Source organism: Labrus bergylta, chromosome 1 (genome assembly GCF_963930695.1).
Source record: "Labrus bergylta chromosome 1, fLabBer1.1, whole genome shotgun sequence".
NCBI lineage: Eukaryota > Metazoa > Chordata > Actinopteri > Labriformes > Labridae > Labrus > Labrus bergylta.
This window is the reverse complement of record NC_089195.1, coordinates 22,261,346-22,549,703: the sequence shown is the minus strand read 5'-3', so window position 1 is coordinate 22,549,703 and position 288,358 is coordinate 22,261,346. Positions and strand designations below refer to the sequence as shown.

Here is a 288,358-nt window from a genome sequence, read left to right as displayed (position 1 = left end):
CAGCTCTCTCCGGTGTGCAAACACTTTTAATTTACATATTTATTTTTGTTTTGACCATAAGAGTTGTTTTTTAATGATATAGCCTCACCAGGGGATGGAGATGTTGGGATTAGAGAGAGATACGGCTATATCATTTTATTATGTATGCCTCATATCTCATATTTCTGTCAGTTTACAACCTGAGCACTCAGACACATAGAGAGATTGGTCTGTTTTATTGTTGATACAAACTGTGACCTTGTGCCTTTGTGTATTTTTTTTAATCAATCATTTATTTTATTTTCTGCCCACTTTTGGCTCGTTCACAAGTCATCCTTGCTCACTAGTGAGAAGGTGATAGGTGGTGAAGGTACGTAACATTCCCACTTTAAAATGTCTGAAACCATCTGGACGGATGTTACACAATTTAGTTTTAGTTATCTGCTTATATTTCCAATTGTTTCCAACAATGTCAACACCCAGAGAATTCATTATACTATTCAAAGCAAATTTGCATTTGGTTGACTGTCTTTTGGGAAAACAGGTGACAACTGTTGATACTTCAAAGCGTGAGGAAGGAAGTCAGTGAAAACACTTACGGCAGCTTGTGCCACTTGTGGCTCATTCATTAGAAGGAAATCCCATATTGTGAAAAAATAATCATGGCTACAAGTAACCCCTAACCTCAACATATTACCTTCTCTGTGAACATGATTTCTAACTGGTCACAACAGATGAATCAATTGTTAGACAATGAAGACAGCAAATCCCATGATCCCTAGTGGCATCAACTATGACTTATCTTTTGATTTGTTATCATATAGTTATTTAACCTCTACAACTGTGTGCAGGCTGTTTACTAATGCTAATCTGTTTGAAAAAATCCCAAGATGACATCAGGGTTTTGTGTCTCTAGTTTAAGAAACTGATTTGAAATATAAAATATATCAAGATTAATTCACTATGAAAACCTTTTTTCTTTAAAATAGTATCTCACATATCAGGCTTGTGATTAGCACACATGTTAAACACACCTTCACACACTGTGCGCTGCCTCTGTCAGGATAGAGGAATATACATAGTGACATGCAGGGGACCCTTTAGAAATTAGACTTAGTTCATTTTTCACACTCTTCAACTATATCACGGTACACCTTACACCTTAGAAACTACAGTTAACTGACAAAATATGGAAAAGTACAAAGTACAAAGTGTACAAAGTTTTAATATAAAATGAGATAATTGCAGCAAAAAAATCAATAGTGATGTCAACAATTATTATAGATTATTTTCTCTTTTGGCCTTTGAAGGACAGCTGAAGAGACAGTCCACTGATGTGGTGAGCTACTGTAACCATCCATTCTTACTCTATGATTTACGATCAAAGATGCCCATCTCTCAATGAAACCAGTGTTTAATTTAAGACCTAACACATCTTGCTAATTAGTCTTTAATGTTAACCCCTTTAGCTTCTTAACTTTTGCCTGCTCTTGCCATGAAGGGTATGAACAGCTGCTTTAATAATAATAATACATTAGACTTATAAAGCGCTTTTCTGAATGCTCAAAGACGCTTTTTAGTGCTTTACTACTCATACCACTATTAATGCCATTTTACACAATATATATCAAACACACATTAATACAATTATTGAAGATACTGGGAGCTAATTTATCACATCCACACATCAATGGCTATGCCTCACAGGACGGAGCCATGTCCAGATATTTGTGACTGGGCTGGTCCAAAAGCGACAGTGGCTAATGCTGCGGGCTTGAATGTGTTTAAACATTACCGTGTCTTATTTCAAATTTGTATGAAGTTGTTTGATAGAAAAAATGACAGCCCTAGCACTCGCAAATGTCCAAACAGCATTTATTTACATTTTATGTATTCACAAACCATATCTTCCTTAACTACTACCATTAAGGTATAACACCAATGTTACCTTCTTGTATGTTTTCTTTATATTTAAAAAAATAAATGCACCATACAAAACTTCCTACAACTACATAAAAGATGTGTCTTCAAAAGACACAGTATAAGGCACTATATGCTGTAAAATGTCCTACACTGAAATGTCACAAAAGCTACAAGCAGCCAGTTTCAACACAGCCCAGGAATATATTTGAAACATAAGACCCTCTGTTTGGGCAATTTGCTTATATATTAGGATTATGGGTTGTCACCTGGGGTGGCTACTCAGATTTCATGGGGGCCCATGCCCCCTCAGGCCGCCTCCTGAAAACGTCAATGCTCATGAAGCAATTTGCCAAAGGACACTTTGACTCCAGAAGCCGGGGATAAAAACAAATCTGCTTTTTATATCAAGCGACAGTAGCTGTGTTAGAGAGGCTCCGGTTTAGACATTTTAATGAAATGATCTGCTGCACTTGACATCCGACACAGTCTGTAACCAGTCTGTGGGTCTCTTTCTACAACACTTTCAGAAAACAATCTAAAACTTAGAGATGAACTGTTAGTCATCAAATTGCAGCACAGGATCACAGAAGGTTTATTAAACTTCCATCTTTATTCTTAAACTCACTATGCGCTCCATTCACTGTTGAAGCCATCCATTTTTCTTTCGGTGCATCACAACAAATCCTCTAGTGTTGCTGAAAGCAGCATTGACTCTTGACACACGCATCTTTAAAGTCAATTGATAACAGAAAATGTACCTTCTGCTATAATGACTGACAACACCTCACATCAAACACAGCTCCCACTTTCACAGCAGATTATCGGATCACAATGTCATGTCAAGTTCATTTCTTTCAGTCAGAAAGTCAGATATTGAATTTGATGAGTGTATTTTATTTGTACTGTATTAACAGAATGAAATCCCCTCAAGAGCTCTCTTCAATGTTGAAAGAGAGAAAAGTTGGTATTCAGTATGTATCAGTGGGACTTTAGGTGGGTCAAATAACAACTCTGAAAGAGAAAAAATAGTAAGCTTTAAAAAAGTTTTTAAAAAGCTGGAATGAGCGGACTGCTACAGTCTACAGCTAAAGCTTTCACTGTAAAATCTATGAAAGTTATAATTTAATAGTCATTTTTTTGGCAGAAAAGGGTCATTTAACAACATCAATATGCAGGGAGCTCTTCTAGTGAGGCTCCTGAAAATGTTTTTAATTTTGTTTAAAAAGGCAAACTATGTCCAGGATACACTGAAGTTAAATTCAGTGTTTTATTTTATTCATCTTCAATAGTTACCCAAATAATGTATACATTCCTTTCATGTCCTATAGGACTGTTATGGTTACAGTTCTATACTTGTAATAGAGAATCATTCTAAATCAACAGAGTGAGTAGAAAGAGTTAATTCTGACTTCTGGAACAAAGATTGAAGTCAACAAGTCTGTATTACTGTGGGTATTTCGGTAAAATACAACATTAAAGCACTTAAAGTGTTTTACAGTCATATTAAAATGGATAGAGCTAATGGTTGGTGTGAACTCCACATTAGAACAGTTTATAGATGAGTTAACTCAGTAAATCAGTGTGATTAAAGTCAGCCTAACAATTCAGGGCAGGCTATCCAAACACAAGAGCTCTTTATTAATGACTCTTTTATTACAGGTTCTTCCTATAAAGTGAGAGGGGTTGGACTTTTCTGTCTTTATAAAAACTGACAGAAATGTTCTTGTAGTAAATCTTCAATTACACATTGTTGTTTAGACTGTTGTAGCTGAGGTTTGCCTTCCCTGATTCTCTCACTTTATAGTGTGTTATCTTTTCTGGGATTTTTCAATGGCACATTTAATAGCATACATTTATGGCATTTTGGGAAAGTATAAAATGTATAATTCTGGAGGTACTGGCACAAAGATAATCACACTATGGATTCAAATGCATACTCAGAGGGAGCGTTCAAAAAGGCAAGTCATTTAATGCAAACAAGGTTCCTTACACATTAAAGCAAACAATTGGCAAACAAATCCAGATGAGTTGGCAAAAAGGCTGGGTCAAAAAACAGGCAGGAGGTACATGAGGGAAACACTAAATGAACAAGCAACATGAGGGAACACACACTGGGGCTGTGTCCGAAATCACTCACTATTTACTTTATATATTGAACAAATCATTATGCAGTGGTGTGTTACTTCTCAGTGAGCATTTTCCTACCCTATCTTGTCCACTCATTGTATCCCACAATGCACACTAATGCACTATAGTTCACTACATATAACTCACTATATAGTGAGTAGAGATATGAGAATGAGTGTGTGATTTCGGGATCAAATACACAGACAATCAGTGGATAACGAGACACAGGTAATAATAAAGTTTTTGTAAGAGACATGTTCAGGAGGACTAACCTGAAATCATACCTTATTATTCTGAAGAATATTAATTATTTAATTGGACTGGTAAGTTGCTGACTGGTTGGTTCTTGTATCTACATTACAGCTTCATGTATCAACCAGTGTAAATGTAAAATGTTAATAATAATAATATAATGTATATTGAGTGGCTTTCTTGATTTTAATCAATTTTAGTACTCATGAGTTATCTTGAAATAAACAAACAAGTTCAGTTTTGCCTTCGGGAATTCATTAAATGCCTCTTTCGCTCTCTCTCTCTCTCTCTCTCTCTTCATGGACAAACATGATCCTGTTTGTTGAAAGTGTATTTATGAATGATTATCAAACTAATTTGAGTTTGGTGTGTGACCTGCAGTGCTCTGATGAGTGTTTTCTTCCGCATCAGCTCCTGACTGTGACCAAGCTGTTTGTCTTTGCTTTTCCCAGAAGTTTCACTTTATTCCTGACATTTCAATGTGTCACTCTGATTAATTTCAGGACTAATACATCACACAGTGTGATTGATCAATCAATCCCCAGCTGCGCTGAATCAAACAGCGTCTCACATCTCATATTGTTATCAAAGTTACAAGATGACAGTTTTAACTATCAACTTCCTTGTTTTATGTGTGGCATGTTATTGTGTTATTTGTGACTACTTATATTGTATTGTTACCAAAACATATTGACAGCTGTGGAGAGCAGAAGCCTATAGGATATGTCAGAACTTTCCCTGAGTATTTCCCTTTTTCTATCACTAGATTTCATAACCAATAACAAATGTCACTCACTTGTCACTCAGGCAGACAGCAGATGACAATTTTATATAGGTGGAAGATATGGAGAGAAATGGGTCAGAAATGTACTGTACTGGTTTGATGCTAAATGTCTTTGATTTGCTCCTACAGTGTTTTTTGTTTTGCAAAATGATACTTTCCTCCAAGATTTGGTAGCTTGCAAGTTCTTTGGCATTTGGAAATGGAAAGGGAAGCTTTTCCAAGCTAGTAAATATCTAAATCTTTCATTACTGTTGTGGTTGGAGCAGAATATCAGAACAACTCTTCTTTCACTATGGATAGGTAATGCAGGCTTGTTTCACCATTTCTTATTCATACCTTTAGATATGAATACAAAGGGCCTGTTTTTCATGTTATTGGATCAAAACTTTAAATCTACTTTTTTAAGCCCTTCCTCACGCCTAATTGTATTTCCATGATGTGTGTATTCTGCATGCATTTCTCAATATTTCATTTTGAATGTCAGAGGATGAAGTTTGATTAGAAGTAAACATTGCAAAGAGGCAAAAACTTAGACTACTAAATAAAGGCAGAGGTTTTCCACTTAGAAGTGTGATTGGAAACTCTGATATGTTGACCGCAGTGAGCTGCTCTCCAGTAGTGATGATTTAATATCTCAAGTTTTAATACTGTGTTACTTTAAATAGAACCAATGCCGAGAAATGAGCCAAAGTATGATAGAGAGTTTGTTAGAGGCAACTACTCCGTCATCTTAAAGGTGCACTATGTAGTTTTGGTAGAGAAATGTGAAAGTTGGAGATGTGTACAGATTCTGTGGTATTTGTTCATAACTCTATACACAAACTGTCCTCAGAGGAACATTTGGTCACTGTATCACTGTTTGAAGATAAAATGCTAGACAAGAAGTTATGGTGGGGCGCCTGCACATTAAAATGTAACTCTCCTGGTAGCTTTTTAGCTCCAAACAGTGTTCCATGGACCCATTTTCATCTTTGAATAAAGTTTATGGAGTACATTCAGAAAATATAGCATGGAATTTTTTTAATTCTCCAACTTTCAAATTTCACTACCAAATCTACATAGTGCACCTTTAACTGTAGATGCTTCACCAATATTCAGGCAAGCATTTATGTAGTAATCTCCTGATATAGGCTCTGATGTACCATTTAGGAATTAACAATGCATACTGTTAAAACATCATTATAATTACTCTCAGGTGGTCATCTGAAATCTCGTGTAAACATTTTCAACACTTTTTTTCCAATCATTTATTGCTGGATGAATCTCTTTGTTCTTTCTGACTCTTATTTGAGATGTTAAAGATTCACAAATAAATTATGAAGGTATTTCAAAGCTCTTAAAGTCAAATCTATAAATGTAAATGATTATTTCTGGAAAAGCTCAGTGATCTGCTCACAGGTCCTGAAGCTTTAGTTGAGTTTAGTAAACTAACACAGTACGGGAACTTTACGTTGTGATTTTGGTAACAGGATAAACCACAGCACTTTAATTTCTTGATATACTGCATTGTTCTGTTAAGGTAAGAAAGATGCTTTCAGTCCTGTTCTATGTTTGCATTGACCTTCAGTGTCCTTTACTATTCACAGCCACATACAATCACAAGCACACTCACTATTTCTGTACATGAGGGTGGAGAGAAATGCTGATCTTCTGCATGAGCAGAGCTGCTTATGCGCTGGCCTCCTCACAGCAGGTGCGACACGATGACAGCAGTGTGTTGTGAGAGGTGAGCAGGGGAGAGGCGGACAGCCAGGTTCTATTTTTAAAGTCACTATCAGAGCCATCAAGAAGGTCGGCTCGATGCAGCTTTACTCTGCTCGCCTGCTGACTTCTAGGAGGGCTCTTTGAGCTCTCTTTGCACTGCTATAGTTCCAGTGAACGATGAAAAAAAAGCTTATATATGGAGAAATATTTTAAAAGAAGTGTAGTATATAAAAAAGGGACGTACAGGGCCATCTATAAGGGACACAACACTTAAGTTTTGAAGTGGTGCTCTCAAGGGGAAGGACAGGTTTGTCCCGACTATAATGCTGCGCTGCAGATATTATCGTTTCAAGATGGCACCTCTCGAACACTCTCGACTATTTTTCCATGTGTAGAGTCTTTCCTGCAGGGTCATTTGGTGTATTAAGACTATCAAGCATCTGTGTGCGCAGAATTTAACCATATTTTCTCAATATAGCCAAAAGCTATCACGCATCTCCTGAGTTATGAGAACACAACTTTCCATTTGTACAACAGAGCAGCTGATTAGTAACCACTCTTAGTATCCAGCATGGAGTATGATGATGATCAGTAACTCTATGGGTAAATCTCTGCTCCATTGACTCTTCCATCTGAACCCAGCTTTAGTTAATCTAACCTCGGTTGCCTCTTGCTCTGCGATCAGGCAACTGTGGCTAAGCACCCGCTACTTTACACCCAGCACCCAATTCAATTAACTGCCCAACTGGAAAATGAGTATTTGGGGAAATGAAAAACAAAGAACAAGCAGGCAAATCAACATTACTGTAGATGATGTGGTCATGCACATTTCTTATAATTTGATGGAGCAACGCAGCCGGTAGAGTAAATGTTTTGCAGCAGGAGGCGTTCAAGGCGTTCTAGTATAATGGGGGAAAAAACAGACGACAAAATGATGGAAAATGCCTATGTTATCTGTTTGTGAACTGAAACAAAGCGATTAAATAAAAGGGAAACATGTAAAAGTGTGTCGTGAGTCCGTGCCTCTAGGCAACAATATGTTCAGTTTAATAAGATTGTTGTATCTCATTAGGATGTTTTGTATCCAGGAACACTGCCAAACAAAATGAGAACAATTGAGGAACACAAATGAATCACCAGATGGGTTTCACAAAAATACTTCCCACATAAAAATTGCTGATATCTTGGCAGGAGAATAAAAATACTTACATCTGCATTTCTTTATTGAAGAAAAAGATCTGTATTTTTATCAATGCTCAGATTTATACATAATGGGCCTGATTGACTAAGAATGGATTTTGGCCCTAATAGCTCCAAAAATGTGTGCATCATTTGCTTCCTTGATCTGCTCTGTCTCAAGGTCTAACTCAAAGAGGGAAGGGGGAACTCTTTTTTTGTTTCTTTTGATGCCAGACTTGAAAAATGTGAAATGGGCTACACTGTTCAGAACAAAGCTTCCTCTCTGACTGGAGAAGTGGATGAAGTGTCAAGCTGCTGACAGCCCTAGGATGATTTAAACCCTGATTATGTTATCAATCGTAATGTCAATGTCACATTTACTGACTTTAACATGATTTATTTTAAAGACGTCAAAGAGACGGAATTGTAATCCTGATCAAAGGAAAGGTTGCGCGTGACGTCTATTATAAATACTGCAACAGTTACCGCCAGCTGAGTGCAATGTTAGCATATAAATGAATGAGCTGAGAGAGAGACATTGTACCTATTTTATTTCATTTCATTTCAAACCTTTATGTAAGCCTTGAAAATCATTGAGTTTTCCCTTATTTACAATGATGTCGAGATACAAAACAAAACAAAAAGGACACAAATAAAACAACAACGATAGGCCAGGATGATTCTCAGGAAAAACAATCACACACTGTGGTGAAGTGGTTTTAGATCCTTGTCTTAATTTGTCCAAGAGAAACAAGAGTGTCAATCTTGACAGAGTGTTGTAAATCAGTCCACATTTCTGGAGCAAAAAAGCTAAATGTAGATTTTCAAAATTCCGAGAAAACCCAGGGGACATGAAGCAATAGACAATAAGTAGAGAGAGTGTTATGTTATATATTTAATACATGGGTCTGGCATGGTGTTAAAAAGTACAACTGTAACTACCTGTGGCAATTAGTGCTGGTCTTTGTGTATTAAATGGTAATTGCAACGAGTTTTTTTCATAGGTAAGGAAGAATTTTGCACTGACTTTTAGAATTTTCCATAATTTACATATGTGTAAATGGACAGGGGTACTTTGTGGATTGCATACTGTCTTCTTCTCTCATCTGCACAGGTTTGGCGGCTGCAAAAGCAGCACAATCCTTTTGTGAATCAGGCACAATTGTGTGCAATGTCAAAATAATCCATTTTGTTAACTTTTTACTGACAAAGTCATTAAGACGACCGAGTGACTGAGTGGTGTTGGTGGAAATTCAGTAGAAGGTTCAGTAGCTAATATGCCTGAAAGAAGCTGGAAGAGAAGAAACAAATTGCTCTTCTTCCATGTTTTTGTGACCTGAGCTTGTCAGTTTCTTGCATGTCATGAAAGTTGCTGCTTCATCATCAGTCGGATCATGAGATAAAAATAACACCTCATACTCTACCTTGCCCTTCACAACAAAAGTATTTTAAGGGATTAAATGTTTTTCAAGATAAGAACAAAATGACGTAACAACTGTCAATGGAAACCAAAATCATCAACCCATTGAGGAGTCAAAAAAACAAATTGTTAAATTGAAAACTGCTGGTCTCCTGGTATCTCCTCTGCGTACTTCCACATAGATAGATTCACATCTCTGAAGTTCAACAAACTTGGTGTTATACTGTGACGATTCAGTGTTCCTTTAATTTTTATTTGAGCAGTGGTTGCCGATTACTTTCCAGCGATCAGCTTATCGATTAATGGACTCATACTTACAGCTGTAATCATCATCCCTCCTGGAGGATACAGACTCTCCTCTATACTGATCCACTTTCTACAAACTCCTTCCCACTTAAGAGCTTAACACAGAGCACAACCCTGCAGCTATTAATTACAGCACAACCTCAGAGACAATAAACAAGCTGTGTCCTGACAGTGCAGCTGATGTACACTAACACTGCAGCATCACAGCTGCAGATGCCTCTCTCTGTGTATCGTTCAGCAGGTTTGATCTTATAGAGGAGGGGTAATGAAAGAGGAGTGAAGTCGTTAAGAGGAAAGCTGTTGATAGTAACACTGAAAAGATTCCTCTGAGGGTTGTTCAACGGACGCTCAAGCTGGGGACAAACAGCTGTAAAGGATGCTCATGAGAAGAAATGCACTCAGAAATCGAAACTCGTCGCTTTCTCATTTTTTCCCCCCTCCCTGTCTTAAATGTGTTTTTCTCTCCTAAACCTTTGAGTTTTGGGAGTGCAACCAACTGTGGGCTTTTCATTGTAACCTCATGGGACGATAATGCCTCTATTTCCTCTGAACACTTCAGGAAATCTGAAAATCTCCCTCTCCTCTCCTCTCTCACTTCGCCTCTCTCCGCTCTTCCTTATCTGTCTTATTGCCCTCGTGGCTGACCAAAGAAAATCTCCTCCTGCGTAAGAAGCCATCCTAGCTTGTCCCAAAGCAATTACAAGCCTGGCTATTTCCTACTTTCAGCTAAACATATTGCGGACCGATATTGCATGACTTCCTTCTCCTTCCTCTTCTAGCCAGAGAGTACACTCATACTGCAGTGAAAGTGTCATGGGAACTTCTCAGAGTCTTTGCTCTGAAGTCAAGTCTTTTGGAGAACCTCCCTTTGATTGCAGTTTGAAATGAAGAGCTCTTAATGGCAGCCTGTGTGGACAATAAGACAAAATGTGTTCATCACAGGGAAGTTAATGAGATTGAAGCAGAAACTATTTTGAATCTTCACTTTCTTACATATGTTTTCTGCTAACTTCAACTTAACATGTTGTTCTGCTATTATAAGCAACTTTATAAGTCACTTTACCATTAAATTGACATCTGACTAAGTCAGACACTGGACTGAATGCTCTCACATTAGCTTGAAGCCAACAGCAGTGCATGTATGAAGAACTGTTTTAAGGCCATTATAACACATATGTTAAAATCAACATTTCTTATCCAAAACAAAAAAGTCTATTGGAAATAAATGACAACATACTGCAAATAGAAATTTCCAGACATGGAGGACTTTGTTCCCATATCTTTAACAACAGTGATGTTTTTGTCACAGGGTTCCACTCAGAACTGTCCAATAACTGAACCATATCTGGTTGTTTTGGTTGTCGGGGCTCTGTAACGCCTACCGTAAGGGAGGAGTTTAAACAGTTTGTTTTCCTGGGTGTGAGGGGTCTGCAGTTACCTGCCTGTCTGGTGTAAGTCCTGGATCTACATGGAGGGTCCTGACTGTTCTATGTACTCAGTGTCTGACAGACAATGACAGAACCTCGGCTTATAATCACTTTAACTGCAAACATATCAGATGGGGTTCACTTTATAGCAAACTGACGATGCTTTTCTCATTTTCTCAGCGGCTAAAAAAACACACTGTTTCTCTTTCTTTTCCACCGGGTGCTGACTTATTGTTCAGGAAGACAGTACTCCCACGAGACGGAAGGAACATGGGTCAGCCTGTGTGCCGAGCCTGAGACTATGAAAATGGAGGTGACAGGATGTTGATGAGGAGGCCCGGAGCATTACCTCCACCCACCGTGCCCTGGAGTGCTCCACACTGCCAGCCGGTAATGAACCTGTGAGGCTGTGCTCGGCTCGGCTGTCACCCAGTCAGCCAGTCATTCTTTACCCACCACATTTACACCCCGAGCGGGAGACCAAAACAGGCGAAGACATACAGTCTGTTCCATATTAACTTCCGGATGAGCTGTTTGTTTTTCAGACAGACATCAACACATTCTGTATGCTACCTGAGTCACTCTAACAGATTATGTATGAAGCGCATGAATTTAAAATCACAGCAGGAAAATATGAAGTCAGTAAACAGTTGAGTGAGTGAGAAGTGAAGTGTAGAAGTGAGAAAGCAGAAGTGTGTGTGTGTGTGTGTGTGTGTGTGTGTGTGTGTGTGTGTGTGTGTGTGTGTGTGTGTGTGTGTGTGTGTGTGTGTGTGTGTGTGTGTGTGTGTGTGCGTGTGCATGTGTCACCCTCTTAGCCCCCGTGCCCAGCAGACTGCATCTTTCGTTCTCTCTCTCCTTCCTCAATCCCTCAAACCCACCGATGGAGAACATCACCTGAGATATGTGAGCTGACAGGGGATTTTCACTCCCCTTCCATCACTCCTCCTAAACATTGTCTCTCATTGTCATTCTACTTTGTGATGAGCCATAACACCTTGAATAATTCCCATAGGGTATCAAAGAAGAAGAATTTTCCAATGCCTGTGATGTAAAACTTACTCATTTCTGTGTGTTGATGCTGATAGGCTATAGTACCAGGAGATCCTAGAGGCCTTGGATGGACATCAAATCCTCATGGTTGATACATCAGTAGATTATGAGAAAATGTGTTTAAAAAGTAAAAGCTTGAATATACAAACCTAAGAGAGCAGACAAGATTAGTCCAAAACAAATTTCCCCTTGTGGACCAAGTGGTCTGGTATATTGTTGTAATGTATCTTATAATATTGCATCCCGTAGTGTCGTGTGGTGTCCAGTTGTATCGTATAGTATTGTATCATACATTAAGTATGCCTTTGAGCTGGAGGGTTTTCTTTTATAGTGCATCTCCTTAAAACATAGACTCATCTTGAAAGTGACAGATTTACAAACTCTAAAGTATCCAACGTATTGGGACTTTGGGGGTCTAACTTACCCCTGCCATCATATCAACCATCCATTAGCTTGTAGCTCCTAGTAGTTAGCAAGAAAAAAAACTGTAGCAAAAGCTTTATTTTTGAACCTCTACTTCTGAATTGATATTCAACAACACCCCTGCTCGAACAACAGGATGGATGGAGGTGTTGATGGAGGCTGTTGCTCCCCTACAGCTCATGCTTAGCTTTGAGCAGTTCAGCCAGACTAAGGGATTAGCCTCTTGTAATTATGTCCATCCCACATGTTCCGTTTCACTGAAAATACATCAACACTTCAGAAAAAGAAGGAAACACTCACTGTCATTTAAATCAGTTTAAAAAACAACCTACTGAACCAAAAACAATACTATTTTTTTTAAACAAACTGAAATCGTCCAAACTGATTTTGCCACACAATAAACTTGTAGCATTGTAAAATAAAACAAAATATATTGTGTCCCATTTTGACTAAATAATGAAAATCAGCTTTACATTGTAAATTGATGTGGTTAATAATCCTCTGCCTTCCATTTGGCAGCTCCATTCTTCTTCTTTTTGAACGATTAACCTCATTCTGTATGCGAGCTCTCATTTAATTGAATAGAGTCAGCAGTAGGGGGAAAATTAACCCAAGGGCCACACATTGTCATTTTTTTTTTGTGCCACATTTCCCTCTTTCATTCTCTTCTGTTTTATCTCCATTCTCTCATATTTGCTGTATTAGCATGGAGGCCTGCTTGAAGTCACATTATTTTATCAGCATGGATGCTCCTGTGAGCACTTTCACCCACCATGAAGCTATTGATGGAGGCGTGTGCAGAGGAAGAAACTTCTGGCTCGGGTGGAGATATTTTCCTCTCCATAAAACATTTTGTCCCGACAAAGTGAAATGGAAAATAAATTAACAAACGCTCCGAGATGCAAACTATGACCAGGAGGTGATTTAACTCAGTCTCAAGAACAGTTGAGTTCACCGTCTGTGTGATTTACCACGAAGCAATGTCTGTACTCCATCAACCAGCATAATGAAACACATTTTAATTAAAGCATTAGAGATCAATCAAAGGACACCCAACCAAGATTTTTTATTTTATTCGATTGGTGGGACATACGATATTAACACAAAGGCATGTGATAGCCCTGAGAGGTTTTTACACATGTACAACAGATATGTGTATATAAATGCAATAGACATTTTCTTGGGGAAACAGACTGAAGCTAAATCATTGGCAGATGATTGCTGATGGGATCCAGGATTGCATTACTGCTGATATGTCAGCCTCTTTTGCTCTGAACACAGACTATTTTTTACCGCATTCATACCCCATTAGCTGAAGCACCAGTGGCTACAAAGATAAAAACGGAAACAAGAACACTAATGACACATAAAGTGTGTCCCTTGCCTACAAAACTCAGACCTACAGAATCTGTCAAAACCTAATAACAATTCCATACATACATATTTTTTTACCAAAAAATTACTTCAACAAACAACCTGTACATGAAAAGATGTAATATGATGTGTTGCATTGTGACCACTTTATTAAGCTCAGTCAAATCCAGAGCAATGACAACTCTGCAGCTCATGGCTGCACTGTGTCCTCACGACACATGTGGCACTAAAACAGAAAACAATACATACATTGGGAGCTGAGCCAGGCCGAGACAGACTCAGTGGAACCAAAGGTCGTTGTGTCTCAATAAATCAAGGGAGGCAATAGCGGGGATGATCGTATAGGCTGGTGGCCATAGTGGAGCTATTACTTATCCCTCATGTCAGTGTGCTGGGTCCAGTTATTGTGCTCAGGCCAGCAGAGGGTCACACAGGAGGAGCTCAGAAGCGTACATTAAAACACACCAATGCACATGTTGAGGATACAAGCTGAAATAAGATAAAACGGTCCATTAAAACTCTGGATAATAGCAGTCTGAGTGTGTGTGAGTCACTTCAGTTTGCTGCAGTTCCTCCTGACCCTGCTAATCTGCAGTCAGCCTGTCATTAATCCTGTCGTTTAATCACTCTGCTAGCAGCTCAGTCTTTCACAGATTCATCAATGACTAACAATAGCAAGGTGATTTGCTGTCATAATGCAATTACCAGGCTGTATTGATGTGATTAAAATTTCATATTCCACTGCTTAAGGAGGCTGCAAGAACTTCTTTTAAAAGCAGGAAAGCCTAGAGAGGATGTTGTTGCATCTCTGACTGGATGGGAGAAAAGATGTCTAAGGGACATGAAGTTAATGAAGGGGCAGATGTAGAGGTGTTGGGGTATATTAACCTACAAGTTAGGACGTTTTCGTCTAATATTCCGGTTCCCCTTGGTCCCGCCCACTCGCTGCTCTCTGCCCTTCCTGAGGATCTGCGCCAGGAGTCTGCTGGAGTCAAGGTCACTCCTGCCACATTAGAGTGATTCAGGACCCATAAAACCCCACTGCCCCAGAGCTGAACTGAGAGGCACGACATGATTTTTTTCAAGACCATTTAAAACCCACCGGACACTATAAACAATATATAAACTGTAGCATCAAATAGCAATCTGCTGGCATCTGCGCCTACAGTTCTCTTAACTTTGTTTCTACTGAATGATCAGAGTGCAGTTCAATAAAACATTGAAATGAATTTACAGATAATCTTTTTTTTTTGCAGAATGATGCTGAGTTATTACAATATATTTGAACTAGAGCTGCATTGTAGTAACAGGCAATTAACTAAATAGTACATTAATGTCAATACTTGCAGAGAGAAATGACAAAAAGCTTCCAGCTTTACAAATGTGAAGAAGCTGTGAGATTTAAAGCCGACCCAGAGAGCTGAGCCGGAGATCTGTCTTCAAATCCCACAGCCACTAAAACTTTTACATTACTCTGCGGTTGTAAAACTAAGTTACTCTCCCATCTAAACATTAAATACACTTCCTTCTTCATCAGTTTCCCTCCAATAGTTATTGAGGATTAGAAAATCTAACTAGCTTATAGCTACATAATCTGTTACACTGAGCCCAACTTCATGTTAACGATCATGGTTTAATGAGTCTGGTTTTGTGGGTGTGTTTGTGTTGAAAGTGACAAATCATAAATGGACCAGTTTCATCCTAGGTGTCCGTCCCCAGTGTGTCAAAAGTCAGGTTCTTTGCGTGAGGAAATTTCAACTTTGAGAGCAGAGCTGTCTGTGCAAATTTTCCTTTTCCTTACATGTGTGCAGGGGCTGCTTAGTGCATTCGAAATTGTCTGAAAAACCTCTCGGGTAACTGCGCCCATGAGAACTTGTACTACAAGCGGTTATTAATATATGCTCTTGTGAAAGAATATAACATAACTAATATAAGGTTCTTTCAGTGGAGCATGCAGGTGAAGTGGGAGGAGGACTCTTACTGTAATCTCTATTTACAGATTCTATATAGAAATATAGAATCTTAACACACATTGTGATTTTCAGCAGGTGAAGTGTTCTTGTTTCCGTTCAGTACATTGTAAACCAAGCTGTAATGACCAATAGTATTAGTATACGGTTAAAAATTGTCAATGTGGACAACTATAAACAGGCAAAAGTTTTATGTTCTAATGACATACCAGCTCCAAAAGACGGTTTTCTTATTTTTCTCTGTGAACAGATATCTACATAAAAGAAAAGCTTACATGCATTATAGATCAAACATTTAAACTTGAGCAACATATTTACTTGATGCTGTGTTGTTAAAGCCGATCAGCGTTTGGATTCACCTACTACCTGAAACACATCAGAAATGATTGAACCGACCTCCATTCAACAAACAAACACTTTGAAAGTTGTTTTCTTCTCCTCTTGACATCTGACCAAGCTTGACTTTTTACTTTATACAAGACTGCATCATGATGTTATTTCAGCAAACGTTATTCCCCTTAAATGCAAATAAATCACATTTAAACTTTCTTTTTGGGGCTCTTACTGCTGAACTGAGCTTAAGTAAAGCGACTGTATTGCTCACATTCTTATCCTTATTCCCTCAATAATTATAAGATCAGATGTATTATTACTGGACAATAAGCACTTTTATTTTCCTTAAAATATAAGAACACTATGTTCATTTTTGACATAAGTCAGATTTAATTTGGCTGCTGACTATATGGTAGTCTTTTACCATGTGCTCGTTCAGTCAGTGGTTGGAATCTCACCTTTGAATATTTTCTCCAAAAGCGCAACCGTGAAGTTAGATTTCTGTTTGAGAAAGGGCTGACTTTTTTTTTTGACAGTGACAAATTAACCCAGGCAATTTCTTTTTTTTTGGTAATTTGTATAAATTTAAGGAATAAAATAATTACATTTTTTAATTACATGACGTTTAATTACACTTCGAGGTTAGCCTCTTTCATGTGCGTAGGCCACCAACAGTGACATTGAAAAAGATCAATCAATGTAATCATGCAGCCTTGGCAGGTATTATGACTTTAAATTAATATTCTGATGAAAGCAAATATATGTGCAGGGCTACCTAATTACATTTTCTTAGTAATCAGGAAGGTTCATGTCGAAGGATCATTTTAGAGATATTGTGGAAAGTTATACTGAAAAACAATCACAATCTACAGGTTGAGAAAGTGTAACTTGTTTTAAAAACCAAGTTGCAGCAAGTATTGAATATAATTTCACTAGGACAGAGTGACTTCTACTGAGCTCAATGACAAACTATCTTCTGCTTTTCTTCTCCAACTGTTGCGTGAATCTTCCTCCTTAAGCTGTCTCAGGGGAGGTGGGATTGAAGTAAAAGCCACGCGTGCTTTACCTCAGCTGTCTGTGCTGTAGGAAGCAGGCATCCTGATGTGCTCACTGATGCTTCACCTTGACTTTTAAAGCGGACACATCACAGACAGCAGTGACAGCAGACTATCCTGAGGCTGCAGAGAGGAGGGAGATCAATGATGAGACTAATGATGCCGTGCATCAACTCACTCCTAAACTAGAAAGAAGGGGGAGGCAGTTATGGTGATAATAAAAGTATCACAGAACATCTGCTGCCAGAGAGTCAATTATTAAAATAAAGTGATGCACCATAATTAAATGGAACAGCAATGTGTTCAACAATTAAGAATACATATACATGGACATCATAAACGCTGTCTGTCATAGCTCATGTGCCTAACAGGTTTTCAAACAGTTGCTTTTTCTTTTTCTTTTTTTTGATCTAGCAGAGCAACTAGCATATGTTTGGAAGATAGCATCCATTCTTCATTTAGCCCTGTGTTGCTCTCCAGAAACTCCTGTGGGAATCATGGAGCTCTTTAGCTGCTAAATGCGCGGCTGCTCCCGTGTGTAGGTTAGGAAAAAAATTATTAGGCAGCCTTGTGAATAAATTGAATATGTCTGAGAATTAAGTCGACATTTCTTTGAAAGTCCTTTAATTCCAAATCTACAAAGGTAAATAACAACAAGACGTGAGAAACGAGTCTAGTCATATTAAGCTCTACAAGCTTCTTACGCTACAAGCTGAACTTTCCAGATTTCAAATAATAAAGCTAAAAACACACAAAACCATTAGGCAGCTTATACGCTCATGTGTCCTTTTAAAGTAAAAACCTGACTAACTTCACCAACCATTCTTCATGTCCAACACATAGAGAGAAACCATACAATAATCCCAACAGTGCACCTTCACTGATTGGCCAGCTAACATTAAAGGAGCAATACATCACAATATGCACGGGAAATTAACTATATTGCCATCCAATGACATAAGTAACAACACAATTTGAATGTTTTTGCAGGGAACAGTTTTTCCACAGAAAATGTTTGGGATTTAACCTTTAGATGGGATTTTTATTCTGGCAAATATCTCTATGCCAACTTTTAAGAAGTTTAATAAACAACAACTATTATTTCATTAGGTCTGCATGTTACCAATAAGGCATGTGTTGGTTTTGCGCTATTAGTAACACCTCTTACATTACACATGTGTCATTTGAATCAGGCATTTTATCACATACTGTCTCCAGCAGCTAATAGAAAAATAATACAATTCCATGAAAAATTAATGCAAATTTAAATAGGCTGTCACTACGTTTTATTAGCTCAGCTCTGTCACAAAAATGAGTCCTATAAGCTGAACAACTGATGATATGTTTTCATACAAGTAACTCTGATGGGACAACAAGATGAATGGCATGGTTCTGAACCAAAATGCAGACATGCTGAAATTCTCCACACTCTCACACCTACACACAGACACACACACATTCATAGACAGACAGACAGACAAGTGAGTTCAAAGCCTGAGCAGCTGGTGGTCTCCCTCCTCTAGAGACAGACAGATGGCACACCATTAATTAAGTAGAAACCACAGTGGACTCTGCCCACCTGAGATTTCTGTGAGAAAACTCTCAGGATGTCTCTCACACTCACACACACACGAAAATGTAGAACCCAGGGCATAACAGTAAAGAGACCCAAAAGACACTTGTGTTTTATCCAGTTGTAAAGCAATAGCAACTCGCAGTTCAGACGACATAACTGGAACTAATGTTGTATATTCTACCAGCTTGGCCAAGTACGAATGAAGTGATAAAACCAAGAAATTAAATTATTTTTTTAATGTCCTGTCTCAGTGAAAAGCGTAAAATATTAAATAGGCTTGAATGCAATCCAAGCCCCAAAGTAATGATCATTTAGTATTCCAAAGAAACTTTTTAATATCCATCTTTTAAATTAAATGCACTTTACATTTTATAGGTAACCCCCCCCCCCCCCACACACACACTTGGATTGTGTGTTTCAGCCAATGAGGGATGAGTGATAGTTTGGTTTTGGTAATGCAGGTTTTGGGAGTATTATATAATATATAATGGTACAATTAACAGCATGCAGAAAATGTTACCTTTGAGTTGAATAATGCATGAAGGCTGTTATTATTTTCTTCATGCTTTGATAACATGAATTGATAGTGGCTCATGGGTCAGTTAATGGCTCCATCCTCTATGTGTAGTTTTCGTTCTGTATTCACCTCCAAATTTTTACTTAAAACAGACATAAAGGTGTTTGACCAATAACAGGGGAAATTACTGGCAATTAAATAAGCATAAGAAATGTTTTTTACTGTTGCTGCAACAGTTTGATAATGAAGGAATTGGATTTAAGTTGATATAAGTTTGTAACAATTTTATGGTAATTAGGTTATAATGAGCAGAGCCTGCCAGCTATTTCAAGAAAACTCAAGTTTTACTTCTGCACTTACAGTACAAATAACAAACAGTAACAAATTATATCCATTAAACACTTATCTGTTGATCACGCTTGACAAATTTCCATGACAATTGCCCGCATCAAACCCATGATGGGAAACCAAATGATAACGGCAAACATTAAGGCTGTGAAAATGAAACGTGTGCTGGGCCTACAATTCCTCTTGAACTGTGACGTCTGTGCGCTGCCCAACGCATTGATCTCTGGTGAGCTTGTCGAAAATGTTAATTTAACAAGAACTCATTATTTGATTCTTCCTTTTCTCTCTTAACAAAGTATCTTGCCAAGGTTACACTGATGTATTAACAGTACGATTGCATCATTTTTCTATCAAGGACTGCATGTCACTCACTTTGCCCCAGAAGTTTGGCATTGTGCTGATCAAGGCCGTTATATTGTTTCCAACAGACAAAAGTTGCTACTTTGACAAAAGTTCACTTAAACTAAAATCTGACCTGAATGTCAGGATCTATAGTGTTGTGTCCCATATGATTGAAGCTTTAGTCTGAGGCAAATCTTTTGTCACTCCAGACAAGAACAAAAGTACAGGAAAAGTTCTGTCCAATACACTTCTCAATAGACCCCGTAGAAAGTTGGGTATCCACTTGAAGGGAACAGGTATTCTGCATTTATCTGACTCCATGGACTTGGAGCATCTACTAAATGTTTCAGCAATTTTATCAGGGAAAAGTCACATCTTATTTTTATAATTATATATATTATTACTGTTACCAAGTAATCGTTTACTACTGCTTTTTTTATATAAATAAGTAGAAAATATTTGTGAAGGTCTTCCAGCCACAATCCTATCAACACTATAGCCTACGCAATATGAACAATCTCGTTTCAAAATTGCACCCACAATTCTTTAAGTCTAATATATAAATGATCAGAGGAGTTCGGAAACCAGACAACAGAATAATATTATGCTGGTTAACATCCACATGTTGTCATTACCATTCTTGCTAGCTGTTTTTTTTGCTGCTCTTTGTACACCATTTTGCTAAAAAATAGTCACAAATCTTATGTGGTATATGACTATTATCAGACACTCATTTTCCAAAAAGGCTCATAGTCTTTTGTAACAACCTCCATTGTTAACTGTGCTGCTGATGCTTACGTATATTGCATGTCATTAACCAGCATCCACCTGCAGGCTCGGATTTTGCTGTAGTTGTTTATCTCTCCTCATTCGTACAGTATATATTCTATGTGCTGTTAAAACCTGAGATAAGTCTGATCATCATGAATGATCCTCCACCACTTATTGGCTGACTATCATAACAAAGTGGTCTTTAAAGGATATACTAAACGTACTCAACAAACTTCTGAGGTTATGTAACAGTACTTTGAAAAGGACATTTTTCTGGTAACTCCTCTTAGAGCTGGGTCATTTTAGTAGAGTTGCTGCTATATTTAGCATCCTGTGTCTACCACTTACTGCTGGCTCCTGTCTTGTCTGTGCTTTCTGCAATCTATCAGCCACTCTGCTGGAGGAGACGACTCAGTGAGCCCCCCTTCTGCTCCCGAGCTCCTGTCGAGGTTTCCCCACAGACAGAGCTGGTCGACTCTCTCAGTTACCTATACAAGCCTGTCTTCTTGCATCAGCCTCCAAGCTGTGCAGCCCAGCTTGAAGACTTCAACCCTGGATTGCCAATAAGAGGAAGGTGAGGGGTGTGTATGTGCACATCTATCAGGTTGTTGTGCAGGCTCCTGTCAGGCAGTAAACAACAAGTCAGGTGAGTCTGGACACTGTCAGTGTGGAGTTGATGTGAAAGTAAAGGCCATGACATGACTGCGCTGTTGTTGTGTTACCCCAGAAAAAAAAGTTTATGAGCACATTTGTATGCTCTGGATCTGTGGCAGCAATCACTTGAGGATATGGGATCAGAATACTATTTTGGTTGCTCAGATGTGAGTGTGGAATAAAAAGATGCAGAGTCAAGGGCAGAGGTGTGAACTGTTTATCTTAAATATCAGGGCAAGCTCATAAAACAACCAAGCACATACAGCAAATGCAAAGCTAAATAGTATATCCTCAGGTTAGATAGCTAGTGAAGGCTCTGTAAAAGGTTAGCATGTAGTTATTACAAGCACCAATTAAGCATGTAAAAAAACACACCATGCAACACAGATAAAAATTGAGTCACAGATATATATATTTTTTTAAATCTGAAATAAGAGTTTTATGCTCTGTTGTAAGACATTCAGTGATAGAAAAATCCTTTTCTGTCTTTGGCTCGTATTTAACGTCACCGTTCGGCTGCACTTCATGTTTGAGCCACTGGAACCAAATGCCAGGTCCATCATGAATGCTATGAAGTAGGCCTTTGTAAAAGGACATTGGGTTTGGCCTTCTCCTCCAGTAGGCTCATGTCCTCCTGGCATCTTCACTGTACTGAAGATCTCTGCAAACCTTGAACTCTAGGAGCTAAGAGACAGTAACAGTTTTTGCCCCCTGAGTTAGATTGGTTGCCTCTAAAAATTGAACTTTGTTGCGTTCTTTGAGCTGAGCATACTCGTGCAGTGATAGGATAAGGCTTTTATAACACCTTAATTCCTTCACAGTGGATAGCTTTTGCATTTCTACAAGAAGATCATGCTTCTGAGCTGAATTCCATGATACTGTGTGACATTCTCTGTTGGTATTGCGACATCACCAAACCAAGCTTCAAAGCGGTCTTTAAATGAGGTGCCACTGTGGAGGAGATTGGCTGTGTTTGTCATCCTGCTGGTGTCTTTCAGACCATCCTGCTGCAGTAATTGGATGAAGCATGACAGACTCTGAATCTTAAAGTAAACATCCAAGCTGGCATTGACTACCTGCTCATTTTCTGGAATCAGGTCTAGCCATATTTGATGCTCCTCAAAGCTTCATCATCACGAGGACCCAGATTTTTGTGAGCAGTCACTGCAAGGAATGGCCACATCTTTGGATCAGTCCTGTCTGAGGTAACAACGACACTCTGACCTTTAGCCAACTAGCTCTTTATGCATCCTTTCCTGACTTCCACCAGTCCTTCCTCACAGAGGAAATCGTGGATCTATGGACCTATACTGAGGGTCCAGGTCATAAAGAAAGAGCCTCAAGTCCTCCTTGTCAAGGATGGAAAGAGACAAGCAGCACTTGATGATAAGATCTTGTAAAAGGGCATCACGTATAGCTTTCTGTTGTAGATGTTTGAGGTTGTACATCTTTTGCCGTCTCTCATTGAAAGATAATGTGATGGTGCAGCTGCTCTCTCATCTCAGGCAGTGGAGGTAAAATAACATTTAAGAGGATAGCTCTGAAGGAGAGGACCACTGTTTCACCCCAAACTATTTCACTGTATGAACCTGGACTTAATGTGTGAGACCTTTTTGGATGTGAAAAAAATACATTTCATTTATTAACATTTGGTTCTGACTGATCCTGTCTGCATTTAAATCTTTAAATTATTAATTAAGTTACAACGCTGTGCGTCTTGCATAAACGTACACCTCGCTCTCTTAATGAGGAGATGCACTGATTGTTTTTGCTGCAGTGGCATCACTTCAAGTTTTTTAATGAGCTAAAAAATACCTGCAACCTACCTGTTATTAACCAGAATTTAGATTTTTATGTCCAGGGTGATATGACTGCAACCTACTGCATGCATCATCATGACATGTATCCACAGGTTTACACTGTAACAGCAGAGTAGCTGTGCATCAAACTTTGTTTTATATCACGCATCATCAGAGTAAGCTGATATTCTTTTTGTGCGCTTAAACTCAAAAGTATCCATGTAGCTTTCTAACAGTAATGTTACTTACTTTATCTAAAAAAGCACTTGGGTGAAGTTATAAGTAACACCCTATGACAGGAATGAATATCATGGACACTTTGGAAGTTAATGTTTCCTACAAAGCCCTGTGACATATACACTCATGCACCAACAAACCTTTAAGGATGCAATCCACTCAACATTTTGGAAAAAAAAAACACCTCTTACACAAAATCATATGTAGGGAAACAACGTAACTTCTTTAAAAATAACCTTTAAGCTGATTGGACATTTCTCAAACAGACAGACAGACAGATAGATTAACGGGTAAAAAGATACCCCTCATCCTCCACCACTTATCTTTATTCCTCAATTATCTATTCTAACATCCCTGTTGACATTTCACTAATAGAACAATTTTCGTAACCATTAAAACATCTTGCACGTTCCGACTTGTTGAAAAACAGATTCAGATGTCAGAAAACACAAGTCCAACTCTTACCATAATCCCTTCATCCCTCTTTTCCTCTGGCCCTCGACTCTTTCACCACATCACTCCAAATAATGTGATGTCTCTGCTATGACACAGGAAATATCTGTAACTCAAACCCAAACATTCAAACCATTTCAAACTGTACATGTTTGCTTAAAGTCCCCCTCTGAATATATTCTATATGTCAATATTGAAATGTTGTGATCACAGTCTAAGTCATAGTATAAGCTACAGTAAGTCATGTGTGACATTCTCCAGTCCATGAACGACGAATTAACACTGTGTGCTTGACCTTCATGTTGTCTCCAAAACATGACAGTTCAGAGATGTGTTTAACTTTTCTTTTACTGATAAAGATAATTCAGTGGCAGCACTCTCCACGGTTGTGCCACACCCAGAGGTGCCCGTTCAGTGCTGCTTGTAGCCTGAGTTTCATATCCTGAAATGTTTTTATGAATCAAGCAACCATATAACCACTAAATGTTATCTGTCTATTACCCTGAAATAAGTCTTATCATATCAAGTCAGTGATTTGAGTTTTCTGAAGCTCTCTGTTTGCCAACACTTAATAAAGCACTTCAAAATAATAGAAAGTCCTTCAATGGAGAGATGCAGTGAAGAAGAACGGACAGAAAAAAAAAAAACATAGGAATGAACCAACAGCAAATGAACTTTTTAAACTAACAGTAATTAGTTCTGCTCAACTTGGCTCCCTGTGGCCTTGACGGGGTGAGCAGCAGACATCGATTCTGTCAGAAGATGTGGTACTAGCTCCCACAGGCTGCACGCTTCTGAACGCTGCTCTTCTTGTCATTTCCATCACATCACAAGTGTCCCCTCAATCCCTGTCCAATTAGAAGACACTGTGGTGCCCAAACCTCAAACAGTGATGCTGCAGAACCTGAAGATATGGAGTAGGTGGAGGAGAAATTATTGTAGAATATGCCGTTTAGATTTCAGAACAGTCAAAGACACTTAAATTGAGGAATTGAGCACAGAGTAAAATATTGCAAAGTTGTATGGCGTCTTGGTTAGCAGCTGAACATGTTAAAATATGACATTGTGCCACTCTATCACATGCTTATTGTTTTCATCAGGCATTGATGTCAGATGAGGTAGTATGAAAAGCTCCATACAGAGGATACAGGTAAGAACTAAGCACTTTGTTTTTGAGCACTTAAACACTTACATAGCCCAACTGGAAACATTTTTCAACCTCAATCACATGCTCAGCAAACTTACTTTTGAGAAATCTAACTGGATGGGACTTGTTTATTTTTCCCTTTCCTGTCACTTAAAATGGCTCTTTCTTGACCATGGGGTTTTGCTGTAGCAAGAGTGATGCAAGAGTTGTGCCTAATTTTAAAGTTTAGGGGCACCGACCAAGCTGTTATATTTGCCAAATTGGGAATGAGAACATGTTGGAAATGGTTATAGGCTACTGCTAGATATGATGGGAAACTGTCTGCTCTTTGATTGAGGCCTTAGGAGTCAAAACAGCTTGGAGGATTTTGCTGGAAGAACTTTTACTTGATATTGATTATAATATTTGACTGGCTATTTTTGTTCATTAAAGGAAATGTATTTTGTATTACCTAAAATCATAAAATTACTGACAGTAAAATGACAATACATCGAATATAAGTGATTATTAACTTATCCTATAAAAATGTGGTCCTTTATATTTGTTGAATTTTATTTTTGAATGTAAAAGACAACCTCCCATCCCCCTAAAGAATCTACATGATGCCCTAAAGTATACTTGATTAAGTGATGTCATGCTACAAATATCTAGTTGAAATTGTGTTCTGTCATTTGCACCAGATTAAAACATCCTTTCCAAGAGCCTTCCTAACAGATAACTGTTGTTAATCAATTTCTTTCTTATGTAATTATGTAATTATGTAAATCTGTGTCAGCTTTAAAAAACAATCCGACTGCAAGTTGTCTCAAAGGATAAAAGTAAATCACACATATCAGCAGGGATCCAAATGTGTTTGTACATTCTGTGCAAAGAATAGATAAAGTCAGATCTAGTGGGGACACTCTCAAAAGGCATGACCTTTCTGGTTAAGACTCTGTCATTCACATTCAAGTGTTAAATGTCATCAAATGTCAAATCAAGGCCTCTGTATTTCCTCTGGTCCAGCCACAAAATGTGAGAAAACATTAAATACTAATCGGGTTTGATACTGTGTCATTGCACTGTTTTTCTGCAGTCTGCGTCTCTGCTTTAAAATGTTTAGGCGTGAAACTGTCAAGATGTTTGACACTAAATCTGTGCTTTTTGCCAATTAGGGCCCTGCAATTCTGGGAACTGTGAGGAGATGCTTAAGAAATCAATAGAAAGCTGATTTTAATGCAGGACACAGAGCATGGAGCCTTGCCTGGTGATTATGTTTGAGAACGCTGAGGTAAATAAGAGTGTTTAACCGTGTATTTATACTTCTCAAAAAAACAAATTCCTGCCTAGGAACACAGTGGCGTTATACACTCTGACTGAAAGACTTGACAAATAGGCTGTCGGCATTCACAAGCTCAGCCTTGATTCACATGGAACAGGAATGGGAGTGAAGCTTTAATTCAAAACAGCGTTTTATAGAGCCCGCTCTTGAGAAAGAAGTCTGAAGTTCAGAATAAGAATCTTGCCTCCCATTCACAGTCAGGTCAGGTTTTGCCGTTCAGACCTCGACTTCAGAGCCTTGAATGTTTTCACACTCCGAGACCAGCCAAGAATCTCAAGTGGTCATGAAACACATTTTGATTGACAGTGTTTTGTCACTCCATCACTTTGCATTTAAGCCTCAAAACAAGAAGGAGAAACCTGTCAGGGCGGCTGAAAAGAACCTGGGTGCTGAAATGTAGGACATGAGCATTTAGAGACTACAAATGGTAACGAGGGCTGACGGCAGGGAAAAAAGATAGAAGGCTTTTCCTTCTTTGGCCACACATATTTTCCCGAGCTTTTCAATGTCACAATAGATCCCGAAGAAATCCTGAATATTAATACCTATACTCAAATTATAAGATGTTCTTGTATTGGATCAATGGAAAGTAACAGCCTCTTTTCATGTCAAAGGAGTGAAAAAAATGAGGGCCAAAATAACTGAAACAATAGGATACCTTAATCCTTACTCTAAATCCAACTATCGAAGGACATTATTGTTCCTTAAAGCACTAAAAGAGGTTTGAAGTTCAACTTTAATGTAAGAGTTTTTAAAGAAAAACTAACACAGCTCCACAGAGACTGACTATGTGGGATCTGAAATGCAGAAACATCGATTCTCACATCCTTCATCCTACAAGGGAAAAAAAAATAATTCTAGAGAAATGTCTCCCAGCTCAAAATCTGCTCTGCAGATTCACAAGGCGAAGTTTATTGCCCCAGTTTTATTCTATATGATTAGATGTTGTCTAATTTTGCAAGAGTGTTGGCTATTTGGTCCTTCCTGTTCACACACAACTGTTGTCAACTATTGCTAAACTAGTCAGTATGTCTTAGAGGTCGCTCTGCAGAGTTGTACACAATTCTGCATGACAAACAGATGTAAAAATGCAACTACACGGAAGATGGAGTACTATAGCCTCCATACATGGGCTGCGCGCACCCACTGCGCCACCAGCACCCCAATTGTCAACTTTTAAATACATTATAGAAATGGATTAATCCATTTGAGAAATGTTTAAATATATATTTTTTTAACATTGCATGCATTTTTTTATTAAGAAAATAATTTGTATACTTTACTTTGGTAGGCTTCTAATGAAGCTTGTCGTAAAGTGTAGGAAAAACCAGGAACTGACATTGGAGGATGATTTTTTTTCTTTAAGAACGCTGTTGATCAATCCATCCATCCTTTAATGTTCTTATCCTCTCTCCCCAAAAGATTTCAAGCTCCTGCGTGTGTGTGTTTTTGGAAATGTCAACCGGGAGGCAGTATGAAAATCACATCCAGATGTAATTATGAAAAATGGCAGCGTGTTCATCCTGAAGTGACGTGTCATTACAGGCTTGAGTCTGTGAGATGGAGGGCAGAGATGGGAGAGAGAGGGAGGGGAGAGAGAGAGATGGAGCTAAATGTGCATCATTATATGAAGAGTGCGATGTTATTACCTGCTGAGGCTTAGGTGCAGACCATTATGTCTCCATCCACTTGGAAAATGTTCAACTAAATACTGGACCCCTTAAGTGAAACTGCATTAGATGCTGCTGTGCCCAACAGCAGAGAGCTGAGGCAGAAAACAAACAAAGAGACAGAGAGAAGATGTTATATTCCCTTATCGGGCGGTGTCAGGTCACCTCAAAGTGATGAGAGACTTGCAGGTTAGGTGATGAAAAGAGAAGTTTCTGTTTCAACACTGTCGCCTGTCCTGTTGAGCAAAGTCAGACTGCAGCTCCCTGAATTCAGAGAGAAAGCCTCTGGATTATTTATTTTTGATGTTTTTCTTTGATCTGGTTTCTTAAGCCAGTATGGCCCAGTAGCAAGACGCATGAATTCTCGGTATGATTGGCCATTCACAGGCTCATGCCCACAGTTGCAGTTGCCACCAGTGCTCGTCAAGCGTTAGGTTATAGATTTATAGTAATTTATAAATAGAAAGAGTTTAATGTCTGACAGAAATAGGTTGTATTTGTGAACTCAATCTGATGTTCTGAGTGTTTGGCTGTGGAGAGGAGTAGATAGTCTTTATTTATAGACATAACAGGGAATTGCTTGGTTATCTTTCAAAGGTTAGCATGACACACATTAGCTAGAAACCGTATTAAGCAAGAAGGTTGAATATTTATCATTTATAAAGTAGGCTGTTAACCTAATACTTAGCTAAAACAGCTATTGTAAGTATTAGCTAAATATGTGTGTCTGACTGATGTTACTTTTTCTAATCAACATTGACAAATGCCCTTAAGCTAACTTAAGAAATGCTGTATTACCCATCTCAATCTTTTCAGGCATGTATTGCTGATTCTTTCTGTTTGCTCACACACGAGTAGTCTTTTCTACATTTAAGTCACATCTGAAGGTAAAAAATGCTAATGTACACAGCTTATGTAAGAGCAGAAAACCATGCTCTTTAATTCATTGCTTACAATTTTGCTCTGGTATATTTTGGTTTAGAAGGACTTAAAAAGGCCCTACTCTGAAGATCTCCGGTATATGTGGCATTAATACTCATAAGATGGTCAGATAGAGAGATGGATGAAAAGACAGATAGATCAAAGCAGTAATACATCTCTACCCATCTGAGATATCATTACCTCAAGGTCATTTGCCACCTGTCAAAGGAAATTGCTTTCATATTATTAGAACACCATCACTTTCTCTATTTGGAAAAATCTTCATAACATATTAATGCTCATTTTTCAAAAAGTTCATTATTTTCTTAATACCGAATTAGATTTGATAACTTGCCATTAACTGAAGTGAATGAGTAATACTTTGGAGAGCTGATGCTTCCAAGAAATTTGTCAGGTAAGGAAAACTGCAGGGACAGAAAGAGATTCCTCCCAATGTTGAAATCAAATATGTACAGAAAGCTTATGAGTGCCTCAGGGGAACGATTTGAATCACAAATAACATCATAAATTTGCAGAGCACCAGGAAGTCAGGGATACACAATGAACCATTGCCTGTGAGCTAAAATCCCTGAGACAAGTTTTGCATCTCAATAAAAGCCCTTACACAGCAGGTTAGGGCCTCTGTCTATCTGAGCATGCAAAACATCAAATGGCTACAAACTGTAGACAAATGAATGCATGCTCATGAATAATTATAAGAATCCTGTAAAAGTAGCTTATGTCATTATAGTTTGTATTTCTTTCCTACTGAGTTTTCTGAAGCCTCAGTTTGGACGGACAAGATCGACTTGCCTTTTTACATTTGGATAAATAAGAAACGAGAAAAAAGGATTAAAGGTAACATATTATATAAAATGCACTTTACTATTGTTTCCTAACATTAATATGTGTCCCTAGCTTGTCTACAACCCCCCCCTAATTATGAGAAAAGTCCAGCCTCTGATGTAAGAGAAAAGATCATTTCAAAACATATATTGATATTTGTTTTTGGAAACATTTACTCTTAAGTGTCCTTGGTAACATTGTGATTAACTTTTTAGGCCATCTGTCAATCTGGAGATAAAATGTAGTCTTTTTACAAATGTTTTCCTAAGCTGCCATGATGAATATTTCACATCTTATCTTATTCCTTTTGTCACTTTAAATGTCTATATCTAAAGGTTTTTCCCATGTGAAGACTTTTCAACAAGCTGTTTCGGATCAAAAACAGATGAAATTGCTATTTTTAAGCCATCAAACATAATATTAAGTTTGCATTTGATCCAATCAACAAAAAAGTAATTCACAGCCTCTCAAACCAGGTGCAGGAGATCAGTCAAACAGAACTGATCATGAGGAACCTGTGCTGGATTTGATCACAGTTTAGCCCTTAGCCTCAGTATTTTCTCACAAGAATGAGTGAATGAATGAAATAAAATATTAATATATGTGGAGAGGTGCAGTGTCCAACCCTCTCACAGGAAACTCTGAGCACATGCTGCAGGGGCTTCATTTCAACACCTGCCTCCGCCATTGATTTAAGGCCCAACATCAGCAGAAGCTTCATTTAGGAAAGTCATCTGTCTCGCCTGCCTGGGCCTGCTAAAAGGTTATCTAGCTGCCCGGTGCTTAGTAGAAACAGAGAGAGGCTACAAATGAACACAGTCAGTATATGTTTGTGTTGCCTATTGATTGCTGTGACTTGTTTGTGCAGGACTGTTTTGCTGGCACATCCACCTCTGGAGTCAGGAAGAGGGGGACGGCGACAAGAGCAGCAGCGGTGATTGGATGATCATCATTAATCGGTAAACACCGAGATGATGGCGAACATTTGCAGGGGTTGACTCCTGATGAGGAGGGAAGTGAAAACAACACAGCGTTGTCGTACAAGCTCATTACCACAGTAATCTACAGCCGAGCTTCACGGTTATTTAAAATGCAAGAGAGGCCTGGTTGGCTACTGTGAGGATCGTGTTACATTATGCACAAAGTAATACAGAAAATCCAGAGTCAGGGCAGGAAGGCATTAGTGTCATATATGAGGAAGGAATCCATCCCCCTCTTCATTAGTAAAGGAAGGTTGGCTGTCATAAAACATTGACTGCAAATATATTTAAGTTTTAAAGTCTGTAGAAAGTATCTCCAACAGCAGAGAAGGATCACAAAGTACAATTCAGAACTCATAGTGTGGTAATGTGTCTATTTGCAGTTTAAAAGGAATACTGACAAACTGTCTGTCAAACATTCAGCAGGGAAGAAAAACATCTGTTTATGGAAGTATCTGCACAAATAAACCTGTGCTACTGTTTTTTATTCTACCCTATGAGATGTTGACTGACTTTGTCAAACTTTGCATAAAAACAAGGGTGAAAAAGACAACATGTAGCTTTAATGAGAGTTACTTGCTGGAGCCAGTACTCGTTGCAACCACACACTGTGTGATGCTGTGTATAGTTTGTGAGCACAGGTTTTGGTGAAGGATTCGGTGTATGCAAATTGCAGCCAAACCTGGCAACCTCACTGTCACGGGAAGGCTTTGTTGATCTTTTGAGCTGTTGATCACTGTGCAAATCCCCATGAAAACAAAAAGGGGTTGTTTTAACATTTCTGTTGGTGTAGGGATTAAACGGTAATGTGTCATGTTAAGTAGTGAGGTTTTTAGGTGTCGGGAGGTGTATTTGTTCTCCTAAATCCAGATTTTGTGCAGAGATAAACTCAACTGAGTTTCTGAGTACACAAATATGAGGATGCAATGAACCTTTTCATCTAACTCCAGGACACAAAAAAAATAAGCCAATCTTTAACAGAACTCTGCTTTTAATTTAAGGTTGTTGTTTTTTGGCAGGTACGACAAACATGACTCCAAATTCAAACAGATTCTGCTGTTAGTGAAACCTGAAATGATTGTGGTTTGTGTCACAAAAAAGAAAGTGGTTATTCATTTCCACAGACATTTGACAGCCAAAAGGTTGAAACCACAAATTTCTGAAAGAATCACTTTGCTAAATACCCAGACACTTTAACAAAAGGACCTGTAATAGCTTATCGTAGAAGTGGATAGATTGGCAATTTAGAAGTCTTGTGATTTAGAAAAATGTAAACAGTGCACTGTCTAAAAACTGACTTATATAAACAATCTTCACAACTACAGACATATAAAACTAAGTACTTCATAAATCGTTTTTTGCTGTTGTGTGTTGCATTGTAGGGCTGACATATCCAGTGACACTACACTTTAATGATTCAACTTAATGATTACATTATTAATGTTAAATTAGCTGTTTTCATGATATCAGATTAACATACTGTGAAGAAAAATAAAATAGTGGTAAAAGATCATCACCATTTTAAGATAAAGCCTTCAGCCTTCTAGTTACCAATGATTAAAAACTCCCAAAATAAACAACAGAACCACAGGCTTCATCTCAATCATTACCACAGTTAAAGTTTTGACTTCTGATTAACTATAATACAACAAAATTCTAATAATAATAAAAAAAAATTCTTTTTAATAATGTCTTCACTAGTTTTGTTGAAACTTTTTGAATAAGATGAATTCAAAGAAGCATCTGCCTCCGTTTCTCATGTGAATATATGGGACTCATGCCTTCATAAGACAACAGACCCAGAAAATAAAGTTACACTCCCAAGTTTTATAGATCCATCTCTCATCCCTTCAGTGACAGGAACAAGTGAAAGCTGTTTCAACAGAGAATGACTTCTGTTCCAACAACACAAGACGCATGGCGAGTGCAGCTGTCTTATATATCTTTAATTCCCCAGAGAAAGAGATTTTATATAACGCATCAGTGTGAGGAGGAAAATGATATAAGCTTCTCACTGTGAGACAAAAAAAGGATGTTTCTTCAATTGTTTGGTACCACTTGGGTCAAACCGAGCTGCATATGGAGAAGAATCAATCAAACAACTTGTTTTTAAATCCTTCTAGGGGCATTTGGTTTGGAGCAGGTTGCAAGTTTAAATCACAGTGGCATAGAGAAAACAAATATATGTCTATGATGAGCCAATGGATGAAACAAGATCTAAAATTGATACTGATAAACAAGTAGACTGATAGATAAACTAGCAAACAAAATAAAGGAATCAGTCTTGATAAAAGGATTACTAACTGAAGATAAAAAAAAACATACAAACAAAACTAAAGAATCTGATCTTACAGGCTCATGGTTATGATGAAGACTGCTTTGGTTACCATAAAAACTATCATTATGGTAATACAACTGATAACTGATAATAACCTGAAATATAAACTCCCACGATAACAAGCCCTTCAACTAATCAAAACAGACTGTATTTCTAACACTTGTTGAACAGAATGAGCTGCTCTGCAATTGCTTATCAAAGCTGCAACTGTTATTTTAACAACCACAGATTATTAAGACGTACAATGTGAAGCCCCTGTGGAGATGATGGGGTTTGTAGTTCAAGCAGCTTGTTGTAATGACCCTCTTCTTTTTGCCCGACCAGCTATATAATCTAATCAAGGGCTAATCCCTCCATCCTCAAACATCCTCAAGGAGCAGGTGTGCATTCATCTGTTAGTGAAATGAAGCCTCTTTTTAAACTCCTGCTGCATTTATCTTTTAATTCAATCCTGATAGATATTCTCTCCATTAATATATTACACATACAGAACATGTGTGTTTTAATTACCAAACCTGCATGTCCTTGTTTAGCAGGAATAAGAGGTGTCTTATTATGCTACAATAGCTGCAAAGCTTGGATTTAACAGGCTTTCTGATTTGACAGGCTCTGAGGCTGCATGGACGCTGAATGTGTCTGCACATGCTCACTGTTCAGACAAAGACCATGTCTTTCTCTCGTTTTGGCAAACAAGTCCATCAGTGTTGCACATACAATGATGCCAATACTGTATTTCTCTGCAGATGGGAAACATGGCTGCATCCTTTGATTAGCTAATCACATACTCTGCTAAATATAAAAGGCTTATATGATACAATACCAGATTGCATAACATTGTGATAAAGCTAGTCAATTTTTTAGAGAAAAATGAGGATAAAGGGACATGCAGACCAAATCATCAAGTGGTATAGAAGTGTATGCAGCTTCAATTTGATTCCCAAAGGAAACATTGAGCTTTGATCCATGATGGATGCTGTAAATGATTCATCCGCATACAGTTGTTTAGTAATGAACCCCTCAGAATACCTGATTCATTTTTCACAAAGATTCCAGATCTGGCATCACTGGATATTCAGTCAACAGCATAAAGATGCAAATAAATGCGATCGTAGCATTTTAATTTACCTGCGATACTGCCTCAGCAGGCTTCTCTTTGAAAAGGTCTGCGAAATGAAACAGATGCAAAAAGAAAGCATGTTTCCTGATTAGTCATGTAATGCTAACATAACATACTTGACTAACAATGCCTTGTTTGTCACATGTTGTTCACCATTCTTTCTTTCCAGTGTCCTGCTTTGTCTACTACCCTATCCTCTACAAATAATGCCAAACATAGCAATTAAAAAAAAACACCTACTCACTCTTTGTAGAAGATGAGTGAGCTCATCAGCACTAAAAAAAAACATTTTTGGACACTCCATGCTGTTTCACCAAATGCTAATTATGATGTCACAAACTGGTTGCACTCCTCTCGTCCACCAGCAGTTTTCCTTTGCATTGCAATGGATGATATTGGTTTGTTTGCCATCAGTTGTACACTACTTTTCATAATGCATTGTGGGATATAATGATTCTACTATTAAAGAGTACTTAAAAGTGAGTTGTGGGTGATTTTTGACACAGCCTTTAAGTTTAAGCAATCCTCCCTGTTCATTGGTTACATTGAGAGTATCTCCTGTCATGCTATTGTGACAGCAAACACAACCCTGGGATTTTAACCTCGTCTAGGGGCTTCCAGGCGTCTGCTGCCCGTGGCATAATTGTTTGCAGCTGCTAACTACGTTGGGGGGACAGCCCATACCTGTTGCAGTCTTCGGCACGGCGATGCATCATTCTCTAGACCAGCTCACTCTGCTCGGTCCCAACGCATTCTTCTCTGTGTCGGATTAAAGTTTAATATTATAACTCGTCCAAAAACTCTCAAAGCATCTCACAATCCCAAACATTTTGCCTTCCTTGCACACCTGCCCGGCTCAGCTAATCACGGTGGTGGCTCACCAGTCATTGGCCATACGACCAGGCAGGAAGGCCCGCCCCCTTACTAGCTTGACAGCCATGCAATACAACCTATCAGGGACAGTGTTGCCGTAACACTATAAATATTACAGGGAGAACTACCTCTGTGTGAATGGTCAACTTAAAACAATTACAAAGCTCATCTATTTATATCTTCATACAAAATAGTCTAAATCTTCATCAATTCATATAAGTTTTAAAAATACACAAGAGTTTGATGTTATCTGTTTCTATATTAACATGTATACATAAATCAAATGGAAAACTGAGTTCCAAGGGGGCGTTATATCCTGTGCTGTATGAAATGAACCTCATTCCTTTCCTTCACGAACCAAATTATAGGCCAAACATGTTGTTTTATTCCATGCATGTCAGAGTGGCTTCTTTTGAATGTGACTATCTTTATGTGTCGTTCTGCCTTCTATAGTTGGAGTTGGGTCTTCATAGGCTCATGTAAGGTGATGTTTAGGCATCACAAGTGTTTGGAGTTAAACCTTAAGTCGGGATGGAGTAAAGGATAGACAGTTATGCCTGAACGGAACTATTTTGTATGACAAGTGAAATATGTACAATTTATAGTTCCAGACCACCACACTCGAAGACTGAGTGAAGAGAAAGCTGTCATAGAGCGGGTAGATTCATGATATCGAGTAAATATGGGGATGACAGCACACATTTTCAGGAAACGGTTTCTGCTGGAAGACATTCCTGGTTTTACACTTGGTTGTTCACATGAAAAGTGACAGAAAGGTTGTCTAACAAATTGCATAAAAGAAAGCCTAAGGGAAGTGTCAAAACCCTGACCTCATTCTCACCCTTGCACATCTGCCTTATCACTGCACTAAAGTAGTTGTGAATGCGGGGTAGTGGGTTTTAGTTACAGAATTTGTTAGCCCCCCTCTACTCTGACATTGGAAAGGTGCGGTGTGAGGGACTGTTCTTTAAGACATCCAACAATAAATCTGAAGCGTATACAAACAGTTTGAGCATCACAAAGTCAACATGTAGGGACATAAAACAAAGAAAGTGCTGCTCTGCCTCTGCAAGTATTTGTAATTTCTTAACCAAATTGAAGATGATGCTGCAGAAATGTGCAGTCATGCGTGGTTCTGTACTCGGTCAAGTACAGTTCAGGCTCCTTGCAACCCATAAATAGTTTGAGGATGACAGACGATGGAGGCTATAACTGTTTTACTGCTTTTTTTGTTTTTTTTTGTTAACAGAACAGTCTCTATCTGTCTTTGTGTTGGTCCAACACTTTGGTCCAGACTGAAATATCTCAACAACTGTTAGATTGATAAAGATTGGAGGTTCACATCTGTTTTATGAGTGAATTGTCATCCCAAATATTGATAAATATTGGATGGGTTTTCATGAAATGACATATGCTCATTAATTTCCCGTCAGGATACATCACACAGGCAATTATATCATACTCAACCTTCTCTTCAGAATTTTTAAGAACTGAGGACTTTTCCTCTTTATCAGCTCTGCATTTTAAAAAATGGCATGGTAGCAATATTTTAAGTGTAGCTTTGCTCATGAGTATATGGGGTACCAATGTTTTCCAAATCCATGAATCTTTTATATTTTTAGCACAGTAAGAAAAAGTGTAAGTTGATGATTAAGTTGATTAAGACTGTGTTCTAAAGTATACAGAGCATAGTTTATCTAACTGCAAACGCTACACTTTGAAAAGAGTTGGAAGAACCACTCTAAAGATATTAGATGGAAATAGTTCACAATTAAAGTACCCAGGGAATAAATGAATTGGGCATGAAATTGTTCTGCAGTATATCAAAATAATCGCTTCCAGCTTGGACGGGTGCCTCAGGAGATTTACTCCAAGATATGAAGTAGTGCTATTTTTTGTGAGGCTTCTACAGTCAGGAAGGGGGGGCGGGGGGTGGGGGGGGACAAGCAAGGAGGCAAATAAGGGAATCAGGGACATTGAGAATAAAATCTATCTACTGTGTATGAGAAAAAGATATGGAGGAGGTTCTTTACTTATTAAAACCACTTAAGAAATATTAGTCTGCATTAGACATTACAGTCCTCTAGGATTTGAGGGACAGATTTTTCTGTTGCTGTTACTCTCTCTTTCTCATTCTGATGATAAGCTCAAGTTTTTGGCTCCAATCTATTCCAATACAATTAAGTTGCAATTCGGAGTATCAAAAGATTGAATTTGAACTTGAATGTGATGACAGGACATGAAAGGCCAAAACTAGGGCAGAACTTTGACCATCTGCAAACAAACAAATATGCAGATGTGGAGTTTGTATGCAGACACTTGAGGCCCTTTACACACTTGATGAAATTAGCGATGCTGGACATGAGGGCCTCATATCTTTGCTGCAGCTGTCGCCGCTGCAGTGGTTGTGGACTCCTGTCAACAGATGGCTCCAGGAGCAGTTCAGACACATTCATTTGTCCTCCTAAACAAAAGTGTCGCCATTAATGCCAGACCGCTGACACTAGGAAGCCATTAGTGCAGTTTAGTGGTCTGGGCGGGAGACTGAACGTGAAGCGATGCAGCAAAACGAGCAAAAGGATCATCCATCTGTTCTTTCCCTTTTGCGCTACGGTGAACAGATCCATCCATCCTTTCATCCCTCTACCATGCTTTCCATTATTTATGAGACATTAGCTCTGCGTGTAATTAATTAGTGGTGTTAATAGCGAATGCATCAAGTTAATGATTTTTAATTAAGGAGATGTTTTGCTGTTGTTGATTATGCCTACAGGGCACATATCTGCTGTGGTTTATGTAAACTGTCAGGAACTCTTTTGTCTCTGTCTAACGAGCTAAGTCATGGCTCAGACTGCCTGTATACTTTCGGTAATGCAGCACGAGGACTGGTTAAATCAGGCAGAAACTTTTTATGTTTGTGTAACCATAAAAACATTTGACAAGCCTTGTGAAGCCTACTCACTGGGGCATATGTCCTGATTTCTTTTGCCTTGCTCAGCAGAAAAGCACTGACCTTTAGCACAGGACAACAACATAAAACCCTTCACACAAACACAATGATGACTTTATTTTTCTGTTCCTTGCATTGACAGGGATGAATTCTCAGCTTTATGCCTCAGATCAAAGACCCCTGTCAAATACAATCACACAAAGAGCCAACCCTTTTAACCTCTTGTTTGCACAAGGAGAAAAGACATTCACTCTGAGCTGCAGTGAAGTATCAATTAGTCTAGAAAAATTAATGACTTTTCCTCCACAGGTTTGTTTGACTGTCGGCACTGTCCTGTTTTTCTCAGGACTCAACAGAGCTGCTGGATCATAGAGTAAGCTGTGGGCTTTCCATCTGTAAAATCTCTGATCTTTTCCTAGCTGCCTTTTTTTCTCTTTCAGTGCACTAGCAGTACTATCAGGCTGCCTATACAAGAACAGTTGTTGCATATCAATCAGTACTCGGGGTGCACTCTGATGATGGCCACGTCCTTGCATCTCTCTGTCGCCTGTTGCATGCAGATACAACAATGACAGAGACTTTGGAGGCCTGTGTTGCAAGTTGCTTTTACAAATCAAGTGTAAAATAAGCAGGACAGCTGTAATTTTAAGGGAATAATAGTGCTGTCAGCATATGTGGAGGAGTAAGTATTAGGCTTACTATGGTGCAGAAAGGCACCGTCTTGATGGTAAATGATGGTTGTGCATGGAGGCGTGGTTGCGGGTAGGAACAGTCAGTCAGCAGTTTCCAGGATGTTCTGTGGTGTTTGTCTGAGGAAGTGTATGCCTCGACTCCATCCACACCCTCATGTCTGATCTTTTTAGAATTTCACAATCATAAAAGTTTAACTAAAAACAGGGGGGTGTTTTTTCAACCAAGTGGAAGTGCATTTCCCCACGCTTCCCTTGAATGCATCAATCACTGATCCTTGAATTACACTAGATTATCCGAAAAAGACAGTTTACTTCCATGTACCATGTACTCTCGGGGAAGAGCCTCCGGCCACAGACCTCAAGTAGAGGTGCAGACGTCATACACACTGTCCTGTCTGTGACTCAGCCTTGTTGCCAGTACGGCGGTGGTGACTGTATATGCCCAGAATGGTGGCTGCAGTGGGAAACCTCTCCGTCGCTTTTGTGTCTACATGCGTCATTGAGAGCCCTGCATCATTTATGCTGCACCTCAAATGAAAGCCCTCTCTGGCTAAATAAAGGCTATCGAGTCTTATGCAACCAAGGTCCATGTGTGCATTAACAGTATGCTGTGTAGAAAGAAGAAACACAACTTGTTCATAGTGTTCTGAATATATCACAGCAGCGCACACTCGGACAGGAGCGATGACTTCACTTAGACTGGATTTGATTTAAATGTATCTCTGCAACTTCATAGGAACAGAACAGTTAAGTCTTTTTCTGCTTGTACATCCAAACCAAAAATAGAAATAGGGTTCAAAAGGTAACAAATACATGAATAGCTAACAACTGTTTCTGAAAGTTCCCATTGACTGGCTAACAGAGTGGGATTTGATTTCACAAATATACATTATTTTTCTTGTGCTGGTGTTTGTTACAGTGCCTCTCTTTTTAGACAAGACTGTTGAATATGTGGAAGAAGTACATGGTGTAAATAAAGTCGCCATCATTAACAGGTTAAAACAATGCCTAAGGCAGATTGTAATCTTTGTCCATGTTGGGGTAAGATCTCCAGTAAAATAGCAAGAGGACTGACCAAAAAGTCAAATGGGTTAGCAAGTATTGGATGCTAACCTGCTAGCTAGCTTGTTAGTTCTTCACGGCCAAAGTTTTTGGTCAAAATGGATGAAGTTAAGGTCCAGTAGCTGAACAAACAAACTGAACAAAAGCTCAAGTAGAACTTGAGTCAATAAACATGTTCCCCATGCAAATGAAAAACTCAAACACTATTATGAATACTTTCAGAATTACTTATTTTGCTGAGTCAGATACAGGTTAATGCTAACAAAAAAACAACACAGAAGAAATAAACTATTTTGATTTCATGGCACAAATCCTGACCAGCTTGACTCATCATTACCAACAGAGCACATCATAAGGCTAAATGCTACTTTACCTTGTTCTCTTTGTTATATAGCATTTGTGTCACAGTGCTGAGAAGCTAATGCTACGTGATCACCTAATGGGCCATTAAACGACAAATTTAGCCGCAGGTTGCTATTTTAATGCGTTAATTGAGTGAATGAGATAAATGAGGGATATCAGCAAGCAGAAACCTGACCACATCACAACAATTACACCACTTAGCAAGAGCAAGAGCAGAAGAGATGCAGGCGCCCTCTTATAGGATGTACATGACATTTTGGATGTGAGGGCACATGGAGGCATTAGGCCCCAGTACAGAAAAGTTATTAAAGATTTGTTTTGAAGGATGGTGTGAGACAAATGGCAGGTGTTAAATTGAAAGAGAATGAAAATGTGTCAGCTGGTTTGAAACATGTTTCCCATCAAATTTTGGTGTAAAACTACCTTTTATTTTCGTCTCTAGGCATATTTTGATTTTATTATTATTCACTTGTTCCTTGTTCCGTGTTACATTAAAGATCAAAAGTAGTATACACTATATCAAAGGACAGAATGTTATCACTCAACTTTACAGTTTCCTTCAGCTTTTCCAGGATGTTTTTGGGTCTTTACTATTTGGATTCAGTCTAATAACTCTCAATCTTGTTTCTTCAAGTAGCATTACACCGAAAAATCGAAAATTGCTTTCACATGTGTCGATGGCCAGACACAAGAAATCAAATGAATGCTATCTTTGTTTTTAATGTCTTTTATATGTCATTGTTCAAATTTTAATAATATATGCTAAATTGTATTTGTTTGTCTGACTGCAAATAGGGAAACAGTTGATTAATGAAACTTTAAAGGCTTGCATTGAAACTTCCAGACAAAATCACCAGTGGTCTCTTCAGACTTCCCTTGTTTTCTGCCTTGTATAAAACCTATTCATCCATTTAAAAGTGACATTTTCTGTATCATCTTCTCCAGTCAGAATTGCTGGAGGGAACAAAAGTCTACTACAACAAAAAGAAAACTTACAGGCGCTTCTTTCACAGTCTGCTTATTTCTTCTTTATTTGTCTTATCAGTCATATTTTGACCCTATTTGCCTTTATTTGGTAGGGCAGCTAAAGAGAGACAGGAAATGGTGGGAGAAGAGTGGGGGGCGACATGCAGCAAAGTGCAGAGGACTTACTTTAACCCACATCTGCTAGGAGAAAGACTATAGCCTATAACTATATATATACTCTGTACATGGGGTGCGCGATATAACCGCTAGGCTATCCAGCGCTCCCTAACACGCTCATTTTAGAGCTGTCCCTCATTTTAATGGAAAAGAAAACGCCTTTAAAATACCATCACTGTGAGTTTAAACATTCACTGTGATCCGCTATTTCATTGTTGACACGTTTTGTCCCCATGCCTTGTTTTATTTGCCCCTCTCACAATGCCATCCATATTTTCGCTTTTTCTTAATTTACAGTTTTTGTACTTCATAACCCTAAACACGCTTAAATCTGCACATAACTTTCCTATTTTGCTGTAGTAACAGCAGAATCTTTGACAGAGAATACACTTCTCGCCTTTCAGTCACAGGATCAAAGACGACTCGAGAGGATAGTGATGGGAACAGTGCTGATATTTAGACAAACATACAGACTGAAGTTAAAGCTATCTTCTGTCAATGCATGTTGCTGTCACACAAGGATAATTTAGACCTGAGAATTAGAGGAGTTCTTAGAAAAGTCTGTGGACCGAAAAGAAAGAAAAAAATCTCACCTTGATGACCTTTCAACTCTTGGAACAGGCTGCTGTCACCTGGCCGGTAATTACCTGCCAATCAGGACAAAAGATGGACCTGTGTAGAAGATGTGGGTGGCAGTCAAAGATCAGGCCCAGTCACACAGAAAGACATAGAGAGGGAGAAGATGAAATATGAGGAAGAGATCGAGGTTGAGGTTCGGGAAAGAGCAGAGACAGGGAGGCTCATAATGAGGCCTGTGAAAGAGACACAGCTGTCAGAGCAGCAGAGGGAGACTGAGAAACACACACACCCTCGTCCCTCTTATGTGGTTGCCAATTTTTGGGCTTTCATCTGGGGACACCATTGTGCTCCATTTTAGGCTTCTGATACTGTACGTCTGCTATTGTACAAGACGAACGGATACAGCCGTGCTTGCTACCGTCGATCATTTCATTAGAAAGGATAAAGGGAATACAAAAACAAGGACTGAAATCTGGGCTGCATCTTCAGACAGCTTTGCCATCAGATAAAGATTATTTTGGGAATATGAGAGGGTTTAATGAACGGTTGTTGATGGTTAATTGATTTCATTTTCTTTTTTAGAGACATTTCTGAATAGACAGTTTCTCTTCTTCGACAGCTTGTTGATGTGAAGCAGCAACACATTCTCTTCTTCTGTTGGATTCATTGTTAATGCCAGATCATCTGTATTGTGTCATGTGTAGTTCCTGGAGTGTTGAAACCCAAATGCACTTCAACTTTGACTTCCAGGCACCGTCGCAAAGTTTGTGTTGGCTTGTGTGGGAAATGCTCTCTCAAACTTTTCCAAGGTGCCAAGGTTTTCCAACTGCATGTGATCACTGTCAATGTCAATGTTTTGTCTAATACACAAATATGTAAACTTTAGCAAAATGAGGAAACTCAAACAGAGCTTTCTTGCCTGAATATTGATTGTATGTTTGGGGATGCACTATTCGAAACGGGTGGAGCCACATGACTCATTCAACATAAAAGGGTTAGGGTTAGGGTTACAAGCGGTTTTCCTTTAGTTCACCAACTTTGCCGGACAATCCTCTGAGTCATGCACCACAGCAATGCCAAAGCAATGGTGTTCTAGAAATAATTGTGTAGGGTTGTTTTTTTTCATGCAGTCTACAATGGCTATGGGCTGTGTCATGATGAAATCAAAAGTGCTTGAGGGCTTTCTGGCCAAATTTTGAGCCCCAACAGCACTTCCTGTTATTCAAAGCATTCAATTAAAAGTCCTATCATGAAAAGAAAGGTGATGGCAATGGAGGTTCAGCTTCAGAGTATGAAAACAAAGCTGAAAAGGATGGGAAAGTAAGAATGAGTATGGTTACATGAAGACGCTGTGTCTTCCCTTTTGTTATATAACAGCATGATTACATGGCAACAGGAATGCTTTGTTTGATTTAGCAGAGTACAGTGAGCCCCCATAAACATTCACTTAGTCTGATCCTGCATGTGATTTCAGTCTATAAGGGCTCAGTGTTTACACGTCAGTGTGGTAACTGGAAGTGGGCCACAATCATTGTTAGGAAAGTGAGCAGCTGTATGCCCTCTCACTTCTTATTTTGGTGGAAAGAGCAGCTTCTTGTTTGCAGTTTTGCAGGCATTCAGACAGGGAGCAGGTGGACCGACTGAGGATCAACGACCTGTGACGGACTGTGGATACACCTGCTTTAGCTTAAGGCAAAACAGTCTGAGAGGCTTAAGAGCTGCCCTGAAATGAGAGCAAAAGGAGCGAATGGAACGGGGATCTGCAAGAAGAATTTATGAATTTTATTTCAAAGCTACAAAGGAGTAATTTCATAGCCGTGTTACAATAGCCAAAGGCAATAACAAATTATAAACAGTGAGGTTCATTTCACCTCACAGTTAATCACAAATCACTTCAAAAATCCAACATGCTTTCTGCTGCTATTTTAATAACACGTGAAAAACAAGTGTCAGTTGTGCTTTTGAGCTTCATCACATTTTACCACCAGTGTAGTAAGTGGCCATGTTTAATTCATAGTTTTCTCTACATGATGTAGGGGGCTGCATGTGCTTGATATTTCTCCAGCTACTGGACTTGATGAAAAACCCATTAATTGTCATTTCCTTTGTTTAAAGTTCATCATTCCTCTGTGACGCCTGCAAGAAAAGATGGTGCCTCTTTTTTGGGCCATTCAGCCTGTTTAGATTGTAGCACCATCTCTGCTCCGTCACTGCCATCTCTCCATCCTCTGCTCTGTTATCGTCTCCCTCATTACGACCACTGTTCGTCCCTCCTTGTTCTGCTTGGCTTGCAGGCTGACAAGTTGAGCATAATAGAGATGGGTTGGAAAAGGCTATGAGCGTCGGCCCGGAAGCACAGAGATATGAAAAAAAAAAAAAGAGAGAGAGAGAAGCTATGAGAATTATGGTAATAGATTCATTTGGACTTATGATAGTTTGAATTTGCTGCTGCTGTGTGCTAGTTTTCCATCCTCTTGGGCAGCGTGCCAACAGGATATTGGAGATGTGTTTCTGGAAATCAGACAAGCAATGACTCACTGTGATTTAGAAGATGCAAAAAAAAACGAAAAAAAAAAAAAACATTTTTGCCTGCATTCTGGTTCTCTCTCTCTTTGTTTTTGTAAAAGACAAAAAATAAAAAGGCTAGTGAGCTAACAGGCACTGATGCATGAAATAATATTTTAACTATATATTGAAGTTGAGTGCATGGTAATAGGCTTTGCCACTGAGTGTATTTAAGGATCACACACACAGAGAAGAGGATCCTGTGAGTATTGATCAGAAGGACTGACACACACCAGCTTTCCTCCAGATTGACTCTTCAGGTTTTTTTTTACTTCTCATATAAAGACTACAGCGTTTTTGTTCTAGATATAATCTTTTTTCTGCACACACAGACAAAGACACTCTTCATCTCCTCCTCTCTCTTCCTGTTTCTTCCCCATTGCCTCTTGCTTTCCCTCCCTCAGCGCCCAGGGGTGATCATTTTTTTCAACAAGCTATAGTTTGGTGTGGCCAGCTTGTGCATCACACACAAAGAAAGCCACACATACACACACACACAGGCAGCCCCTGCAGAGTGTTTGCATTATAGATCTGCAGAGGGAAAAACAGCAGCGGCAGATACCCGCAGGTAATCATTGGGAAATTAATTTCAGGCGATACGGGCGAGTGGCGATTGATTGTCTGCCTCCTGTGTGGCTGTGATGCCCACAGGAAGGGAGCTGGTCTTCATCTGAAGCACCTCTACAATAAGACATACATCCACATGCACATATATATATACCTCAAAGCTACAGCAGAGAGATGAGATGTATGAGGAATACTAAGAGGGCCTGACTATAGGGCTTGAGGGGAGAATAAAAACATACAAGCTGACATACTCTCATCACATCAGGGACTGTAGCTCTCATGTTTCATGTTTCTGGATGGAAAAATACAATCAGATAGAAAAGGTTGGAGCTTTACTTTACAGGGATTCCAACCAGGAACCTCCTCGCAGTGAAGCAATAGCCCTAACCCCAAACCACTGCAACACCATACAGCCATCTACAGACCTCAAAAAATGAATAATAATGGTTGGACTGTGTTTTATAGGTAGGACCAAATGGGTCGCTTGTGACTATCAGTATACCTCAGTATAGATAGAAAAGGTTGGCGCTTTACTGATGGATAATTTAACACATATTCTGGCTTTTCATCTTTCGCCACTTTGTAGACATACTTTGTAGTAATTCATTGCTCATTACAAGTGTGGGAATCTTTGAAAAAAAGCACTGGATTAACATTATGAGCTGTGTTTATGGATCTTTGATTAATGCTGCTCCTCCCCAGCCGTCTGCTCCCTAATGCAATATGTATGCGTTGTTTTTCTTCCGTTTCCTCATTCACTCTGAATGGACTGTGACTAATTACAAACACAGCAAAATGAAAAATACAAAATGCTTTTGAATCCAATCAGCCTTTAATGTTCTCTTAATTTTGAGCTTGATACAAAAATCTGAATAAAAGCCTCTTGTAAAAATCTGTTTCCGCGGGAGTTGTTTGTGTGAAAATTCAAACGGCTGCTTTGTTCTGATGCCGATGCTGAATCTAAGTCAAGCTGGAGTGCTTCTGCTGAGCTGGGCTGAACCTCATTATAACTTTTCAATTAGAGGCTGAATGAAGTCTGCAACGACTGAAGAATCAGAAAACTCTCCAACCAATCAGGGCCTTTTTAATCATTCTCTTTGGTCCAAGGAGAAACTATGAATGGCAGAGGGTAATGAATGGCCCTGGTGAACTGCAGCACTAAGTGAAAACAGTGTTAGTTAATATTTATCATAAATAAAAGGTTTTCTGATTAGAAAACAATAAAAGATTTAACACATGTCATTTAAAGCAGCGTAAAAAAAATCACTCTCCCAGTAAATATTTATATTGTAATAAAACATCCTGCTTTTCTTAATTTGGGATCTGCCCTCTACGAGCCTTCTTCCATCCATCCATTATGTTTACCGCTTTTCCCGTTCGGGGCCGTCGGGGGGCTGGTGCTGATCCCAGCTGTCATTGGGTGAGAAGCGGCGTACACCTTGGACTGTTCATCAGTCAATCACAGCGCAGACATATAGAGACAGATAAGCAGCCACACTCGCATTCACACCTACGGGCAATTTAGAGTCACCACTTAACCTAACGAGCATTTCTTTGGACTGAGGGAGGAAGCTGAACGCACACATATACAGTACGGGGAGAACATGCAAACTCCACACAGACAGGCTTCTGTCTGACAATTCGAACCAGGAAACTCCTCGCAATGAAGCAATAGCCCTAACCCCAAACCACTGCATCACCATACAGCCATCTACTAACCTCAAAAAATGAATAATAATGGTTAGACTGTGTTTTACAGGTAGGACCAAATGGGTCATTTGTGACTATCAGTATACCTGTCTCAACATTAAATGTTAATATTGTAATATTTGTAGTTGTTGTAGATCAAACCCTTACAAAGAGAGGAAATACAACAACAAAAACACTCACACAAAGATACTAACTGAACACAAAGTGTCAAAATCCCCACGGACACGATCTGGCAAAAAAGAGATTGAAGAGGACAACAATCGGATGCAAAAACAATATATACAAAGATGTAGAACATAACCATGAAATTATACAAAACAACCACAAAAACACTCAGAAGCTCCACAAAGAGCAGGAAGAGAATCAAAATAAAAAAGAGACACAAAAAGACTACATTTAAAAAAACAAAAAAAACAATAAAGAGACAAAAGCAATGAAACTAAATTATTGACAAAATTAAGGAGGAGAAAACACTGATGAAGAAAACATTTTTAAATGACCAGAGAGAGAAAAGAAAAGCAAAGACATTACTAAACACCAAATGGGCTAAACATTAAGAAAAACACAGAAACACAAAACCCCAACGAAGTAAAACAGTCTTTGCTGGGAGACTGGAGGCCTTTTACTTTGCTGTGTGCAGGGAATATTTAAAGTTGTTTATTTTACATTAATATTTAAAACCTGGATAAATGTTGTTGCCTTTAATAATGTAAAGCTTATTATTTCCAAGAGCCAGTGCTTTCAATATGAGTATTTTATTTATTTTTTGTTGTTCAGATCTACACACCATGCTTAACCCCTGAAAAAGTTTCTAAATAAACCTTTGCTGTGATATGTTTGTGTGTAATTTGAGAAATAGCAAAACAGCAGAAACCAGAACACTGTTCTTCTCTGATACTGACATGGTAGAATCTGTTTGGTGTTGTCAGCTCATCTCATCCTGCTTGCTGTTTGACTGACTGACACCTGTCAGTTTCTGCTTCCTGTTTCTTTGGGGAAATCCTGCAGTTTTTTTTACGGCCGAATGTTTTACCGTTACACGTGGGTGTTTTTCTTTCAATCGCCCGGCTCAGAAAACACGGCTGCCAACAGTCGGCAGAAGATTCCCTCCGATCCCTCTGTTCAGTCGTCTTATACCGGGCCTCATTATCGCAATGCTCTGCCAGTCGTCAGCTGCACAGAAAATGTATTCAGAATCCACTCTGATTGGGCCGAGAGCGTCTTCAGCATGTTTCAATCACATACATCACAGCACGCTGAGGGAGATCCTTATGCAAGCTTTGTTTCACTGGGGTTTGAGTTGTCCTTCCTGAGAGAAAAGAGTCAATCTCTGTAAAAAAAAAAGTCTTATATTCATTAATTTGCTTGTTTGCTGTTTCAATGGTGAAACTAGCCTCTTTTCCTCAAAGACCTCTCCCCCTCTCTCTTTCACTCTCATTTCAAACATAAATCATCAGGTTTCATATTTTGGGGCTTTGATCAGTTTTCATCAACATGCGAGTCATCCACTCACCCGGGGGCTACCATCATTATTATCAATCAACATACACGCCAGTGTGCAGCCAAAGTTATTTTTAATTGTACATCACAAACACGGTCCTGCAGGCTTCAAAAGGTGCAGCTTGTGTTCAGACTGTGCTCTATTCAGTTTTTGTAAGTGGACTTGAGCACTCAGGTAACCTAGACATCTGTATGCATACTTTTCCCATTAATGCATGTCACTACCTTTATATCTTATACAGAGTTGTTGGGCCCCATTGTCTCACGGGTTCCTGTGGAGCAAGGAGAGATGCATCCACATGCTGGGGTGGTGATGGGGCTGAAAGAATAAGAGCAGTACTGTTGCAAAGCAGTAGTTTCAATGACAGAGCAGAAGGGAAGGGAAAAGGAACATTTTACAGCTAAAATAGGATGCCAAATTGGAAGGGTGTGATTATCAGGTGATGGGTATGTTTCAGCAATGAACATACTCATTCAGCCCGCCTTAACTTCAGAGGTTACTTGGACTCAGCATTTCCGTTATGACGACCTCCATTGTTGGGCTTCACTTGCCACCTCAGTGGGTGATGTCACTGAGACTATGTCCATGTTTTAGACAGTCAATGGTTAACACCTCAGCGTGTGTCTGTCATTGTCTTCTCTTTTTGTACCACTCCCTCAGCCCATCCAGTCGAGGCTGCCCACTAAAGAGTCTGGTTATGCTTCAGATTTTTGCCTTTCAGAGGGAATTTGTTCTTGCTGTCAACCGCAAACTTGTGACATTTAGACTCTGTAAATATTTAATAACACAACAAAGTTCAAGGTCAAGATCTGTTCTTTAAATAAAGTGTTATGATATAAATTTTGTTATGATTTGGCACTTTAGAAGTAAAAATAGATTGATTAATAGATTGATTGAAAGTGAAATCCCAATTCCAAATCTTTATATTCTGTTTCCTCAGACGCCCTCTTTCTGCTCTCTCTTCTAACATGCTCTGGGTGCTTGTGTTTTCCGTCTCTCTTCTTCTTATTCACCCCTTTGAAGTCGGGTTTTCCCGACAGTGTCAGCTCTTCTACACTTGTCATTAGTAGCAGCCTCCCCCCTCTACCCCTCCATGCCTTGTCTCACCCAGCGTGGGGTTTAAAGCTGTACCCATGTGATCTACTCCCCGGGAGGGTTATAAAGTGAGTTATTGATGTGACGCAAGCCTCTAGTGTCACTGTGGAGGATTGAAAGAAGTACAGTTTTCTTCTTCATTAGCGCCTAATTACATTTCCTGCTTACAGAGTGAGACTGCTCCTTTGATGTAACACTAATTAATTGAGATTTCCAAAAGAAAAAAAAAAGGGCAAAAGAAAAGGCAACATTTCTTCAGGAGCTTCGCAGGATTAACTGAAGCACTGGAGTTGTGGTTGTGATTATCTGCTCTCTAAAATAGTATTTTAGCAATTAAGGTCATCAGACAAAAAGAAAACAATGAGAATCATTAACTATTACATAATGTTTCGGGGTAAATCACTATATCATGCTGTGAGAGAAATGCATCACGTCCTCCAGACCGACAGAAAGCCATTTGGTAGCAGAATAAAGTAGCAGAGCTCAGGATGAAATGATTTCAGGTCACAGTGAGGTCATCAGGTGGTCAACAGAGTTTATTGTCCTTCTGAAGCTCTTCTATCATCTCTAGTCCCCAGGTTAAGTTGACCTCTGCTCAGAGTTCGCAATGTCGACAGAGCGAGCTGTTAAACTGAGCATGAAGGTTCATCTTAGACCTTGACAAAACAATGTTAGCCTTAACAGATGATTCTCACAATCTTAAACAGCTGTTTTCTTGTTTCCATCTTGTGCCTGCATGCTTTACAAGATTTTGGTCACATGATGTAGAGAAGCAAAATATGAGGTTATCAATGAATCCAACAAAGCATCAAAGACTGCAGTTCATTGAAAGGCCACTTTAGGCTTGTGAATCAATCCGCAGAGGCTTACGTTAGAAAGAAAACAACATAATAAAAAAGTTCTCAGCCTCGTACATTGACATGATGTACATTGTCTTAACTTTGTACTGATGTAATCCGCTGGTTACTTTGACTACCGTTCATCTCACACATTGACATAGCAGGCTCTGAACCTTTATAATCAGTGGCAGCCATCTTTGTTGTTTGTAAATGCCTGCACAGCACATGCGATAAACTGTTGTTGTGTTAAGTTCCCCCCAGTAAACAAAATCTGAATGACAGGAGTCACGAGTTGTGGAACTGACAAATCACTGCATTAGTTATAAGTTGCATTAGTTTTGTTGAAAAACATGTTTCAAAATGTGATTAAAGCACCTCTTGTTACCTTTGATTTCAACTGGCTAGATTATAGCAATGCCATATCCCTCTGTTGAGGCTATTCACTGGCTGTTAGTTGTTCAAAATGCAGTCACTCAAAAAAATCAGTAAAACCCCAACTATGGAAACTCACCTGATACCCTGTGTTAATAACAGAATAGACTTGAAGATCTGTCTATTAAGTGTCATATGGTCTGGCTCTAGATTATAAATGTGACATGCTTCCAATGTGTCCTCCAACATTTCCTCCACAGATTTATCAGGTCTGCAGACAGATGTCTCCTGCAAGTCTGCAATCTTAAAGGTTGAATATGTATTGTAAATGCAGCTTAAGTAAACATGCTCATTGATGATTTGCACAAATACTACCTTCATTTACCTGTGTGTGTTGTCTGCTTGTGTCTTTGTCTGAACTTTGTGTTGATGTAATCACCTGGTAAAGCACTCTGAATTGCTCTTGTATGCAATTAAGCTCTTGAAATTACCTCGAACATGTGTACAGAAGTAATTCAGAGCTGCTGTGACCTCTAACAGGATAATAATCACACTGTTCCACTGCAGCACTTGACAGGAGCCGTTTGCAGACTTTTATTGGTCCCAGGTTGGATGGGAGAGTTCTCTCTTGGGGAAAACTGGGATCATGATGAAAGCGTTACAACAAGGTAGTCTTGGGAATCACTGCTGTGCAATATTTTGCAGATGGTGGGTATAATTAGTGTCCTGGTATTAAAGGCAATGGCAGTATTGCTTCATTGCATTCTTCCTCTCTCTTTTTGTCTCTGAGTAATATTCAACCCAGATAATGTGATGTGCTCTCGCCTGTTTTACTTGCACACTCACATTTTTTGTTTCATCTAAGGTGGAATTGTGAACCTTACCATGTGCTTCTGCTAATTAAAATAATAACTCGGGTTTAACGTTTGTCTTATTTATACAGTTTGGGCCATCATTTCAGTCAGTAATAACATGATACTGGCCAAGTTACTTTCTGAGATCTGGGATTATGTCTGTGAGTGGCCGATGAACAAAAGCACTTAGATTAATGCTTGGAGTGGAATAAAAAAGATGCCAGCAGTCGCATCCATGTCAAATGTGGTTTTAGAGTTTTGCTTTAACAATAAAGTTCGGTGTGATGGCACTGTATAAACTCAGGATGCTATCAAACAGTGGATACCGGTCTTGAAGTGTGTCATTTGTGTAGGGAACTATGTGGTTTAACTAGCAGTTTACCTACAGTTTGTAATGACAGTAACGATATGTTCATCTGGCAGCTCTAGTTTGGACTGAGACCTTGTTGTTACCATTATGGTAAGACAATGAAATACAATAAAGGTAGTCCAGTTTGAGTGAACATATCAAGGTCTCTTAAATTGTTTATGAGACCATATCTGTTTCAGGGCTTATACCAACTCTGAATTTTATCAAAGCAGAAAGCATTTGATGCAACGGTTGTAGGATGAACAATAGAAATACAGCCCTCAGGAGGAGCTTTGTTTACTTCAGTTAGAATAAGAAGGATCTTGCAACACTTCAGTATGTAAAATGTTGTCATAATCTAGAGAAACCACAGCATAATCTTTAAAAATAAATAAGTCTGGTATACAAAGAAGCAGGGTAAGAGGCTTCAGCAGAACACATGGTTTGAAAATCATGCAGCAGGTCAGGACATTAGCGATGAGTATTTTTTGTGTTTCAGCACTGTTGAGTCATAACCGTGCTGCAGAAGGGTTTGTCATGCCCAACTCTGCCTGCGGCACTCTCCTGCTCAGGAGCTGTCAGTGTCTCCCTGCCAAACCACAGCGGGCGAAGCAGGCACTGGAAAGCACCAGCAACCACCTCCACACACAAACAAAGGAACACAACTGCCTAAGCACACCACAATACAGCTGGATTTCCTGACATGGAGTCAGTTTCTTTCTGGAGAGTTCTTCTCCATAGTCAGGCAAACATGATACATCTGCTCATGCAGGGTACTTAGTGCTCTGTAGCAGAAAATTCTGCACATAATCGGCGCTTGAGGACGACTCCAGGTGAATCTGCTTACTCAACTTATCTGCAGATAAATGGGAGCACACACCATCACACACCTTGTGCTCATCACTTACCTATGTGAGACAGGTGATGCTGGAGAGCCAGCATGTGTGTGTGTGTGTGTGTGTGTGTGTGTGTGTGTGTGCTGGCAGCCTCCGTGGACTTTCTTTGAGCCTCCCACGCACACGAGTGTTTGCAGATGGGATTTGGTGTAGCATGAAGCTGAATGTTCCTTTACAGTCCTGTGAAGTCTGAAATCACACTCACTTTCTCACTTTTAAATCTTGCAAAGTCAAGGTCACAATACTGAGAGAGGTCACTCGTATATACCACCACACTTTGTCCCACTGCTGAAATAATTAGTCAATGGAACTGCTCAAATTCATTCACAAGCCGTTTAATATTTTTCCTCCCAAAAATTTGATCTAGCTACTGAAACGCTTGGAAAATTTGAGGTGTTTGTGTGTTTTTATTTTTTTAACTAAACCTAACTTAGCAGGTAAGTGGTTGCAGTTCAAATTTGATTTATATTCCTTTTGATGAAATGTATTTCAGTGGTGGACTAATTTTCGGTAAGTTTTGATTTGACTTACACTAAATCAAAAATGTATTTAGAGAAACAATCACGTCCTCCATCCTAAGAATCATTTAAAAGAATCATTCGTTCACTCACTGCTGGTTTAACTTGAACCACAACCTGGCAAATAAGACCCCAAACTATCTGTATGGATATGAAAGAGTGCAGGGTACCTTCAAGCAATGTGCACAAGAACATTTATATTTATGTCTTCCTACTGCATCATCAAGGTTATGCTAGATTGCATGTTAGACATCGTCATATCAGTCCTCAAAGATGATGTAATTCAGTTTTTTAAGCTGTCTTGAATGTATCATATAAATGTGAGATTGTGCAGAATGCTAAATGCCTGGGTTAGAATCATGGACTTTACAATATGTGATCCTTTCATGTTTATAAAACAGGTTTTATGCAAGAGTCACTTTTAGACTGTTCTTGATTGCTACAGCTCTGACTCAGACATCTGGGGATAAAGAGAATCTCTCATTTAAGGATGATCATTCAGCAATGATGTCTGACGATTTCACAAGGACACAGGATAGTGATCCTTTGCGTTCTTACCTACACATGCTGTCATCCTGACATCCCCTCTTCTAAAGCTGTTCTGCGCTGATTACTCTTGCATGTCTCTGGTGACAAACGATATTTGAGCACCTTTAGATGACATTAATGTGTAAGAATAGCAATAGACAACATTTAGACCAACCCATAATTATGAGGTTAATGTACCCTGCATAATAAAATGGCTTTAGAATAATGTCATCAACAATGCTGAAACTGATTCTCTTCATCCTTGATTTCATGTTCAACTCTTTCTGCCACCAGGTGCGATCTCCCCATCACTATTTGAACACAAAGTATGTGAACCACTGTGCTACAAAAACAGAAATAGGACAGTACTTATGTTCTTCCGGTTTACTCTCAGGAATTTTCATTACGCTGCAAAAATGGTTTGGGGTATTAAATGTGGTGTCTGGTTACAAAAGCAGAAGATGAACACGAGTGAACCTCTGATGTTTGTTCACTCATGAGGAGACCTTGAGACTTCAGGGTTAAAAAATGTGCAGTTATTCCTTTTAACTGGATCTATGAGTGACAAAACCTGACTACTAATTATCGGGGTGTTTTATTCTGCCTTTTCTCAAAGCTATCTAGCTGTCGTTGGGAGAGTGGTGCAAACAATAATACCTCTTTGGGGTTCTAGCAGAGAAAAAGTTGTCTCTTTCCACTTTAAAATACCTGCAAGACAAGTGAAAAGCCTCTTCAATTAGTCACAAAACATCTTTAATAATGAACGAGTGGATTTGCTTTCATCATCTCACCATTTAAGCTCTGAAGAATATTTTGGACAGAACCTTGAAACCCAAGGTGACACATTTGTTTTACTGAGACGTCACATCAAACAGAAATTCTTAGTTCAGCTCCTTATTATGAGTAATTTATTGAGACACTTTCATCTGACTATAATTTTAAACTAAATGTCCTACATTTGGGAATCCATGAGATTGTCAGAGCTTTGAATAAATGACCCCTGCAGTTCACCTCCTGCTGCAGGTTTCCTGATACCTCAGAGATGCAGCCAGGCATGAATCCCATCAGGGCAATCAAGGAGATCGAGCTGATCTGATCTGTATTCAACTGGCTGTGATTAACCATGCCTGATTTATAGAGAGGGGGAGAAAAGAATGAATATTTCTGCTTCTAGCTCCTTCCTAAGACGGTGATTGTACCCATTGAAAGGCTCCAACACATCTTATCATGAATCACAGGATGAGATTTGGAGTGTTGCCGAGCTGTGATCAACAGGAATCCATTCAAATTGGCAATTTTTGACCAATGTGGCACCAATGGTTTTCCATCAGCTGAAACTGTCTGAATACAGAACAAGTGTGTAGAGGAGAAAAAGGTCAGACTTGTCAAATTCATACAAATGCACTTTTCCAGCCTTAGGGGAGGAGCTGAATAAACACTGCTGACCTCACTGCCTTAACATTATGAGCTTCTCCAGAGAGTCAACCTGCAGAGATTAAGTCATCATTTTGACAGTGTTGTCTTTTTTTACTCGGACGTATTGCTCAGGGTGGGAAACTCCAATGCTTCTAACTTGTCACACTGTTGTGTTGCAGGTTGCAAGAAGTTTACATGTAGGATAACTGAGAAATTCTTTCACTGCTTCTCCATTAGTCAGCAACTGAAAAGTCAATTAATGGTGAAAATACAGAGGGAAACCTGTTAAAATTTCAAGTTAAACAACATAATGCCCTTTCCCTATGCTCAAACAACAGTGAGCGATAGCATTCAGCCACGTTGTGCTTATGCTACTGTTAGCTATAGGAGAAGCTGAACGCTAATAATAACATAAGGTAGTATTAAAAAATACAGTAGGAACGGCATTAATTCCAAGATTATATAATGTTAGGTAGGAAGAGGTTGAATGTTAACATTGAGTGCTGTTGTTTGAGTGGAGCTCATGAACTATTAAATAGGCTTTGTTGTGTTGTCTTGCCATAGAGCTGGTTTATTACTTTATACTTTCTTTTCATTGCCTCTTTATGTGAGAAGGGATGAAATTAAATGGAAAACAGAGGTACAATGTAATGTCGCATTTGAGCTTTTCACTTAGAGCATGATGTCAGAAGAAAATGGCCGCCATATGCATACAGTGATTGGCCAACAATTGCCATGAACTCCCTGCGTAAAACGAAAAAGGCCTTTTGGATCAACCTACTTGTGTGCATGGCTCAATGGTGAGCTACAAACTGTAACTCTATTGGACATCAGTCATTGACAGCAGGTTATGGCGATTAAGAGCTCTTTTATCAGATCTCCGGCTACAACAAAGGTCCAAAACAGGATTAGGCAGAGATGTGGAGCGCTAGCAGTGCTAATGCTATGGCCCTTTGAGAATCTCCTGGCAGTGAGAGTAGCCGCGATGCTGCAGGGCAGGATTACTCAACAAAGAGATGGAGGGATATGGAATGAGGTGTGGGAGCCCCTCTCTGCCTCTTTTATCTTGACATCCAACACCTCTTAAATGCTGCCCATGACATCAATTTCTGCTTGTTGGAGCAGCATCCCTCACTAGATTTTCCAGCGTGGTGTTTGTCCCTGGATGAGTTAGTGCTGAGGGGGGACAACAGAAGTGGTTGGCTTCAGTGGTGAGAGGAGGGAGCGGGACATTCATTCATCAAAAGGACGTGCAGTGCAATCCAGACAGTAAGTGTAAGGTAGATAAATGGCGAATAACCTGCAGGAATGAGATGATTCATCACTTCCTAAAATTAAGTTCATTAAAGGATTGCTGTGGACATACATCAGTGTCTCCTTCTTCAGGTGTTTGCTACAGAGGACTTAAGCGTTTTCTCCAAGATGTTCCCTCATATGGATAAAAAGGATTATGCTATATTTGTTTGATATGTTCCCCCTACAGTGGCATGAAAGTATTGAAGGTAACATTTTAAGCTTGTCGTACTTTTCTTAAGTTTCAGTTATATGCTGTGTTGTACTTACACTGCATTTCATTTGATGAGGAAATGTATTTCTTATTTTTCTAAGTTCATCTGACAGCTGAAGTGAATTTTCAGATTTCAACTATAGAAATGGATCAAATAGATTCACTGCTTTCCATTTCACGTCTCACTATTGGAAACACTCTTCTTCTGTGACTAAAGGAGAAGTGATGTGAATACTTTTACAATACTTTTAAGTATTGAGCGGTAGCTCCTAAACTTTTTCTTATTGAGACCCCCCTTACTAAAGAGGAAGTCAGTTTTCAGATGGCTATGAATCTTCCAACTTTTTGTTGTATTCTTGATCCCTCCGATGGTTTAATTTAAAAGTGAAACAGAGTGATTTCAAGTATGTGTATCAAAATAGTCTTTTCTCTTTCCCCTCCCATTATTCATCTCATTAATCCGCAGATTTATCTTCTGACTGTCTAAAGAGGGGCATGGCACCTATTGCTGGGATTAGGCTACATAAGTTCAAAAATTCTTCTGAATCCAAAACAGGGTTGCATCAAGTGTTTACAACACCAACTTAATGATAAATCACATACTTCAGGATAGGATTTTGTTGGTGCTAGAAACGGTCAATTTTAATATGATAACAGCTAATATTAGTCTCACAGAGGCAGGAGGAGTGTTTACACCTTACATGGATCCCTCTCCTTGCAGCTGTCTTCGTCATTGGCTCTTGCGGTCAGGCTGTCAAAGCACTAAGCAATTATTTTAAGGCCTACATCTAATATGTTTAATATCACCTGTGCAGCTCCAAGGATTCTACAAGACGTTCAGGACTCAGTCTGGAGTCTTAACGTCTCACTTTACCGGAAAATCTGATGAGCGATACAAGGTCCAACCGAGGCTAATTGTTTTTTGACCAGAAATCTTCCTTTATTCCACGGATTGTTCTTTCTTTTCGTACCCTTGAGCTGAGATTACTAATATACACCTAAATTGCGGTTTGTGTTTGTTATTCTAGGACAAGACAATGTAGCCAGGAGCCATTACCCTGAAGTAGATGCGCAGAGTAGCTCTTCTTTTAAACTCTATACTTCATTAGATTTTTTTTTTTTACTTGGAGTTTTATACCTAAACCTCTGTTGACTCGTGGACCACTTATATAGCTATTTCTAAATGGAGAACCTAAATTGTATTAGAGCGTTTGTTGAGGGTAACAAGCAAGAAATTCTTACTTTGGAGAAGATTAAGAATGGAATATTTGCTTGTAATGACATTAAGGGTTTATTTTCCTTCACATTTGATGTTCTGTCGATGGTTTTTCCTTCTTAAACTAGATGACATATGTGTTGTATTTTGTGTTGTGTATCAGTACGAAACCAGAAGCATTCCTTATAAACAAACAGTCCGTTCCAAGAACTCGATTACTATCCTTCATGCCTGGTTAGTGAGGCGGAGCCGCAGCTCACACAATTCGAGTGGATCCTGGGAACAAACGAGCGCACACACAGTAACCTTGCCAACCGAAGTGGAAACTCCCCCACACGTCCATTCATGTGAGGATGTACGGCCCTCGCTGCTTCCTCACAATACTGTTTATACTACAGAGCTGTGAGGCCCGGCCAGAGACGAGCTATCACCAGGCAACAGGAAGAAGGGAATCCACCGCAAAGACTCTTTAACTGCTGCTACAGTGAGCTGAACGGACCAATGACAGATAACAGTCGAGATATAATTGACATCGACATTAAAAAACACCGCAGAGGGTCATATTCAAATTTCTTCTCTTCATGGTCCTTTAGGCACTCAGAGCAGCATGAATGCAACAGTTAGGAAACAAGAATTTAATTAAGAAAAAATATCCCCTTATCGCGTTTCGAGGGGTTGATCCTTGTTTCACGATTACTTTACAACTCTTATTCTGACCGGGCGGCTGTGGCTCAGTTGGTAGAGTCATTGCCTTTCAACCAAAAGATCGATGGTATGTTGATTCCCAGCTGAGCCACATGTAGGAGACACTTAACATTGCTCCTGCTGCTTTGGTGGCAGTGTATGAATGGATTAGTGTTGTACTTACTCTCTGATGTATGTTGCTTTGGATAAAAGTGTCTGCTAAGTGAATTGTAACATGTTGTGCTAGAGTAGCAAAGAAAAGCTACAAAAGCAGCACCATTTTAATACAGAATGCATACCTCTACAAAGGCTGTAAATCAATGCATTCCTACAGCCAGAGCAGATGTTCGGCCAACTCTTCCAACACTTGAGGGTACTCTATTCAAAAAAGAAACTGTAAAAGACTGGAAGCTTTCTATATCAACTTGTTCCAGATAAGCCTGTTTGTCCCAAATACATATCACTACTGCAGCTACAGCAAACCATTCTTATTATAAAGGCTGATGAAATGTTAACAAATGCCTCACAGTATTATCCAAGCTGTATCTTCATGTTGCTATCCCTCTGATTAATAGTCACACACTTGTAGTGACTTCAGTCGCCGTAGTGATGAGTCATTTCAGACCTGGTCAGACGTTCAAATGAAATGAAAACCTCTTTATTGAGGTTCCCAATGAAGAGGTTCTCACTTTGTTGGGACTTGTAAAGTACGTTGAGATGTGATGTTACATTTCGGGCGACTTTGATAAATGTGATGACAAACAAGACTAAAAATATGAACTCCTGGGCAAATGAATGATCATTTATAACTATCTGGCTGGATTCTTTCTTGGCAAGCCAGAAGTCGTTTAGACAACAATCTGGCACGGTGCTTTGTTGACAACAAAACCCACATGGTCTTTAGTAGCTGATGAGCAGGTGCAACATTACTTAGAATAGGTGGGATTTCAAGACATGTAACTAGGGATACATACAGTAGGTTCAACATCGGTATTGGTCGATATTAGTCCTGGTGACGAACATCACCCATCAGCATATAATGTGGCACGATCCATCGCAGCAGCCCATATGTATATGTTGGGTTGTATCAATTAAAGGCTGGCATCTAGTACACCTAACTACTGATTCAGACAAGAGGGTTTTTTTTTTAAAAATTGGGCAGAAGATGTCACCTGTTGGAAAAGCTCTGATCTGTTTATAGTTTTAAACATCAGAGAAAATTTCAGTACTGTGGGAGTCATACACCAAGGAAGTCATGAAACAAACACCGGTATCAGAATCCTCAATCAGCTACGTTGATTTTTGAAACATCAGTTATCTGCCCTGATTCTCAGGATCTGATCATCTCTATTTCCATGTAGTAAGCCTGCAAAGTTCAATGGCTATGGGCGCCTTATATTTAAAGGGCATAGGACACCCACACGTTCTTGGAGCAGATGCATTTCAGAGAGTTTTGCTTAAAGATTTGGTAATTTTCAAATTTGAGCCCCAGATTATGTTGAATAGATCCTTTTTCACAACGTAAATTCATTTATAATCATAAACCTAAACTTAGGAACACAAAGTCAGTTTAAAATTGTGCTTTTTTTCAAAAATGATTATGACATTGTGCCCTGCATGAGGTACATACACCTTGGACAAGTATATCTCCCCCGAAAGGGAGAACCTGTTCAATGTGACGAATGATTCAACCTGTTCATCTGTTTTTACTGAATCTGAGGTCTTTACTCTATCAGGTGTGCAGTGATAAATCCGGCCTGTAGAGAGATAACTGTCGAGAGTGTTCCCTCATGGTTCTTATTAACCAAATAATTTGCTTTATTGAACATATAAGATGCCTTCACACAGGTAACAAAAACAGACAACTGATATGCTTGAAATCAAAAAAGAAAAAACCCACATTTTATTGCACTTAAGTTATAAGAAAATAAAATTCTAAGTGAATCAAACAAATACACAATCCCTTTAAGGTTTTTTCTGTCTGTTTTCTTTTTTGCCAGGCAGTTTACATGAACTGAAAAAATAAAACACCTGCAACAAATCTGATTTCTCAAACCAGATCATAAATTAAAACGGAGAAAACAACGAGAGGAGATAGAGCGAGATTGTTTTCTTTTTTTTCTTTTTTAATATACAGTGTTATACCACTTTCACAGTTCAGCTTGAGTTGTGACTCATGGAGATTGAGACGACTTTTCGTTTGGCTACAATGTTTCTGTTCACGTTTTGTTGCCTTTTTGTGTATTTTCCCCCACTGACGATCCACGAGGCCGCTGATTTTTATCTGCAACATGTAACACTAAGACTCCTGCAGCCTGTCAAGTGATGCTTGTGATGGTCTCCTCTGTTGCTTCAGACATCTTTGAATGTAACAACAATCACACAGGAATACGGACAGTTCTGTCATTCCAATCTGATACATCTGCTAGTTTTTTTTTTCTTTGCCAGTCCACACAGCGTTTGTACATTTACCCAAAGGACAAGCTGAGAGAGCTTTGTCCCAAGGAATGTGTTTACAAGTTAACACGCTAACACACTCACGCACGCACACACACGCACACCAACAGTGTACATCCCCTTGTTTCCTCTATGCAGGCAATCCCATCAGAACCTGTTGGATGCTCCCTCCTCTCAGCCTCGTAGAGGCACGTTTGGCTCAAGTTTCAGTGGCAAAAAAACAAACAAAATAAAAACAAAAATGTTGGATGTTATCTTTTGTCATCTTTTGTTTCTTAAGTCCAAACATACAAAGTTCAATTTGGAATTTTGCCTGGGACTAAAACGTCACAGCAAGTAAAAGTTCCCTCTCTCTTTTTTTTTCCATTCATCTAGCAGCATAAATACAGTTTGGCCACCGGGGGAAACAGAAAAGGGTACGGGGCTCAGGGAGGGGGCTTTGGGGGCATTAATCCACAGCGCTTAGAGTAAACAACTTTTACTCCCTCCTCTCATCACAGCACTGGCATTGAGGAAACCACCCCAAGGAAAGTGAAAAATGTGGACAGCATTGGTGTTTTTGTGGAGACCAAACCAACCCAGGTTTGTTGAAAAACAGAGAGGAAGAACAAACAACTCAAATAAACAGATGGAAAAAAAAAATAAACCTTGTGACATAATGACAGCAAACCTAAACAGAGCAGCTTTCTAATACTGGGATTTGTTGCTGTTGGCAACCGCGAGGACAGAAAAAAAAAACAAGAGGAACCCCCTTTCATGTGATAAACCAAGAACGGATTGAAATTCACAGTTGTGTTTGTGTGCGATACTGTAAAGAAATCAAACTAATGAAACCGAGCGGAGAACAACAAGAACGGAAATGGAGTGACGAGAAACAAGCCTGATGACAGGCTGAACCCTCCAGTCTACAACAAGCAGCTTTTCACCTGTAACTGTGTTTGAGTTTTACCACCTTCCTCGACTTGACTATGATTTGAATGTGTGGGCGCGCATTGTTGGGAGAGGGAAGGGTTATGTGTGGAGGAGGGGGGCACTTTAAAAAATAATATATCTCTGTACATCTCAAAATCTGTCAGGCTTGAGCAAAACCAAGTCTCTGTTCGAAGCTGACCCTGAACCGAAAGGGCAGAGGGTCACTTCAAAGAGTTCAGTCTTCTTTTCTTTCCTCCCTCTTCTGCTTTCTCCCAGCCAATTCAGGGACAGATCAGACATCCCCTCCCCTTTTCTGCTTAGTTTGAAGCCCAATTCCCTCCGACTGCTCCTAGTTGTGGAGGGTCAAAAGCAGGGACTGACCCCGTGTGATGGTCTGCGGCTCGGTCGGTAACATTTGCCCAAAAGGGACACAAAGGGGGGGGGGGGAGATGATGGTCGTGGACAGGACAGTTGTTGTAGATTAAGCGAGTTTGGGTGAAGAGTGTTGGGATTTCCAGGTGCCTCATCTCCCATTCCCCATCTCTTCTTTCCAATCAGCGCTTGGCTTTCTTCGTCCTTCCCCATCGCATACCATCCTCACTTCATGTCCACGTCAAAGTCCAGCACCAGCAGCTTGGTCTCCTCCGTGCCATTACGGCTGCCCACTGCACACACCAGCTTGGTGTTGGAGGCTCTGATACGCCACACCACACCGCCGCTGCCGCCACTCTCCAGAGTCACCAAGTTTCGGATGAACTCGCCCGTCTTCAGGTCCCACAGTTTGACTGTGCCATCATCCGAGCTGGTGATGACAAAGTTCTTGTTGAACTGGAGGCACGTGACGGCGCTCTGGTGTTTGTGGGGACCTGTAGACAGAGTGAAACAAAAAGTTAGAGGGATGAAATAAGAGAAAGGTTTGGTCTTTGTTACCACATAAATGACTTTCCAGGAATGCAGAGATTAATTACAAGTCTCCACCTCAAAGGAAGAAGAACAGATAGACTTAGGGACTGTGACAGGAACAGTTTCTTCCTCAAAAGAAAAGTTGAGCAAACTGTGGACTTTGGATAGGAACTGCTTTCTGTTTATTTGCGATTAAATCACTGAAGTTATGTAGTAGATGGAAAAGTGTAACGCTGAGACCCAGCAAAGCATCCATGTGTGCTGCAGCTTTGCTCCTTCTGAGGCTTCAGTCAACTTTAGCGACTGAAACGTAGCGCAGCCATGAGCAGCTGGATTTGCAAGTTCACAAGATCACAGGAAGAAAATACAAGATCACACAGTTCTAAAAAGAACACACAAACAACAAGTAACTTTGCCTGTTAAGTCCCTGTGTCTGACTTCGTCCCTGGGTCAGTTTGTTTTCGATCTAGCTTGAAGCGTGCTGGAAGCGGCAACGTTTAAAATACACTGCATCTATTTCTAAGAGAGCAGAGAGTAGAACTGCGCCACTGGTGCACACCTAAGATGGGCCATGGTACATACTTTGGATCAAAGAGTTGTGGCAAAAGAACCAAAATACAGGAAAAAGTACCTCAGTAATCCTGTGAGACAAGAAGAAAATTCCTCTGTCTTTATTCCTGGAGCTGCTGTGAGTGTCTTAACTCCTGCAGGCCGGCTTTAGGACAAGCTGCATAGAGATGCCAAGACTCTGTTCACTGTCACAGACACTACGCAGCTCCAGCTACACCTTCGTCTGCATGCATGCAGCTGGCAGGAGGCCACAGTTAAAGTGAAGATGGCGGCTTCACTGCCTGCACTGAGGTGACTTTATTTGTGACTGTATGTGTGCAGTGACTTAAGACTCCCCAAGAGCTTGAAAATTATGTCTTAATGAAATCAATTAGGAGAACACAGTGCTGGAAAATGAGGGTTTTATTTTGAGTTTGTATAATCGCTATTTCATTCACATGTATTGAATTTATTTCTGCTTCCACGATCATTGAGCTTGAACATCTTTTCAATTTCTCTCTCCAGTTTGATCAAAGGCTGTTATTTACCCGAGTACACTACAATGCTGCTCTGCACCAACCCCCACATGCCAGCCTCTCCCCTCCTCTTCCTCCCCTCTCTACATTTCCACAACAAAGCAGGCTGCTCCATCATTACCTATGCTCTCTTTGGCTGACAGTGAAGACCTTGTTGTCCGCCTATTGTCTTATCAAAACACACAAGTGAATGGCAGAAAATGTCCGCTGACCTAATTATATGACCTACAAAGTGCTACAGCCCCTTTTCCCCTCCACTGTAGGGACGCAAGAACACACGTCCTCCCCCCACAGCCGGTCTTGTCCCTCCCCTCTCTCTTCAGACTCACACTGGGGCATCCCTTTGTTCAGCGAGTGTGTGTTGGTGTTTGCAGGAGCAGCATACAGGGTTGTAGTTTGCTAATGAGGGTCTTTAGGGGTGGAGCACTGCTGGTTGCTGCTGCTATTCAGCAGAGGATTTCAAACTTCCTGTGAGGTGCCAATGGAGTTTGAAAGTGTTTAAACAGACACAAAGGAAATGAGGCGGTAATCAGGACCAGCAGGAGTACAAGGTGTTGGCTTTGCACTGCATCACACACACACACTCATTAGACTAGGTTCAATTGGAGCGTCAGGTTCCAGCTATGACTCTATGCTAAGTTCTTATTTCCTTTTTATTAATTATTATTTGAAGCTGGTTTTGTATATTCTTTATATATTTAGGGTAAAATGTTCATATTTTTAAAGGTGATGTAGATCTTATCAGCAGCCTGTTGCACAAACTCATAACTGTGTACAGTTGTACCATCTTTACTTAAAGAGAAACCACCAGCTAGTGACAGAATTTAAGAGACCATCACCAACAGGACAAATTGCATTCATATCCGTTTTCACATATACACTCCTGAAAATGTCTAGAGAATCTAATTTCTCCTGAAGGGGGGGAGGGGCCTCCTGAGGCAAGAAGTGACGTAAAACAAATGACAGAGAAGTGGCGGACGAAGCAACAGACACTACAAATGAGAATATTTGCCTTTATATCAATGCTATGTGTACTCTGACAGACTCACAATATCAACAGAAGAACGTACTGGCAGGCTGATGATCTTTTACCAATCAAAGTGGGTGTTTCTTCTTTATGGGAGTATATTTCTCTCAAAGTGTCCATGAGGTAAGTGGTTCACAAGAAAGGGACGCATAACAACACTCTGATATTCAAGGACAGATTACGCTGTTTTCATTAAACGTTACTAAGAAGAGCAGTTATTCTTTTCCTACAATTAAACTTTTAATATAAAGATTGATTTGGTAAAAGCTATGTTTCTTTTCTATTTTTTTAACACTTTCAATTTTATATCTCTTCCTTTAAGCCTTTACAACATTTATCCATTACCAGAAACTAGCTTTATTGCAGAATTTCGCTATTTTACCAAAACATTATTCAAGCTTTAAAGTGCAACAGGTGACTTATTCTAGAGCTTTGTTTTTAGGAAATCCCTCTTTTCCAGACTTTTGTTCATTATAGATCCCCCTAAAAACTTCTGCTAATATCACAAGTTTCCCCAGGGATTAAGAATCATTGATCTTTGATATCAAATGTTAAACAGCTCTTATGCAATTCAATGTGTTGGTGGATACCTCATAAGCATGCATGCATATTCCATTTCAAATGAACGCAGCATACAGCACAATGTACGCTCTTTTGCTTTCTAAATATCTGAGCATCACATCTCAGCATTTATTTCAGATTCATCATAACTTCTGATATAATGAGCTCCTGATGCACGATGTCACCCTCAAACAAACCTCTCTTCTAATATCACCCATACCTTTTTTCTTTTTAAACCATTCCAGCAAGACAACAGTTCAGGACAACTTAAATCTACAGGTCAGACGTTGACTCACCTTGCAATGTTTGCAGGCACTGGCCCGTCTTTATGTCCCAGATCTTGACCGTGGAGTCTGCGTTGCCTGAGACCAGGATGTTGTCTTTGAGCTCCATGCCACTGGTGAGGGACTGATGCCCCGTTAGCGTGTGAATGCAGTTGCCCGTCTCCACGTCCCAGACTCTTATAGACGTGTCCAATGAGCCGCTAACCACGTGGATCCCATCAAACTGGAGACAGAGAGAATTCAAGTTCAGACTTGACACTGAATTTTAATGACAAACTGGCTGACAATCACCTTAACTTGCAATTGATGCCTAAAAGCATACTCTGTTTCGATTAGAAAACTTAAGATTACACTAATTAAAATGAATGAATTTTATCGATCTGTGAAGCTGTTCTTTCTGTTCCAATTGTAGAGCAACAACACTTAAAAATCCACATGATGCAGGGTGCTACAAAAAAACAATCTATCAGTGTAGTAAACAGCCACTTCTCTGAGGGCGATGGTACCAGCTGAAAATTCACTGTAATCACACAGAGTGGGTGAAAGGACATCTTAGAGGACACAGACGAGTGCACACAAACACACTCAAAAACACACACGAGGCATTGGAACAGTCATAAAGGGTATGACAACACAAGTGTCATCAGATCATATCGCTTTTTTTATGGCGTTTTAGATATGGTTCACTGTCCTAGAATCAAGGACAGTCGAGAGAGGAGAGCGTCATCGACCCAGTTACACCAGCTGTTCAGACATTTCAATTTGGTCTAGTTATTAAGGTGGAGAGAATTACTTCCAGGTTTAAGGTTTAGCAGCTGAATAAACCAACTTTATCCTACAAATACGATAAGACTGAAGTGTAAAAGCAACAATTTGGAACATGAGGAACACTTGTTCTCATTGCTTTTAAGATGAATTGTACTGGGAACTGAACTGGGAATATTTTTAAAACAACTTTTACACAAGTTTACTCGAATTTAAAATAAATCCTGCTAACATTTTTAGACTAAATGACCATCAAAGCTGCAGTTGGATACTGACCACTTCATTTTGATTGTATAAATGCTACGAGATACAGAAAAAAACATGTCTTTTAACTTTGCATCTGAAGTTCAATCTCTAAAAGTCTAAAACTGGTATTTTTTAGAAGTCTGTGATGCTGTGATGACTTTTTCTCTGTGGTTGATGTTTTTATTGATTAGTCCAAAAGTTATTACCTCGAGAAAGACATTTAATAATTGAACAGAATATGATTTCAAAAAAAGAGCTCCCTCAGGAGGACATAACATACAAACAGATTGAAATGTAAATAGAAACTTTAACATGTAGCTTGTGCAGCTTGGTCTTAATCTATGTCTTAAAGCAGATTGTACCTGTCCATCTAGCTGTAGTGGAGCTTGTGTGTTTGAAGCCACTCACCTGTAATGAGTACACTCTGTTGGTGTGGCCCTGCAGCGTGTGGAGGCAGGTCTCCGTCTCAGGGTCCCAAACTTTGACCATGAAGTCGTAGGCACCGCTGACCACCCGCCGCCCGTCGTACTGGACGCAGCGCACTGCTGCCACGTGGCCCATGAGGACGTGTAAACACTGACCGGTCTCAATGTCCCAGACGCGCAGTGTGGCGTCACGAGATCCACTGACCACCCTGAGGGAAAAAAAACCCCACAAAGATAGCAAGTCAGCGTTTTATTGTCTCAAACAATATAAAGTGTTCTAAAGAAGTCTTTTGTATTGAGCTTCAGTTTGTGAAGAAAGAACAACTTCCATTCTGAAGATTATATTCCATAGTCTACACAACACCTTCATTCACACATTCATACCTTGGCAGCTACACTGACATGTATGAACATTTTCTTTCACTCCTCGAACAACGAGTAACTCACAGCTCCACATTCATGTTCATACTTGTACATTAAAAACACTCATTGAACTGAACTGTCTGTCCTGCAGCAGCGTCTTCACCCCCAGTGTGGAGAGGAAAGATTTATTACAGGTTATAGAAAAGGAAAGTCCCTTTAGGTAAGATTGTTACGCAAGTTTGGCAATTCTCAGATTATTACTTTAGAACAATTTGTACTAAGAGGAAAAACGTACACTGCTGTAGAAAATCAGCAATTGACATTTCTTTATTAGTTTCAACCCTATTCTCAAGACTTCAATAAAAGCTGAGACACACCACCAGATTATAAAATGATCAGTTAGCTTGAAGTACTCACACAGTGCGTACTCTGTATTTAGAAAATACCCCACAGCGCCACATAGATGAAAATCACCAACATGTTCACTCTCCGCCTGCAGCTCACAGCATCTCCACTGAGTGAGTAATCAAATGTTTTACAAAAACCTTGGTGGGCCCTGAGGCGAAAAGGGCACTCTGAGTCTCCGGAGTGTAACAGTGAGTGAATGAGTGAGCAGCGGTTCACTTCAAGACAGCTCTCAGCGTATGTTTAATCACTATGAGAGCACATGCTCACTCTCAGACAGATACTGTTCTCTGAGAGTGTAGCAGAGATGCTCTTTTGGCTCGGTGACATCACTGTTCACTCGGGCGTTATGATTCTGATCATAACAGGACATGTGGGACTTTAAAGGGACAATTCAGTCTGTTTGGACAAATGCTTCTTTATATGGGGATTTACAAGAGAATGTCCACACATGGAATTTGGACCCGTTACATGTTGAGTTTATGAGATGTTGGTTGGCAGATTTGATTATCTAGTCAGAGCCAGGTTAGATTGTAACCATTATTTCTGTTCTTTATGCTAAGCTAACAGCTGCTGGCATGTCTTCATATGAAACAAGAAAGTAGAGGGGTATAAATCTTTTCATCTTAATATCAGCAAGAAAGCTAATTACATATCACAAATTACCTTCAGGTTTAAACGGTGGAACTTAGAATTTGTAAAACTTTTAGTTACATTTACTTCAGAAACTAACTAAACAACTAAAATTATTTTAATTATTTGTTTTGGAAACCAAAAGGCAAAGAGAAGTATCCTCAATCACTTCAAAAGCTAGGCAATAAAATGATTTATATCTCAATCAACTTGTCCATTAAAGACTAATTCTTTCAACTGACATTCATTCGCTGACTGTGCATGATATCATAATCATAACAGTGCCAAAATATGCCACAATAGTGTTTTGTTGTTCAGGCTCAGTAAGGTTTAACAATAAGATCGCTCCGTACCTTTTCTCATGTAGGTGCATGCAGCGCACTGTTGAGGTATGCCCATAGAGGGTGTGGATACATTCTCCTGTCTCTGCGTTCCAGACCTTGAGTGTGCGATCAGTGGAGCCGCTGATAATAATGTTGTCTCTCATCTGCGATGACCACACGCCCCCTGTGTGGCCCACCAATGTGCGCAAACACTGAAAAATACAAAAAAAACAAGAGAAGAAGAGCCTTGGTCAGTTTAATCCTCACCGCTGTTGAAACTCTGGTTGTTAGAAATGACATTCAAAGATGAAGACATTCAGGATGATGAGTTATAGGTCTCTTAGAATCACATTTGCAACTTTCTACCATACCAACTCCATTTTGCCTTTAGGGGGATGGAGGACGAGGAAAATGAAATTCCTGCGACCTTTAAGAGGAAACTTGAGCTCAGTCATTCTTTACCGGCTGCTGTAGTGGGACAGAATCTCTCTGAGCTTCTATAATTGCTTTTACTTATCTGTCAGGAAAGCAAGAAATTCATTCCTCCTGCAGAGGGTTGACAACTGTCTTTAGTACAAAAGTGCACCCATTCATCCTCATTAGGGACGGTAGATTAGCTATTGATTACAGTAGTTATGTAAATCTTTCTGATCAATTCAATTTGTGTTTCCAGTTTGTCTCATTTGTCCCTCGATTTAATTATCCTAAATGTATTAAATTAAATCATTTTGGGGGGAGGGTGGGTAAAGAAGAAGAAGGGGTCTGTGGTGATGTCGGGTTCAGAGTGGAGCGTGTTGCTGGATTGTACAACATGTGACCCCGCTGTCTGAAGCTGATAAGCTGTGATTGCCGTGCAGGGCGAGAGAGGTTTTTATTGCAGCAGAGTGAAAGAGGAGGATGATGCTGCAGCTTGTCTCTATTTAAATTAGTGGTGAAAAGAGCTTATTTTCTGTTTAATTGAAATACGACAGTTTGCTGTAATCAAACTCTAAATGATGCAAGATTTTTCTGTTGAATCAAAGCTGTGTTTGAGGATCCAAGAACCAGAATGATGGAGGGTGATTAGAGCCTACTCAAACACTGTGTGGGAGGACAGAATACCTGAATTGAAGGGCTTAGGCATCTTTATCTGTCAGCAAAACAAACATTAAATGAGTCTGTCTCTGAGAATGAAAGATTTGCCTTCTTTTAATGAACCTGTGGAGGACCTTTTTTTTCCCTTTTTTAAACATTAGGGTTTACACAAAAATATTTAAATCTGTATTATGAGTTTTTCTATCCGTTTAAACAAACAGTGGGGAAGTATCCACAACAGCAGCCTCTGAGCTTCAGACCAAGGAAAACTGATTTTATACCCCTATTCTATTTTTAGCCTCCTACTTGGCCTTGGCAGGAAGTATCAGAAAATAAAGGTCTGCAAGGCAAAGCTGTCGGCGGCAAACATGTTACAAAGGTTAAAGTATACCAGCAGAGTTCAAGCATCACATTATAGTAGACTCACACTGCCTGATCAAAGATCACCCAGGCCATAACTGAGCCTACACAAAGCTTGCTTAAAGAGTCTCACATCTTTTTTGCAAATGTCCTGCATTGTCTCTCTTGATATCATATCAAACTGAATGTCTTTGGGTTTTCCAAAGACAAACGTGACATTTGAACACATCCGCTTGGACTTTGAGATACTGGGAAGGACATTCCTTCAATTTTCATTATTTTAGACCAACTCTTTAATCGTTGAAGAGATTAGTAGACAGACAAATTCATACTGAGTATTCGTTTTGGCCCTAGCTTCAACATTTAAGTTGTAATTTCTGCTTTTCTAATTACTGAACTAAATTGGTGTTAAGGTCAGGTCTCAACTCTCTGTTTGTTTTAAAGGGGGAGCAGGTGATCCGGGAATCAATGCAGGTGAAGCATCTGTTGGAGGACACCTCTCCCTGGATACGACGGCAGTCCACAGGTCTGCCATCTTAGATCAGCCTGACAGCTGAGACTGCTGCTGACAGAAGCACCAAGGACACACGGCTCTGTTAAGCACCAGGCAGCCACCTTTGAAGCTTTGAGATGTGTGCGGCTGGATGTGGGTAGGGGTAGGGGTAGGGGTAGGTGTGTGTGTGTGTGTGAGATTGACAGCTTTCACTACAGCTGGAGGACAGGCAAAGACAAGGTTATCAAGTGAAGACAGAGCCTTCTAGTAACATCTAAGCAGGAAAACAAGCTGTTTGAAATTCTCCTCACAGCTTGACTTCTTTTCATTGTGTATTTTAGATCAATGAGACATTTTTATTTATGTGCTTAAAATGCCCACTGAGTTGAAAGAATTAATGATTCACAAAGAAAACTTGAGCAGAAAAAAAAAAAGTCTTTCCTTAAACTATTGATGGAAGCATCTGCTAAAATCGTGTCAACATCATGACTGATGCACTATTCAGAGACGTGTTGGGAATACTGTGGGAGAAGAATACACAAGAACATTTTTGAGACGCTTATGTTACACCGTTTGACTCGCTCCCCTACTACGACATCACAAGGGAATCTTTGGAAAGTTAGCGCAGAGATTGTGAGTGAATGCAGCACAAGTGGCCAAGGAAAAAGCGTTAATACAGCTCCACCTCTGGCACAACTTCTCTACACTGTGACCAATTCCTTTTTCCATACTTGGAATTTAAAATTCTCTACCTAAGGTACGCGGCTGGAGCAGCTGCATCTCTAATGTCTCCTCTGAAGAGAAAGGACAGATGTAGCTGCTGAGCTCTGATAGCACGAGAACATAAACCCTTATAATCTTTAATAGTCCACCATGCTCATTACAAGGATTTCCTGATAAATGAAAAACAATCCAAAGTCAAACACAGTCTCCTATCAGAGTATGTAAGTGATGAATCAAAAGCCACATCATCAGTCTAATGGCATAAGGCTCCAAAAGGCGACCATTTAAAGGCTAACATCAGACTTCTTCATCTCTGTTGATCATTGTGCTGTTATCTCTCACTGATCCCACTCTGAGTAAGACTGAAGTTTGATGTTAACAGTTAAGCTTTGGAAAAGAACCCTGAGATTACTATGAAGGATTTATTTGAAATATAAAAAGGCACCCGAAGGTCAAACAAATCATTTCAGAAAGGAAGGTTATGGACTAAGTATTTCCCTGCCATCTCTGGTATTAGCGATATGAAGGACAAGAGAAGTCGGGCATTAGGGGTGGGAATCGCATACGATACAATACTATATGATATGATGGGATATGATGTATGTGGCCTGGAACAAAAATAATATGATACATTTATAGATGAATGATCGACAATCATATAATGAACTATCTCATTGACCAAAGAATATGAAATTCCGCTGCTCTTCTTTGGTCATGAATTAGTGAAGCTGTGAGGCAAATTGGGCTTTACTTTTTAAATTCAAAATAAAACATGGCTATTTGGCATCAGCGATTTGATAATTTTATCAAAAAGAATCCGGAAGAAAATATGTCACTGAATGGATATTTTTTTTAACACCTAATAGGTATCTTGAAGAGAATTAGGATCAGCAAAAGGCGGTCGTCGGAAAGATATCTGAAATGGTTTAAAACCTCCAGATCCTCGACAGCCACTTCACTGTCCTCAAAATATAGCAAGGAAAAAGTAGAAACACAGTCCTCCAACAAGCTGACAAAGACTTTGAAAACTGTTGAACACAAAGAGAAAAAACAAATGAAGGTGTAGGTAATCCTATTGTATTGTTACTTTACCGTTTCCCTGGCATCGACAGCCACTTCATATAAAATGGTCGACTGTGCTTAATTGGCCATTCCCCTCAAGTGAGGGATTCTCTCTCTGGGGAAGAGAGCTCAGGGAACAGAGAGGTGAAATCCACAGAAGGAGAGATGTGCTCTGAATGCAGCACCTCCAACTGAAACGGATTTAGGCTCATCTCGACTTCATGAGTAATGTAAACAAACAAATCTGAGTCGGATTAACGTTGTAGAGACCCCAAACAATGTGCTGTGTGTCTGAAAGCAGGGTGGTTTCACGGAAAGCCGTCGTGCCTGCTGGTGATGTGACTCATCGCAGACTTCCACCGCAAACACGGAGATACTGTAGCTGTAATTCACCAACCTGGCATCTATATATCCCTCTTTGGGTGAAGGAGAGATGGATTGTGCTCCATGGCTATCAGATGACCTTGGGGGACAACTGTTCTGATCACCAAATGCTGTGACTGATATGCCAGTAATCACTAGCTGGCTGAGTGCAGACTTTACTATTTGTTGGTTTTTACAGCAGAGAGAAGCTCTCTGTTCTTTTATGTGAAACAGAAAGAGAAACCTACTGTGCTGTGATCATGCAGAATATCAATTCCTCTGCGGGGTTTTTTTTTTTTTTTTTTCTTTGAATGCGTTTTATTTCCGTGAAATGAAAGAGCAAGTCCCCAGCACAACCTGAACTCTACAATGTGCCAGGTAAGAATGAAAGAAAAAAAAGAGTGGAAGAGAAAGAGGCAGCAACAGTTTAGAGGGGGATTTTAGTGTGTGAAAAGCTCCTTTGAAAATGGAGTCCAACACTGAGACATGAAAGCGCTGCGATTTTGCAACAATCTGTGAAGCTCTCTCCAACACCACAGTACAACCGCTGCCTTTCTTTCTAATACACAGCATAAAGCTGCAGCAAAAGGCCTGTGTGGCTGCATCGGCTCCAGCAATGAATACTAACAGCGCTTGAGGAAATGTGTTGTGTAACAAGTCTGTCAAATGGCTAAATGTAAGAGGAGAGAGTGGACTGATATGGTCGTGAGAGGATGTTTTTTAGGTGACAATTACTACCTATCAGGTTAGAGGGAGCTGTACAGATATAGTGAGCTGTCAGATGTGAAGGCTGATGTGTTATTCGCAGAGAGATAATTGTGCAACACGCTATGCAAGATGACAGGGAGCCTTACAACCGTTAAGCAATAATTTACTGGCTCCTTCACTTCCCATCAAGTCTGAAAAATGAATGAAGCTGATCTAAGATGAACTGCCGGCCTGCAGTCCATTACCGTCTGCGGGAGAAGAGGAAGCTATTCAGACTTAATGAGCAAACAGGATATAGAAAAAAAGGAGATAATCCCACCTTTCCTGTGATGGCTGACCAGACTTTCAGCGTGTTGTCGTCAGAGCCGCTGACGATGCGGTTCCCACAGAACTGGAGGCAGGTGATCACGTGGTCGTCGTGACCTTTCAGCACCTTGGGAAGGGGTCAGAGAAACAGATGCAGTCAGTGCAGACAGTGACATATCTCTAGTGCTTTAAACATCAGATAAATGGATAATGTCATCAAGTGCTGCAGGTGTACATAGGAGAGTTTCATGCTCTGTTTATGTGAGAGTGGGAGTGGGGGGGGGGGGGTCCTTTGATGGTTAATATTGAGTCGCAGGACTGCTAGCTCAGCAAACGACAGGGCGCACTCTATATGCAAAGAGTAGGAAGAGCTCAGTCACCAAATTTACATCAGTGGCAGCCTAACACGACCTGAGGCTGTTTCAAAAGCACACAAGACCCATTAAGGATCAGCTCCAGCATGCTGGTCATGTTTCATGGAAACTTCCGAACAGGAAAAAGGCACATTGTGTATTTAGATTGAAAGAGAGCAAAACGGTGCTGTTCTGCAGAGCAGTTAGCAATTCACAGGATACCTGCAGAGCACAAACTTTTTCATCAATACCACACCTCAGGTTGTTGTAGTTTGAAAGGTTGAATCATAACATAAACACACAATCTGGACAGCAACAGGAACCTCTGAATTTGGCCAAGTCTTAAGGACATGTTCTGATACACGTACGCACATACACCACCCATCCTGATCCTGATAAAAGACCAGTTGTCCGGCCAAGAAACTTCTAGGAAATGGTCTTTATATAGCACACATGTTGTAATTGCCCAGTGTGATAATTGCCCATAAAAAGGATGATTGGGAAGCTATAAAAGAACTGCTCCGTGAGAAATAAACAGATTCTGATTGTTCAAGAGCATTTACTCTTCTACATAATGGCGCTGCGAGCACACTAGAATGACCGGACGCACACTAGAATGACCGGACACCTGCGGCATCTGGGGCTGGAGTGACACTGCATAGTGGCCAAAATAAAAGGTAGGAGCTTTATCTTACCGAAATGTATATGTGCAGTCTGATTCTATGCCTTGGATGAAGTAATAGATGTCTAAAAATTATCCAAAAAGAACCTACATTGTATGCTAAAAAATTTGTTAAAGAAAAAAAATTGTTTGAAAATCCTCTGGCGGCTGAATATGTAAACCAAAAATAAAAACGCTGAAGGTTTTTACTATAAATTTGGTTCAAAAGCACTGCACATTTGCATAATAAGTATCAAAGTATCACTGTGAAGTGCTGATTGAACTGTATTGTTTTTGGACTCAAGGCTGTTTGATAGCAAATCCATCAGACCTTCCAGCCTGTAGGGCAGCAATTCTTAAACAGGGGTATTGGTTGTTAGGGATTTTAGCAGTTGCCAGGAGGTACAGAGAGAGATTGTGGGGTTAGCTCAACTAATAAGTAAGCAAGCAAGCCCAGAGGTACACAGGTCCACAGGTAGCTTCTAATGACTAAACGCCCAAGGACACTTCAACATGTGCCTGCAGATGCTGGAGATAGAACCCTCAAACTTCCAGTTGAAAGATGTCCGATTACCACTGAGCCACAGTCTCACCTGAGGTTACTGTTACTCATTAACAGTTAAAAGTAATTTAAGTGGCAAGTTCAAGCAGGCCACTAGATAAACCATTTCAATAGTTAAAAGAAATGGATAAATGGTTGAGATGGTAAGCTACATGTAATGGTTAAACAGTTAAGATAGTTTCCTTAAACTAATGTATAAACAGGTGAGATTGTTAGAACTTAAGATATGGGCTGAATCTTAAAGCTTTGAATGACAGTTCTTCCATTGTATGAATAATGGATCTAAACAGTATCCACTTCTACAGAACCAGTAGAGTTCAGCATTTAGAACATGAAAGATGTGAATTAACAAGGGAGAACATGAATTTGGCTGACAGAGCTTGCGGGGGAACCTCAGGCCAAAAAGGTCAAAACCAGCGATGAGGGGAATTTGAAGTTTGATCTACCTTGGGTGATTTGAGGTCCCCTCTCCTCCAGTTAGTATCTATTCTGTGCTGCCTGATGTAGGCACTCTTCCATGGGCTGTGAGTGAAGCCAGGCTTGACGATTTTCCTCTTCTTGAGGGGCAGAGGCTCATCGATGCCTGTTCGGAGGGAGACAAGGACAGATTGGACTAACAGGCACATTTTTCCCCTTGAAAAGTCTATTTAAAAAAACAAACGGATAACAGCACATCTTTAAACCCAGCGTTTAGCTCCACACTGCTCCCACTGGGATTTCTCTAGCATTGTGTCTCTCTGTCTGCTTCTGTTGCAAAGACTTCACACTCACCTTCTTCCCTGCATTTCTCCCTCCACAGCAAGTTGTCTTCTGCCAGGATGCGCCAGTAGCGACACGTCTGCGCTGCTTGGAGGAGGTCCTTCGGTTCCAGGAATGACAGCACATACAAAGCCAGCTGTTGACAGAAGGAGACAAGGAATGTGAGAGGTGTAAACGCAAAAGGAGACGTAAAAAAAAGAGCCATTATTCCCTGCAGCAGGTGTACAAAACAGAACAAGCAAGTTATGGGAGAGGACTTTAAGTTAACTAAATAACAACAATGAAAAGAAGCAGTTGAGAAAACAAAATTGGTGAACAAATTATATGCGCAATATTAACAGAGTGGATCTAACTGACAAAGGTAGACAACGCCATTACCAGAATCAACACTTTTATTGAAGCGTCATGAAAAATAAACAATAGGAGCCTCTCATAGAGGGTCATAATACCAGGCCTGTCGTTTGTTAATCCAAAGCCTGAATAATAAAAAAAACATAGAGCCGGGTCCTCTGAATTACAGGGAGAAAAAACACAATAGTTTGCCGTTTTTTTCCCCCCTAAACATATTCAAATACAAAGCTCTAAAAACGCAAAGTGTCTGCTGAGCTGTGAAACAATGATATAATCAGGTCAAGTGATTACTCTGTCATTCAAAAAAAAACACTTCAATGGGTTCATTATGCAGGATGACGTGACACCTGCTGTTCATGTATTGTTTTTTTCATGATCAGAGATGATAATGACCCACAGCACACTGGGACATATTCAGGAGTGGGGTCACAGCCATTAACATGGAGTCAAATGGAAACCAACAGGGTCACTCAAATACCTAGCAGGGGACATTTTGGACTGGTGTCGGCCAGTTTTCCTTTTGCTCTCAAGATACAGTATGTCTAGAATTAATGCAAATCAGATTTGTGTCTCAAAACAAATCTCTTAACATTGACTGTCTAAACTGTTGTTCGCAAGTGATTATATGTTGGGTTTTTATGATTGGACATTGCCAACCTTTATTATGGGTTGCTGTGGTGACCATGCTGATGAAACGGCTTTCCACAGCAAGAAGCTCAAGAAATGGAGAGCCTTTCTTCTCCCAATGCAACAATGATGCGCTTGAGTTGGTGCAGAAGTGCTTAATTTTAACAGACTAAAACAGCTACGGTTGTTGCTGCTTTACATTTCTCAGGCTAGCCGCTTCTGTCAATCTGTCACGTCCTTGTTCTGAGGCAAAAGGGAATACTCATATGACAATTCAATTTGAGCAGACAAAACTGAGATGAATTGATTGATTGCACGTTGAATTATTTTTTTTAATGATAATTTATGATGTTTTTGATGTCAAAACTTTCTTTGATCAATCTGGAAACATTCTACATTACCAAAAAAAGGATTTTGTGATCGCAGAGTGAAAAAGAAACCTTGCTTCTTGTCTAATCTAAGCTGCAATTAAAGACTAGATTCCTTTTTTTGTTAATCAACAAGTGAATTAAGTTGTTTTATTGATTTTTAAACAGGAACATTCTGACTATTAGTTTGATCTATGTCTATTCTAGTGAAAGCAGTCGCTAGATCTTAAGTTCTTCAAACACTTATGTAGTTCCTGAGCTCCATGGAGATTTCCCCTTGTTTAATATATCCAACTTAATAGAACTCAAATCTTCTTTGACAATGTAAGTACTGAGAATATGGTGGAGGGAAGTTTTCGTACAATTTTGGTTTTAAGGTTCTTTCGAGCCGCTTGCCCCAGACGGGACCCACAAACCTTGACTTGCCTCAATCACCTGAAAGCCTGTCTGAGCCAGAAGTCATTACCAGACGATATTTCTAAAAGCTTTATGAATGGATCTCGAGTCTGTGATTGCTTTTTAAGCTTGACGCAAAGTCTCTTCTGCAGATTCACTTCATACTTTCAATTTCAACTGTATCTTCACTGCGCCACAGGGATTGTCCTGTTTAAATGACTTGACAGCCCCTCCCAATATAAATCCAGCAGCTCTGGTAGAGAGGAGAGGCAGGATTATGAAAAGAAGTCGGAGGGAACAGGATTTTTCTTTTTTAAAGGAGGAGGGCTGATGTCCTGAAAACATATGATGCTTTTGAATATTTGGTTTTGAATCAAGAAGTTCTGAAACCTTGAAGTCTTACATCCTATTGCTCTTTACTGCAGCCTTCATTCCCACTTTTATCCAAACACCTGCTAGCCAGACACAAGGTGTAAAGTATTTGATCAGCTACATCAGATAAGCTGGATTGAGGCTGTTTTGTAAGGATCCTCTATGTAATCTTATCATCAGTCTGACACTTCAGTTTGTTTGTATTGTCAGGTATGTAGTAGAGCAAAAACAAGACACTCACTACAGATTCCTCAAAAAGATGTGAAAGAAGACTGTGAGAGGATTAACGCTACAGAGGAAGCCCGTTCATGTTCACAGGGATTTCCCAATGGGATTCCAGGTGAGAAGAAGAACAAGTACCAGAGATGTCGTTGTGAAGTGATAACAGAACAAAATGTGTGTGTGGGGGGGAGAGAGAGAGAGAGAGAGAGAGAGAGAGAGAGATTCAGGGACTCACCTCTTTGGGCAGCAGGGAGATGAAGTCTCGCTGAAACTGCGGCTCGATCACCTGCATCATATGCTTGACTTGTGTGGGCTCACAGCTGTCAATCAACTCATCCAGCGCCAGCAGCTTCTCAGGCCCAGTCCAGCTCTGGAACACACAGATGAATAAATACTAGTTTAAAAACTCATCTTTATTAGTCATTAAAGTCATCTGCAACAAACTCGAGTACATGTTATCAAAATGTGTAGGTTAACCAGTCAAGTAGAAGGGTTTGGTGGTTCTGCACAAGTGGTTAGAAGAATGGGGAAAAACATGCCGCTAACTAAAAATACCAATCTATACTTTATCACAGATAATCAAGAGGTTTGTATGTGATCTAGGAAGAAATATCTAGCTGTGTTAAGTGACACTACAGTTTTCGGGGGTATACAAAATCATGACAAACACCTTTCTGCTTGAGCGGTTTAATCTGTAACAGATTTAGCACAACAGTAAAGAGCCTCTAGCTCATGAATGAGTACATCCTTCTGGCTTTTATTGCTGCGTGTTTTTTCTGTATTATCTCTGTACTGTCCTTTCCACAGGTTCCTTTTTTCCATGTTGGGTATTACAGGTAGTAATGCACTAGATGAACACTGTCGGCAGAATATTCATTCCACCTCCACATCTGGATGAAATGAAATACATACATAAGAGGTTGTCCAGGCTGATTGTGCCAATTTATTAGTGTCAAACTAGACGCCTTGGTGTGCTGAGCGTGTATAATCTCTTATTTGACTTGGAGTGGAGAGACTTGGAAACATACCGCCTTGTGCAGTGTGTCTGAAACACTTTAATGTTCCCTACGTGACCTCCTCAGCAATACAGAGTAGCTTGAGGCACCTGCCTATTTCTAGCAGCCAGCACATCAGTGGAAAAATTTGAGCATGAGGAACCAGACCCCATTAACAGCATTACAACTCAGAGGAGTTATTTCTTCTTCCTGAACAGTCAGTTGTTTAATGCTGGACGCAGAAAACAACGTTCCTGCATGTTGGACTCAGCAGCAACAGTTGTTTTCCCCCGTAGAGAGCCAAAATCTAACGATGATTACAGGCTACGAGGCAGGATGGAAAATCTGGCACACGCAAACCACCTGTAATTTGCCAGCTAAAAGCTTTAGCCAGAGGTGCCGTTTGGAGGTAATAACGGGTTTCAGAGACCTCCTTTCTACCAATTGGGAGGACCAGGCAACAGCTACTCCTGTGTTACATCAGTTTTATGACGTAGATTATTGGTACTTTTAGTGTGAACATAATCCATTAAATTTACAATTCTTAACCTGAGATGTCACGTATCTATTGAAACTGCTGACAAACTTTCTAGTCTTGTTTTTGCTTAGTATGAATAAATTCACTTGGAATATTTCTTGTTCAATGATGAGCATTTGTATTGTTCTTAATATTTTTTCTCGGAACAGTTGTGAAAGTCTCCAACTTGAAAATGAATATTTTAGAGACATTTTATTGGCCGTAAGAAATTTCTAATTATATTGCGTCTAATCTGAATTTTAATTGTGAGGTGCTCAACGTATTCCAAGAGTTTCATGAAAAAACTGCAGAGATTGATTATTTATTTCCCTAACTCGTCCTCCTACCTAGGCTTAAGTTACTGATTTTTTTTTTTCCTGTCTTTCGTGTAGTTTCTGGCTAAAATCAACGGGGAATTTCTGTGACACAGACCAGGAGATACAGTCTAGCGTCACAGGGCAGATACTTGAAAAAAGGCAGGAAACTCAGGCTGGTACTCTGATATACAAGTGCTACTCCTTTGATCACCTCAGTCTGTATCATTCAAGATGCTGATTAAATACTGCAGCTCAGACAATCTGGGGGAATGTTCAAGTATCTACTGAAAAAATAATTCCTCATTTCACAAAGACTCAATTCTTCAATCTTTAAAAAGAGGCTGCAAGCAAAAACTAGATAACTGATGATCTCTGACACCGCAGAGGCAAGTATTCCATATTTTATGCCATCATTATATACTCTGCATTGATAGTTAACGTTTGGATATAAATGAATATAGGTTATCTTAATGTATTTTGAAAAAACAAGGTATATATTGAGACAGATGTGCCTGTGTGTTGGTTTGTAAGGGGTTTTCTTTTGACATTTTGAAAAATGCACTGTAGGCTTTTTCGGACAAGAAATAGTCTCACATGTTATCTTCCACAAACTCAACAGGTTGTTGACACTCTAAAGGTTTTTAACCAATAAATGACTGAGATATCTTGCGTTAATGAGTGAATGTAGAAGTGCGAATCAGCAGACTTTACAATTGAATGACAGAGCCATACAACCTGTTCCAACTCTTGATGCTAAAATAGGCCAACAGCTCCTGATTATGGTTTTATGTTTTAAAGCGGCGACGTGAGTGGGATTCATGATCTCTTCTGTCAGCATAAGGGAAAAAAAAGTAACATAAAGTATCTCAACATTTCTAACTTATCCTTGACTATAATGTGACTTTGTCAGTTACATTAGTGTCCTTGCGTGTGCTTATTGAGTATAAAATACCCCCAGAAGAAGCTGCATGCTGCTTTGTGGTTGTGTTTGCCTCTACAGTATAATGGGAGTGCAGGCTGGGACTGGACTAGGGAATGTACAGAATGTAAGTTTGAGGTTTAGTTGGGGGGGGGGGGGGGACTGCTTTAGGGCAGGCTTAAGGACAATAACGTGTGAAACAAACGGTGAGGGTTCACAGGTTAGCCCTGCTTTTCAAAGATAATGAGCTGAGTCTCTCTTAGATAATGAAATCCTATGGATCATAGAGACCAGAGACCTGTCAAGGCTCATTATGTCAAAATGAAATCCTGTTTCTACTTAGTGTGGAATTGTTAGAGCTCAAGACTAACAAGAAAGAAATAGCTATGGTATATCATGTTGCATCTAGACAAACAATAATTGAACATGATAAATAACCATAAAAACAGGGTGAAATATAACACAGTACTACCTTATATGTTTCTATCAGCATTTTGCTATATAGCGTCTGTACATCCACACAGGTGTTTTTAATTATTCTGGCTGATCAGACCTGGAAAGGTTTGCAAATAGGTGGAGCTGTTGCAATAATCTATCATGTAATAATGTCTAAGCATGAACAGGTATGATAAAGAGGTCATCCTTCTCAAAAGGTTTCTCCAAATTCAACAGCTTAAAGGAGCTGTCAGTCAAAAACTTGGCCACCCCCACATATTCCTGAGAAGTGGTCTAATCATGGCCTCAATCACTAACACCTGTGTAGGTGTAGAGAGGATTTAAAGACATTAGCTATGATTACATGGACACAAATGATCGGAATAAAAGCCTGATCAGAATAAAATAAACTTTAGGTAAACACACCAATTGGAAGAGGCTGATCTGATCTGGCTCATTAGGAAAAAAAATGCCATTCCGAACGAGAGGGGTGGCTTACGCCTTTCGTAGTCAGGATCAATATCCATGTTCACGCTAGATCCGATCGTTTCTTTCTTGTTGGGATAAAACTACACTTACTGCGCATGTCTGCCCCTTTCTTTAACTGCACACGTCTGAATCTCCTGCAGTGATTTATCGACTACGGGGCAACTATGTACTGCTGAGCTTTCCGATTCGTTAGGAAGAGGTTGTTCTATACAGTTAAAAGTACGTGGCAAAAATAATACTAGGCATAAAATATATCCAATTTAACTTTAAAGTATCATAGGAGACAAGCATCTGTTCAACTATTACCACAGACCTGAAGTGTATTACAGACATTTAGTGACTTTGCCTTTAAGTGCGAACAGGTACAGCTTATTCCAATTCCACGCTTCAGTGCCTATGGTAATGCGGTGGGCCTGAACAACAAGGCCCCAATTATCTTGGAGAAGAAGTGAACATTGATTGGGAGCAACATCTGCTTTTTGATGAGCTTTTGCTCAAGGGCTTGGAGATGCCCATGGGGGAGGAGAAGAAGAGAAGAAGAAGAAGAAGAAGAATAAGAAGTAATAAGCCACGCTCACCTGAAATGTTCGGAGCCATTCTTGGAGACCCGTGGGTGGCTGGATTGAGGTGATACGCCGTCTCTGCCCCCCCTGACCGTTGGCTGTTCTAATGTGGCCGAATGTGGTAGGTGTGGCTGGACATGGGACGATTCCTGTCGGGCTGCATTTGACAAGGAAATAATTATTGCTTAAAAACTGCTAACAGAACATCATCTTTACAGGCAAACAGCTTTAAGAAGATCATGGGATCTTGATCTAACAGAAAAAAAGAGAACAAAAGTAAGTCAATCGTGAGGGATTTTAGCTATTTTAACCACCAAGAACACATTAAATGACAATAAATGTGGTCTTTAGGTCACCTGAAAATTAAACATTAAAAGCTGCACTTTAAATTAAATGTACTTTTGCCTGCCACTGAACTGATTTAACATAAAATCCCCACTGAAATCAAGTGGATGGGGCTAAGCTGATTCAAATAAAATCAGTGTTTTCTTTGTACATTATGCTTGTTTCCCTTAGTAACACCCTTTCTTTTTGTTACAGACAGTTTATGACCAAGTGAACAGATGTGTTGTTCTTTTATTCACACAGAGGAGAAGTCATATATATATATATATATATATCCCTCAGGTCCAGCAGCAACTGTTATGTTCTTTCATCATAAAAAAACCCTTTTATAGCTAGAAAATGATAGCCCAAAGTAAGCTGCACTGCAAGTAAATACAACATGTTCAGCAAAATAAAGTGTTATATGACCTTGTCAGCCTTCTGTAGTTTCAAACTTGACACTCTACTGTTTGATCAGAGAGGAAGCACATTTGATAGACAGAAAGTGTGTCAAAATCCTCCACACAATCAGCAAACATTTGCTCGTAAGCACTTTCAAGATTTATTCTAAACCCAGAGACTTCAAAGTGCAACACAATCCCACAGATATCTGCTCAAGTCCAGGATCTCCTGCTGCAAGAACCTGGATGTAACAAGCAGGACAGGACTTCAAAGGGTGCCCACGTGCCGTAGTAATGTAAGGGCAGCGGTAGAAGCCATCCAGTGGGCACCTTCAATGCTTCGGATTCTGTGCTCTGGCAGCAAATTGGAAAGCTGAGGGTCCATTTCATTATTGATTTATTTTTAATGGGAGAGGAAGCTGAGAAGGAGCCTGTTACATGGCAACATTTACAGTTAAGTGGCCGTGTTCAGTGTGAATTTTAATGTGGCTACATGTGAACACATGCATTAAATATTTAGACCAAGAGAAACATCTGGGAGTGCTGCTGGCTCTCTCTATGATATGATATGATGTGTTGCATCATTCCGTTTGAAGGCGCAGCGCATCTTTGTTCAACCTTCTTGATATTTTTTTCCATGGTTGCTTTAGCATGTGCACAGCAGTACAATAAGTAGAAATAGATCCTTTAAAATATCTATCTAGATTTCTATGTAGTTTCTTGACTGTGCTGCTGCTGTGACGGTGTTACTTCTTGCACAGGATTAATTAAGCATCTATCTATCTATCTATCTATCTATCTATCTATCTATCTATCTAAACTGTATTGTGTTGACATGTGGGCAGCTTTACCTTGGATACTCTGGGCCTTTGCAGGGCTTTTTTCCTGAAGGGAAAGATCGGACCTCGGGGCCATGGTCCAACTTCCTCTTCATCTGAGAGAGAAACAATGAGACATAAGAAAATAAATTAGAAACCAACACTGGAGGAGCCTGAAATTAAAAACACAAAATCCTGCAGAATTGTCTGAAAGGCTGTTCTGGCATCTGTTGTATAAACCAATCCTTTTTTTTTCCTTACTGCTAACCAACTTTCTTTTGAGACTAACTTTATTTTTTAAGTAGAAAAGAAGCCAACTCATGAAAAGCAAATTTAAGAAAGGACACGGGTCACCAAAGTTTTTTTTTTTTTTTTTTTTACAGGAGCGGAAGCAGAAAATTGCTTTTGGAAGTTACAGACTTTGTTAACATTGTGTCTGAAATTCTGCATATTAAATACCGACAGCACATTCTTGCAGCGGCTTTATGCAAATAGGAAATTAAACTTTAATGGGCAGGCTGAAAATTCAATTTATGAACACGTTCTATTACAAAGCAGCGAGGTATCTGAAGATAAAGGAGCTCAACATTATGAGATAGTCAGATACAAAGCAGGTGCTTGTTAAACAAGGCTGTGCTTTGTTTTGATTATTGTCTATGTTGGAGACACATGACAAGTGCACACTGATCCTGAGGCAACCAGACGCTGCTATAATATCCAGAGGCAATCATGCATTCACACCCAAAACTCCAGGAGCAGCGCAGCGTGTTCATGCACACATAATAACCACAAAGTGTTCAGGGAGGGTACGCAGTGCATTCTTTGGCATTGAAGTTGGATTCACACTGATACTCGAGAAAGAAAAAACAGAGTGAGTCGGTTCTTTATCTGTCTCTCCATCACCTGCGTGTGCACGTAACACCCGAGTCCCTGTTACCACCTACCCTACCGCGCAAACAAAGGAGCCTGTGTAGCGGCCTGGGCAAGCCAATTTTCTTCATCCCCTGCCTGCCACTCTCTCTATCAAGGCCTCGCTGCACACATGCAAGCCATCACATTTATTTAGTGTCCAACCAAAATCAAATAAACAATTTGAAAGTGGGGCCTTGTTTCTTGATTAATTTTGTATGTTCCGTGTTTAGGTGAAAGCTGAACAGGATTCGATCACAGTCCTACAGTATCACGTAAGGCTTTTGTTTCTTTCTGGGTTTCATGCAACAAGCACTAACAAGGGTATATATTTTTAGACCAAATAAATAAACATAAGCTTGCATCTGGATGATTCATTTCTGTTCAGTAAATTATGAAAAGTTACTTTGAATTTGGTTACAAAAGGATTTGTAAACACTTTTTGTTTGAAGGGTGGTTTCTGAGCAAAGTTCTCCTTGACTAAATGAAGGGACTAAAGAAGGAGAATATAATATAATGGACGTACTGTAAAGCTCGTCTTAGCCTACAGCAGGAGTCCAGCTGATTGTTCTGCTAAAACACAGCCTGCAGTGCCGAATTGGTTGCAGATCTTCCATTTTTATCTCCTGCTGTTGACTTAACTTTAATTGGCTTGTTTGAACCAGAAACCACATCCAAAATTTCACTTTCTCCTTTGCTTTGAGACAAACAATGCCTTTTAGATACACTTGGTTTGTTACTATAGAATTGGATGCTCACACAGCGCAGGCACACACAGCAGAGTTGATGTTTGACTCCAAACTGTCTGCCGTCACAGTGGCATGATTACATGTCTGTCCACGAGATATGTTCCCTTTGTTTACCACTATAATTTAGTTGAGTGTGAGTATGTGTTTGCGTGTTCTGTCCTCGCAGCGCTTTGCAGCCTGAGGTGCACATTTCAGAAAACGACACGCTACAGTTTATATCAAACAATGATTAACTAACAGAAAACAATCAAGAAATGCTGAATGACGAGAGGATATCAAGGCCAATTCTCTAGTCATTAAAAAGAGATTATTAAATCAATTCACCACAGTATCAACCATCAGCCTGCATTTACAGAGACATGTATACATGATTAGCACACCAACATGTGCTGCAGGTTTAGGTGCCCCCTGGACTTCAATCTTTAGTCCGACATATGATTTGTGATCTTTTCCTCAGAAGTCAGCTCCTGTGTCAAGCTGCAGAGAGGATCATGGGAAAAGCCATAAAAATCTACAAGGATTCATGATGGAAATGTAAAGAAAAGGCACTTGGAGATTGAATCTAAGTGGCAAAAAGCATTAACCGTTTTCAGAAACTACATCGATTGCACTTGTTGGATTGGTCGAACGGTTTATAAAGGTATGCCTGCTTGTAGAAATCCCGCTCTTAAAACCGAACTGCCTTGTTCTTAAAGCGGTGATCTCACTGCAATGGCAGTTCAGTAGCAAAGGAGAGCCGGGGTGTGTGTGTATGCATGCGTTGGGTGTGTGTGTTTGAGAAGAAAAGGGGGGAGCGCTGGCTTGGCTTTGAGTGTGTGCCCCTCTGTGTGCACATGTAAGAAAAAACCTCAAACTAAATGCGGGCGTGAAAAACAAAACACAGCGTGTAACCAGCGTCGTCTTGTGTTTTAGCCTGGGAAAAGGTAACCAGAGAACGCAGTGTTTGTAAATCACTGCTAATCAGTCCTCCCTCCCCTCGCCTCCCCTCCTTCCTCTTGGCTTCCCCCCCCCCCACTCTTTCCGTCCAAAAACACGACAGATGGATACACAGAGAGTTAATGATATTTTAAAGACAGCAATCGCTCTTACATAATGTGTTGATTCATTCCAACACAGACTACATCCTGCAGCATCAGTCACATAAAAGATCCTTCCTCATAAATCAAACACTGTTCTCAAGCAGCCATGAGAGAGTTACTTCACGTCAATCAGCACCGCAGGAGACGCAGGAGACACACAAGAGTTAGAGAATTGATAAGGACGAGAATTGAAATGAAACCAGAAAATGTGTCTGTAAAAAAGGATCAGTCTTAGTGTCAGTTTTTGTCAGGCATGAAAATATTTAAGCTCCAGGCTTTGACTTCAAAATCCTGAAATCTCAAAATGGATGGAGAATACAAATGAGTCACCGCTCAAGTCAATAAACGATCGCCCATTGATTAAGAATGACACTTTCACTCAATCTCAAGGATTCATTGGGTAAAACCTACAACCCCACACAAACAAAGTGCACACAGTTGCACAAAAACAAACCTAAATGCAAGTAGGGTTTGAAATGATTAACACATTTGTTTACATTTCACTCTCCCTCTCTCTGCGTTGTTTGTACTCAGCATCTCCAGCTTAGGCAGCATCGTTATATGGCTGCCATCCAGCATGATAGACCCGACATCCTTGAGGATATTTCTACCTCACGCAGTCTGACACAGTGACCCATTATCTGCGGATGGAGCCCGAGGCGAGCGCACAATGTCAGGGGATAGGCGACTCCAGCAGGCAGCAGCAGGCTGATCACATGCATGCATCTCCGGCAGTCACTTTGGTCAGTGCGAGATTAACCACTGCTGCATGATGTAGAAATATAATAACCCTGCAAACTGGGGAGGGTTGCATGAGTAAACTGGATGATTTTGCTCTTGTAATTGACAGTTATTTATCGAAGTGAAAGTGTGTGTTAAACATGGGAGGGATGATAGCAGCGGTGCACATGCATATGGGGTGTATATTATGGAGCATTATGTGGAAGGGAGGACCATGGTTGATGCACAGGTGCAGAGAGCATCGAGCAAACGCCGAGGGAATACAGAAAAGGAAATTCAATGCGTGAGAAAAATGCATGTTATATGCATCCAGCGATGCACAATTAAGTGCCCACATACACAGATAGAGCTACAGCAGAGACCCAAATATAAACACAACCCTAAGCCCTGGATGTGGTGCGTTTATTTACAAATCTTAAGTTACTATGAAGGGGGGGGGAGCCAAATCGTTTCGTGATTTTCCAACGTGTAAGGCAGCGCCAACACAACATATAGGCCCCTGCAATTAACGCGGCGTCTCTGGGGGGTTCTGCTACGCCGCTGTTCATCCCTCCGCAGTGGCCGCACAATCTGCCGCGAGAGGCGCGTCAGAGATAATGAGGGCGACGGAGCGAGTCAAACATGACATAAGACGACATGAGGACTGCGTCTTGCATCTCGATTAGAATCATACTCACTTTATAGAAAATCATCTTTAAAGTGCCGTAGAACCCCATCCTTGTAACCCGGTGTGTTTCCCCTTTTCTCCCTCTTCAGTGACAATCGGTGAAGTCCAAATGTGTGCGCGCGGCGAAGAGATGGCTCTGACGGCGTGAGGGCAGCGTACTCTCAGGTAAATCCGTCTCTAATGTGAACATGCTCGGACACGTCACCGGACTGGCGTGCATGCAGTAGATCCTCCAGGTAAATACATTAAATTAAAGTGGGGTGGAGAGAGGGGGAAAAAAAAGAAAAAAAGAAAGAAAAAAAAAAAAGGTTCCGTAGTGTCACGCCGATCGGTGGGGTGAACAATGCGATGCGACGATCCTGGAGGCGTGTGCGCCGCCGACCAGCCTCACCGAGCAGAGGGAGTGAGCAGATGAGAGAGGAAGAGGGTGACACTCGGCAGAAAGGGGAGGAGGAGAAGAAGAAGAAGAGGAGGAGGAGGAGAGGAGGAGAGCGTCAGAGCGCTGAGCAGTGCCCTCTCCCTCTTCACAGGCTCCTCCAAAAAGGATCGGATTACAGCCTCCCCGGTGGAGACAGAAGGAATGGTGCAGTCTGACGTTCAGCACCGTATACGCAGAGCATCCTCTGAGAGCGCGAGACCAGGGACATGTGCGGAGCAGCAGAGACCGCGTGGGGTACGCGTTTGTCCTCTTGCATGAAAAAAGGTGAACGTCCACTTGTTGCAGAACCGAAACACCCCACCCATCCTTGCATCCTATTTGCTTCACTCTCTAGTCACCTCGGTATGGCATGCTTTCTGGTAAAAAAAAAAATCCTTTGCATCTGTATTGCGCATATTTGCCTCCGTGAAAAGCCCATACGCAGTGATGGAAAAATAACAACACACATCTATTCCAGTAATTCTCTGAGTGTAATTTGAAAGTATTGCTCAGAAACTGAGTAAATTTGCATTTGCTAGTGTACACTTGCAGCAGAGGGGGAGTTACTCATTTGTATTTAAGACTTAACATACAAAAATATATCCGTTTAGAAAACAGTCAATTATCTGAATTATCAATGAGTTTGCAAGAAGTCATGAACGAGGCGAATTATTTTCAAGTTTTGCTACAGATTGCTTTAAATTGCCTGTTTAGTCTGGCCATCTGTCCAAGGCTCCAAATGATTTGGTAAGTGATTATGTAAGCCAGAGGAGAGCCGTGCATCTTTATAAATGAGAAGCAGGTACAGGAGAGTGATTCATCTTTCAGCCACTTATCAAGCAAAGAATATAATCTATTTAAATAATTCTTGCGTTGAATTTCACTGCAGAATCTGCCATTTTTATTTTTTTATAAAAACATAATTTTAAAGGTTTTACTAGTTTTTAATGTAAATCAGTTCAATTCAGCAACGATAACAAACATGCTGTCATGTTTATGTCTCTGTTATAATGATCCAACTGTGTAATATTATAACCCTAGCAGGGCCAGCCTGCAAGATTATTTTTTACTTATTTCTATTGAAAGTACATTACTGCATCTGCGTGCTTCATTCAAGGCTTAACATCCCAGCTAAAAGATGACATGAATGACAACAGTCCACCGTTCTACTCTATCAGGCAGCAGTGTGTGAATGGGTCCATCAGCTGCACCTGCTTATTTGCACACAGGGAACAGGCCAATATTTGCATTTCAGTATGGCAGGTAATGGGGGTGATTGCAGCTGCCCAGTTTACAGAGAAATGTGCTTTTGATGACTTCTGCTTTTTCAGCTTTTAAAAATGTTAACCCCCAAGATGGTAGCTTTACCTTAAAACACATGAAGGCTTACTGTCACAGTTGTGGCACAAAGCACATTTATCTTGTTTAGCCATGCGGGATAAATACAGCCAGAGCTTTTTGTTTGATTAATTTGGACAAATTGAGAACAGAGAATTTTAAACCAACTCAGGCCAACTCTTTCACATCACTGTCCTGCTAGGAAATTAAGTGAAACCATTCAACTGACCACTTTGTTGGAGTTTAGATTTAATTTTGAACATGCTATAACTTTATTTTCTCATGCAATCATTTATCATCTAATCCAGTTGATGTTAGTCTGGAACACAGCGTTAGTTTTAAAAGAGATCTTTAACATTCGCTCAACCTCACAAGACATCAGCATTACATCATGGAAACAGGGGACACAATGAAGGGTCGTGGGAAGCTATTTACAGGTAATGGAGCGTCAGGAACTGGCAGCTTTCCAGACACTCCCAACTTACACCTGTAATTACTAAGTGACCTGACACAGGGAGGGATGTAGGGCTTTTTTTTCTGAAAAGAAAAAGCTTGGCAAGGAATTTTGGTTGAAAAAATATCAGCCACAATTGAGGATTGTTGAGTTATGTTAGAGAACACAAGAAATGTGCAGATGTGAAACAGCACTTGATATCAACATGCGTCTTAAGCCCAATGCCAATGAAACACCTTTAGCTAGCACATGTATAAGGAAAGAGAAAAAGGGAGGGACATGTGGAAGAGTAACTTCTTCTTGAGGTGAAAATGAAGATGACTCATGCAATTTGGGCTGATTTTTTCTGATTCTTAAGAATAATATGTTACAAACAAACAGTACTGTGTTAAACATGAACAACCGAGCATCTCTTCTTTATGGCTAACACAGTATGCATGCTTTAATATAATTGTCACTGGTAATATTGTCATTGCAATATTCCAATATAGCTGCCAATCTCATATTTTCCTCAAATTGTGCTCCTACTCTTAAAGTGAATGAAGTCCAGTCCTTTACTGTAACAAAACACCAAGTTTTAATGAACACATCTTGTTGATTAATGTATGACAAATATCATGATCAATTTCCAAAAGTAGATGGGTGTAAAAGGCTAATGGTTGCAATTTTAGTCGCACATTCTCTCCATTAAAAAAAAAAAAATCCACACGTCCTTTGCTTTCAACAGTTGGATGTGTGGGTGCATCAGACAGAGCGGGCCGATCTTTGTCTGTGTGTGTTTAAGGTGGCCCTCATGAGAAAGGCCCTCGCCTCGCACTCGGCCGGCTCAACCTTTACACAGCACATTGGAATGCTTGGCATGCGAGAGGAGCTGCACTGTGGCCTTTGAATAGGCCGTGGCCTCCTTTGTCATTTTCCTCCTGCCGGTTGGTAAAGCATTAACAGACCCCCCCCCCCCCCCCCCCCTTCTTCTGATGCTGACCTCCCAGTTATCCAAAAAAACAAAACCCTACTGGTCAGACAAATATTTCCCTCAGTTTTACACATTCTGTTTGTTTTTTCAGCAATAACAAACTCTCAGGTAACTCTGCTCCATATGACACCAGCCGCTGCTTTGCTGCCATATTTGAACGGCAGAGGAAGTACGAAAATACACTCATTACATCTCAGAGCAGCAGATAGCTGGCGGGGAAAAGCAAATGCTGTCTTCTTAAACTTTGCACAAATAAAAGATAACATCAATGCCAAGGATTCAGCATACTGACTCAAGAGATTCACTATACCAGGCTGCAGACAAGTTTAGCATCCTGCATGTGTGACGATACAAGATGTAACGCATGGATTAGGGCATGTTGGCAACACAACTTCCTTACTTTCCTTGACAGTTTATTTGCCCCTGTTTTGATTAATAAACCTTTTATTCAATGAATAAATGCCAAACTAAAGTTAATCTTTTTATTGGTAAGTGCATGTCCACCCAATCAAATATGCTTTTAAAAGCAAGGACATTCTCAAATTTTGGGGGAAAACGTTGACTATTGTGATTTGATAGAAGTCTTCTTATTATTCTTCAATATTTTAGAGCTGAAATGGAAGGAATATACACAAGGACAATGACAGGTCTTCTCTAATATGATGAATAGAAGTTTGGCCTTCTATTACGGTCTTTTGAATACCTTTTTGGTACCGTTTTGGACTGTTTGTTGGTAAACAAAGAAAGCTCATTATGTCAACCTTGGCTGCTAAAACTTGAAAAGGTTTTTTTTTTAGGTTTAAAGGCCATACAGTAACCAAGAAACTGCTCAGGACATTAAACAATTTCGAAAAAAATTATCAGTCCTAAATTGATGATCTGAAAAGTTAGGCTACAAAAGATCTATGCTCGAACACCTGTTTAGTAAGAATGGGGAAATGTGCGTATCTTAATCTACAGATATTGGATGGAAAAAAGCAAACCTAGGAGCAAAGAAGCTTTCATGAGCAAATGTTTTATATGAGGTGGTGAACTTGAAAGAGACAAATACTTCCTGGGCAGTGATGCATCACTAAACGGGACCATGTCATTGTGTGATTGTCCACTCTGTGGCAAAAAAAAAAAATGAAGACTGGGGGGGGTATCCTCTGAATAGATTTTTCTCCCTGACATGGTGAAGTGTGAGCCTCATTTTAGGCCCGACAGATGCAATGCGTGTGGGGGAGGTTTGATGAATAAGGAAACCATGGATCATGGCATTCTGCAAAGGACAATAATAGCATCATCTGCATGGAATCGCATTAACATATCCTACAGCCACCCACGCGACTGAAACATTCAAGTTTGAAGAGGTCAGGTCAAAAAAGAAATTAAAGCAAGAGCCTGTGCTATCTCCTCTGTGACATGAATGCAGTTCATGGAAAATAAATGAAGAAAAAGAGGTCCTTATTTGCAATTATTGGCAATTATTTAGGCAATGGAGGTTGAAGCAGATGCAGCATTTTGAGGTGTATACAAGCGGAGACACCTTGAGAAACAATTAATGGCCAATAGTATTGGCAATGAAAAATGATCAGATGTATAAAAGCTTTTATATTAAGGAGAATATCAAATTCAAGGAGCTAAGGTCCAGTCTTGTTGCCACCCACACAAGAATAAAATGGCAAATGGTTATTAAGTAAAGGTTGCTTAAAATGCAATAATAAAAGTAAAGCTGATATTTCTCTTTCAGCACTCTGTGGAATCTAAATGGGCAATAAACTAGCTTAAGAAATACATTAAATAGCATTTATGCAACAATACAACAATAAAAGTCAATTTCTTTCTGTTATTTTTGCATGAAGAATAAGCAGAAGGCAGTAAAGAAACACGACAATGATATAATGCAGAAAGAAATTCACCATTACTTTAATATGTAAGTTTCTAAACGGGACAGGAGGCTGGTTCTTCATTTTGTGTTCTTCTCAGAATTATACGTTTTTAAACAGGAAACATTCATCATTTAAACTTCCTCACACGTTTAAACCATGGAGGCTACAGAATAGCGTGTACGCCAAAGATGATCCTCTGTTTGATCATTAGCAGAACTACAATATCTCCCCCGTCTCCTTATTTAGTCATGTGTACCGATTAAAACTGACCGCAGAACCCCCAGCAGGGCAATAAAGGACCAATGCTGATTTCCCCAAGGAAAAGGAGTCAGTCTGGAGTGAGTGCTTAGGGAAGCTGATATTGACTCAGTGGTCTCAGTGTGAACCCTGAAATGAGGAAAAGCTGCTCACAGATAGACAAAATAATGACCCAATGTCGTACAGATATGTTAACATTACAGGTGCTTTATGTTACAGAACATGCAAAGCTACAGGAACACAAGGACACCTGGATGACACTGGATTAGTCCTGGGGATCTCGGGAGATATTTTAGAGGTTGTGGTAAAGATGGACTCCTGTAAAGGTGTATCATGTGTTGCTCTAGATGTAATGAAATGTAAGTAATCAATGACTAATGACTCGTTCTTTAGTCCAATCACGAGCAGCCTATCAAAATCAGCCCAAAGCACAAGTTATAATGTTCGAGTTATAAATACAGCTGAAAACTTGGGCTGCAAGATTGATCGTCTTATTCAGTAAGTTACTTCTCTAACTGCATCCCCTTCCTCATTTCAATGGAAATTCCAAGTTCATGTTTATTAACATTGACCAAAGTCACAAGTTCTTCTCAGCAGACTTAACATTTCTGTACAGTGACAAAGATGCAAGGACAGAAATGTGATTCCATACCAAAGCCTCAGTTCTCCATTTTGAACAGGAGAAATTAAACAGTTTGTGTATGTTTAGATTTAGCAGTGATATAATGAAGTATAAGAGAATCAAATGTTAAGTACAGTATGAAGTGAACAAAACGTTTTAGAGTTAGAAGCAACACAAAGTTTGTAAGAGCAAAGGTCAACAATGAGTCAGGAAGAGTTTTGGCCTTGTAGAAGAAGAGTTATGAACTTGGACTGTCACTCGGTTAAATAAATGTCCTGAGTATTTGAATATATCATACCAAATGAATCTCGGAAGGAGGTCTTAAAAAGTCCAACTTTGTACAAGAAAATGCACAACACAGAGGTATTTACATTTCCACCATTACTAATCCTTCTCCGTCTACAGGTCGATCTGTTTTTTTTTTTTTTTGCATTTTGAGGCAGCCTGAGCTGTCGTCTTTCATTCAGAAATGAAAGAAGGTTATGGAAATGTGTGTGATGAGCCAGGTGAAACTTGGCCAAGGCTGGCGTAAACATTTACACAGAACCAAATAAACCTCTTTAATCATCCAAAATTACCACTCTGCATCCCAGATGAAGCAGAGCGAGCCAGATTGTGCCTGCTGGGTGTTAGCTGTCATCTGTAGAGCCCTAAATATGCTGGGGAACCGTGTGGGGACATTGTGACACTGACTTGGTCTCATTTCTTGACCTGAACTCACTGCAGACACTCACAGCATCCCACTGCCTTCTGTATTAAATCCTCCTTTGTGATACTGATCTCATCTGGAACACCATCTACCCATACTTACCCCTTTATCGCTCCATCAAAGCAGACATTTGCATGTTTGCTGTTCCAAATAAAGGGTTTTCAAAAGAAAACATGCCTGAGCTCCCCCTGAGCTGAGATTTCACCTTAATCTAAGCGGATCACAGATCAGAGGATGTGATTTAACACAGTCTGTTAGACGCAATAAAATAAACAAATATATTGATCGGTCATCTTTCTGTAAGGCATTAATCTTAGTTATTTGTAAGCTATGTTAACGTCATGGCTCTATGATAGCAGCATTGATCTGTATGATCGTCTAGTTTAATATAGATTGAAATATCTCAAAAACTATTGCATGTATTGTCATGAAACTTTGTGCTAATACTTGTGGTCAGCAGAGGATGTATCCTTATCACTCTGGTTATCATAGAATTTCCTTCTAGCTGGGGCGTCGGTAGCCTAGTTGTTAGTGTGCGCGTCCAGTGTACAGAGTCTTAGGACCCCCAGTGTGGGCGGCCCGGGTTTAAGTCCAACCTGTGGCTTCTTTCTCGCATGTTATTCTTCACTCTCCCTGGTTTCTGACTCTAGCCATTGTCCTATCTGTAAATGGAAAAGCCCTGCACCCTAAAAAAAAAAAAATAAATAAAAAAAAAGAACCTTTTCTTCTAGCAACTACCAGGGGAAAAACTTCTACCCAATAGATGGCAATACAAATTTATCTAGACATTTTCTTGTTTCAGATGATTTATAACTTTGATGACCATCTGATGCAGCCATGCAGATTGCATCGCTGACTGTCATGTAGAGTAAAATACAACAATAAATACTGGGTGGATTGCCATTAAATCTATTAAAGGGACTCATATCAGTGTTCTCATTTGCTTATCTGCTTTGATCAAAATCAGACCTGCCTAATATCCCCTCTTTAGCACTGCGAGCGTCACTTAGCGTTAGCATTTAGCTCAAACCTACACTCTGTGCACAGTCTCAGATGGCAGATAGCATTGTTGATGCCGCCTGTTTTATAATAAGACAGCGCTGCTCAATTATCTGTACATATTAGGCTCATAAATTAACACATGTTAATTTGCATACCCTAGCACTTCTAAGAGAAACTTCTCAGAGGTGTGCAAGAACAGTTCACACTCATTAACAGCATTCACCATATCTCAGCTCATGTTATAATTGGAGAGGAGCTCTGCATTTAAAAATAGTTCAAAGCCACATGCCAGTGGCGCTACTAATAATACTAATATGCACTCTCATTGAGCCTCCTCTGCTGGAATCTGAGGAAGCAGAGAAACAATAGAGTTCAAGGAGAATGGTGCCATCTGTCTTTGCAATGTGCCTCAAAAACTTCCCCTAAAAAATAAAATAAAAACCCCAACAACAACAAGTGCGGCAAAAACAGTGAGGTAGAAAACAGCCAAAGAGTAAAGGGTGGTGACCTCATCGCTGGTAAGATAAATGGAGGGATACTCTTTAACAACTTGTAGAAGGACGAAGTTCAAGAAAAGAGGAGAACAGGAGGGAAAATGATCGGGGGAAGGTTGGGGAAAGCAATTTTCTCCTCAGGATGAGGTATAGTAGCTGTTTTCTAAAGATTAAACCAAGGTGGATCCCACTGACAGGTGAGCGTGACTAATGAGGTAATCCGGGAAGAACATCTTCCAGGTTTGCTCAGCTATACGTTGAAAACACAGCCCTCATGTTGTCCACTATATTCTTGATAGCGAGGTTGTGTAGAGGAGAGGCATAAATGGACAGGGACAAATGAAATATATTTATTTGATAAGAGATAAATACATGACTCTCATCCTGACACAAATTCAATTTCCAGAAAGTGAAGGGCACATTTGATCTTGTTAAGATATGTCCACTGGCCATGCTTTGAAGGCTAGTGTGTGAGATTATTGGTATCTCTGATGGACCACCAGCAGAGAGGCTGATAGCAACATTTTCAGTGTCTGACTTGACTAGCTATCGAGTGGCATGTCTGACGGCACAAAGTGAGATTGACATCATGAGAGTACTTTGAAAGAGAGATCAAAAAGGGGGCACATAAAAGCTCATACATCTTAAGAGTTTTGGCGTTTGTCTGGGTAGATGAATGATGCAACGGAACAGCAATGGAACTGTGAATAAGACTGTGGACATGACCGGATTTTACTCAAGTATATACTGAGTAAATGAAACAACTCTAGCCTTACAAGAGGCTTCTATGAAACTAAACATGTTTAAAAAAGAAAAGTGTAAGGATTTATAGGAATCGCTTCATGCTAAAGAATCACCTTTTGAAGATGATGTGATGTGTAATATGGGATGTTTCTAACAGGTGTGACCAGACTCCTGGTAAATGCAGATCTAATGTTTTTTTCTCGTATCTCCATCTTTAGTCGCCAAAACCTCCTTAGGTAAATATCTGTCCTTTTAGATGCTATCTGCTCCGCTATGGTCACCTGTCACTTACTGTGTCTGTCTTGTGTTGTAAGATGAGCAGGTTTTGAAGAAAGCTTTTATCACTACCGCCTCCTGCTACGGAAAAAATGTTGCTGTGCTGCTCTATAATTCAATGCTATGATTTGACCAAATTTGAACAGTATGCCCAACAGCTAAAAACAATGAGCGTAAAGCTATTTATAAAAGGGCCCCTTTAACATCGTCGTTTCCACAAAGTATTTCATGGATTTTGATTAAAATACAGTTTATAGGCCCATTATAGATCCAAGGATTTTCTATATAAAAAAAATAAATAAGAATGCATGTTTGGTGTTAATATTATTATTCAAAATACTTTCTGAACGGTGTCATTTAAATATACATTTAATGAATACATTAGTTTCATTAATTGAATTGAATGTGGTCTTCATTAAAGTTAAACATCCAAAATGTTTCTTCAATATCCCAAAAATAACACCAAAAATTTCAATGAGGAATGAATCAAATCAAATTTGCTGAATCGGGAGACATTTTTTAGAGCTGTGTGCAAACACAGAGTTGGAGATGGCAATAAAATGTGTTTCGTGTCACTCCACATTAACAAATACAGACTCTTAGCAGTGCTGTGCTCTGTGAACACAAAAGATGTGGGGCTGTTATTTAACAAAACAGCCCGAGGCTAAATGAAAACTGCTGGCAGAGAAAGAATCCAACAGAATACAGTCATAAATAAAGTAATGAAACATGTTCATGTAGTGTACTGAGATATGGGATTATATTCACTGTGTTCAATCTGGTATACTGCTACATCTGAGGGTCAGGTAGCCTGTTTGGCTGAGACAAAACCAGTTAATGAGAAAAGTAAAGTAAGCAGGAATTGATATAAAATATAGGCAAAACTTTTGACCCCATTGTATTGAGAGTCAAACTGCAAAAAACAGTGAGGGCATAAAACTGAGCGAACTGAGAGTCTTTAGAGAGCAGGGTTAGATGGATGATAGTGATGCTGAGCAAGATGCTACTCCCAAGGCTACATGGAACGACACAGGTCAAAAGGCCATAAATGTTTCATTTCCGGAAGGACAGAGGAGCAGTGAACCTTGGGTGGCTCATAAGCATGTTTGTTTCTCTCTCCCCACACACACACACACACACACACACACACACACACAAAGACACACAAAGGCACACAAATACATGATACTACTGCAGTAGTTATAGACAGAAGAGGTTTACTCTTTGTATCAAAGCAGATATGTTGAAAGTTGCTGCAGGAAATACAGGGCTCTTTGAAGTGAAAAATGTAGTTCATCAATAAATAAAATAAGACAGTTTACTTGACACAGAAGATAAACAAACTCTATGCTAGATACTGTAGGTCTTGATAAATAAGGACCCTTCCAAAGCCCTGAGCAGTTTTACATTAGCCGGTATCACGTGGAGTTGTCAGGCAGAATGAGATGTCAACATCAGAAATGTCCGGCTGGAAATATGCCAAATAAACAATAATTAAAACATGATGATGAATTGTGTTTACATGGACAACATTTAAAGACCATCGTATTTCTGTATAAAATCACCAATCACACTGATAGGCTACACTATTGTAATACAGTCTTGCCCTGTACTCAACTTGTGTTTCGTAAAGATGTTTTGCAAAGAGAACTTGAATATAAACATGAATAATAAAACAGCTATGCATATCAGCTGTTTATTAGTCAGGCTCTATTTTATTCTATAGTTTCCGAGCGCTGTTTGCTGTATACTTGTGGTGGGTAAGACTCAGTCTTGTCCAACAGAACAGGCATTGCCATGTTCTATTCTAATTTTTTTTTAAATTCTACTTGCACGACCTAGGAAAAGTAAGTTAGTGCTAGCTGGGCTTAGTTAAGGTCAGTTGTAAGGCTGACGATGAAGCTGGATGCCATATGTCCAATGGATCTTAAGGTGGAAACGTGTCCGACTGTGAGGAACGGCAGCATGGGGCCTCTGAGGAGTTACATCCCATGCTGGGCCACATGGAGACAGACGGAGGGCAGAGGAAAAACCAGCTGCTGTTAGAGGAAGTCTTCAATGGCTGGACATGACTTATGAGTGAAAAGGGAAGAGTATGTCATAAAACTTCACTTGGAAATTTACCAATAATAAAACTTCCATCCTCTGACTTTGATGGATTTGTTACAACTGCTGCAAGCCATTAACACTTACATTGCTTTTGTCAGATATAACACTTCAGAGGAATTGTTGGCTGCTTTTTGTGAGAATTTCAAACTAAAAGAAAAGAAAGGTCTACAGTGGAACCAGTGGTTCTGTGTCAGTGATATGACTCACATTTTTGCTGCAGTGTTTTCCTACTCCCTGCCTCCGACTCATACAGCTCCTAACACGTACTCTGAGAGCACTCCTACACACCAAGCCACACACAAGACACCGCTAACTTCCTCTCTGGCAGAGGATGAATAAGGCAAGTAGAGTATATAGGGTCATTTGGTAAAGCACCTTTAGGAGTTTGTGTGTCCTATAGCTTATGTGCAGTGTTTTATGCCATGCATAATGGATACAAAAAAATCCCCTGAGAGCCTTGCAATAGGGAAATACAACGCACAGTCATACAGCAGGCAGCAGAGTGCAGCGCTCAGGCATAAGATGATATTGATAGAATGTAGCAGAAAGTCTGTAGTCAGAGTCGTGTTTTTCCAACATCAAGGGCGGTGTATTGTTTCATATATTATCAGACAGATAATGTCTGTAACTTTTTTTATTTATTAAAGAAATGTCAGTCATGTCAGACAATACTTTTAACACCCCAAGAGTTTCTGTTAGCTGAATAATTTTTCTGAAAAATCACAAGAAATCAAAGAAAGCATCTTTTTCATAATACGTGGAGGAACTTTCACAGAAATAGAGCAGATATGAATCAGTGTCTTATATCGGAATCAAACATGTTTCTGCCAGGATATACATTAAGCCTACAATAAGCCTTCATCTATAATGCTGCAATATGGAGATACAATGAATGTTATTGTTGTTGGCTATATAGTCAAATGAAGCAATTACGTAAATATGGCTTCCTCTTCCACTGGCATGAATACATTTTTTGTCTGTTTACTGATGTCTGTGATTGTCTCTGATGCTGTATCCATCTTTCTCCATGTCTTGTTTTTTTTCATGTATATTTTGTCAGGTTGTATTGTTTACCTCACTCAAGTCTCGACTGTACTCAAGCAAAAGATCTTGATTTCATGACAATAATACATAACGTTTAGTTTTCACTCTAGTATATGTATCCGTGTTGTCTAGTTTATTTCTCATTATGATTAAAAAATATATTTAAATATATTTTTAGGGCAGTTTTTGCCTATAATGGATAGGACAGCTGTAGAGTGAGAGGAAATGTTGGGAGGAGGGAGTGAGGGATGACATGCAGCAAAGAGCCGAGGTCGGTTTCAAACCACGGCTGCTGCAATGAGGACCATAGCCTCTATACATGGGGCGTGCGACATAACCGCTAGGCTATCAGGCACCCGTGAGTAAATGAATGTTTTGAAGTATTTTCAAATGGATTACATGCTCCATTTCTGCCGTTGTTTTAATTGCTTTGAGAGAAATGGACTGAGAGTATACAACTATGTGACTATTTCAACTTGATCAACAGATTTCCTGAAACAACAAAGAACTGAATCTTTCTGTCAGTATTTCCATTTTAAGGTCAGAGGTGTTGTGTTAACCTTTAAATAACCGTCCACTTATTAGACATTTATCCCAGAGGTCAAGCTTCAACACGCTAGAACATCAGATTTTCACCTTGTGGCAGGAAGTGTGTTGTTGGTACAAGCTGTCAATTGTCCCGCTTCATTCTACAAAGCTTGTCACTCATCCTGATGAGCTGTCAGCATTGAAACGACACGTAGCCTGAGGGTGACTAACCAGCATTTATGCAGCTACTACTGTGGTATTAAAGCAGCAGATGCTATGAGTGAAAGTAAACATATAGAGTCAACTGTTTAAAACAGTGAAGAGGAAAAAATAAGCAGGAACAATGAAAAGTTGAAAATATTTGGATGTGTTGACTAAGCGGAGCTTTTAGGAGAACTAAGCTTTATAAAGAACTAAAGGTCTAAGAACTATTTGTATTTAAGAAGCTGAAAACAGAGTGTTTGGTGATTTATTTTCTATTATAACAAGTAGATGAAAAATGATTAATCTTTGAAATTGCTAAAAACTATTTAATTACTCAATATCGTCTAGACTCTCATTTTCACACCAGGAGTTTCCAAACTCAACACATGTCTCTATTAAATACAGAGAAACACATGAAATTAATAATATCACACGAAATAAACAAAATCCTCCAATGAGAAGGCTTTCCAGTCTCTAACAGGCAACTGTGAGATCTGTTCTGTCTGTCTCCTACATCAACTATTGGTACAGTGTGGATGGATTTGATCACTTCTGTTTTGCATGGAGCCAGTTAAAATGCTCTGCTGCCATTTCTTTTCCTGTAATTTTGGTGACTTTCCCAATGTAAAAAGAAACCAAGAAGCCAACTGGCCAGTCAATGAAATGAGCACAAGAGTGGAAAATGGAAGTGAGGTCGGAACAACTTCCCAAAAATAGAATTCCATGAGCACACACTGTCATACTCTCACACCGCAACGACATGGAAGGTTTTTTTTTTTTTTTTCTCTCTTTTTCCTCACTCAGAAACCACACAGTTATCTTCAGGGGATGTTTGGACTGCATTTTAAAAATAGCAGGACACAACTTAGGGGGTAGAGAGAGAGGATAAGTAGAGTTATCTGAACCAGCAGAGCAACAAGGGTAGGTTTATCCTATCATCACCTTCATGTGCACAGCACTTGAACTCATCGTTGGAACGGATAATTTAAGTGAGTGTTGACAAAACTGGAGTGGCTGAACTTCATGTTTAAAGGGAATTGGAATGTGATTGAGTACTGCATTTGTGGAGTGTTCCAACCATTTACGAACTCTCAGCTTAACTCCACTAGAAGATGTTGAAGTCAAAGGGTATCAACACTTTTCATTCATTTTATATTTCCTAAGGCGTGTTTCACGGCCTTTGATGCAAATTCAAGCTGAAATTCAAGATTTCAGATGTCAGGCGAGTCAAAATGATGTAGCTGCTTAAAACTGGGTTTAGTGACACATTTGCATGTTTTGCTTCGTTTTACATTACGACACATTTTTTCATGATGGCTGTGGAGGCCTTTATAGTTGTTCTAATTTTATTTTTTATTTTTTTTTTTTTACTCGGTTTGTATTGGCGTTTGAATAAGAACTCATTTGAGACTAATTTCCCTGTCTGTTTAATGGAGACCTGCGTTCAGACAAGTTGACAAAGCTAAGGAACCACATTTTCTTCTACAGTCATTGTCGCAATGTGCTGTTTTCTTTTCAAATAGAGCGGGATCACAGCGCCAGTGAGTGAACAATTGTCAAAATGATATGCACCGAGCAAGCACCACCACCCTCGTCCCCCCCCCCCCCCCTTGCAGGTTAATGTCCAAATCCCTATGCTGGTTATGTATTGCTTTCTTTTCTACATCAAGAGACGGACAAACCTCGCTGGTCCTGCAAAACGCCATCGGTCCGCTGTGCTACATCTGGGCAGTGGCGCAGGTACAGCAGGCCCATTAACTGGCGGTTGGCTGCGTTCGAGCTTAGACGCATTTTACTAGCACTTTGGAACTACAGCACATTAATAAAACAATTCATTGTAAGGTTAACGGAATAGTTATTCTGAGGTCAACTAGCAAGGGCAACAATGTTAAATCAATGGCGCACATCCCTAATCATGATTATGAAAAAGTTAACCAGTGTCAGAGTGAGGCAAGATGATGATATTTTGGACAACAGAAGAGGTGTATGGCTCTGAAGAATAGGCCAATGGGTATTTAATATTCAGTATGGGATACACAGGTAATAGTAACATGTTTGATTTTCTGCTTTATTAAGAAATATTTAAAATATCACATTGTCTTTTTTTTTTTAAAGATGTGTATAATGCAGCTCATGCATCCTTTGCTAAACCTCCCTCAGTGTTCCTATACTCCGACTCTTTCTTCCCCTCAGCACACTTTCTACTGATCAATATTCCAAACAGGCCAAAATGCTATCATTAGCAAAAACCTTCATTACCACAGTTCATGTATAGGAGGTGGGGCTCACCACACCAATTCAGCCTTGACCCTATAGATGACCTGTGAATTTCACAATAGGCAGCCCACAATAGCTGCCATGTGCCCGGTGGTTTAATCTCCACAGCCCATCTGCTGCGGCTGCTGCCTGTTAAGACGAATCTGAGAGAGGAGAGGGAGTACCCGGCTCCCCTCTGAAGCTGATGGGTGTCTGTCTCACTACATCCTGTGGGACAGCTGTATGTTAATGTGCACGAGAGGCCGGGGACAGCAGACACAGAACAAGGAGCCCCTTTCTCAATGGGCAGCCAGAGGCATGAACTTGGCAGATTAAACATTCAGGAAACAAATAAGACGGGCATCCGAAATCAACAACAACCACCACTAACACACAAGCCTGCAGAGAGGAAAAATCTTTAAGTATTCAAGTGATGAGTCTGGAGAACTCTGCCTGCCATCTTGTGGTTTTTCCTCAGTTTGGAAATGAAAAAATAAAGCTTTAATTAGGAATGAAAACACCAAGTAGAGAATTCTCTAACTTCTAATTTCCTCAAGAGTCCTAAGAGTAAAATCAACTGCAGAGTTAAGACGTTCAGTGTTTTAAGGCCTAAATCAGGAGGAAGTGTAATTATGGCAAGTTGCAGATCCAATCTTGACGCGGTGATGACGGAAGACAAGCGGGGGGCGTGGGCAGCGGTGGAGGACCCCACTCCTAGTAACCCCCCTCCTCTCTATAAACTGTTGCCTGGCAACAGGATTCGCTCTGACTGGCCTCCAGGCTGCAGTATGCTGCCTCTGGCCTCATCCAGGGATAAGGCTCTTGTTTTCTATTAGAGTCAGACCCATTCTGGCAATGGATGCAGGGGGTTGCCATTCGGGGATGAATTCTGCAGAGGCTAGAAAATGAAGGCTTCAATTTCACAAGAATGGGGGTCAGTTTTGTCTCAAAATGCGACACAAAATCATCAAGCAGTGCTGGATATGATCCAGGTATTTCTTGCCAACAGTTTTATGACAATTTGTTAGAATCTTGCTCAGCTAAAAACACCATGAACATCAGGCTACATCCCCAACAGGCTGGAAGCATCAGCTTAAAAAGGAAACAACACAACCTCTAGAGTTTCTCTGTTTCCTCCAGACATCTGTCTCTGCGTCTCTGATGCTCCCAGAGACAACGTGGCTTAATTGTTATGCAGTGGAGACACGCTTATAACACATGGATTGTTACCAAGCATTGATTCAGCTAGGCTCATAAATAGCCATATCATCTGAGCTTGTCCTGTTTTGTGCTCATAGACATTAAAAAGCACAAGGATGAAAAACATGAATGCACCATCTAATGGTTCTGAATGGAAAATCGAAAGCTTACAGACTTGGAAAGGATTGAAAGTGTAGAACAGAAGAGATGCTTCACATTTGGTCTTGGGCAGATATTCAAATTTCAGGCTTGCAGGTGGATTTATTAACATGCATCAATAATTCCTCGACATGCAGGCTGCACTTTACCTGACATTTACATACTCTAAAGCACTAGCAATCTGAACGGAAGACTGTTGTTTTTCATTAGGAAAGGCGCTGAGCCACTAAGAAATGCAAATGTGAATACACCTGACAATAAATAAAACCAAAGCAACAAAGTTATTTTTGTGACAGAAATTGCTGGGAGCAGATATCTGCCTCTCCTGGTTATTAATTAGACTTAGCATAAAAGGAACCAGGGCTCTTCCTCTTCTTAAGTGAAAGTCAAACATTTCCCCAAAAGTGCATAAAGTAATTCCAAAGCATCGTGGGTGACCCTTTTGAAGTCGGTGACAGACATGTCGAAGGTGGAAACTTCAGACATCAGGACTCTCAATTACTGCACTGCTCTGTGAAGTTCGAATGTCTTTGGAGTGACTTCTTCATGTATTACCAGATCGTTAGAAGTGCATTCACCTTTTCTTCCAGGGTGAAATCAGTGCAAGCCATCTGGGTTCTGTGCTCTGAGAAAGTTTATCTGAAACTAATATAAGCCTTCAGCAGTCTGAGTTAGACTACTCACAAGGATATCTAACCCATTTGCAATCTTTTCAGAACACATTTCCCTTTGCTGGTCTCCCTGGACACTGTTTCCTTGATGAGCTGCAGTGAAGAGAGGAAAAAGTTTACACTAAAAAGAGTTAGAAATAGGGCCTGTGTCCTGTGTCCAGGTTGATCTGTATGTGTGAACACAGCCCAATTTTTCACCACGACTTTTCCCAGACTTTTCCCACCAGCCCCTAAGAAATATTTCTGAAGACCTGGGGACGAGCGTGCAGGTACGTGAACACACCAGGTTTAATTTGGGAAAACCCACTGTGTGCAAATGGGCTGGTGGATGCCGTTTTCATCAACAGTTTGATAATTATGCACATAATGAAGCTGCTTCATATTTCTACTCTTGGCCAGTATGTTCTTTTCCATTCATTTGTTTAAACAGTGAATACACCCAATTGCACATAGCAGTGATACAGAGGCAATAACCGTCATCATAGCTTAAGACTCTGTTGCCTGTCAGCCACCTTGGATGTAAGTTGTTCACCTGCCCCTCCCTCACGATGGTGAAAATCTTCTGCTGTGAGGGACAATGTGTGTAAAAGGTCCACTTAGGAAGATTTCAAAGGCCAGTGTAGTGAAATGTTCTAGAAATGTCAGGAGTGCATGTGTGAAAATGGCTACACATAACTACTGTATGGTGACCTGGCATATCTTGTTATACTTCAAATATTCTTTCTTGTTTGTCTTTTTGGCCAAACTTAGAACATGATATATGAATGCATATATTACTGTGATCATTCATGAATCAGAGAGTATCCTGGTTTCTGTTGTGGCAGTTGAACTGTTTAAATCCTCAACATGCCCAGAGGTGTCAGCAGTTCTGCCAACACTTGGTTCTCTTCACAGTTCAGGATGTTCCCACTGAAATATACGGCTGTCTGGACTCTGCAGCACTGTCACACTGTCTGCTGGATTTTGCATCTTTATCTGATCACTACACTGACACCCATCAGGGGATATTTTAGTCATACTCCATGTCCTTGATGTGATTATTTCACTATCAGTGTGCATTGTTTAGACATGTGAATAAGTTTGATGCAGGAGTTAAGTGCTACAGTATTTCTACATTCGTTTCTCATCTTTAAATGAATACAAGTACCATATCTATCCTACTTGATAACTTTTTATTAGCTCTGGTATAAAAACAAATACTGTGAAATTGAATGTCTTGTGTCCCTGCCTTCCAGAAATAGTTTTACAATATCAAATGCTATTAAGCCCGGGCAGCACAGGAAGTAGTAAAAACATGTCTAGTAAAACATACATTTATTTTAAAGAGATGGGACAGAAAAGTATGGAGAAAACTATAAGTAGATGAAGTGTGGTAATTATGCAATTTTCACATTTCTGACTGGACATTAAAAAAAAGGAGGTCAACTCTAAGCTTGCAGATGCTCCTCTTGCTGGTAATGGTGAAAAAAAAGAAAAAAAAAAAGTGAACTGGGTAGCGGGCGCTGACTTGGCAGGTGCGTCTACAGCTGGCTAGGGGGATGGTGCTGCATCACAACCTGGCCATGAGGCTTTCTGGCAGGCCCGTGGGGTCCCGCTCTCCCACGCTCATCACAAATTAAAGAGAGCAGTCGTACCAGATCAGCACTTTCTCTTATCCACTGTAGCATGCTGATGGTGTACAGAGGTGTAAAAAAAAAAAAAAAAAAAGGCCCTGAGAAGATAGGAGGAGATGAAGCGTGAAGTGCACATGTTGGTGCTGCGAGCCTGAAGCAACTCCACCACATCCAGGGTGACTTCATCTCCACTGACTCTGTTAACTCCAATGAGTTTGTTCAGTTTAATATGCATGACAACTTCTTGAAAGAACTTCATAATGTTATCTTTGTGGTTGGAGAGGGCAAGGACTTTTGACATCCCTCTTGGGTCCAATATAGGGTTGTTCCTAGACATCTTATTTTAAAGGTGATTAAACGCAGATTTCAGACTTACCTAATACCTACTGGATAAGAAAACAGAGCACACATTTTTTTTTAACATGGTAAAATGGGGAGTCTGCACAGAGTCTGCAGGTGAATGTCGAATTGGTTTAAGGTGCATGGCTAACATTAGCAGTGTTAGCACCACCAGCCTGGTTGATATGTCAGTTTAACCTGACGAAGCCTACTTACAACTTTATATCCATTTTCTTCATTACTCTAGATTCACTTTGCTTGTTTACATCCAGGCAGGAGAGCGAGGAGAGAAGGCCCAATAGCGCCCACTTCTATGGATACAGCCCCAGCTAGTAGCAGGTGGCTGGATCACAGCTCGGACATAATACTTGGCCAGCATATAAAATCTCAAATCTGTACAGTAAGAGACAAATTGTTACATTTTGTTAGATAGGAGGGAGTCAGCAAAAAGTAGAGCCAACATATAAAGGGGAAAAGATTGTGTGGTAAATGTCCACACCTTTAAAAGTTAACTTTAGCTGTATTCAGGGGTGACTTTCATGTGGCTAAGCTGTCCCCGGCGTGGTCCTGTTTTTCCACTGGCCTAATGGTAAACAACAAGTGGGAGGGCTAACAAGCAGAGTAATGAGGCTGTGCTAATCACATCAGACCTCTGTTTTAAATGAAAGGCTGCGGCTGTTGCTGCCCAGTCAGAAGCCATAACTGGAAAATCTAATGTAGCCATGGAATCCTTTTTATTGTCATCCATCACAGTAAAATAACATGCTGCAGCACAGATAGTAATAATAAAAAAAAAAAAACAAGGCTGAGCAGATCCAGCTGCTCTTTGTGCATGTATGTGTGCATCTCTGTGTGGAGCCTATCATTGATTTTTCATTTTGTATTAGTAAATTAATCCCAACAACGTGCACCCCCCTATCCACATCAGAGGAGAGGATATTGATTGCTTTGCTATACCGCCTTTAGGAGGCCATGAATTTCTAATCAAAACCAAAATCCTGCAGGGAGCCGCATCAGGGAAATTATTCAATTTTTGGCCATGCAAAACAAACACAGCTAAACTGTTTGGGGATGGAGAGAAATTGCAGCAGAGTCATAGATTGTGACCTTGTGTAATTTGTTTTCCATGGCATGAAAATCCAGGACTGGCAAAAGCTTTATACATAAAGATTAGGGCTGCACGATATTGGGGAAAAATGACATTGTAATATTTTTGTTTCCTGCGATATATATATTTCGCTATTTTTTTAAAGCTAACTGCTTCACTCTTTTCAGCTGAATTCTCCCTGACTCTCCCTGAAATGATGATTACAGACTCTCACCTGATTGCCTCTGTCTCTCAGCCTCCGTGAACGCTATTTGTGTTTGCCAAGAGTCTTAATCATGTTGATATCCGTTTATTAATGATATTGATCTATAATATTTTCTGCAAGTGATTCTTCTCACATCAGGTCAGGCTTTTTAAAAACGCGCTCATGCACTGAGGTTCCATCATTTAAGTTTCCCTCCGCGACCAAATAATATTACGGGGATATTTATTAAATATGTTAACGTGCCGCGTACAATGCATTTTGTGAAGATGGTCCCCATTGGAAAGAGAAAAAGGGCGATTTCTGCAGGAAGCAAAGCAAACTTTAAGCAACGGATTACTTCAACATTAAACTACGACTGTTTCAAGTTTTATGGCAGCTCATGAAATCGTAAGACGTGGGAAGGAGGGCGTGAAATACACAATAAAATGGGCTATCAGAAGATCAAAACTTAAGAGCTCAAAAACAAAACCGAGAGCCTGTTCTGACTGAAGACAAAGTTGAACGCACAGATCTGGAAGCCACTGCCTTTAACCCCGAAAGTGTTAAATATAGCCGCTTGTAATGTGATGTTAACTATAATCAAACTCTCAGTCGCTCAACCACTCACGCTGCACGTCGCTCTGATAACAGCAGGTGGGTTGACAGAGCGCTGAGAAGGTGTTCTAACTATGCGAGTTGTTGCATAACGTTGTAAAATATATAAATGGATGCTCATTTATACTCATTTAGATCTATTAGTATTGTGAATGGGCATAGACAGGCTACATAAACTTAATTGAACGGCTCAAATATATTTTTCGGCTCCAGACGGATTTTTTCCCCAGACACATCGCATGACATCGTGATGTGACTATTGCGCATGCGCACATCGCGATGACGATGCTGAAGCGATATATCGTGCAGCCCTAATAAAAATAAAGTAGAAAACTTTAAGAGGTAATGAAACATCAACACCAATCCTCAACACCACTGCGTTTCAAATGAATTTAAACTCAAAAGTAAAATTCCCTTCATGTTTCAACAAGGACGACAACTAATCAATATAATTAATCTTAACTGTTTTATGGTTTAAATTTCCATTATTAAATAAGAGTTGAGACAGATGTATAAAAAAAGCCATTATTAATTGTGATTGAGCATCATTAGATTGCTCAATTTGCATAATCAACATTTATTTGTTTGTGTAATGAGAAAGAAAGGCTTACTCACTATACAGAAAATAAAACTAAAGGGAGTATTTTTCTTTTCTTTTCTTGAAAGAAGAGAAAACTACAAAATTTATAAAACTAGAATAATTAAAGATTTATCAAATTTAAATAGTCTAGGAATACTTTGATTTATACATCAAGTGAAACGGTAATACAAAGACGGTTTCTCTCTGGTCATTGAACACTTGTCTGATATCTGTCGGGTTTTTGTAAACAACACACAGTTGCACTATCTATTGTTTTGTAAAAAAGGAAAAAATTACTTTTACATGAAGAAAAGCTGGTTTTACATTTCAGACAAAATGCCATTTAATCCCCGTAAGTGAAATAAGCACTTTTATGGGCTGAAAACTGGAATATGTATCAAAGTTTGACATTTGTCTTGAACACTGTACAAAAAAAGCTACTGGTGAAAAAGTTATTTGCTCTCAGGCATAATCTCATCGTCCTGTCTAATATCTGAGCACTCCAAAGTGCTTGAGGGTTTAAAGTACTACATTAAAACACACCTCCTTCCAATGGATTCTCCTGCATTATTATCCCTCTGGCAGCAGAAGAATTTCCCTTCACGCCGAGATACAGAGTTTACACTCAGACATATGCACTCAGGCAGTGGACTGTGTGTAAGAATCAATATGTGATGCTTAAATAAGATTGTAACACATTTCTATGTGGACCAAGCTTCCACTTAACACTATGTCAGATCTGTCCTGCACAGAAAGGATTCTCATGGGTATAAATAGTCAAGTTTTAAAAAATGACCTTTTTTTTTTGTCCTTCACTGGACATCAACTCACTATGACAACGATCTGAGATCAAAAGGAACGTCATCTTGTTGCATCAAATATGACTGGGGTAGGTCAGACGTTGGTGCCAGCTTTTCCATAAGATAAACCAGAGAGTGCAAAACAAGGGATACACTTCACTATCTTCACTATAATTCTAGTTTGCTTCTCAGTTTAAACCTTAAATTATGACTTTTGAAAAGAGAGGACAAATTTAGATTTTAAACCCTTACTTATGTAAACAATAAGCTACAATGTTTGCTACATGAACTGTGTTTTTATCTATCCTGGGTTTACTAATACTTCAGGGTTTGTACAGCCTTAAGAAATAACTACTTAGCGCAATTTCATGGCACCAAAACCTCAAAGTTTCAGTAGACGGGATAAGAAAACCGCCCCCTCATCATTCCGGCAACTACCTAAGTCTACTGAGCTCTGGTTTTTCTTCACTCTACATCTGGAGTCTGATGCCAAGGGACAAAAAAATAACATATTAGCACAACATTTTTTTTCTTACAAGCAGGGAAACCATTTATCGGGTAAGACTGTTAAGGCCCTTCAAAGCTGTTAGAGCCATTGGGCGATGTGTGATTACATTCTTCAATATTGTGTGTGATAACCATATGTAGTGTGATACATAAACAAATATTAAAGAGAGCATACAAGCTATAAATCACAGTTTTTCTGTCCTCCTGCTGTTTGTGATGTTGTAAACAATACCTGTGTTTGCAACATGTTTCTACTTAATCCCAAGGATTCCCACTTTGCATCTGTTGACTTTCACTCAATCAAACTGTAGCACACCCAAAGCTGAAAGCTCAGCAGTCCACTCCTTGAGCACAGGAGAGACACTAAAGGCTAAACATGAATGCTGCCTTACATTAGTTAAAGACATCTATGATATGCAATACTGCATTTATGAATATGAAAATGTCCTAGTTTCTCATACAGGTCGCTAGGATCCTATTACCCAGGTGCTATGTGTTCACAGATCTTCTCTCTCTCTCTCTCTCCTGTCTCTGAAAATGTTTGCCAATGTTTATATGACGCATTACTGTTGCATTGAAGCTGCAGAGGTGTGCAACAGCATAAGAGCTTCTTCAGACTGTTAATGTAGTATTGAGTGCCACACTCGTAGTCGCCATAACAACCAGAACATTTAATGAAGCTCTTAGCTGGGAGAGTCTGCATGTGGAAAAAGAGTGAAGAGGAGACAGCAGATGTGCGTCTGAGGGACGCGTGAACTGCTTCTAAATACAAGTTTAACTGCAGAGACGACGATGGTAAACAGCAGGAGTGACGCGGCTTTCTGAAGAATTGATTTAAAACTGATGCATGACAACGGAGAGACCTGACCACATATGGTACTACAAGAACTGCAGCAAACAACATTAAGGATTCCTATCAGATCATAGAATCTCCACCGAACCTTTTTGTTGTTCAAACTATCAAAGAAGAACCAAACGCACCGGCTGTAAATACAGACTGAGCAGTAATGCACAAACCCTCTGAGCTATACAATAACACACTCATTTTCCTGGGTGACACTGAGCACTCTCCTGCCTCAGTGATCATACTTTTAAGTTCATGCTGCCCCCTACAGGCAACAACACTGCATTTGTGATTTTGCAGACACAACTCAAGACTCAAGCAGCAGTGAGGAGAGCATTGGGGTTATGTACAGTTTAGTCTCTTTACATGAAAAGATGGATTTAGGAAACACGGTGTATATGAAGATGTGGAAAGAAATATATATGTTACACATTAAAAAAGAATCATTCTTACCTGTGTGTTCATAGAGTTCCATTAAAGGAGAGCAGGACATAGGAGAGAAAAGACAAAGAGAACAATTTCTGGTTAGTTAAAGAACATAATCTAATAGATAATTGAAACATTACAATCAGATGTGGTCACATGTGTAACTTTGGGAGAACTCATACCATTGAAAAAAAACATCCTCAAACAGCTTTTAATCAAACTTTTTTTGGTACAGAAGAAATGGTCTATATGCAAACTCCCAGGATCATTTGATCACCATTATTAGTAACAAGGACATGGTTTCTAGAAAAATACATTTTCTTTGTTGTTTTTTTTTAAGATTACATATAAAGCTATGTTGTATGCAGAGAATGGTGCAATTCATTGTTCATGGTAAATCTGAAATTTCAGGGACTGATTTGGCTAGCCCAGGATTTCCCAACCTTGGGGTCCAGACTCCATATGGGGGTCGCATGGAATTCAAATGGGGTCCCCTGAAATTTCTGATTATTGATCATTGAAAAATGCATTTAACCGGTCTCCCTGAATTAAGCTATAACACGTTAGCCACCTAGCTGCACATATCTTGCACTGAGAAAAATAAATAAAATCCTCACTCTCCGCTTGTCTACCTCTGTCCAATAATATCCATAAAATAGTCTTGGTTTGGTCTAAAATTCATGTTTACTTGCAAAACACAAGAAAAGACTATCACATGATTGAAAAAAGTATCATTTTAGCCAACAGCTGTATGTGTTTTGGATTCCAGGGCCCCCAGAGTTTTGTCAAGTCCAAGATTGAAAGCCAAAAAGGGTTGGGAACCACTCGGCCAGCCAATGAAGCCAAAATGATCTGCAGCAATAAAAAGACTGGGGCCTTAACGATGAAGAATATGTCTTTCTTTTTTGATTTGGGGGAACTGACCCTTTAACAGCTGTGTTCCCATTAACTGATGTTGATGCAATACAAACAGGTGTGGTCAAAAGTATGTTGACAGCATGCTTGATTTTCTAGTTCAAACAGAAAAAGTCAAATCTGATCACCCTCTCTCTATACTGATATTACAGCACAGAAACAGAGGATGCAAAGAAATAAGCAACGAGGATAAAGAAAAAAAGTACATAGCCGGATGATAACCTCATGCTCAGTAGAAATCAATTTTAAGCAAACTGATTTAAAGTTGCTCAATTTGTTTTCAGGCTAAGAAAAAGCACTCGCTGTTTGGCCTTTTGCAAGGCCGGCCTGCAAGGACTACGAGAGGGTGGGATTCACAGCTCTGTAATGAAGGTCTTTCTTGTGGGTGTCTGATGTGATGTTGTGTAGGTGATGAAGCAATTCGCCTCTGGTTCATACAAATCGATTTTGTTTCTCTAGTTTCTCAACCAATTGTTCAGAACAGCGTCTGCTGAAATGTTTCAGCACCGAGCCTAAACAGTACAAAGAGCCGAGAAGTAAAAGTAATCTCTGAGTTTGTCCTTAAAGGAAAGAACCAGAGATGAAAACAGTAAGGAATGAGCGATAGTGTGCAGTTGTGGGTCTGAAAGCAAAATGTGAAAACTACAAACTCCCACACAGGAGTCATAGAGGTCCACATGCTGCGAGAAGGCTGAGGCAATCAGTGTCAGGATGAAGCTGCACTTTAGTCCAACTTTGCTCGCACACGTTTCTTGACTTATTTTGCATTTGTATTTGTCACTCATTCATTTTTATATTTTACACAATAGGAACACTGAAACCAAAACTGAAAGTGAACAGAAATTGCTGCAATCATCCCAAACAGGCTCACAAAGGCAGCTTTTACATCTGCATTCTCAATTCTTCAACCAGAGGGCGTAAAATGGAGAGACTCAAACAGACTGTGAAATGTATGTTTTCATTTATACCTACATGATGGCTTAACACACTGTACCTCACATGTTTTTAAATATCTACACATAATTATATTCAAAATGACAATCGTGCACCAGTAAGGACTGAAACACAGACTATAATGACAAAGAAAAAACTGTGCAGGCAGTGGGTGTGAGCCAGATGCGGTTTAACCCTTTGTCTGCCAATCTTAAAATGACTTTAAATGGATTAGTGCATTAATAAGTCAGTTATACTTTCACAAAGGCAACTTTTCAAAAAGTGAAAGTTTCAAGAATCAATCATGGTCTGTGTTGGAGAAATGCTCAGTTTGAAGGACTCATCCTTTCTGAGAGTGAATGACTCAATTTAGTCGGGACAATAAGCAGCCGGAACAGTGTGAGCAGGCAGGGTGTTGATTCTGCTCCTCAGAGATAAGACCGGGAGTCATCTTTCTGACCAAGGGAAAAACTAAATGAAGGAAGGAGTGAAAGAAAAGACTGCAGAAGTAGGAGGAGAGACAGTCTAAAAAAAATAAAAAGTGATATAAGGTAGAAAGAGTAGATGTTTTATGAACAGTGAGACATGCAGCACCCTCCCCCCTCCCAATCTCTCTGTTCCAAATCCTAAGAGGGAAAGTGAAAGGAAGCAATCATTTCCACCTCATTGCACCGTTAATGACACAAAAGGAGTGGTCTGTCCTTGAAGGAAAAGAAAGACACATTTCTCTACACCCTGGAAGGCTTGTGTTTTATACTTAGGATCTTTTCACAGAGATGAAACTCTTGACTAACAAACATTTAAACTCAAAGTCAGCCATTGACGCGAGGCCGTTTCTTCAGCTTTGTCCACCAACAGTCGAAAGAAGCATATTGAACTATTCTTCACAGAGGGGCACAAGTGAGACAGTCAAGACTATTATTAGTCATGCGAGTCATCATATTTACAGAAATATATGCACATTTACAATTAACTCATCCACCTCACAGCCACAATGTCGTGGTGTTTTTGAATAATTAAGGTAAGTAGGCAGCAGGAAGTTTTATTTCATTAAGTAAGTGTAAGTAACCATTATGAAGCTTTTTATGCAGTGTGGGAAGAAATGAAAGTATGAATCTTGGGATAATGTGTTTGGCTGCATTTACAGAGATGCTTCGAATTTTTTTATTTGAATGAGGCCTACGTGATGCTCCTAAATCAAGGTGCTATAAAACAAATGCAGGGTCTTTAGGTAGATAATCGGATTTTTTGGTAACACAATATACCGCCAATTCAAGGTCTGTATGTGCCGGTGTATATTCCGGCTTTGCTTCTTTGCAGCATTAACACCGATTGTTCTTCTATTTACCTCAGGAAGGCCATGACCGAGGATCAAACATCAGCCGTCGTGATAACTATACGCAGTGGTACATTTCAGCCACATAGTTTAATAACTCCCTGTGCAGTGTTCTGGCATGTGATAAGCCTTCAAAGTCATGGATGCACCTCTCAAAAGGAACCCAGCTGGGTCACATTTCATTTACTCACCGGTACCTGTAGCAGCGCGGCCCCTTGTGGTTTTTTTTAACAGAGAGGTATTTTTGGTGCAAACACAGCCTTCCTTGTCAGACCTGTACATACAGAACTCCAGAGCCAAGGTCATTTTCAAACTGCACAAATTATAAATATGGATGTCATGGCCTCAACCTGGCAGTCATCCATCATCTCTCACCGTGTGCATGCTGATAATCAATGTCAGATGATAAATCAGGTTGAGTACATCACAAAGACTGGGGAAGGCCACTGAAAGCCACAAAGAGGAGCTCCTGTACATCTCGGAGAAGATATTAGGGTTAATGCTTGTACTTATAACCATCTTTCTGTTCTGTAGTTATCATAACCAATGTTTTTATGAACTCTAGGACATATCCTTTATACTGAGATACACACAAAGTTTGTGTCCAGAGAGAACTATGAATCTCCAAGTTTGGTGATAGAGACTGTGTTGTGGAACGTTTCAGTGTTCTCTTGTCATGTGAGAAAAGTAACAAAATGCTTAAAGCAACATTGTGTAGGAATTCAGTTTGGTGCGCTTTGGCGCCCACTGAAGGTCTCAGAGTGCAGCTGCACTCTGGTAGAACATTGTGCTGTTATTCCGCCATCTCACAGGCAACATACATTTGTGGACAAGCAGAGGGTGGTGTCAGAAGCCGAGGGACCACGTCAACTGACAAGGTAAACTAACATCGGCGGTATTTGCGCGATCATGAATCTACAGCTTGTTGTAGAGACCACTTTTGGCCTGAGATGGATTTACTGATTTTATTGTATGCAAGCCTGAGCCATGACTTTGGATAGTCAACTCTCTGCAAGCGGTAAAGCTGCTAAACATGATAAACAACGATAACAATACAGCCTAACATTACATTGCAATCTGTTTTGTATAGTATCTGCAGGGATGTTCTTGCTCAGTCACTCTTTCTTCACTTCATCCATCACTATCCTCTCCGGTCTCTTAGCCTCAGCCACTGTATCAAAAAGTCCCAAGAGTGAAGGTGCTAGTACTCGTCTGATCATCACAAAGCTGAAAATAAATACCAGTTATTCCCATTTATTACTTTGAGAATTTAATGTTTAAAAGATAAATGGCTTTAATCGATCAATTATATTAATTTATGGGGTCAATTAATTGGCAATTAGCAGGAGTCAGTTAACATATGGCCGATGAGCAATCACATAACATAATTGCTTGTCATTGTGCTATGTTGTGACAAACTTGGAGTATGTGTGCAGAAAACCTCCACATAATACTCAACTTCACTATACAGGGTACTCTGAGAAATAGCTTTCTACAAAGCAACACTTTCCTTTTACATCCCGTGTTGCAGTTTTAACAGGTTTCCTTGATGATGAACAAATGCTTAAAATACAGCTACATAACCTACAGAACTGCCCTCAATCATGATATTAAAATAAGTTACCTTCTGCCTCTGCTTTCTGATGATCTTCCTCAGTTAGTGGCCTTGCATTTTGGAGAGGGTTTTATGCTCTTGCTGCTGAGCAAGGATCTGTATTTACACTTAACCTCTGAAGACAGAACAACAGGCCTCTGAGACAGTATGCACATGTACTCATCTACAAACCCTTGTGTTCCTGCCTTCAAAGTAATAAAGAAGCACTTGAAAAATGCATCAAGTGAGTATAAAGTATGTAGAGTTGTTGATACAGGGTGTTTCAGAAGAGTGAGGCTGGTAGTGTTTTGAAATAAATACATTAGAACCATAGCCATGTGTTAAGGGTTTTTTTTCTTCCTGATATAAAGAAATGTTTGACATGTAACTTCAAACTTTGTTAAATAGCATCCACATTAACCAAAGGTTCACTTTAAATCACAAACAGGCAGAAATAATCTCAAACCTCACATTACACACAATGCTATTTTTTCGTTCCTGTGAAAGCACAGGGAGTCCCTGAGTCACACTGCAGTCTATGAGCAGTGAGCATGAAAAAGCAGCGGGCAGACCACACACTGTGACTCAGACAGCAGGGTTCATACACCGATTAGACAAACTATGCAGACGGCCGCATCAGTTACAGCCAGTCAGCTATCCATTCACAGGCTGTCTTTACTGATGACCAGATTACTGCGAGCAGGACATTGTGAAAGGCATGAGGGCCGCCTACTGAAGGTCGGCGCTGAGACATGCTCATACTAAAATAGAGGGGAAAGGGACTGTACATGGGGATGCACAAGTCATATTTCTAAAGTAAAATAGGAGCAAAGACTGATGGAACAGCTAATCACTATGGCTGTTACCATAGTGATTAGCTGTTCCTGATCACTTGGTACGCTAATATCGGCTGATATTAACGGCTGACAGATTAATCTGTCAGGCTCTAGTATGTACTGTATGGATGTTACACATACATATGTAGTACTTTATTTTTCGTTTAGTGAAGAAATCAATTAAAAAGCGATGTAAAAGGACAGCTATGCATCTTCATTCATTTCACAAATGTCAGGTATTAGCATAGAATTGCAGAACACAGCAGAACACACTATAAACCAGTTAGATGAGCACAAATAAAATCTAACAGTAGAATCTTGTCATAATAAATAACCATTACAATAATATTTCAAAGTAAGAAAACATATATTTATTCTTCTGGTTCAACATCACTAACATTCACACACTGACGATGAGATAAGGACATTGGCCATCAGATAAAAAAAAAAGAAAATACTGTTGCATTCGCAAATTGTTCTTTTTACGTAATAGTAAACTAAATTAATTAATGCTAATGGAGTATGACTGTACTTAAAAGGGAACAGTGAGGGGCTCATTATAGGATCAGAAAATGAAAACTTCTGTGAAATTATTTTTGTATTCTACACTGTCAATAGAAAAACATTACAAAGATGAAGGTGTTTGCTTTACTGTCACTGTTGTTATTTTGGAGCTTTTCTTAACTGTGGATGGACTCAGTGTCTTCCAACTTTGATCACAGCTCCTGAAATTTTAAGTCTTCTTTTTTGGGGGGAAAATAAATAATAAGACCGCTTAAAGTCCATGTGAGGAGTTTTTTTACTTGCAATGAAACAGACCGGTCGACAGCAAAAGCAAAACAACTGAAACAACATGATAAATGGCTATCTGACTAATTTTAAACATCTGTAACCACTAACGCTAGGGTAGGCATCGGACTTTCTTTGTATTTTTTTAACAGCAACCAAGATGACAAAACCAGAAAGAGACCAGAGTTAGTCATTTGTCCACATAGGGCACCAAGATAGTGAAGAACTGGAATTTCCTCATTATTGCTCAAAAAAAAAAAAAAAAAAAGATGGCCAAGTAGGGCTGAAATTTTGGGTGTCTCACGATTCGATTTCGATTCTTAGGGTCACGATACGATTGAGAATCTAATTTCTATTCTGTATTCATGATTCAAAGTCTATTTTTGAATGAGTACATACTTCAGGATCTACTCCTGTCATCTGTGAGACTGGCTGAATTTCTTGCTGCTCCATTTGGAATTCTACTGAGTTAAAGAGCTAGCTTTACCACTTAGCAAGGAGTGACTAATAACTTCCAAAAATCTTCTCTCTTTTTTTGGCGAATCAATTTATTTAAAATCTCAGACGATAAGAATCTTGACTGTTACATAAATCAATTTTTTATTTATGTATTACACATTTATAATGAAGCAAAGTTCATCATTTGTAAGAGAAAATCTTATCAGATAGAAAGTAGGAACAAAAACATAAACAGGGTTTTATAAAAACAAACTAAAAAAGCAGTAAATTGCAGCTGAACCTGTAGAGGCGATTACTCAGGTGGTTTATTCAGAAGTCGACTGAATGTGTCCAATAGTGTTGAATAATGTAGCACAATGTGGGTGCAATGCAGCACAGCCCAGATGAATAATTTAACCAGAGTAATGTTGGTGTTTGTGAAAGACAAAGTGTATGTAAGAGGTTTCACTTTGCTTGCTTCATGTCTTCCGTTAAGAGGTGATGTTTAGGAGCTGCAGCGCTTTAACTCCTAGAGCTGTTTTCAGAACGCTACCTAGTACAAAGAGTCGCTTTTTCAAATTTTAATTTCTGAAAATCACGACATTTGTGACCCTTTTAAAGTTAAGACCGGACCCTGGTAGAGATCAAAGTTAACCTCACAAAGCATCTTAGCCCTTAAGAGCACTCCAGTCCAAAAGGAGGAAAACTGGTAGGAGTGAGGCGGAATACGAGCACTTGAGAAAGAGTGCATCTTTTCTCAGCTTAATACAGTCTAACAGTGTGGGAAATGTCAGAGCAGGTGGGATCACATCACCATCCAGTATGAAGAACAGCAACAGTATAACATTATACACCCCTGAACTTGAACTCAGGAGGTATTTAGATCAAGCTTAAGTTCACTGATCACGCGCCATGTCAAAGTGAAAAGACGGCTCACTCAAAAACAACTAGTCAACGTATGTATGAGCAGATACATATAAAGTAATAGCAGCATATATTTGCTCCTTTTAATTCTTTACAATATTCCTGTACTAATTATTTGTACATAGATCTTTTTTCACAAGCAAGATAAGAAGGCACAGATCGATAGATTTCCACCAAAGAAGACGAGCTCTTTCAACATTATAATCCCCGGGTTTGGTTGCCATAGTTTTAGAGACTTTACTGAAATCGGTGGGTAAACAATACTGTTTGGCCGATCTGGGTGCTGCGTAGTTTGCTGACTGGATCCTTGTGCTCCATGGAATGAATCTGCTTCTCAGAATAGCCGACGGCAGATGCCTTTCTTCCCTCTGTGTGTTATTTGGAGCCCAAGGGCAATGGAATCCAGCCTCCTGCATTGTGGTCATTACTTCAGGGCTAAGAGAAAACAACTTTATATCGAGGGTTGACGAAATTGGCCATGTTTCGATAGTTGACTCGTGCGAGCAGTGAGCATGTGCTTAACAAATGTCATCAAATGCATCAGGGTTACATCATGAGGTGACTTACTGTTGCAAGCAAGTGAAGTAGAACGTCTTAAAACAGGGAGATATTCCAGCAACACTTCTAATCTATGAAATTGTTCAGGCTATAAATCTCTTCAATCTAAGGCTCAAACTATTGATTTTTTCCTTTATTACACGGCTATGTTAAATACTCTAATAATCTGATTGGCTAATTACACATAGCAATGGTCTGCTATCCCTCCATAGATCACCGTTGTTAAGACGAACACCGTTGTTGCTGTTAGAAAAGCAGTCAGTCGGGTGAGTCGAGCATAACTATGAATAACACATTTCTTTATAAAATCCAACGGATAAAAAAATAATAATAATAATTCAGTGTGTGCCGATGAATACAATAACTAATCAGACCAATATTGTTTGTTGTACCAGTCTTTAAACTTGTTCATTTCTGCTGTCAAAACAGGCATTTTGAACAGGGTGTGTATGCAACTTCTGGGTGTCTTGGAGCCAGCCTCAAGCGGACTCACGAGGAGCTGCAGTTCTTTGCACTTTCGCACTGGCTTCAATTTTTAACACCAGAGTTTGCTGCTTGTTTGAAAACAAAAAGCAATAATTACTACATTTGTATTAAACTTTAGTCCCTCAACGTGTCTAACTTTATGTAGAAATTTTCAATCAACCACCAGCAGTGTGATTTTCTAGTTATATAGGAATAAAGTTGTTAAAAAAGTGACAGAAATTACTAATATGCACATCAAAATGGCACCAAACAGTCAAACATTTCAATAGGACTGACCAAACAAAGCCTAAGAGCTTTTCTCGGCTGCACGCCAACTTCACTCGAGTGTGTTACAAAGAATTGCATCAGTGATAGAGGAGGAAGAAAGAAAAGGTTTAAAACTTCAAAAACGTTAATTAGCCTCTTGTTCTGTCAAACGTAATATTCTACACTCTTTTATTTATTTTTTTAAACAAAGAAAAGTGGTTCAAAAGTTTTGATGGATTGTGTTTTTGAAGCAGCATGATGCTGTCAGGGGAAGCTTACTTTCTTTACAACACTTATCTACAGAGAGCGACAGAAGTTAAGACAGCTGCTCCTCCAGGCAGAGACTTTATTCAAAGGGAAAAGCTGACTGCTGCTGAACCATAAACAAGTCAGGTTAGAACATTTTGTAGCTAAATACATCTACTGTACATACTGGAGAGCCATGGAGGCGATTTATTGACTTGAACTTTATAGTGCTTATTTAAGAGCGTTTAAAAAATCTGCATGGAAAATCTGCAAGAAAGTGTTTTAATCAGGTGTTTTCTTTGCTTGCACTAACTTTTTTAGTGCTCCTGCTGTGGCTGCTTTTCATTTTAAGCACGGTGGAGTCTCTTTTTCCTCCATTTAGTCATTTAAACAGTAATGCACAATCAACACATTTGCACAAATGAGTACTTAACACTGACAACGTGTGTCAACAGGTTGCACTTTTGAAAAACATCTTAAAAAATATTGGACTCAAAATATATTTAAAAAAAAAAACGGGTAGATAAAGTGTGATGATTCTGATGCTAAAATTGACCTTAACACACAATAGTGCCAGGTGATTTGAAGGTGTTAAGCTATGAGAGACACATTTGGAAAATGAAGAACTGGAGCTGCTGTACGATCGTCTGACTCGGTAGTAGAAGGCTCAGGAGATATATCATGTCTCCCATGTTTGTCAGGAAACGCACGAGGACACACAACATGAAATGAAAAGAGCAAATAAGAGCATATGAAAGTTCTCAGTGTATCCATGTGTTCACACAAGAAATAAAACAGTGGATTTATAAAAAAGGAAAAAGGATTTTATGTACCCATACCTTATTAAATCACAATGCATACATTCCCTTATTACGTGATAAAAACTTGAATAGCAGGAATGGGGGAAATTGAAAGCACTTGAGTGACTTAAAGGATCTCAAGAGAAAAAAAAGCAGGAAACTCTGCGGCTCTGTCGACCTTCTAAAGGGATTTAGGCGTATCACTCACTGCAGTTCAGATATTTTTGACAGAAGTAGCTCATTCAATCTCAGTCATAAGAAAATACAAAAACCTTCCGTTGTCCACTGGCTTGTCTACTAAAGATATAGGACTGCACAAAGACAAGAAAATAGTAGGACTAGCCTTTTTGGTGGCTAAAAGATTTAATTGATTAAATTGGAAGGTTGGTCGAAAACAAAAACGTTTCTTCGAAAGAAAGTTTCGACACATCCACCAGCAACACCTGCTCAAACAGCAGATGCATGGTGCTGAGAGTTGTGGATATATGCATAGCTGCTATGGGCACGTCCAGATCCTCTTACTCCACAGGCCCGCAGAAAAGGGTGTGGTGGGTGACAAGAGTAATGCCGTAGCTAGAATGTAATGCTGTTAATGTACTATATCTTGATCCGCTATCGCGTGCAACAGCTGGATGACCAATCTGGGCCCTCGGAAATACAAAAGCACATCCTGGGCACCTTTTTAATGAAATATAACCCTGGTTTATTTTTGTATTTACGATTTGGAAAGTATAACAGCTGGTGTGGATGTCCCTTTCAGTTTCTCAAGAGGCTTGATATATACAGCAAACCACACTGCCTTAAAGAAAGCTCCCGTGGTGGGAACTACAACTGCAAGTGATTAAACTAAAAAGAGGAAGTAAGCAAAAGATTTTTTTTTTTTTTTTTTTTTTAAAGACAAACTATCTGCAGCTCCCCAATGCATAAGCAATAGAAGAAGAATGGAGTTTAGGCTTAACATTTAAATGCAGTTGTAGCTTCTGAAGTAAAAGTTTCAGAAGAGTAAGGTTGCACCAAACAACAGAGAGAACATGGGATATCCCACCTATCCACTGGAGACATCAGCCAAAAGTGAAGCAGAGTGTGCATGTTTCTTCTATGGAGCAACAACTCCATGAACCGGCCTTGTGGGACGTTCAATTTAGTTCAACCAGCAAAAGAGAATTCAGAGACATCCTTAAACTCTAAGTTCTTTCCCCTAAAGGCAGACATTTGTGCCTTTTTTTATACAGTAAGAGAAATAAAAGTTGTTCCTGATCATAATAACAGATGCTTAACTCTTCAATGCAAACAAAAGTGCTCATCTGTCTGAGAATACTTAAGACCACCACATTTAGTGGTACCAGATGGTAAAGTTTAACACCTTAGCTCGAGGACTTAGCTCAGTTCTTCTTTTATTTGAACTCAAATCTATTTTCATGCAGCTGCTTACGGGGGATGAGATCATAACCTTTTCTGCTACCCAACACTTCATGCAACATTCATTGTTAACCTTGATGGTGGGTGTGGATTCAACCGTTTAAATTGAATGAAGAAAAAGAAAAACGATTCACCACAAATAAAAGTAAGACTTTAAAGCCATTCTGGAAGCCATGTGAGGCTGCACTTAGGGCTAAATGCTAGCCTTGTATGCTAACATGGTCATAATGACAGTGGCAAGATGCTGATGTTAATCAGGTATAATGTAACTATGGTCTCCGTCATGGCTAAGCAAGCCTGTTATGAAGGCATTAGAAATGCTAAAATTTGCTAATTAGCAGTGAAAAAAACCCACAATGGACACATTAGGCTGCAAACATTAACCAAAAAAACTGAAGTATAAATGATGAACTAAAGACTTAATGTCCTTTAAGCTAAATAAAGACATGACTGTGACATTTAAATGAAACAGGCCCTGTGTAGGGATGTAATTAGGGAGGATACACAACATTTCAGTGTCTACAGAGGTGTAACACACAGCTCTTTGTCTACATTTCTGTTTCTCTGACTTTCTTTTTAAAGCAGAGCTGCCTCGCCGATTGACTGGATATCTGAAGCCTGTGGCTCGGTAAACTTAAGAAAGCTCCTGCTGCTGTCTGTCTCAGCCTCTGCTTTGATCCTACTGTTTAACTACTGAATAAACAGCATTAATTAAAACTCCATCACCATAATGGAGCCTTTGTGTCAGAAACCCAGTTAAAACAGCGGCCAGCTTTGATCTGAGAGACAAGCGAGGAAAAAAAAAAAAAAAAAAAAAAAAGAGGACAAGCTAAAACACCCCCATCAATGTGACATTTAGCCTTAGATCTGTTTTAGTCTTTGACCGATTTTTCACAACCTTTCTCCTCTCTGCTCCTCTATGTCTACATTTTCTGACAGATTTTAAGGTTGACATTTTCATAGACTATCAGTCCATCTCTGATGACTTTGAAACACGGACAGCACGACTGAATTTCAGAGGCCAAATGTAGCCGACCAAACCAGTATATAGTCTTAATGGCTCTATGCCTATTTTTCATGTATAGGCTTTATAACATCAGATGGAAAAACAGTCATATATTTAGTGTACAAGAGAATAAATATAAATAAAGAAGTAAATCTTTACAGCTAGAAAACCAAAACCCCAATCAACCAATGTGGATTTATTTAGGATATCTTACGTTGAGAAAGAACTGTTTATATTGTGTTTAAAATCATCAAAAATAATTTGTAAAACAAAATTTGATCTAATCCATGTAAACATTACATTCTGTAAGATTTGATCTATTAAAATAAATACAATGAGTTTCATTTCGTTCACTTCTATTGCTGATTTCTTCAGTCAAAATGTCAAAGGAGACTTTTATTGGTTTACAGTTACAGCTCTGATCAGAGAGTCTCATTGGCCTTCGAAGAGGAAAAAAGGACTAACATGCTCGAACTGCTTCCACCTTAGACTAGATTTTACCAAAGATAAATTAGACTTAATTTTGTCCCCAAAGGGGGATTCTTCTTCACGGGACAGTACAGGTTTGACAGCAAATTCTAGTGCAAACATTCTCTACTAATTAATAAAACAAATCCTTGGCCTTTGTTACTCAGACTGTCAAAGCTCCTTCACTGACAACCAAAGATAAATGACTACTATTTGTGATTTTCTATTATTTTAAGAAAAACAAATAACTTAATATAGAAAAAATGTATAACCCATCGTCAATTAACAAAATGATTGATGTGAATATTTTAGACATATACTGTATATCAAACAATTAGTCTATGAGCAGCAACTGCACAATGTGTTTTTATCTCGAAATGAATGATTTATATTTACTTAACATAACCTAAAAATAGGCTCATCGCGACTGCCTTTTTAAGGTTATATTTTGGTATCCGCCGTCTGCCATGGGTGGAGCCGAGGAAAGAACCTTTTATCTATGAGCAAATTGAAATGACCAAAGGACAAATTCTAGTGACGTCTTATCAATTCATACAAAAACCAAGCAATCGATGTCAAATATAAAAAGGTCAAGTCCATCCAAGGTGAAAGGGGGATGATGTTGTTGGATGACCTTTGACATTTTCAGATTATTTTGATCAACCAAACCCAAATCCTACGACAGGCCTGATGGGTAACAACACTCACCCGTCTGCGGCAGAAAGGCAAACCCTGAGCAATGATGTTGATGCTAAATATCTTGAGCACTTTCTGGGGGGGTAATGGGTCCTTGGTGACATCCTTGGGGTCTGCCGGGTTGAGCGGCTTGCTCTCCAGCGGGACGTGCGAAGTCTTCTCTTTCCCAGAGGCAACATTTGGCGTCTTTTTACGAGTACCAGAGGATGAGAAACGGGCAATAGGGCAATGCCTCAGCATTGCAAGAAAATGCTGTTTTAATGGATCATATCCCAGAAGCAGCTTAGAAAGCTGGTGGAAAACTGTCTCAATCAGATAACTTTTCTCAAACCAATCTCGTATCTTCCTCAACGCGCTCCCTGAGTCTAGGCACCTACCTACTCACAAATCATCTCCCTGCTGACTGGCACCCTTTAAAATATCTCTGAGGTGTGAGATCACCGTTCGCTCCCCAAGCCAGCGGAGCAGCTGCCGTCAGGCCCTGAAAAGAGGATGAACCAACTCTCTAGCCTCTCCCCCCTCAGACAGGCACTGTGGAATCTGCTCCCATGACCCCCTCTGCAGTAGAATGTGTACCAGCAGTCGCCGACACAGCACACGTGTCCGGGGAGCTTCCTCATTGTGGTCATTTTCTGACCCCCTCTGGTCCTCCCAACTTAGTGCCCTACATCATAACTGAGCCCGGCTGATTTCACCTCGTTGAAAACTGTGAGCATACAACAAAACAACACACTGCTTTATCCTTCCTCTTCTAAATCCCATATGTCACAGGGAGAGCTGAAACTGGGATTTGTTAAATGTCAACCTTATCTGACTCTTCCATGAACCAAGGTGTTCAGGAATGTCAGGAACTCTGTCCGTGTCAGCAAAGAGGCTGAAGATATTTCAGCAGACGTTCACAGTAGCTCAATATTTGTATGCATGCCACATGCACTTAAACCATGAACTCACTTGAGCGAGTGTCGAGAGGGGGAAGTCTTTTAAAGAGTCTTCAAATGAGACACTAAAATGGAAGCGGCAGCGGGATGTCGATCTTTTTCAATTAAACATTGCTCAACTACGCTGGAGTTAGAGATGTGCGAGTCTGTGGGCGCGTAGGGTGCAACAGCAGGGAGCAAAGCAAAGTTTTTTGTTCTTTATGCTGATTCCCCTCGAAAATTTTAAAGCAGCTGCCTGCCACTGAATATGTATGCACCTACAGATTGAGTGAGAGACAACCTTCCCAGTGAGCATTTAAATATGTGCTCATATGGTAACAGAAACACCAGGGCTTAAACTCTCTTCTATTCTCACATCCACCATTGTTAGAGGAGGATTACAGCAGCAGAACATCTATCAGAGCAGACGGAGGGCCCCGGCACACCAGGCCAGAGGCAGCCATCAGACACTATGAGTGCGGCTGAACAACGCCCAAAGTTTTTTTTTACGGTATGTTCAGCACAATTGGAGCAAATTGGCCCCAGTATCGGCAGCTGTTCTGCCAATGAAGCATAGGTGCAGAGGCTGTCAAGCGACATGGAGCCAAGTTATTCTTTCATGCAGTTTATTTTTTATTTTATTTTTGGCTCTTCTTCTACAGGCCCGAAAATACATTTGGCTGATGTGCAAATCAAGGCCAAACTGTAGATCTGCAGTTTCAACTTTTAATCACACGAATACAAAATTGGACCAACAAGAAAGACTCAGCAGAATCATGGCTGTGAATAATTTGAAACTGTCTCACACTTCTAAAAAAAAAAATGTATGGCCATGTTTAATTTCCATTCAGCAAAAACAGTGGATTCAAAAATGGTATCAGAGGTCTGTTTTCAGATCTACTACAAAACAAAGTATCTGAAAACAGACTTTATGGAACATCAGAGAGGTTGTTGTTACTAGGTACAGGTCCTGCGTCCCTGACACTTAAATACAAAATATGTGATGAATTTATTATTTATGAGTCACAGGGATGCTCCTCATCTTTCCTCAGTGTTTCCAACACATACACCTTTCCGGGGTGGACCATCCATCTTTATTTGCTGGCCATTTTAGGCATTCTTCTTTTTTGTTATCTGTATATAACTTCCATCATACACAGATATAATAACAATCTCTATCCAAGTAGTGAGAATAGAGTCTGGTACAGGCTCAGAGACATAAGCTTCTTAGATGCAATGATTTTGGTGCAATGTCTCATGACATGTTATCTATGAAAGATCAATGCCATTGAATTTATTGATGAGTGATTTTTTCAAGCTTCATTTTGTCTTCATGCAGATAGGACAGAGAGTGGGGAATGACATGCTGGAAAGGAGTCACACGTCGGACTTGAACCCGGACTATCCGCTTGGACATCATTATTTGAGTTGTGCTTTTTGAACTTCTATTACTTGAGTGACTGGCGAATACATACATTTCTCTTCCCCTTGCCGTTTTCACACCATGACCGGACAATTGTCAACATGCACTGTGATATAACCAATGAGGCACCTGGAAAGGGGTGCTTGTTTTCCACACAACCCAGGCCGTGGTAGAGGTTACTTGAGCTTTCAGACTAATCTTAGGCCGTAGAGCTATGTGACAGACACACTGCTGCAGTCTGCTCCAACATGATCAGCCCAGAGTGTCTTGTTATAGCAGGGCATGCAAGCATATTTACCAATCATGTATTCAAATATGAGAACGAAGCTTTAAAGGTTGTTTTAAACACGAAGCCCCATCTAACTTCAGAGTAATTAAACCCTACCAATGCGGAGAAATAATGCCAGAATGAAATTTACTCATAGTAAAACCACTCCTATAATCTAGCCAAAACTTTTTATGGTTACAATACATTGTAGCTCATGAAGTAGACAAATAAAACAGTTCAATGGGCACATTTCTGTTTGTCAGCCCTCTTAATAAAGTTTACCGGCAACAACTGCCTGGTCATTGAGTTTGCAGTCCTTGGAAAGACATCCCCAGACTGTTGGAGAGCCAGAGGTCAAGAATGTCCGGCTTCTGGTAACTCAGTACATGTACAAATCAATCCCAGCATCTCACAGCAACTGAGATGACAGGGCAAAGATACAGATGTAGGCCTTGTGAAAGTGTGATCCTGAAGGCCTTTCCGGAGGTAAAACAATCTAATGTAGAAGTTAATTTTAACAAGAGACGCCTTCGTGATAATGACGACCAAACGAAGAAGGACCTTTCGTAACAATATGGAGGAACAATCTTCTCTATAATGATTCCTTCATTAGAACCAATATTTTTGTGAATCAGCAGTGCATTCAAAGATATGTCTGCATGTACAAATTTCAAAAAGCTCTGCGTCAAAAAATACAGTGCATAAAACACTGTCAATGGTCATTCCAAAATGTCCGGCAATGAACTCTCCCATTCAACAACCAACAACAATTTCAGCATTCTCTGCAGCATATGTTGCAAAGCATAACAACTAAGGCCAGAGATATACAGTACCGGCTGCGTGGTGAATGTAATTGTATATATACACACTTAACAATACACAATGTGTGTTACTGGAGGATACTTCTAGAGGGCACACCACAGAGCTCAGGCTGTAGACAGTTACAGACATGGCAACACTCGAGGAGGTTACTCTTATTTAACCTCACTAGTAATGTCAGATCAGCTCAGGCCACTGATGACCAGTGGAAAAGGGCAAACTGTTGGCATTGTCTGCACTGCTCCGCTCACAGATGTAACAGTCCGAGTGTTTCGGTAATGTTGACCGTGTTAACTGGTGACTTCTAAAACGGAACTTTTTTGTCCCAACTATTTTGACAGGTCAGTTTGTGGTTATGCTGTGACAATGACACATCGTTGAGGTGTAGATAATTGTGGACTAGGTTTATCAGTCCTAGTCAAAGTAGAAAATCTGCCAAACAACAGAAGCCCTGCAAGAAAAAACCTTTACATAAACTCTCACTCACTGTCCAGCAGCACAGTATTCATCTGAGCCTGTGGGGTCATGGATCACTGTATGTACATGGCTTTCAGAGTCCTGCCTCCCTCTTGTGTTAAAAACAGGGACTACACCGTTGCGCAGCGAAATACAACAATATCAACACAATGACAAATATCCTTCAAAGGTTTTTATAAGAAATGTCAAATATGTATCGTGACAACGCAATGAAGCCTGAAATCTGGTGCTAGGATCATCATAAATGACACAACAAGGACCAGACGTATCGGTGTACAGACAAACTGACTGTGAAGTGTAACTGGCCTATGGAGGGGCAAATCCTATGGTCCGTGTTTCTTTGTCATTAGCTCCCAAAGCAGAAAAAAATGCAGACAAAAACTTTGCTGAGCTTGCCAGAGAGGTGGGCACACAGACACACGTAACAAAAGAACAGATCCCTCCTTTACTGCAAATCTTTGCTAATTTAGAAAACCTGATTTACTTTTTTGTGAAGTATGTTTACAGCAAAGTCTACCAGAGGCAATTATAGAAGTCTCAACTACTTGTGATGTTGGCATCATTTAGCACAATGCTTGAACGAACAAACAAAAAAAATATGCTCATTAAACAAAACCTTTCGGCTCTCGCGCAGCAATGAACTGCAGTGCACTATGACTATCTAAAATAATTGGTGACTAAATGAATGGTTTTATATGTATGAATAGGCATGTATTGTGTCTTCTTTTTCTATTAAATATGTCTTTGAGAGTTTGCCTTGACAACTCGGCACTCACATTTTATGCAATCTTAACTCTACAGTGAATTGTATTGGGCTTAAACTTTGTCTTGTTTTAGCAGCGTGTGGTTGAATGTCTTCATAACGTCAGTACCTCATCACTAAACCTTGTTAACAAAGAGATGAGTAACTGTACTAAGGAATCTTTGACTAAAAAAAAAAATAGCAAAGCGAATACATTCAACAGTTCAGTGCACATTTATCAGTATATCATTTTTATATTGTTTTATCAACATACATCAGTAGTGACTCAAACTAGTGGCTTGGTGTGGGAGGAAGAAAACACTGGTCCTTTATGGCTCATCTCTGCCTGTGTGACAAGGCCAGTGTGTGGGAGACGCCACCTACAATAAGCAGGCTGCCTTTTCTTTGGAAAAAACATTTCATTAGTTCTGATAGACAGCAATGTGTGTGTGTTTGTGTGTTTATGTGTGTGAAGGGAACAGAGGAGCACTGAATCTACCTACTCAGATGTTGAGGGATTATACTAAAGCACATTCTGGGGTTTAAATTATACTGCAATCATTCTGACCAATCAAGTTATAATGATCATTTTTGCAACATTTTCAATTTGTGTTTACACTTTAAAATCTGTGCAAACCAGATGTTGTATCATGTGTTAGTGTCAACGCCGTATAACTTACTTATAATTCTTTGTCGTCACACACTTTTCTTTTCAAGAACATTCAGCTCCTCCGATTTGTATATTGCATTAGGCCAAAGGGTGACTTTGATCTGGATTCATCATGCAGATATATTGCAAAGATTTTGTTCACCATAATACAAAGATATCCACGTTGCATGGCTGAAAAGGTGCAGTTATTGTTTTTTTCTTTTTTTAAGTCAAGACCCAAAGTACCTAACATATAAGCCACCCAGCTAACATTAATAATATACATCTATTTAAACCCAGATAACTACGTGCTTTATACATCCAGGGGTGTCATTGCACCCTGCTCTCATCCTGCTACCCCCCCCCCCCCCCCCACACACACACACACACCCCACTTTGCCTTATCACCGCTCTGCAGATCCATTTACCAAGCAAAGGTCTCTGATGAGTCATTCAGAGACGTTGAATCCTGTAAGATCACATAATGCTGAAGTCATTAGTCATGGTTGATGTGATAAAATTGAATACTAGGATGGAAAGGCAGCAGTGTAGGGTTGAAAATGGGTACCATATGTTCACGTTATTATTATTGGATTTTAAAAATATGACAGTTTAATATAACTTAATTCAATTTAAGGACTAAAAGATTTGGTTATGGTTTGGAAACAAAAGTTATATTTTAAAAGATGTATCTTGTGCTCTAAAATCAAATCAGCCAACCTTAGTTTCAGATTTGAATAGAGCAGTAATTTTAATTTATTTCTGTAGCAAGCTGCACTTAAAGATTGAGAACCTGTCATGTAAAGGTACAGAAAGGAAAAATTAGAACCCAAGTATAAAATTATTTAAGTCCCATTAAATTCAAATAATTAAAAAGTAGCTTTACTGCCATTTGTCTGTGAAGGTGATACTTAACAGGGGTTATAAATCCAAGTAGTTAACGAAGCAGTAATTGCAGCTTCTCAATACAATGGGCCTCTCACAGAGGGATGGTTTGAATGGTCTCTATATGTTTTCTAAGATATTGTAGTACACAGTATTTTCCTCACTAAAAGTTAAATCCCAGTATTTTTTGTTACGAGTCCATAAATGTTAACATTGATTCTCACTGTATATTCTCATTCAAGAATTGGAAATCATTTGTACTTGGAATGTGAACTCTGATCTATCTCAAAGTTGTTGTGCTATAACCTTTAACACTTACCTTAAACAACCTTTAACCTTTTATCCACCAGCATGGCAACATGTAAAATAATCTTCCCACTGAGGGACTCCTGTATATATCATGTAATGCAGATATCCACACATGCGTCAGCCCGGCAGCTACAAGCCTCATGAGAACCCAACACCACATATTCTGTCATTCAACATGTGAAGATTGGAAACACCTGACCAACACAATTTGGACTCATCTTGGAAATGTTTTTAAGTCAGGCCTGCAGAGAGGTTACTGCAGGGTTCCAGTATTGTATCATGAAGCTCTTGAAGAATTTTCAAAAAGGATAAACAATGAGCATGTTAAAGGACAAAAGGCTTGACATCTTTTTTTTTCTTTTTTTTTTTTTTTTTTTAAATAGGACCTGCGCCCCTCAAAACATTTACAGTGTTGTTTTTTTCTGTTTGTACACCTCGTCGACTATGACACATAAAAGTGTGAGTACATATCCCCTACCCAGACATGGGCCGACACATTCTAGGTCCAAACATGGTTACTGATCCTCCACTACAACCCTGCTGCCCTGTGATTGACATGTGCACACTGCAGCTGTCAATATGCACATATCATAGTTTGGAAGACTGTATACATGTGCTCTATGGAAACATATAGTCTATGACCATTAACCTATTTAAAGTTGATCTATCTACTACCACTCTTGTGCACCCTGTGACCCAGGTTCTGGGCATTTTAAATCTATAAATTAGATTTTAGGCAAACAGACACGTTTGAGATGACAAATGTCAAGAGTGAAGGTATTCTGTACAACACTTTAAAGCTAGGTTTAGCATGTTGGAAATAGATAGATGAAGCCCAAATAATCTGGAAGTAAGGAGATAAATGGAATGCTCAATGTGAAATCATCAACGGTTGTCTCCTACGTACCTTTTGTTTGGATGTTTCCTACTTTTAAAAATGTCTGTCAAATATGAAGGTTATAATGTAAGGAAAACTTTAGTAACATTTTACTTACACTATAAATCACACAAAATTAACCAGGGCTCTTATTAAGAAACTAGTTTCCACATGTGGGCTGTGCAATAAATCACAATAACTCATTGTTATCCTGATACGAGCACTCAGAACTAGGGATGCACGATCTGATCCTGGTATGACAATGGGCCGAACCGAAGGACTGATCCATGAGCTGATCTGTCTAGTGCAGTTTTATTCTATTCTTTGTTTACAGCAAGCATGTGTAGGTACTACATCTCTGTCATCGGTGCACTAGCAGGCCTTTTCATCTTTCTTGTCAGAGTCAACATAGTACAGAGGGAGCTAACAACAAAGGCTAACAACAAAGGAATAGCAGTTCGGAGGTATTTCACGCTTGTTAAAGCCAACAAATTCTACGACTACTTGCGATATCCGCAACGCAAATATTTCTAGGGGTGGTGGTAGAAAGACAAGTTGAAGCAAACACAGAAGGCAGAAAAAAACTAAAAAGAAATAGTTAACTTTGTCGGCTGCATTGCAAAGACACTAAACTTCCAAGTGAAGGTTTGAAAGCTCCTAAACACTCGGAACCACTGTATAGTTTGTTGTCATGTTAATATTTTTCTGAGAGTGCTTCACCTAACCTCTATAAGAACGCTTTAGAACACTCAACAGAGCAGTTAATGGATGTGAAGACTGTAACCTTCACTGCAGATACCTGGAGATCTGACATTATGCCAGTGCATTGCTACAGACTAAAAACGTCCATGGATCACACACAGCAGGGACTCGATTTTAACTGTGAACAAGATGATGCTTTATCAGTTTACATAAGTCTATAACATTTTGAGACAAAGCAATAAAAATGAAAAAACCATGGACACAAGGAAGTGCACAGCTTCGGCTCGAGTCACTCCTAATTCCAAGCATTCAAGAGTCACAGCTGAATAAAATGTGTACGTTCAACATCAAAGCCGGCTGGCCCACCATGGTGACTACGACCCTGACAAACCCACTGACAGCTGTGTCAGACCATGAGAAGCACACAACAGGAAATTCAAACTAACTGCTATATTTAGGCTGATGTAAGCAAGGGCAAAGTCGCCATCAAAGGCTCAGACAGTCAACTACCACTGATGTATGTGAGGTATGACATAATACAGGAAACAACTGTGCCGGTTTACAGGGGGAAATGATATGCAACAGGAATAATTTAACTTCACTGCTGGGCAGCTTCCTATTGTCACTGCTGGGCAGCTTCCTATTGTCACAGCTTGTGGAGAGAGAAATATCACGGCCATGAGACTGCGCTGCTGATAACAAATCAAATTACAGTCTGTGGAGATGGGATAATTATCTCTGTTGTCTGTCACATTAGCCTCTGGGGTTTTAAAGAGAATATATGACCCTATAAAATACACATCACAAGTTTTTGTTAAATTACACATTAACAATATATCTACAGATGTTTTTTTTATCTCCCAAAACAACGTATTCCTGAGAGTTAAAACAAGAGCAATGAGGAAACAACATCAGTCAGAGCAAACTAACAGCTTTGAGTCCAATCAGACGCACAGGGTGTACAGAATTGTATTTTTAACTGCCTCAAGTCGTATTCTGAAAAAGATATCACTACAAATAACAAACACAGAATTCAATGAGCTAATTTTGCTTAAGTATCAGACTTGCATACATGACAAGGATGAGCAAATAAAGTTAAAATGCATTACTGAAACAATAAATGATGCAAGTGGGGGAGTCAACCTACCACTATCAGCTGTCATGATCCTGATATTTCTCTACTACAAGCTGAAAATAAGCTCAGTATAAAGGAAAAACAGGCATTAAGGCGATGTCTTCACAGCCTCCAATACCAAGTTTAATCTGTTTCAGGTGATATCTATTTAGATTTAAGGAATCATTCATTTGCCAATATTCAGGAATGTATGTGTTAATATTGCAGCTGGCCCCTGTTAACGCTCCTGTGGGGAATTTTAGCTGGTTATTAAACAGACTGAAACTAATGCCTATGCCACTTCATTACCTACAAAAGTAAAAGAGGCCATCAGTCGAAACACTGATTATTTCTAGTTAAATCATATGCCTTCAACCTGCTACATGGTATGTGTCAAACAAGGCAAATAAGAGCATGCTTTTTAAAGTTTTTTTCATACCACAGGTTCTCTGTGAATTGCATGTTAAACGTTTAAATAAAAAGAAAACACTACCAACTACAAGACACAAGTAGCACATGGATTAATCATCTTCTCTGTCTACATGGGTCTCCAAAATCGACTACAGCTTAACAGCTTTAAAACTCTATGAAATCTATCCGTAGCCAATTATTAATGCCATCCCTTATCTTCAACAAAATGCCTCTGTGTTCTCCATTTTCATTTTTTATTAAAGTACAGGTGTTGTTGTGAAGGTCACTTCAACACAAACAGTTGCGCCATCAGTCAACACTGAAACGAGACACCGGCATTGACATCAACACACCAATGCTGCGCGACATAACGGCCTTTTGAACCGAGGACATGAATTCAGTTAGAGAGGAAAGATCTGAATCTACACTTGCCTTTTTTTAACATCTCACTTCTCTCTCCTCGTCACTCACTACGACGGCGATCAATCAGAGAGGCATGAGCATGCTCGAAGTTTCAACGTGTTCTAAATCAGACTTGAGTACATTCTATAAATGAATGAAGTAATCATAAGGAGGCTGTTAAGCTGTCATTATTTTGTCCCGTGCCGTCTCTCCATCAAAAACTGCAGCTCAAGGTGGTGCCAGAATACATCTTGGTTAAATTGCTAAAAAGTAAATGTGAAGACAGAAAGAAGAAAACACCCTCTTTACTTTGAATAGTGATCATCCTTAATTTGTTGACTCAATGATTTGACAGCTGTGAGTGGGACCATGCGCTGAGGCTGCTTTATTTGGAGATAAATGTTATTCAGAATTTATAGACTCAAATGAGTTTGCTTCAACTGAGTTTTTGGCATTCAAATCGTGTTGATCATGGATTAGCATTATATTTGTGTTGCAGTACAAACAATCAGTATCTGAAAGGTTCTTTCAACAACACTCGACACTGGCCTTTATGTACCAGGTATTTCTAGAATCCTAAAAGATTCTTTGAACTCTCTTAATGAACAAATGCTTCTTTCTTTGCAGGATACAAAAATATCAAGTGTTTCATCCTGTTCCGAAAGTAACAGCCTTGTTTACTCTTCAGGTAACCACCAACTGTAACCTTCTACTGATTAAGACAAGGAGAATGATGATGATGATGCAGAGTCCTGTTTGACCATAACGTCACATAAGCTTAAAGCAGGATTTAAATATATAATGCTCATTATTCACATCATTGGCTGAACATATTTCCTAAACCATTAAGTAAACACAAATGACCTGTTGACATTAAGACTGTGCTCCTTACAAACACATGTATCGCTGCAGTCTGCAGATGTTACAGAATCGATATGGCTGCAAAGCTTTGAAGACAGTTTATAAAAGATAGTTGACCTATGATGCAGTTCACAAGAACACAGCTCTGGGGTTAAAATATTTTAATGTATTTGTAGGATCTCTGAGGACCTGAAATGACGTGTTTTAAGTTGTGGGCTCCTCAAAATGCCTCTGCTGTTATTCTCAACAATAAAGATATGTCATGATACGATCGTATCATGGTCTCTGTACTGTGATACATATTGTATTCATGGGGTTGTGGGAAATACCCAGCCCTAGTGGAAACAGTAACCTTTAACTGCTGTTCTTTGAACATCACCTGTTTTTATTATTCCATTGTTGTCACTTTGACATCTCAAAAACTGAACACTCATAAGTGGTTTTGCCTTTGAAGATACATTTGATACTTTCCAATGAGTCACAAACAGAAACATTTAACAGTATCCTGTTGATCATCAATAAAGACATCAGTTCAGACAAAATGAACTTCAGATAACTTATCTGTTAAAAGACTATTTTGCAGTGAACTCAAGTTTGTATTGTTTGTTATATGTACTTTGCAGCCTGATGTTATGTAATAAAACCTTTTAGGAGGAGCATGTTGTTAGGATGAGACAAGAATACCACACAGGAATATGGTCACATCAATTAATACATCAGGCTGGGTAGTTGAGGAGGTAAGCCTTATAAATCTTTTATCCTTTCTCCCATCCAAAAGTCTTCTTCCATCCACTTCTAGTTTATGTTTAAGCTCGTATTACAGTGCTGTCATCTCTAAAGAGCCTAGATCATATCCAAACTTTTTTATGTCCATATTTTTCATACATCTATAATGTATTTCCTATTTGTAAAGCTGTTTCAAATCCTTTATCCTTCGGTAGAAAGCGTTGCCACTCTCTTAAAAGGTAACGCTGCATGTCTGTGTGTTGCAGTTACACGTTTATCCCAACAGAGGGAGCTGTTGTATTAAACATAAACCATTTACTCCCAGTGCTGCATATAGTGATTTAGTTTTTAACAGCAATGTCGAGAAATTAAACACTGCCGGTAAACAACTTCACATAATACAAGCAGCACCCAAGCCATGCAATTGCCTTATCTGACAATCACTGTGGAAGTGAACGGAATTTTGTGTGTGATTCCTAACGTGTAGAAAACATTTGAAAACTTCCAACAGCAGGATCCCTTCCAGATAAAGTCCTCGCTACCTGCTCACTGTGAGCTGGTTAAACTGGGACTATTTCTTCAGAGGAAGCTGAACAAGTTCCAATGAAAACCATCAAAGAGACAGCAGCTGTGCTTACCTTCTTGTTGGAAGAGCTTTGGTGTGTACAACCAGAGTCCAGGTTGTTGTTGGGGGCAGACACATTGTTCCTGAGAGAGGGAGACCGCAGCCCTTCCTCCCCTTCTCCTTCCTCCCCCTCTTCCTCCTCCCTTCCACTCTCAGCCGAATGTTCAAAATCATCGCTGTCTTGGTCCATCTCCTCCTCGTCCTCGTCCTCCTCTTCTTCCTCCTCGCCCTCCTCCCTCTCCTCTTCCTCCCTTCCCTGCTCCTCCCCTCCCTCTGTCCTCTCCTCCACCTCCTCCTCCTCCTGGTGACTGCTGCTGTTGTTGTTCTCCTCTTCTTCCTCCTCCTCCTCCTCCTCTTCACCCAGGGGCTGGCCTCTTAGCCGCCTCTGCTCGGACCCCCACATCCATCGCGCTCCTTTGTCTCCTCCGTTTACTTCGTTCGGAGGGCCCTCTTCGTCTTCCTCGCCCTCATCGTCTCCTCGGGGGCCGTTGCTGGCTCCTGTATCAGATGGCACCCATGGCTGTTCTCTCTCCCCATCGACCTGCGACGCCTCGGGCTTTGAAGAAACGGATACAAAATGAAAAAAATCTATTAGTGGTACTTCTATACCGAGAATAATCTTGTCTAAAAGTTCCTAGAAACCTACACAAATGCAGACCTTAAGCAACTTCCCCACAATCAGACTTGATTGATCTCTCTTTCTTCACAACATAATCTAACAATCTAGTTTAAACCCACAACTTTATCTTTAAAATTCTTCTATGCATATGTGACTGTACAACAATACCTATGTTAGCCTCCTAAACTGACAAAAGGGAAACGATATTGTGTAAAAAATAACGACAGTGCATTGCTAGCAGAGTACACACTCCAAGACAATCGGGCTGATTTTGGACCTGATTCCCTCCTTCAGAAAAAGCAAGTAAAGTTATGATTTTCTGATGGTCCTAATATGAACTTGCCAGATGTTCCTGTGGTGTGAGAGGTGTTAACAGTGATCAAAATCTGCTTGGAGGATCATCAGGGCTGCAACCTTTTCAAATCGTAGCTATTACACGTTTAATGTTTATAATCCCGATAACAGGGTACCCCGAGGTCAGCCGAGCATGCAATCAGTGAATTATCATGTGAAACAAAAGAATAACTGGAAGGAATGCACGACTGATCAGCCACGGTTCATTGTCAGCCATTTTTTATAAAAAATACTTGATTGGTCAATCCGAATTAATGCGACAAGTCACCAAAGCAGATCACCTGTGGTTAATACCCTGGTGTCTGCGGCTGAGAGAAGCACTGTATTTAGACTATTTGCACTGTTTAGCCTATTAAATAGGCTTGTTAATTTTTCTTCAGTCTGTGTTAATTAATTCACATAAATTAACACATGTATCTAATGAATCAGCCCATTGTGTAATTCAGTTGCTCTAACTGCAGTATACTTGTTGCATTGCTCCTTGAGAGGGTTTTTGTATTGCTCTGTTGAACAAAGTAAAATCATGAATCAGGATGACTTTTGTGGTCCTTTTATCAGGCAACGCTGCCACCTGCATGAGGTACAAGTACACTACAAAGCCAAGCGTAGTGACCTACTGCTAAATCTGCTGCTATAACAAACACAAAATATGATCAGTGTGGGCAGTGGATCAGCAGATCACACTCAGTGATTATTGGTATCGTAATCAGCAGCACAAAAGAAATGTGATCGGGGCATCCCTACTAATTAGGAAACAAGCTGACTGAAGAAGGAAGCACTACAACTCCAGCAAAGTAATTTTTACTCCCCTCAACATGTACCCCACTACTTACACCCGTAGTTTGACTCTTTTTCTCAGTGAATTTTCAGAAAAAAGTAGTTCAAAAAACGATCACTTAGTCTTCCTGCCATGTTTGTTCATTCTGAAGTTGCATTTGACAGCAAAAGACAAGATTTCCAGTTTTTAAAGTTTGGAGTCATGAATAGATTCTGTTGTTGTGTGGATTGCTGTTTAGTCATATGATTGTTCTCCACACGATAGGATCAAATCTTTTTAATCTATTATGATTTGTGGCCATGTGTGGGGTCTCTCACATCTTCAAAATCTGTTAAAAAAATATTAAATCTGGGGCAGTGGTGGCACTGCAACCAATCCAACCTGTGGCTCCTTTCCCGCATGTCATTCCCCTCTCTCTCTCCCTGATTTCTGACTCTATCCACTATCCTATCTCTCAAATAAAGGCACAAAAAGCGAAAAAAAATAATAATGTTATAAATCTTTTAGTGTGGGTCAGGTTTTAGGTTCATGAAAGCTAGCAAAATGTCAGGTTTTTTTTCACACTTATGATGATTTGAATATTTTTCATTGCTCTAGTACCCAAGGAGGACTAGGTGTCAGCAAATACTCGGGTCGAGGAAAAGGAATCCGTATCAAAAAAGGAAAAATGGTATCCTGACATCTGTACATGTTTCAGTTGGTCTTACCCTTTGCTGCAGCTGCTCTTCCACCTCTACTACCCGGTTCATGTGCTCATCCTCATCCCCCTCCTCTGCCGCCTGCTGAGGTGCCCGGGCCGTAGAGGAGGCGTTACCTCGCACTGCCGGACCCCCCGGACCCCGACTCCGCCTGCTGCTGCTGCCCCCCGACAGCAGATCCTGGTTCATTTCCAAAAGCCAGCTTGCTACCTCCTGGACCTTCGCTAGGCTGTCTGAGGAGGAGAAGGGCTTGGCATTCTGCAGAGAGACACACAGAAAAAAAGGAAAAAAGGACAAAGATGGTCAACATTTGTTAATTGTTTATACAACTGCTTCTTTTTGGACATCATTGTATTAAAGGCAAGCTCATTGCATATTTCCTCTAAAGAAACATGTGAATATCCCTCTTCACATTCCATTCTTGCCTCTAATAAAAAATAATTAAACATTTGCTGTGGGCAGGAGACGAGGACAAAAAGGTGGGAGTGATTGTGTTTGGCCTCAGATCACACAGCGCTTGGAAGAGGAGAAAAGCCTTGAGAGCTCCTAGTGTTTCAGCTTCCAACAAAGCCAATAAACAAAGTCCAATCTGTCAAATACAAAAGCTCAACACTGTCTAAATGTACCAGAAGCTTTCCCAAAAAACTCTCCTTAAGATTTGTAGTGTCTACTTACAAGCGTCTGACAGATGAAAGACATGTTGCAGATCTTCTAAATCTGCTGTGATGATGCTGCTGCGAGTTCACTAGTTTATGACGGCAAACATGGTGAGTAAACACAGAAGTCACATAGTATGCCTCTGAAATGTCTTGAACTACACACTGTTTATGCACCAGAGCTCTATCTAAAACAAAACAGCTTGTCCCTCTAACACAGCCACGCAGACATGCAGCAGTGCTAATCTGTCATCATCAAGGCGTCGTTACTTTGGAGCTACAGTTTCTTTGAGTCCACACATGTTCTTGCACTTACTGGCAGCTGAATGCAAAGTTGTAACTGCAATGTAATTCTCTGTTTGAAGGGCAACTAACAAAAGGGAGACTGAAAGATGAAATATGGAGAGGAGGGGAAGTGCAGACTAAACATTAGCCGTGTCTGTAAAGAAGATTGGCTCACACTGTTGGAAGGGGAACACTGCTTCTGCTTTTTCTCCTTGGATATAAATGCTGATGGGTGAATTCAGGGTAATGTGATGCTACAACAACTCCTACAGACAGAAAGACAGCTCTACTGTGAATGTTAGTGCTCTTAGAACATTATGTTTTCTGTGATTTTAGCTCAAACAAAGCATGCTACAGGTAAGTACTACACATGAACTAGAAAGTTATTCAGTGATCACAGGCTGAAAGACCAAGCAATAAAAGCTTAAATGTACTTACTATAGCTATCATCAGTGTTTAGTATTTCGCTATGTGACAGTATTAACAGACTGGTTCAATACTACAGTACTTTAATAATAATATCCAAAGAAAGAACCTAACAAATATATATCCCACAAACATCCCCCTAATACTTGCCACCTCATACACTGCAGCACCTCCAGTTGTTCTTCAAATCTGGCACAAACCCACATTGCATATTATTTTCCTATATTTCTAGAAGCTATTTAAATAAATAACAGGTGGTTTCCTGTTAGACTGGAAGCAGTGATTCATGTCATCTTGTTATATCCCATTACACCCTGCAAAATCTGCAATTTCCTCCACAGACAGACTCTGCATAGATCTCCCACCTGTGCAAACTGCTCTTCAGGATGAAGTGTGAAAAACACATAATCTTGGAATACAACAGACAACAATGTTTGTCCTGTTTTCCTGATATGAATAACATGTAAGAGTCTCTGGGAAAGAAAGTGGGCTATGTGATGCACATTCAAGTACTGACATATTGGTCTACATAGGACTAATATTACAGATAAACTGGTATTGGTAAACATAATGTAGAAAACAATGCTTGTTGTTCTTAACTCAGTGGTGCACGATGTAAAGTAGTTGATGAGTGCAGGCTCTGGCTCCATACTTTACATCAGCACCATCTGCAGCACACTTAGCAGAGCCTCTAAACTGTCAAGATTCTCAGCACTAGAACTGGATGAAAATATTCATAATGTTCGATAATATTTCAAGGTGTTGTAACTTGTGTTTAAGAAAAGCTAAATAAAAATGCATACAATTTAAATAATTCCAAAGAAATGTATTTGGAGTTTGTGCTGGCTTCACACACAAACATGTAGCAGCAACAGCTGGAAGGCTTTCAAATTAAATATTTTTAACTGAAGTGAAAGAGTTGTACTTTTCATCAAATAGAAGGAGTTGTTCCATCTCGTCTGAACATCTTGATGTAGATGATTTGTGGGCACTTGAAGTTCAGTCTTAATGTCTTCAAAGTGAGACTGTGCGAGTTGAGAAGGTTGAAAGTGCCGGACAATCTTTCCTGATTTGTGATGTAGACCAGAGCCACCAGTCTGATATGTTAATGACATACCGATATCAGATTGGATCTGTCCTATCTCTAGTGTAATGAAGTATAACTAGCTTTACAAAAAAATAAAAACGCTTTGATGGAAAGTATTAGATTCACAAGTTCTATTTCCACTTCACCCCAGGATGTATCTTTGAATGGAAGTGTTAAGCTATCACTGAAGCTCAGATATCACAAAAAAATAAAATAAAGTTTGTACACATGGTGATGTCAAAAGTCTTTATATAAAAAAGACTTTAAATAAAGCAAAATGATGGTAGTTAAAAAAATAAATAATAAAATGAATAAAGAGGTGTTTTTAAAAAAGGCATTGTATCTCCTTTTCTCTTCAGTAAATTCAGAATGCATTAATTCAGGACATAGGCTCAAAATTACATATCTTAAAAATACTCAAAATTATTTCAACTAAACACACAATTCTGTTTCTACTAACTCAGCATTAAAGTGGAAAGAAAGGCTTATGTAAATTAAGTTAAGTGGTGGGATGTGTGACTCATTGACTTCAGTGAGGTCAAAGTGGTTGAGGGGTGAGTAAGTAGCATGCAAATTCGTTCCCTCCTCGAGAGTGTCAAGCACTGTGACTGACAATGCTCTAGAAATAGTTTTATCACATTTTGATCCAGCAGAGTATGCGCAGCCTCCGCTGTTTGCAATACTCTCAGCACTGTCTGCAGGATATTCAGCCGAGCATCACAGCTGAAATGTATATTAAGGTTAAATTCCCTGAAATTAAAATGATAAAAGGCACCTTGGCAAAATCAGTGCACGATTCAGAAAGGTCTATATTTCTCCATCCTAAAGATACATTGAACGTCACATCTGTTATCAATCAACGTTCCCCTGCTTTACAAAGTGGTTCACATCAATATCAAATTGGTCGTCCAAACTATTGTTTTTACTTGAAAAGACACAGAGGGAGGACATTTGGTATGGGTTTGGAAATGTTTCAGTCTAATTTTGTAAACAGTTCTCTCTGGTTTCAAGCTTTTATCCTCTTGATCCATTGATGAATTCAGGGTTTCACTATCAGGCTCACATTAGGCCAGCTTTTCACCACTGGTCACACATGTCACTGAGAAATAGTACAATTTGGTCCGTTGAATTGAACATAATCTGGTCTAATAGTTTTAAAAGGTGCCAATGGGCTTTTTAAATACCCACGAGGCCTGTGGCTAATCTTAACTGTAACAAATTAAGGCTCAGCCATGCAGACTGCAGTTTCCAAATCTCCTCGATGTGCTACATGCAAGATGAGAAAATGTATTTGAGAGGCTCACATATTTTATCAGTCTCAGTGAAAAGCCAATTGCTTTGACCTTGAAGAAAAAGTCACTCGTTCCTTTGTCAGGCATGTCTCCTCTGTATGGTCGCACTGCTGTGGTGGGAAGCATTAGACCTATCTCAGATTGCAGAGCCCCCCCACCCTCGGGACCGCTGGTTCATTGCTGTGAGCAAGAAGAGGAAGGCTATGAATAGCTTAAGTTGTCCCTGCCTTTTACCGGAACCAACGATGTTTTGTAATTAGTTTCCTTTATAGAATGAAAAGTGTTTCTTGTTGTTATTGTTGTTCAAACTATTGTGAGCAAACAGGATGGGAGATTGACGCACAAAAAAAAAAAAAAAAAAACACGTGCTGGTGATTAAACATGACAAATGTAACTGTTAGTTGTGTTTCATTTATTGGTAAAGGACTGTTCAGATTTAGCTATAAAAGAGTTACTCTTTCATTGAAACGTTATCAATACACTTTTTGTTGGAAAGGTCCTTAACTAAAATGCTTCTTTGAATAAGCGAAAGGAGATTTTACATTTAGAAAACTGCAGTTGTGATGAAGCCTTCATTATGGTTGAATATCTTTTTGGGTCCGCTACTAAACATACAACAGATATGAAAGTCCAACAAATCTTGTAGTGAGAGAAGACTTCGCACATGTAGTACTCCATACACAGCTTTCATTCTTCACTCTATTCTTAGTCCTTCAAGAGCTATGAAGTGGGCAAAAATAGCTTAAGGAAGCTGAGGAGGGAAGGTGTGAGTTTGTCTGAAATAAATGAACAACACAATGTACAAACAGTGCAGACAAAGGATGAAGAGCCTCGAAGAACAACAAACCCACAATAAGATTTGTTTTTCCCCCCTAAGTTATGAAACTATGATCCAAGGACATGTGCTTGGATAAGTGTCAAAGACATGTAGGTGTGTCATGTAGGGATGTTTCTAGCAAATCATTTCTAGTGGTGCACCATTTGACCAACTGCTGACCCTAATCAGAAGATTTTCCGCCTGTTCAGTCGTGATTGGTTACTGACTGGTCCTTTCAACAACAGAAAAAGATTCAGTGAAAATCTTACAGAAACATGCCACAAGGTTTCATGCTCTGAGCACAGCGACACAGACACGCAAGTAAGCTAACATGTAGACTGTGTTGACATGAGGTGCCTCAGACAGCTTATTTAAGCAAAATAATTAAATCAAGGCTCAAAACATGGAGACCGAAAACATAAAAGGACACCACACAGATTGAAAGTTTTAGACCCGAGCTTTATTGAACATAAACTTGAGTCACTTTCTAGGGCACCAGTAGTACTTGGCCTATTTCGATTCTCTGATTTGCGCGTGCCCCATGTAAGAAGGCTCTTCTCCTGTGGGCGACCCTGGGTACCAATCCGACCTGTGGTTTTTTTCCAGCATGTAATTCCTAACTCCCTCCCTGATTTCTGACTCTATCCACTGTCCCTTCTCTAATAAGAGGCATAAAAAGGCCCCAAAAGAAAGAGAGAGAGAGAGAGAGAGAGATGTTGTTTTTTAAAGATACGTTCACCATGGTATTGTGGGGACTAAAACAGACAAACAGTGAAGGAACTCAAAGCTTATATTTGTCGGTTTGCCCAAAAACATACTACTAGTGAATGTTAATGCTAATAGCTCTATCACTTCTGTATGTGCAAATAGAGAAATGTTACGTGCCAATATGTCTTATTTGCCTCCAAATGACAGAAATCTTTACACTCTTGGCTTAGTTTGTTGACAATTCAAACAGATTCTCTGTAAGTTTTCCCTGTAGCACATTAAATAATACATTTTAAGTGGCTAAAAGGTCTTCCCTTTTCTCTGAGATGAATGTAGACCAGCCTTGACAATGAGTGCTGGACTCTCTGGGAGTGCAACATGCTGCTGATGGGAGGATGGCTTAGGGTCTCCCCAGTTTGGACTGCCAAGTTGGCTCTTCACAGATAAAGCCACAGCTGTGGCAGACACAGACATTACTTTAGCCTTGTTTAGAGACTCAACAGGGGCCACTTCAGTGAGAGAGGGCTTCTCTTGGATGATTTTAGACAGAGTTCTTAACACGCTGGGAGCAACAGGTTTTCCCAAACTTTGGGTGGAAATCATCAAAGCAGCTGCCAACAGCTGCAGATCCGAGCACAAAGGTGTTATAAAATCTTTGTAAATTCAAAGTACGACAAGAGCAAGTCGGTAAAGCTTAGTCTATAGTAGTAGACTATAGTCTAAAGTAGGGGCGAGCAAAATATCAAGTGTTTACGATAAATCGATATATTTTCAACGAGATGTAGTTTATGTTGTGTTAAAATAACATTTTACATTTCTTCCGTACAGCCGCCAGTTCTTACATTTCTCCTCTCACCGTCTGCCCCTCTTCCCTCTGCTCCAACTCTCTCCCTCAAAAAACACTTGAATAACAAAATACACAGCTATTTGTATTTTGTTTTGCAGGAAAGGGACATTTTTTATTACATTTATTTAAGAAGCGTTTTTATTGGACATTACTGTTTCTATTTCACAAACAGTTTAATTTGATGTCATTTTCATCTACATGCTGACATTGTGCAGCTAGCTGTTTGTAACCTGTGTGACATACAATTTGGTCCATGTGGATTTGACTTAGAACTTACTTAGTTTGTGTATTTCTTTACAGAAACAAATTCAGACAAATATTGTGCATCCCCATTCGGATAAAATGTTTTGGACCGTATCGCCCTTCATTAGCCAGTGTCCTCTGTGCTTCTAAAGCTGCTTTCACACTTCCACAAAATTCCTGAAAAGCTGCATGTGTGACAGCAAACAGCCATATTTTTCACTTGATCTTTATATAGAGTTCCTCCTGCCAGAAGTATGTTTATTAATCTGTTGTTAATTATGTCGCTTCAGTGCCTTCACTTACACCCGTTCCATTTATATTGGTTATTAATGAAATGTTTTGAAATTGAATAAAAATTATTCCTATTAAATACCCTCAGTACAGTGACTTTGAGAGGGGAGACATTATTTTTGTCAATCAAGAGTTCAAGATTGCAAGTCAAAGTAACAGAACAAACTTTATTGAATTCCGTCAGCACCATTTTATAACGATAGAAAGATTTAATAGGTGGAGAACATTTTCTTATTCCAGTTACTGAGGCAACTGCAAACTGATGACATCATGCCAACAGGTATGATGTGATTGTTTGGAGTTATATATACATTGTAAAAAGCTGGGTATAATAATAACTATTTGCAATCATTCATGGTCACTGTGTTCATGGGGAGACTCTGTGCTTGCTGATTAACTGTGAAAACGGAGATTGGGGGTCTTAACAAGTGAAAATGATTTTCAGCTTTGAAAAAGATGAAACTTGACTTTAAAGAGGCTCAGTCGTTTCAAGGCTACCAGACATAACAAGCACATAACCCTGGTGTGAACAAGGAAAAGAAAGTCAAAGACTGAGCAGAACACCACCCAAATGGCAGCGATAAATCACAGCAAAGTGACCTTAATAGAACAGTGGGAGAGAGAGCGAGACAGAGAGGAAATATTGGCTGCACAAGCACAAACTGTAGTAACAGGTAGGGTGTATGTTGGCTACACTTAAACTAAAAATATTAACACTGGGACATTAATTAGATTGAGCAGAGGAACGCAGATTTGAAGCTCCCTGACATTTTGCATCCTGATGACTGTAAAAAAGTGTAAAAAAAAAAAAAAAAAAAAACTATAGGGTTAATGAAGGTTTTGATTTCTTGAAATGGAATTCTTTGAGCCAGGAGATTCATTATTAAAAAAATGTTTACAAGGATTCCTACAAAGTCAAGAAATCCTATAAATACCCTGTTTTTTGATACCTTTGTGTCTCTTGTTCAATACAGAAGCTATCAATCGATGGTTCTATTTGCAGCAGGAGCCGTGTGATGTCTCAGAGGAAGAGAGTGAAACCTAACTCCCTGAGCTGTTTTAAAGAGGAACCAAACATATCAACATTCATTTCACAGTTATTCTGTGACAATGCTTTCCCGGGAAAACAATAAATACACAATACAAAGGAGACATTAAGGATTTTATCTAAAAAGGACTATGACTGTCAATCATCATCTTTTTTTTTTTCTTTTTCTTTCAAAATTGTATCCATGCAACAGCCCAATAATACCACAACATTCTCCTTTGTGGATTTTCTATCATTACTCATGAGGGCTTAAATCTTGGTGGAAACTAAAAAGAATCAATCTCTGCTACTGTGGAAATGGCCAACTGCCAGAAAGACTGGAAGGGTCTTAAAATCCCCGTCAGTACCTGCCAACAACTACACGTGCATAACAAACACTGAAACAGGGGAGGAACCCTAGCAGCACCTGCTTTGAAGCCTTAGTTAGAGCAAAAGTTACACCCTTGCTTACACACTGCTGGCACATGCACACAAGCACTCAGACGCACACAATCTTGTTTGGCTATTATTTGTTCCATTAGGGAAAAGCTTTTCCTCCAATTGATGTGGGGCAGCAATCCCTGTAAACCACAGGCAGTCTGAAGGCATCCATTTAAATGACTCGGCCAGCTGAAAGCAAGTCCTCTGTTGTCAAGGCAGCAAGACGACCATTAAATCACCTGCGTCTATTAAATAATCAATTACTGAGCTGCTGCTCTCCCTGGTAGCACACTCCTTGAGGCTGAAAAATAGTTTTAGGAAGCAGATAAACAGGGACACTGGACTTAGCATGTGGGGTTTTTGACATGCCATCAAGCTCTGTAGGTTTCACGCTTTGCACACCGGTGATAACAGAATGCAAACAGCCAGCCGATAAAGAGGCACGGGGACACGGATTACCTTTGGTTGAGGTGGGCAGCCAGTGGCCAGGCGGTGCAGCTGTTCTGAAGTCTGGCTGGAGAAGAGATCTGAGCAGCAAGCAGTGCGGCCCAGTCTCTTCATCAGAGAGGAGATGATGCTGCAGCCACAGCCACACATAGACTTGCTCATTAGTAGCCGAACTGTTTCGGGCGGTAAGAAGACGTGAGAGGAAAAAGAAAGCTGCAAAACAGCAGCTACTGTCTGGTTCTCTCTGAATCCCCTCAGTTGTTCAGCCGCTCAGATGTATTCCACATGCTACTCCACAGGTACTCCGCGGCTGAGATCAGGATGGTTTTATATACAGAAAGAAACCAACACTCACTTTAATCCACGGTAAGGGCACGTGAGTTTGAAAGTACAGTTTGTTGTTCCATTTCCCCTGTGATTTCTTCCCACTTAATCCACTTCCAGCGTTATACTTGTATCTCTGAACAGCATGCGCCGCCTGCTGTAGCTCCCCCCCCCCCCTATTTGCCAAACTCACTCTGTTCCACAAAACACCTTCCTCTGATATCGCAAAACCCACTCAGGATGCATCGTTTGCCACTACTTCTCTTCTGTCTGCCACATTTTCCATTTGTGTCTTTCCCCTCCCTCAGCTGCTGTGCTATGAGGATGCTTTCCCCGTCAATGCTGCTGCCACCACTGTACACCCCTCTCCGCCCCTCCCTCCGCCACCAACACTTGCAGCTACAACAGTAAACCACTCAGACTGTGCTCCTCCAACTTCCCGATAAAAGTGCTTCTCTCGCGTGACATCGGAGCTCCTGTTTGTTCTGTTAATTGAGGAGGGTGTGGATAGAATATTATAAAGAAATCCAAGCCACTCTGCATGCACCACAATGACTGATAAGCAGGATACAGTCAGGATGCGATTGGGGGAGGGGTCCAGGGTGAGCGTTTAGGAGATAATAACTGAGCAGACAGCATCCTTGTGGTAATAATCTGTCACTGTGGTCGAGATTGCAGATGAAGACTGCTACGATAATCAGGGAGACAGATTAAAATGTGTTTTTATAACAGCAAGAAAAGCTGAAGTCAAGTTAAAAAAAAAAACCCTCTTATAGTTTTAATAATATAGGTGGAAAGAGCAACTCGATTAAGCACATCCTTGTGAAAAGCATGCAGTGGTGCCAGTGTAAACATCTGCAATAAAAGTGCATCTTTTTAATTTCACAGTGTCTCAACATTTGTCCCAGCTTCAATGAGGGCTGTTCACCCCATCGTGAATCTTTGACCTGATGAATTCACAAACGTGCAGGGATGATGTGACCATTATTCCTCACAGGGGCAAATACTCAGCAGAGCTAATGAGGCTTTGGGCGGGAGAGATAGCAAGGATCGGTGTGCGGGGGTGGGAATAATGACAAAAAAGAAAAAAAAAAAGAGGAACCGCAGCAGCTTTCTATTAATAGCTTCACATAATAAAGCTAATTAACTGTTACAAATCATTGTCAGCTTTCACCACCAATCCACAGACAACCGATATAGCATGCCGGTACTGTAATATACAAACCAACACAAACAAAGCCACACGTGACAGATAAAGCAAAGAAAATGAAAACATGATGAAAAATGCATTAATGATTAGGCACTACATTCAACAGGGACACCATAATAAGTTCCTTTATTGATCATTGAAGTTATGATTTGAGTGATCGATTCACAGAGGGTGAATCTGTTTAGCTGCAGTTGAGTTTCTACACCAGTAAGATTTACTTGGCAGATTTTTGACCGTTTGTTTCTTAAAGTGACCTTGAGTTCTTGGACATTCCTGGATAATCTTTATTTTATAGACGATCTACTGTTTGGTAAAATATTTGTCTGATTAATCAATGATAAAAACCCAGGTTTGGTATTGCAAATTGTTATTTATGTCTGCTTACCTTGGAGAATATTCCCGTTCAAGATTTCAAGTTTCAGGTTGTCCATTTTTAAATAATAAAAAGAGACCTAATGAGCAGGTAGTACTTTAGGGCAAGAGTAAGTCTGGGTTTACTTTACAGCATCCTTTAACCTCTTTACATTTTGGAGGCATTCAGGTTTCATTTACCACCGTTTCTAACTTTGCCATGAGTATGTTTTACAAAAAGAACAATTAAATCATGTTTCCAAGGATCCTTTAACCTTTAAATGCCAAAAAGGAAACAAGTTCAATTTAAATGAAGAAGTTGTATTCATGTATGTGCAGCTTTATTATCATCATGTATCCAGACAGAGGATGAAAGTAACCATGCCTCCTGTCTGTTTAGTCTGATCAGTGCTGCATAAACTGGCTGGGCTAATGATGCAAAGAGATCATCACTGAGATCGACGGCTTTTCAGGTGGTTAATGCAAAAATTAGATCTACTGTTTTTGCGCCATCATTTAATTTTGTGTGAAGTGCAATACGCTTTGAAGTGAAGCTTTGACTGAATGCCAATTGCGCCTGATATGAAAAGGTGTTGGAACGGGTAATAATGAAGCACTTAAAGCCCTTCCTTCCCTGTGCTCACTCACTGGCACATCTCTGAGCGGTTGATAGGTGTGCTACTAAAGGTGACACCTCGCTGTGATTCATTACAACAGAGATTTCCTGAAACACCGGGTTGCCGTCTCCCTGGAACAAACATCACATCAGGAGAGAAATGGAACACGGCAAACAGAGACCTCTATCCACAATTTCCAGAAACAATCTGTAAAGAAAGTAAGTGTCAAACTGGAACAAGGACATAGGGTAGCAGTAAAGAAACCAAAGCTACAAATAAAGTCTGCTGCATCAAACATGAAGGCAGTATAGTGGCAGCATGTATAATCTTCAATCAGAATGCTTCATAAGCAAAATGTTAGCATCACATTTATGGTTTTCTTTTTTGTTTTGTTGTTCAGGGCTAAAAGACAAGGCTGGCTGAAAGGGTGCCCAATTCATTATTTATGAATATTGCTTTTCCCTGTGTCAGCTCACTGCTTTGGTATCGATCCATAAAGCCGAGACTCACTGCAACCCCACCGAGGGTTTCAGAGGAAGACATGACAACACTGTGCAGCAGCTTTAGGGAGTAACCCCCCGACCAAATGAGGTAGTTAGACTGGCATAAAATATGGCATCAGTTATAGAATAATTAAGACATTGTGTTCATTCTGCAGCCCATAAAACTAATATTCTGCACTGTATTTACTTAACAAAAGCTGCACTAATCAATACTGAGCTCCAGAAAGATCTGTGCCGTTTCTTCTAGTCAAGAAATTGATGAGTTTATGCAATTTAATGCTATTATCAAAACCCTTGTCCATTGGGGTTTTGACACACAAACCAAACTCCTGAAAACCACCCGACATTTTCAGTGTGAAAATACGGCTATTCAATTGTGGGGAGAAAGTTCACATTCGAACTATAACGAGCCGTCTGAAGTAGTTTGCAGTTTGATCCAGCAGAGGGCGCTCTCAGCATTACTTGACCATTGCATGCACTCTTGACCTCGGTAAATAAAGACAGTGGCCCAATCTCGATGTCCACCCTCACACACTCACTGAACCAAGTCTGTGAGGGCTTAGTGCTGTCCCACTGTCAAATCCATCAAGTGTTTGAGGGATCTCTCGCTGACTTTACGAGCCCTTTATGCACCCTGTCCGTAAGTGGGCATATCTGCAGACTTAACGTGAGGGAATTACCCATAGTTCATAGCACTGTGACGTGAAACATATGAGTTCCCGGGGAAGCCCACAAGAATTGAAAGGTAAACAAATGCCATAAAATGGAAAAAAGGTAGAGAGTAAAAAAAACAGGAAGGTGAAACCACGCTCTATTTACAGTCTATTAAAAAAGGTTATTTGGAAACTACAGATAATACAGAACTCATTTGCAAGTCTATAAACAAAAAATAGAGACAGAGAGCATATTAGTCCCATAAGATAAGATAAACCGTTATTCATCCCACAATGAATACATTTATTTAGAGGCCTATATTGAGTAGAACTTTTTATAAGTGCCATGGCTGTGAGTGAGAAAAGTAAAAAACGTTAAATAAGCTTTTGCCACATTACATCATGCTGTCCTGGTAACAGAGAAGTTGCAAAGTGCTGTCCCATTTGTATTTAACCATTGGAGCCCTCGCAGCCTCATGCACTCAATCACTTTCCAGGTGACGTCAATAAAGTCAGTAAGGGCTCAGGGTTTAGGGAGGACATCGAGATTCAGCCAGTAATGCTGCGGGACGCTATTGAGGAGATGCAAATAGCTCTTCAATCCCCTTATAAAAATAAAAGAAAATATATCAATATGATGAAGTGTAGCAGGTGGTTTGTATGTTCAAACAGGTTTTAAACCGTTTTTGCTTACGTGACCCTTTTATTCAAACGTTGTCACGCCATATTCTGAATTTGTTTGAAGTGGTTTCATTGAAAAAATGAAAGCCCTAGAACAAAAAGACACATTTTTCATTTCGACTTCACCCAGAATGAATAACTCTAACCCTTAGTAACATTTTCCATGTGACTTTAGTGAAGTGATCTGTTGTCAGAACGCAGCAGGAATTATTTAGGAAAATTGAGAGCGACAGAGAGGGACGGGGTTGAAATGCTTATAACCTGCAACCGCTGCACACCTGAAGAATGTTTAGAACACTTGAAATCAAATCTGTTTTGACCAATTAGGTATCAGCGAACTTTGAAGTATACAGGGGAGAAATTGTGTGGACAGCAAAAAACAGGCGGAACCTTTATCAACACTTTAACACACAGACTCCCATCGGTGTCATTCTTGCATAAATTCACATCCTCAGCATTACCATTGAAATTGGATAGTTCACCCAAAAGTTATGTTGCTCTGCCAAAAGCACATCAACCACAGTCAGCCCAGAAACTCTGAATCTAAACCACGCACGCACTCTGTCCTCAGTTATTCTCTTGTGAGACCACTTGCCATTACTCTTCGTTACTGAAAGATAACATTTCATTACATGCCTTTTCAACCATGAAAAATGACTGCACAGCAACTTCCCAGACTACAAAACTATATTAGGATGCAACAGATCCACTTCCTGTCTCCACATACTCACTCTGAAAACTAAACCCTTCATACGGGCCGACACAAAGAACCAACACGGTGCTCTTCATTATTCATTTATACATTTTTTAATGTAATATATTCGTTATCTTGGTAGATTTTTTAATGACTGATGCCTATAAAAAACAAAGACAAAAGAAAGACTCACATTGATTTAGTCTGTTGTCTTACTGCCGTCTGACTTTATTAACCAAAGGGATTAATAAAGTCGCTATATATCTATAACCTGAACAAACATTTATTTGATGTCAATTAAAAAAACTAATTTGATAGCCTATTAATCCACTCTTTCTAAAAGAACAGACCATGTTTATCCACCTCTAGATCCTCTACTAAGAATGTATGATTCCCTTTGATAAATACAGCCAATGAGGCTGCAGCTGCTTTCTGCTGAGTAAATCTATGGCACAGTCGTCATTGACGATGCTACTAATGAGAAAAAGGTAGACTGCAGTAACTGGTGACGGACGGAGAGAAGTTAGAGTCTATTAACTTCCTAAACAAAACAGCAAAAGCATTAACGCTATCAGAGTTTAAAACAAGGTAAATTATTCACTTAATCTGCTGTGTTAAAATCTCCTAGGGAAGAGCAGCGCACTGTTTTAAGTGCAGTAAGATATAGACTTGTTGACAAATTGTTTCAGTGTGGAGAATGTGTGATAATTAGCGTGGTGCCATTAATCTCAAAACCAATTAGCAGTTGATATGTTTAAGTGAGCCTGCAAATCTCATCCTCAATTATCCTAAAGTGGACAAACTATACGCACTGAAAGGTAAAACACTGAAGGAGGTGGATGGTACATTTTAGTGTGCAAACAGTTTATTCTTAAAGATCCTGTCAGATAAAGGCTGTCTGTGCTGTTTCTGTTTAAAAGACTCAAAAAGATCTACTGCAAGGTTGAAGACATTACATAAAGTAAGGATAAACATAGGTAGTCAGTTAAGTGCAGTACTGAAATAGTCAAAAAGTGTAAGTATTGCAGAATATTAAATCATAAAAAAATACGAGAATGTTATAGAAACTAAGTACACAATGTCTATGTTTAAGGTGTACAGAAAGAGCGGAGCTGGATTGAATATGCAGATAATATGCTGCTATAAACATTAACAAAAATGTGTGTCATGTGTCATTAAACCAGTCCTCAGTGTAATTACAACAAACAGTTACTTGAGCTTACACACAGACCCTTTTCTCTGGGTAGGCTGCACTCTAGTGGATAAAGACTGAAACTCAAGCAGGACAGCACTCAACATCTGATACAGATCCTAAATGATTTCTCCCTACCCGTCACTACTAAAAAGCACCAGACTGTACTTTCAGACAGATTTATCATGCTTTAGATTTTGGATGCGCCAAATCAGAGATGTGACAAGGTGTTATAAATCACCCAAAACAATTAAATGTGGTTCTCATACTCAAAAGAAAAACATGTAATAGAAATGCACAGAATAATTGATGAAAGCATCATCAGATGCCAAAAGAGAAGAGCTCAAGATAACGACAACCTCCATTCTCACCAGCACAGGGACACACTTGGATCAACTCAACAGGAGCTCCACAACACGAGACAAGGAGTGTTACAAAACTCCCCTCAAAGAATGGCATCCACATCTTCCACCTGTAGCCTCTAGAATGGACATAAAAGCCTCAAAGCATACTGATGAAGAACACAAACTAAACTAAACTAAAACTGTGGTGTTGGTTATAAACACCCGCTATCCCCTAATACAGCAGTGAGCTATTAGCTTAAAACACAAGACAAAAAAAGGAAAATAAAAACAGCCAGCTGAAAGTCCCTTACTCCTTCTCCTCTTCTGTAGCATTCATCATGTCACACAAAGTTGAAATTCTCAGAGCAAACTCACCAAATTATTAAATGATATAATTTAATGTTGACTAGATCAGCAACTGTTTTGATAACTGGCTGATTTTTAGAGGGCTCTTATCCGTTATAAGAGGAAACACAAAATGTATATATTTTGCTGTGGACATAAAATAAATGTATGGACGTCAATTTGAGGTTTGGGAAACAGAAATCAACACTGTTTATAGATCAAGTATCTAACCCAGATGTTAGTCAACCAATTAAAAAGACAACAACATTTCTTGTTTGCAACAGCTTCAGATAAAAGTCTAAAAAACAAAGTGCAGTCTAGAGATGACTAGAGTCATTCCTAAACTTTGGTCACCAGACTCTGCCTTTAGTCTTACAGTAGCCCATTCTGCTTTTAGTTACAATGACTTCCATTCTTTAGGTTTTGCTATTTGACTATTTTCAGAATGAGATACATGTATCCCCTTTAAGCTTTTATCTGCAGCAGCCTTGTATACTTCACAGATGTTACACTTGAGATAATTTGAAAGAGACGAATGTGACGTGAATCACTGCAAATTATCCTCCCATTTAAAACTGATGGATTGCAGTCAGAGTTTTTCTTTAACTTTTTTTTTTTTTAAGTGCATCCGCAGCAATTTTGTACTGTCTTCTGCTATCTCGCTGTTATCAATTGTGTTTAAGCTATTCTGCAGGCAAAGGGTTGTTCTGAATTATTTACAGAGAATGAGTGGGTGAGAGGTGTGGGACTTATTAGGGAGGGACACAGAGGATAGCTAAATCTCAGTTCTTTTCAACAGTGTGCTTATGAAGCAGTTTCACATTCAAATTTCATGGAATAGCAGTGCACTTCTTCTTGATTCTGTGGTCAACTTTATACTGGAATACACTATTATTGTGTTCTGTAATGTTCAACAAAAAAAAGTCCCCTAATGATTGAGAAACATGTACCTTTCAAGGATGGAATAGATGGAGTGATGCTGGCTTCAAGCTGAAGGATGAAATATTAGTTAATTCTGTTTTTGTTTTGTTTTCTGCTTCAGGACAGATAGGAGTCAGCATTCAGTGCACTCGCGTCTTAAGCACAAGAAGATAGCCGTGTGACACAAACTGGGATTGAATTTTCTTTCAAGTGCAACTTCCCTGAGCATCATGCTGAATTATTCACACTCCATATCAGATTTCCTGTATCCGGTCCTTGATACCACGGTAACAGTTTTAGGAGGAAGACAATGTTAACATTTAGACATCTGAGTGTCGGTCCGCACGTTAAAAATGCAGCACAGAGTCAAGCAGTGCACTGCTATGTGCTATCACTTTACCTTTAATTCACCAGCGTCTGCCCCGGATGAATAATTCAACACTTGCACCACACTTATGGCTTTAAGGAAGAACACCTCATAGAGCTACGAGCACTGAATACACCATTAACACATTAACCATATGTCTTTAGCCCCACAATAACAGCTGACAACGATACACACATCAACTCCAAGGTGCACAAAGATCAATAACTGCAGCCTGACCCGATGAAAATGGGTTTTACTCTTCCTGAAAGTTTGCCATCGTGTATAAATAAGGGGGCACATTTCAAAATCAGACAGTAAGTTTGCCAACATACAAAATAAAATTACTAATATGTAAACAATGCCTTTGAACGTTAAGACAAACAGTATAAAGCCACAATCCAAAAATTGTGTATTTTGCAACATTTTAGTCCCCTGCTTTCACACATACACTTATACAAAGAAGATACGTTTCAGTGAATTTGTAAGTTCATAACAACCTCAACAACTTCCACTGTGTCTCATGCACATAACTGAGCTCAGCCGTCATTGCATCTTTGTACAGCCATATTGATTCTGCGATGGCGTAATATTGAGTGTCCCAGTCTGTGAAATCACATTGCGTTTCAGAGTAGCAGAAGCACTGCACAGCAGGAGCTCCACATGCCAATAACAATGCTTTGTAAACAGTCTTATCTGTGCTGTTAACCTCTAGTTGTCTCTTTTGTGTTACTTGCAAAATCAGCGTAATCATACTTAACAAGGTTAGAGTTCAAACTACAGTGATGACTGTTTCGCAGGTTATAAATGTACTGAAATTGATACTGATGCCTCTCTCTATGATCCATAACATGACCCCATAGCCGGGACCAGTGAGCTAATAGATATTATCAGCTCATTGCCAACAAGCATTTATTTTAAAAAGATCCACAAAGACATAAATGTACCGCTTTGACAACATGGGTAGCCAAAGGGGGAAAAGGGAAAGTTTTTTCTTTTAGAAGAAATCAAAGTCATCATCAACTGCCCACATTTGTATCAAAGCAACTTGGAAAAGTGCTTTGTAATTTTGCAGTGTGCATATAGGTGCTATAGGTAAACTTATTGTAAGTGGTCGCAGAAGTGAATTAATCGATGACACTCGTGAAGTGTACATGAAAGGTGTTGCTAGGAAACAACTGGATTCAAGCTTACATCCCATCAGCTGTTAACAACACCTGACAATGAACATGATATGTGTGACATTGTTTACCAACGTGTGAAACTGAGAAAATCTATACATTAAAAGAGGCTTATTTATCCAGCTCTTCTTTTCCCCTTCCACTGTTTGACATGGTTTCACTTTCTGGTAAAGCTTAAAAAAAAAAAAAAAAAAAAGCTTTTAGTGGACTTAAAGCCAACATATAGAACTCAAACACCAATGCAAAGAGCCTTTGATATTTCTCACCATCTGCTGAATATTATGATCCAAACATCTGTGCAAAGATCCAATACATTGTCTTAGCCCAAGGGAGAATTGTATTGGTTTCTTTTGTCAGCTACAAACAACACACCTACTGCCATTTGTTTTAAAAAAAAAAAAAAAAAAAAAAAAAGAGACATATCTCAGTTTTTAGATGCAATAGGTTTAGCACTGTGTGAGATTTACATTCACGTCAACACATCCTGACCTCTGAGAAGTTTTCGAAGTTGCAGTGTTTACTTACAGTTCTGTCTTTCTGTCTTTCCTCAGGCCACAATTGGTCTTCTCCACTCCTGGTCCTACTCTAAGATTTGATTCTTTCTGTGGACAAAGATAGGAAGGGGGAAAGAAAGAAAAAAAAAACAATCTCAGAAGTCATCAAAGAGTTAACAGGTCTGGAATATGAGGCAAGCACAGGAGGGCCAGAGCGGTGAGATAGGGATGCTGCGATTTCACAGTTCAGATTCTCAAAAATATCGAGCCAGATCGAGCCAGTTCTTCAACAGGTCTGCCAGATAAACTACAGCAGAACAATTTAATAACCTGGCACAACATGCAACACCTGCATCAGTGTGCAACAGTGAGTCACTGCCACAAGTGCGTCAGTTATTCCTCTGTCTCATTCGATCGTAAATGAACAGAGAGCAGCTGCTGGTTAACTAGTGTGCAGCTAACCGCTTTTACATGATGCTGTGTGCATTGTTAAAAATCTAACTAACTTTGATTCTCCACACTTTAAGGACCAGGGTTGTCCAGATTAAATGTATTGTCTTTAATAATAACAATGGGTATCTGCAGAGTCCCATACAATACTTGTACCTACATGATGATCAAACAGGTAGTGTATCTGACACATTGAAATAACAGCTGCATCCTTCTAAATCTAACCCACAAGCTTCTTCATCTTAATATGTGAGAGGGGGCACATCATAACACCAATAAACATTAGAGGTGGGGGAAAAAAATCGAGATTCTTATGTTCTGAGATTTAAATAGATTCACAACTTCCAAAATCGATTATTTTTTGGGGGGGCTAATCAGTCACTCCCTGCTAAGTGCTAAGGCTAGCTCTGTAACTCAGTAGAATGCCAAATGGAGCAGCAAGAAATTAAGTCAGTCTCACAGATGACTGGAGGAGATCCTGAAGTATGTACTAATTAAATTTTAACGGAGGCCAGTGCCTCTTAAATAAACAAGGGAAGCGGTTTTACTTACGAGTTAAACTTTTCATCAGAATAAACAATAGAAAAAGTCAGAAGTAGTCGTTTGTTTAGCCCGACAGCAGGTGCTTATGGAAATAAAACAATAGTGCGTAGCAACAGCAGACACACCCATTGGTTTATGGACTACTGGTTTTGCAGCCTCAAGTTTGCCATCCCCGTCCTGGATTTATACATCCAGAAGTTATCATCTATGCAAGAGGAGGATTTATAAATATTTCTAAAATTCTACAGCTTAGAGGTAGCTGCGCCTTAAATCTGAAAAAATGTCAGTTTATGTCCAAATGTAAAATGAATTTTAATAAAAACATCCTGCTGCGTTGAAGAGGACAAGACAGCAGCAAGCAGAATATGAAGTAAGAACCTTATGTCTTAGACTTCCATTAGAAAAACACACATGGAAAAAAACACTGAATATAGTAGTTCTATTACAACAACCGCCACCTCTGGATAACATCTGTAACAGAGTATCTTTGATCATTCTAACACAATCCATATGTTCCCATGTTGAAATACTCAGCCTTGTATAAACAACGTAGCACATTATCCGATCCTGGACAGCTTATTTCTGTGCATGTGAGGGTATGATTTGTTCGACAATGAACACAGATAAAAGTGTTCTAATAGGAGAAATGGAGCTGTTGGTTTTGAGCAGCTGCCTACATACAATATTAAGCCCACTAGACTCACAGCAAGGCCAAGAGCTAACTTTGGGAAGAGAGAATGGGATTTCTAAGTTGACGTAAACAAAACTAGATATGGACATGGAGTTCTGGGAATTGAGCAGATGCCCAGACAGGGAATCCAGCTGTTTGACATCTGATAACTGTGAGACAGAAAAATGGTTGACTGACTGAAATATCCACAATTTAGGTTTCGTGTCTCATAAACTTTATTTGTTACGATGTGCAGGATTGAAGTGGCTAAGAAACAAGTGCTTCATTGTGTTGTGACTTGCATGAAGTAACTAGTGGTTGCTTCCAGAATTAAACAGATGATACAGACTGCCAACAACAGGATAAGTCGGATAGAACTACAACTGTGGTACTAGATTTTTACAAACAAATGCAGACTTGAAAAAATGTATTGGATCAATTCAGTGGGGTTACAATTGACAGGATCATTTTTGTAAAATTTTTTATTTTATCAATTAGTGGTTTGAGCTATAAATCAAATTATTAGGTAAAAGGTTATTCAAATCAAACACATTGTATAAAGCATTGTGTTTGGTATGCTGTATGGCTGTCTTTTTAAAAAACGATTCAACAAATCAACAAAAGCGCGAAGAAGAACATACTGGAGAATAGTGGTGTGCGATAAGACGATCATGGATCATGATGGATCAGAATATGTTGACGATCTGCCAAAGCAGAGAGATTGTAGAATCAGGCTACAGTGTTTATTCGATCATGCAGTTTATTCTCCTACACAGATGTGTCTCCCCCTCCCCCCTTTTGCTCCGCAGCGAAAGCAGGATTCACGGTTGAAAATGAAAACGACACATAGGAGTTGAGAAAATTACTCCATCCCGGTTATATGGAACAGTGTAACATTTTTCCATACAGACAGTGCAAAAGAAATGCGTATTTACAGAGTTTGCACAGGTAAGGTTTACATTTCAACCCAACAAACGAACATTTAATGAACCCAAGAGACGTTAGAAGTCTGCTGAGAGTTAAACAGGGCGGAGCTCGGACTAACGGTCTGCGACGGGAGATTTAATCCTGTTGTTTAAACCGTTGCTGGCCGTGTTTTTCTGCTCTCTGGCCACTGGCTCAAGGTGAATTTTCCGGATAATATCCAGCTGTGTTCTCACATCAGCTCACTCAGACTTTATGTAGAAAAAATACTACGGGGCTGGCAGGAGAAACTCCAGATAAAAATCTGAGTGAAGTATTTGGCTGTTTGCGTTTACACATACAGCTCCTTATGTCATTATCAAGAGTTTTGTTTTTCAGGAGTTTTCTGCAAGTGTGAAAGCCCTTATAGAAGACCTTTAACATTGTGTATCTGCTGACACAGAGCCCGAGTAAAAACACAGACTTAGAGCCAACTCACAAACTCAACAACAGCCAAGTTTTTGTTTTGGCCTGTAATCAAGTTCTTCACATATCTACCTTTAATTAGCAACAGCTGCTGGCCTGTGACATACTGCCAGCGATGTGTCCATCCTTTCAGCCAGCGGCTGCTGCTAAGCTGATACCTCAATAACCTTTATCTTAATCAGAACAGAGTAGTGACAATTTCATTTAGCAAATCTGTGTATTTTATGATATGTGGCTATTGGTTATAATCCTCGTAGTATCCTCTTGTGTTCTGAGTTTGTGGTCTAAAGTCCTCTCCTCAATACCGAAACAAAGGTCTTCCACTTCTGTTTTGCAAAATCTGCAATGTTTATGTGAGCCAACCCCTGTGTTAGGAAACAAAATTAGCCAACTTTTAACCGCTGTATCCCAGGGCTTTCTAGGAAAAGTTCGGAGAGTTTCCAGAGGCCTTTGAGAGAGGCAAGTACAGAGGATCCAGATGCCTGCAACTTCAGTCTGGGTCAGCTGCACCAAATAAAATGATTCCACATGGAGGAATGTTACGGCGTGTTTCCTGGCCTGGGTTCAGCTTTGAGTAACTCTGTTTAAAATATAACAGAAGCACTGGGTTACGCAACATTGTTCAGTGAACAAAATCCCTGTTAAAAAAAAGGGAAAACAGACAAGTGAAACAATACAAGAATGTAAGTTTCTTATCTTGTATTTGTGCAGCAGAAGTGTTAGCTCTGTGTCAATAATCTGATGATCCAAATTACAGAAAATTTCAGGATTAAACTTGAGTCCTTTCCATTCCATTACTTAACAATGCATAAAATCATGCATAAAAAGTTACATAACAAAAATAGCTTAAAGCTGCAACAAAATATTCAAAGCAAGGCATGCAGAATTTATGACATAACCTTATGCCAAGCCCTTCACACAATCACACACAGGTGCAGTGATCACACACATTACTTATTCAGCCCATCACTGAAAGGTTAGTCATTCCTTATTTTGTAGTATAAAGGAGTTTTCTAATGTTTATGGAATACAATGTTTTCTAGAGCAGCTGCAAACAAGCCAACACTACAAAGACTGTGAAAGACACTTCATAAATCACTGCTGGAATGCAGCTTCATTTCCTCTCCGACCCCACCTTCCCAACAGATTCTTCCTTCAAATCCAGGAGCTTTCTAAACAGAGCAGCAGAGAAACCTGACAATCCCCCATCATGACACAATGTGCAGCTGTGAATCGGATCTGTTGAAAAAAAGAAAGAAAAAATGTTTCCCCAACGCAGACTAGCTAACATATCCATCATGCAGAGAAGACGTTGCAAAGAACAACAGAAACCAATGAGAGTAGGCAGTGTTTAGTGAAAGAGAAGGAAGATGTAGGGATGCGCCATAGGACGATATTAGATAGTGAAGAAATGTGTCGACAATCCGCCGAGGCAGAAAGATCATAGTATCAAGCTTCGGTGCACACTGTATCCGTTGCAGTTCTATGCTCATACACAGAGGCATCCAAAAAAAAAAAAAAACCTCTCTGACAAATCACACTATTTGCTAGTCTGTTTCACTAAAGAGGACACAAGACTAAATCATAACTCGGTGCAGAAAAAGCACAAATTAGTGGATAAAATTTATCATAATTTAGGAAAAGAAATGTTTGGTCCTGAAAATGTTCTGGGCGAGACTGAATTAGAGAATTAGACCTGATAGTTTGTCTAAAGCACAATTTGCATAGCATCAAAAATTAGTCTGCAGATTTGAGCTGGACAAAGACGAGCCATGATCCAAGATCGTTTTATAACTCTGCTTCTTTCTCTCAATGAATAGAATAGAATGAATTACCTTTATTGTTATTATATCAGGTACAATTAAATTAAGAGTGAAACTCGCAATCAATGTAACAAATAATAGAAATAAAGAAATTGCTGCAATAAGATACAGTAATAAAAAACAACAGCCTCACCACCAGCAGTAGAGGGAGTAGGGACAGACATGCAAAAGTGCAATAATGAAATGCAGGCCAGACACTTATGGGGGGGGGGGGGTATTTTTGGGACTGATTAACATGTATTTATAATAGTCAGCTCTAGTAAATACTATAGTGGAAAACATCTAACTGAAAGTAAAGTCACAATTATTTAAATGCTACCCATGATATTGTTGTACATATTCAACCTGCATGTAACTGTGAAAGACAAACCTTCGTCGCCTACAAGAGAAAAGGTTTTTGCTAGTTCAGACCTGTGTTAGACAAGGGCTGACAGAAAAATCACAATTCTGCACAAGGGAAAAACATGCTCTGGTTTGTTTGTATTTTTCTAAACCGATCACAGATGTCTCGGTTTGGCTATAGCTCAGGATTCAGCGACAGTGCAAAATCATTTCAACAGGGTACTTGTTTTGGTGAAACAACTTGCAGGGGAGCAGAGCTGGGACTAAATCCTGGAAAATAAAACCCCACGTAGAACATTTTAAGGGATGTAAGACCCAAGGCCTGCTTTGTTTCATGTTTCACTTCAGAGGTTCTTGTTTTTTTATTTGGGACAGGGCTTTTGAATCAGAAGCATCCAGATAGAATCGAGGGAAGAGAACTCCATCTGAGATAGCGGCTTTTGGCAGACTATGCACACAGTTTACATCCTGTGAGTCAGGCCATAGGCTTCATTACTTAGAAGTCTTCAAAGGTGACTCATCTTTTGTAAAGCATTTGATATCGTATTTATCTGTTCTTGTTATGCCAACAAAGGCCAGTCCAACATTTTGATGGAGCATATCATTACTTAAATTTCTTCTCCATGACATCAGGTTGTGCGTTTATATTCCATACCTGGCTCCTGATAACTTGGAAGACACGTTTGGTGTAACAGTCTAGCTTTCATCTAAAACATTAGGACTGACAGATATTCACAGGGGGACAGAGGCGCAGGTAAGAGGTGTTTTCATCCCTGAGGATATCATGAGGAACCAAAAGCAGCCAGGTGCTGTTGCCATGGAAACACAGATAAGCCAACAGATGACAACACTTTGAGCACCAACAAAATATTCAGTGATCTAACATAGAGCTGCGATCTACTTTTGTTTGGGTCAAGTGTTACATAAGTATTGATGAGAAAATTATTTAGAATGACAATTTGTTGTATTTCTAGTTTTTAACTTATGAAGTATGATGTTATTTGACATTACTCACAAGTGCTAACACAGGCCAAATGCCCAAAACTGAGTAAAAAGTACAAGAGGAAAATGTAATTGCTTTTAACTGAATCCCAACCTCTTGCTCATGAATGGAACTGAATTGCTCATCGCACCTCTCGCTGGAGGTGTCTGCAATATTTTATCTTCATAAACGCATACTTTTCACAGAGAACACACAAGACTAGCTCTATGCTTTTGGTCAAATGGTTGCTTCTAGAAGAATATAACAACAACTTATTCTCTCATTTCAGTTCTGTGAACTGATACAAATGCTGCTAGCCAACAATGCCATTTGTGTGTAAATTTAAGCCTGGGGCTGACCAGAACAATGCAAATTGCAGCAGTGCTACAAGAGAAAGAAAAAAAAAAAATCAGTGAACAGACAGGAGCAGCAGAGACAGTTTTTCTACAAGACATCGGAGACATAGGAGGGGCCAAACCTGTCAGCGGAGGGACTGCGTAGGGGATCTTGTTGAGCTTTTCTACTGCTTGGGGGTATGGCGGTGTTATCTGCAGCTCCACAGACCTTCCCTTTGAAGTGATGCTGAACCACAGACTGAGCCAGGGGTAGTGAAGTTGGAGGGCGGGGGGCTATAGAGAAAATGTAGAGAGAGCAACAAATGTCAGAATACAACCGTGAGTTACGAAAAATTGAGCAACGGCGGAGAAGTAAACAAAACATGCGTGTTAACTTTCATCTTGTAATGGCAGAAAAAAATGCACCTCTGAGATCGTTTGGAAGCAGCCTTGTTTAGAGCAGAGCTTTGATGTTGAGGTCATGCAACACACATCATTGTTTTTCTCTCTATTTTTATGTCTTGTATAGTCAAGCTATCTTTCCTTTTTAGGGAATATTTAAGAAAGCATATGGCGGCCATGTGTTGGAGAACGATCAGCGGCATCGGGAAAGGTTATAGTCGGACAGTAAAAGTGAGGAAAGTGAATGGACAGACTGTCCACCTGCTCCTGTTCACTGAAACTCTCCCTCTAGGATTATCCTCTCTAATAGACTTAAAGGAACTTTAACTGAGCTGCCAGCTGCCCGTGTCTCCCCAGCGGAAAGCTACCCAGGTCAAATCTGAGGGAGGATATCCTACAATGACAATGCAACGCATTCCTCTGGTGCCACGAATACCTTATAAATGCAAAAAAGTCTATTATTGTACTTTCATCTTAAAAGGAACTGCGTAAAAGCTAATTTATGCAATATAAACTACGAAACCAGTCGAAAACAAATGTATCTGCTAATAAAAACCGCCTTTATATTAAGTGCGAGAAATCACACCCCAATACATCTGTGCATTTGTCTCTAGTTGGGATCAGTTCATAGCAGATGCATTTTAGAGCAACCAACCTACTTTATATTTGATAAACAGTAAATAATTTATCCAGAAGAAAAAGAAATGTGGGCCACAAAACTGTTGATCTACTTAACTTCAAGCTGCAATGATTTCCAGTTTCTAGGTTGGCAAGACTGTAGCATGAAGATGTGCTGTGAAAAGTTACCTGAGACGTTTATATACTTCCTGTACAGTTCAGTAAGCTTTAAATCCAAAAGGTTTTAACGGAGAATTCGTGAACAGCATGTAGAACAGATAACAGAGCAGGCCACCTGTTTCTATCTGTGTGGCAGAGAAGAGACAAGGACAGGATGCGGTGGTGGCCTTTGCTTATTTGTGAATTCAACTGAATTTGGAGAATACTTGTCAGGTTGGTTGTTGTGTGTCCTGGTCGATGGAGGACAGAGACTGGATGGTTTGTCTCAAAAATATCATCTAATGGACTCATTTAGAAAAAATAGCTGGCTGACAGCAAAGAGAAGAAAACACTTTGTATACTTCTACCACTGATTGTCCTCTTTTCATCAGCGGGTTTATCCTCCTCCTTGACCCCCTCTGCACCAATGAAATGCCAGTTGATCCCTAATTTGTAGCTATTCAACATTTACAAATCAAAGTGCTATTGTTTGCGAAATCACAATCTTTGATTTTTTTTTTATTCATTTTCTTGCTCCTGTTTGTGTGTGCCTGAGAGTCCATGCGCGCACCGAAGCATGATACTATGATCTTGAAAACATTTCTTCACGATCAAATATCATCCTATGGCACAACCCTACATCTTCCTTCTCTTTCACTAAACCTGCCTACTCTCATTGGTTTCTGTTGTTCTTGACAACAACTTCTCCGCATGATTGAAAAGAAACTTCCACCAAACACCAGGAATACGTATACATGGAAACAGCTTCTTTTTTTTTTTTTTTTGCCTTAAAGTAAAATAAAGAAATAGTTTTGGAATTTACAAAATGAGTTTTTTTTTTATTTTTATTTTTTTATCCTTAAGCCATTGCTGTTCCTCTTAAATTTGCCTAAAACTCGTAAAGATGAAAAACAAAAAAACACTCCAACCATAAGCACCAAACCAAAACTGGAAACCATGACCAAGAAACCAAGGTATGTGTTGAACAGTGGATTTGCTGTATTGTTACATCCCTACTCACAACAGTTTATTATCTCAGCTGTTGTCACAAACAGAGTATAGTGATTTTTTTCCAGACCTTTACTGGAGCTGACTAAGCTGCAAAACTCTGGATATATCTACTAGTCATCAAGGAAGGTACAGCATCAAAAGTGAACATACTATATTCAAGCATTTGCATGATAAGGAACTGATCTAAGCAAATGACCAGGGTTGGGCAACGTCTACCAATCGTTGGATGGTGATCACCATCGTGACATATCCCAACGGACAATGAAATCATTGTGGGGGTATACACTGTGAAGACAGAGCAATGCAGGAGTATGGCACTGCAGGCAGCATACTTCACAAACAAATCATACTAAATCAAACAAAACATACTGTGAGGGAAAATACTGAAACTAAGGATATCATGACAGTGGGCAGTATGAATCAGGGCGGTGCATCTCCAGACTGTTGGCTAAATGCAACAATCTCTACTACATTTCCAATTCTCAACTTTTAAAACAGATGGTGGCAACACCTTCTCCAATGCCATCCACTGTGATTGACCCTTCAGCTGACTGCAGCCCTGCCCTTGGCAGGAGAAAAGCTTGGTGGTGCGTAGAGATTTTAGAACTCATGAATTTTATGAACATTAAAAACACTCTTACTTTCTCTTTGTGGAAGTCTGATGTTGTTTCATCACCAGTAACATGTAAAAGGTGTTAGAACTTGTATTTTTCTTGGTAAAAATTATCTCAAAGGCTGATGATTTAGTATGCCTCTGAAGAAGGATCAATAGTCACCAAGACAGAAAGCAGGGCCTTTAAATCACATTGTTTCAATGGGAGAGAGTCATCTTTAACTAATACTGAATATGTTGAACAAATACAACAGGAGAAAAGGGGGCATGATCAAGCAACTTGGAAGGAACTTCTCTAAACTTTAGGTCTACATTTCCCTTTTAGTTTATGTGATAAAAATGGATGAAAGCACTGTAGAGTTCACTAAAAAGGTGAAACAAAACGTAAGACCTGCAGTTACACAATTAGACACTCTTAAAAACAAGGTACAGTTCAGAGGTCTCATTTATATGCATTGCGTGCAAACAAAACAGGTCCTGAAACTCCCCGCAAAGTGTGATCTTTAAAAACAAACCCAATGGTGAAATGTGCGCAGCATGCGTGAACACATTTGGGAGGCAGAGGAAAATGGCAACACAGATGGTGAGGTGGTGAATTGAAGCAGGAATGTATATAGATGCCTCTTACACATTTTATTTCACTAAATACCAAAGTTGACTGACAGATCCACATCATGATAATCATTCAAACCGACAGTTTAACATGCTTATGTGGTAAGCCGTTTTCCATGAGTAACTTTCGATATCAAAAGATTTAAACATTAAACTTATGTACTGTATATAAATTCAGCCATATATTTTATCAACGCTGTCTCACTTTCATTCACAGGAGAGCAGAGAACCAGACTGTGCTCCGACGTAATCACTGACGTAAAAATCCAAACCAGTACATAGCCCATGTAGTTCGCCTTTATATTAAACCATAGCCCATGAAGTTCTTATTCATGTTTTCCAATATCGAGCACATGTAATTTTTATCATCAATAAGCGCAATCGACTGGTGGCTGTTTCACACAGTTTGCCGTCTTGTTACTCAGCATCCTGTCCTGCACATATTAATTGTATAAATGAGTAAAGTGTGGGAATTAAGTGTGATATATCCTTATAGTCTGAGTGCAGGGCGAACAACTAAAGCGGCTGCTCACCGTTCAAAGTTCTGCTGAATAAAATCCTATAGTGAAGGAGGCTGACGTGATAAAATATGAGCAAATCGGTGTAGGTACTGTAAACATATGAACAATGCAGTGACACGCTTGCGTAATGATACATTGATGTTTTGGCTGCAGGAGGACTGTGTGAATGCAGCAGCAACATGTCATTCTCTGGTTTTGATTTTTATTTTGACCCTTGAGCCACAAAAAACAATATGTGATTACTAAACTCCACTTTATTGACAAGCCCCTCGAATTCTGGGTTAGAAAGTTTATTTTCTACGTCTTACTACCTGTTGTGGTGGTGATCAAAGCACTGGAAGCCTTTGATCTGTCTGCTCCTTTGTATGCATTTTCATTCATGAGGTGCTTTGCTTTTACCATTTATGGTTAAAATGGGCGCGTAAAGGGTGTAACATTAGGATGATCAACGTGCACTCATTTTCAGGTGGATCGTGGTTTATAAAGGGAGCATTGCATGCAGGTCTATTTAGTTTGAATTTTGATGAATTCGTTCATGTTATTAATTTTGTGGATCATATCATTTTAAATCTGTCAACCATCTTTATTCTTGTATAAATTTAACAGTAAGTGTAATACTCTCATAGCAGCAGATCTATAATTGGATAGGAGCCAAGTGTATGTTGTGAGCTTAAAAGAAAACAATGTTTGCTGTGACTGAAATGTATATGTCTGACATTTACAAGCCAGGATAATAACACTTTTCTAGCCTATAGAGCTCAATCGCCCACTTTTTCAGTGGCTCTGGTTCCGGAAGTAGAATTCCCCATTCAAATCCTCCACTGATTTTTCACAAAACTAGTGATTAAAGCCTGGAACCAAGACAACCAGCTACCCCTATACTTGTGACTATAGGACTTTTAATTCGGCGCCAAACTGGTATGGAAAAACAGGAAAAAAAGGCAAAAGGTACAAGACTGTGTACATACTTTTTGTCCAGAGTCAAGATACTACCCATCCCACAATCCATTGGGAATGATGGCGTTTCTTCTTAAAAGTAACGTTTGTCGTTGTTGTGTTTATTCTGTTAATGAAAGTGTTGTACTATCTTATAATTTGTGTTGCGTCAATACATCAACTACATTCACTGCGGCATGACAAGGTTATCAGTACATTTTGTGTTAGCTAACTAACTAGCCTGCTAGCGAAACTATGTGTTCGCATACGGCGCTGAGGGGCGGGAAACATTGCCATGGTAACAGCGAGCTCAACCAATCAAAGACGTCGCTGTGACACTATGATCGTGGGTAGTGTAGTTCTTTGTCCCGATATCGTGAATAAAACCATGTTTTTCTCAAAACAAGGTTGATATCGTACAGACTTGTGTCTCCTACAGGAGCATATACCATCTTTTCACACTCAGGTAGCTCGTAGTAAGTCTACCATGGATGGTTATGACATTATGGCTAATAATCAAATCCGCTATGGAGAAATTTAATGGGATTTTTACTTCCAGAGCCCTATTAGAAGTACCTGCTAACAGAATATAAGCCTGATAACATGAAAACTTTGTCAGCCATTTGTGTTCTGTTGCTGTTGTTAAGATAACCCATAGTCTGTCTGGCAATTTTATCATTGGATATTTACAGCAGAAACACCCCCACCCAACAATGTGCGTGCATATGGTTTTTAAAAATCTGAATTTAGGGTACGGATGCCGTTTGAGGGTTTTGGGCACACGTACCCTTTAAGTATGGATTCTACACACTGTTTTATAAATGAAACTCCAGGTCATTAAATCTAACTTCCTGAATATAAACTAACAAAAGGGTATGACCAGAAAATACCATAAAGCTAATATAAGTGAATGTTTGTTGAACTGTTTAAGGTTTACTTGTTACCAAAGGGTCCTCAGACATTGGGAAACCTCCGACGAGGCGTGTAAGGGAAGCCTACATTCACAAAGACAGCCGTTTCCATGCCAACGGGACCTCTGCTGGGAGAGGCCTCCTTTCAAATGGTTTTTCATCCTGCACCTCTGCTGCAGTCTCAGAGAAGGACTGGTGGGCATTTGAGAGGGAATAAGTCGTGGGTGGCAGCAAAGAGATGCAATTGTGTTAAGGCAAAGATGGAAAAGGTCTGAGCTTAAAGCCAAACACACTCTGCACTCTCTGACAGGAACTCTCTCCAGGACTGGGTATGGCTCTGTGCACTGTATAGCGACTTTTATACACAAATACATTTTAAAATGTAAAAAAAAAAAAAAAAAAATGAACATGATTGCATCTAAATGATTCAAGGCGGCAATCATATTTTTTGAATATATATTATATATTTATTGAAATTAAACTATTCAATAATAATTAGACAAAATATATCAAGAGAACACCTTTTTTGTTGCTATACCTTGGTAAATATACCATCAACATTTGACTGTATTTAACTGAATAAATGTTGCATATCAAAGAGTAGAGATATTGGATCTACAGGGACAGTCATTGATATTTCTTTAACAAGGCTTCCCAATGATGTTAAACATATGTGTGTGAACAGGGTTATAAGATGTAAGATGTAAATCCCATATGCAACCTAAAGGAGCACTTTGAATTGCCTTGTTGTTGAAATGTGCTATATAAATAAACTTGCCTTGCCTTGCCTAGAGCTGGACAACTAACTGTTTATATATTAAGTCACTGTTATGAACCACTCTTCATTTCAACTTGGGTAAATACAGTTGTTCATAGCAGGGAGACATTTTCCTTCAGACACAGATAAAAATGTGAATATGGCGTCATGCACCAGCACTATAAAAGTGAGGAGTTCATTCTCAATAAAGGCTAGTTTGTTGTCTGGAACAGGTTAACTTTTTCAGTGTCCCACCTCATGTGAACCACCGTCTACTGTAAAGTTTGTCTAAAGTCTGCGGAAACTAAAAGCAGCAGCAGGACAGCTTATTTACTGTAGCAGAAAAGAGTTGGCAGTGTGAGGCGTTCTTAGCAAGCCGTGTTGCACAAGAAAGCGGCAGCCCTAAAACACCTGCTGATTAAAGAAACAACATTAAACGGATCAAAAAAAACTGTTTAGATGGTGGTTGTATTTGTTATCCACATCAATCAGACTTTTCAGCATAATTGCACCAACAGACAAAAAAAAAGTCTCTTCTGGTACAGGATAAAGAGACCCTCCTCTATTCTCTCATATCCAAAGTATAAATGTGGATACATTGTGATCATCCACAGCATCATTTTCAGATATAATGCATCCTCTATTAACTTGTTTTGTCGTGTTCTTGTCGCCGCACTGATACACAGCATTCTTACTACAGCACACATCAAAGCGATATGCCTGGGAGATTCCTCCCCCTGTTCATTAACCAACTCAGAGCTACATGGCAAAGCACTGAATTATTAACATGCTCCTTGTGCCTCACAGATACAGAGCAGAGGGCCATTCACAACCCGAGAAAACACCCACGGTCTGCTGTAGCTGTAAATCTCCACTCGACCCCGAGAGTGAATTCAAACTCATTAAGAAAGCATTTGAAAGAAGCTCGAACAAAACATCGAAAAAGTTGATGATCGCATAATAGACGTGGAGAGATTGGACGGTGAAAATGTGCAAAAAACAATGAAGAGAAATCTAAACGTAAGGACTTTCATTTTTCTTTGATTATGAGAAGGGCATTCATGAGGACACTGAGCATGAATTTAATGTTTAAAGAAAATGATCACATTTAAACTATTTGTTGAAAATGTAAAAGACATGCGTAATACAGAGCAAAGTTGCAAAGCTAAAATCTGGAATCACTTTAAATACAGAAAAACTTCATTATGACATACACAACTTTAAATAGAAAACAAAAAAACAGCCCAAATATTTAAATACAGAATTTACTTCACTGAGCATTATCTGATAGATAGCAGAAAACATCACACTCACCATTTACCTTGTTGTAATGTTACCTACGGTACTCTATTAATTGCTTTAAATCATCATTGACTGCTTATCAACATAGGGATACATGAGCAGTACAGTGCATGTGTCACAGAGATGATGAGGAAGCAGGATAGCTCTCTTCAGAGCAACTTCCATCATCAGCTTGAGGTAAAACAAAAGTATACATACATATTTGTTTCATCATCTCTGATAGAATTAAATCTGTGTTGTAAAAACTAAGTTTGCGTGGCCAATCTCCCAGATACAGAAGGTGACAGTTTGAAGGGAGGTAGGACATTTGCTGTTGTCCCCCCAGGTGCCCAAAGACACATCAAGAAGAAATCTACACTCCACTGAATGCACATCGCCATCAGGAGTTTAAGGGTGCTTTAGGAGTTCTTTCATAGTGGGTAAGGAAGTTAAACCTCTAATATGCCCATTATAATATCCAAACCTTTGACCTACTCAAAGTTTAACCTTTATTCTGCCCATCATAATGTTGCAGTCCGCTGTTGCCCCTAAGTCCTACTTTATGACTCTCTTAAAAAGAAAGAAAACAGTGGAACAGGAGATGGGAGATCCCTCTTTCTTCAAGGTGACTTGGACCTCCCCACAGAGAAGGCCTTTCATTTCCTCTTTCATTGATCTCACTCTATCCCTCTCACTGAAAGTGCCTCTGCCCACACACAATGCTGACTGCAGGCTGGCCTTTTTTTTTTTAATAGAGCTACTTTCATCTATCTTTATGCTTCTTCTCTACTTTCTCATGAGGCTAGTTTCATTTCCCTTTCACCCCCTCCCATTGGCTAACACCTGTAAATAAGTCTATACACACTACATATTTGGCCGATCATCTCCTCCCTGCAGTCTTTCTCCTCACAAATACTCCCACATCTACATTTTTATATTTCCTCTCAACCTGCCCATCTGTTGAAGACACCAACATTTTTTGTCTGACATCATTAAACCAGATGAAAAAACATTTCAGACAGCTGAGAAAAAGTCCCACATTTTGCTAGACAGTCTTCCCACTTTCAATTTGTTCTCGAAATTCAAACTCTACAGCTAACAACAGTCAATGAAAACCGAAATCTGACCTTTTTGTCTAATGCTGGTACTCTCTCTATAAATCCTTCTTCTTTGAAGAAGTAACCAAATGTATCTCAACCAGAGGAACAGTAACTTTTGCCCTCTCTCCTCCCTCTGGACTGAGGATGCTCATCAAATCACGGATCATGTCATGACTCACTAATGACCCAAATGGCTCAGTATCTTTTGCTGGTTAGTAGTGATTTGGGTCCTTAAAGGCTTAGATGACTGCCCGTTCTATAAAGACTACCCATTCATGGCATCAAAAACAAACAAAGCATTCGACTTTAACTCTTCAACCAAGTCTTCTTTACTAAATCCAAGAACATCTTTTACACAAGTGAGATATCTTGTCTTTTACAATACACCGTGCTTGTGTTTGTGATCTAACACCGAGTGAAACACACTCCGACTCCTATCTACAAAATTTAGAGAACTCACGGGGAATACCTCTAGAAATGAGTGTTGTCTGTTCGTAACTTGCAGCATGCACAACACATCAGATTTCCACACTGTCAAAGAAAGAATAAACTGGTCGTTACTGGTCAGTTATAAAATCTGGGCCCACCAAAGAGCAGTAGTGGACTAACATCTTGTTCAAGGTGCTACGCTATTAATACAAGAGCTGAGAGTCCATTTCTTACATCGAGCATCTTGTTATAGTTTAGTGTTGGGCATAGTTTGGTTTTGTGGATCTTTTATGTGATATTTTTATACCACTCCTACTGAAACTGCTGCTGAACCATTTCTCATGGGAAAAAGAAGTTTTCTGCTTTCCCTCTCCTTTGCAGTGAGTGTGTAGTAAGCCACTTTTAAAACAACAAGATTCAAGCTTGTTATCCTGCTACACTATGAGTACTGTGAAGTACTTCTTCCATCTTCAGTCAATATGATAAAATCCCAAAAAACGCAAAGACCACATTTGTCGGCAGAAATGTTTTCAGAAGGGAGGAACACAGTACAAAGGAACCTGGTAATTCTGAATCAAAAGAAACCATTTCACCTAATCCAATTTTTATGTTACAATTCCCAATCTCCCTAATAAAACAAGATTACATGATGTATTCCCTAAACTGGGTAAAGTCAGATGGTTATTACCAACAGAGAATATCTTATCAGCCCAGCTCTATGATGTCAATGTGATCAGGTCTTTATCAGTCATTATTAGGTTTGCTTCAGCACATGGATTACAGGTCTGCTTTTGATTGTTTTGAATAAAACTGTTGACATCCTTTAAACCAAATCTTACTCATCTCACTTCAAGTTTAGTCAATTAAAGGGTTCAAAGGCAGGAAATCTCACTGTCCATATGACAATGGTTATAGGAAGGCCCTGAGGTCAGCTACAGAGCAACAGTCAGGACTATGGTAATGTGCTGCTTTCTGCAAACAAAGACGGACTACCCCTTACTGCTCACCCTTCAAGGCGTGCAGTTATATCCACAGCCAGAATTTTTTATTTCAAAATACTGATCAAAATATTCTATTCTTGTATACATATTGTCAGCTACTCTTTGTTCTTCCATTCTGTAACTCATACCTCTTTATAGTGTTCCACTTCTGGAGAAGACGGAAAACTTAAATCTCATGCAAGAATTTCAAAGAGATCCATAGAAGGCATGTGGACTATAAATAAAAGTTGTGGGCAATAAAAAAACCTGCTGCTGCACAGTTTGTATATAGTTTCCAGCCTATTTTTTTTAATATATAGTAATTCAAGATGTCCATATGTTTTCCTATTTGTCTTGTTGGTCAGTTCCACAACTTAGCTTTTTAATGACTATGGCACTATGAATCACAGCAGACGCCACACATTCAATACTTCATGTTTACGTATACTCTCTCATTTATATTTTGTTTGATATAAAAGCTTCTGCTAAATGAAATTGTAGAATACAATTTGGAAAACAATGGTGGGAAAAGTATTGATCACACTAGAAAACAGTGGAATGGAACCGGAGTGTAGGTCGCATCGAAGACGCAGTCTGTTTTTTGGGGGTCTACCGGACAGAAGAAAAGGTCTAAGCGGGGTCTTACTGCGTGATCGTTTCAAATGCATTCACCAAAGTCAACAACGTGTTGTTTCTGTGCATTTCTGTAGCTCTTTTAATACCAACTGTTTTCGCTTTGTTGAGTCTGCACTTCTACTAGCTAGAGTATAGTAGATGAGCTCTCAGCCTACTGTGAACGATGTGAAGTACATTTACTCGCTATATGGCATATAGCCCTGAGAAACTTACTCTGAAAATATACCCGCTTTTGGCGCTTTGCAGGTGTTAATTTCGGCCCCTGAAAGTGGCACAGCCAGCCTGGACTGTGTCACTATATGTACAGCTGTATTCGCCAGCATAACCATTAACGCCGAGTCTTACACACCCGATTTTCTGCGTCACGAAGATCACGTGCACATTTGCAGTTGCACTTTTGTGATATGCGATAGAGAGCGTCTACGATTTCTTGCCTGTAGATGATGTGACAAGACGAGACTTATCTGGTATCGTACCTAAAGATACTACTTTAAATAGAAATTCAACAAAAAAAAGGCATGTTCCATCACAGTTTCCTTTCCGTATTTTATCTGAAAATTAAAACATTTTGCAACAAAAGCAGTAACACCTAATGGGAATGCAGACGTCAGTGTTTTAACTACTACTTATTAGTAATAAAAACAGCACAAGTCACCATCAAAGGAGATGATTCAAAATTTTGAACTTGTCATCAACTGAAGTTTAATAAATGTTTGGAGTTCACAGCCGTTGACAACACACATGAATGGGTTCACTTCTGTTGACCGGCCAAATAAAAAAGGTATTTAATACAGGTCACTGGTTGTCCTTAAAGACTTACAGACCAAGGGCAATCTTCTCACCAAGGGCCAACTCAGACCTTAGAGGTTAAGTGGATGCTGTTCATTTAGCAGGTTGAGTGCAGAAGCAACAGCATTCTCCTGTAGAGGAAATTCAAACAACCACTTCTCTTAAAACCTCTTTCGAGTTGTGATTCTGAGATATGTTTAACATGCATCTCAATCACGCCTAACTAGGGCCATACAAAGACGTTTAAAATAAAATGAACTGACCGACTTTCAGACTTGGAAAACGGCAAAAGAGAACGACAACAAATGATCAAATAAGTCCATTATAGTGTGATGTGTAAAGAATGGTTCCAGGCATGAGTCTGTGTATACACACACACACACACACACACACACACACACACCTCCAGCTACACTGAGGGGTCAATCTCAGGTTACAGGCAAGTGGACTGTAGTACAGTTATGTGCTGCACACGTAAACAGTATATTCTGGTACCAGAGACCTCGATCAAATATTATCCTTTTTAAATAAACCGCCTGGACGACGACGAAACACCTACATTTTTTCCATTCCTCTTTGAGTATTCAAGACTCGTTTCTGCCTCAGACTGTGCAGAAGTAAATGATTTGCTTGATGTTCAGAACACAACGACTTGCTGCAGACTAACAAAAATAGTGATGCAAGTACAGAGGTGTCTCCACGCTGCTTATGAACCTGTAAAACAGCAACATTACGAGGATGAGACTCAAAACTGAGAAACTGTTGTTTCCTATATATTTTAATGACCTATTTACAAAGATAAACAAAAAAGTAAATACATGAGCCACTCCTCAGTTTGACATTACACAATTTGAAAAAACCTCCACTAAAACTACTACTGCCAAGTTGAAACCCCCTCTATAAGTAGAGAACACAAGTGGTCCTGAGCATTGCAAAATGATAAGAAGTTCATTCTGTTTTGCAAGATCTGCAAACAACCTGCAAAAAAAAAGCTTTCAATGTACATGAAACATCTGGAGTTACAGCTTAGCAAGAGGTTTTTCCACACAAAACCTTGGTTTTTAGAAGAAAACGGTGTAGTTCGGCTGGCTTTATTGCATCTGCATGCATTTTTATAACGTGAACTATAAGCGGAATAAGAAACTTCCCCCGCTGATAAAAAAAAAAGTTTGTGTGCCGCTAAAAAAAGGCTCAATGTTATCAAAGTAAGCCTCCAATCTGCTACACTGGTTGAATGACAGGCAAAAGCATTGCAAGACAACACGAACCCCCCCCCCCACACACACACATACCACCACATTGAGCTGACTGTGACACCTTTAACTTGTTTCACACAGGACAGAAAACTCCACATCAACAGCGGTGCGTGAAGTTGGCTAGCTTGAGCTTAAAAAAAAAAAAAAAAAAAAAAAGAAGCTAACTCTCTAGCTAATTCGTTAGCTGGCTAATGCTAGGCCGACTCGCACTGCTCCTTAACTTCTAATATTCCCTTCAGTTTTGCTGCTGCACATAGTTAATGTTGGACTCTATTTACCTCGGACGCGTGAAGACAGCGGGGGCCTCTCTCTCTCCTCTCCTCTCCTCTCCTCTTCTCTCTTCTCTCTCCCGTGATTCCCCCCTTTTCAGTCGAATATCCCAAAAGACGGAGAAATCCCCTCAGAGCAGGAGTTCAGCTTCAGCTTCTTCTTCTTCTTCTTCTTCTTAAACGCTCCTTCTTCGCCTTTTTTTTGGTTTCCCACCAACAGCAGTCAGTGTTTGCATCCACCTTTAGCAGAAGGCTAACACGCTTAGCAACATCGGCTAACTAGCTGCTACAAGGCAAAGAGTTTGGTTTGTAGTAGATAGCAGGCTAGTGAAACACCGCTAACATGAGCAGCTCTGTCTAAAAAACGACGAGGAGAGGAGTTATCGCTCGGGACATTTAAGGACCCTCTCTCCGGTTGCTGGGCGTCATACGGTGGTGGCTGACCCCCATAACAAGGAGGGGAAACACATCCGCGAAGAACAAACAAGAAGCGTGTCAGTGGGTGAGTGATTCGCCGCTCAATGTCTCTCCGACAACCCGCTACGTTTTGATCGTCTCCTGACTCTCTCTCTCTCTCTCTCTCTCTCTCTCTCCACCGACTGGAGAGTATTGGCTGTCGCAGCGTGATGACGCCACGGGTTTTTGTCTGCAAAGTGGGCGCTCAAATGTGATGTTTAAAAAAAAACAAAAAAAAAAAACGCCCGGAGACATGATTGATGTTTTAGAATAGATTCACTTTATTGATCCCAAACTGGGAAATTGTGGCGTTGCAGCAGCAGGTTATGCAAACACACAATATGAGTAAAAATGTTAGCAAATCTAAACATAATATAATATTAAATACAAAGTAAATAAGTACTTAAAAAAAAAGAATATATGTGAATGTGAATATATACAACCAGGATTTCACTAAGCATTACTAGTCTTAAATTGGAAGATTAAATATGGAAGATTGAATGTAAATGTGCAAAAACAGAGTTGTAAATGGTTGTAAATTAAATATGAAAGATTAAATGTAAATGTGCAAAAACAGAGTTGTAAATGGTTGTAAATTAAATATGAAAGATTAAATGTAAATGTGCAAAAACAGAGTTGTAAATGGTTGTAAATTAAATATGAAAGATTAAATGGAAATGTGCAAAAACAGAGTTGTAAATGGTTGTAAATTAAATATGAAAGATTAAATGGAAATGTGCAAAAACAGAGTTGTAAATGGTTGTAAATTAAATATGAAAGATAAAATGGAAATGTGCAAAAAACAGAGTTGTAAATGGTTGTAAATTAAATATGAAAGATTAAATGGAAATGTGCAAAAACAGAGTTGTAAATGGTTGTAAATTAAATATGAAAGATTAAATGTAAATGTGCAAAAAACAGAGTTGTAAAAGGACATTACTGACATAAGTTAAAGTGCATGAGTGTAGACATATTATAAGCAGAAACTATACAATATAACGGCGAGTAGACAGCCACATGAGGTGAACATGAGTGCAGGGATCATTTGTAAATTTAACTTAAATTTATAAATTAAATAAATAAATTTATGCACATAAATTTATGTGCAGAACAGATTACAGTATGGATAGACAGATATTATCATGATGACAGTTCTCTGCTCGCAAGAGTTGAGCTGTTGTACAGAGAGAGAGTTTTTGATGGTTTGATGAATGAATTTTTGATGAATAATTACTACCAATGACATGTAACACCAATGATTACGATTAATAATATTATCGATAATGATAATGATAATAATTATTGTTATTATTATAATTATGTATTATTATTAAAGCCTTTGTAAATAATAATAATAGGCATATTTAAAACAATAATCAAAATAAAACATTGCAATTACAGCAAAATTAGTAGTGGTAGAAATACTAGTACTAATTTTCTGTATTGTTAAATAGCATTTCTGTCTGCATACAGTATCCTATATGTAGTATCAATACAAAACCCATATTATTAGACAAAGGTATGTATAGAAAGGTAATGTATCGATCATTAAAGTATTGAAAAAATAAACACTTGAGAACAGATCAAATTCAAATTCCATTTTTCATGGTGTGTTAAAACTCGTGCTGCATGAAAACTGATTATTTTTCCAGCAAACTGGGCATTGTTTATTCATAGGCAAAAAAAAAGCACAGGTTATAGTGGATTAGCTTGCTGCTGTTTCTAGTGCCGCTGCTCAATTTAGCTCTACAGTGCCAGCCATGGTTAGCTTTGGCTCATGGTCATTTTCATGCTCGCTATCTGGATTCTCCAGGGAGAGTCTGAAAGCCTGAGATATCACTAAGCCCCAAACATGTGATCCTGAGAAGTGTAGAATTGAGACTGGCATCTGGTCAATGACAACTAAAAAGCAGAACCTGGAAACAAAGGAGGACTGTAAATATCCTCTTTTTGTCAATAAATATTCTCAGAAGCTTTGTGCTTTCATGGAACATGTTCCTCTAAGCCACTTCCCACCCAAATATTCACTATGAACTGTATAGTCTTTCATTGAGACCGTCTTTCTGTGTGTTGATTTTTTTTGTCTTGTCAGTGAAGCTAAACACTGAAATAGATGAGCTTCAGTAGTGGATGTGCCAAGATTAGAAATAGTATGACCATCTCAATATTTACATAAACACACACAAACGAGAATTGTTTTTCCCATGTTTAATGCATCAGACTGATTAGATTTGTCTTCTTCTGTTCATTTCTTTTCAATTTCCGTTCATTTTTACTTGTTATCTTTTTCAACAAAGAAATGTTTCAGATATTTTTCTTATTTCATTGTTTCATTTAAAGGATTTTTGCATACCCAAAGAGATAATTATTGTGTTTCACATACAAACGTGTAGAATAAATATATTTTTATATATATTTATGGTTTCTGGTGACTTAAATTAATTTAAGGAAATAGTAAAAAAAAATCTTTGTTATATATTGATTTATCTATTCAGGAGAATCTGTGAAAGTTAGCCTAACCATTTCCAAAACTCATAATGTGTCTATTGTATTTTTCTCTTATACCTTAAAAGTACTACAGAGGACACAAGCTCTGTTTTGTCACTATTATAGCCATGTGTAATGAGTAATTTTAGAATATTTTGTCTAATCGGTGCAACAGACAGTCTATTATAAAAGGCAGTGTGAAGTTTCACAAGTTAAAATTGCTCATCACAACTACAAAGGACCAAACATAACCCCATTGTTCACTAAGACACACACACACACACACACACACACACACACACACACACACACTCCATATTTTCTACTCAAAGACTGCCCAAAGAGTAAATGTGAAGATTGCGACAGACGGATGAGTCTCTGAAACATCACAGCTCTTGAAGGCAAACAAACAGAGCTGCTGGTGCGGCTGTGAAATGGAGCTGATAGAGTGTGACAGGCAGCAACAGTGCCTGCTGGGTTTACACTGATGCAGTCTACAATGATGGGCAAATTCAAAGAGTTGGGTCACTGATTTTTTTCTTCAGGGGAAAACATCACATTTCTGTTAACAGTGACAGACATGGATTTAATCAGGATTATAAAATCTTTGCCTTAGTCTTGTAAAAAATATCTGATGTGAGAAAACTTGGTCAGCTGAAACAGGTATCCTACTTCATGCTCAGATTCGTCAATGCCATGCCCATGTTTGGCAAGAAGGATTGGTGCTTTGTTTACATGTGAACCAGTTCAGCCAGAATGTGGCACATTGTGAACAATGCTGATCTCTATAGAGAAAAAAACTTAATTTTCTGTCCAATTTGTATCTATGAAGTATCTGCAACGAATTATACAATTGTAACTTTCAGGGTATTTACTCTCTAGAATAAAATAAAATAAAATAGAAAGCCTTTACTTTTATTGTACCAGCACACACCAAAACAAAGAGTGACACTCCTGGTAAGGTAAACATCTTTTTATTTCTATTTTAAACTAAACCTGTGCAAAGAATAAGAAGTTATTTATTTGCAAATGTTGGAGAAAAATCAACCCTCAAATGTTTCAAATGTTGACATTTTCTTCATGTTTCAGGTGATCATTATGTCTCTTTATCAATATCTTGATTAATTGACAAACAAAGGTCAAGTGATTGTAACACATTTCATATAAAAGCATGGTACATTTTGCTTCATAATAAAAAAAAAGGCAAAAATAATTTGTGACAAAAAAAAAATAAGATAAGTTAGATGAAATGTAATTATATGTAGAAGATTTTTGGATTTCATTGAAACAACCTCTGTACATGCAGACCATAGTTAATATAGTTTAGAATTATAAATCAAGATTCAATGAAATCATTCAAATTCTGTTTACTATGAAGCAAAGACAACCAGCAAGGATCTTACAACCATTTTATTACCAGACAGACACAGAGTTGATTTACCTGAGTAAACATAATTTTCTCAGGTGTCAATGTTGAAAATGAAAATGTCAATGTTTAGTCAGCATGTTTGAGCAGCCAGACAGAAGTGATGATGCAGACAGTGTGAGCTGATGGACAGGACTGCTGTCTGGAAATCTAATGAGAAAGTGAAAAAAAGGAGGAAATGGAGTACAAGACTTCTCTCTCATTTGTATTCATTGGTTAGTGTGAACTGTCCAACCTTGCTCCCAGAATCCCATCAGACAAACAGTGCAGAGTAGAGAGTGGAGCACACTTTAACAATTGTAAAAAAAAATGGGATGGGATGGAATCACATTGATCTGAATGATTTACTTGTATCTTTATTGAGTTTACAGGCATGCTACCAGTTGTGTGAGGCCGTATGTTGTTGTGTTTAAAGCAAAAAGACTAAGCACACATTCTACAATGAAACAACCATAACATACATTATCTTAGTTCAGTGTGCTAGTCAAATTATCATTAAAGTTATCTCAATCAGTAAAGATGAAAAGAAATGCTCAAAGTGTCATAAAATAAATATATTTACATTCTGCAAATAGAAAATTAGGAAAGTTAGAATCAGAAATCATAATCAGATTTATTGCCAAGTAGGTTTACGCATACAAGGAATTTGACTTGAATTTGACTAGATGTTTTGGTGCAAAAACAATGAACACAGAAGTCAAATAAAAAAGTAAAAAGGCAAGTAAATGACAAAAATACTACAGTCAAGGGAGTCAAAAGCTGAGGACTCTACCAACTGAGCCACAGCCAACCTACAATACATCATCCTTTCCTCAGAGTTGAAACAACATGTTTGGAAATGTCCTCCATTGACGTGTGGAGCGGGGCTTCCCATGAGCTCATTGGAAGGACAAACTGAGTACACTGGCTTTAATGAAGATTGTAGGTGAATGGGCCACATACGAGTTACTTTAAATATGACACTATGCGTGTTAACAACGGCTGAGCATGGACAGCTTCACATTTCGATAGAAACAAGATGTCAGGCTAACAGAGGTTGTGGAAGAAATCTGTTTAAACTAAGACTGTCTGCCAGCTGATTGAGTTGGAAGCAGAAACACAGTTACCTCACTGTGACGCTATATAAATATATCTTCAAGCTTTTATTAATATGATATATCTCTGTAAACCAATTATGTTTGTACCAAATTTCAGAGCAATTCCTCGAATAGTTGTGGAGATATTTCAGCCTATGAGAAAAACTGGAAGATTTGCTGACAGGTCGACTTTCAGCCACACAGCCAGTGTGTGTAAGAAATAATTACAAATATTTTATTTGTCGAAATCTTATTCAAAGCTTCATCAACTACAACAACAACAACAACAACAAAGCAGTACCAAAGCATTTTATGAAATATTTACAGAAGGCATTCCTTGAAAATATTAACTTTTTGTTCTCTCATATTTACACTGCAAGAAACTGCAAAATACTGACTGATACGTTTTGAAAAGTTGCACTCATTTTGAGATCAGAATCCTGACTGCTTCGATCAACACTTTATAGTCCAAACTGAAAGCAAAACATTTGAACATGCAGCATCTTCAGATAGAGGTATTATCTATGGCGAGATGACAATCTTATCAGTGGCAGCAGCTTTAAGAAAAGCTGCTTCAGCAACAAGCAAAGAATTTATCAAAAGACGCAGCAATAGAATCCAACTGATTTCACACTTTGAGATTTCTGTTTAGGAAAAGCACAACAGTTTCTCAATAAGCCGTGTCCAGGCGTGAAAAGGAGAGGCCTTCTCTGTCATGCATGCCTGCAATCTTCAACAGGATATTTCCCCATAACACCTGCAGCTGGAGGCAGTCGCACAGTTTAAACACAACAAAGAGAAACTACCAGCAGAAACTATGAGTAGTCATAGCTGTATGTGCAGGGGAGGGGTTCAGCATTGCCCTAATGCACTTTAGGACAATAACAATCTCTTTGGCAGTAAGAGCATTAGCAGAAAAGGGGTTATAGTAGCTGCTGCACTGTGTTCATGTTAAAGGTAATGCTTTTCAATTTGTATCATTAATGGGACAGAACGTTCTGTGCATTTACCTGGAATGACTGACTATTGCTAAAAATTCACACAATTTCAATAAAAAATAATAATAGGCAAAGCATGCCAAAAACAATACATAAAAGGCAAAAAAAGGATCACTTTGGAGGCACTCTGTAACAGGTTTCAGTCTGATTTTTGCACGTCGCTGTCCATTGTGAGAGTCCTTTAAATGTAATGATGTCATTTCCTGGCAATCAGATTAGTTCCTGTGGTCACAGATGTTGTTTGAAGGTTGGACACTCCAAGTTGGCAGCGAAGCATGTTGGCTGTGTGTCCTTGCATACTGGGGGAGAGTGTCCTAACCTGTAGTAAATTAGTCATGGGAGAGAGAGAGAGAGAGAAGTGCCAATGTCAGAGTCAGAGACACACGGAGCGGAGCAGAGGCAGAGGTCACGGCTCGATGATGGTGGTACTGACTTCACAGTCATATGTTCAGGTAACAGTGGGGTGAAGTGTTGCAGCTTCCTCATAACTTAACTAAACAAATATATACATACTTTTAAAATGCAATACTGTCATGGATATTGATATGAAAGGATTTAAGGGATTCATGAAAGGTTATAAGGGATTCTGTGAAATATATTGCAAAAAAGGAGCGCTATAACATGAGAATTTCAAATCCCAGCAATAAAATATAGAAGCACAACCGTCACCACTCCCTCATGTGTGTTCTCTAAATGCCCATCACACCTATAGACAGTTAAACTGCTGGAGTTTCATTATTCTTTATTATCCACAAATCTGACGTAGAATCTGGAAAAAATCAGGTTTCATTGGCAAGAACACAAGATACTCATGCCCTATTGAAAAGGATATGCCCTCAGTGAGTAAACCCCACATCCTTATTATGCCCCTATGCACTACTAAAAAGTTAAATAATGCACCACAAAGCCATCAGTGGCCACCACATCCCAAACAGCCTTGCCACCTGCAAGTCTTAATTTATACCAGCTTTTTTGACAGCGCTGATATCATCTACCCTTCCTACCTGCCTACTTGATGGCCCCCTTAAAGATTGCAGTGAGAGCCAGGACATCACCAGGGTTATCAAGTGGGCCTCTCCCTTCACCACTATTTTGTCAAGTTATGCCCACATCACCTTGGAGAGGCTTGAGAGTTAGCTCCAGCCAAGAGTCCAAGAACTACCCCCTCCAAGCGAACAGTTAAAGTGGGCAGAGAGATCCTGGAGGTAATATTATTAAGGGTACTACTAGTTATCGGCTGTAATCTGTAAAGTGTTGTGAGCTAGCTTTTGCTGCAAGAAGCTTTGAATAAAATTTGAAGAACTTGGATAGCAGTTCATCCAAAACCTTGTTGCTGTCTTCATTGGCCAAAACACAATAACAGGGTATTGATCACACCATTTCAAAGAAAAATCACAAAGGACCACAAGCTCAATCAACAGATCTAACCAAGTTCAGCAGAAAAAAATACCAAAAAAAAAACGTACAAACAACCCAAAAAGACCAAAACATTAAGTGTTGACCACGTCTTCCGTTACAAACACACTACCCACAGATCAAATAAAGACAGACAAAGTTAGCAACTAGCTAATTCATTTTATAGAGCATTAAGCATTTAACGGGTTGGTGGAGACTAAAACAGAGCAAAAAGAGTCATTGATGTTGGACTTAGTTTGTCTTTTAAGTAAACAGACTTTCACATGAATTCTGATTATCCATTGAGCAGAATCAAATCCAGAGCTCTTCAGTTACATGCTCACAAACTTTAAAAAGTGAGACCATCGTTGTGTTTTCAGCTTATTGTACTGCTACAAGGTGCCTTCAAATCTAAATATTTAAATGATCTTTTATTCAATATAATCTTCTCACTTCTGACACTAGCGTCCCAAATTTTATTCAATCTTAGATATGTGTTGGGCACATTTTTTCTTGAGACTTAACCAAAACATTATTCTATCTGCCTGTCTTTGTTTAAGTCTTGGTTTGCTCCAAATGCAGCTTTCACGGTATTGTTAGTATTTGTTTATTTCTCTGATTTGATCCACTGTTGGGCCAAATTTGAGGAATTGAACAGCTGTTGCAGTAGATGGCATCACATTGTGCAACAGCAGCAGCTGTAACATTACATTTCCTTCTGTTTAGAGCTCTCTTGTGTAACCTGATGGATACAGAGAAACTCTGTGTTGAATGAAGGTTCCCTCTATAACCCTTGGCCGGCCCTGCAAATAAAATCCTGAGAAAAAGCGGTGTGTAAATGACATTGGTCAACAATTCTCTGAGTGGACCTTGACCTGGCCTTCCCAGCCCTTTCAGTAAGAAGACTATCCTTGGGTTAAGTTGCACCACACTTCCATGCATGCCTGTTCTAATCACTAACAGATGTTATGAGTGTTTGTGCTTTCAAACACTACAATGTGTAATGATGAAAGGGTCAGAGGTCATGAGTCTCAGCGAAACTGAAATCCAGCTGGTGCATCAAAACAAACAGAGGCTGGCATCAAATAGATAGTTCATTCGAAGTAGGTTGTTTAGCCACCTGTGTGACTGTTTGATTATAGTCATAATATATTAACGAAAATGTCTCTCTAATCATGGCCAATAAACTGAATGAGTTTAAAAAAACTGGAAATGTAAAGTCTTCTTACCATAACATAGATTCATGCTTGTTTAGAGTCCTCTGCAGTGTCACCTTGAAAACAAACACAAGATATAAGCACTCTCCATGGTTTTTATCCTTCATGCCACGCAAATGATCCAAACTAATTTTCACAAGTAGGCGTGAAATTACCAAGTACTCAGAAACAAAATTACTTTGTGAAAAAGTGACAACCCAAGAGACAGTGTCTTAAGCCTCTATGAGCACCTCTTTTGTAAAGCAGTTTTAACAATCAGAGCAACAGCGACATCTGCTGGATAAACCGCTAATTCAACTTACTGTTAAATAGTTCTTTTAACCTCAGGGGGGTCATTAAGCAGTCCAACAAGAACAAATAATACAACTGATGAGTACTGGATAAACATCTAAACTTAACTAGCACTCACTTTAGAAGGTAGGCTGCAGTTGTACAGGTATATTCAGCTTCATTCACATCTCTTTACATACATTTTTTTAAGATCACATCTTGTGTTATTTTTGTACTATTTTGATCTTAGATATTTGATCATATTTCTCCACATGCATAACTTGTACATCATTTAAAAAAACAGCTCTATTCAGTAAAGTCAACAATCCCTGCAGCAAATCGTCAACACAACAAACCAACCCAAAATAACAACTAACCACATAAAAAACATACTCTGAACAAACAACAGGCATGGGTGGATCATGAACAACAAACTTGACAAACTAGGCTCTCAGTCCTGAACAAGTAATTATAGGAAACAAAGCTTGATTGTCCATGATTTGGGTTTTTTTTGTTTTAAAAGTGTCTTGATATATTTTGCTATCAAATAAAGTCTTCATTTGAAAATACCTACCATCCTTTTTCATCCACTCCAACTCTTCCATCTCTAACTCCAGGACTGAGGGGACATCCTCTTCAAACATGGGCCTGAGGGTACAACAGGTTCAGATAATGATCATATAAATCACAAACACCATGTTAACAAATAACCTCAGGTTTTTTTTTTTATACCAGCTCTTGGTTTCAGCTGTTGTTTTCATAGCCACCATGCTAGCGGATATCCACAGCAGTCAGAGATGCTTTTTTCATGTTTGAATATTTGGTATATAGTATCTTTACATATAAAGTTAATAATCATTGCTCTATTTATCATTTTCTTATCTGAACACACACACTCTTTTTTTCTGTTTATTTTTTTGATGTAGCCTATAAAATTGTGTACTGTTGCAGCATCATTGATCACTGTTTGTTATTTTTTGTATTGTGTATGCTTTGGCAATATTGTTCATGTCACGTCGTTCATGCCAATAGAGCTTTATAAAATGAAAATTGAAAAACTGGCATTGTTTTGACATTTTTCAGATCTTTGACATAGACAGACTTCTTCGCATATACTCGATCATGTGTGAAGTGAGAAGTTTTTAATTGATTGTTTCTCATTTGGTTAATTCCATCATGTCAACTTCTATCACGAAGTGCATTGTCTCTTTGATCATATAGACCTAATGTTGACATTTCACTCTTAATCCTTGTTCATTTGAACAGCCCCTTAGATTTAACAATCTAATTTGCATTGATTGTCAGTCCTTCATATGTGTTGAATTTATTGTGTTTTATCTAATAGTGTTTTCACATTTAACAGATGATTCCAGCCGCCCTTATCAGGACGATGAAAAGAGAGTCTGCATAGAGAAGTACCAGTGGGGAAAGAAAGCTATCTCACCATAAGATATGACTGTGACCCATTTCCCACACAATGGGCCACATAAGAGACACCGAGTAAACACCATTACACATTAAGGAAAAACACAACTTACAAAGCATCAACAATGAATCCTCTTTTAATTTGGATCTTTGATTAATATTTTACAAGGTCATCAAAGGTCCTTCAAATGATCAGCTGCAATAAAAATAGGATGTTTTTAATACTTACATTGGCACCTTTTCTGTACTGGGACCATCCAAATATGGATCCTCTTTCCTCAGCTCTACGAGAAGAGAACATTGTTAGTATTATAAATAGCATGAGTATGTAATTGGATTCAGTCGCTATTTAAGTTAAAAGATCCAAAAGCTAAATAAGTTGAGTTATTAAGCAGTCACTATGGAAACAAAGACTGTTAACTATGATGTTTTTTTCCATGTTAATGAAAGTATATGACACATGGATGATGTCAGACTTACACTCAGCTCAAAAATGTATTAAGTTTGATTTTTGATGGTATATGGTCATGCACATAATTGTAGTATATTCTTTTAGAGTCATGATGTTGAGGTTTTAAGACTAAGGCTTTAAAGAATAATACACAGATATCCCTTCAAACGGATGCACTTTATCTTTTTTTTGTTAAGAAAAAAAGGTTTTCCATTGTATATCCCCACAAATAAAAACACCATATAAGCCTGACACCCTCCCCGGTGTTCAACTGATCTGAACCTTTGAAGTGTCCCCTCCTGGGATGGACAAACCTTGATTTCTGGCTTTGTTGTTCCACCTGCGGTTGAAGAAAATACCGCAGACTATCATGCCGATAATGACGACCGCCAGCACCACAGGGATCAGGATGATGATGGGATTCAAAACATCATCCACGTTTGGTGAGGAGGTTGTATCTGAAATGGTGGTGCCCTCTGTTGATCCCGAAAAAGTCAGTCGTCAGTCCAACCGATTTAAACAATGTCCTGTGATTTGTAACTTATGTAATCAAAGTCTTCTGCTGCAGTGTTCTACTTATTATTCTGTCATTTATGGTCAATAAAAGAAGTAATAAGGGATTTTTATATTTACAGAGATTAAAAGACAAATTAGTCCTGTTACCACCGTTTATGACTGACTTACCGTCTCCTGAGCCTTCAGGTTCATCATCTGTGGGGTTTCCATCTGAAAACAATAGCAGAGAAAAAATGCATTCATTCATTTCTGTCAATGCAATTTTTTTTTGTTATCCCCTAAATGGCCTGGTTAAGATCACGAACAGAAAAGCATTTTCTTCATTTGTGTTTTTTTCCCCCTAAGGGTACATTTTTTTTCTTGCACCATGTTGGAAAAAAGCCAACAGGTAGAATAAAAGCTGTTTTGTACTGACCTGTGTTCACTGTGGTGGGGTTTTCCGATGGCGAGGTGGCATCAGGATCAGCTGGGAGCAGTTCTACAATCAGAGAGAGCAGCATTATAAACTCTAAATCTAAAGTGTGCAATACGTAGGATTTCTAAGGAGTCAATTTATATACCCAGCCAAAAGTATATTGGCATCACATTGATTTAAGAGCAGGTACATTCAAAGGCATTGACTAAATAAATCAGAGACAATTTTAACAAAATATGGAGCAAATGGAGTCCCTCAGAGAAACACAGGTATACAAATCTATTGTTCACCGAGCTTGAACCAATGTCAACAGGTGGAAGAATTAACCAGAACCTTTATCAGTGCAAAAAATAATGAACACATTGATTTTAAATTATTCCCTTTCACTCTTTCAAGCAAAGGAGCACACATACTATCAGGTTAACATAAGCGTTGAAACTAAAAGCATTGTTTTAATCACATATTATAGTTGGTCTAAAATAGAAGTAGAGTAAAAAGGTACTTTATTATTTCTGAACAGTAGGACAGTTGAAAATAAGTAACAGAAATGGAGATTACAATATTTGAGATCAGTGCTTATGTAGGTACTGACCATTTACTTGTTTAGACTTAACATAATCAATTAAATATATTTAAAATAAATTGGTAGAGGAGGGATTCACTACAGGGATGCTGCCTTTAAATCAGTGGAGGTGGACATCCTGATATCCTTGTGGGTGAAAGAAACAACAACAACAAAAGGATAGAAGAGTAATGATTATTGTTTAATACTTAAGGCATGTGATGTTTAAATTTGCCTGTTGTTTCAGTTGTTTTTATTTTTGTTATATGACACCTACTTGACTAAAGACACCTTTCCATAACCCTCTTTGAACACAAAGTGTATTATTATTTTAGATGTTAATGTTGCTATTGAAGTCCTACCTGTGTCACCACCCACAGGTGGTTCTAGGTCACCTGTCTCCCCTTCTGGCTCTTCTTCTGGCTCTGAACCATCTTCATCTTCACACAACCCTGCAATAAAACAAAAATGTCTTTCTTCAGAATACAGCGCTGTCATGCCATTGAAAAGCAAGTTTTGAAGCTTAAAGGAAGACATGCATCATCAGTGTTACAACTGAAACCTAGAAGTGAAAGTTGACACTTATTTCCACCGGCCTAGTTTAAAAAAAAATAAAAAAATCTGCAGCAGGGCACAGTAACTGTCAGAGTCGTCCACACAGGAAATTGAAGACACCCGTGTGCATTATTTGTTCCGGTTGTTACAAAAATGAAAAGAGAAATGTTGCAAAACTGTAAGGAGGGTGGGCGGAGATTTTAAATCATGTTGAGCAATTTGTTCCAGACACAAATGTGTCATGTTGTTATCTTGCTAAAGAAAAGGACACAAGATTACAGGATTAAAGTGACATGTTTTTGTGTCACTTTTAAAAATGATTAATTTAACCAGTAATATACTAATTATGATAGAAAACAATCCTAGACCTGGCCTAGACAGCAGCGTACAAAAGGTTAACAGAAAAGAACAAAAACAGACTTGCACAAACAGAAATTTCATCAACGCATACTTTTGCAGCTTTTAAAAAGAAGACGTAAAAAAACCTAACCTTATCATTAACATCTCCACGCTAATAAAACAATGTTGTTTATAGTGATTTTGTAGCCCCCAGAAAAAGTAAGTACATAAAGACCATTGTGTTAAGGTGAACTTAGAAGACTTTTTATTTTAGGGAGGAGGGATTAAAGTGACATAGATTGGGCTGAAAGTGAAATGAACTGAGATAGGGCGAGACTGGAAAGAGGAGTATCTTGTGTCTTGAGCGATTCTAATCTCAAAGCTCTTTTGAACGAAGTCATGTTTTAAATTCACAGTACCTGTATCAAACACTCTTCATTCGCAGTCAAGAAGTTACACTCACAGTCACAAGATGAAAAAAGGAGAAAGCAGGGAGGAGACAGAAAAGGTGAAAGTGCCGCTCAAAGAGTAAAGAAATTAATCTTCATGTCTTACCTGTGTGTGTCAGAGCGGTCAGCAGCAGAAGAAGAAGAAACAAAAGGGTCTTCAGCCGGGGGCCTCTCATGTTACAAGGCCGCAAAGCAGACATAGTGCCATTGTGTGCCCCTTCCTCCTCCTCTTCTGTTATAGCATCACACTTCCTGATCTGACTAAACATATGAAATGGAAGAAAAAGAAGAAGAAAAACACGCACACACTCAGTCACACACCCTCAGATAGCTCACTCGGATGTGATGCAATGGACTTGTGTGCTTGTCGCCACAAGTTAGAAGGCTCCTCGGCTCTAGTACAATCACATTCCTGCTGGTTAGGTATGTGGCCCTACAGAGTGAGTGGGGGGGAAGCCGAACAAACTCTAAAAGAAGAAAAAAACAATTTGACAGAGCTTAGAGAGAGAGAGACAGCTGCTTGGATATCGTTTCAGTAAATTGTCTGTCTGCTACCTAAAATAACTCCCAACGTTTTACTGTTTCTGGATGTCTGAAGCCTTAAGGTCACCCTCTGTGATAAAAGACTGATCATGATTTGGAGGGTCATGCTGTTATGATTATCTATGGTAGAAGTCTGTTGGCCTACTTGGAAAAGACACTACTATCTTTCATCTAACAGCAGAGTCCTGGTTGTAAAACAGGTTTCAACATGATGGCCAGAATTGACATTCAAAACAGAGATTGTGCCACTTCCTCTGCATGCTGCGGGTCTGTGCTCAGATGGTTTGGCAACATTTGTTGTCATAAATGCCATGTTGAAGGTAAAGTTAACCCTGATGCTACTTGTTCTGTGAGAACTAAAACATGTGTGGCTCCAAGACACAATAAACATGATCTGTAATCATTTAGCTTACAATGCTGATATGTTGATGTTGAGCAGGTTCAATTACGAACTTCAGAAAATCTAATTTCATTGTGTTAGTAGGCTAACATATGCTAATAAACACGACACAGCTTAGTGCTGATGCCAATTTCAAAGTTTGGTGTCAAAATATTGAACTGATTAAAGATAAAAAAAAAAAAAACAGCAGTGTTCAACGTGATTACCAAAAATGACATTTAAAGACTTCTTTTGCCGCTTTTTTTGAATACTGAGGTGGCATCAGATGGATCATTGTCCATCTTAAGTCTCATGAATCCTCTTCACAATTATTTTATTCACTTTACATTTGCCTTTTTAATATGAATTATGTTGAATTATTTTTACTTTGTTGTTTATTTCTATCTCTACTTTGTATAGTGACCTTGTGTGCTTCGAAAGGTGCCTATGAATAGAATTTACTATTATTATGATTATTATTATTTACTGGTAGTCTGTACTCATAGGTTAGGGCATTGTTCCATAGAAATTGTCATGTTAAAGAGAAAGTTACCGTTGCTCATATGTGCTCCCTGGCACCATAACACAGAGCACATTTAAGCATTGGTAACTCGTAAATCAATCTCCACGTAGCTCTCAATGCTTATGTGACTATATTATGGAGGCATCCTCAAACCCAATCTTGTTTCATCTTGTGGATTTCTAATATTTGCTAAAAGGAAAGTATGGCAGTTTCAGAATGAAATGAAAATCTAAAACTATTGGACAAAAAATGACAGATAAAAGATAAGCAAAAACACAACTGCATGCATGTAACACAGTTCAAGTGGTAAAACACAAATAATGTCACTTCTTCTGAATACTAGAGTCTGTTCTCAGAAGATTAGGCAATATTTTGTGATTCTTGCAGAAGTAAAATTCCAGTTGAAGGGTTGAGTTACTCAGAATTCATCTTCTTTGCTTGTGGCTGGCTTACTTTACGCACCGGTTTTTCGAGCACTCCATAGCTAACAATGCTAACATGTGTTGTGTTTAGCAGGTTATTAGCTTGCAGATTTAGCTCTTAGAACTCGATAGCTCAGGTCAATTGACTAAAACTTGATGATTTAATGAAAACATAAAATAACTTGAAAAGACACTTTGTTTTAAATCATTTGTATTCATTGGTAGAGGACACAGCTCACTCTTGAGTTTTATCAGTACTTCTTCAGAAATGCTGTCTCTCATGTCTGACTCATATCTGTGTCATATCTGCATCTGTTAAGGGTGTTTGAGAACGTTATCTCTAGGATAAAGTTACTAATATTAGGTTTCTGATTCATTCTGCTTTTTTGCCTCACTTTCTAGGAAATCTGTAGATCATTGTAGAAGCCCGTGAAAGTTAATGTCACAATAAAATTAAATACACACATATTGTTTTTTTGCCCCAGTAAAACTGACACTCCTAAACTTCAAACTCATATTTGGTTGCTGAGGATTTAATCCAACCACCGGGTATTATTCTGCTCTTATAATAGCCTCTACCCTTTTATAAAGGCTTTGTGTAAGATTTAGGGATTTGATCCCATTTGGAAGCTAAGGCACGAGTATGTCCGGACAGTTTTTTGGGGGAGATAATCTTTCAGTTCATTCGTTTCAGCTGAACGAGGTTACTAGTTCTTCCACCACATGATTTACTTATGAACCTGCTATGGTGGTACGCAAGGCAAACCAGAGCTTGTTCCCATACTAAATATGTGATCTTTTTTTAACACATGAGCCAAGCAAAGCCTGAGGGACTGGAGGAGCCCGACTGGTCTCAACTGGCCCCATCTGAAGTCTCTTAAACTTCTGTGATCAGTATCACCATGTAGAGATGATCATCTTCGTGTCCAGTTTTATTCATGTATAGTTGTTTATGAAATATAATCAAGTTCTTCAAATATAAACCCACCAGATTACTGTTTGATATTCTTTTAATGGAAATAAAATAGCATAATGATTCTCCTGAGTTGTACATTTTTCTGAATCTTATTAGACCAAACCGATTGCGCAAAGTGAAATAAAGTGTCTGTGAAGTGAGTGTGAATGAAAATAGTACTTAATTGACCAGCCATTTAAAAATAAACCATACAAATGTTTATGTTCTATTAAGGTTATTTAGATATCAATCACAACATTAATTTTATATGGTAATACAACATTCAAAAACAAATGATGGGGGTTTTGTTCTAAATCTAAATTAGCCCATATGTGAAAAAAAAACATTAAGACCATTACTTAAAAAATTATGATTTTATGTATTTACAATATACATAAAGCTTGATAAATGGCTTTCGCTGCTTCTATTTCAGATGCACTGAACGTCGGAACCTTTCCAATGTCTTCGTAGAACGCCCGGAACGATTTGACGACGGAACGACTCGCTTCCGGTCCACATGTCAACATCCGTCAACATCGGAGCACCACGTGTGATTTTGTCAAAAAATGGTAAAGACTGGTGGTCTGTCAGAATAGTTTGAACAATGTAAGACATTTTAACGTGGACTCGTTTGTTCCTGACTGTGTTGTCTTCTCTTGTCGATGTTTTCATGAAGCCGAGAGCTCAGAAAGGAAAAGCGGCGGAGAAGGTTGTTCACCCGTACAGCAGGAAAGCTGCTTACCTGGCCCGAGAGGAAATCAGACTGAAGAAGAAAGATAGGTGGGTGAAAAAAAATCCGTTCAAATGTTTACGTGTTTAAGTGGTGAAAGGAAACAACTACAACGTAGCAGAATAAGTAATTTAAAGTTTTCCTTTAACAGTGAATTATGTGATATATATATATATATATATTCTCGTTTACTGCACATAGTTCTGTATATATATATATATATATATATATATATTTCTCGTTTACTGCACATAGTTCTGTATATATATATTTATTTCTCGTTTATTGCATAGTTCTGTATATATATATATTTATTTCTCGTTTACTGCACATAGTTCTGTATATATATATTTATTTCTCGTTTACTGCACATAGTTCTGTATATATATATATATATATATTTATTTATTTCTCGTTTACTGCACATAGTTCTGTATATATATATTTATTTCTCGTTTATTGCATAGTTCTGTATATATATATTTATTTCTCGTTTACTGCACATAGTTCTGTATATATATATTTATTTCTCGTTTACTGCACATAGTTCTGTATATATAATTATTTCTCGTTTACTGCACATAGTTCTGTATATATATATATATATATATATTTATTTATTTCTCGTTTACTGCACATAGTTCTGTATATATATATTTATTTCTCGTTTATTGCATAGTTCTGTATATATATATTTATTTCTCGTTTACTGCACATAGTTCTGTATATATATATTTATTTCTTGTTTACTGCACATAGTTCTGTATATATATATATATATATATTTATTTCTCGTTTACTGCGCATAGTTCTGTATATATATATTTATTTCTCGTTTATTGCACATAGTTCTGTATATATATATATTTATTTCTCGTTTACTGCACATAGTTCTGTATATATATATTTATTTCTCGTTTATTGCATAGTTCTGTATATATATATTTATTTCTCGTTTACTGCACATAGTTCTGTATATATATATTTATTTCTTGTTTACTGCACATAGTTCTGTATATATATATATATATATATATATATATATATATTTATTTCTCGTTTACTGCGCATAGTTCTGTATATATATATTTATTTCTCGTTTACTGCACATAGTTCTGTATATATATATATTTATTTCTCGTTTACTGCACATAGTTCTGTATATATATATTTATTTCTCGTTTATTGCACATAGTTCTGTATATATATATATATATATATATATATATATTTATTTCTCGTTTAGTGCACATAGTTCTGTATATATATATTTATTTCTCGTTTACTGCACATAGTTCTGTATATATATATTTATTTCTCGTTTAGTGCACATAGTTTTGTATATATATATTTATTTCTCGTTTAGTGCACATAGTTCTGTATATATATATTTATTTCTCGTTTATTGCACATAGTTCTGTATATATATATTTATTTCTCGTTTACTGCACATAGTTCTGTATATATATATTTATTTCTCGTTTACTGCACATAGTTCTGTATATATATTTATTTCTCGTTTACTGCACATAGTTCTGTATATATATATTTATTTCTCGTTTAGTGCACATAGTTCTGTATATATATATATTTATGTATTTATTTCTCGTTTATTGCACATAGTTCTGTATATATATATTTATTTCTCGTTTAGTGCACATAGTTCTGTATATATATATAGATATATATTTATTTCTCGTTTAGTGCACATAGTTCTGTATATATATATTTATTTCTCGTTTATTGCACATAGTTCTGTATATATATATTTATTTCTCGTTTATTGCACATAGTTCTGTATATATATATATATTTATATATTTATTTCTCGTTTATTGCACATAGTTCTGTATATATATAGATATATATTTATTTCTCGTTTAGTGCACATAGTTCTGTATATATATATATTTATTTCTCGTTTACTGCACATAGTTCTGTATATATATATTTATTTCTCGTTTATTGCATAGTTCTGTATATATATATATTTATTTCTCGTTTACTGCACATAGTTCTGTATATATATATTTATTTCTCGTTTACTGCACACAGTTCTGTATATATATATATATATATATATTTATTTCTCGTTTACTGCACATAGTTCTGTATATATATTTATTTCTCGTTTACTGCACATAGTTCTGTATATATATATTTATTTCTCGTTTAGTGCACATAGTTCTGTATATATATATATATTTATATATTTATTTCTCGTTTATTGCACATAGTTCTGTATATATAGATTTATTTCTCGTTTAGTGCACATAGTTCTGTATATATATATAGATATATATTTATTTCTCGTTTAGTGCACATAGTTCTGTATATATATATTTATTTCTCGTTTATTGCACATAGTTCTGTATATATATATATATTTATATATTTATTTCTCGTTTATTGCACATAGTTCTGTATATATATAGATATATATTTATTTCTCGTTTAGTGCACATAGTTCTGTATATATATATATATTTATTTCTCGTTTACTGCACATAGTTCTGTATATATATATTTATTTCTCGTTTACTGCACATAGTTCTGTATATATATATTTATTTCTCGTTTATTGCATAGTTCTGTATATATATATATTTATTTCTCGTTTACTGCACATAGTTCTGTATATATATATATTTATTTCTCGTTTACTGCACATAGTTCTGTATATATATATATATATATTTATTTCTCGTTTACTGCACATAGTTCTGTATATATATATTTATTTCTCGTTTATTGCATAGTTCTGTATATATATATTTATTTCTCGTTTACTGCACATAGTTCTGTATATATATATTTATTTCTCGTTTACTGCACATAGTTCTGTATATATAATTATTTCTCGTTTACTGCACATAGTTCTGTATATATATATATATATTTATTTCTCGTTTACTGCACATAGTTCTGTATATATATATTTATTTCTCGTTTATTGCATAGTTCTGTATATATATATTTATTTCTCGTTTACTGCACATAGTTCTGTATATATATATTTATTTCTTGTTTACTGCACATAGTTCTGTATATATATATATATATATTTATTTCTCGTTTACTGCGCATAGTTCTGTATATATATATTTATTTCTCGCTTACTGCACATAGTTCTGTATATATATATATTTATTTCTCGTTTACTGCACATAGTTCTGTATATATATATTTATTTCTCGTTTATTGCATAGTTCTGTATATATATATTTATTTCTCGTTTACTGCACATAGTTCTGTATATATATATTTATTTCTTGTTTACTGCACATAGTTCTGTATATATATATATATATATATTTATTTCTCGTTTACTGCGCATAGTTCTGTATATATATATTTATTTCTCGTTTACTGCACATAGTTCTGTATATATATATATTTATTTCTCGTTTACTGCACATAGTTCTGTATATATATATTTATTTCTCGTTTATTGCACATAGTTCTGTATATATATATATATATATATATATTTATTTCTCGTTTAGTGCACATAGTTCTGTATATATATTTATTTCTCGTTTACTGCACATAGTTCTGTATATATATATTTATTTCTCGTTTAGTGCACATAGTTTTGTATATATATATTTATTTCTCGTTTAGTGCACATAGTTCTGTATATATATATTTATTTCTCGTTTATTGCACATAGTTCTGTATATATATATTTATTTCTCGTTTAGTGCACATAGTTCTGTATATATATATTTATTTCTCGTTTAGTGCACATAGTTCTGTATATATATATTTATTTCTCGTTTACTGCACATAGTTCTGTATATATATATATATATATTTATATATTTATTTCTCGTTTATTGCACATAGTTCTGTATATATATAGATATATATTTATTTCTCGTTTAGTGCACATAGTTCTGTATATATATATTTATTTCTCGTTTATTGCACATAGTTCTGTATATATGTATATATTTATATATTTATTTCTCGTTTATTGCACATAGTTCTGTATATATATAGATATATATTTATTTCTCGTTTAGTGCACATAGTTCTGTATATATATATATTTATTTCTCGTTTACTGCACATAGTTCTGTATATATATATTTATTTTTCGTTTACTGCACATAGTTCTGTATATATATATTTATTTCTCGTTTATTGCACATAGTTCTGTATATATATATATTTATTTCTCGTTTACTGCGCATGGTTCTGTTCACATCTGGTCACTACTGCACATAGTTATGGTTACATCTGTTTCCATCTGTTAGTCCGATCACTGTCCACTTATATCTACTCTTTTATATTTTGTATTTTTAAGTTAAGTTTAAGCTTTAAGTTGTATTTAAATTGACACTTTCTATTTAGGTTAAAATGTTTCGTTTACTTGCACTGTTGTTAATTTACTGCTCTGTGTGCCTTTGAATTGCCCCCCGGGGACAAATAAAGATTTTTGAATTCAATTGAATAACTTAGTGAAACGAGTTTACATAGAAACTATTGAGAACTGCTTCATTTTGTTATTGATTGTTTTGCAGACAGAGGAATGACAAAGCAACACGTCTAAGCAGCATCGGTAAGTTTATCACACAATAGAAATTACTGCTGTTGTCAGCATTACTGCCCTACAGGGCGAAAGGCAGTAACTTAGTTTTTGTCATTTTTGGAGCATTACAGATGTTCTTTTATTATGAGGACAAATATCTTGAGTCAATTGTGTTGTTGTTTTTTTGAGAAAATAGTAGGTTGTATTTGCCTTAACTTCCAAAAGCTCTCGAGAAACCAAGGCAGAGTCCAGTAACTCATCAGGGTCTTTGCCTTTGAACTGCAGCATTCAGGAATGCTCAAACTGAGTTAAGGTCTTCTGTCTTTGTTTTACTGCGGATCAAAGTGAAGTTACTGTTTCACTGCAGTGGAGTTAAGGTGTTATGCCTTTGTTTTAATATCCTTCATCAAGCACTTCTGACGCACACGGCAGCTTGACTAAAGTGAAATAGTGTTGGTTGTGTTATTTTAACCATGCAACCAAGTGAAATACAGTATCAAATGGAAGTTACTGTCTTTTGCCTTGGCATGACCCCGTTATTATTGTACAGGCAATGCAAAGGCAGAGTACTTCCAAATGAGGGTCAAGGGTCATGTTTGATCTAAAAAAAAAAGTTTATGAACATTAATAACCTCATTAAAAAGACAAAGAATTGCCACATTTCCAATATTCTGCCTGCAACTCATTTGGCTGGGCAACAAAAATACTTTAAAGTCATTTTTCTGAGTTCTACACTCTGGCGAGTTAAGGTCTTTTGCTTTTGTAGGGCAGATTAGCATGGTTATGTTTCGCCCTAAGTGTCGAACATATGCACAGCCGTGCCGATATAAATTACAACAGCACGACCTTGTGTGTGATACATTCATTTAATAGATGTGTAATGGATGTTTTTCGATTTCACCTCTCATTTTACTCCACCGTTAGAATGGATTTTGACATTTACTGTAACTAGACAAGTTTGTCTGTAGTCTTGCTGCTTTGTGTGTGTCTACACATAACCCCAGGACAGAAACGTAGCATTTAAACGTTAGTCTTTATATTTCCAATGTTCACGAAACTATTGAAATGATAATGTGTTGGTGGCTTGTTTGAGTTCCAGATAATAAGTAATACAGTGTTAGTTAACACAGTATTCCCAAGGCTGAAGTGATTTTGTAATCTAGATCAGTGGTTCTCAACTGGTGGGTTGGGGCCCACAAGTGGGTCGTGGAGTCATTTTCAGTGGGTCGCGAAAGTGTGCCTGGGGAAATTTTTTTTCAAAAAGTCTAAAAATCACTTTTAACGCTTGTTTTGTTTCATTTCTTTGTTCTGTCGTGTTTTGACCCATCTGAGGTCCAAACGGCACAATTTTTCATCAAACAAATCTTATTGGTTGGAAAATACAAAACAATTTGGGTCGTGATTTCTTATTAAGGAGTTGGTGGTGGGTCCCGAGGCTAGACCAGCTGAGAACCCCTGCTCGAGGCCAGCGCTCATGTCATGCTTCTTGTCTAATAGTATCATTGTTGTATCATCTTATATAGCACTATGCTCACTCCTTATTAAACACAATCTTTTTCTTTTGTCTTTCTCATAACTTAAAGGTGAGAAGCTGTTGTGGTTTCAGGAACAGCTGGATCCAGAAAAAACAGCTTACACAAGGAAAGATGCCTGTGACATCATTGAAAGGTCAGAAATTCAGAGTTTTGCTACCTGCCCTTGCCAATTAGTATTCTCAATTGGAAATGCACCAACATGTGGTTCTGGTTTGTTTGTCAAATTAAACAAATGATAGAGCAAGATTTCCTCTTCCGTGTAGTGGACTTACATGTGTGTGTTTGTGCAGGCACCTCCAAAGGTTTGATTCTGAACTTGAGCAGATTGAGCTGATGAACGGGATCAAAGGTCGACAGGGTCGTCTCCATGGTGCCAGAGAGGCTGTCATCAAACAGACCATCGAGCGAGAGCGTGCGCAATATGAGGGCATAGGATTTGGTGAGTCCTCATCGTATAAATACAAAACACACATGCTGTACACATGCTACATGCATGTCTGCGTTGAAAAATACACTAAGATCCTGTGTTTGTCTCTTTAGAGATCCCAGACATTATCAATGCAAAACATCTGAAAACATTCAGGTAAGTGTGTTTTAAATACCAAAATAATCTGTTATGTATTTAAGTGGAGGCTCTAAATAAGTAATTCAGTGATCGCTGACTTACACTACGAACAGACTACAGACAAAATATGATTATTCTATTTTTTTTTTTTAGCTCAAATGTGACTCAGATTTCATGAAAGTCTGAACATATTAGCATCTCATGCAGTCCAATCTGTTAATTTAGATATGGGCCCCTTTCATACAGTATGTGGTTGTAAATCAGATTCAGGTGTGTATAAAAAGTTATAAAGGAATTATTACATTGATGTCTGTAGACTCACACTAGTTCCAATGGTGCGCCGACAATGACATATTAATAGATAGTTTACAATTATTTTGGCATCCTAAAATCTTATAAAATCTGTTGTAATGAAGCCATTCACTTTCCCTCCACTTCTGATTGTGCAATCAGCCTCCCCTTTGCACGGAATAAGGAGTTCCTTCGCTAAAAGTCATCCTCTTTTTCCTTTAATTCACCAAAAGCATGTGGCTTCACCTGCATATTACTGTATAAGTGAACCCATTAACACAAAACACAGTAGCTTCAATGTTTACTTGACCCAAGTAAAACTATCAAAAAGAGTTGTAAATGGCAAAAAAGTAAAATCTACAATCTTGAAAAAAGCTGAAAGATATTGACTCGATTAAGAATTTGAATTATTTTTGTAAGATTTTGAGTGTTAGGGTTTTCCTGCATGTTCTCCAATCGTGTTTGTCTGTTCTTTATTTGGAAAGGGAATGGACTGGTGATTTGAAGAAACTTCCAAATATCAAACTGCGAAAGGTTTCTAAAAAAGATTTGGACACAAAGACTGAAGAGGAGGAGAAACAGGACAACGAAGAGGAAGAAGATGACTTGGATGAAGAGCAGCTGGACGACAATGTGCTGATGTCAGACTGAGGCCGGCATTGAAACATAGCTGAACATCAGACCGGCCTTCAGCAGAGACTTTTCAACAAAATATTGTGATGTTGGATATAAGCTGCTACTCCAGAACCGTCCAGAAGGACGCACCACACTGTCAGAAACGGAGAGCTAAAGTCTATTCAGTCATTTTGATGCTCAGTAACTTCACACCAGCCTGTGAGGGGGAGGGGGGGTCTACATTCATTGTTTATTGCACAACAAGTTTGCATTATATGTAACCTGAATCCATTTGTATCCAATCAGAGTTTAAAAAAAGGAGTTTGACAAAGATGTTTGGGTGCTCTTGAGTTTGGTGGACACGAAGAAGAGAAAAATTAGTTTTTGTGACATAAATTTGACATTGGTCTAAAAACTTTGATTACATTGTGTGTATAAATATCAGGACCCGGCAGACAGGACCACATAAAGCTGGAAACTGTTCAAATATAACCTCAGAAATATCTGGGCTACTTAACATTTGCTATTTTAAGAAATATTCAACATTTTCCTGTGACAATACATAAATTCATCTTTTTGAAAACATAACATGTTCCATTTCAGACTGAGCTAAAGATAATGTTTAAATACATTTTTCTCTATTAGTCATTTCTGACTCTTTGGTGTCTGAAGACCTGATTGTCCAGATGGAAGGTTAAGGCCTCAGTATGCTTCAAATAAAAGTGCTTGTTGGATTGTCAAACAGCTTCTGAAACCTGATGTCATGAATGCACCCTTCTTTTGCAGAGTTGTGAGATTCTCTCCTAAAACTCTTCCAACTCGTCACATTTTCACATCGATCACTTCTCGTGTGTACTGTGGAATGCAACTCATTAAATACCTTTTAAATAGAGACCACCTTAAAGTGTTTGTGGAGAGACTTATAAAAGTTTGTTGTCCCAGTCTGCACAATAGCTTGCTTCTTTGTCTTCACAGACGAGCTAAAACTTATCCACAATTGCAGGAAGTGTCATTCAAGGTTGAAGCATACTGAGACCTTTCATAGCATCCACGGGCTGTTCACACGCCAGTGAAGTTTGAGAAAGTGCATAGAGGATTAAACTTTTAATTTACCACTTAAATACAGTATTTATAAATGATTTCTTTCAGGTGGCTCTTCCCGATGCTCTATCCTTCTCTTACTTTACATCTTTTCACCTCCTTTTTCCCCATATTCTGTCCAGCCACCACCAACTTCCTTTCACTGCAGCCTTAAAGTTTTCCTTGATCACTGAAAGACTTCAATTGTGTCCATCATCTCAGAATCAGTCATCGCAGCAGCTGAGATGAATAATACTAAAACACTGTATGAGTCTAAATCGCGCCGTGCGTACACCTGCTGGTACTGTTAGATGAGTAGGGTGTGGTTCAGGATTCTGGCTGAGCATGAGGAGAGTCAATCAGACTGGGTTTTGCTCCGGTGACACCGCTGCCTCCACTGACATGTCTGAGTCCGTCTGCTCGGGAGCCACGGCGGGTGCCGCACTGACAGGAACCTCCACATTTTCATGCCTGCCGTTTGTCAGGGTGTTGGGCTGAGCCTGAGAAACATGCAGGCCTTTCTCGGGGCAGTTCTGCACTGTGATGATGCGGTTGAAGGCCTTGAGGCGACGCCACAGCTGCAGGTACACTTTACACTGGATGTACATGAAGATGAGTCCGGCTGTGAAGCCAATGGCCACCACAATCAGCTTGGTCCAAAAGGGCCACTCCAGCACGCCTGAGGAGTCGCAAACACACACACAGCGACTGTAAGTGAGCCTGCAGGATGTGGGACAGATCATGATGGGTGGTGTGTGCAGAGCTGCGCTTACCGTCAGCCTTCGAGTACTTCAGAAGAGAAACTCTCCATAATTCCTCTGCAATCAAGAGCGAGTGTAATTTCTCTCAATTAATATAGATGAATGTTTAATGTCTAAAACATGTTAAGTTTTAACATTCTGCGACTTTTTTTATTCTGCTTCTAACTTGAGGTCCTACAGTATGAGAATATTACAGATACACTATCACCACACAACAGCACGACACAGCACCGTCAACTAATACAAAGGAAGCACTGAGGGGGTCTGTTTTCACTTGTCGTATTTGTGAAGCTCATCATGAACAGCGTGAACATCATGTAATGTTCCATGTCGCCATTTTGAGCAGAGACTGCACCCGAAGCCTTGTCATGATCCCTGACGTGAAATTTGGACTTTCCTCACAACAGTTGCATTCTTTTGTTCTCTTGGTTGTGCTTAAGAATTACTTATTTTTTCTGTCAAATCTCAAGTGTCCTGATTTCCACTGTTCCAATGTCCCAATTTGATCTTCACTTTGATGATTCATCAAAGTGAAGATCAAATATTGAAATCGAGTAGATTTTCCAAGCAATAACTGCCTGCAAAGCAAGAAAAGGTTTATCAGAAAATGTGGTCTGAAGCAATTTAGAATAGCAAAATGCAAAGACTAATTTACATTCCAGCTCCAAGATAACCATAAACACTATGTTTTGAAGTTAAGTTATGTGACTATTTGAATTCATAAGGTGTTTTCAGGTCTAACAGTTCTTTAGACTCCCTGAAATGACCTGCCCACGGACAAATGCATATTTTTGAGGAAGGATTTCAGTTTTGGATGGGCCCAGGTAATTTTTGGGCTGGGCCTTTTGATTGCAGGGGTTTATCCTGTCTGCCTGTTATTAAACTACATTCTTGACTTTTAAAACTTGCTCAAGATTTTTATCTGAAGCATTTACTGCAGTAGCAATGCCATCGATTCGCTTATCAATTGACACGCGAGAAAAGCATGCTGCTCTTAATTGCCCAATACAAAAACAATATCCTGTTTATTTTTTGCAACAATGGATGATGAAGACCAATACATCTATTTTTAAAGGACACCATTGTTAACATTTTATTTAAGCCAACCCCCTCTTTGTCTGACCATCAGGATGGATTATTTTTTGTTCATACTGATAGCATAGAAGGAGGGATGGGTGAGCTAGATTGACTTTAAGATAGAGAAAGAGAGGCACACTGCGCTGTCTGTTTATGAGCTCGTGTCAACAGAAACGCACTCTACAGTATGTGCAGTTAGAGATGTCATTGTTGGTTCTCTGCCACCTGAAGGTAAAGGTGGACTTAACATTCTTGCAGCCCTCTCTGTCCCATTAACAGAATTCTGTGTCCAGCATGGATCCATCTGCTGCTGAGCAGAGTAACATGACATGTGTATGAGTGCGTCCTCGCTCGATTATAAAGCCTGGGTAGCAAAAGATGCCCTGATTTGATTGATCAAGACTTCCAACATGACAGCAGCATAATTATAATCTCTTTACATTTAAAATAAGGTAAACTGTATTTTAGGTGTTAAATTGCATTCAAATATCAAATATAAATAAACAAAAGTATAAGTAAGGAAGTTATTTTTTCTCCCAGTCATTTAGGGTTGGCAAGTTGCATAAATGAGTTGGCCCGGACCCATAACCCTTATAAGTAATGCTGAGGCTGTTTATTTTAATTTTTATGACAAGACTTGTGTAAATCAGTAGTGATACAACAGAAAACTCAAAGTACTTGGTCTTTTTCAATTCTATAGACTCTCAGCGGAAGAGAGACCGGAAATGTTGTGATGAGAGAGTGAGAGAGATGACATGCAGCAAAGGGCTGAGGTCAGATTAGAACCCACAGTTGTTTCAACGAGGACTAACCGCTGTACACGGGGAATGCATCATAACCTCTATGCTTTCCTGTTGACCCATAGCAGCTGCTTTAAGGGATATATTTCATGTGGTGAAGAAACACCACAAACAGAAACAGCTTTGTTTTTTTAAATATTTCAAACATATTAACTACTAAGGGGTTGAAAATGTAAATGATAGAAATGTGTTTTTACATAAAACACAGCTGATAAACTTCTGTAAGTCATCATCCTTGGTGGCATCAAACCACTACCATCACATTTTTGCGATATATCTGGAGAGGCATAACGTCCTACCTATTATTAATATATAAATTTTGCGATTTTTTAAGAATATTGAAGATTTCTTAGACCACCAGTGTCTTCACTCTAGAACTAGACTTCTAATGTGGAGTGGGACAGTTTGGGGATGAAAACCACAGTGAGTAAGTAAGAAGGGAGAGTTATCCTATCCATAGTTTTATTAAACTGAGAGAAAACATCACCACAACGCATCACTACACATAGAATGTATCTTGACAGTCACATCACCAGAGGCAGACAGGTAAAATGTTTAAAGGTTTTCAGTTTTGACCACTAGGGGCACTGCAGTACATCATTTTACTGGACCTGTGATATTATTATCAGCCGGCTTGAGGTTACTCATGTGCAGAGAGGTTGTGATATAGATTTCTGTAGAAGGCCTGAAGGCAAGTTTCAAACTTCCATATAATGGAAAACTGTCCTACTGACTGTATCTTTTACACTAATACTGAACATCAGTTTTGATCAATAATATTTATTATTCCAAGTGATATTTTTACTCTTGTTGGTATGCTTTATTCTACTGCTGACTACTATTTCATTGCACAATTTGCATATTTTATGGCAAAAAAGGAAATTAAGGTTTTGCAAATGTTGACAGAAGTACAAAATCAATCAACCATGTTTTTTTTGGCCTTAATTAAACTCATTAAATTTGCACTCTGCGTGTCTCTGGTGTGTGAGAGGGGGGACTGCGGACAATACTCACCGTTCTTTCCGAGTCTGATCTCTTCTGCTGTTCTCTTGACGAGAATGTAGATCGACCACAACATACACGCTATTGCTATCAGGTGAAATAACACGGCACAGAAGATCTTCCTCCACTCACTCTTGGACATGTTTAGCCTCTCCCACTGGAGCACAAAGGCATGGAGACGGAGAGGAGAGAGAAATGATGTTCATACTTATACTTATATATATATATATATATATATATATATATATATCCTTAAGTTCAAGTCCACAGCTTAGCAGGAGGTTTAAGACGGTGTGCCTACCTTACGTAAAGGTTTGAGCTTCGTCTCCATGACAAAGTCAAACTTGCAGAGTTCACAGCAGCGCGTGTCAGAGGATTTGATCCACTGGTTGAGACAGGTCTGGTGGACAAAACTCAGGCTCCCTGTGCAGCGACAAGGCATTATCAGAGGGCACTCATCATCCCCCTCACAGTGGCAGATCCTACACAAACACAAACACATAAAGTGAACAAACCATACACACACATCAGGGCAGGTAATGAAATACAACCTCTGGGCTTGTTTTTTTTGTATTCTCTTGTAACGGCAGGACGGCTTTGGGGACAATAAAGTATATATTTGTTGAGTATAAAAACAAATACTCTCATTAGAGCATCGTATAGCGGACTCTGTTGCTTCGTTACCTCAGGAAATCCCCCATACCCCCTGCTGTCTGACCCGCTGTGAGGTGCATATGTGAACAGCCAGTGAAATCACCTTCAAAGTGCATATGTGAAAACGACTAGTCGCGCACTAACCTGCAGACTTCCATCTCAGAGTCATCAGAGCAGTATCGTGCTGTGCTCCCGTTCACACCACATGCTTTCGGTGGTGAGGGGGCTGACATGTCTCCACCCCCTGACCCCTTTTCTTGGTATTTCTTGGTAATGAGCTCTTCACCGTCCTCAGCCAAGGAGGAACTGCCTCCTTGGCTGTGTGGCTTGTTGCTCTTCCCCTTTTCTCTGCTCTGCGAGCGTTCTCTGGTTGAAATGTCTGTCTTTAGCGTGGCCCTGCTGCTGTGTCGCTTCTTAAGGCCTCCGCTCTCCTCCACCAGAGGTTGGTTCTCCTTCCCTTCATCGGAACCCACTGACTGCAGCTCCATGACATCTGATTTGTCTTCTCCCCCTTTGCCCCTATCCCCCTCGTCCCTTTCTCGACTGCTGCCGCTGCGGCGGCGCACTCTCCTGGCTTTCTCCTTGCTCCAGCTGCGGGCCTCACGCCATGAATCCTCCTCAGAGCTGGAGTCGGAATGGGGGGGTCTTGTGGAGCGCAGGCGAGGTTGGAGCTCTTTCCGGTTCTTGGAGGACCGCTCCCTCTTCTCTCCCCTTTCACTGCGTTCGGAGCTGACATCACTGCGATCAGTCTGCTCCTGTTTGGCAATGGTTTCCACGCCTTCGAGGGCAGTACAGCTGCTCCTCTTGCGGCGGTGACGGCGCTTCACCTGCTTCTTCTGGGCTTGGGCTGAGGAGCCCAGATTTGTGCTGGCAACTGTCATCACTGTGTTTTGTGATTGCTGGTTGTGTTCTTGCGACTCAGAAACATCCTCTACAAGGGTCGGCTGGCCAGCACTGAACACACACACACACACACACACACACACACACACACACACACACACACACACACACACACACACACACACACACACACACACACACACACACACACACACACACACACACACACACACACACGTAAAAACAAACACACACATGGAAACAGAAATGGAGATGTGTAAAAAAGAATTTTTTTAAAAAAGGTGTTAGGAGATGGAACATACAATAATCTCAATCTCAACAAAACAAATGGGAACAAAAGGGATAGTCACCCATATAACAAACACATTATGTAGTTTATCACTGATCCAACTATCCTGCTATACAGAACGGTATATGTATATTTATATATGCCTAAGGTTTTAGATGACTGTCTGTGGGATTTCTGTCTTCTGTCTTCAGAGGTGAAAGGTTTGGAGAAAAAATACATGAAACAGTGACAGGATCTTTGTCCCTGATTCTTTTGAGAGACAAACTCCAAACCTTTAAAGGCTAAGTTAAACCTATTGAGCATTGAAAGATGGCCGGTCAGGTGGCTGAAATAAATAGGTACTGTTTATATTTCAAGTCTACTGGATCAAGACTTGAAAGCCGGTTGGAAACCCCAGTGATTGAAATGTGCAGGAAATAACTAAAGAAGAACATTTTCTGCTGAAGTATTAATTATTCCACAACTGTGACTCCTGTAGTTGTTTTATTATGTTTTGTTTTTACTTCTACCTTACAGACAGTTTGGCGTGATGTAACAAGGGGGAGCCCTGTTGATGACATGTGATGTTTGATAAATGAAGTGATTTTTTAAAATCAGACTAGGACAGTGATAAAGAAAAAAGGACGAATATAGAACCAAGCGCTCTCATACAGTAAGTGTGTCCATAATGTGATCAAACACAGTGTCCTCGAGCATTTAAACCACAGAACATTAGCCGGATTGAGTGACCACCAGTGGAAATAATTATCGGACAGATCCAATTGCTGCGATCAGCCTTCTTCCTCTCATTATTAGCCCTCTGGGATCACCATTGGATTACAGCATTGATCTTAGTTTTGCGGATGTCCTTGGGATTTAGTCAGTCTCCAGCTCACTATAAAGGGACTCTTTAAGCTGGGTATGTTCATATAACACAGAGGACTGTGGATGACTTGACTTCTCAACAGGTATGTTAGGGATTCCAGCGACATGGGTTACATTTGATGCCCTTTTAGCGATAGTTCTGGATCATTCTTACTGAAATAGCTGTTACCTGCATATGTCCTGGGATGACGGGGTGATTGATGTTCTGGAGGCTGTAGCTAATCCTGTTGTAGAGTTGCTGGCCTGAAACAACAAATGAACTCAAATGAGCTCTCATGCTGCTGTACAAAGAAAACAATCTGTCATCTTCAATGAACAATCACAGGCTAATTGACACTTCTGAACATCCTTTCTAATGACCACATGATCACAAAAAAGGTTGTACTGATACATAATAAACCTGAGTCATCTTAAAGCTGCATACCTTGTTTTTGGTCTGTTAGGGGGCAAAAGAAGATATACGCTGAAAAACATCTGGTCACAACATCTACTCTTTACAAAGACCACTTACTTACAAGGACACATTCAGCAGGCATGTACTAACACTCTAACTCATTTTGAATATTTCTGGCGACATGAAAGATAATATATATACATAAAGTTTAATTACAGCTGTAGTTTGACATCTTCCAGCTCTTGAAAAACGTATCCCAGCCTTAAATATTTAGATTGAGCTTTTGACAGACATTCAATTAAGGTTGTGAAAAGATGCTCAAAGTTTCAGGGAACAGCTGAACTACAGGCAATGTTCCTTTGTGGTTTTATATAATACATTTAATCGCTCACCATTACACTGTCATTTGATTCACAGCCAATACAAATATAGTAAATATCTTAATCAACTTACGGTACTTCATTCAGTATGTATTTAAGAGAAATATCTTATTGATTGATTATTAACACTTCTAGCACTACCACTTTCTTACACATCAGATTCTTCTTGCCTTAAAGATGCTTCCTCACACTGAACTGTGACCTTGTTATTGGCTCTTTGAGCTTGCTGATATCAATGTGTTACCTTGGAGATGTTGCTGGATCGACTCCCTGAGCGCCCGGGACCCTTCCTCCCCTGCAGGGAGAAGGAGAGACAGAAAATCATTAGACCATCATGTGACCCCATCAAATGGCACCTGAGTATCCTGGTGAGGTTTGAACCAGCGAATTCTCTGACAAACCCGACAAATGGTGGTAAGAAAATCTTGAAACAGTATTCCCCTGCACTAACATCGTCAACAGAAGCGTATTTATCTCCACATCACATTAAAGAATGATATGCTGTGGATACAACTTATTTTATCATGAAATAATCAGAAATGTTTTCTTTTTCTCTAAATATATTCATAGTTTATTCTTAAAAAAACCGAATAATTCTTCTGAAATATGATGCCTTAAATGCTCTGTATTAAAGAATTTATTTAAAATGTTGCAACAGACAAGCAGCAAATTTTCACAGAAGGAGCTGAACCACTAAACATTTTCTCCTTAATACAAAAACGTTCCTCACTTGTAAACATCTTGGACTTTTACTTTTCTGTCAATCAGCTAATTCCCTGAAGTACAGATTATTCCAGCTCTAACGTGCTGTCAAATCTGTTTTGCAAAGAGGAAGACTACAGATTTGTGTGCTTCATAAAGCTTAGGGTAGAATTATAGAACAAGCTCAACGCTTCAACTCAGCACAAGAACTCACTTAAAATCAAATTTAACAGATTTTGACATCTCCAATATACTACTTTCAATTTAGTGACAGCTGGCCCCGTTTGTTTTTTGATTGATTAAACTCCAGTTTCAAGGAATCCTGCAAGGACACGTGTCCTTGTGATTTCATTATGACCTGAACTAAAGCCAGACAATCCTATTACCTGGTCGTCCTGTGAAGAGAACATGATGCTGCTCATCAATGTGTCTCTATTTAAAGCTAACTTTTTCTAGAAGTTCCCGGGTTCACTGATTGTCTGACCTCAACTGCTGAACCTTCAACTCAACCATCAAAACCATCTGTCGCCTCATTCACTGTCTGCAGCATCTTCAGGCACAAGTTTTCTGGCACCAGCACCAAGTTGAGTGCTGCCAAGGACTCGCACTAATAAACCTACATGAACAAAAAATATTTAAAACCTTTTTTATTTCAGGATGCCAACACACTTAGGTTAGCCTCAAGTTAGGTTAGGGGAGTTGCTACATGGTGACAATAAACACAATTCTCTGTCTATCAATATCATATTTTATTCATAGTAAAGAACATCTTTGGAGTCAAAAATTAAGAAAAGATTAAATGTATTTAAACTGACAGAAAAGTTTGTGTGTGATTGGGGAGCGTTGATGCCTGAAAAATTAAATTAAAGAAGTTTATCAGATTGATTTAGAAATATTTTTTAAATACTGCTGACGAAGACCAGAAAGAGAGCACACATCTCACCGATTTCAAAGACTACATGTGTGTTTTAGAATTGATTTTAAGATTATTTGATTGTTTTTTTAACCTCTTGTGGTCGTGCTCCCACCTTTACTTTGACTTTTAACGTATGAGCCCACCAGAGTCCTCAGGTCTTTCTGAAGTGGTCTTTAGATTGTTCCCAAAATCCGAACTAAAACATAGGCTAGGTCTTCTACATGAAGACCTGAGGGCAGCACACAATGATACATTGTTTAAAAGCAAACTCAAAACCTACCTCTTTAATCTGGCTTTGAACTGAGTTTCATTTGATCTCATATAGTTATTTACATATTTAATTATTAACACATTTTATATCTTAGTCATTTCATCTTATTCTATTTTTTCTGGATAAGCTCCCAGTGTTTTATTTATTTTAGTATATTTTATAAAACATTTTTAATGGATTAGTGTTTTCTTATCATATTTCCTCCATTTCATTATTGTTTTTTTTCCATTTATGTGTAACCTTACCTCGTGTGTTTCCTCATAATGAATTCATGAGAGTGTTTCTTCAGTTTGTCAGTACCTGTATCTTTTCCTATCTAGTTCTTCTTCATGTTGTGCATGGATTGTATGTTGTGCTGGGGTCTTATATGGTTGCTTTTTGATTTGTTTTTTTTATGTAAAGCACTTTGTTCTACATTATTTTATGAAAAGAGCTATAGGCATGAAGTTGGATTTATTGATATTTTCCATTAAACTGTCTTGATAATTTATTTTTCACACTTGGCACAATGGCTTAAAACCCTTAAGATGAATCGTTAGGACAGTGTACATGAATCAACGTGTCAGCAATAAACATTAGTTTAAATGGTCTGTATGTATAGTCAGTGTTCAGCTGTGTCTTCACATTAATGGATTACTTGATGTATAGAGATTAGAAATACATGGATGCAGGCTGATCTTGAAACTGCAGTACGACTGAGTCAGTGGGAGAATCTCCTTGTCCACAACATTTTTACCCTGCATTTTAGCATTAAATCAAAAAAAGCTCTCTGCAAGTGTTCAAACAGAACATGTTGACATACCAAATAATGTTTTTGTGGGTTGGAAAAAACTAAAGTAAGAAACTTCAGATTTTTAAAGCAGCAGTAAGAACAGACAAAAACATGATTCTCAAAAACACTTTTTTATGTGAACACTTCGAACATCACTGCTTCCAGTCGACTCTCAGCCCAAAGCCAAGCTGTTGATGTTCCTGGCAACCAGGTGCATCATGGGATTAACAGCATCCTGTTCCAGACATGAATACCTGCTGGTTTCTGATTGAATCATGGAAAAGGTCCCTATCACCAATACACACACACACACACACACGTGAGTGGTTACTTGCCAGCTGTTTGATCTTGTATGGGATAAGTTAGCAGTAAAAATGATCAAGAGCAAAAAATGCAGGGAAAGTTAAAGCAACAATATGTAGGAATTTGGTTTGGTGCGCTTTGGAGCCAACCAAAGGTCTTCTAACACACAAATAGTGCTGTTACGACTCCTCCTCTAAAGCCTGGTACACACTACACGATTTTTATAATCTTAAACGATTTTGATAAAGTGAGAGACCCCACACATAACAACAATCCTGACTGATTAACAGTTCAGATCGCATAGTGTGTGGTGTGCAACGAGACGATAAACTCAGCACACCACACACTAACCGATTCATTCGCCGACAACGAGAGTCTCGACTATCACAACGTATAATCTTGCGTGGTCAGAAGAGTAAACAAACATGACGGGCAAGCTAAATGTGGCTAGCTGTGAGCTGGTACATCCACTACGGTAAACATGTTGGTCAAACTCCTTTCCTTGTCAGTTGGATTGTGGTCTGTTTTACAGGACACGTTGTTTATATGTTGTTGTTGTTGTTGCCACAAATCAACAAGTTGGTCCTGAATTCATGACGTCCATTTAACTTTATGTTTCGCGATTACTGTTGTCGCCATGGTAATGTTTGTTGTGCTTCCTGCTTCAGTCAGCTTGATCCCCTATTGGCTATTGTTCCGTCCGTGCTCTGCCGTCCTCGGTGTTCTCCCCACACCACAGGATGTCTGATCGTAAATGTTGAACATGTTTGATATTTACGATTTCAAATCGGGGCGGCCCCAATCGTCTTCCGAGCAGATCGGGGAGGTTAAAATCACTCCTAACACACCTCATACCACAGGAGAATCTGGCAAGATAATCTTTGGAACATCAGATAGTCTGGCCTTTGCTGACTTTGGTCGGAAGGGGGGAATCGGGCCCAAAATCGTCCTGATTATCTTGTAGTGTGTACGCCGCTGAAGACAGCGTGCATTTGTTTACAAGCAGATGGTGCGAAGCTGGCAAAGACATCGTGAGAAGCTAAACCACCATGTCAACTGGAAAGGTACAGTTGACATGGTGGTTTGGCTTACCGGATTAGAGGCCGTGCTGTGGACATGGGAGAAAAAGGCCATTCTCTATGTTGAATGTTATTGTTAAATGTAAATGTGTTGTACAAACGTAAGTAACATCGAAAGTACCATTGTGGCTCACTTTAAACACAAGGGAGGACTATGGCAGGGATAAACAACATTTTGAATGCTTTAACTGTAGGTGTTTAAACTCTTATTTCAGTATTTGTCTGGTTATTGCACCTCATTAAATCATTGCAATAATAAACAAAGTCACGTCACTCTGTAGATTTACCCCTGCATCATCCCAGCCTGCCTGCTCCCAGTCTTTGTGCCAATCTAAGGTTCTAAGCCGAGTAAAAAACATGACATGACTGAATGGTTTTAATTTACTCAGTTTAGATATGTGTATATGCATATCAAAATAAACAAGACTTATGTGGGTCTCCCCCGTTTATTATTAAACAACTGGCTTCGAAATTACAGTATTCAATGCCAAAGAATTCAAGGCCTTTCATTGGTTTATTCAAACACTCCAAGGTTGTAAGGCTGTAGTCCTCAAAAAGCGGGGACAGAGACCTGTGGCTTCTTTCCTGCATGTCATTCCCCCACTCGCTCTCCCTCTCTCTCTCTCTCAGATTACTGACTCTATCCACTGTCCTTTAAAAGTATATGTAAACATTTGGACACTGTAGCTTTCAGCATATATTGTTTAAACAAGATTAGGAAGGATTTTAATCAGTTGTTTAATTCGTCTGTTTTTAGCAGCGTGACGATTTACGTCGTATTGACTAAATAAACTAAAGTGCCAATATTCATTTTAGTGACTTAAGTATCATTCAAAGTATCGGTGGGGCTCACTTTATACATGAAGGGGGTCTATGGCACAGATAAACAAGATATGGAATACAGGATCAATTCATGGTTTTATTCTTCTTATTTGATTTACTCACCATGATAATATTTAATCAAATACTCCTCAGCTCTAATGGTCTGAATACTCATTTACAGGTGTAAAAAAACCCTGAAGAAATCAATATTTAAAGCAAAACATAGTCTTTATTGGATGCCTGCTTAGAGGTGTCAAACATAAAATGTATAGATCTTGAAGTTGATGTTTGTACTATTCTATGTGGGAGGCTTTAAATATCTTTAGTTTTCCCACGACATGTAAAGCAGCAAGGCAGAGCTGGATGTGCCAACCCACACATAGAAGTAGTTTTGGGTACACTCTGCAAATCAGTGAAATAAAACAAGCAAGTCAATGACAAGTAGAAGACTGCTTCGTCTAAGCTGATCAAGGGATTTGCCGATGGCCAAGTTTAAATCAGTAGTCCTTCATGGAGTCAACGCTAACACTCTGCAACCACCAAGGGTGTCAACAGTTGAAATGGAGTTCAACAATGTGTCCAATGTTTGCCTTTTTTTCACAAAATCCATTGATTTTTTGAGTTTTAAGTCAGGAAATATATCAAATACAGACAAATCACATTCTCTGAACATCTAAAAAGATGAAATATTAAAATGCATCTAATTATGAGACCAACTGTTGTGTGTGTGAGATCTAAAGGTGTCCAGAATATTCTTTATTCGTCTGAGTTTTAATTTCTAAGAATTTTAAGATGTACCAGTATGTGCAATGTCAATTTAACAATCTCAGTATTATATAATCATGCAGGCTTTTAGCACTGCTGAAAGTAGAAGGAGAGAGCTAGTCCTGTTAGCTTGTTAGCTCAGAAAGTGCCCTTCTAAGAATCCCAATGATGTTATTCAGATTAAAGAAACTGTGAAAACGGTTACTATGACAAAAACAATTATTTGGAAGACACCTTTAAGAGAGACCTTGACATTTTGTCATCTTCATGTTTCCATGCACAATAAGAAAGAGAGGTGGTTATACGCACATCATGAAGGTGCAGGACAATTTGAAGACAGCAGCCAGAATAGGCATACTTAATCAACGCCACAAAAAATGTATTACATCATAACGCTTCCACCGACGTTTAGTCTACTTCAGGTAATATTCACCTGAAGAAACTTTTCTAAATGAATTCAACTTTGAGTGGAAGTGATTATAATAATAATAATAATAAATTTGACTTATATATCACTTTTCTAAATAATCAAAGACGCTTAACAAGGAATAACAACATTATGCATACCTTCCTCTTCTACAGTATGTGTGCAGTAAGTGCATTAGACTGCATGACATGCACTTGAAAAAACATCTTCTAATCAATAACTGAGGAAGGAGAGAAAATCAGGAAAAAATCTGTGGCGAAAAAACACCAATCCTTCCGAGCATTCAATTATTTTGAATCCCGAGGTCACGGGTTGTTTCAAACACAGGCATAGTGTAAAATATGCAGAACAGCAGAAATACAAAGAAGGTGTTAAAACTCTTTTTTCAGTATTTGTCTGGTTACTGCACCTCATTAAATCATTGCAATAACAAACAAAGGCATTTCACCCTGCAGATTTACCCCTGCATCATCCCAGCCTGCCTGCTCCCAGTCTTTGTGTCATTCTAACTTCAAAGCCGAGTAAAAAAGACGACATTGATGTCAACCATTTCATCTCATCATTGATGAGAATGCTAACAATTTCCTGCCTCCTTTAAGAAATGAGGCAGATTTGAAGTGAGTGACACTACATATGAACTTGTTATTTATTGTTGCTAGTAATCAATCATCCCTGGTTGACAAGGCCAAATACCCTTCAAACAGGAAGAGGTGTGTCGGTCTGTAACCTCTGTCATATAGCTGCATATTCATCATAATCATACTAAGTTGAAAAGTACAATATTTATTTTCAAAAATGTTCTTTTTCATAGATCAGACTTTCTGTCTTCATAGACAGATTGTGCAGCTTTACACTTGTAGATTCTTAGTCTTTGTATAGGTTGTTATGCATCTAAACATTTTAACCCTCACACACATGCTCAGAACCTGTAATATAACATCCAAAGTATCTTGGATTACAAGCTTGACAAGTTCAATTCAGAACATAGCACTGCCAACTTACAACACATCCATAGAAGAACAATGACAAAAGATCAAGAGATCAAAATAAAACTGCCACTCCTCCCTGCAGGAGCCTCTTGTGAAATACAGTAACCTACAGTTCATTATAATGAAATTATTTATCAGAGATAAAATAATGCAGAAACATACCTGAGCATCTGATCCTCTGTTGACACTCTAACTCTGATGCACAGGACAGACTGTGGGGAGTGTAAGTATCCATGTGCATGTGTCTCAGAGGTGGATTAAGTCATGTAGCACTGACCAAAGGCTATGTGTTTGTGCTCTGACTCACATTAATAAAAAAACACCTACAACCACATTCACGATTACAAGAAACACCCACAGCCACATTGACGATTAAAAAAACAACTACAGCCACATTGACGATTAAAAAAAACAACTACAGCCACATTCACCATTAAAAAAAACAACTACAGCCACATTGACGATTTGAAAAAAAACCTACATTCACGATTAAAAGAAACACCTACAGCCACATTCAATATTACAAGAAACACCCACAGCCATATTGATGATTAAAAAAACACATACAGCCACATTCAAAAAACCCACTTAGAGCTATATTTAGACAAGTGACCTTTAGGCTACAGCTTAAGTGTCTATTTTTCGTGACTTCCGTTTTACAGAATGTCCATTTTTAAAACGTCTTTGTATCTTAATAGTGTTTTAAACCATGAATAATGTTTTTTGTAAGTAAGTCAAACAAGAATAATGTCTGGAACCTAGAAACTAACCTAACAACCCAATACCATTATTATATTGTGTTGATAATGGTTTCACTGTTTCAATCATAGACTGTAAAAATAACTGTTTCAATGTGCCGTCACTTGCTTCCTCAGATGCATATGGGATGTGAAAGAAGACATTTTTTAGTATGAAGTGAAATAAGGATTCTTGTCTTTAAACCATTTTATTTAAAATATGGATGGTTATAGCATACATATATATATATTTATATGTATATATATATATATATGTATGTGTGTGTGTGTGTGTGTGTGTGTGTGTGTGTGTGTGTGTGTGTGTGCGCGTGTGTGTATACAGCTATGACTGTTAAAAGGACAAAACCATTGAGTTAGTTCTTGAACTACAAATAAATAGAATTGTACATTTTTACATTTAAAAAATCTGATTCAGGTAGTCGTTGATTTCTATTTCTTTCAGTACAATAAAAAAAAGGCTGCCAGAAGTGTAACTTTCAAATAAATAAACTTTATGTTTTCTTTAATGGACTGCGTGATTTGTATATCCTTAGAAAAAAAAATTAGACCAATGGTCCCTGGGAGAGTAGTCTAAATGATTAGTATACTGGTAAAACATTTAAAAGACAAAGCCATTGAAATGAAAATGTCCTTACTGTATATTACAGCATGTTTTATACATGTTTTACATTATGTTATGTTCCTCCCTGGATTGTGTTTCTGACTGAATCTTGTTCTACAACATTCAGAACCCTCCTTCAGTGTTTGCTCTTACTGTGTTTATCTTGGACTGACTGCACTCTTACATGGAGTTGATCTACACTGCAGGAGTGAAAACATGCACAGAGAGTTGGTGGAATCAGAGACATTACTTATGAGTTCCATAAGCTGGCATTTATGGAAGGATCTTATCCCGTTGGAACTTTTGATTTAAAACTCTACTGTGCGTATTTATGTTTAGAAATACATTGGAACATTTCTCCTGCTCTTGTGATGTCCAATCCACTGAATTAGGATTAAGCGAGGTTAAAAGGTCATCCTAATTGAAAGGTTTTACAGGCTGCCACGAGGATCTTAAAACAAACCTCTTGGTCATCATGATCTCCTGATTTATTGCTCTTAAGTTGGAAAGTGTTGATCACTTTAGAATCTTTATTTGCATTTGTTTTATAATAAGTTTAAAAAATAATATCCGTATATCTTATTTATTTGTGGTTTGAGGAGCTTCTTCTTCTAGTTAGCATAAAGAAGAGAGTTTAGGTATATTGATTTCTTAACAAATGTGTCTTTATAAAGCTGTTTTCATGATAGTTTCAGATGCAGGTCTTGTCACTTTGACAGGGGAAAGACTAATTGACACTTCTGTGCTAAATATGAGGAAGTTAAATCATTTGACACATCACTGACTTCAAGAAGAACATTACAGAATAAGTGTTCATTCAAAGTGAAGCAACACAGAACCGACATTTTGATGATTGGTTTGTTTTCTTGGATTTAGAGACCAAATATACACAAACTAACTTTGCAACAACCATTTGACCACTTGCATGTGTTTAACAACATCAGTTTTTTTTCACAACAATCCAACTTCATCTACTGCCATGATGACTTACATGTCTTCATGCTGTAAATCCCTAATTCTGGCAACAGCGAATACCCCCTGCTGTCTTTGAAAAACCACATTATAGCTTTATTTGTGTGACGTAACGTGAGGTGATGTGAGGTGAATAGAAGCTCCGAGATGTTCCGTGATGACAAATGTCATGATTTGTTGATTTCGGGCTCAATAGAAGATGCAGTTGGATAGGCATCAAGCCCCAAGCGAGGGAACAGTGTTAAAAGGCTGCTGAGTGCATCCATACTGTACGTGTGAGGGAGTTGAAAAGACAGCTGACACTGGGGACTGACACACACACAAATGCACACACACACAAACACACACACACACACACACACACAAACACTGTCTTCTTAACTGTCATCAAGATCGTCACTTAAGGACCAATCAAATGACTTCTGCCTTCTATTTAAAACATAAAAACAACATTGCACTCTTAGGCCTTTATAATTTGACGAACTTCACACTAGTTTTGATCATTTCATGCGAAAATAAAAGAAGTCAACATATCAGAGGCTTGTAAACAATGTGAAGAGGTCAGAAACTCACCTCTGTTTTGTCTTTGGAACGAGAGGAGCTCTTGCTGGAACTGGCGCTCTCTTTGGCCGGAACCACAGTTATCTGTTGTATTGGCATGTTGCTGTTTCCAGGCAACACTCCGGTACTACTCCCACAGCATTCCCAACACAATATGCCTTCCTGTCCTCCGATCTGAGTCCGTGCGCGTAATCCTCTGTCCCATCCACAGGCTGTTTATAACAATACGGTACAGCGCTCCCGGATCACCTCTTCTTTATCAGCCCAATCCGGATCATCAAGTGGAGCAGGGATGGAATGAGTTCAGGTCACCGTGGCAACACGGAGACAGCGCTGAAGATGGTGGGGTGTGAGGTCGCCATGACGACTGGGAAACTGTGTGCACCTCTCCTGTCCCTCCTCCTCCGCCTTCTCGTCCTCCACTGCCCTCCTGCTGGGGGAGAGAGAGAGAGAGAGAGAGAGAGAGAGAGAGAGAGAGAGAGAGAGAGAGAGAGAGAGAGAGAGAGAGAGGAAGAGTTGAGATGGTGGAGCTGAGCATAAACAAGGAGGCAGGGAATATGCTCGTATGTGTGCATGTGTTTGTGTGTGTTTTTCTCTCAGGGGTGGAGCCATGATTTTGTCGTGCTTGCTGGGAAATAAGCATACGGTCCATAAGGATTAGGGCTTAGACTAACCTCAATCTCCTCCGCTGACCAGTGCTGCTGCTAATAAGCTTATGCAACCTGTGCACATGGACAACAGCATCACACACACACACACACACACACACACACACAGATACACACAAAGCCTAATTGTTCAGGGACTCCCTGGTGAGAGAAAATGCCTTGATAGGCACCAAATTTCTTCTGTCAAATTAAAGGTATGAAGGCACCTTAGTGGTCTAACTCAACACAGAATTAAATAAATGAACATTCAAAAACAAACCTTAGTCTCAAAGAAAACGTGTGGTGTGTGTGTGTGTGTGTGTGTGTGTGTGTGTGTGTGTGTGTGCTCAAGCGGTGAGGGTGTAATCCGGTTTCAAGGGGTCTCAGGCAGTGAGGATTATGTTTGATGTAACTAGATGTTGTGTGACTTCAGAGTGATCAATGACGTGACAAACTAAATAAAAGTTATACAAGAGCGTGGACTGCGCACTGACACGTGTCCACTTCTTCCAAAAATAAAAATAATTGTTTAAGTTTTACTGTCAGACCAACCTATTAATCCATGGACCTTAACTAAGAGACGTCACCCATAGAGTTCTGAACTGGCATTTTTAAGACAAGTGATGTTGGTTGCCATGTTGGAAATGTTATCTCCAACTAACTTTTGATCAATCTAGAAACAATTAAGGGGTGGAGCTTAGAATGCACCCTCCGTCAGTCAACCAAGGCACGCCCCTTATTGTTTAGCTGTTCATTAACTCTTAGCCATTAAATATTAAAAACTCATGAATTATGTAAAAATAATCCCCTGTTCAAAATTATAGAAATTAGCTATTGAGAGCAAGATCATTTTTCAATCAGTGTATACTGCTGCTATCTGCTATCTTACATTTTTTGTATGTATTTGTATTTTCTTATTGTTTGTGTTGATTGTTTATGAAGATGTATGGCCAGGTCAAAATTTAAAACCAAAGAATTAAGTCAATAAGCCTTTTACCTGATCTTGTTAATGATAATGTTGCATTCCTTCCTTCTCTCAATCGGTCAACAAATCTTTACTAGTATAGCGCCAACTGAACAAATGTTATCTTAAGACATTTTACAAAAAGAGCAGATCTTGTTATATCTTGTTACATCACTATTGTCTCCTGTTTGTTTGGTGCCACCACTTGCAAGCTGCAGCAAACCTTATCTCAAAGCTCTGAAGTTGTCAAAAGAGGTTCTAAATATATATGAGTGTAAAAAGTATGTTAGCCACATCCTTTTGACACATTTGCTCTCATGCACACACATTTATAGGCATTTTTTTGAAACTGCACTGAAAATTGGGAAGTCTAGACTCTCTGTATTTTATCACATTAACACTTGTAGCTTGCTGAAGCTTCAGCCCTAAAGTGCATCTAAAGCAGTTTCTACGTTTAGTCATGATGAGTTCATTTAAGTAGATGAAATCTTTTTGCTCCACTGTAAAAGGAGCACTATCACATCACAGGGTTTTTTTTTTACAGTAAACCGTTTGAGCACTATCTTCCCCTATGTTTCTATTTCTGAACCGCACATGAACGTGTGAACCCATGCTGAAATGTTGAAGCCGCTCGACCATTTATGGCTAAAAAAAAAAAAAAAAAAAATCGCAAAGTTTGAATAATTTATTCGTTTAACGTGGTGCATTTCTACTGGTTAACACACAGGCACAGGGCCCATTAATTATTAGGGTTCATATGATCTCACTTGAACTTGAGAGGCGATGTGTTAGTTAGCTCTTCACAGGTTTTGCAAGTCTGTGGTCCAGAGGGAGACACAACAGAGAGAGAGAGCGAGAGAGAGAGGGGGGGGGAGATAGTATGTGTATGTTAAGGAAGCTGCTGAAAATGCTCCACTACCAAACTCTGGGTTTGTGTTTCAACCTAGTTTTGTTCCATTATGTGATGGGAGTACGAGTGTGACCTACAAAGCAGGTGATTTTGGATGAGACGTTCACAGTGGCTTTGGCAGTCGCTGTAGATGGAATCTTCACTGGCAGAGGTGGAGGTGTTGACGATCATGTTCTCTCTCCTGGTTTTCGCCCTCTTCACACTCACTGGGATGCTCAACGAGGACAGTGCACCCTCCAATGGTAAAACTGGAATCACGCACCAAAATGATACAGGTGTCTGACTTTTCCCATTAAGAAACTTTACAGACAATTTGTTACTTTAGCCATCTTCTTGTGTTTTCTCAAACAGGGCAAAAGTTCATGTCAGGAGTAGAAAACAAGATGCCCTTTGACTTTAACCAGTTTTCAGTTCATTTAGTAAATCAAGCAGTCTAATACAACCATGGTGGAATTAATTCTACTTCCATGAAGGTATTCCAAGATATTACTTTGTCAATAAGTAAGCTATTTAGAGGGAACCCTGTAATCAATCCTACCTCTGGTAAACTAAATCTGTTCATTTCTGTGTTGTATACATTACAATTTCATTCCACTTTTAGTTAAGTCACCCTAAATTATTTCTTTAATACCTTACCTACGTTTTTGTTGACGATGTTCTCGAAATGTATTGATTTAATGATATGATCATTTTGTACTACGTAGTTTACCCTCATTAATACTCTAATGTTGGATTCAACTTTAGAAACAGCCCCTTTATTACAATGCAATAATACTCTACAGCTTACCTGTCAGGGCGTTGTAATGCCTTTTTAGCAATGTTTACTGCTGAAACTGATAATAATGTTTTGTGAATAGTGTAAAAATTCAGACTAATTATTATATTGATGATTGCTGTAATTCCAATTGAAGCCATACTGTGGAATGAGTTCCAAATGTATCTGAGTTAGTAACTTGTTTCTAAAATGCTGTGGGGCCTTTTTTATCGTCACTCTTTAAATGTCAGCTATCCAGAAGCAGTTAGAATGTCTGCCTTGAAAAGCAGAGCCCAGTAATATTAGGCATATCGAAAGTATATCTATTCGAGTTATAATAACAGCAGTGTCTTGTTTTGTTTTTTCGAAACGCCTCAATGTATATTGTAAGATACATCTAAACAGCATTGCAGATAGCAGATCTGACAATAAGTTTATGTTAAATCAACAAAAATAACTCAATCTAAACCTCCATAAAGGTAGGTTTATTGAAGGGTTTGTTGTATTAAGCTGTGTATCTAATAAAATGATTACGGAGTCTTAAATGTAATCAGGAAATAATCAGTTTCTGTTTGATAAAATATAACAGATATGTCAAGCAATTTAAAAAAAAACATCAACTACAGAAATATCTTTATCTTCACAATTCATTTTCTATCACTGCCTATACTTTCTGTCTCCATCACCATTTATTTTTCCAAAAACACTGTTTGAGGGCATTTAAAGGGAAATCCCTCCGGGTTCTTTGTGATCTTGAATGATTTGTCTTTTTTATGTCTCAGGAAGAATAGCATTTGTGACCATGGTAAAATTAAAGGATTCCTATGTAAATAAGTAAATAAACAAATAGATCGATGATGAATAAGGCAACATGTATACAATAATGTAATAATGTATGTTTTCTAAACCCATCACAAGTTTTAGAGACTAAACTGGTTCATCAGTCATTTGATTCTTCTTTATCTAGAATATATACATACATCTATTATATTAAAAAAAATATGAATCTATCATATATAAAGTTTTGTATAAAACCAGAGTAAGTGACAACTTTTCCTATTGCATTGTCCCATCACAGAGACAACAACGGCAGCTCAGGGAGTTGAAGAGATCGTCTGACCACAGACGTCATTGACAGATGATTAAGAATGAAAAACTTCTAGCCAACCTCGTCCTTCCTGTTCTGTGGCATATGAGGACGTGGCAGCCAGAGCTTCGTATTCAATTGTGATCAGTTACTAGAACAAAGTCTGAACAGTGACCTCTGAACGGGTGTGTGTGTGTGTACTTAGTTATAGGATCCGGTGCTATTTTACCTCCAGGATGAAGCAGGAGGAGTGGCTCTGATGGCACAGTGTCAGAAAAATCAAATAAACAAACGCCTGCCTCAACTAACTGTGAATGTATCTTAATACTTTGCGACAGTATTTTAAGACACAAAGAAGTCTTTGTTCTGCTCCACAATACTTTTTTCCTGGTAAGTCTTAAAATCTACTTTCAGGTATATCTTACTCTTTGATTTGCTCCACAAGAAATGTATCATCTGTCATGAAATGCTATTTTTTTTCCCACCTTAAATATCTAGTTCAAAAACAAGATATGTGCATGTAGGATCTTGTTGAGCTCTGAAGTTATTCTTCAGGAATAATATGTTTGAATCATTCTTTTTTAAATTTTCACCTGTATTGATAGGTCTGCTAAAGATCAAGAGTAAATGTAGGGAAGAGAGAGGGGAGTAGACATGCATGAGGACTAAAGCCTCTGTTTATGTGAAATTGAATCATTCTTGCCAGCTCATGCCAGGTGAAGCTCTTATGATGGAGCAAATCTAAAGCAACAAAATACAGTGTGAATCACAGGCCATCTGAGTCATTCAGTGTTAGGTGGTAATGTGCAGCATGATCATCTGAAACTAAAATTAGTGTTTCAAGAGTGTTTTTACCAATCTACTTACCTGAAGAGTCAATTAGAGCAATGTTTAGATATGTACGCTGATTACTTTATGGCTAACATAAAGCAATCAGCAATCATATGAGAAAGTTTGTTAATTTAGACAATTTAGGCATTTTGGTTTAAGGTAACTTTGTCATCTAACATCATCTAACACAATGTACTGCTAAGTTGGTTTTACGAGGATAACTTTTTCAAATGGTACTTGTAAAGAGATGATTGTAGCTAAGCCATAAAGCTCTTCCCAGACCTGAACTGGGTGGGTAAACTGAGGATGAGCAGTACTAACACAAACAGTCTTAGGTAATATCTAATTAAAACGAGGTTATAAGGCCCCCTAGTGGCACAGACAGATACTGCACCGCATGCTGTGTGTCTGCAGCTCTTGTATCTAATGCAACACAGTGGCTATGTGCTGTCAAACAGTAAAACGAGCTTTCACTCTGAATTAAAGACTTGTCAAAACTTAATTTTCTTTACATATAGTATCTGTACACTATCCTGGTTCCAAACCTCTAATTTGCTGCCCAAATCTCAGATTAGTAGCAATGAAACGTGTGCTTTGTGTTAGGTAGGTGTGTAGATGGAACTGCCGTTCACTGGCTTTGAGCTGACCTTCATCATCGTTGCCTTCGTCATCTTCTCTCTCTTCAGCTTGGCTTCAGTTTACTTCCAACCACAAGCAGCAGATCCAGGTACACCATCCTCCTCCGTTGTATGACACACACAAACTTGTCAGTGTCAGCTCTCCTGATGGGTGTCTTCTCTGTTTCAGAAGAAGCTGTCTGCAAAGTAAAGAAGCCAAAGAAATTTAATAGAAAGCAGAGAGTGATCATGAAGCTGGCTGGGCAGAAGCCAACGTAGCAGTCACAGATCTCTTGCTTGATCTGTAGCACCGCAGGATCCTTTCATGTACTCTGGAATTCTTAAAACTACCTGACAGATTTTATTTTTTGGTTGATTAAAAAATGTCATTATGGCATATAGTGTTAAGTTTTATGAAATAAAGGCTATACCTAATTGTTTCCCCCATGAAAATGTAGTTGCCCTCTGTGCAGTACCATCTCATACAAATCTTGAAAATGTCCACTTTAATAACTGTAATGTATTACATGAACACAATTCAGCAGTGGTGAGATGTTACAAGACATAATTAAGTACATCCTTAGTTACACTTCATCATAGAGGTAAATAAATTGTACTTTTATTGCACTACATTCTTCATACAGTTTTTCCCAATGCACTTTGTGTATTTGTGACTACTGCTTTCTGCAGCATTAAGGCCAATATTCAGGGTGGATACCCAGTTTGTGTGTGCAGAGCAGCCGCTGTGTCTGGGTTAGGATTTAACAAACCAAGTGACTTTTGGCCCCATTGGGGGGACATCCTGGGGAGGTTAGAGACTGCTCCCTGTTGAGTTTGCCCCTTGCCCCCTGAGCCCTCCGTCACTTCTTTGCAGTCAGCCGTCTAGTTGCCATCACGGAGGGGAGGAGCCACGTCAGAATAAAGACCAAGTTAATCAACCATCGTGAGATTCTATCTTTCTCTTCACGGAGAGCAGAAAAAAAAGAGAAAAAACGCCCGGCTCATTTGTGTTGTCTGATGTGTGCTGATGGTCAGGACTCTTTGTGTGTGTATTGGGTGTTCCATACTGTTCATGTGTATGTGCATCCATTGGGGTCTGTATTGGGCAATTGGAGATAAAGGGTCTTAAGAGTAATTAAGCTCTGGCAGGCAGTGGCCCTCATTAACACTGACGACCTTATGGCATAACAACAGAGCAGCTATCAGTGTAACGACAGCCAACGAACTGACCCATCAGATCACAATCAACACTCGTACACACACATGCACAGACTGTGGTCAACACCCCAAAAATCAGACTTCGCGGCACACAACATCTCTGCTAATCACTCTTTCACAACACCTTCTTCTGTTTTCCCCTTGATAGGTGGGTCTTAAGAGAGAACTGCAGTCAAAACAACTTTAATTATACTTTTGAAACACTTTCTATTGTTAACATTGTATGTAAACACATACAAAGTAAAATTACTACAAATAAGCCAAATACTGCAAACAAAGGAAAGTTTTCAAGATAGAATAACAAGCTTTCACTAAATAAAAAAGAGAGAGACAGACACCATACACGAGATACAAGGTGAGAAATATCTGATGTGTATGTTAATGTGTGGGAAATATGTATAAAACATTCTTTTACTTGTAAATTATTGTATGAAATCTTGTTCATTGGGTCCACAAATGTCAGAGAATGGTAAAGAAGAAAAAAAAGCAATCGCAACTTCCCAGGAGCATCTGTGACGCAATACCCATATTTCTGTCCAACCAACATGCTAAAATGCAACGATATTTAGTTACTGTCATACATAACATAACAACGCAGACACTATCTCCTTATGACAAAGGTAAACCAGCAGCATTTCACGTTTTTGCTCCTCACAACTCATCAATTATCACAAAGAATTAAACCCTTTTCCTACGCTAACCTCTAGAACAGTTTTTATACCATGAATATGCTTTTTATGAATCACCTTGACATGAGAAACAGTAACCTAATTAAAACAGCAAATATTTTCTACATATTACCTCAATTACGTCGTCTAAAACAGACAAACTTTGATCTTAGTCGAAAAGTATCCAATCAAAAGTTCAAATAAAAAGGTGATCAGAAACAGAAACAAACGTTTCAAACATCTTAGCTGGACAGATGTCTCAACTGGATTCAGCCAGTGAAAATAATCCTGTTACTCCATTACCCTGATGGCAATATGATTCAAGATCATCCTTGAATGAGTTCTGCTGCCCAACTAGGTCTAAAGCATGAGAGATATATTTCATGACAATATTCTGATAGCAAACAATCTATTGTCTTAATGTGAATGAAATGTTCTTTACAGTCATCAGTAATAACCCAACTGAACACTGAAGCGAGATTATGATCTATAACATTGAAAACATTTAGGTGGAGCAGCAACAGTAGTTTAATGACATCACTGATTGTAGACAAACTATTGACTCAAGGTTTGTCATGTCATATTTTCAGGACACTGCTTCTATTGTTAGCCTTTTAAAGTTAAGCTTTTTAATTCCCCCCCCCCGACTCTTAAAGACTCATCTCCCTCCAGTATAAAGATGAGTGATGAGAATCTCTGCCCAGAATCAAATAAAGCTGTTCTGAAGACTCAGGTTGGAGCGACACCTGACTAGTTTTTTTTGTCTCTAACTTGTTACCCTTCTGTATTTGTCTATGCCATGAGTTCTTGTGTACATTGCAGTTTGGTTCAGCAGAGTGGAAAAGAAACAGAGTGTTTTTATGACTCACTGTTCCTCTCAAGAAGTTTTATCAGAGAGGAAGCTCTTTTATCTGTTGGTCCTGGTCAGGATATGATGGGAGAGAGAGGGAAGAGTGACAATTCAGGAGATGAGGAGAGGCTGAAGCTTCCTCTTATGTCATAAAGATCACAGCTAATAATAAGACTCAGACTATAGTAGCAGTAGTAATTACAGCAATGGGTTTGCAGCAAAACTCTGTCTGGAGCAACACACTGCAGGGATGACAGAAAGTTACCACCAGTGTGATAAATTTGCTACAAATTGGTTACTAATAAAAAACACTTTTTGGAAAAAGGTTTTTCTTAAGCCTTTATGACTTAAAAAGACACCTTAAGAGAGACAAGAAATGACGGGAAAAGAGAATTAGGGTGACATGCAGCTTAGAGCCAGGGGTGTGGATCAGACCAGGGGCTAGAGCGGCGAGTACTTCACCTCTGTTTATGGGGGCGCTATACAAGCAGAGCGAATACAGGGAGCCTCAGGAGTAGTGACCACTTTTTAACATATAAACAATCAGGAAATTTAACAGCACGAAACAGAGCAACTGGCAACACGATACATTGTTGGAAACTTATGAGCAATTTCAAGTAAACAATAGACCAATAGAGCATAGCTCTGGGGTGTTTTTCAGACAATGTGATGTGGAAATAACTTTAAAAGTGGAGCAAGGTTCATCTGTGCAGTGCAGCCCTGCCAAGGCAGTGATGCAGGTTAACAAGAGGCTTCCCTCTGTTTGTGTGTATGTGTGTGTGTGTGTGTGTGACTCCCTTGTAGGGGAGTGTTTGAGCCGGCTGGGTAATCCCTGTAAAGACGTATAATCCCCAGGCAGAGCAAATATTACAACATGTTCTGCTCAGTCACATAAGAAACCTGGTGGGGAGAATTTGGTATGATTCACTTGTTTGTGGTTTGAAAAACAGAAACAGAGAGAGAGAGAGAGCCGGGTAGAAACTGGAGAAGCAGTTGGATGCAGCGGAAACCAGGTGGCTCTGAATGACAATTGAGACAAAATTAGCATATTCAAATAAGGAAAATACAAGTTTTTTAAAAGACAATGGCAGCTGATATGCAAAGTGCAGACTACCACTGAAACAAACCACATACCTCAGCTGAGTATTTGCAGCAGGATGAATGTGTGTGTGTACAAGAGTGTGTGTGTTGGTACGTTGGCCAAATCCATGAGGAATCTCTGTCATTTCAAGTAACATTTTTGCAAACACCATAAAGCAATAAAGGTAACATTTGAAAAGACATGATGACACTGACACATACACACACACACAAGCACACATGCCACTGAAACACCCCACAGACTAAGAGACCTTTTTTTGGCTCCTTTTGTCTAATTTTAAGACTAAAAGGAGCTGGCGGTCCAGATGCTTGTTCAAAGTCTCTGAGACTATTTTTGAGCCCCCTGGTCCATTAGTGTCCTGCTGTTTCTCTTAATCCTCATTCACATGTAATGGCTGACATTTCATCTTAATGTGTTAATTCATTAGTTGGGTGCTGAATGGAGACTCAGTCCACAGAGACAGCCGTAAGCAGACACGCTAATGAGTCCCAACACTTTGCAAAAGCCGCTGGCAACCACAGAGCTAATGCCAAGTGAACTGGGTTACCTGCTGAAAGAAAATCCCCTCATGTACCACCAACTGACAGCCCCAAAAAGCGGGGCTGGGAATATCTTCTTACTCTCCGTACTTCTAAAAACAAAGTTCCTGTAAGTAGATTCTTAGATCCTCTAAGAATTCTAGACATCACTTTTCAATTTTGTCTAAAAGAGTCTAAAATTAAAGGTCAAATCAGAAACTATCAAATCAAGAAGGAATTAAACGAGACATTTGATGCAGTCTTTTCTTCTTCGTTTTAAAAATGTGATACTTTTTTGAAAACAATTTCACTTATTCTTAAGACAATTGAAAGCTTTTTAGGGAATAAATAATTAGGATGACAACTAGCATTAGTGGGCAGACAACTTCATGCTACATGTAAGCTATTTGTCTTAAAAGAATACTTATAACTACAAGCCTACGAACACACACTCCCCACAGACAGTCCTGCAGACAGACAGACAGACAGACAGACAGACAGTCCTGCAGACAGACAGTCAGACTTCTTTAAGTATTGTTAGTCCAATGCATCACTGGCTTTAATTCATTCGGGACCCTTGCTCCCAAAATTCTCAGTGCAAACACCCCTCTCCACCAACACCAACACCACCCAAAACCCCCAGATGTGTGTCCTCCTCAGTGCGGGGGTAGGTAGGGGACAAGTGAGGGAGGAGGGGGGGGGGGGGGGGGGGATCTGGCCTCAAGAGCCTGCCACTTTCAAGTACAGTTTCTAGTATCTCTGTTCTAATCTTATAAGTGATATATCAAATTTGACTGCTTCTTCCGCTCTCTTTGAATATCTCAATCATTTATAGCTGCACACATATGAATGCATACGCAAAAAGGAGCATGCAGGGGAGTGTGTGTTCAAGGGGCAGTTAGAGGGCAGGGAGGGGGCTTCCTGTCACTTGAATTACCCTCTACATGTGGGGTCAATATGTGCAATGCTTTAGTGTGTGTGTGTGTGTGTGTGTGTGTGTGTGTGTGTGTCAGGGCTTTGAGGAGGGGGCTGCTGTGGGAGCCATTGCACCCTCACCCCCACCCATACCCCCCTCCCTCTAGAAAGCTGTATAAAGGAGATGGGGGGAAAGGCACCTTTGTCACTTTGCTCTCAGACACAGAGACAATCACTCTCACTGGACACACAAACACTGGTGGACACACACATTCCTCTGGGACCTACTCATCAGTCTCCTGAGAAAAGAGGGACATCAGCGGACTGAACTCTGCTGCAGCATCTTCTGGACTGAAACTGAGAAAAAGAGAATTAAACATCCCAGAGCGTCACCAACAGTCCAACTAAGAACCAGCGAGCCTCTAGAAACTTTTTGAAGATTATCATTGACTGAGCCTTTCAGAAGATACAATAAAAAGCGGCCTATAGCCATGAAGATCTTCAACCTGCTGTACCTGCTCTTGCTGCTCGTAGCTGTTGTGGCGCCAATCTCCTCCGCCAGACCAGGTAAGAGGCACCAAACTTTACCGTCAACATTTTCCAACCAGCGCGGCAGGTGTCCCTTAAACATTTTAAGGAAAGCTGTTTTGAAAATGGTCCAGGTCAAGAGTTGAAACTGCTTTCAAATCCTTGCGCAAAATATGGATAAATCAGAAGGTAACCATAGCAACAGTAGCCTACTTCTTGCTACTAGACACATTATAAATGTACATGTACATTTAAAACTTAAATTAATAAATGATTAGTTACTTCTTATCTAATATTCTTTAGGAAAATGTAAAAAAATATGTGCGATAACATACTAAGAGATGAAGTAATGGCCCGTCAATCATTATTGTGTGTGTACAAATCCGCACAATATGTGGCGCTTTCTTGGGCTGATTTACTTTAACCATAGACTGTAAATATTCACCTATTATAACCTATATTAACTACAGCGAACAGCGCAGGCCAAAATATAAAACCAAAAAAAATATATAAAAGAGAAAAAGAGGTGCAAAGCCAACGTCACTGTTTCATCTTGAAGAAATCAAAAGTTTTATTCCTGAGACTCAATCATAAGAATTAGCTAATGGTTTTCTTACATTGTCGAATATTTCAGTAGGCCTGTAATAATTTCCTTTTTTTAAAATTTATGCTATAGCAAGATAACCAGAGATGGTCTTAATTGCCTTAAAAATACATTTATTTAATTGGGGTTGTTCCTGCAAGCTTAGGCGAAATTTCCAACACGGCCACAACACTGGCACACTCAAAGTGCAGCATATGTTTGAGTTTATCTAATAAACTTTACTTTAACCAGGCAACAATCGACAAAGTTCAGAAATATAGCTTATATATATATATATATATATATATATATTTTTTTTTAATTGCTGGTAAAAGTAGAGTTAGTGCTGCGACTTCTTGTGGCATGGCTTTTTTTTTTGTTGCGCAAATTTGATCCAAGATGTTTTTTTTTAATCCGGACTTAATCTGCGCTTGTTGATCAGAGAAGCGTCAGGCTAGAGGTCGTGTTTCGGTTCATGTGATGATGGAAGGGAGAGGATGATTTGAGGAAGAGGGAGGGAGCGGATAGCCGCCGGGGATCGCACAGCGACCCTAGAGAGCCCCCTTTGTCCCCGGCTGGAAGGCACTCTGGCCTGCTTTTGTTAATCGCGGTGTTAAAACGCCATGCAAATACCCGAGCTTTATTAACATGACATGGAGTAGCAGTGCCAAGTGTAAAGAAGTGTACCTCCAGGCGTGGGGAGCATTTTCTTTCAGAGGGAAGAGGAGGAGGAGGGGTGAGGAAGAGGGAGTCATAAAGTCATCTGGCAGTTTATCTCTTCCTGGGCCTGGCTGGTAGTCTGTGAACTGCGGGAGTCAAAGTGGATTTATTAGGGACTTTTAAAAAAAATAATCAAGTGTGTCCCGGTTTATTAGAAGGGGGTAGCTCTGCTGTAAGAAAGCAGGTCCAGTCTCACTTGCCTTTGCACCTTTGACTCCCTGTTCTAAGCTGTTCACCTATGCCAGTAGTCTAACATTAATCAGAAATACATATGGCAGGTTAGAAACTGATTTATTTCTGGTTGTCAAGTTGTTGTTTTTTTCTTCATTTTAAATTTAAACTCTCCTTTTTTTCTTTCTTTCAGATTTCCTTAACCTGAGAAGAAAATACCACAGACACCACTGCCCACACAGGCGCTGCTTACCCCTCCACTCCAGGGTACCCTTCCCCTAAGGTGAGACATGTGTGCTGTTACATGTGTTTCTGTGACAACAAAAAGAAAAAGAAAAAAAACAGTAATGACCCAGGGCTGTCCAGCATTAAGTACAAAATTCAAGTTGAAGAGCCAGCAGGTGGCAGTTAAGTAGGTGTGTGTGAATAGTGGCAGAGGTGTGTATTCACGCAGAACAGAAGTGCAGACATAAATCTCACTAATGATGAAGACTGCTGCTTTTGGGCCATGGGCCATTCAGCTTTAATTTTGACTTCTGTACATGGAAAGTTACTTATTCTTATTTTGAACTTGTTTAAGCCGAAAATTAATTGATTTTTTTTATTTCCATTACAGGTTGAGGCACAACTCTGAGGGTGATCTAAGAAAAGAGAAAAGAAAAACACCACACAAAGGCAGTGTGTGGCCAAAAGCAGGGCCCCAGAACCAAGAACTGTGAACTGGAGCTAAACTATGGGACACCTTAAAAAGGTCACAACATGACTATCATGTCTTTGCAGCTACATACATTCCAACAAATGTAGAATATGTGATGTTATGGCATCCCGGTGGCCACTGGTCTGGGTTTGTGTCAGGTTGCAAGCGGCATCTCCTCTTCTTCACCAGCAGAAGAGGGAAAGACAAAGCAAAGACAGAAGGAGCCACATCAACATCTGACGTCGACAATTAACTTAAAAGCTACGGACCAAAGAGCTGGAAACATCTGAGCGACTGCAGCTAAGATGAACAGCAACTTCGGAGCATTCCTTTCAAAGTGTTTATTATGGATGTATGCACTTCAAATGTTGATTGAATTTTAAAATTTTAAAAATAAAAATATATCAATGAAGTGTGTTGTATCTCCTTTTTTCAATCAACTACTATAAAAAGCATTTCAGGATACATAATGGGTTATTACAAATCAAAGTTTTTAGGGTAGATATAATTTAAATATGGACAACTTTTACTCCAAACAAATATCTTAGAATGTGAAACCTAAAGGCCCCAATTTAAACACAGAGCTCCAATGAGAAGCTACATGGGAAAGGAGTCGTAAAAGCGGCGCTCCCCTGTGGTGTTAACAGACGCAAGAGCATAAAGAGATCTCAATGGGTGGAAAACGCCAAGGGCTCAAATGATGAACTCGATATTGCGTTAACGAAGATTCCCGTGACTGTTGAAATTCAACACGGAGAAAGAAGCCAGGGCGGGTGGGAAAGACATTCACACCAAGTAATTGTTGAAAGTGTCAGCAGTACTATTGTTTGTGTTTTTACCCTACACAAAGTTAACACTTAACTGTTGCACACAAAACTTGAGATTATTATAGATTTATTGGAATCAGACCAAATACACACAGCCTACATTACTGAACAAGATAGAAAAAAAAAAAACTACAACCAATTGAAACATTTACACAATCAGACAAATAAAAAAGCACTTTCAGACATTTTACTCGCTCCCTCCTCCAACTCCTCCTCTTTCAGTTCCCCCACTTTAGTGCAAATGATCTCTAAAACTATTTTGCCCCTTCTGTTTCTCTCACAGTAACACAACCGGCAGCAAACGTGGGTCACTGAGGGTCGTAACACAGTGATAAAAACCCCTCACCTCTGATCTGTGACCCATGACTCCCCTCCTCCTCCTCCCACCACCTCCCCTTTTTTAACTGCCCTACACTTACAGCTCACCTCCTCCTGCGCAATCTCTCCATCTCCGTCTTCAAGTCTGTGCGCACAGGTGCTCGCGCGCGCGGGGATTGTCTTACTTAATAGTGTTTTTATCAACTGTTTCTTCCAAGCTTGAGTCCGCTCTTTCAAAATCCACAGATCCCCTTCCTTTCCTCACAGTTTTGGAGGAAGAGGAGGCCCAGGAGGAGGTTGGACTGTGGTCAGTGCTGAGCGGTGAGGTTGAGCAGCCTTTTGCTCAGTAAGGTGTTGTGCTGTTTCAGGTACTCAATCAGGTCGGCTTGCTTCTCCACCACCTCCTCAAGACTCGAGCACTCCCTGTGACACATAGTAGCACACAATCTTTATGTTCTGTGGGATACGAACAAATAAGGTACACATTTGCACTGCCTGTCCATTAGCCAAGATGAACGCGAGCTCCTTATTCTTCCCTCACACACTATATGTTGTTCCGATGAGATCAGGAAAAAAAAGTGTAAAAACAAGAACACTTGTAGAGCTGAGACAACTAATCATTTAGGTGTCGACTGGTCAATTAATCGAATATTTGGACCTGCGGTACTCGACCTGCAGCTCTCTAGCTTAGCTAAAGTCCTACTTTAATTTGTTTTGTTTTTTATTGTTCTTTAAAAAGGGAAGCATTATCAGCAGAAATGATTATTTGCAAGTCACATCACAGTGTTTCCTCATAGATAGACAATACTCAATTGTATAAATGTGCAGGATTTTTGTTTACCTTCATTCCAGAAAATGGGTGAGAAATGACAAATGTAAGGAAGACACATGTTTAGGATGAATCTTACATGAGAAGGTCAAAATTTGACCAATGATGTTATTCAACATAAATTGTAACAGAACTTTCAGAAGCAGGAAACTTGGAGCAGGAAAAGTGCCTATATATGATGTTATGTCTGCAGAGCTGGAAGCAACACTGGGGATGTATTCTTGAGTGTAATCTTTGTACCTGAAGCCGGTCTCAGTCGGCACGCTTGTGACGCTGAAGTTGCGTGAATGTTCCTCTTGGCTCACGTCTGGTGCCGCTCGCTCTCTGTTGAACCGCATCACCTTCACTAATACCACAAACACAGAAATCAAAACTGACACTTCATCTTGCACACAGATGTTATAGTGCAGTGAGAGCTGTCCTGCAAACATGAACCACTCAGGTGAGAAACAGCACTCATTTGTTTTTTTTTACTGTTTTCCATCCCTCTGCTAAACACACAGACTGTTATATCCTGCACTTAGCTCTTATGGGCTGCCATATCCTGCACTCAAACCTCTAATTCTCTCACCCTAAACGTACACCTTTACACAGGAGGCGGGGTTAGCAGCAAGGTGTTGCTATGGGGTATACAGAAGCCGGAAGAGGAGCGGGTGCTTAAAAAATGGGAGATACGGGTGCTGTTTGAATCAAGATAAGCCTGAGGTGTGTGAAGTTAGCTGGGTGAGTGAGTGAGGAAGGGTAGAGGGAGGAGCTGCCTCAGTATTGATAAGACTCGGTGTCATTAGCCAGAGGAAATTGTCAGGGAGGTTCTAAAGAGCGCTATCTTTACTTTGCTACAGTGCAGCATCTCTGCATCCACACTGACACACAATCTAAAGAAATACTGCACATTCCTGCATAATGAAGCCCTAAACCTATGTGTGTGTGTGTGTGTGTGTGTGTGTGTGTGTGTGTGTGTGTGTGTGTGTGTGTGTGTGTGTGTGTGTGTGTGTCTGTGTCTGTGTGTGTCTGTGTCTGTGTGTGTTTGTACATACAGCAATAGTAAGCAAGTATGTGAGAAAGAGAGACATTCCAGAAAGGCAGAGACAGTTAAGTTAATCCCTGCAAAGGTCAACATTTGAGCATCACAAAATAATGATTTTCAATTCCGAAATAAGTTTCTAATAATAGGTTTCCTTTAAAATTCTACCATCCTTGACAATGTTTCTATTCGATGCTAAGAAAAACAAAACAAAAAACAAGCCAAACAGAACCTATAAACATAAAAATTAAGTTGGTTAAAAACAATTGATGTGGCATTGGTTGGTTTTAATAATATTATTTTATGTTGGAATAATATTCAAATAATTTGACATTTTGTTTACCTCCTTAAGAAAAACTGTGTTTTTAAAGCCTTTTGGGAAACTCTTTCATCAAATACTCTTCTGGAAGTTTCTTTAATTTCCTCAAATTTTATTTAGTAAGATATTTGTAGCAATCAAGAATAATAAATTTAAAACTACTTTGAGAGATGCCAGAGGTTAAATGTTGATAGGATTTTTGCAGCATACTTCAGTTGAAGTGCAGTTTTGTCTGAAAACTTCCATTTGAAAAATTATAGTATGATAACTATCCTCATAACTAAAAAAGGAATGAGAATAAGGAATCATGAACAGAATATGTTGTTCTCTTTTTTTGGAGGGGGGGGGGGGTTAAATAAGATAGGACAATGGATAGAATAGGAATCCAGAGAGAGGGAGGGATGACATGTGGGAAAGGAGCTGAAGGTTAGATTTGAACTTTAGACTGCCTGTTTGGAGGACTATAGCCTCAGTTTATAGAACTGCTAGGCAACCTGCTCTTAAAATGATTGCCTTCCTTGAATAATCACTTACATGATTACTATTTTGATTTTTGATGTCTTCTTCCCTTCTAAACATGTTTAGACGTTAGGGTTTGTCTATGCTATTTAATAGTATTGATTTTGTTTTCCAAGTGAATAGTTGTTATTTTTAGTTTCACAGATGTAAACCTTGTTTTCACATAAACAACTCATTAAGACTTGTGGGGGAAACAAAGCATTTGATCTTTTTTTTTTTTAATATATCAAATCTGTCACTCAGGGAGTCCAGAGTTCACACATCTGGAAACGTGTACTTTCCAGACACCAAATATCATGAATGTGAGTGTTGGGACGGATCTTAAAGCTCTGTTTTCCACATATGTTAGTGTTTGATCAGAAATAAAATCATTATTTTTGAGCAGGTTCCTAAATATGGAAAATGAATAGCGGAATTACATCTGAAAAATCTAGGTTTTTAATAAATGTTATTTCACTTTAGTCATAGCTTTTAAAACATATCCGTAAATATGTTTCATTTTCAAACCTTTTCAGGTTTTCAAGAAACCTGAAAGACCTTCCAATCTGTGGACTTGTGTGTATTCACAGCAGGGGGTCAAAATTGGACACAGAAACCAGGAAGCATAGATGGATTGATGGATGGAAGGATGAAGGGAACAGTGTGGAGGAGGTGGCACATTTCACACACTCCTGATAGAGACTTTCACACGCTCACACGGTTGGACATACAGTGCTCAGACATGGTCTACGCAGATCTGAGAAGCTCGGATCACCCATTAAGAGGTGCACATTTCCAGGTGATAACGGTGAAGCTGCAGAGGTGCTAACAGCTTATAGTAACACATACAGTGCTCACAAGTACACGCACTGCTTGAAGCAAAAAAAATCAAAGAACCAGAGGGAAATGGATCCCAGCAAGCATGTGGAGACAGGATGAAGATACACAAGACGAAAAGGCAGAGAGGAGGAAGATCACATTTCAGTCGTAACACAGGACAATAAAGAAATTTAAAGTAGGATGCAAGTCGACAATATGCTGAAAAGTAAATCCTGGTTCTTGGCTCTACAGGAGCTGAAGACCTGATAGAAAAGGTGCAAAAATTTGCTTCAAGGACAAACCTGAGCAGAAAGGAAGAATCACTTAAAGAAGGATGAACGCAGCTCTGAAAGGGAATTAGCAGACTGTCACTATCTATGATATGACTACATAGTTTGTAATATTGCCTGTAGAAATTTTCAATGAAAACTAAAAACTTTATGGGAGTGGCAGTCTAATCTTTCTTAACCTATGATCCTCATTTGATTTAAACTAAAACATTTAAAAAGGACATTCATCTGCATTTGGATACTTTAACTTCAGAATGTGTTTCTGCACATTTCCACATCATTTTATAATTAATGCAAACACTTTACAGAAAGATTACTTGTAGTTAAATTACTTATACTTTCAACGACTGTGAGATCTGAATATTTTCTTCACCACTGCTTACAGGAGAAAACTGAATAATCTATGACATTCTTTGTGTGCAACATTTCATTATCTCATCTGACATTTTCCCTGTCTTACAGTCCATAAGCTTTGTTTGTGACAGCGGTGTACTGTAAGTATGTAGGGATGTGTGGATGTGTGTGTGTGTGTGTGTGTGTGTGTGTGTGTGTGTGTGTTTGTGTGTGTGTGTGGTAACTGTGTGCCCCGCAGTGCTTACACTAACTTCTTGCCTGGCAGAGGAGAGAGAAGTATTCTAAATTAAGCCTTTGAAGGACAAGACATGGCTTTGATGTGTATGTAGCTCTATAGAGGAGAGTGTATTCATGTTAAAATGAGAGGCAGAAAAATACAGCAAACCTCAAAGACACACACACACACAAGCACACACACACTCACAATGAGCATGCACTTCAAAGAGAAGTTGAACGAGGCCTTCCTGTATGGACTTCATAGCTGCAGGCATTACATCTCTCCTTCTCTGTCTCCTAAAAAAAGATTTTTTTATTTCCTCGCGATGTCACCTTGACTTCGCATCAGAGCGTGTGTGTGTGTGTGTTTGCTTAAAGAGGTTTGTGCTGCAAGGCGTCGCTGGGTTTGCGTCAGGCCTGACTGCACTGATCTGAGCAGGAATGTAGCAGGCGATCACAGATACCCCCACATACACTCTGGATCACCCTGACTGTAAACACAGCGGGACAATGTGTGTGTGTGTTAGTGTGTTTGGGTGGAGTGGGTCGAGGGCTACCCTTTGGCTAGGCTAAATCCTAATGCCTCTTATCTTCTCACCTGCCTCTCTGGTATCTGCAGCAAAAATCAGTGCCCCTCAGCTGCCAAACACACCTTTAATATGGATTTCCTTTAATTACACATTCTTCAATATCAATATCCTCTGATAGAGCATCTTTAACTACATTTTCCCTTATTGCGTATTGGACTAAACAAAACCTTCTCCGGATTGCCAATGAATGAACTTTATTTTTGTCATTAAATGTTAACAGGTAATGACTTTTAAAAGTACATAACAGACAACACTCAAGATCATGATATTGGGTGTGAGGAAAGTACACCTTTTGAAGCTATAAAGTGTGTTCTTGTCCTGACAAGGTTGCTACATTTTTGGAACAATCATGTGTAATGAGACTGCTCTGCTTTGAACCAGATGCTAACATTTGACGGGCTAAAATTGATGCAGACATCATGCTGATATTAAGCTGGTATAAATGTAAATGCCAGGTTCATTGTATTAGTTAAGCTCAGCGGTTTTTTCCGTGTTTCTGGTCATTAACAGAAGTAACGCGCACAAGTTTTTAATCAGATGGTGCTGCTGGATGAAACATCACCAGATCACAAAAGTGATGGTTTATCCTGAAGGGAGTTGCAAGTGTGTTCTGGGAATTCATACAACATTTGTTGAAACATTTCAAACAATTGTAAATCATAATTTTTTTCATTAAAATCGTTAATTTGAAGCAAAGTCAGAGGATCATCCAAAATCTCAGAGGTTTATCCTCTGGAGACGATAAAAGTCTGTTCCAAACTGCAGAGTTCTTCATGAAATAGTTGTTGAGATGTTTCCATTTAGAACAAGGGTGGACGGACTGACTGCACAAACATCTGGATGAAGGGATGTTGACAGCAATCTCGTGGGGAAGTTAAATATTTAGTAAAGCAGGGGCGCAGATGGTCTAAGGTTAGGTCGCGCCCGTCCATAGACATCCGTCTATCTGTCTATTCCCGTTATACTTTTATGGGCTGGTGTGCACCGTATTCGGGAAGAAGAAGGTAAATCTTTCATGGCAATAAAAGTGAAACAGTTAGGGCATAGTATTGTGTTATGTTACAAAGTAATTTTTTTCTCCTGTTGTGCTTTTGTAGCATAACGTAATTTCAACAAGACAACACACATATTGCTGAAAGGGAGAATATTGAATTGAAATAGTTCCTAACTCCAATGATGTTAAAAGAAAAGAAGATCGAAAGTTGGATCAGAACAGGTATTATCCAACAAAGATTGCAAAAAAAACAACAGATTGGCAAAAAGAGATTGAGAGAGAGAGAGAGAGAGAGAGAGAGAGGAGGAGGGAGGACTGGGAGTTGAATGGTTGATTGTCATGCTGTCGAGTCTGAAAAGGGCAGGGCAGGTATTGTGATGCGAATGTGCTCAGATAGAGTGTGGGGGTAGTTTGTGTGTGTGTGTCTATTTGTGTAATGTAATCTACAGGGTGTGACTCTCCATAAACCACTATGCCAGAAATGGGCCCACCGTGGCAGAGGTTTGCGAATGTAATGGAAGAAATGATATTGCCTTTTATCAGGGGAAGTGAATTTGAAGAGAAAACAGAGCTTTATTTATCCTGACTGGTCATATAAAACGTTAAAGATAGAAATCATGAAACCAAATGCAGACTGGTGTGGTGCAAATCCAAAATATTTGTAATTAATTGTAATATATTTGTATACTGCTGTTGTTTCCATATTCTCCATTAAATAAAATGCTACAGAGTTTTGCATATTAATATAGATATCAGGGATGTGACTGACAGGGGACGAAAAATCAATAAATCTATCCCCAACAAACACACACACCCTAAAATGCGTACATAATACAGAATGAGATTCATTTCTGTGATACATGCTGTAAAGAAGTGAGATAATTCTCATTTGAATGGAATCGTCATTCTTATTAATGGTGAGGTGAGGACAACGTGTGTTTGATAAAGTCTCCCAAAATCACAACTGTGGCTATAAAAAAAAGTTTCATTAGTGATTCTGTTAGCACAGCAGCCTCATGTAGAGAGGTTAGACATGATGAGGTAACAAATCTAACAGCAGAGGAAAACATCAGGAGCAACCAGCTTATTAAATCAATGGACATTACAAGATTCATATTTAACATGTCACACCCCAGGCTTTGCATTTAAGAAGGAACCTTACAGTGGACATCTCTCTCTCCTTCTGGTCACATTCTGATCATACAGACACTACTCGCAAAACGTATGTGAGGGCTAGAGAGCAAGTGCAGTCTGTCCACTAGTTTATTGATCTTAGATTGTGATCATGCATAGACCTTTTTTTTAAAAGGAAAGACTGTGTGTGTGTGTGTGTGTGTGTGTGTGTGTGTGTGTGTGTGTGTGTGTGTGTGTGTATGGAGGGAGAAGTCCTGTGTGTCTGTGTGTGCATTGAAGACCTGCTACACATTATAAAATCAAACTTCAGGCAACATCAGAAAGGTCTGCTGTTCTACAAAAGGGCATATTAGCAATCTCAGAATGAAACAATATTATAATTTAGTATTATAATTTACCTGTGTAATAGAGCAGGCACGGCACTGCCACCAACAGCTCCAGCCCCAGGACAATGAGCAGCATGTAGATTTCCACTTGAGTCTGGAGTCTTGCAGCCAGAACAACCAGCAGCAAAACATTTCCTGCACACAAACAAACATTTGTAGCATTACTGCCATCTTGTGGAAAAACCAGAACATGGACATATCCATGAACCTGGATATCCTACTGACATACTGACATTTTGTCAGTGCATTTTGATGTACCTGCAGAGTGCACAGTGAATGGCAGGTGCTTCAGTCCCTGCATCTCTCTGTAGAAACGCAGGTATCCTCTGCTCCTGGCCCGGCTGTGATGGTGCTGCATGCACCCAGTGAACAACAGCACCAGCACCCATAATATTGCCTTCCCAAATACAATGACGCTGTCACCTTGCACCTTACCTAAAACACTCGCACAAACCTCCTCCTGACCCACTTTCATCACACACAGCACTGCCAAACACACTGACAACACCACGTACACGACCTGAAAGAAATAAAGAATAGACCACTGGGAGTGAAGCAGATTTATGTACTGGTATGTGCAGGAGACTTAACAACAACAAGGATGTGCTAATCCTAACTAGGTTAAGAGGACAGTTGAATCAATAAAATCCCTTCACATGTGCTGTATTGCTCAGATAATGCCTGAAAAGGGCTGTCAAGCCATTCAAGTTGAAATATTCTACAATTATATATAACAAGTTTACAAGTATGTAAACAAGAGAAGAGCGGAAAATCCACCCATTGAAGAAGACATAAGATACCACTGAATACCAATTCAATTCATTTATGAAAAACTATTCAAACAGTAAGTACACATGATTATAGATAATCAGTATTATATGAAATTCATCAAAAATAAACAGGATACTATTTTACATTAGAGAATAACCTCATTAGTGAGTGAGTTAAATCAATCCATGAATGTGCTTATCATACGTGCAGTAAAGAAAGCAGGCCGGCATGGTAGGGTGTCGGTATGGTCTGAAACTCTCTCCTGATGGCAGAGTGGAGGGCGTCGGCAGAAATCAGAGGCCCGTCCACCATGGAGTCTTCTTCAAGGCTTCGTGTCATATCTGCTGAGGGGCCTGCTGGCTAAGAAAAACAAGAACAAAATTAAATTAAATGAGTGTTTTTACTTCAGGTAAGTCTATGTTTTACCTTAAAAATTGGTAATTAAAAAAAAAATGTTGCACACACAACATGCTGCACATTATACTGTAAAATAACACGACTAATGCTGCACATTATACTGTAAAATAACACGACTAATGCTGCACATTATACTGTAAAATAACACGGCTAATGCTGCACATTATACTGTAAAATAACACGACTAATGCTGCACATTATACTGTATATTTAAACGACTAATGCTGCACATTATATAGTAAAATGACACGACTAATGCTGCACATTATACTGTATATTTAAACGACTAATGCTGCACATTATATTGTAAAATGACACGACTAATGCTGCACATTATACTGTATATTTAAACGACTAATGCTGCACATTATATTGTAAAATGACACGACTAATGCTGCACATTATACTGTATATTTAAACGACTAATGCTGCACATTATATTGTAAAATAACACGACTAATGCTGCACATTATACTGTATATTTACACGACTAATGCTGCACATTATACTGTAAAATAACACGGCTAATGCTGCACATTATACTGTAAAATGACACGACCAATGCTGCACATTATATTGTATATTTACACGACTAATGCTGCACATTATATTGTATATTTACACGACTAATGCTGCACACTATACTGTATATTTACACGACTAATGCTGCACATTATATTGTAAAATGACACGACTAATGCTGCACATTATACTGTAAAATAACACGACTAATGCTGCACATTATACTGTAAAATGACACGACTAATGCTGCACATTATACTTGTTAGGTGGGGGTTGTTTCTGTTTGTATAAATCCAATGAAGAAATCGCGAAACAGACTGGAGATTATAACACCATTTAATCGGCCGAGGTCAGACAACTTCATCAAACAAGCACGCTTCCAAATCACTTGACTGACAAAGTGCTGACAAAGTAACAGTGTTCACAGTGCTGCTTATATTCTGTCAAAAAGGTGCAACCCACAAATTCCTTTCTATTTGGGTGCGTCACCATAAACAATGAAGATGACATGACACTGATTTGTATACGTATCAGATGTAGACTCTCTGTCTAGCAAACAGTTGCTGACAACATATAGTTGGCTCCTCTCCATATATAGATCTGCTACTACTTAGGTGCTTCGCTCATATAAGGTTACAGCTTCAGACACCTAAAGGTAGGAGTGTTAACAGGTGGTAGACAGACTTGAATAATACAGTTCACGAAGTTACCAAGATTAATGAATTTCATGAAAATTCGTACTAACAATACTGTATATTTACACGACTAATGCTGCACATTATACTGTATATTTACACGACTAATGCTGTACATTATACTGTAAAATGACACGACCAATGCTGCATATTATACTGTATATTTACACGACTAATGCTGCACATTATACTGTATATTTACACGACTAATGCGGCACATTATACTGTAAAATGACACGACCAATGCTGCATATTATACTGTATATTTACACGACTAATGCTGCACATTATACTGTATATTTACACAACTAATGCTGCACATTATACTGTATATTTACACAACTAATGCTGCACACTATACCGTATATTTACACGACTAATGCTGCACATTATACTGTAAAATGACACGACTAATGCTGCACATTATACTGTATATTTACACGACTAATGCTGCACATTATACTGTAAAATGACACGACTAATGCTGCATATTATACTGTAAAATGACACGACTAATGCTGCACATTATACTGTAAAATGACACGACTAATGCTGCACATTATACTGTATATTTACACGACTAATGCTGTACATTATACTGTAAAATGACACGACCAATGCTGCATATTATACTGTATATTTACACGACTAATGCTGCACATTATACTGTATATTTACACGACTAATGCTGCACATTATACTGTAAAATGACACGACCAATGCTGCATATTATACTGTATATTTACACGACTAATGCTGCACATTATACTGTATATTTACACAACTAATGCTGCACATTATACTGTATATTTACACAACTAATGCTGCACACTATACCGTATATTTACACGACTAATGCTGCACATTATACTGTAAAATGACACGACTAATGCTGCACATTATACTGTATATTTACACGACTAATGCTGCACATTATACTGTAAAATGACACGACTAATGCTGCATATTATACTGTAAAATGACACGACTAATGCTGCACATTATACTGTAAAATGACACGACTAATGCTGCACATTATACTGTATATTTACACAACTAATGCTGCACATTATACTGTAAAATGACACGACTAATGCTGCACACTATACCGTATATTTACACGACTAATGCTGCACATTATACTGTAAAATGACACAACTAATGCTGCACATTATACTGTATATTTACACGACTAATGCTGCACACTATACTGTATATTTACACGACTAATGCTGCACATTATACTGTAAAATGACACGACTAATGCTGCATATTATACTGTAAAATGACACGACTAATGCTGCACACTATACCGTATATTTACAGGACTAATGCTGCACATTATACTGTAAAATGACACGACTAATGCTGCACATTATACTGTATATTTACACGACTAATGCTGCACACTATACTGTATATTTACACAACTAATGCTGCACATTATACTGTAAAATGACACGACTAATGCTGCACATTATACTGTAAAATGACACGACCAATGCTGCATATTATACTGTATATTTACATGACTAATGCTGCACACTATACTGTATATTTACACGACTAATGCTGCACATTATACTGTATATTTACACGACTAATGCTGCACATTATACTGTAAAATGACACGACTAATGCTGCACATTATACTGTATATTTACACGACTAATGCTGCACATTATACTGTAAAATGACACGACTAATGCTGCACATTATACTGTAAAATGACACGACTAATGCTGCACATTATACTGTATATTTACACAACTAATGCTGCACATTATACTGTAAAATGACACGACTAATGCTGCACATTATACTGTATATTTACATGACTAATGCTGCACACTATACTGTATATTTACACGACTAATGCTGCACACTATACTGTATATTTACACGACTAATGCTGCACATTATACTGTAAAATGACACGACCAATGCTGCATATTATACTGTATATTTACACGACTAATGCTGCACATTATACTGTATATTTACACGACTAATGCTGCACATTATACTGTATAGTTACACGACTAATGGCTTATTCCAGGTCAAAATACCAAACTTGTTGACATGAATAAACTTCTAACTCCATTTGCCAATTCATGAAATTAAAGGGAGCAATGTCGATGTCGTATTTTTTTTTAAAAAGATGTTTAAGGGATGCTTAAAAGCAAGACTGCTGATTTAACAAGTAAGATAATCTGAAAAAGATAATTTACTAAAAGACATGAGTGCTCTGACTAGCTAGCTAACCCAGGCTAAGTGCTACATGGTATTTTTGTCACTCAAGCGAACAAATTAACCGTTGCCATAGCAACCGGATAACATTAACGAGATTGTACGTACTGCATAAAGCGGCCCTTCCTTTGTTTCCATTTTATTTTGATGTTTGGCAGTTTGAGAAAGGATTTGACAGAACAACAACAAACCACCATTACCTCACATGACACATAAGGGGCGGGCAGCAAAATATCCGTATCCTTTCGGTTCCCGTGTTTTATTCTGCCGTCGTTCTCTGTCGAACTTTGGTTCCTACCTACCTATGGTTCCCACCACAACAACAACAAATGTGGCGAGCGTTAATATCCGCAGATCATCACAAGAAAAACTGTCTACAATCACACCCTGCCGCGTTATACTAAATATTATCTCTATCTCTGAGAAAGAGAAGGGAAAAAAATCCAACGTTATGGCAAATTAGGATTGAGTTTGAAAAAGTACAAAGATTAAATGAGTGGGAAGTGATGGGACTAAAGAGTGGAAAAGCCCATTAAGATACATGTTATCATAAATTACAAAGCAATGTTTCTGAAATGCTACAGAATGTAACCAGCAACAGTGTTTAAATAGTTTAAACACGAATCAGAACTAAATAGCTAAACCAAATAAATAGTCATGAGCTAAAGGTCTGCCTGCTTTACTTGAATTGTTTTATTTGATCACGTGAGGGAAATAGTAAAGCATATATTTATTGTTTTACCTCCGGAATGAAAGAGCATTTTAATAAATTAAGATAAAAAATAAAACAGACACAATCCCATTCAAAATATTTTATTGATAAACATACACTTGCTATAAAATACAATGAACTGAGCGCTCTATTCCTCTAGGTGATGAAGCTGTTGTCAGGTGTCAAGGTAGAGGCAACGACACACGAAGGAGGGAGGCGTTCAGCTCAGACTCTGGGGAGGCAACACTTGTGATAGAGGCAAACAAGGAGAGATAGGAGGACATTGTGAACTGTCATAAATGAGGAATAATTAACAGGGAAGCAGCAAATCACTTAGCGTCATTGGTGTAGCTAGAGGGAAGGAGTAGAACAGGGAACAGAAGGTGATCAGGAGAGGTTTATCCATTAAAAATGTTTTTTTGCTGGTATGGAACTGTGCTTCAAGTCAAAATCACACATTGCATTCATACCTAATCATGCATGATTCCACTGCACACACACACACACGCACTCACACAATGTGCTGAGACCCAGAGGTCTGCGTGGGTGTCAAATCCTCCTGCACATTCCCTAGCCCTAGCATTCATTATATAAGGCACGTATTCGGTCGCAGTCAGTCTATGAGAATTAACAATGGCTAAAACATCTTAAAGGGAAAACATTTAAAATCCAAAGAACAAGTATAATAATAATAAACATGCAATCTCATTCCTGTAAAAGACATCATAAAGAAAAAGCTTATGTTAGTTAGCCAGATGCCCAAAAAAATCATAGAAATCATGATGATGTACAACATACGCAAGGAAAGTTCAGCTGTTACAGAAAACAACCTACATCAAACTTACACTATTCCATCTGAGCACAACTCACAATAACTTATTTATATGTTCTTCTTTCATGCAAAACTGTAAACACAAAAACCCATAATTAATGAGAAGGTATGACGATGAGTAAGGCATTATAATGGTCAAGCTACTTCAGGTTATCAAACCCAAACCACTTTACGTCACACTCAGAGAGGGGAGTCACGTGATCAGAGCAGAAGCCGGGGTTAATGGTCAAGATTTTGAGACGTGGTTTGAGATGTGTTGTTGAGGTTTACTTAGCATAGCACATTAAGCAGATCCTTATTTTAGTTTCTTGACTGTGCTTAGTTTGAATGTGCAAAGGATTAAACATACTGATTTCTTGATAACATTCATGCTACACATATTAATAGAAGTGTATACATGTGTACAGTTAATAAGCACACACAGTACTGTATGTGCATCTGATGTTGTGTCAGTCCAGTTTCACTCTCAGTAATATCCAGAAAGCTGTTTGTGCATTTTAGAGAAAGATCATGATTCCAAAGCTTTGCAGAGATTTCCAGAGTCTTCCAGAGCTTTCGAGAGCCCGAAATGTGAGTCCAGCTTCCAGAATAACCAATCACAGACATCCATGGTGTGACTTCCAGTTCCAGTTCCAGTTGAAATGTGGATCATCATAGTGTGGTGGGCTGACCTCTGCCTGTGTACAAACACATGAGAGGTGTTAAAGTCTTCACTTCTATGTAAGAATTATGTGGCTGAAAGTATATAGTTTATAAAAATCTGTATAAAAATGTGAAGGAGTACAATTACAGTGCTTAAGAAAATACACTGAGTTAAGTTTAAAGATTGAACAGGGTCTGTAGGAAAGTCTGACAGTATGAATGTAGTTCATGTTTTGTCTAGACAAATGTTGGACAACATCCATATGCATGTGGACGACTTTATGTGTTTTTGTATGTTTGTATGATCCTACCCCGAGATGCTATGTAGCACTCGTGACAGCTCAGAAGTCCATTTCGAATCCGTACATCTGTCCCTGCAGTGGCATCGCCCAGCTGCCCTTTACACACCCCACACTGTGGGAGACAAAGACAGTTAGCATCACTCACAGAGACTTTTTTAGATGAGAAATTATGAAGTAAAAACACAAAAGATCTCTATAGAGTGCACATGTTTTAACACAGTACCTTGAAACATTGTATGTGGAAAAACAATCCCAGTGTATCGATGATCATTGCAGCTCCTTTTCCCAGCGGCTGTGAACAACCAGAACAGAGTCTCTTCCCACTTACACACCTACACACACACACACACACAGGCAGCAGGAAAAGAAGAACTGAATCATCCTCACTTCATCTAACAATGCAGCAATTTGTAAGTCCTGTATGTTTGTGCCAGCATCATTACCTGCTGGGTGAGGGAGGCTGATGTGTTGAAGGGGAGGGCTGCTGTTTGTTTGTTACAGTGTCTTGTGATTCAGACCTGTGGAAAAAAAAGACATATAAACAGAAATGAATCAATGATCATTGAAAAGCACCTGTGAGATGTTAGTGACACATTTCACTGAACTCAGACAATAATAGGTTTACATACCAAACAGTATGTTAAGTTGAATAATAAAAACCCCAACACGTCATTTTTAATATAAAAGAGACACAACTCTAAATACTTCAATCTATCATTAATCATTAACACATTTTCATTCAACAGAAGAATAATCCACAACTCAAATGTTCCCCATGTGGACTTCTCATGCAATACTCCCAGCCATTTATATTCCATTCAAATCTTGGCATTCAATTTCAAAAGAATATATGGCCAACACTTCATTACAAGGGCACAAGCACGTTTTAGTTTAGTCGCAAAAAGACTCACAACCCTATGGCTCCCAAAGATATGATGTGATATAAAAGATAAAGATAAAGATAAAAGATAAAGATAAACTTTATTGATATCTGTGGGAGCAGCAGTGTTGTGAGTCTTTGTGCATCATATCTAAAATCTGACTCACTCACTTTATTGATAAGTATACATGGATAATTTATTAAAATGTTATATAATATAGTCAAGCTGTCATTTTCCCTCAAAGTCTAAAAGGAAAGATTTGACCAGATTTGGACCAAGTGGACTGAGTATGTTTAAACCACAAGACCAGACTTTATCTGACTTAGTAGAGAAGAGGGCGGAGAATATAACTTGTTTTATTTCCTTATTCTCTTTATTTCAACATGTTTTTTCTCCCCCTTTTCACCCTTTTGCAGCACCTTAAGTGGAAGCGTCCATTTTAAAATAATGAAACCAATGTTACTTCAAGAGAAAAGGTCTCTGAAAAAGTCAGATTGTAAAAAGGTTATCAAATGTAACTTTGTGAAGTGCTGAATGTAACATGGAGGCTTTTTCAAATAAAGAATCAAAATATAATAATTAAATAAACTCAAAAGTGGCATAATCTTAATATCATATTCAAAATCATATTTAGAACAAAAATGCAGCCAAATGGAAACTCAAAGGGGGATATCACCTTTTAGCAATCAGTGGCTGGTTCAGCTGCGGGTTTCGGTCCAGAGAAGCCGTCTTCCACAGCTCCTGTTTCTTTGGCGGTGCACCATCACATACAGATTCTATAAAATATACATCATAAATTAACTTTCATCACCCGGAATAGAAAGATGGTCGGACTGAGATTGTAATAACCTCCCGCAAATCAAAACGGATTTCTGCTTTGATCTCACCCTGGAAAAAATGCAGCTTCGAAGCATGCTGATCCTCGTTCCCTGTGGAGATTCTTTGGCCGTTAACCTGGAAGGGAACATTGTTTCCCTTTTTCTCTGTCTTTTCTGGAGATGATACAGTTGACCCTGTCTGGTCTGACTGCTGATTTAACAAGCCTGTAGGATTGAGGGGTGTCACAGTCTCCTCTAGGATCCTTCTTTCCTATACACAAAATATAAAACATACACAAAAAGAGTGAAATATTTATGATGTCTTGTGTTTTCTGTTTGTGTGTACATGTGTTTGTGTGTGGGTTATCATACCTCTTCATTATGTTTTCTCTCCTCTTCCTTCACCTCTATCTGTGCCTTCTCCCACTCCTTCTTTAGCTTCTCCTGTTCTTTCTCGTATTGCTTCTGCAGAGACACATTGTGCATGTTAAATACTGCATTCACAAAAACTCAGAAATCCCACACAAATGCATATACACATCCAGGACATCCTGTTTCCTTTGGTTTCCTGCTCAACATTCATGGAGCCATGCACATACCCCCCTTTTCCACCAGTGTACCTGTAGGAGGCGCTCCTGCTCCTGCTGCCAACTTTCCAGGCGTTTACGCTCCTCATTGGGGTCCCAGACCCAGTGATTAACACGTTTAGCCAAGTTCAACATGGGGGTCTCAATCTACCCAGACCCCACCAACAATCACACACACAAACACACACACACATGTATACGGACCAAAAGGACAGAAAGAGAGGAAAGGTGAGAGGACAAGTCTGACTACAGCCACTACTGGAGACGAAGGGTCAGGACAGGGTCAAATTTAAGAATGAAGAAGAAACAGAGAAAAACAAGCTGACGCTGCCCGCTGATACTTACAGAAACACTGCTCTCCTCTAGTCCCTCTGTGGTAGAAAAAACAAACAAAACATAGAAATAACTGACATATTCTGAAAGAGAAATTGCAGAATATCGTAACAGAACGTCTTCATATTTGAAAGTTGTACCTGTGACAGTTGGAGAATAGTTTTGATTACTGTTTGGTGATGTAGGTTGCTGAGCCTGTATTTCCTCTTCTGGTCTCTCAGAAAACACCATCGCACCATTGACCTGAAAGTTAATTATTCAGCTCTGTGAACAAATCATTAGCTTATATGCAATTGCTTTGTCTCATACATCTTCATAAAAAAAATTATTGACCGTGCCAACAGGCAATTTAACTTGAGTCAAACTAATGATAATTATCACAAACACAGCTTCAACCCGAAATAGCTCATAGTATTGTTGATCTTTATTTTTTTATTGTATTTTTCCTCAGGCGCTTTCTGGCCTCAGCTCATGTAAATGAAATATTTAAATCACCCTGAGGACACTAGAGACTTGTTTTACATAGGCAATCCCACAAAGTGAACAGCTGAATAGTGCCTGTCTTCATCTTATTTAAGACCAAATGAAAAAGCTTGAGCATGACTGATCTGCAATAAAAAGTCCAACTTCTAAACTAAACTAATGAAGGTTAAAAGCAAATGCAACATACAGTTGTGTTTCAAACGGAAATACCTTTTTTTTGTTTTTATTTCCATGTAGAATTTTCGTATCTAAACTGCATTTTGCATGTATTGTTTTTGTTCTGCAGAATTGAGTGTAACCTGAATCTCCCTGTGGGCACATTATAGTAAATTATATTATCTTCTTTGTGTTCCCACCTAAAGATAAAAAAAGATTACTTGTGGGAGTAACTTTTTAATGAATCGGTGTACTATGTGCTAGTATTCCTAAGACCAGAGGCATCAATTTTTTTACAGAACACTTCTTTAATGATTGCTTTCAGCTTTACTTCCATGCAGTTTTAACACAACTTTGAAACTACACACATGGCTGTCCAGATTTTGGGGGAAACAAACCCATCAAACTCAAAATCAATGGTATCTCTTTGGAAAAATGTTCACCTGTGTATAGAAAATAATTAATTCATTGTATTTAGTGGACCAACTAAAACGATCCATTCCACTTGTAATATTACCTGTCCTTCACTTTGGCTATCCAGGTGAAGAGGCTCCACTACAGTCTGCGTAAGCTCTGTCACAATAGTTGTTGTGATGATACAGTTTCGGCCTCCGATCAAGGAGCTGATGGCAGAAGCCGAAGACGAGGTTGTCTTTTCTGCTTGAGGAGGTGCTGTCTCCTGAGATGGTGTGACCTGAGGTGGTGTCTGAAGAGGTGGTGTCTGCTCAAGTGGTGTCTGTGGAGGTGGTGTTTGTGGAGGTGGTGTTTGTGGAGGTGGTGTCTTAGGAGGTGGTGTCTGTGGAGGTGGTGCCTTAGGAGGTGGTGTCTGTGGAGGTGGTGCCTTAGGAGGTGGTGTCTGCTGAAGTGGTGTCTGTGGAGGTGGTGTTTGTGGAGGTGGTGCCTTAGGAGGTGGTGTCTGTGGAGGTGGTGTCTGCTGAAGTGGTGTCTGTGCAGGTGGTGTATGTGGAGGTGGTGTCTGTGGAGGTGGCATCTGCTCCACTGCCTGCTGACTGGTCGCAGTTTGCTTGGAGGGAATATCTTTCTCAGTTTGTCTCGAGGGAACTTCTTTGATCTCCTGTGGGGAAGGTGCAGCAGGGGTAGGCAGAGTGGGTGTAGACAAATCCTCCGTCGCCTCTCCGTTCACTCGTACCAAACCGTCCATCTGGAAGGGGGGGGGGGGGGGGGGGCATTTTAGTACTTCATTTAGTGCAGATCTCACAAACTCATGGCTACAACTTTAGTCCACGCAGTCCACATACTGTTTAGAGATTATTAGAGATTAGAAGCTTTCAACTTGCCTCGTTCGAGCTCCAGTTAAAAGTCATTTTCTATAATTTACCGGATTTATTTGATTGTTATTGTATTTTGTCCCTTCCTTAAATTTGTATTAAAATGTATTTAAATACAATTAGAATTCCCCTTGTTACACTGATGATTGGAAATCTTTTAGGTCCAAGGTCTAACACTGAACATAATAAAATATAAAATGATAAATTTAACTGAAAGTGAACATCGATAACAGAACAGTGCCAAAGAAATGAAATGAAACCAAAGATAAAAAGGAACATGCAACTATGCAAGTTGTATACAACATCGTTTAAAGATCTGTATAAGCAAAAAAAATATTACCTTGAATGACCTTAAATTGTGTACAACATTTAATATTCATATCTGGATCTGGCTCAATATGAAATATCTGGATCACAACAGCTTTTTTGGTAAGATTAAACTTCCTTATTCGGAAAAGCACAAAGGTGTATCACTGCTTATAGAAAGTTGCTCATTGTTTTGCCACTGACATATTAACATGACATGACATATTACTGGGCAAACTTTCAAACCGCACATAGTGAACTATAAACAGCCCTCACCTTTACAGGTTTGTGTCCAGCCTGTGTGCTCCTGGGCTGGCAGTAGGGTTTGGCTGCCAGAAGGGGAACAGGTCTTGGGGATGCAGATTGAGGGGAGGGGAGTGTGTGTGCAGGCTGTGCGGTGTGCGGCTGCACTCGTGCAATCTGAGGCGGTGTGTGTTTTGCATGTCCTGCAGTCACTACTTTCTGATGTGCGTTTGGAGAATCGGCAGGTTTTGTTTGAGGTTCATGGACCTGGAGTGGCCGAGGTGGCACAGTTTCTGAGTTAAAGATGGGGGTTGGGGGACTGCTGGGAGTCGGGGTGCTGGAGGAGGCAGAATCTGAAGTCTCTTGTTGATCAGTTGACTCTGTCTCCATCTCTTCAGGTATTGTGCAGCTCTGGTCCGTTATAACAGCCTGGTCTGGTTTGTGCCTCAGAGGATCTGATGTTTCAGTCTCACTAACAGGTAATGTTGTGTGCTCCTTGTGCTCCACCAGACTGATGTCCTGTGTGGGTTTTGAAGTGGATCGAGGCAGTTTTAAGCTGTCCAGTGTTGCGTCACTGATTGTAAAGCGGAGAGCGTAGCGTTGTAAAACCATGGCGGCCTCCTCTGGAGTTGCTGCACTCCTGTAGGCCTCGCACAACTCTAACTCTCGACGCTCCCTGGAAATAAAAGTAAGCAAATGATACAAAAATAATATTATTTGAGTTAAGATCAGATGAGATGAGATTAAACTTTGACTATGTCCTTACACATATAATTAAAATCATATAGGAAGACCATATAAAACACATAACAGCATTCCAATAGAATGTTTTATGTTTCTTCATTGTACATCAAGTTTTTTGTCCGAGAGAAGCCAAAAACTGGACTGTTCAAATAAACTTTTCTTTAGTTAGGTGCCATGTGCAACACTAAAATATCACCCTTACTTTTCCTCCACGATCTCTTTGTAGGTCTTAATACTTTTCCTCTTGTTGCTGTCACCTCCTTTCTCCTTCATCCTTTTCTCCATCCTCTTCCTCTCCTCCTCTTTCTTAATCAGTTCCTGTGATGCGCTGCGGCGGCGATTCTTCCAACGAGCCAAGTCCTGCCAAAAGGTTCAAAGGAGTCAAATAATGTCAATCATATATATATATATATATCATATTGCTGTTAAAATAGTGAGCTACTGCACATAATATGCTCCTTTCTTTTATTAAAACACACTATGTGCCATCTATTTAAATATGAGAAGTCTCTTACGTCTCTCCAGTGGTCGTCCTCTTCCATGTTACACTGGTCATGCATGCGTTCATTTCGTGACTGGCTCAGTGGAGGTAAGTGTCCTCCTTCTTCCTCGTTCAGGATGTCACCCATGCTCACACTCCTACATAGGAAAATACCAGAATAAAACTTTTTAGAAATGACAGAATCCCATCACTCGACATTCTGGATCTGAAAAAGAACAAATGTCATTGATTTGTACAGGTTAATTCAATATTTTCAACACATTTCAAACACATACACTGTGAAAAAATATCACATCATCCATGACTGGAAAGGAACAGCTCGGAAAAACTGGCACCTTTTTCAAAATGAGGAAATGACATAAACCAAAACGCTCTAGTCATTAAAACTTTGACTTTTATTACAAGATAAGAACGCAAAGCAAGACATACCAATACACAACCAGTTTAAGTCCAATTAACACTACATTTTATCCTTACTCAAAGGGCAAATACACTAGTTGTGCAGTGTATGTTTTGCTCCACATTTCCACACAGTAATTTATATGTGTTGTGTGTTTCCATAGACAAATCGCAATAAAAACAGACCAACAGCTGAGTGAAGAAAGAATTATTCTGGCAAGCCAAATACCTAAACTTGACTCAGTGACTGTTAGTTGAGTCGCTATTATGAGGGAGTATACTTCAATGACAAACACTTTTAGACAAATAAAGAGAAACAGAATCACAATTGAGTAAAAAAAAAAAAAAAAAGATAAAAATGAAAACGCTTGATGTCAGTAATGAGTATTGTCCTGGTGATGCAACAAGCTACATTTTTAGTGTGGTTTATGAATATATATATGTTGTCCTCAAATATAATGTATGTAGAGTTTTATATGATGGTATCATGCAGCAGAAACTCAGCCAGGTTCACATTAAAAGACTTACTCTGTGTCCTCAGACATAAAAGCAACTCGCCGGCTCATCCTAAAACAATAACAGAATAAAGGGAATGAGAGGACAGAGCAGGCAAGGGAAGGAATGCGTAACAGCGTGCTATTCATTAATGCAGATTTCACACTTTGACATCCCAGGGGAAAGCATTTATTTTTCAGTTTTGCCATCATTCAGTCATTCACTTCCATTCCCAGAGTGTAATTCATATAAACACGGACTGGATAAATGCAAGAGCTAAGTCAGAGAAGAAAAGTGCTGAAGACACATGCAGAAAGAGTTTGACAGGTTTCTCACATCATGGGTGGCAGATCATCATCATCCTGCCACAAGGGTTTCTTTTGTGGTTCTTCATTCACATTCCTCTTTCTCTCTTCCACCTTTTCCTCAACTCTTTCCTCCACACTCTTCTTCTCAGTCTCTGACTGCACTTTACAAGCCTTGGCAGCAGCAGCAGGACTGGGTGGAGGGGTGAGCGGTGGAGAAAAGAGGGACTGTGTCACATCTGTGACAGAACTTTTAAAGATTGCTCTCTTTTGCTTTCTTTCATCCTCCTGCTCCTCCCTCGGCCCTGCATGCTTTGGGAGAGTCTGTACCTGGGATGAAGAAGCCTGAGGTTCTGCTGCCATGGTTACGATGCTGCTAAGATCCAATGACAAGGCCAAGATTACCAGCAGATACAGCACTTAAAGTAAACCAGGACTGCTTCACAGACAGCAGAAGACTGCAGCTGATCTGCTCTCACTCGAATGAAACCCGTATCATTTCTGGTCATTAGTCAGATCTCCCACTTTCCAGTAAACATATCTTCTCACTTGTATCTAAAGGTATGTAGTTATGCATTTTGTTGTAGGTCTTATCTGCTGCTTTTGGGATCTCAGTGTCTCTAAATACTTACAGTATCTGTTCAAAAACAGCATACACAAATTTTGGAGTGATCAGATTTGATGTTGAACAACTTCCCACTGGAGATAAAGTTGGTATGAGCACTACTGACACTGAGATGTGTGGATTAAATAGATTACAAGTAGTCATTATGACATTTTACTATTGCAAGTCTCTGTTTTAGAAGTCCCCCTTCTGTATCTGATGGCGATACTTTATTGCAGTAACAATGCTATTAAACTATCAAAAGTGTTGACAAATAATCTCAAAATCCAGAGAAGTACAAAGCTATTCAACTATATATAGTCGGCCTGCTATTATGGCTTGATTCCTACTGGAGGTAATGAATTGTAAGTGTTTTTTGGAAACCCTTAAAAATACCTAAACAATATTTCTAATGGGAGGGAGTTTCTTTTTAAGAGCTACATTTTTCATTACTTGTTATAGGTGAGCAGAGACAATGTTCAGCTGGAACAATACAAGTCATCAAATAAAACCGAAAAATATTGAATTGGTATTCAGGCAACTAAATACAACTAAACATATGGGGAAAATAAAGATTACTGTAATAAATGAAAAGTCGCAGTGATTACTTTAAGTTGAGCAGTTCTTTCAAATAATTTTATGTGATCCCAGAAATAAGTTAGATTATTTAAAAAAAATGTAATTAAAAAAAATAAAAATCATTTCATTCTGGAACGTGGGTGATCAAACCAAAGAAATTCCAATCCGAGGACAGAGCAGACGCTGGTTTGTTCTGTTGTGAGTCAGCAGTAATTTACTCTTTAAATACATCATAAACAGATGTCCATTCTCAGCTAGAAACAAACGCTAAAAACAAGTTCATGCCAAACACAGCCGCTGTAAACCCTCAACAATTAAAACAAACAAAAAAAAAAGCACTTGGAAGAAAAGTCACACCAGGCACACACTTTGTTAACTTTTAGAACCAAATCAACGATCCAACCCCAGCAAATCACAGTCCACTAGTTCTTATATTACACATAAATGTAACTATATCAAGCATCAAGCTTCAAGCACTCAAACATGTCCGCATTTTACAAAACAACGACGCAGTCAAATCCAAAGAGACTTTTTAATGTTAGCACTGCAGGTCATGTTACTTGTAAACATGCTTAAACATTTGCCAGTGACATATGCTTTGTTAGCAGCTGTAGTTGACTGAAACCCCAATCTCATCATTCAAATCCAGTAAATACCTTTCATTGGCAATCTTCTCTGTGAGTTTAGGTCTGCTGTGATGTAGCAGCTTCATCGCAGACACTGGGGCAACGTTATACTTCACTGATCCAGGTACTGGGAGAAACTGATTTGCTCTGGCTGCACTCGTTTTTTGTAACAATCCAGCCCTCCGAGCCATCATATCATCCTTCTCCAGGTCAGGCACAGGCTCGTTCTCATCATACTCATTATCGTCATCTTCGTATTCATGTTCTCTGTGCGACGTGGCTCTCATCACAGTTGTATCAGGCTGAGGTTTGGGTGATTCCATAGAAACTCTGGATTGCTGTTGCTCCACTCTATGAGAGAAACTCCAGTAGTTGAAAATAACCGATCATATATTTTGAGAAATTATTTTCAGGATTCAACCCAAGCTTGTTAGTCCCTCGTCATGCTGTTAAGACGGTTCCACACAAATCGTCGCCCACCTGACGTTCAGTTTCTTGCTTCTCTCTGCCTGCACTTCTCTTTTGCTCCGCGGAGCAGCATCAGTTGTTACCTCGCCTTGTTTGGAGCGCTGGGAGGAGGGCAGAGGCAGGAAGCGGTTGAAAGATACTGTGGCAGTGCTTTGTTTATGGAAAACTCCTGTCCTCCTGGCCATCATGTCGTCTTTCTGTAAGTCAGGGATCCTCGCCTCTTTCTCCTCCTCATCCTCCTCCTCGTCTGTCCTCCGTTCATACTGAGCCAGACGTGCATCCAGCTCAGCAGGAGTGGGAGCGGTTTCAGGGGAAGAGGTCCAGAGGTCAGAAGTGGGATGGGAAGTTTGATGGACGTCAGCTCCATCTACCTGGCTGTGAGAGCATCTCATTAAGCTCAAACTGCAGAAACAATCAGGGAACATTTTGAACCAAACTAAAAAAAAACAGGCATGAACATGCAGACAAGCTGGCCACAGTTGCCACTTCAAGTACAAAATATGGATTGTAAAAGGGAAAGTCTCTTAAGCACAAATAAATAGGGGTTAGAAAAAACATGCAAAACTGATGCAAATCTATCGTTCTACCATCTACTGGTGCAAAATAAACTCTGCTTATCCTACTGTGATGACATTTTGAGCAACATGAACCACTTGAGCATCTGAATCATGTGAAAATCACCATCAACTACCAACATTAAAAAAAAAAACATATATCAGAAATATTTTTTAAAGTAATGAAGAATAGCTCATTCTAATAAAATAAACTTTTTAATATCACAATTACTGAGCTAAATGTCGCCTTCATGCAAGTAACACGGAGAGCAAAACCAAAAGTTATTTTAAAGGCGTTCCTCAATTTTTAGACAAACAAATATGACTCATACTGCAATCAAGAGTGATTCTCAATATCCATCCTCTATGAAACACAGGACCAATAACAACAAGCTAGCAGCTAACAAGTTGCCACTGTGTTTCTACTGTTTCAGTGCTATTGGCTGCTGTATACACCAATCAATATCAATAACTGATATCTCCCTAGCTTTCTAGATTTTAATGAAACATGTAACTATGCCAAATCTGAAATCACTCTGCTAGTATTAGTAATATTTAATCTAATATTTAAAGAATTATGCATTTACCACAGGTCGTCTACAATCTGATCAGGACTTTTATTGCAGAAAAATACATTTGAGAGCTTAAAAAATCTTCTAAATCTTCTCCATTAGGAGGACTTTGTTGTGAAATGACTTAAAACATGCCTCTGATATCTACCTAAAGAAATATTCTGGTTACAACAAGCCATCAAATAAACAAGCTTTTCCAATACTGATACATTTGTTCTAATATCAGCTTGGCAGCTTTCTGTATTTACACCTTTAGACACAGCAGCATGTACATTTAAATTGCAAGCACATCAGTACAATGCAAAGAAGTGCATCCAAACCTCTGAATAATTAAAACAAGCACATATTTGTATTTGCTTTTAAACTAATGGAATGTCTATTTCTCTACAAACTATTATGCAGTCCATACTAGAGCGACAGACGCTGGATTCAGGCCCAGGTTGTCGTGCCTTGTCCTCATACCTGCGTTCACGCTCTGAAGGCTGGGAGCCCAGGCCAATGGTAGGCATGGCTACAGTTGCCTTGGAAAGGAGTCGTCTTAGCAACTCTGTCTCCTCCCCTTCACTTGACATGACTGTGTCTATTGGCTGCTCGATCTCAGTAACGCTCCCAAAGGTCACAACTTTGCTGTGACCTCGTCCAGCCTTTGCTGATCCGCTGAAAGGACTTCCATAATTTTTCTCCAGACAAGCCTGACACATAGGGGCTGGGCTAGCCTCACTGTATAATCTCACAAATGAAGACACACACACACACACACACACACACACACACACACACACACACACACACACACACACACACACACACACACACACACACACACACACACACACACACACACACACACACACACACACACACACACACACACACACACACACAAACAGCCAAGAAAAGAGCAGGGGGAAAGAAAGAAGATGGAACAGAAATCATGAACAACTATAGATAGAGGAAGAGTGAGGTGGATTTGATGAACAAGTTAAGAAGTGTGTATTGACAGGCGATGACAAAGCATGGGATTGTGTGTCGTGGACAGACATGTACATTCACACCATACACATACACAACCAATCTTTTTTATCCTCTCAAGGTAGCCAAAATTTTCTGGTAACTTGTGCTCCTCTGGGAACACAAAAGACTCTTTATCCTATCTAATGACATCAGCACAGAGCGAGAAAAACAAAGACAGAGGCAGTGCTCACAGCCAACAGTCGCCTCTCTCACACAACGGCCAGTTCCCTGCTCTGTTTCAATGCCTGTCAAAGAAGACTGAAGAGGGCTGAAGTGCACAATAGTGAGGAGAATAAACAAGCAGATGAGAACAGAGAGAATAAGACTAGAAGAGAAGAGAGACTACCTCTGAGGAGTTGACAGTACAAAAAAGGATTGTCAGAGAATGGGAATTTAATCTAACCATGAATCCATTTCTAGTAATTCTATTAACTGTGAGAATGCAACAATAGATGGTTTACATTCTCTTTCATCAATTCATTTATTGTATTAAAAATTCAGAATCAAGTGCCTAGGATGATTTGCTACATTCCAAAGGGCCGATCTTGATCCGAAATCCAAAGATATTATCTTATGGTGATACTTAACCGAACGTGCAAATTCAGGAAGCTAACACTAATGGTTGTTGAACATTTTTGTTGAATTATTTCAGTACATAAAATGTTGAATTGTCCTTTTAACCAAAAATATTACCACAATATTTACTTGTTACTTTTTTTCTGGGTAATGCAGAATCAAACATATCCCCATGAGCTGACATTTTGTTCTTGTGTACATTTCTGATTCAAATGTTTAGAAATCTTCTGATGACAGTCATGATTCTGGTGTCTTTCTTAATGTAAATCTTGTTGTAAAAAAGTAATAATCAGTCTACATGATACTAAAACAAACTAACAGATGCAAAAAGCAAAGCACATAAAGTATGTCTTGTTCTGTTCTGTCTGGTATATAATCCTGTTACAAAATAATAAACTGGTGCTGCAGAGATGACAGGATTTAAAACAAATCTGACACGGATAAATAATGACATTCTGTGCAATCAAATAATTCAGATTTTGTCCAGGTTGACTTGAACAACATTCAAAATAAGGTATCAAATAATCCATGTATCAATCCTGTGCTGTTAGGCTTTAGAAAATATCTGGCTAACCCTGCAGATTAATGACCCTCCACTGCCTGCAGCGATCTGCTTAAGGCCGGAACTAAACCTCGAGGCACGCACACAAACTGCACAGTCATTAAAAAAACAAAACACACATTTATACAGCAGCATTGAAGTGCTTTGTACTGCATGTGTGCTGAAACAGAGTGTGTCTGCTGGGCACCTGGGTTCAGTGATCTTGAGCCTCTCCCACTTCTGCATATCTGCCTGGCTAATGACGGCAGAGGCAAAGTTCATTGGTCCGTCCCTGTGGGGGAGGGGTCTAGTCTGAGCCCGCCTTTGAGCCAGGTCATCCTTCTGCTTATTGGGCATCACATTAACCTTTTCCTCTTCTGTCTCTTCCTCCTCATCCTCCTCTTCCTTGAGGTGAGGTGTGGGGTTAAGAAAGGGGTTGTCTCTGCGTGTAATGATGTCAGGGACCGCTTCCTTCTCACTGTCCGATCAAATGTCAAGACACAGCACACGGCAAAGTGGAGCAAACACACATCAAACCAGAAGTGACCACAACACCCAAACACAGAAAAAGTAGGAAAGTACAGAGGAAATATTTAGATGTGTTAGGAAAAAGGATGAAAACAGCAACACACAAACGTACGCTGCCTAACCTGATCTCCTTCTCCTGCAGGTTTTGCTGCGAGGCTCGTCTAATGCCTTCCCAGCGTTCTCTGTCTTTGCTGCTACACACAGGTGGAGGCACAAACTGATGCACCTTGGTTGACACTTTGCCACGATTAGCTCTTCTTGTCGCCAGGTCGTCTTTGCGAACATCTGGAACTTTTCGAATCTTTGCCTCCTCTTCCCCATCAGAGGAAGAGTCCCACGCAGATTTCTGAGCACTCAGAAAGTCATTCTCGCACCGGAGGATGATGTTCGGGGATGGTGACCTCGCCTCCTGTTCCTCCATTGAGGGAGGGCTGGGGTTGGAGGCAGGACAGCGTGGCAAGGTTATTCACAGATTGCTAAAACTTCACCATTTGGCATGCGACCATGAATGTTGTCCACAAGGGTCCATTGGTTAATCATAGTGCACAAGCAAACGAATCACTGTGTGCAGCAAATCAGGACTTGTTCCAACCAACCATGATGTTATTTCAGGCCAGTAAAACCTTTTCTTTTAAAACTTGTAGCCAACGTGATCGACATCAAACTTTAATATTTGTAAAACGCAGAAAAGAAGCAAAGGGTTAGTCAGATCTGTAAGCAAACACAAAAAATAATCATTAATGAACCGATTGCTGCAACCTAACCAAGTTGCCCAGAGTGAATGTAGCACTCGGAAGTAAATCAACAAAACAGCCAACAATCTCTTAGTGATCACAATGATATCTGTCAAACAACAACAGCAGCTCTCATGCCCCTCCTTCCTGACCTGCTGTAGCGAACGGCAGCAGGCAGAACTTTGATCCCTGACTTCTGCAGCTTCTGCAGCCTCTTCTGCTCCAGTACTTCCTGTGTCACCCTCTCCTCTTCCTGTTTTTCCTTATTGTTCTCAGGTGCCCAAGTGACAGTCTTGGGAGCTTTATGGTGAGCTCCAGTTCTTTTGCCCTGCTCCGGCGTGGCGTTAATGTGACTAGGAAACGATGTGTAATGGCAGGGAAAGATTAGGGCTGAGGAAGTTTGTGTTGTTGTGTGTAATTAACCTTTATCTTATGTTTAGTTTTGTATTTCATATTGGAGTGCCTGTGCACAAAGGGAATAATTGACATGTGAAATGTTTATTCCACTGATACGTTTGTCCTTACCTCCGCTGCTCTCCCTCCTCTTTATGTTGTTTCCGTCGTGGAGTCGGGATATAGGAACTGGCGTTGGTTCGGTTGGGAAGAAACTGGTTAAAGGGAATGGAGCTTCTCGCTTCACTGCTGGCAGTCCGTCTGGCCAACATGTCATCCTTTCGCACATCTGGCCTCCTGCTGGAGGCATCAGCCTCAGAGTCACTGCATCGCCCTGGCCGACAGAAAGCGATGGAGCATAAAAGAGAGAACATTAGAAAATATGTCAAGAGTACAGGTTTAATTGGTTCTTGCATAATAACCTCTGACTGTGGTGTACAGTTTAAAGACAAACTAACTCCATTTGGTTTCTCACAACAAAGTCATGTTTTCTGTGCAGGTATCAATTTTCCAATATAAGACAGGGTCATGAAATTGGACACATTAGATATTTGATATGACATTTTCATAAGGCCACATACTGTAGTAGATCAAGAGCTTTATTTGTTCCTTGCACTGCTCTTCTCCCACTAATCAACTCTTCACTTCCATAATGATGTTACAGTGACGCTAGTGATAATGACTGTTTACATTTGATTTTTTGTTGAGTAATTTGACAGTTTGTTGGTATCATTGCAAGACTGATTGCACTAGTCGGACAGGATACAAATGCATTATCCCAACATTTTATTTCGTTTATGTGAAATACAAAAATTGAACAAAACATTGAGCATGACAGTTGCTATGATCACTTGCTGTTAATTCTGGACTGTCTAAACGAGCTACATTAACACTGGTAACGTAGACCTTCACTTCTGTGCTGTGTGCATTGGGCTCGCATTAGCTACAGCTGTCAGGCATCTGCTAGCTTACATGAGTCGATAACAATCTGTTTCAAAGACATTTTCTCTTAACTCCATTATTGCTTCTGAAGTTGCTAGCCAGACTGTTAACAATGGCCGATGCAAAAGGAGTTTGACTTGAAGTACTTTATCGCAACAAAAACGTTGTACTGACAAAATTCCCCATTGCTCCCAAAGGCTGTATCATCTGACAATAACTGTGGGGTTCTGCTCGCAGTGTAGGGTATTCTATTGAAGTAGGACAGCAGCTAAATTCTTCCTGCTCACAGCAGAAGTATTTTATAGATCCAGACGCTTTCTGTGGTGACTCTGATACCTTTCAACACTGAAGAATATTTCCACTTACCGGTAATTAAAATATAATTTTGATTTTCATCTTTTTGGCTATGATTTCTATCCATATTACCGGTAATAACCAAATAAAAATTGGCAATGTTTGAAGAAAGATTAAGATTTTCAACACTTACACATAAATAGGATGTTTGATTAGGTTGTGAAATAGGTCACTGTTGACAAAAGTTTCAACTTTTACATGTAGGCTACAGTATGTGTTGTTTGAATGTCGATGGTTTTCTTTTACTACTGGGCACATAATATTTAACTCTCTATGGAAATAAAGGCTCAAGCCAGCTACAACATTTCCCAACCATGACTTCAACCTGTCATTAGCCCTTTTTCGACTGCAGGGCAGCGACAGCGGCATAATAAAAAGTAATTATGCCTTTGTACTTAAACACTGAATCCAAAGTGGTATAATATTGGTCTCCCAGTGTGTGATTTTACTTTGCAATGTGGCATTGCAGAAGTACTAGAGGTATGAAGGGTAAACAGTAACACAGCAGGAGCTGACGTACCCACACTGTGACACACACACACACACACACACACATACACACACACAAACACACACACACACACACACACACACACACACACACACACACACACACACACACACACACACACACACACACACACACACACACACACACACACACACACACACACACACACACACACACACACACACACACAGTCTTGCCCTTGTTACAACCTCCAAAGGCAGATCAGTGGAGGAACAACTTGCTCCAAGCCATTAGCCTCTGTGGCATTTACATTGTGGGAGTCCTAATGTGGGTGTAATCTTCCTGCCTTGAACTGGCTGAATAATTAAATAAATCATCGCTTTGGATAAAAGCGTCTGCTAAATGAATTGTAGAATTGTTTTTCTTTTTCCCCCCAAGATATCAGCTACTTCTGTCACTTGGATGAGAACAGTAACCGAAGTTACAAAAAAATGATAAAATGATATGAATGTAACAGCAGCCAATTATATGAGGAGTCAGCAAGTAATTTTAATCACTTTTTATTTTGCCACCAAGGTTGTTGTGCATAAGTATATGACACGTTCTTCAAACAATAGACTGCCTGTATTCCCTTTCGATCTTTCTTGTTGGGTGATGAATAGCTCTTAGTGAGGCAGGACACTTTCTCTGTGACCTCAAGGGAATGCAGTAATGCAATCTATTCCAAGCTTTGGAATAGTGTTTTTCTTGTCACCCTGTGGCACACATTTTACTGTCAACATGAAAGACGCAAACAGGATGCCTGTGATCCTCCCTCCCCTCAAACACACACACACACACACACACACCGAAAGGCAGGATGTTGACCTCAGCTAGTGTTTCCCTGGTCCAAATCTCTAGTGATTGCTACTTAGATGTACAGCTGCTGCATCACACACACATGCACAATGGCTGAGAGGTTCAGCTGTTGTCCACCATCCGCCTGACCAGCCTGACCGGCTAAAAGCCCAAAATGTTGGAGAACAGCAGTCAGACTGTTGATGGAGGAGTGGTTTTGTATTGCTGTCCTAAGATTATAGCTCAATATTTTGGGCAATACACTCATTTTGTCCCTGCTACATAAGAACAACTACATGCATGTATCTGTTTTTTGAGCTACCGAAGCTTAACATTGAGAAAATATGCACAAAACAAGCAAAGCACTCTTGAAATTTCAGAAATAAAGGTATACTTATTCTACTTGGAAGTCATTTATCTTTACCAACCATCACTGTTGCCTCGATTCACAACATCAGGAGAAGGGCTGTTCTGTGAGCGGGAGCCAAAGGAGTCCAAACTGACAAAGACAAAGACAAATATTTTACTGACATTTGGGACAAAAATGGCTTTTAATCCGTATGAGCAGGGTTTGTTGCTTTTAGAAATGTAAAACTAAATGAATAACAGATGCATTGAACATTTTCAAAGTAATCTCAAATCCTCTTGGCGTATGAGTCGGGTTTGCATTCGTGTTGATGGATGTCTGTTACCTGTCTAAGGAGTTGTCACGAGTGTGTCGTGGTGGAGAGAGAGACTCGCTCCTCTCAGAGTCCCAGCAGTCGTAACCACTGTCTCTGACGCTGCGCTGCTGTGGATTGTCCCCTCCTTCCTCACTCTCCTACAACACACACACACACAACAGGAAAATATAAAGAAAAGTGTATTAAGAAGAAAAGATGCATAAAGAAAATCACTCAAAAGACATATGGGTTGAGATATATATATGAGATATGGGTTGATAAGTGTTTGTTATTTAAAGAAAACTTATTAAAAAAAAAGTGTGTCTCAAATGTGCAGAGCAAATCTCATATCCTGTTTCTCTTTTCTGTCTCTCCCTGAAATAGGAGTGACTGTGTTGTAACAAAAACAAAAAAAGTGTTTGTCCCCTGTCTCGTGTGTCTCCCCTGCACCCCAACAAAGGCAGGAAACTAACAAATCCATCCCCCGCATCTCCTCCATGCTGTTATCTGTCCTTCTGTCTGCCTCCCTCTGCTCCCCCTTCCTGCTCCATCCCCTCCACTGTTTTCACTCACCACCTTCATTTGAGCAAGAAGCCCTTCAAACTCCTTGACGTTGAGATTAGGGCCGCTGAAGGAGGCACAGCCGCTCGCAGCCTTCCCGAGCCAGAACACTGTGTTCAGCACCTTAGAGACAAGCATATGAAGGGTTCGGTTTATTATCTTTAATGTTTACCAAACTGACAAAAAAGGATAAAGCAAGGCGGAAAAAATAAACACGAACATTTTTTAATTTGCGGTTGCAGTCAGAGTCCCTGAGGTTAGCTCGTATGGAAGTGTCTTGCAAGTCTCCTGGGTCAAACAGCTGTGAGCCCCTTAGGCCCAACTCCTCACAGCCCCGCAGAAAGACTGACAGGTTGTCCTAAAAATGACAGCAGACGGTCAGTTTATCACTTTGAGAAACAGGATGCTTTACTCTGGAGAGTGTCCTCTTACCAGCCCAGCGATGGGGGTGGGCAGTCTGTTGATCTTCTTGACCAGCCCTGGTTTGATTGCACTCAGCAGCCTGTAGGGAGGAGGGGGAGAGGCAGAGATTTATTGAGTCTTAAAGGAGTTTATGCACGTTGTTGCCACTTCAGTCATCACAAAAGTGGGTGGGAGGGATGTCACAGGCTTACTCGCATAACAGGATGCCGTTTTCCAATCCGCTGCGAAAGTCTTTCTCTCCAAAACTCTTTCCGGTGACAGCCTATGGGAGGGAGGACACGGAGACATACTGTATGTTAAGGAGATGGACTGGAAATATATTAATAATTAATAATATTTTTTCTGATTCATTTGGGGGTTATATTTTTTTTTTATTGGTTGGCTAATCATTTATTTCTAAAAATCGTAGCAGGTTCTTAAAGCCTGAGGAGATGTCTTTAAATTGCTCTTTTTGTCTAACCATCAGGCAGAAATCCGAACATGTTCGGTTAATGATGTTCAAAAGACAAGAAAAGACACATCCTCACTTTAAAAAGAACAAAGCTGAAATATTTGACATGTTGCCTCGATCGCCAAAAGTTTTATGTTCTAAAAACAGACCAATAGGCGTGATATTTTGGCTCCTATGATGTTTCGAACCCAAAGACTGGGATTCCAATATTAAGCTGTTGCAGAATCAATATGAATGTTCAAAGCAGTTATGACAGCGGGGCTTCGTTACGGCGCTGTTGTGGTATCGCACTCTGAAGTGAGCTCATGACTACAGTGATCCACATCACATTTATACATTTTGTAAATTACTTTATACAATTCAATTACAGTGGCCTCCATATTTGGACAATCTAGGTTCTTAGTGAATGATCCTAGTGAGATCCGCTCTGCCTTCCATATCCACTTCGCAGCAGCCAGTCACATCTTTGAGGATGTGGATAATAGATCACCCACTCCTAGCATTGACCTTCCTCCCACTGACAATGGCTGTATTGCCACTCCAAATCATACTTCTCAGTCTAACTTATCTCCTGTCTCATTCTGTGTCGTTTTAGAGGCTCTTCAAACCTTCGATCCTAAGAAATCTACCAGTGAAGACAAATTGGATCCTCTCTTTCTCCGTCTCTCAGCCTCTTTGATTGCTGAGCAATTAACTCACATTTTTAACCTTTCCATTTCATTTCATATGTTGTTTTCTAGGGCTAAATGTGAAACTGATAATAACCTTCACATTACCACCCTGCTAGGATCCATTATCGAGAGAGTTAAAGACTAAAAAATATATTTGTATATGGATAGATGACAGACTAACATTCAAACTTCCCATTGATAATCTTACTGTCAAACTACGACAAAAGGTTGGTTACCTATATAGAAATAAATAAAATGTCCCTATGTTCTGTCGGAAAAGGATAATTGAAGCAGTTTTTCTCTCAGTTTTGGATTATGGTGATGTGGTCTATAGGCATGCCTCTTCCACTACACTAAAGCCCTTAGATGCTGTTTACCATTCTGCGCTTAGATTCATTACCGGTGATAGCTACATGACTCACCACTGCATTCTTCATAATAAAGTTGGTTGGCCCTCCCTCACTGAGAGACGCAATAACCACTGGCATCTTTTTATGTTTAATGCCATACTGGAAAGCTTGAATCATATATCACCTCCTTGTTACATCTGAACCCCGGTCCATTTTTAACCCACTCGAGAGAGAGAGAGAGAGGCTGGTTCTCCAGGTTCCTCATGCCAGGACTGACCTGGGGAAAACTGATTTTAGTGTTATTGCTGCAAATTCCTGGAATATTTTACAACAGGACCTGAATTTGAGCACTTTAATCCCTTATGGACACTTTAGAAATATTATTTTAAACCACCCAATACCTGACTGCAACTGTTTTATTTGATTTTAATTACTGACTTATCACTGTAGTAATTTCAAGCTTTTGAATTATTTTAGTGTATATATTTTATTTTATTTATTGATTTTATTTTCTGTAGTAGCTTTATCTCATTTCTCGTTGTTTATCATTTGTAAATGAGGGTCGCCCTCAATGATCTCTCCGAGAACTTAAATAAAGGTTGATGATGATGATGATGATGAACTTCACTTTACAAGTACACTTCTCTGATGGTATCCCTAATCTTCACAATATACGTATTGCACAGGAGAGCAGACACAAGATCTTGCTGTGGTGCTGTGTTTCAGTACTTTGTTTTTGGGTATCACTTGAAATGTTAGAGCTTGATTTCGATGAAACATTTTGCATGAATAGCGCTTGGCCTTAAAACTAATTAACCTTGCATTGAGAAAGATTTGAATTGAGTTTAAAAAGGGAAAGTCACTGAAAATAATCAATAGATAGTGGAATTGAATAGTAGTTGTAACCTACTATGATCACTGTCATTATTAGTTAAATATGTACAAGAGTGCTTGAAGCTGAATTTTGGCTCTTTTGTGTCACTGACAGAAGAACCTTCTGCTGCCCCCACCACCCATCCCCCAACATTTTGCTTCAGCACATACCAAATTAGATTGATGCCAAGCCAGAGTAAGATTGCTCGGTGTCCTCGTTTTCCCAAAAATGTGTCCTTGCGCACGTCACTGATTTAGTTGAACACAGTCATAGTCTGATTGCACCATAAATATAACCTCAATCCTCTAACCTGGACTCCAATGTGTAGTCTATCCTGTGCAGGCAGTAGAGGAGGAGGGAATCAGGAGGTTAGTACCACTACAACATCCCACACACACACACACACACTGCATGATGGGGCTGTTGTGTAACAGGCAGCCAAAGATGAATAGAAAAGCAGAGAGTTTTGACTGTTTAGACTTCTAATCCAGATTAGCCGAGATTACAGTTAGCACCAAAACTGTCAACTGCAGGCAGACACTCTCTCTGTCTTGCCTTTTCATATGCAGTATACTCTTATTCTGCATCTTTTAACAGAGGAGGACACACACTTATTTTGAGATTTTTTTTCTGATTTTATGTAAAACTGACCTCTAAAGGTAATGCTATAATTAGAGCAATGCAGTAATCTGAGTTATCTGTATAAAGATATTTAAATCAAACCACTTTTCTACTTCTGTGTTTGTGCAATTCTTCTTTCTAGTGATAAGTATGGTTTTTATTTTTTTTATGTACAGTTCCAATGCACATGTACCACATGCATGACAGGAACACAGACACAAAAACACACAGGTCATCTGCAGCTAAGAAAACAGCCTATTGTTTTTTTGTTATATAAGTGATGGCCAGATGTTTCCCATTGGCATCTCTTGCTTTTTTCTTGTCTTTCATTATCCTGTAGTCTCTCTTTCACACACACACACACACACACACACACACACAACCACACGCATGCATGCACGCACGCACGCACGCACACACAACCACACGCACACAAAGCACATGTATGTACTGCTTATTAAGGTTTGTCTCCAGGTCTTTGAAAGATTTACAGCGTGGTCATGCATAATTCACTGGCCGAGGAGAGAGCACTCTTTTGAGTGAGAGCCGTACGACTGTGTTTTGTGTTGGCAGTGTGTGTGTTTGTGTGTGGGATGCAGGACACAGACGCACTGTGGGTTGCTTCTGGAGGTGGTTAACTATTGGTTACTTGTAAAATGTTAAAACTGAAAGACAGCAATTGGACACATTGACGCTTCTGAGAGTACATGTTTTGGTTGAACAGACAGAGGACAAAAAGGTTTGCCATGATAGTCTGTTAAAAAGAGAGACATGTGTAGAGTATGTGTGTGCTAAGTGAGCATTAATGTCTGCTACAAAAACTAAGCCAGAGGCCTTGGGGGTATTTCAGTGCCAGCAACAGTAATTCAAGCCTCCCTGGCTGCCTCTCACTTCTCGTGGTGGATTGCTCTGCTTAGTCTGAGTGAATGGCACCAGCAAATCTCCATTAAAACCCTGAGGTGAGACTGTGTGTGAGGGGCAGAGGAAAAAATCCGGAAGTAGGCCAGAGAGAGGTTTGCTTTTATTTTAAAAATTGTAAAAAAAAAAAAATATGGAAAGAGGGTTGAAAAGTCTGAAATTCAAGGTACAGCAAAATATGCACTATGCACTCCATTAAGTCAGCGGTCTTATTTCTAATAAGCACCTCATGAGCTGTTGGGAATTAAAGCGTCAGGATTTTGCAGGCCAGGATTAAAATAGGATGATAATAAAGAGCTTTGCAGTCATTTTTCTCTTTGTATGCTGGGACCTATTCCTGAAGAGTGCTGAAGATGTATTTCATGTGGTTTTAAGTAGGCATAGGGAAATATACACTGGTCACAGTTACCCTTAATCACAGATTGGACATACACCTTATAGGTGAAACAAAAAAGAAAATGAGAAAATCCTCAAACACGAGCCCTGCCACGCTTGAATAAAAGCTGATTAAATTAAAATAAACAAGTTTATTATTTTAAAGCATAAGGTCCAAACTGTTAGAGGTGTCTTAAATGTTATGTATGATACGTATAAGCATGCTGAACATTTATATGTCCTTGCAGAAAAGCTATTTGTAGGAGATGTAGAGGGTTAGAGAACCAGTGAGATGCACACTTCACTGAGAGAGGCTGGTGTTTTAATTTGTGATGTTGCAGAAGCATTAGCCCTCACATGAGCTGTAGGCACTCTCTGCACTCTAATGGTCATGTGGCATACAGAGAGGAAGAGTAGACAGAAAAAAAGAACTGGGAGAGGAGAAATAAGGAAAGGAAATATAAAAAACATAATCCAGATCGAGGAAGAGTTTAATCTGGATTAGATTTATTATCCAGAGGGACTCGAAGCTGTAGAAAACATCACAGTCTTCAGCCGCTTACAGGTCATATTTGTTAAATATGAGGAACAAAATCATTTCTTTTATGTTTTTTCAGCCCTCATAAAATACATCATTTTCTTTGTCTTTATCGCACTATAATGAAACGTATGCTACAATGAATTTACAGTTATATATGATCAGCCTCAACTAAAGAGTAATCAAACAGGAGGGGTACCAGACACATCTGCCAGGGCAAAAAAAAATACCCATGAGCTTACAAATTTGTCTGGTTCCCAGGCTATATTTAAGTACAAAGAGTACAAAATTAGGTTAATATTAATCTGATTGCTGTATCTCATGCAGTGTTCTTCTATTCTCAACGCAGTATAGAAAGGGCGCTCATTTTTCACACAGATTAATGCCCAAGTTGTGTCAACACTAACTAATGTGTTCCAACACTTACAGCATATCATAACAAACCCTTCTACAAAAGTGTGCAGCCTCCTTGCCCTCTGTAAAATGAGCAACATGATTTGTTTTGCCCGCAGCAGAGAGCGCCTGTGCAAAAACTTAACATAACCACTAAAGCATGAAAGACATCTTTGCCAACAGCAAGTCTGTGTCATCATTATTTCACATTCCTTCAAACTGAATTTGATGCATGGAAAACCCATGAATCCCCACTCACACTCTCTCTCTCTCCCCTGTGCAGACACAGCTGGCTGTCTGGGACCATTGGAGTTAATCTGCCCAGGACAGCTGTGACATCTGGCGCGCACACACAAACACACACACACACACACATTTGTTCGGTCACATACATTCTTTCACTATTCCCTGTGACAGACCTTAACTCTTGCTATGTACAGTATGCGGGTGACAGCAGAGGTTAAATGCTCTCACTAAAGTTAACTTTGTTTTCTCTAAGCCTGTACAACTTTAACCTGTTCAAATCCGTAACCAGCGGGTTTAAAGCGCCTCCCACAGCGTGCATCCGCTTTGAGACTGCCTAATCCCGCCTTGTCTCGTATCTAAACAGATAGAAAGGTGTTCTTCGTGGCAGTATAATTTCCTGCCCGAGTCATGTGGTGATATATAGCCTACTGCTCTGCTGCCTAGCCCTCCCTGGAAACAGTGACACCTGAGAGCATGTCCATGTTATGTTCCCATAGTGACCAATGTCACCCAACCAGGGTGTGTCTGAGGAGTGGGTGAGCAAAATCATGCATAACTGATTGGCATGGGTCTGTGTTATACTTTGCATACTCTTACGGACAAGGCAAACACACACAGACAGGAAATGCTGCACGGAGCGTGGGGTCAGGGTGCCAAGGGTTAAACCTGAATCATCCCCACCTGTGAGAGGGTGTAAATGCACCACTAGAAATAGAGTCAGACTGACTGGTCTGAAAATAACTGGAGAATTAGGAGACAGGAAGACGACAAAGTAAGAACAACACTGAGCAAAGAGCCCGCAAGAGAGATTAACACCAAGAGGCCAGCATTACCTTAACTGTTTGTTAACAGCAAAGTTGTATAGAGGACAGTGTGTTGAAAACAAGACTTAATTTAAAAGGTTGAGTTTAGTATCTATATTGGTTAACCAAGATATCATTTTGAATATTGCATTGATGCAAACGACAGTTGTTTCAGTGTTTCTGAAAAACGAGGTTAAAAGAAAATAATTTGCTATCTTTCACTAAAATGGTAAGACTCAGGATGCAATGTAGAAAATCTTTGTTGTGCTACTTTTATTGTTGGGGAGGAAAAAGTCATTTTTGTAAGAGCACATGTTAGAAAACAACCAAGCACGTATGATTTTATTCTGGTGATACATTTAAAGAGATACCTGCAAATGAATGCAGATTGATTTGCAAGTAAGATTTTGGTAACAGAAATATTTTGGTTTTAGTTTACAGTCCAATTGTAGTCCAAGTAGCAATGACCAAACATGTTCCAAGTGGGCTGCATATGAATAGATTCCATTTAGAAAGCAAGCATCTGAATGAATTAGCTGAATTTAAAACTCAAAACCCGACAGCTATGAAACTACAAATTAGCTTGTTAGAAAATACAACTGCATCTATGGCTATTAGCCACAAATGTTGTCTCTTAAAGGCTCAAGTTCCTGTTTGGTGCGTATACAATGGCAACCACATGGAAGTGGAGGTCTTCTTCCACAGTGAAAGAAGATCTCATGTTTTGGTTGTGACTTTTACATTATGTGCTTAAAGCCATAAACAATGCTAGTGCATAGTATTTTCTTGCTGATACCAAACACAAGTCATATTGTCACCGGTATACCTGTATCAAATATCCTGTTTCTAACCATCACTGAGGAAAAGGCTGCCTAGTCCAACAAATGATACTTCTGCTTAAAACGTTAAAGGTTATAGAAAGGCTATCTGTTTCTTTGAGATGAGTCTTTTTAAATCCCTAACTGGTAACTTTAAATACATTAAAATCAGAATATGTTTCAAATCTTGTCAAATCCTTTTTTTTATGTTTTGATTGAGAGGCTCACCGAGATCAAGATAATTCAAGTCTGAACATCCTTTGTTACAGGGATAACCATGGAAGTCTGGTGGAAAATGATCTGTGCACATTTGCATAAAATGGGTCATCTCTCATTACAGAAATAGATATTTAATAAAGGCTAATCCTTTTGATTTGTCTTGAACTGTATGTGGGACACTGACATATCTTAACTGGGTGGAATGGAGATGAACAATCTACTTTTTGTGGCCTCTGACAGTCTGAAAGTAATCATGTAGTAAAGATGCCACCCTGGGTGAACGATTTCTATTTGATACATTCTGACAGACAGACAGAAACTAAAAGTTTGTTTGGGAAAAGGAATGAATGGCCAATGTGATCTATAGCAATGTTTGGCCATTTTTAACATGACATCATCACACTACTTTAAACCTCCTCAGCTCACCTCAAACTCCTTGATAAAGCTACTGTTGTTTATTCAACCAATCTTATGTAATTCATGAAGGGTTGTGTGTTTGTTTTGTTTGCATTATTCTAACATCGTATTGATGTTAGATGTAAGCTCTTAATCTCTTTTATCCACATCGTACTGACCATGTGTTTGTGTTGTTTGCCTTCAGAAGTGTCAAATAAATCTACCTTGTCCAGGTTTTCTCCATCTGCAGTTTGAATAGGCCTGTGTGTTCATAACAAGCTGCACATATGTAGTAGGCCTATAGTAAGAAAGCCAAACTTTTACATCTGAGATGATTGTGTTGTCTGTCCAAACCTTTTTCAACCCAAAAACCTGAAACTGTAGTTAGGCAGGTAGTTAGGCAGGACAAAGCACTGTGATGGCAGAACAAAAAAAAAAAAAAGAAAATAGGTCATAATGCAGCTCTCCTCGGGCGGACAGTGATTCACCACTCAGGCTTATGGAGGGAGGCGTTTTTTCAGCCGACCAGATGATGGTGGAAGCGATGCAGAAACCCACAAAACGATAATCTCATCCGATGCGATCAAGCACTGGTACAGCAGCACAGCATCTCGTGCGTGACTATACTGGGCCCGGTTTCACATAACCATGGCAACCGGGGGACCTCTCGCGCCTGAAATTAGGGGGCGTTGCCGCAGCTACCAAGTAGAAAACAAGTCTCTTCAGAGGTGATACAAAATGGGAAGTTTTCTTCGTGTTTGTCGCTGTTTGGTGTTAAAGGTCTTGACACAGGGCTGGTGTGAGTGTTACACATGTGTAAAAGTTGAATCGCACAGGACAGTCGTTGTCCCACACAGGGTAATTTGACACTGCATCATACCCCACAACAGGTGACGGTGCACCGGTGCTGTAGTGCTACTTATTTATACCCCCCACCCCCTGGACGGTCAGACTGTCGCTGTATGACAGTACGGCCCATTACTGTGCAGTAGCAGCAGGCCCTTGAGCCTCTCTCTGGTCGGTCACTCACCTCTATCCATTTTTGTGCCTCCTGACAGGCTGGTTCGGGATGGTTCGGCTCCGACCGCTCAGAGTCGTCCCGCGTTGGGGCATTCGGGACATCTCGACCTGCAGCGGGGCTAGCCATCTCCTGGGGGGGGGGCGGTCGGTTAAAACGAGGACCGGGGGGGGAGAGTCAGTGGGACGGTGATGATTAAGATGTGTGCAGTGGTGCTCCCCTCCCCGCTCCGTGAGTCCGTTATATCCTCCTCGCTGTCTATCAGTCACCGCTCGGCCGTAACTCCGAGCAGTCCGAGGGATTGCTTAGCACTTCTCCTGCTCCCCACGAAGAGAGAGAGAGAGAGAGAGAAAAAAGAAAGAAAAAAAAAAGTCTGTCGCGACCCCGACACTGCAACACGAGCCAGGCGCTAAAAATAACAATTCTTGCACGACGCTGCTGCTGTCCGCCGCCGCAGCTGCCGCGCAATTTAGGAAACGTGAACGCGCATGGAGGAATCTATGCGGGGGGGGGGGGAGGTCGAGAGAGATAGAAAGAGATAGGAGAAAGAGAGAGAGAGAGAGAGAGGGAGAGAGAGAGAGAGAGAGAGTGATGGTGGGGATTTAAAAAAAAAAAAAAATGTCCCGTTATTTCACAGCTCGCACGCGTCAGCTGGCTTCTTGAGAGTTGCTTCAGTTTCACCTGAGCAAAAGAAAGTGCGCTGGGGGAGCTATTAAGATAGATTTGTCATTACTCCGTTTGAGCCCAATGAAAAGTAGTTTCAGACTGCTATTTATTACAAGGAGTCAAAGGGCCATAACACAATTAGTCTACCTTAAAATCATTTTTAAAAAAAAATGTTAATGATGCCACAAGGTCAAAGGAAAGACTTCTCCATCAAGCAGAGTCTGTAGCCCATCTTCTCCCAGAAATATTTAGATAAAAATTTAGATAAAAATAATCCAATAAATCAGCCTATTAAATATCTTCAATCTTTTTATCAAAAGGTAACCCTCATCAAGAAGCTTAATTTCCTCTAAAATACCTCGTTGTCTAGAATAATAGCTAAAACAAGGTTTTACAGTTGCAAAAAATAAGATTTGGCATGCGTGTTTAAAAAGACAGCACTCATTCACACTCATTGTTTACAACTGCTACAAAACACAAAATCAATATCCCACAAACTCTTACAATTAGCATTTCATACACCGACTAAATAATGGCCTCAGTAGTCAAGTTGAAAGTAATCAATGCTGTTGATGGAAGTTGCAGCTTTTGCCCTTTGGTATTGAATGCAAATGTGACCTTTTCAAGCAGCAGGTCAAACCTCTGTTTTCTCAGTATGTTTCTCTACCTGAGGGGGGAGGTAAAGTCCTACCAAATAATCAGAGGCACAATTAATGAGGAGACACGTGAATTTTCTATAAAGTGGATAATCATATAAATATTAGATTTTCTGTGTGTCTGGGAAAGGAATTCAGCATACATGTATGACCTTTCACACAGGACTTTTTCATTACAATAATACAAGTCTTTTGAAGGTCACTAAATAGTATGTCATACTGTGCCTCATGATGGTTTTCTCATGGACAGACAATCTCTCAGCTCCATCATTCTCTCCTCCTGTTTCAGCCCTACAAAGCTGAACTGTAGCCAAGAACAGTGAGGATGAGCCCCAAGCTGTGAGAGCCTTAAGACATTCACCACTTCATCACCTCATGTGACAAAAGCATGAATGGGTGTCAGTTAAAATTTACACTGCTGACTGGGGGAAGTCCAAAAAGGAAATGGATTACTTGGGGTTAGAGCAAAACACAGAAAGTTTAGGGTTGCTAGTGATTGTTTTAATCTTTGATTTATCTACCATTTTCAGAACAAAATAGGCCTGAGAGAGAATGTATGAGTATATAAAGTATATAAAAATGTTCAGACTGCTTATTTGGTCAGCAGTTTTAGAAATATATAGACATAACAATTACTAAATATATGGCAGATTAAAAGGTATTCACAAATGCAGGACTCATAAACACAATCACAGAAGGAGACATGCGCTAGTTTAATGGTTGCTTTATTTAATTTTGACCGCTGCATCAACAATAGAACTAAAGCAAAAATTTTGGGAAAGTGCAGAAAGGTCATCGGTGCACAGCAATGACATACAGTACAATCACCTTGCACTGCACAATAACCCAGCATAGAGAAGCACTTCATTTTGTTGGTCCCTCATTTCAGTTTTGTTTTGCTGATATTGGACACTTATTCTGTTCGTATTCAAACACTATTCATTTTGAACTTCGAATTCAAACTTCTCAAAGAAACTCAGTTTTTCAAAGAAACATCCGTTAGAAGTGCTGGAACACCACTTAAAAGGCTACGTTCATGTTTCAAACCAAACTAAAATTCCTACAGACACATTTGGGCTGTTCTGAGGAATGTCCCATTAGTACAAACTCAACCATACAGCAACAGAAGGCATTTTGAGGGACCCTTTTCTTTTTCTCTTTATTGGCACACAAGGTTTTAAGCAACTTTGTTTGAGTTGAAATCAGAATGCACCAATGACAGCACACAAAAACAATTATAATTTTTTTTAAAACTGCAGAAAACACACATGCACACAAGCCGTGGTGAGATCTGGCCTTGTGTTGTACAATTTTCACTGCTAAATGATGAACACAAAAGGTTTGGACAAGCATGTCTTGGTTAGTGTCAGCAGAACAAAAGGCTTTGATCGTGTATTTGTGTTTGTGTGTAAATGTGCTAAAGAATGCTTTGTTCATGATATGAGAGTACAGTGTGTGGAAACAACATGTGCTTTATAGTGCATAGTGTGTGCAGATGTGTGTTCTCACCGGTCATTATGGATGCTTACTGATTGTGTTTGCCATGTAAATGCTCCAGGACATTTTGGTTTACAATTTTGTTTTGTCTTCTCATGAATATCTAACTTTGACAAAGTGCCACTGCAGAGAAGCGGACCTCTCCTTGCTCTCTCTCCATGAATCCACGGCACACTTCAGCTGCATCCTGGGTGTGAACATGTACAAAAAGGGGAAAAAATAAAAGATATGTTTACTATTATTTTATTTAGCCATATTACAACATGAAGTCCTTTGTTAAAGCACCATACATCTGTGGTGGGTTGCCACAGAGGATGGGCTGTGTTATGGTGGCAATCAAATTTATAGCACATGTTTTTATACTCCCCAGAAGGGCTAGACAAAAAACTTAAAATAGTCATTCAATCATATGGGGCTTTTTAAATGCTTTTTCTTAAATGAGGTCAAATTCTCTCAAGTGTCAAGATTGTTCTATCTTAGTAATATCAGTACAAATATTTGCAGTAACAACAGTGGTGTGATCCAATCAGATCCAATAAATCCTCTCAACATTTTAATGTTGCAATTTTATTACTAATGCATATAGCGCCCTCTTGTGGTGGTTTAAAGCAAACATTGGAAATGTTCTGGAAGGGGACATTAGGCCTTTAGTGACTCTTACTGTAAACAGATGAGCAAATTGGGAACAAACGCATTTTTTGTTACTACACTTTTATCAATCATAGTCATTACTTCTTTTGCAGACAGCCTACGCATGTCATTCATCAAATAATAATAATAATAAAAATATATTCTATTATTTTTAAATATAAAAAGAAAGCTAAAAACAAAAAAAGTATCAGAGACAACAAAAACACTCGTCATCGACAAAATACTCTGCACTCATTTTTGCAGTTTTCATTGTTGGACATGTTGCTAGTTTAGAACATGATAGTTCTGGTCCTGGAAAACATTTTTTTGTGTAATTTTGTAGCTACGTGCCAAATTGCAATCCAGAGACACAAGCCCTATTCAGACTTGCGTTTCGAGGCGCGGTATTAATGTCCCTTTGACGTTTCGCCTTCAATATGAATGTCGCTGAGGCGTTATGATAGGACAAAGTGATCCCCACTCTGTACCCTCTTCAGAGGTTGTAACAGGTGTATAGGGGTCAGATGAAACCATTGGAGCCAGTCTGTGTCTATGTGGAGCTCCCACTGTGCCATGCTCCCTCACGCTTCCGCAATGTCGTAAGGCAATGTGAATTAACCGACTGGGATAACAATATTACGCCGTTACGGAATCAATATGAATGTCTGTAGGCATTATGATGGCAGATCTTAGTTACGGTGAAAAGCAGTCTGAAGAGGGATACAGAGAACACCAAAACACCTGCAGCTGTCTTTTTTACTTACTCAGACAGACGGAGATAAGGTAGAAAATAAGCCAACAATCCCTTTCAGAAATGGCAGTTCATGCATAAGGAGTAACAGAACTTGATGAGTAACAACATTTCTCAAATTGCTACTGTAGTAATACTCAGCATTTTTTCACATGGATAACTTATTTGTATCTTTAAATGTATCCGCCTTCCTGATAGTCTTAACTTTTTATAAATCCTTCTGGAGATTTGATACCGCACATTAGCCACGTTTATTGATTGAACCAAGATTTTCAGGAACTGCCACTCCCTATTCTAGCTCGACACTATGACTCATCCCAGATCTTGTTCATGAAGCAACTTGCTCCACAATCGTATTTCACAAAATGTTAATTTGACCTACCATTACAAATGAGCCATCTTTGGTAGCTCCGTGCTTCACTGGTCCATTCATTTTCCCATCTTATAATAAAAAAAACAGAGAGTGTTAGGGATCCACAGTGTTAAAACATAAACAGTAATACACAGTAAGATGGCAGGCTTACCAAACTCATACAGATGTCCATCTATGTTGACAAAGGCAATAAAGTGGAAGTTGACTTTGTCGGCTTCAGGCTGTGCAAGTTGAAAATTTTGATTTAATATTCAGTAAATTATTACCCAAAAGGTCTGCTAACACATTTGATACGGTGGATAGGTATCTTACCCTACACTGGCCCTGCTGGGCAACCTCATTGTGAGCGTCACGGATTGCCTTAACAGAAAAAAGTCAGAAAATGTCAGTTTAATGTTCCTTAAAATCTACAGATAATGACGTACTTACTTAGACAACCTTATTGAATGTTCACATTCCATACTGTTTTAATATCATTTTAAAGCAGTTATCAAGGTGCCTTTACAAGCTGGAAAGGATTAGTGTCTGGTTCCCCCTGGTGGGTAGAATAAAACATGTAGGTTAAGCAATAGTAACTGAAATTCTACAAACTTAAGTGTTTGTTTTAGGTTTAAGTTTTCTAATCTAGTGTATTTGTTATTGATAAGTTCCATTCATCTATCCATCCATTATCTATACCGCTTTTCTGAGGCGGGGTACACCATGGATTGTTCTCCAGTCAATCACAGGGCTGACATACAGAGAACCAGCCACACTTACATTCACACCTAATGACATTTTACAGTCACCAGTTGACCTAACAAGCATGTCTTTGGACTGTGGGAGGAAGCCGGGGTACCTGGAGAGAACCCCCACATGCACGGGAGAACATGCAAACTCCACACAGAGAGGCCCTGTATGAGTAAGTTAAAAAATCAAATTACAGGTTTTATAAATGTTGCACCCTTTTTACAAGTGAGCCAGGAACCATATACACAGGCAACCAAATACACAGGCGAAGAAAAACATAAAAAGTCCTGTTTTGGATTGTAAAGCTGACGCCTTGTTATGTACTTCTGATCATTAGCTTAAAGGCAATGAAATGTAAATGATACCATAAAACATTTAATCCTCTGCTGATCTGAACCTCATTGTATTACAGCTTAGTGTTCATTATTTATTTTTAAATTAGCAGGAAACAAATAAAACATCTCCAAGAGTGTGTTAATTGTACCTGGTTCTTCTCCAGAGCTTTGGCACGGTCATCAGCAGACATGTTTGCAGTCTGATCTAGAAACTCTTTCAAGATGGAGCCACTATCTGGAAGAACCAAAGCAGCGCTGAGTTAATAAGGAACAAAAAAAGTTTTTTTTAATATAACAAATGACACCAAGTGACGACATGGCACACAAAGTAACTGTATAAGCAATCCTCATTAAATCATCACTAAATAACTGAAAACATAAGAGGACTTTTTGCTGTCACCTGTATCAAACTGAAACTAAAACTAACTTGAAGTAGGTTATGAACTCATGAGTATTTGATAATAACAGGTGGTCTTAATGTTGTTTTATAAATTAATATTATGTAATATCAATATCTTGAATTGTATTGTAAATGCAACCCTTCATGGATCGTGCTTTGAATTTGACTGTACTGTAATGCATTTGCTATAGTACCAGTGATCATTTCATAAGCACTTACCAAATGTTTGTTTGCTTTTGTTATTGGCCACTGCATGCAGCAGGGCAATGGTGCCACAGGAATTGACTCCTGTCTGCTTGAGGAAATAAGCGTCACAGTCATCTGCAACCTTGTCCGCCTGCTGCTTTCTAAAAGACTCATGCTGCACACAGTCACAGGGGCAGACACACACACACAGTGCATTGTCATTTCCACTGTCCATTAAAACATGGCTTATGTAGCTTATTATGCAATTTGAAACATGCACACAAATGAATGTATAAAAAACGCATTCAAACGTTTCTTAGGACACTGCCATTTTTAAAACACGCAAAAAAAAAAAAAAAATCTGTTACAGCTGCCCCAACACTAGGAGCTCATATTAAATCAAAACATTTCTTAGGTTTTAATTTTTAGTAGTTGATCAGACAGAAGGCAGCACTTAACATCACTTAGATATGTTTTAAATATCACCTTACATTTTGAACACCAAATAACTAGAATTTATGAAAAAAACAATCCAAAGTGAAATGAATTGTTGGTTGCAGGAGTTGCTGTTTCATTTTCTCTGCTTGACAGAATCATTAAATCACCATGCTGTCGAAAGAAGTTTGTGCTGATTCATTTCCTCAGTTCTTTACCAGGCTCACCCTTGTTCTTCCCATCACATAACATTACAGCCCCGTGCCCTCCCTGCACCTCAGAATCACCCCACCCCAGACAAGTCTGCATCATCCCTTCCAGGAAGTAGTCTCCACCACCCCTCCGGTTAGTCCGTGCTTATTACCTGTTGTGTCAAAGGGAAGAGCAGCATCAAGGCACAGCACGGTTTCGGGACGGTGGAGAGTTGCTCACCCTCCAGTCCCACCACATCCACAAAGCGCCAGCCTTCGCCCACGCCGAGGGAGCTCATTAACTAAAACACACACACACCCAGGAGAAGAACAACAACATGACTTACATTTAAAGGCGTACCGTTTTGATATCAGATGCTGTTATATATTCCATTCATAAAGTAGACTGCTCCTCCTGAGGGTGATCAAAGATGCTGCGTTGTATTGGTCCAGCCCGACCACACCCTTTAGCCTAGACACTGGGCACAGCAATGGGAAAGGATGCTGACGCTCATTAAAATGATACACGGATCAGCTGGTTAAAGCCTCATTTCCTTTGTTTGTTTGTTTGTTTGTAACAATTTCTTAACACTACCCGTCAACATTGTCGCGGAAGCCTTTATCGACGCTGGGATTGCTACATTGAGGGGGCCTGGTTGCGTTTATAAAGGCAGTCTGAGTAAAACAAGCGAGCTCAAACAACTTACCTGACAGCTTGAATCAGTTAACAACAGCGTCTTAATGTTTGCCACTCACCTTGTTCAACATCTGAAACGACATAAAGACAAAGAAAAACCACAGGTGTGTTTGTTGCCTTTCAAAAAAAACGTCACGATGTTACAGAGTTAAGATAACAAAGTTGTTTCCCCCACCTCGGGGTTGATCTCCATCGGGGTCCACTCCATTTTGGCGACGTTTGGGTTCGATTTCACAAACTACACGGTGTGTCGTCTCTCTCGGTTTCTGCAGCTGTCAACAGAAGTCAGTGAACGCACCCACACTTTATCCTGCCGGTCATACCACCGACACGGCAGACAGGGGGGTGGGTTCCGATCGAATAACCGATGTTGCACACATTTATCCTGCCTGCTGAAAATCACAAGAGTCATATAAACGCCAGATTTCGCCTCGTTTACGTTAGGCTTAGTAATGACATCATTTTAAAATCAATCATTCAAAATATGTATCTCAATGATATCATACCGCTAACTATGGGACCATTCTAGAAAGACAGGTGTGACGTAGAAGTCACTCCACATCAACAATGAGTTTAATTAGACTTGAGCAGACTATCCAAACAGCACATTGGGTATTCTTTCTATTTTTCTTATTGTGGAATTCTACATTGCAAAGATTAAGGTTGAGTGTATAAGTATAGGCTACTTATATAAGGTACATGTTGGGAATTAATTTCAATCGCAAAACATCCTCTAAAAAAAA

At 39.2% G+C, this 288,358-nt stretch overlaps 8 protein-coding genes and 1 long non-coding RNA gene across 22 annotated transcripts; 3 read left to right on the top strand and 6 right to left on the bottom strand.

The window, feature by feature from the left end:
- Window positions 1–60,410: 60,410 nt before the first annotated feature.
- On the bottom strand, window positions 60,411–180,226 carry fbxw7 (F-box and WD repeat domain containing 7). 4 transcript variants are annotated; one of them, XM_065956863.1, is made up of 15 exons: window positions 179,651–180,226; window positions 166,505–166,655; window positions 159,859–159,935; window positions 141,396–141,644; window positions 138,951–139,493; window positions 84,583–84,665; window positions 83,022–83,163; window positions 79,007–79,141; window positions 76,448–76,571; window positions 76,123–76,259; window positions 74,114–74,227; window positions 69,042–69,223; window positions 67,271–67,496; window positions 65,864–66,074; window positions 60,411–62,857 (listed from the first exon to the last, which is right to left on the bottom strand). In XM_065956863.1, the coding sequence occupies exons 4-15, from the start codon at window positions 141,573–141,575 to the stop codon at window positions 62,589–62,591; spliced, it is 2,346 nt and encodes a 781-aa protein (XP_065812935.1). In that variant the 5' UTR covers window positions 141,576–141,644; window positions 159,859–159,935; window positions 166,505–166,655; window positions 179,651–180,226; the 3' UTR covers window positions 60,411–62,588. The 4 variants fall into 4 exon arrangements, with proteins under 4 accessions (XP_065812935.1, XP_065812939.1, XP_065812943.1 ...); XM_065956867.1 differs by lacking the exon at window positions 159,859–159,935; XM_065956871.1 differs by lacking the exon at window positions 166,505–166,655.
- A 4,378-nt stretch (window positions 180,227–184,604) lies between these two features.
- Window positions 184,605–194,013, bottom strand: tmem154 (transmembrane protein 154). The gene is made up of 9 exons (XM_065956854.1): window positions 193,785–194,013; window positions 192,698–192,787; window positions 191,774–191,836; window positions 191,527–191,568; window positions 191,157–191,318; window positions 190,621–190,675; window positions 189,541–189,614; window positions 188,709–188,752; window positions 184,605–186,403 (listed from the first exon to the last, which is right to left on the bottom strand). The coding sequence occupies exons 1-8, from the start codon at window positions 193,945–193,947 to the stop codon at window positions 188,721–188,723; spliced, it is 681 nt and encodes a 226-aa protein (XP_065812926.1). The 5' UTR covers window positions 193,948–194,013; the 3' UTR covers window positions 184,605–186,403; window positions 188,709–188,720.
- Window positions 194,014–196,930: 2,917 nt separating this feature from the next.
- Window positions 196,931–205,515, top strand: tma16 (translation machinery associated 16 homolog). Of its 2 annotated transcripts, XM_020653410.3 has the most exons (7): window positions 196,931–197,069; window positions 197,177–197,280; window positions 201,760–201,797; window positions 203,351–203,435; window positions 203,593–203,741; window positions 203,843–203,885; window positions 204,644–205,515. In XM_020653410.3, exons 1-7 carry the CDS (start codon window positions 197,067–197,069, stop codon window positions 204,807–204,809), a joined length of 588 nt encoding a protein of 195 aa, XP_020509066.2. In that variant the 5' UTR covers window positions 196,931–197,066; the 3' UTR covers window positions 204,810–205,515. The 2 variants fall into 2 exon arrangements, with proteins under 2 accessions (XP_020509066.2, XP_020509065.2); XM_020653409.3 differs by lacking the exon at window positions 196,931–197,069 and having other exon boundaries at window positions 197,076–197,280.
- On the bottom strand, window positions 205,010–223,459 carry marchf1 (membrane-associated ring finger (C3HC4) 1). Of its 2 annotated transcripts, XM_065956834.1 has the most exons (8): window positions 222,889–223,458; window positions 213,183–213,233; window positions 212,334–212,407; window positions 210,292–211,101; window positions 209,795–209,975; window positions 209,506–209,650; window positions 206,627–206,671; window positions 205,010–206,532 (listed from the first exon to the last, which is right to left on the bottom strand). In XM_065956834.1, exons 1-8 carry the CDS (start codon window positions 222,973–222,975, stop codon window positions 206,213–206,215), a joined length of 1,713 nt encoding a protein of 570 aa, XP_065812906.1. In that variant the 5' UTR covers window positions 222,976–223,458; the 3' UTR covers window positions 205,010–206,212. The 2 variants fall into 2 exon arrangements, with proteins under 2 accessions (XP_065812906.1, XP_065812911.1); XM_065956839.1 differs by lacking the exon at window positions 206,627–206,671 and having other exon boundaries at window positions 222,889–223,459.
- A 5,217-nt stretch (window positions 223,460–228,676) lies between these two features.
- LOC136179696 (uncharacterized) lies at window positions 228,677–229,313 on the top strand. The gene is made up of 2 exons (XR_010666657.1): window positions 228,677–228,796; window positions 228,877–229,313. It is a non-coding gene; the product is annotated as an uncharacterized lncRNA (long non-coding RNA).
- A 4,429-nt stretch (window positions 229,314–233,742) lies between these two features.
- On the top strand, window positions 233,743–237,062 carry apela (apelin receptor early endogenous ligand). The gene is made up of 3 exons (XM_065956825.1): window positions 233,743–234,524; window positions 236,153–236,242; window positions 236,576–237,062. Exons 1-2 carry the CDS (start codon window positions 234,449–234,451, stop codon window positions 236,239–236,241), a joined length of 165 nt encoding a protein of 54 aa, XP_065812897.1. The 5' UTR covers window positions 233,743–234,448; the 3' UTR covers window position 236,242; window positions 236,576–237,062.
- A 471-nt stretch (window positions 237,063–237,533) lies between these two features.
- On the bottom strand, window positions 237,534–250,212 carry tmem192 (transmembrane protein 192). 2 transcript variants are annotated; one of them, XM_065956817.1, is made up of 6 exons: window positions 250,110–250,212; window positions 246,230–246,385; window positions 245,513–245,774; window positions 245,267–245,389; window positions 238,871–238,976; window positions 237,534–238,224 (listed from the first exon to the last, which is right to left on the bottom strand). In XM_065956817.1, exons 2-6 carry the CDS (start codon window positions 246,362–246,364, stop codon window positions 238,110–238,112), a joined length of 741 nt encoding a protein of 246 aa, XP_065812889.1. In that variant the 5' UTR covers window positions 246,365–246,385; window positions 250,110–250,212; the 3' UTR covers window positions 237,534–238,109. The 2 variants fall into 2 exon arrangements, with proteins under 2 accessions (XP_065812889.1, XP_020509057.1); XM_020653401.3 differs by having other exon boundaries at window positions 250,018–250,158.
- A 494-nt stretch (window positions 250,213–250,706) lies between these two features.
- Window positions 250,707–280,531, bottom strand: LOC109998523 (LIM and calponin homology domains-containing protein 1). 8 transcript variants are annotated; one of them, XM_065956791.1, is made up of 30 exons: window positions 280,082–280,531; window positions 271,570–271,640; window positions 271,388–271,457; window positions 271,176–271,313; window positions 270,968–271,078; window positions 270,425–270,552; window positions 270,161–270,231; window positions 267,260–267,461; window positions 266,887–267,087; window positions 266,123–266,431; window positions 265,681–265,950; window positions 263,804–264,061; window positions 262,228–262,590; window positions 261,778–262,098; window positions 259,970–260,314; window positions 259,667–259,705; window positions 258,753–258,876; window positions 258,440–258,597; window positions 257,527–258,169; window positions 256,173–256,817; window positions 255,157–255,259; window positions 255,029–255,054; window positions 254,717–254,830; window positions 254,469–254,561; window positions 254,166–254,367; window positions 253,955–254,054; window positions 252,841–252,915; window positions 252,621–252,729; window positions 252,407–252,509; window positions 250,707–252,130 (listed from the first exon to the last, which is right to left on the bottom strand). In XM_065956791.1, the coding sequence occupies exons 1-30, from the start codon at window positions 280,196–280,198 to the stop codon at window positions 252,105–252,107; spliced, it is 5,535 nt and encodes a 1,844-aa protein (XP_065812863.1). In that variant the 5' UTR covers window positions 280,199–280,531; the 3' UTR covers window positions 250,707–252,104. The 8 variants fall into 8 exon arrangements, with proteins under 8 accessions (XP_065812863.1, XP_065812864.1, XP_065812871.1 ...); XM_065956792.1 differs by having other exon boundaries at window positions 259,970–260,311; XM_065956799.1 differs by lacking the exon at window positions 254,717–254,830.
- Window positions 280,532–282,099: 1,568 nt separating this feature from the next.
- uchl1 (ubiquitin carboxyl-terminal esterase L1 (ubiquitin thiolesterase)) lies at window positions 282,100–287,920 on the bottom strand. Its single transcript, XM_020653415.2, has 9 exons — window positions 287,791–287,920; window positions 287,675–287,686; window positions 287,092–287,220; window positions 286,326–286,467; window positions 285,856–285,941; window positions 284,955–285,002; window positions 284,794–284,863; window positions 284,652–284,710; window positions 282,100–283,075 (listed from the first exon to the last, which is right to left on the bottom strand). Exons 1-9 carry the CDS (start codon window positions 287,821–287,823, stop codon window positions 282,992–282,994), a joined length of 663 nt encoding a protein of 220 aa, XP_020509071.1. The 5' UTR covers window positions 287,824–287,920; the 3' UTR covers window positions 282,100–282,991.
- Between the last annotated feature and the right edge of the window lie 438 nt (window positions 287,921–288,358).

Coding starts and splice junctions, on each gene's coding strand:
- fbxw7 (XM_065956859.1), bottom strand. CDS start 150,115: ATGAGCAAGTCTATGTGTGGCTGTGGCTGCAGCATCATCTCCTCTCTG. Junction 74,228..76,122: donor GGGACCTCAAATCACCCAAG/GTAGATCAAACT, acceptor CCCCTTCCCAAG/GTGCTGAAAGGTCACGACGA. Junction 67,497..69,041: donor ATGCACCTACATGAGAAAAG/GTACGGAGCGAT, acceptor TTTTTCCCTCAG/GGTGGTCAGTGGATCTCGTG.
- tmem154 (XM_065956854.1), bottom strand. CDS start 193,947: ATGTTTAGTCAGATCAGGAAGTGTGATGCTATAACAGAAGAGGAGGAG. Junction 191,837..192,697: donor ACCTGTGGGTGGTGACACAG/GTAGGACTTCAA, acceptor CTCTGATTGTAG/AACTGCTCCCAGCTGATCCT. Junction 190,676..191,156: donor CAACAAAGCCAGAAATCAAG/GTTTGTCCATCC, acceptor CTCTTCTCGTAG/AGCTGAGGAAAGAGGATCCA.
- tma16 (XM_020653409.3), top strand. CDS start 197,171: ATGAAGCCGAGAGCTCAGAAAGGAAAAGCGGCGGAGAAGGTTGTTCAC. Junction 197,281..201,759: donor AGACTGAAGAAGAAAGATAG/GTGGGTGAAAAA, acceptor ATTGTTTTGCAG/ACAGAGGAATGACAAAGCAA. Junction 201,798..203,350: donor AACACGTCTAAGCAGCATCG/GTAAGTTTATCA, acceptor CATAACTTAAAG/GTGAGAAGCTGTTGTGGTTT.
- marchf1 (XM_065956834.1), bottom strand. CDS start 222,975: ATGCCAATACAACAGATAACTGTGGTTCCGGCCAAAGAGAGCGCCAGT. Junction 209,976..210,291: donor TCTGAGATGGAAGTCTGCAG/GTTAGTGCGCGA, acceptor GTGTTTGTGTAG/GATCTGCCACTGTGAGGGGG. Junction 209,651..209,794: donor AGCTCAAACCTTTACGTAAG/GTAGGCACACCG, acceptor TTTGTGCTCCAG/TGGGAGAGGCTAAACATGTC.
- apela (XM_065956825.1), top strand. CDS start 234,449: ATGAAGATCTTCAACCTGCTGTACCTGCTCTTGCTGCTCGTAGCTGTT. Junction 234,525..236,152: donor AATCTCCTCCGCCAGACCAG/GTAAGAGGCACC, acceptor TCTTTCTTTCAG/ATTTCCTTAACCTGAGAAGA.
- tmem192 (XM_020653401.3), bottom strand. CDS start 250,047: ATGGAAACAAAGGAAGGGCCGCTTTATGCA. Junction 245,390..245,512: donor ATTCACTGTGCACTCTGCAG/GTACATCAAAAT, acceptor GTTTGTGTGCAG/GAAATGTTTTGCTGCTGGTT. Junction 238,225..238,870: donor CCGACTGAGACCGGCTTCAG/GTACAAAGATTA, acceptor TATGTGTCACAG/GGAGTGCTCGAGTCTTGAGG.
- LOC109998523 (XM_065956791.1), bottom strand. CDS start 280,198: ATGGCTAGCCCCGCTGCAGGTCGAGATGTCCCGAATGCCCCAACGCGG. Junction 266,432..266,886: donor GCTGCCGTTCGCTACAGCAG/GTCAGGAAGGAG, acceptor CTCCAACCCCAG/CCCTCCCTCAATGGAGGAAC. Junction 252,131..252,406: donor GTGCTACATAGCATCTCGGG/GTAGGATCATAC, acceptor GTTTGTACACAG/GCAGAGGTCAGCCCACCACA.
- uchl1 (XM_020653415.2), bottom strand. CDS start 287,823: ATGGAGTGGACCCCGATGGAGATCAACCCCGAG. Junction 286,468..287,091: donor TCTTCCCTTTGACACAACAG/GTAATAAGCACG, acceptor GACTGTGTGCAG/CATGAGTCTTTTAGAAAGCA. Junction 284,864..284,954: donor CCCAGCAGGGCCAGTGTAGG/GTAAGATACCTA, acceptor CAACTTGCACAG/CCTGAAGCCGACAAAGTCAA.